The following is a 286,313-nucleotide window of genomic DNA, read 5'->3' as shown; positions in this document are numbered from 1 at the left end:
GAGAGCAAGAAGGGGGTGAAGAGCTCAGCAATCCTGGGGTACTGCAGAAAATTCTTGGCCCTGTGACTGGAGACCTGCTCCTGTAAAACCCAGAGGGGTGAAGCTGAAGGCAGCAGCAAAGTCTCCCACTTGCACTGATGACCTTCATGTTGCTGCTCTACAATACCTAATATAAAGGAGGAAACCAGCACAGATGGTCTAACACAGAGCCACATATTGTAAGGTGCTGTGAGATTTACACTAGGTGTGCTAGGAGTGATGCTGTACACGTCCAGCTGCCCGACGATAAGGATCTCTCCCACCATTTAATTTCCAGGACATTCACTCCAGACTGTAAGCACTGTAGCTGTAACAGCCCTGCATGGTAAATTTGCAAAATGAATGCAATTTCAAGAGGAGATTTAAAAATGTGTGCCGTAAAAATCTCATTGGAATGCCAGTGCTATTGTCTGGAGTGCAAGGGCTCAGACCCAGCTGATGGTGGGCAGCAGGAGCACACACTTCAGAGACAAAATAGGTGGACATGACAACAGGAATTTGTTTGACCCAAACTACGTCATGAGACCACCAGAAAAAACACCATTCTTTGTTGTGGCCTGGTGAGGGTTCACTCACTGCTGCATGTAGATTCCTGCCTGAGCAATGCTGGTGCCGATCAGGAGGGTAAGAGACAACTTCTTACCTGCAGCGGAAAAGATGCATGAGCTGAGTGTGCTGAGCTTGCGTCAACACTGGGTCTGCCAGGGCTGAATAGAAAAGAAAGGGTCCAGGACTCATATATACCGTGGCTGAGGGTATAATTCACTAAGCCCCATTATGGACCCTTAGCTCCTTCCTGGACACCAAGCAGATCTGGAACCATTGATTGCTGAAAAAATACTTCCACTCTGGCTTGTTGCAATTGCTGGAGATACCATCTTTCCTCAAGCCAGCAGCAGGCGCTTTTCTAGGATTAAGCATACCATTGTTCATCCAGAATGACCTGGGTTAGTTGGAGGACCATCTTCTGAGTGTCCTCAGGAAGCTGTCCCTAAAATCTGTTTCCCACCAGACCCTCTAACAGCATACAGCTTCCCTCCCGGTCTTGCACTGAGCAAAAGTCCCTCTGTGTCTCTTAGAGACACATTAAAGTTCATTATCTTTAGGGCATTGCAAAGAACCACTAGCGTGTTTTCTCTTCTTGGTCTGTGCCATTCTAATGAAACTATTAAAAAACAAAAGACCTAAAAAAATACCTTCAGCACATCTGAATGACTGGTAGGAATGAAGAAGCTAGAAGTGTGTTTGTTTTGTCCCCATTTGTTTAGCTGATTGCTAAACTCAGTTTAGCTGAAACTCTGGTTCAGTGTTTTCCAAACAGAATCCATTGTTAATCTCATCAATTAGCAGATAAGGTACTGCAAGAGTCACCCCAGACTTTCCATAGCTTACTCTGAGCTGTTCACACCATTAAATCTGTGCTTGAGGGGGTCTGGCTTATATTCCTTTGGACAAGCAGCATCTGGAGATAGTTAAGTAATCTGAAAATCTGCCCCCAAGTTTGGGGAAATGTACTTCTGAGAGACACATTAGCTGCTTTGTCCAGAGCTTATGCAATGAGCTGGCAGCACCCAAAATCCAGTGCTTTTTCATTGCCACTATCACGCTGTGGTTTGGGTGACTGTCAGCAAGGGAACGACCGCCGCAGCTGTCTTTCTTTTCTGCCATCCGTTGTAAATAAATAGATTTAGTTAAGTAATAAAGTAATTTAGAAGAAGTATGTTAGCAAATAAAGTAATTCAGGGGATTTAATGAGCAAAGCATGACAGCAAATTAAATGGGTCTTGCTCAAAGTCATCAGGCTTAAATTATGGGGAAGAGACAGTGCATTTTTCATGTGAAAAGGCGAGGACCAGATGTCGCTCTCTGGGATGTGCCCTTGCAGTCCTTCCGATTTGGGTAGGATTATCCAGCGCAAGCCAAGAGCAAGGGTTTTCCTCTGAAGCAGGTGCAGCCTGGGGATCTGTGATGTCTTTCTGTGTGGGTGCAGATATCGGCAAACGGACGGAGTAACTGCAGAATGAACGACCAAGCTCACAACAAGCCATCTACAAAATAAACACTCCAGGGACTAACCTGAAATCGATAACTCTTCACATAAGCAAAGAACAGATGGTGTCTAAATCAATTACAATGTACTTAGAGGTGTTTGCCCACCATTTGAAGGGCAAGGCGATAGAATTGCAGGGATCTTAATATCTCTGTTTAGACAGAGCTCTGAAATGCTGGCCATGCTAACAGCTGGGATTCCATATGTTGGCTTATGCAAGGTGAGCCGTGACCCACACGTGGCGATGAGCCCTTCCAGAAGGTCTCCCAGGTGGCTGCGTGAACCAAAGGCCCCCCTGCAGGGGCAGAGGAGTGTGGAGAGGGTATCACAAGCCTTACAGTCAGCACAGGGGCTTGGCATGCCAGGCTTTGCATTTGGCTTCTCGTGCTTTGGAAAGGCTGGGAGGGTGCATGTAGTTGGGAAGTGCTGGAGCTTTAGGGATCATATCATCAGGTTCCCATTCCAGCTTCCTCAGGGATACTTTTCTGTTGGGTTGCCTGCTAGGGTGGCTTTATACGTCAGCTGCATGTTGGGACATACACGCTTCCTTCTGCAGCATGCTGTCGTGGTGTGATTAAGGAAAAGCAGAATCTGGGAGGTGTGTGTTCATACCAAAGGCCTAAAAGTTCCAGTGTGACAGTCTGTGCGTGCAGCAGCCCCTCTTCCACAGACTGAGGCCAGCCTTGCTCTGCAAAGGAGCTTCTGGATGCTACAGCAGGACACAGCAAGCTGTGGTGAGCTCAGCTCTGCAAAGGAGCTTCTGGATGCTACAGCAGGACACAACGAGCTGGGGACAGCTCAGAGGACACAGCCAGGTCCCAGAAGAGCAGGAGGTGAAGGCACCTCCAGCTGAGTGAGTCAGGCTGTGTGGTCAGGCAAAGAGGGGCCACAGATGGACCCCCCAGGAACATGGTGCTGTGCAGGTCCCCATCTCCGTGCCCTTGTGCTGTTATTGGGGTGCTCTGCCTGGCTGGGGAGCCCCATCCAGCTGCTGCAGCCTCATTACAGCACACTGCTTTATGTACTCGGAGGAATATGGGTTGAGGGCAGATCTGCAGGCTCATCTTGGCCAAAGCAGCTTGTCTCTGAGTTGTAATGAGGCAGAGGGGGACAGTCACCTTCTAACTGCATCCAGTACTATATTAATTTAATAGAATCACTTGTTTGAACAGTAATCAAAATATTTCCATTTGAGTTTCAGGTGCCTCAATCCTTTATTTTATTCCAGATATTTTCTCATTTTCTGTCCTGTGAAATAAGGCTTCAAAGGAAGAAAGACACTGAATCCAGTTTCCCTCTTACGGGTTTAAAAAAGCCAAGGGAGCATGTTTTGCTCTTCCAGTCCTCTGAGCTCCAGCAGCTGGAGTCTGTCTTGCACGGATGGCAGCTGTACGTGTGCTTTGCTCATTAAATGCAAATAAGTTAGAAGCTCCCCCTTTTCTTGTTGGGTGAGCTGGATCCTGCCAGCCAGGAGGTCCTGGTGCTGCTGGGGCAGAGAGAACTCCTGCCCAGACACAGCAGACCCTGGCTTTGCAGGTTCATTAAAATACAGCTGGATCTCCAACCTCTCCCTTTGTGCTGACCCCCTCTGTGAAGGAGATGCCATTTCGCACTTCTCCGGTGTCATTCAGAGATGTCAGAGCTCTCCGTGCTGACATAGCAGCAGTGCCATCAGTGGTCCTCTGCCAGCCTGGCCCCAGGGACTGTCACCCCCCCTTGGCTTAGTCCTGTGCCTTTCTTCTCTCCAAGGACTCCCTTCCTCCTACCCAGGTGACTAGATGGAGAACTGGTCCTTCTTGTGAAGGAGCTATGTCTTGCTGTTCCTGGTGAAAGAAGCCCTGACTGTGAGGGACAGAGGCACCCAGCCATGAGCAGTGGTGGGTTGGCCAGACCAAGGGAACCTGGACATCTAGGTCATGTCCTGACTCAGCAGGCACCATCTGAGCTGAGAGACCCTGCTGCTTCCCCTGGGATTGTCTCACATGTCCTCTGTAACGGCCCGTCTTCGCTGCTGTACATTGCTGCTGGCCTGAGAACTGGCGTGATGGAGCTGGAGCAACTCTTGTCTACTCTCCTGAAGTGCTAAACTCCTGAATATTTCTCCCTTCCCATCAGGTCAAAGGTGGCCAAGGCTCTGGTGGTGCTGGGCAAAGTTGGGTGGTAGGCACACTGTCTCCTGGCACTTCTTAACAAGGAAGCCTTGGGTGTTGGGTTGTCGGTGGTGTACCACCAGTCTGCTGACAGCTGCCTGCATCCTTTTGAGCATGATGGAGCCAGCCCCTCACCTCCACACATCCCCTTTGCACACGGTGGGAAATGGAGAGGTCACAAGCACAGGCTGAAGCCCACATAGGTGTGCAGTCTGCAAGGTGGCTGCAGAGCAAAGGAAGTCCTGATGGTGGTGGTGTCTCTGCATCTCCGATCCCCACCTCATCTCCAGCCTTTCCTATCCCAACTTCTGCCACCTTAAAATAGACTCTGAAATGTCCCAGGAAACAGCCAGTGATGTGGGCAGGAGGCTGGCTCATGCTGTAGGGGTTCAGCTCCAGCCCATGCATGTGCATCCCATTACAGAAAGACCAGAACCAGGCACCTGGCTGGCTGGAGGAAGGTCCTTGGAGCTCTTCTGCAATGGCCTGAAAGGATAAGAAAGCCCAGAAATCGCTGGTTTATGAAAGCAGGCAGCAAGTAGGGAGCAGGACTTGGGGGATGGGTGGAAGCCACTGACCTCTTAGTAAGGCAGCTAAGCTTTCAGCAAGGAAAAATAATGATCAGAAGAAAGGAATCGTCATATCAGGGAGAAACAGAGCCTGTGCTCGGCTATGGGGGCCTGTTCTTGGAACTATCAGCTGAAGCAATCTTATTTTTCTCCTCTCTGAGCAGGCTTTCATATTAAATCTCTTATTGGTAGGTTTGTGCCAGCGCAGCACAATGCATGTCCGTGCAGCCTGGGCGGGCAGAGCTCCTCAGGAGACCGGTGTTTCCAAACACCCAAGCCGTGGGAAATGAGGTCTGCAGGCGGGTTTAATGAGAAGCCCAGAAAGTTGGTTTGCAGCCCCCCTGGACCTCGCTGATGCCCAGACTCCATCACACTCTGACTTAGAAGTGGAAGAACAACAGGTCCACCACAGCCCTACAAATCCCAGCAGCGATAAACACTTGAGCCCATGAACTCAATATTTACCTACTACTTCACACACCAGCCCAGGACCTTTTGTTTTGTCAAAACCTAAAGTTTTGACTTCAGCTATAGGAATTTGCATGTATTAGTCTACCAAAATGACCTGCCTGCCTGTTGTACGCACAAACCCCCGTTGCTTATTCAAGCAGGCACCAAACCCTCTCCCTGGAGCCAGCGCAGCCCAGCTGGGGAAGCTCAAATTTTCTCAGTTAATGCAGAAGTGTTAATAATGAAGCCATTGAGTCAACATAGTTGCCAGCTTCTTGGGAAAATGAATATGTGATCCTTTTTTCTTCTTTATTAAGGCAGCACAAGGATTTGTTATTCTATCCCTAAAGGAAGAGCAGGGCAGAGGTGATTGAAGCTGAATTTTCAGGCAGCAGCACCAGGCTCCGAGCAGCATCCCAGACGGATCAGCCGCCTCAATAAATAAACTGGCTGCAGACAGGAAAGTTGTTGTCTAAGGCTGAGCAGTGCTGTACGGTAGATGTGATACGGGAGCGTGTTTGCCATGCATATTTCACATCATCTGAACTAAACCCTGACGGCGAGTAGAAATAACACCGAAGAACCTGATCCCCATGGGCCTGGATTTCGGCAGTAAATGCAAGATCAGGCACCACGTGTGTGGCAAGAACAGCGTGTTGCGGGGGAGGTGTGCTGGTTCCTGCCACAGAGGCTTGATGTGGTGCTGGCTGCTGCTGGAAATGGTGGGTGAACTTCTGCTCCAGTGGAAGAGATTTTCGTACTTTCATGAAATTGCCTTCTTCCCAAGTGGTAGTGGAGAGCCTGGAGCCCATTAGATTTGTCACCAGTTGTACCAGTTTACAGTTGCCTGCACCAGCTCTCCTCTCCCATTTCATTGCCGGTTCACACAGTGATGTCCTCCTAAAGCTAGCCAAGTTTTGCTCTTCTCCTTACTACTTTGAGAAAATTGTTACCACCAGCAGATGTTGGCACTTTGCTGCTCAGTGCCTTCTCCAGGCCACCGATGTGTTGAACATCCCAGGTCCCAGCAGAGAGCCAGCAGGGGCTGCTGGAGACCTCCCTGCCATAAGAGCTAACCAGTCACCTCTGCCTCCTCCTCTCCACCTGCTATCAACCACCAGTCCACGCCAGGACCTTCCTTTCTCCTCTGGTCTCTCAATTGCCTTAAAACTTTTGATAAGGACTTTGTAAAAGCCTTTAGAAATCCAAATAGACTTCATCAACTGGATCACCCTCAACCCACGTGCTTGTTGGCCATTCCAAGGTCTCCAGAAGGCCGATGAAGCAGCTTTTCCACTTAGGGCAGCCACGTTAACTCTTCTTGAGCAGACCATGGTGACCACTCATTTCTATCTGAACAGGGTTAACACGGCAGTTTGACACACAACCCCACACACACACCCCGCGCTTGCCTGCCCCCCCCCCCCCCCCCCAGATTTGGGAGCTTGGAACAGCTGAAGCAATAGCAATCTCTTAACCCTGTTGGAACCCCCTCCTGAAGATGACTGTCCCTTCAAGGTCAAGGACGCCTGCACTTCATCCACCTGCAGACTGCAGGAGATGTTGGCAGTGGCAGGAGGGGGGTGCGGGGGGGGTTCCCCGTTGCCCGCATTGGATCCCCCCCTGGCGCTCTGCTGCTGCTGCAGCCTTGGGAAGAGCCTCGGTCTTTCTGCAAAGCATCAGCCCAGGTTCCGCAGGGCACGAGTGCCCTCTAGTGCAGCGCCAGGGCTGGCTCGCCTGCACCCCCGCCCTGGTGCACCTCCGAAAAAGAGACCCCAACCCTGACCCCCAGCCCTTCAGGGCAGTGCAGCCCGCCATGGGGCAGCCGCACGGTGTGAGCTGGTGACGCCTGCGCCACCCCAATGGCAAGAAGGCACAGGGAGGGGATAGGTTTAAAAGTTGTCCAATGCTTTCAAAAAACTCTGGTTCTTTTAAAACTTTTGCAATAGGTCTGAGATCTCGGCACTTTTATGGAAAACTTCCTTTTGGATTGTTTGTTTCCTATGTCACACGCTTGATGCCTGGGAAGAAAACCAGGTGAGCAATGTCTCCCACTGGGTGTCACCGGGCGGTTACACAATACCAGAGGATGTCACATCTGCAGGGTGTCGCAGCAGGAACTCGGATCATCTCCTGGGGGAGAAACCCGCACCGAGAAGAGCCCAGCTCATTTGGGAAGGCTTTCCTAAAGGGAAAGGTGGCTTGTGCGCTGATGGCAGTGGCTGCAGGGCAGCTCTGGGTGCCTTCCCTGCCAGTCCCACTGTCCGAGGCACCGCACTGCTGCGGCAGCTCCGTGCACAGGGCTGAGATCCCAGGATGTACCCTCAGAGAAAACATTTAGGCACAGGGGAGGGCATGGCTGTGAGCAGGCATCGCCCTCTGGGGTGGCAGTCGCTGAACCAGAGCGCACTGCACCAGGATCTGCTCAGAGTTTTACTGAGATCATCATCATCATCATCAAATGGTTTGGGTTGGAAGGTGGGTATATTGCCAGTCCTGAAGGCACCTGGCTCAGGGTAGAAGTCCTCAGGAGCAATGCTTTGAGTCATTCATGACCCTCTGCCGATACTGATACCCCATTTGGCAGGGCAGTGTCCTCCAGGGTGTTTGGAGGGCAAGTACCAATGGGCATCCAGAGGCTGGGGGGTGTGTGTTGGTTTTCTTTGCCATGCCAGTTCCAAGGTGTGGTGCTGCAAGTGGGCATCGCCTAGTTACTGGAAAGGGAAGACTGAAAAGCATGGGCAAGGCTGAAGGCAGGTACTTTTCTTCCAGAGGACCTGTCTGAAGCTGTTTTCCTCTGAGCCCAGGACCTCAGAGCGGTACCAGCAGATGAGTTCAGGAGGATGAGGTACAAGCAGCCTTTTCCCAGAGAATATGGAAGATTTGCTGCACTAATCTTAAATCTGCACTACACTGATTTTTGACTCTTGCTTCAGGCTGAGTCGGTTTTGAGGGCAAATGATAATTTTCTTTTCTTTTGGTTTTTTTTGTTTTTTTTATTTTCCTCTTTAATCAGAGCAAATTCTAGTCTGCTTTCCATTTAGCAAGCTGCTTCTCCATGGCTCTTTCTAATATCCCTCCTCGCCCAGCTCAGACAGGACAGAGGTGCAGTACCGCACCAGCAGAGCTTGTGCTCTCACCCTGGGAGCCGTTGGGTCCTAGACCAGAATTAGGGAGGCTACAGGATCTCTTGTGTAGTCTGGGCAAGCCCATTCCCCTCTCGCCACCTCATTTGCAAAGTGGGATAATGGCCCAGTCCCATAGCCCAAAAGTGATTCTCTGCAGCCGGGATCCAAGGGCTTTAGCTAAATTTCCTCCAAAAATCCATAAATGAAGCTGCCCTGAATGATACTATTTAGATTAATATGACAGTGTCCGTGAAAATTGCATTTTCCCAATTGTTGGCTCCTCCTGAATTTGGGAGCATGTTAATTTTCTAGACCAGCTAAATAGTTTCCTCTGATGATTAAAAAATGAATAATAATAGCAGTGCCCGCCTTCCCGAGGCTCGTGTAGGACTTACCAGCAAGAAATTAAACACAGTAGGAAATTCCTTGAAAGAGTTAGGAAACAAATGATTGATACAATCTCTCTCCCTCCCTCCTGGCTCTGTGATCTGCTTTTAGAATGATTATTAAACACAGCAAAATTCATTTGGTGCTGTAACAGGAACAAGACAAATTACAGTCTCTGGAGCTCAGTTAATTGCTAAAGAACATACTGACCCTCTGTGGGTTCATCAGTTATGGTAACTAATGAAAAGAAATGTAAGCCTTGCTACATGGGTCTGCAGCAAGACTGCCCTCCACTGCATGCAGGGACAAGACCCCCTCAGCCCTGTGTGCTCTGGGGTAAATGATGTGAAACGAAGCGTCTGTGCTCCCTTACTGGGCAAAATAAAACGATGTGGGTGCCCAGGACCCATCAAAGGGACAAGCAGTTGGGTGGTCACACTCCCACCCTCGAGTTGCTGCAGTTCCTGAAGGGTCTTCCTAAGACCTTGAGTCTTCCTAAGGTGGGGTTCATCTCACCTGTGGATCTTTGCAAATAATCCAAATTCCCTGTTGGCTTCCCCAGCGCCTCCTGCGGGTGGTTTCCATATCCCTGCCACCCAAGGGCAGGCAGCAGCTCTGGCAGCTTCACACCTTCCTGAGGGTTTACTGGTGCAATCCCAAATCCCATGGCAAGCTGACTTTGAAGGGTCACAAGATTGCCCTAAAAAATCACTGGGTAACATGTAGGGATGGAGGTGTGTGTGTGGGGGGGTGTCAGGCCAAATTTGGGTGATTGTTTCAATTTTTTTGGTGTCATTACAGGGGTGGAATTTTGAGATTTGCACGTGGACGCTCAGCACTCAGCGAAGGCACCATGCATCACAGGAGTCATGATAAATTAATGAATGTTTACTAAGCTGCATGCAGTTTCGTAAACAGACCTATTGCTGTTTTCATCAAAACACACCCAAATTTTCTTTCTTTTTTTCTTGTTCCCATTCTATTGTATTAGACCAAGATGTAAAATTATTAATAGAATAGTCCATTAATTTTATGATATTTCATTATTCAATTATTTCCTCCATTATTCTTCTACATTAAATCTGAATAATTTATTCAGTGAATTTTGCAAGCAAAATGTTCAATGCATAATTTTCTCCTTTGTTAATATTCTCCCGGTTCTAATTGTCCATGAGAATTTGATCTAATGCTCTACAGGAGAGCAACCGGAAGACAAAAGACCCAACACAGTGCTGTGCTGAGCATGATTGCTGGTGGTTGTTCCCCATTTAGGCTCTCCATGCATCAGGCGTATGCTGTGAAGCCAGCAGAAGGAGGCAACAGGCTGTTCCTTGAACGGGAGCCAGCAGTGGCTCACACCACACGTGAAGTAGTGTCATTCCATTTGGGAACGCAGTACAAAGCCTTGAGAAGAGCGGAATAGGAAAGTGGTGATGTACACAACTCCCATCTCCCACCGTTGTCCTCTCTGACCTTGGGCAAAGAGCTCACAGCTCCTGGGGGGACATCAAAGCGAGAGAGAAACAACTTCTTTCCCACCCTATGCATCAGATCTGTGCTGATCTCCACTGGAAAGCTTGGGAAGAGGCAGCAGGCTGGCTTGCCAGGCTTCCCTGGGGACTCACAGACATTGACTGCAGCCCCCAGCCCATGCAGGAGTCCAAACCCATATCACCGAGCTCTCCCATTGGCCTTTGGCCATGCTGCCGTTCCCCCCCCCGCAGTACGTGTGGGTCGGACATGCTGTGCCCAGCTCAACCACCTCCCCTGACCCTGGCATGGGTGATGCCACCCTGGGGCTGAGGAGCTGCTGCAGCCCGCAGCTGGGGTTCGCTTCTAGCACAGGCACACGCTGCCTGAGCCACGGGCATCCTGCGGAGCATCGCACAGGCATGTGGGACCAGCTCAGAGCGTGATGGGCTACCACTCACCTCCTGCACACACAGACCCGGGTCCAGTGAGCATGAGCTGTATCCACATCGTTCCTAACTCCTTTGCTGTAGCGAGCAGAAAGTATGAGCACCTGGTAGTGATGATGTTAAGTGCAGGATTAGCACCAGCTGTGTTTGGCTGCCCAGAGACCCTTTAAATCAGCCACGAGAGTAGCTCCTTCTGCTGGTCATTCAGACCCTGTGACTCTGTCAGGATGGACTAACAGCTCTGCAGGTACAGCTGTCTTTCTTATACAGATGACTAGAGATCAGACTTTGAGAAGGCGAAGGAGACTGATACCCTGTGTCATCATGAGTAACACTGATGTCTTCTTTGCAAACAAGTAAGTCAAGTTTTAGCTTTAGTTAAGGTGTGTTTCCAGTTTTCTGTTGTGCACTTTTCAAAAAGATCATCTCCCTGCTTGATACCTGCCAGCAGCTACCAGTTTGCTTGGAGGATTTCCAGCCTGGGCAGTGCCTGTGGCCAGGGACTGAGCTGGGGACGGTGGGAGACTGGCAGCTCATGGTCTGCTTCCTGACATCAGTGAATGAAATGTTTTCAAATGACTGAGTAGAAAATAGTAATTAAGGGACTTTTAAGTCAGAGTAATCTTTAGAGCCAAAATTTTGGGGAATTTTTAGAATTCATTGTCACTTCCATTAAAGCCTCAGCCATTGCTGGGATGTTTTTAGTAAATATGGTGAACTCTCACAATTGCCCAAATGAAAGCCTCAGGCAAACTGAGCCCTTTTGTTTTCTTTGAAAACCATTGACTAGCCAGTCACCTTCACTGTTTACTTAGTTCAGCTGCCTGTGCTGTTTTATAGGCAATATCCAGTCAGAATGGGGCACAGTAATTCCATGTTAAGAGACTGCTGGAGCCATGATGAACTCAGTGTTGGCATCATAACAGTTACAATTCGGGGAACAACATTTTTCCTAGCCTAGTCAATAAATTAGTGGTAGAAGTAGTGGTAATGTGAAGTGATAAAAATAGAGTCCCACAAAGGCAAGTTTTCTATGGTAAAAGCTAATAACTACCATTTTCTGAAATAACATATTAGTGCTTACCAGCTCAGCAGAAACATATGGACTGTATCAACCTATTGCAGGGTTCCCACCAGCCCACATGAGCGGAGATTTTTCCAACCCACTTGGACAATAGTTTCTAGAAATAGACCTGCCTCGAATTGCCTAGAAGTAGATGCACTTGAGACACAAAGAGTAATGGGGCTACAGTGAAAGCCATGTGTTCCAGCAGCCCAAGGAGAGTCACCAGTTGGAACTATCCATGCCAAGCCCTGCAGAGTGTGAAGACCAGAACAGCTTTAGACCTTGCTCTTCAGGGAAGAGAATGTCCTGGGAGCTGCATTGCCCCTCAGTGGTTTGCAATTTGTAATGGCCACTTGGAAGGGCCAACAAAACCGAGCGTGGAGCCTGTATTTTTCCAGGGAGCTCTGGTTTCTGCCCAGGGGTGTGTGGCTGAGCCACAGTTGGTGCCTCTGGGTCAGTCCCGATGGATGTTTCTCTCAACAGGGCTGCCCTAAGCTCTGCAGGGGTGACCTGGAGAACATAATTTGTAAAGATTTGCCTGGGAGCAGGGGTAGTCTTTACTACTGACAGCCAGTGCTACTCCATCAGTGTTCACGGAGATCCTGGGCTGGAGGGAGAAGAGGAGCAGGGAGACCAACAGGAAGTGTCACGTGCCCCAGGGCAGGACAACATTGTGGGTTTTCACTCCTGTGGTAGACTTGTTGGGTAGTGTTAAAGGTGCTGTCAGCTGGTCGGGCTTCCCCTTCCTCCTGCCTTGTCCTAAACAGATGTAAAAAATTGACCAAGGAAAGAATGCTCATTTAAAGGCTCTACATGTTGTCCCTGCCAAAAACAAAGTGTTGGGATTGCAATAAAGTACAGCCCATACACTACAGACCCCCTGAAATAATGAGCTGTTCCCTCAATCGGAAGCCTTGTATTTTTAGGAATCATTAAGAAAATGCAAAGTGTGATTAAAAATAGTATTTTCTATGCAACACAAAAACCACCTTAATTTGACCTTGCTGGAAGAACTGAGCAGAGGACCGAGTGAGTACAGCGTGATGGAGCAAGGTGTGTGCAGTGGGCTTCAGATAGGGTTGTCACCTGTGGTTGCAGTATCTCTGAAAACAGTTTTCTTACTCAAGTTTAGGCATGGAGCTTGTAATAGGGGGAAAAGAAGAAAATAAATGAAGGAGAGATTTTTGTAACTGTTTTTTCATGTGAGGAATAAGTGAAATGCTGCTGTAACAGTAGTGTCTGATGAGTGCTATGGCTGTAGACACAAGGACACTAAAAGGGAATATTAGCTTTTTTAATTGAAATTGAAAAGCAAAAAACCAGACTTGATACTTATTGTATAGTGCAGAGAAATTGGGAATCCACCTAGTACTTTGGAGCCATTAATTATTGCTTAATTAGAGCAAGGAGCATTTGCAGGATATGTGATAGCAGTTAAAGGCTGATTCTCCCAAGAGGCAGGGAGCTGGGCACAGAAATAGCAAGTTCCTTACACAAAGGGTGGCTGATCTTCTTGGGAAAGGAAGAGAAGTGGCTGATGGAGTGTCTGTTTGTGGACGTGTGTTCATGTGGCAGAGCTGCATGAACATCCCTGAGCCAACACTGATCCCAGTGAAGGTTTTGGAAGGATTAATAGGAAAAGGAGGTGACCTGTGGGAGAAGGTCTGGTGCTGCTGCCCATCAGCCCCGAGGCAAACTGCTGGGCTCCAGGCACTGGGCCCACAGGGCACCGCCTGCACGGGCCATTTTGCATCTTTTATGATATGGTAATAATGTTAATGTAACAATTGAAGCAGAAGATCAGATAAAAGCCTGCAAGAGCCAATAAAATGATCTTTGGAGTCAGCTACAGCTGTTCTCTAAGTCCCAATGTACAGAGACCATTTGGATTGTGGCCTCCTCAAGGAGGAAAAAACCCGGTATTTCTTGACATCAACAAACATCCATCTAAAATTGGTTATCTCTTGTACAAAAGTTAAACATCTGAGTTATGACAAATCTTTGATTTGGTTTTTTTTGGAATGCATGCATGTACTTTTCACAGCACTCTTTAGAAGAGGAAGGTACAGCTCACCTTGTCCCACCTGCCCTGTCTCCAGACATCACCTCTATCCCTTTAATAAATGTTTGAAAACAATACTGTGTCCTCTCACCAGGGCTCCCATTGACAGGTTTATGTGACTTGACTCCTGCTGTTCAGGACATTCTAACCCCAAGCCAAATCTGCTCACAGTTGTCTATACAGCTCTGTTCCTGGGCTATCGTTGCTCTTTAAGGAGCCCTTCATCCCCAGCATTTACTCTGCTGTTTAATTTATAAAGATTAATCACCCCCCTTCCAGCCTGGCTTCACAAACCAAGCTTTTCATCTCCTCCTCAGGAACAGACTCTTCATGCCCCTTTGTTGCACTTGCTCTAATTCCTACTCACCTTTTGGAAGTGCAGCTGTACATGGTGTTTCAGATACTTCAGATGAGGTTTATCAACAGCTTGTGCAGCAATACTAACATGCAAAACTTCTGTGGAAACACTCTATACCTCAAACCTTTCAGAGTTCTCAGTTACATCACAATAGTGGCAATACAATGACTGTATCCGAGCATTCCTCTACCTCTTTTGGTTCCAGCTGGAAGTCCTGTAAGACAGCAAAACTCTGGTACTGAGCCCACAAATGCATGATCTAAAGTCTTACTTGGGAATTTCATTATTTCTACTGCTCCAGTCCTCAATGTCTCCAAATTCTTCAGATACTCTACTGAACCACCTTCACCTTTCAGTTCTGTGTCAGCAGTAATTTCATGACCCCATTCCTGCTGCTTCTGCTGAAGTCAGAGTAGATCAGTTTGATCTGCTCCAAGGCTGAGTCCTGAAACCTCCCCAGTCCCTCCCGAATCCCAGCAGCTCCCTGTTCAGCACAATGCTCATGTGTTTTTTCTAGCTAAGTCTTTAGCTCCTTACAATTTTTGCACTAATCCTCATCTTTTCCAGCTTAAATAATAATTTCCCAGGAGGCACTGTATCAAATACTTCATTGAAGCCCATGCAGATGGGATCTGCATGTCCTTTGCCTAGGGTTTATGGTATCTAATTGAAAGAGGGAGCTGGGTCTAGTCTGTCTTGAGCTGTTTTGGATACAGAGGTGTCAATTTTCCTCCTAGTTTCTACCTTCATGTCTCTCATCTTTTGAAATTTGTTTTAAACTGCCATGTACCATGGGGGCCAAATGGCATTGTTCCTCTAGCTTCCATGATACCTTTTTCAGTTCAGCACAGAAATTCAGTGTATTAAGTGCTCTGATTCAGGCTTTTGCCTCAGGCATGGGAATGTCCAGCTCGGAACTCTCATTCATCACCCTTTCCTGAAGCTGATCTATTAGTGTGCAGCTGTTACATCTCATTATTTTAAGCTGTGATCCAACCGTACTGTCTGGTAGCCTCACATCTTTCCCCATCCTTCTGCTATTCATAAACCTAACACCACCTTTTCTGTTAGATCCCATCACACCACAGCATGCTGCAATCTGCTGTCTGCTCTCCTCAGCTCTCTTGAGAGCCACCTTTGCTGCTCAGCCCTTTGCTTCCATCCTCAGACACCACCACTCGCTGCTCCTCCTTCCTGACACTGTTATTTGTGGGGTCATCTGGGAGTCTGCCCTACCTATCACTTCCTCCCCCCGCCACTGAGTTGGTAATTCTGTGGTTTTGGACCTTTGACTTAAAGAAATCCCACATCTCCTGCACATTTAGCTCCTTGAGCCTGTGTCCAGTTGACTTCCTTAAATAATTTTCCTGTTTTCTCCTACCTTGCCCTTTTTGAAACCAAAACCCCACTTACAGGCTTAGTTGTTTGAGGTTTTTTTCCCCTGCTATTTAATTCAAACAGAATCAACCCCTGATCATGCAATTCAAGGTTATTTTCTATAACCAGCTCTTCTACAGAGTCTTCATCCCTTGCCAAAACCATGTCAAAAATAGCATCCACCTCTTATTGTTTCCATGACTAATTAATGAAGAAGGTAGCCACTGTTCCATCCAGGAATACCTGGCTTCTTCTATTAATAGAACCATTTATCCCCCGATCTATAGCTTATAAGACGATGCTTACTGCTTTGTTCTTGTTACCAGACTTTTCTGCGCTCAGATTGAGCTCCGCAATTCTCTTTACAGAGAACCTTGAAAGGATTTTATGTTGACTCTAGCTATGTGGGAAGACGGGTTTAAGGAGATCTAAAAGAACATCTACATTTGCTAGAAATCATACTAGAAAACTACTGAAAAGTATGTTTTTAATAATAATAAAATAATCTGTCTCCCTGTTGCAGCTTTGCAAGGAGATAGATGGTTACAGATGAGCTTATCTGTAAAGAAAATTGATTCATCAGTAGCCCTGAAAAATTAGAAACTCATTTTAGGCTCTGAAATGTGCAGTGATTTTCCAGTGCTGCACTTAAACTTACATATGTTATATGTTAGTTTATATGACATACCTGTGTTTAAGTCACTCGCCCATAGGGTCTTGTGCTGGACTCAGCCCCCCGGAGCACGCATGGTGTTAGTGCCGGGGTGGTGGGGCGGCTGGGTGGCAATTAGCCCCTGGAAATTAGCACCTGGCAGCATGCTGTGGTGTGACGGGATCTAACAGAAAAGGTGGTGTTAGGTTTATGAATAGCAGAAGGATGGGGAAAGATGTGAGGCTACCAGACAGTACGGTTGGATCACAGCTTAAAATAGTGAGATGTAACAGCTGCACACTAATAGATCAGCTTCAGAAAAGGGTGATGAATGAGAGTTCTGAGCTGGACGTTCAGGTACAGTGACCATGACTGTGTCATTTTAACAGACTCTTAACTTCAGTTTCCCTAGCCTAACAGTATTTTACGTCCCACTTTACATTTACAGCCAAGTGATCTCTACAACCACAGAGTGCAAAATGGAATGAGCTCGTTATTCCATCTTTACTGAGCAAGCGTTTCAGAACCACGGAACAGGGACCAAATCCAGTTTGGTCACAGGGCCTCACCTGCCTGTTTCCATATTTTCCCAGGAAAGAAACAATATTTGAGGCAGAGGGTCTGACAGTCTCCCTGCAAAGGCTCCGCAGCCGGGTGGGTTGGGGTTGCACCCAAGGGATGGAGCTGTGGGCATTTTCAGGGGGGGGTGCTGCCCACCCATCATCCGAGCACACAGGCAGCTGGACAAACCCGCAACACATGGAAAATGCTCCACTTCTGGAAAAACTCCGATTGCCTTTGGACCACTAGAGGGAGGTGCCTGTGCTGATGGAGCTCCGGAGCCCAGCAAGCGCTGCGACTTTAAAGCGTTTGTAGATAACATGAAAACATCAAAAAGGAACTTGAATCCGTGTTACTGAGCTGACAAATGGCAAATGAAATATAAAATAAAAGCTGTCAACTAACAAATGTGCTGCTGAGGGTATGGAGAGCTATTGAAGGAATCATGCTGGAGGGGAATGCTGCTGGTGATGGTGGGGAAGGGGCTGGGGGTGAGCGAGCCACAGAAGCGGACTGGAAGGGAGATGAATGTTAAGCAGAAAAGATGTCAAATCCCCAGAAACTACTCTTCAAATTCCACTCTGTCAGGTGTCTGGTTTTGAGTATTGAGAATCCTCCAAACAGCAGGTTTTTCCTCCCTGCACCCCAAAGACATAGCAGCAAAGCTGCTCCCCCACCCCCCAAGGCAGCAGGGAGGGCTCATGGGCTATGAGGTGGCTACAGGGCTGTGTCAGCTTGTGTTGCAATGTGAGCCAATGGGTTGCTGGCCCAGGTGTAGCTTATTCCCAGTTTGGGATGGAGGAGGAACCTCACCCAGCAGCATGTGCAGGAAAATTATTTGGGCAATTGCATTTCTCCCAGGCTCAAGTTGAGGAAGAACACGGGGGGCTGCAGCGAGATGGGCCAGGGAGAGCCTGTTCCTATGGAGGATGAGCCTGCTATGGGGAATGAATTTTGCCTGTTGTGGCACACCTGTCCCCCTGCCCCCAGTTTTATCAAACTACACATAGTCATGTGAATCCACCAGTTCCTGTGCATGGGACAGTGTCACTGTCACTGTGCATGCCCCACATGTGCCAGGTGCAGGAGAGGACCACGGTGCTGCTGGCAGGTACTGCCTGCCACATCCATCCAAGCAGCCCAGCCTGTCTTTGTCTGTCAGTTTGTTATGGGGAATGTACAGCAATTAGCGCCTCAGACTTCTGACTGTTTCCTGGTTTTTGCTTTTTCTTTCATATATTATTCATTTTCCCTACTTGTATTAGATGTTTGCAAGTCTTCCTGCTTTGAGCTGTGAAGAGAGCATTGGGCTTGAAATGCTTGATGGTGGTGACATCTTGGATTTTTTATGCTAGTGTTTGCTTGAGCAATTTTGTGTGTGAAATTGGAATTGATGAGCCAGGAAGAGAGGGGTGGGACCTGTGAACCAAACTGCATTGCTGCCAGGGTGTTCATCACTCCCAGCAAAAAACAGGTCCTGGAGGATGCTCCTAACCTGCTCTGTGCCTGGCTCCTTCCCACCCCAGGCCAGGTCACCCTCAGAGATGTTGAGGAAGATTGAGGCTTGAATGATTTTAGATGATGAAGATTTTTTTGCTGTACTTTCTGCAAGGTATGTGTCCTAAAAGGCCCCTTGTAATGCAAAACGCCAGAGCTTTGGACACCCAAAATACAAACGACTGAGCTCTATCTTTTGTGGCATTAAATGAATTTGTTAGTTGTTTCTAAGTAGGTGCTTCTTACTTCTGCAAAATTCTTTTACCTATTCCTGAAGGATCTATTGACAAAAATGGATAATAATAAAAAAAAAATTAAAAAAAAGTATCTTATGCTAACTCGCCCACTAGCATTTTCCAAAACCTCCATGTGAACGTGCACTTCCATGAACATCTGAAATGAGCCTCTGTGAGGTGCTGGGGAGAAATATTTCCTGGAGAAGGTCGACCGGACAGGCAGCATGTCCAGCCAGCGTGGCTGAGAAGCACCATTTCCAAACTCAACAGCCAAAGCTAGGATGATATTGGAAGGAATATTTATGGCATAGACTCCACTATAACTTTTACTTGAAAACTGTCAGGCAGTGATTTAAAAATGCAATATCTAAAAAAGTTGTCTGCCTTTCAGCATTTGAACAGTGATTTTAAATTCAGTTCACACATCAATAAAGTCATTTGAACACAGGACCTGTGATGCTAAAACAACACAGAGTAACTGCTCAGAGACGAATTTTGTCTTTAAGCAGCAAAGGTATTTATTTCGTGCAACGTTGGGGAGCTAGCTGGTTCGCACCGGACAAACTAGCTCCCAAGTTTTCAGTGAAAAGTTAGGTATTTCATACAGTTTTTGTGAGAGGCTACACAACATCTTGATATACATATTCATTTGATTTTGACACCCAATCATTCCATTCATAATAGGTAGGATCTAGGTGGAATAGACCTTTCAATGTTGTTTGTTCAACGATTTCCTGACTTGGTGATCTCCTTATCTCCTTCAGGTGCCCACCTTATCTTTTCTGATTATCCAGAGTACATCCCTTCACTTTAACATCCTTAGTGGAACCTTTCCTTATTCAGAGTACATTCCTTTAACATGGTCAGTGGAACCTTTTCTAATTATTCAGAGTACATTCCTTTCTCAACACAAATAGAGCAGCACCCAGAGCATTTTACCAAACTCATCCTGACTCTTTTTTTTTTTTTTTTAAGACCTTGTTCTGTTTCACCTGGCATTTATTTCACCTGCAGTTGCAAGTGCTGAGCTCTTGTGAGAATAGGGACTCAAGAGCTGAGCTGTCCACAATTGTATTAAAAAAATCTTGCTCTTAAATTTTTGAAACATGCTACATGAACTTTGAAGGGCTTGCCTTCAGTGCTAGACATATTCAGTATTCCTTTAAAAGCCGCTTATGGCCCAAGCATCGGTGTGCTGTTGTTTAAACGAAGATTGTCAGAGAAATGAAGAGCTGGTATAAAAACGTTGAGGAAGAAACATATGTATGGGGCAATTATTGCTTCTGTCAGAAGAATGAAATGCCAAATTTCAGCCTATTTTAGACAAGGAATGGGAAGTCAGGGTTGGATAACTTGTCTGCTTCTTCAGAAGCACCAAATTGCTGCAAATGACCCTCCTGTACAATCTGTAATTTGATCAGAACAGAACAAAAACACCCTCACTGAAGTATTTTCCTTCCATAATAATACTGGTGGTATTTTCCTCTTCCAGCCATCCTTAGGATGGGAAGCGCTGATATATTAATTAATGATTTTAGTGGTATCAGTGTTTTATCGAAGCAGAGGAGTGGGTTTGTCTATTCTCGCTAAGATTTTGGTTAATCCATTCAGGTCTGGGGGACTCGCTGTGTCCCCAAAACCTCCCCCGGGAAGAACTGACCCTTCGGTGCAGGTACGGAGAAATGCAATGAGTCAGTCCCTACAAACCGGTTCTAGAAACATCCACAGGGCTTTGCTTTGGTCTGTCCCGAAGGAATCATTATTTCAACGTGGATCAAATCATGCCGTGTGGGATGGACTGAGATGCAAGACTGAGATTTTTTTTTTTTTTTTTTTTTTTTTTGCCATTCCACAGAGATTCAGACCTGTAGGGAGCCATTTCCACAGCGGTTGGCAGACCGACCGGCTGGTGCTGCCAGGCAGGTTTGGGAGCAGCAGACCTCTGGGGTTTTTGAGGGAGATCCGTTTTGTATCTACTACTTGTCCAGATGCATTTTATTACAGTTGCTTTGCAGCTGTGTAGGAATTTTAAGTAGGATGGAGACTGGAAGGACCTGGCAATGATAATTAATGTGGGAGCTGGGACTCATCTGTGTGAGAAAACAATAACAAAGTTAAAGGATTTCAGCTCTGTCTGTAGCAGTCTGCAGGCTTGGGATAATTCTGTTAAAATGCCTGAAACATCTCTAGCAATAGATGCTCGGTGTCATTACATCCACACAAGAACCAAGGAGGAGGAAAAGCTGTCCTAAAGAAAACAAAATAAAACCCAATAAAAATCTATGTTTGCTTTTCTGATGGAAAATAGTAATAAGTCCAAGAAGAAATGTGGGGAAGTTTCAAAGGATTCTGTGGAAGAAGGCAGAGGAGGTGGGGCAACTGATGAGGAGTTCTCTGTGTATTGTACTACCTGGTGGGCACCACAGGTTTGGTTTTTGATCCGCTTGGTGGGTCCTGCACTGACCAAACTGGAAGTGCTTCCTGACCTGTTGGATTATCCCCGTGTAAAAGGATGTTGCCTGACCTTTAGTTTCCATGCAGGAGGGCTTGCACCTGCTTCCCACCACCTGCAGAGTGAAAGCCAACTTGATGAAGGTGGCCAGCAATGGTTCAGACCTTGAAAGTCCTCAAAATGCAGCAGCAGCTCAACACCGGAGGGGTTCAAAGGCCATCTTCTCATGGCTGGGAGAAGCTTGGGGGGCAAAATCTGCCTTTAACAAAATGGGTAGGCTTGACTTGAGGCATGGCACAGGTCCACAGGCTCCACTGAGCAAGGTATGATGGCAAGAACAGACTCTCCTCTACTGGGAGAACCCAAATCTTTTAATATTAATGATCCTCAGGGTTTTTTACTCGGTACAGACGTGCCTGGAAGTACAGAAACAGCTGCAGGGAGTTGCAAGGTGTAAAAAAAAAAAAAAAATTACATTAAAAATTGTCCAAATTGGAATAATTTAAAGAGAGTTAAAAAAGGGTATTCAAGAATAGACTTGTTCTAAATGTCTCCATGCTGATTTCACTGCCTCCAAATGTGAGGTACAGGTATTTGTGGAGTTATAAGTAGGTCAGTTATTTTTGTCACTCATTATTGTGAAAAATGTGTGTAGCAAACGTACTAACATACTGTAGCAGCTGAATTTGGGACGCTAGCATTTCTTTTACATGTTTTTAGGATATGTCTAAATGACACGATTTCCTGATTGCCATGTAAAAGCCAATTATTTCCATAGTCCAGCATATTGGGACATGCTGTGTGAAACCCCATTCTGCTATCACAAAAGTGCCTCTGAAAATACTGGTGTCAGTTTGCTGCAGTGGTGCTCAAAGGAGCAAGTGGTGCTCAAAGGATCTGGGTGCACCTTGCTGAAGCTTGGTGAGCTTGAGTCTCACCTGAGCTCCAGGGTTATTCCTTTCGCTGTTACTTACAGAGATGTGTTGAGCCATACAATGCACATAGTACTCCAGTCCCCTGGCAGGGCATGCGTAGTGTCATGGTAGGATGCATCTCCTCTTGCTTCAGAAGTTGGCATTGGTGGCCTCTGTGGTCAACGGGGAGACTTGGGCACCCTCAGAGGGGAACAAACCTCATCTGGAGGGGGTGGCTGAACCTTCTCCAGGAAGCTTTTCTCTCTATGTGGACTGGAGCTGGTTATGAGCATCTTGGGTGTTAACATTAAGGGAGATCAGTCTAGCATCTATCAACATCAGCAGGGCTATTTCCACCAGCTGATGGATGGCCTTGGTGTTCACTCTATACAAAAGCCCTGTTGGAGCCAGATGCTCTAGTTACAGCATGAAGAAGCTCAGGTAGCAACGTCTGGGAGTCATTCCTGAAGTTCCACCTCAGGTCCACCCACCTGAGGCTGAGGTCCCACCAGAAAACATACACATACTTTGAAAGGAGGGCTAGGCTGGGATGCAGAGGCTGGGAACAGCTCGTGGATGAGCCCTAAGCCAGCAGCACATCTGAGCATTTCGGGTAGGTGAGGTGCAGCCCAGGGCTCGTCACCCTCATGAAGGACGATGGCTGCAGGGAAACGAGTGCTTGCTTCACGAGATGATGAGGAGCAGATGGGCATGGGTCTGTTTGCAGGGCGGTGCCCAGGGTGCATGGATGGTCACAGGGGAAACATGAAATTCTGAGCCAGGTGGCATGGTGTTGAGTTGGGTGCCTGGGAATTAAAGTGGCGGGTGGACAGATTTCAGAATAAATCAACTTTTCTTGGAAAGTTGCTGAATGTGCCGGCTCATGCTCTGTGTTCCCTGCTTCTTTCCAAGTGCTAGGTCATGCTCCAGCATCCCTGCCTGGAAGGGGAATCCGCATCTGTATGTTCACAGTCAGGCAATTTTTACTCCTTTCCCCTCCCCCCGCCCCCCTTTCTTTTAAAATACAAGGGATAACAACTCTACCGGTGTCTCTCGGGTTAGGAATACCCTGGCAGAGAACTCCCTTTTGCTCTCTGACTGCATTTCCTTCCAGAACTGCCAGCTGTGGCTGATAGATGGAAATATTCCAGCAAGAACAGAGTCACTTTTGGGCATGGAATGGGAGCAGAGCTCCTGGAAACACCTATGGGGAGGTCAGGTCAACCCCACAGGCTCCCCTGGGATCTCCCTCGTGCCCTTTGGGTGCGCAGAGGGGATGGAGGGGGGTGGGTGCCTGCACCAACGTCACGGTTTGCACTTAGAAACGTCAGGAGGAATCCAGATATTCTGCCGGTGTTTCTGCTCCTGTGCTAGCAATATTCAAGACAATTCAAGAGAAAATTTTAGATATTTTTGGGGTAGAATGAAGTAAAAAGTTTCCCACTACCTTATTTCAGTTAATTTCTTGAGGCTTTTCTTCTTCCTTGGGGAAAAAGACAAAAAGAAAGAAAAAAAGTTTTTTCTACCTCATGCACAGTAGACTCTGTTAAAATTCTGGCCTCAAGGCTAAATTGACATTCAGTCTCTCAAAGTGATCATTTATTGCATTTTCTTTCAGTATTTTAAAATTTCATGTCACCAAGCTTCATAGAATATTCTTTGGTGTGCCAAATATGAAAATAACGAACAGGAAAATAGCTCCTTTCCTCTAGACCATTCGTTATTTCCCATTACCTTACCTAGTCCCCCACTTTTTTTGTCTCCTTCAAAACTTAATATTCCTCATCTTTGAAGTCTGTCTTCACCGGAGCGCCCTTCTTTGTCTGTAATACCTGTTCTGAGATGGAGTTCTGCTATTCACAGATGCCTAAGGGTGATCCTCAAAGATGTTTAAACATCTAAATTCCACAGAAATTGAAGGGAATGAGCTTTCTAAATGCTTTCGAAAGGCTGGGGCTTGTACTTCTACATTAGATGCATCTGAAAGCCCAGCTCTGAGCAGAACTGAATGCAGCCGCAGGGACAGCACTGCAGACAATCTGGGCAATGGTTTTAGGATGTCCTTTGGATTTTTTTTTCCCCCACTTGTTCCAAAATAATTAGTCAAAAAGCATTTATAGAAAATTGTTGAGTCCATTTTGACATGCCTTCAAAGTGAATCTGTAATTTCATTCTAACAACGGTGTGTGAAAAATTCTTTGAAATATTCCTTCACTTAAAAATCAGAAGTTGATCAACACCAGAGAAATTGCACTCAAAATGATAGATGATCCTCGCCAGGCAAACAAGGCATTTGCTGTCGAGCAAGTAAGCACTTGTGAGCAACCGTGAGCACTGCTGCCGGTTGCCTTGGTACGACACTGACCTATGGACCCAGTTATCCATGCTGGAATTTCTTATTCTCCTTAAATAAGTTTTCCACCTCCCAAATCTCCCCTTTCTTGTTTGGACCATTCCACTCATCTGATTTGACTTTTAATATGTCTGAGAAAGGGAAGTTGAAATTACTTTTAAAACTTGGGCTCTATTAAGGTCAGTGGCAGTACAGTACCAGCAAGAACTGGATTGGGCTGATATATATATAAATAAATAAATACATATATATATATAAAACAATATATATATCAGCCTGTTTTTATATTTTTATATATATATAAAAAACAAATGTGTTTTTTCACATACATTTCCCAGCTCAAGGAGAACCGACTTACTGTGTGTCCCAGCCAGTGGTAAGCAAACCCCCAATTAAACCAACACAGGCAGTCAAAACCACAGCAAAATAAAAGCACATTGACAGTGCTGCTGTAAGAATATGTTTAAACAAAGCCAGAGGTGCAGCGTTTGGGAGTGAACATCACCTGCATAAGGAAGGAAGCCTGGAGTTTCTTTATCTGCGCAGGAAACAGCGGGTCTTCTTAATTATGTAGGAATCCTGGTTCCCTTGTGACTTGGTCCTAGGAAACCTAGGCAAAACATACCAATTTCTGAATGCTGTGGTAAATCCCTGATTCAGAGACAGGAGCCTAAAGTTGGAAATCACATCCAAAAAAAAAAAAAAAAAAAGAGGATGGGGAGGTGCAGTCAAATAAAGGAATATTTCTTTCTTGAATCAAAACTGCCTCCTCTTCTTTTTGCATTAGTTTCTGTGGCTTTTGCTTTGCTGGCAAGTGGCAAAATCTCTCCCCAGCAAAGCCACCCTCCTGCAGGAGCTCTGTACATATGTGGTGAGTTGGGGGCTGAGGATGCCTCCAGGGGGAGGGACCAGGAGCCTGTGCTCAGGGCAGGGTGAGTGGAGAAAATAACTCATCAACCCCTCGCTGCCCAACACAGGGCTGACAAAGCGGCCCTTTCTCAGAAGGAGGGGAGGAGACGCGCTGGTGGACCTTCTGCACGTTACGCACTCCCCACCTGTGTCCCCCAGGCAAGGGGATGCGGAGGAAGGGAATCATGCAGGGAAAGATGATTTTGTGAAATGCCCACTACTGGTACCAAGAGCTATAACTAAGCAGCCGTGTTCAGAAAGGAGCGGGAAGTGTTCTGAATTTTGGACGTGTTATTACCCCGATTTAGTGTCTTCAGCCACTGAGTGGGTTGAAACATGTCATGTCCTTCTGCTGGGCTTGCAGTTTTTAATGGAAGGCAAAACCTGACTCGAATCTGTATTGTGCTATGGGTTTTAAAAATAAAAACAGCACAGGCTAATTTCAGGCATCATTCCTCGTTTTCAAACTGGGCTTTCCTTTGCTGCAGCTTTACAAACCATTTTTAATAACTGAGATGAAACATCAGACTGTGACCTATCACATCACATTGCATCAGTCAAACTGTGTTACATCCAATAATAAACCACTGCAACTGATGTTACCCAACATGACAAGCCAAATATAAACCTAGAGCTGCAGAATTCAAAGAAAAGTGCAGTTTTGATAAGCCAAGATCTTAAAAATATCTGCGCTGCTTTTGATGGTGATTCTTATATTTATTCTGAAGTCTAAAACCCTTGGAGAAATTGGGCTGGCTGTGAGCAGGCATATTTTTCTCGACAGTTTTGAGGATGTGTCCTATAATTACTTGAAAAATAAACTTCAGCTTCTGTTTCTACACAAACAGTGCTTCCTTGCATGAAGCAGGTAGTGGAGGAAGTAACAAGAAAACTAGGACCTAGAACTCCCTCTTGAAATACAGGGTGACAATTGCATCTGGGTTTTATTAGTCAAAATATCCAGGTTTAGGATGCTCCAGGCTGGTGGTGACTTCATGTCAAAAGAGGAATGAGTGAAAATGTATGGAAAACTCAGAGTGTTTCTGACTTTTCTTTGTCATGTGGTTCAGTTAGAGATTTAGTTGTACGGGAATTTTTACTAAAGGGAAGAAAATCTCATCAATCAAGCCAAAACAACCTGGTTTGGGTGAAACTTTTTGGCAATTTTGCATTTGGGGAGCTTTGTTGTTTAGGGCACAGAAAGGATGCAGGAAATATATTTTAGACAGAGTTCATTTTAGGTAGGGTGCAATAAAAATATAAAATCCTTCAACTTGGAACTGAAATAAAGACTCAGTTATTTGCAAAGTCCTAATTATTTCACAAGGAGTAACAGCATCTTATTTTCCTACACGCAGTGTATTCAAAGGGTGTATACAGGAGGGTGTACAGCAGGGTCAGAGCTGTGTGTAGTTCTGCAGAGTCATTTTCAAAAGTGAATGGCTTGGCATGGTTTAACCCAGTTTGTTCTTAGTTAGTTAAAGTTTGGTTTAGTTCCATATTTTTCCCTAGATAAAAAAATGTGTACTCCATAGCAGCAGTATGGTATGACTTTGAATAATCCCATACCTAGAAGTTATCAAGAATAACATTTCAAAAGTCCGTAAGTTTACAAACTACTTTGCATCTGCATTTGAGAGATGCTTATGCATTCAGGTGGTAGATATTTACTCATAAATATATATTAAAAGCTACTATCTAAGAGTCTATATCTCACCAGCCATACTTTCTGGTCTTTCTGACCCAAGAGGCCAGTCAGGACCACCAGCTATCACAAAATCATTGCTTTGAACCATGAAAAAGTCCTGAGAACAATCGATTATGCTTGTAAGCATTGCTTTGGGTCTAAAAGTCACAGCAGCAGCTGGTTCCAGGAAAATTCAGCCAGAGTCCAGTTTCTGTTGTTCTGGGATCTGTACTGTCCACATCAGTGTGTTAGACAGCAAACGCTTTCTCAACGTGTAGCTGACAGATAAGCAGGTGATAAGGCCATAAAGATTTTACATAGCAAGCCACGAGCCATTCAAAGGAAAAATCGCGTTAAAGCTTGAAGTATTTTAGTGCCAAAATGAAACAAAAATTGGAAACCTCCAAATTTGGAAATATCTCAGTCTGCTTACCAGGTACTTTGATGTTAAACAAAGCTCTGTCAAGTTGCATCCACTCTTAGTATTTCTGTGTTCATGGGGAAAAAATTCACACATAGTATATCCACTGTTTCTTACTCCTTTTCCTTTTTTTTTTTTTTCCATATGAAAAGCAAAAAGAGATTGATAGAGCTGAAATGTGAAGCCAATCTCAGGGGATTAGTTTCATATTCACTTAGTTTCCTGTAAAGCTTCTGCGTTTATAGTTATTTTTAAAGAAAAACTAAACTGAAGGTTGAAAGCCATTAGCAATAACTCACTTGGATTTTAACTCATTCTGATGTTTACTTATTTTGATTTTAATGTACTCTGATATTCTTCTGCCGTTTGTTGGCATACTTCCATGTATTCAAGGAGCTGAATTGTTCTTATTTGCAATACTGCAAGCAAGAAGGAATACAGAGTACCAGACCCACCGAAGAAGCGAGTTCCCTAAGATTTAATCTATCCATTTAATGCCTATTGATAAAGGTTTAGTTTAACCCTTCAGAAATTTTGCCGTCATCCCCTCTGATACAAATGCCTCCAAATTCATTGAAGAGTTTCTTGAAGGTTGTAAAACCCCAGAGCCCCGGGAGTTTTGCTGTTGAGTGTAACCGTGGAGGTGCGGAGCAGGTACCATCCTGCCAGGTTCTGATGCCCAGGCTGGCAGGGGCTGTGCATGGCTGCAGGATCTCTGGCTCTCCTGTGTCCAGGCGGCACTTTTTGGATGGTAGCACAAGTTGGAGAGCCAAGTGAGAGTCGTGAGATGCTGTCTTCCATGGGGGGTGGCAGGAATGGGTGCTCAGCCTAAAAGAAGAGCCTGTTTGCAAAATAATAGTACGGATAACTCATGCTCAGCAGCTTCAGCTGAGGTGGGTGGCTTGTGTCTTGCATGGTGACTCCAGACCACGCGCAGCCAGAGGGAAATTCCTGGCACTGCTAATGAAAACACTGAGCATTAGGAAGCCGGGTCTTGTCATGGACTGTGAGCAGTGATGGACTCTTCCCTCCCTTACACCAAGCGTACCAGAAAGCTCATCGGGGATCCTCAGCCGCAGGGCTGACAGACGATGCGAACTCGGCAATGCCCTGCTGAGATGCAGGGGAAGCTCTTTTTGGCCAGCATAAATGTTGACGGTGGTAATGTTGTGCCAAAAGGTGCCCAGACAAATCCGCACTGGTGTCCCTGTTAGATTACCTGGGTAAGGGCCGTCCCTGTCCTTCACACAGCATCACGCAAGTCGTGTGTTTCAAGGCAGCTTGAGGCTTTCCCTGCTCACTGGTGTGCCTAGGGCTGGCTTCATGGCTCCGCTCTGGAGAGCGGGCAGCAAGGGCCTTTTCTTAGTGTCAGGAGGGCTTGAGCAGGATGTTAAAAGCAATGCATCCCCTCCACCGCATCACCCTGAGTGGTTCCTCCACACAGACCCTGCTCAGCCCTCCCCCAGCTCTCCTCCAGCTCTCCTGCCCAGCATCCCCTCCACCGCATGTATGAGCTGAGGGGCAAGCGTGTGGCTCTGGTGTACGCCATGGGTGCACATACATGTCCAGCGTGCATTGTCTCAGACACCATCACTGCGTATTTCAGACACAGAATAGTGAAATATATTCCCAACACACCTATTTGCACAAGCACACACGTGTGAGTACACACTCATCCACCACATATCCACTCACTGACTCATTCCCAGCCAAAATCCCCCAGTTGTCCTGACAGGGAGTAAACTTAAACCCTACCAGGCACCCAGACTTACCTGGATGGATCCTCGTTTTCTGCTTGCAATCTCTGTTAATTAATCTTCACACCTGTGAAAGTTATTTTCTTCAACCACATGAAAAGCTATCGTCAAACACAGAGAGCACACTTCTGGCTGGGAAGACCTTATTCAAGACCACCTGCAATTGGCTTCCTCTTATATGGATGGCATTCCCAACAGGTTTCACCAGGATAAGAGCCAGGGTTGACTCTCATCCATATTTCTTTCACCATGCACACAGTGGCATTCAAAGTAAACCTGTGAAATCCACTTCTGTGCGTGAGGCTGGGAGAGGTTGTGAGCGCTGCATGAGACAGCACGAGTGATCGTGAGACGTTGGAGGAGGAGTGTCAGCATCTCGGAGAGAATTCAGAAAAGAGCAGTAAAAATGATGAGAGATTGGAAATCACCACCTCTGAAGACAGGTTAAAAAAATTGCATTTCTCTAGTCTAGAAAAGTAGAACAGTCGTTTCTCGTGGCTGCTTTGCAATAATTTGTGGGAAAAAACATTATGCTGTCTTTAAGGTAAGACATTAGGACAGTTTTGTGTTGGACTAGATTATCTAGAAGAGTTGTAGAACATCTTTTGTTGAAATATTGGGGCGCAGAGGAGCAGCCCGCAGTACCTCCCGGAGCAGCACAGAGCACGCTTGGTCAGAACGTGTCGGCTGAGGTCACATTTGCAGGCTCCTGGCTCTCAGGAGTTGAAGCAGGGTGTCCCAACTTGCACTCCGCTTCAGCAAACTGGGAACAAGTACATGTGCACCAGCCCCAGCAGCCTGTCATTGGCCAAAGGTGGTTTTCCAGGGAGGCAGCCCTGGGTTGTAGACATTAGGAGATGAGAGAAGCCCTGCACTCCCCCGTGGAGCTTCAGGAGCTTATGTGCACACAGTTAGAAACTGGAACTTTATTTCTCATTTCAGTTAAGACTGGTTTCATCTTCCAGCCACTGGCTCAAGCTGTGTCTTCCAGGTCTGCAGCCCCTTGCTCTTGTTACACAGCGCATCTCCCTGAGGACAGCACAGTTAAGCCACTTCACCATCTTTTATAAACTGAGACCACAAATCCCACTGGAAACATTTGTCTTAGATGTCATTCCTCACTAGCACCTACTGCACCTCATCTTTTATTAAAGGAACTGATAACCTTGCAAAAGAAAGCCCAAAGCTGAAACAAAAACTTGCTAGAGTCAAAGCTCTAACACTGTAAATGTTCAGAACAGGAAACTGTTGTTTGGACCTTTGGCTGTTGCCACCTTTAACCACTCACCAGGAACCTTCTGCCATTGCCAGGCTACCATGGTCGCTGTATCGCTGTTCTCTTTCATCATCGCTTGGCGTTAGTGATCCTTTTAATACATCCTGATATCCCTGAGTGCAGTGCTTTTTTCCCTCAATGCTACGCAGCACTGCAAAGAGTGAGTACGGTTTGAGTAGCTGCACCCAGAGCTGTTGTAACCTCACCTGAAGAGACAGCAGTGTAATCAAAACAGAACCTAAGCTGTGAAATCTGCTTGGGAACTTGAGGAAATCAAGACTCAAAAGTCTTCCAAGCTGAGCTTCACTACCAATTCTTCATCTGCTTAATTCAAATTAGCTTAGCTTTGACTACCCCAGCTCTGTTGCTCCCATGGGCTGTGGTGCAGACACCCTGGCACACTACACTCCATCCATTCTGTCAGCTGCAATCACATCTGCCATGTGAGAAAAGGAGGAAATCAGGTTTATTTGAAATGGTCTATTTTTACAGAAAAACCTGTTGATTGACATTTGCCATATTGCTAGCTCTGCTTTCATTAGCAGCTGGAGCTGATTATGCCTGTTCCATTATTTTGCCAGGACTGATGCTGGTTTGCAGTTTCCTCAGGTATCCTCCCTGCCCTCTTGGCATACAATTACCACTCCTGTTTTCTAGATTTTTGCCTTGAACTCCTGGAAGAGTGAAAAATTAACATCTGTAAGACAGAGACCTCAGTCAGCTCTCTTAGGGCTTTTGGTACAAGCTATCCAAGACTGCTGATCTTAAAATGTTCTTGCACAGCAGATGTACTGTTTTATCTTTGGTTATGGATGATCTTGTAAATACTTCATTGACTTTTTGTGGGAAAAATACATCAACCTCCTTCTTTCCAAGCATATAACAAATACTTATTGCACATAGTCATTCCCATTTTTAAATATCCTCTTGACAGCAAATAACTACCAAAGTACTAAGTATTTTTAAAGTACCACTGCTGAGCAATCTGCTGGAAAATAAGCATGTGTGTGGTTGTCTCCAGGCAGTGTGGATGCAATTAGCTCCTCTTCTTTTTTGAGATGTCCAGATTGCTGAGGCATCCTTTGCAGAGAATACAAAGCTGTATCCTAAGTCTATCCCACAGCCACACACAGTGGTAGAAATACTCTCCAGTGTGGTATCACCACAATACCACCCTGCCAGAGGTTATTGTCTGTAGCACTGATTGCTGGAGACAGAGGAGGACACCAAAATGCAGCATCTAACATCAATAAAGAATAAACAGCAGGGCTGCTAAAAAACACATCACGCCAGGCAAACCTGATGGCTTTTATTTTGCTGTATGGCTGAATTGTTCCAGTTCTGTGGCCTTTTTTATTTTTGAATGTATATTTTCAAGCTTTTTATCGTGAAGGTCAAATCACAAAATTTTCAGGACAAGGCTCCTCCATACTGGAATGACCTGATAAACTCAGGGAAGAGAAACAAGAAATTGTGGGAGAAAAAAACCCAACAACTTTGGACGGATTTTGTCTTGGGGGAAGAAGGAAAGCACTAACGGCAATGAAATACTTAAACAAATGTGGTAGCATCACAGTGTAGATTCTGTCCTCAATATGTGACTCCCAACACAAGTAGTGAAATAAGTTACAGAATCAGTTTTATAGATCTGCACCATCAGCCTCCCTCAGATACGAGAGAATGGGATTGAGTACCGCTCTCCTAAAATATGGTTTAAATGATCTGCTGCAAAATTCTCTGCTGACATTTTGGCAGCAGGCCAGAACTTGGATTTGACATCAATGACAGCACGATACAATGGGTTTTCCCAGCTTGAAAAGCCAGCTGGATGAGACGGTCTTTTGTCTATTTGGTGCAAGAGTGAGGATGCACAAGAGGTACCAGACAATACTGATAGGAGGTGCTCTGGATGTTGAATTTATGACTCCTTTCTTCCCATTGCACAGTCAGGATGCTGCCCTAATGCTAATGGTGGTTTTGCTGCAACACCTCTAGCAAAAGTGCATTCAAGTGCCACGTTGCACTGTGGTGACTGAAGATGTCCACTGCAGATGAATAAAGGCGCAAACTGTCACCTAACCTGCAGATCTTCCAGCCCTGGTCCTGTCTAGAAAGGGATTTAAACAGTCCTTCTTTGGGCAGCAGCCCCTCAGGACAAGCAGGCACCCTCTAGAGTTATGTGCGTATCTCCCAGTGTCTTGGCCTAAGAGCATATGGTATGTGCAGTCAGAGGCTCCAGCAGGTGAAACTGAAGAGTTTTGCACATTTGTGTGGATGTCATCACCAGTTTTAACCTCTCTCTGTCACTTTGAGAGGAGTAACAGACACCCAAATTATCTTGAGGAAGGCTGAAACCCATTCGAGAGTCTATAAAAATGGCATCAATTTAATCAAAACCATATAAAATGGTGCCTTTCATTGGAAGGGACAACTCAGAAGCAACAAAACCCACTGATAACAGAGGCTAAACCGTGCTGGGGCAAGGATATGGTGTGTTACCTCGGAGATGGCATTTGGGAGCTTCATTCTCCTTGAACAAGCAACACGTGTCCTCTGATACCGCCATCCTGGTGTGACAGAGGTGAGGACAAAACCTGTTTGGTTTTGTTTCAGAGTCAGTGTTATAAACAAAAAACCGATGTGATGTTACCAGCTCACAGAAGAAATTTGAGCATTTGGTTTCATTCCAATTCAGAACACGGACAAAATGTTGAAACATCAAATGAACTGGAGATTTTGGCCAGCTGTGAGGGGGAGCTCCTGCTGGTTCAGCCCAGCCTGCAAGCAGAGCCACAGACCTGGTGCCAAGAAAAAGACACAATTAGTGAGTGGTATTTCACCTTCTGGTGAGACTGAGGATGTCCCCCTGCTGCATGTGGGATGGTGAGGACGTCTGCCATAAAATAACACAGCTGTAATGACAATGTCTGTCTCCAAGGCTTAGCAAGTCAGAAAAGGGAAATTCCTACCTTGACCTGTGAGCAGCTCTGTACCTCACCTTTTAATTCAAACCAGTTTTGTACTTCAGTCCCTATTCTGCTGTGGGGAGAGGCTGAAAGTGCTACTCGCAACGTTACCACATCCAAAGAGCTGAATCCAGCCCAGTTTCAACCTTCCCTTCCCCAGCTGCCCTCTGATGGAGAGCGGTGGGAAAGAGCAAAAAGGAAATTACTGCTCTTGGGAGTGTATTTACCTGCTGTTCCTTTAAAATACACAGAAAATGTACAGTGATTAGTGCCAGTGATCAGCACCAAAGCCAGATTAGGAACTTGCTCAAATACAGTGTTTCTACCATGTGTTTCCACCATTGCTATGTGCCAACAGCTTATAGACGTGTACCTATGCATTGCACTTGATGAGCTGCGATCTTCCAGGCAGTTATTTCGGATGGACCTTGGCCCAATCCATTTGTGTTGTAAGTCTCCAAACCTTCGCTTTTCCTTGCTGCCATCCTGTTGGTTAAAGTGGCTTTGAAATGGAGCAGAGGCACCAGAAGGGCTTTTGGAGCATCTTCTGTCCATATGAACTCTTCCTGTGCTTTAAGCCCAGCAGATCTCAGGAATCTGCCCTAGCTGACCCTGCTTTAGGCAGGTGATTTGCCCTAGCCGACCTGCAGAGATCCTTACAACCTCAGTGGCTCTGTGGTTCTATTATCTTGTACACTCGCTCTCTCTTCTCTTCATCCCATGCCTTTCTCTTCCTACCCTAACTCCTGGCACAAACAAGACGCCATGCTGAGATCAAGCCATCAGGCTTCTGTAAGACCCATCCCTGGCTTGTAAAATGAGCATGGTAACAGTCTTCTACATGGCAGGAGAAGGTTGGTTCATTCCAACGGTATCCAAGAGATGGTAAATTGTCTGCCTTTATACCAAAATGTTTAGTAACAGTTCATGCGAAGCACTGAGTTGGCACAAAACACTTTGCTGGTTCAAATTTCTTTGAGATTGTTTACAGGGGAACTCGGTCTTTGCAACTTGCATACCAGATACAGCCTAGGAAACGTTACGCACCTCAAAATTCAGTTAAGAGTAAACCTATTGTTTTACTAAAATAGTAACATCAGGAAAACGCCCAAACATTACATTAAACCTCAGCTGCAATAACAGAGACTAAATGTCCTGCAGCCACCTCCTATTACCTTCAAACCTCCATCATCTTAGGGCCAAGGTCCTCTGCAAACGCTGTCAGCAGAAAATCTGATCACTCCATGGGGCACCTGTGTGTGGTGCCCTGGGAGTTGCAAAGAAGCGAGTCACGTGCGGGCAGATCCATCACCCTGGTCTCTGTGAACAAGATAGAAGCTCACCTTCCAAAAGTGCCCCTTTAGCACACAAGGAAATTTGCTAACATCCTGAAGAGAACTGAAGTGTGCAAAATAAAAAGCAGGTCGCAGTGCCAGCAGCAGCAGTTGTGGCTGGAAGGATGGCTGAACGCTTTGCTTCTCCTGTGAAGCGCTGTCAGCTCAAACCCAGGCTGGAATCTCAAATAAAATGAACTAGTTTTTCCTGTCTGGAAACATCCCAGGACTTCCAAGTAATCTGGTGTCATATTGCCAGCAGAAATGGGCAAATGATTTATTCCACAGTTTTGGTCTCTTCTTTTCTCTTGCAACATCTGTGAGTGGTTCAGGATGTCTTCAAGTATATTGCTTGATCAGGTTTCTTCAATGAAATGATGGCAGGGCTTTTTTCCACTCCGTGTTCATTATGCTAGGAAAATCAGACTTCTGCCTTCTTGTGAGCTGTGTTGCAGTTTCTATTCCTGTACAGTTTCCTGACACCCTCACGGGCTGAATTAAGAGCCTTTAGAAGTTTCCCCAAGTATGCCTGTGCAACGCGTGCTGGGATGGAGGCTGCCTAATGTATGTAGCTCACAGTTGCTCAAAGCAAAAGGAGTGGTTGTCCTGGATGAGCCAAATACTATCCCAGTTCCCCTTGTGGGAGCATGTGGGATGCATGGATGGTGTGACCTGCCCCAAAGAAGGCGGCTAGTAGACATGTATAATGGCTAGAGGAGAGCCGTGGCCATCTCTGGAGTGATGCCCCAGAGAAAAGAGTGCTTGCACAACTGGAGAGAGAAGGTCAGTCCCTCTCTCAGCCTGAAAGGGGGGGTGAGCTCACAGCTCTTGCAGCTCCACAGTGTGTCCCAACAGCCAGCCCAAGCGTGAGAGGCCAGGGCTGCAAAAGCACTTGGGCTCCAGACACCTGCTCAAGCTTGCAAAGTCCTACTGAAATATTTGGGGAACAGGGATAGGCTTGATGGGCTTGGCCCAACCACCCATTCCAGAGACCTGAGATGTTGAGGCACTTTCTAGTGCACAGCTCCAGGAAAACTGTCCTAGGAAACCAGAAACCACTAAGGATGTTAGTGCACACAGGCAGGTAAATATTAAATTTATGTATGCAGTGGGGGGAAACAGTGGAGGCAGCTGGAGGCTGTTATTCCTAGCTCAGAAGCATAGAGGCTTTAGAACAAACTAGAAAGAAAGAAATATTAAAGGTATGGTGGAAAATGGGATTCCATGCAACAAGGAAATAGCCTTAAAAATAATTCAATCTACTCTTTAAATGCTTGGTGTATCAGACAGCGAGTTGCAGCAGAGTGTTTTAGAAATATATTTCATTGAAAAAAAATAATATAGTACAGATAAGTGTTTCCCTCTTGGCAGACAGCTAAAGAAAAATTCAGTAAACAAAGAAAAGAGAGTGGCTTAGCAATAAATGTAATCCAGGTGAACAGGTTTGAGGTAGAAACCAACAATAACTGCAGGCTGCAGTGCCTAAATGTGCTGACACTTCCCATTATGAGACTCGGTTTTCACTTTTTTATAACTTTGCTACTTTAATTCACTTGGGCTGCAGCTCTCCCAACCACGGTCTGCTTCAGACTGGGGTTGAAAAATTGCTCCTATGGATCGGTGCTAGGGGTAAGGTCTTTATGAATTTATTAGCCCTGACTCTGACAGCAGCGCATGCAAGAATGACTCCACATTCTTTTCCTACGAAATGGTTTAAAAATCAGGAAATTCATCCAAATGTTATATTTAAAGGGAAGCACCAAAGAATTTGCAAGCGGCAGCATGGAGGTTGCCCTGGTCTGTTGGCCATATGGCCAAAGGGCCCAAGCTCGCCTGCCAGGCAGGGCGGGCGTGCAATATCACTGCGAGAAAAGAGATTATAATGCCATATAATACCAGATTTTCCATTTTAGCCTGTAGAGAAAAGAGCTGTGAAAATACGACTTTTCATCCAACTTAATTTGAAATATTTATTGCTGTTTGTGCATAGCTTCAGCAGTGGACAGAATCTCCCATTTCAGGATTGTTATAAATGTTTCATTGAGGATCATCAGTTATAGCCACAAATGGGTTTTGGTGCCTAAATATCTCTTCAGCTGTCTAAATCCAACCCACTGGCTCCCTGGACATTCCCTAACGCTCTGCTTAGCAGTCATCTTCTCTTGGAGAGACCCAGACCTTTGCTTTACCGGTAACCCCCCCGAGTCCTGGCAGTACCATCCCTGACAGGAGGCGGCTCCTGGGCAAAGTCTGGGTTAAACCCTGTGTCTGATCCAGAGCCACGTTCAGAGCTTTCCCAGCTCTGCCAAGAGATGACCAGAGGGAGACTGAACTGTATCTGGAAGGGTGCCCTAGCGGGACAGACCCATGTGAACAGGCTTTTTTGGTCTCCCACACTGGTCAAGATACTCACTGGTCTAGAAGGATAAAGCCTGAGATGCTCCTGCTGCAGCTCAAGGGCTTTGGCCAGGAATTGAGGCTAGCTGGGCTGGGACCCTCCTTTGCTGGTCCAGCACCGGAGCAGGTTGCCCAGGCAGGATGTGGAGTCTCCGTTTTTGGTGAGGTTTGAGATCCAGCGCTTGGTCCTGAGAGACCTGCTCCATCAGGACTAGGTGATGCCCAGAGCTCCTCTCAACCTCAGTGATTGTGATACTTCCCAGTTATCTCAGACTTGCCTCCTGAAGACCGACATCCTGCTGAGGAGTGAAACGATGAGAGCCTTTATTTTACATAGAGCAGATGAATTCTCAAATTTGATGTTTTTATGAAAAGCTTATGCTACCGTTAGATGATAGGATTCCGGGATAATATGAGCCAAATGTGATTTTAGGTTAGTCCCTGGAACAGAACTTTGTGTTGCTTGGAAAGCTATTAAATCATAGGCTGACCTTGCTGAGATTTTCGGCTTCTTGCTTCTCTTTGCACACAGTCCCGTAGCGCAGATGTGGGTGGAGATAACATGACAGGCTTTTATTTCCATCACTTTGTTCTGTACGTGGGCATTTTTTGGGTGAATAGTGGCAGGATGTGGCCCTTTAGAATCATGTTAAGCTGCCTGCCAGTGCTCTCATCTGCAGAAGATCTCCAGACCTGCTGCTTATGTGGATATTACCTTTATCTGGCACATGTTCTTAAATGCAGATCCCCCTTTTCCTTAGACAAACGTTCTAATCTGCTCTTTGGGAGGCTGCTGACCTCTAAATGTAGCTGAGGCACGTCCCAGGTGGTCACGTCCATTAAAGAAGCACAAGCTGGTACTTGATGATCGAGGTGTGGTCCAAAGCAGCTCGCCCGGTAACAAACAAGAGTGGTTAAATGAGTTGTTAAAGGCTGATCGATCCAAGGGATGCCTGCTGTTATCACTGTGAAGTCAGAAGAAATCTCAGCACCGCTGCTGAAAATTTCAAAGGAATCCAAGGATACACATGGGTGTAGGCACATAGATTTAGTCTGCTTGCAAAGGAAAATTCAGCAACTTAACTCTGCCAGGGTAATTATACTCCTACAAGTACAACTCCTCACATGGGCACTTTCATGCAGCACAGTTTTCTGTTTTATCTTGCATTGCATTCAAAGCAAAGCAAAGCCACAACTGTAAAAAGCATCTGTAGGAAGAGATGTGAGTGGGAGCAGTACTGGTAAAATTGTAATGGTCGTATAATTATCCTGATCAATTTTCCATATAAAACAGACTTCAGAAGAACTCATTTGTTAAACTATGTAAGCCTCAGCCTTTACTCTAGTGGCATCTCTGTTCACCGATCAACATAATGAACATAGGCAATTAAGGTGCACCAGAAACCTGGTTACATTTCCTAAAGGCATTTCCCAATGTCCAAATGCTTGATTTGCAAAATTAATGAGCTGCTAAGGTCCCTTGGTATAAATCAGCACATCTTGACCGACCTCAGCTGAGATCCTCTTATACTTACCAGCTGAAGGTTGGGTCCTTTGCAAGCCATGGACCATTCTGGGAAGCAGAATTATGGTTATTTTCAATATTTACCATTTGATCCTAGAAGTTAATTTGGGCAGTGTAACTAGTGATTGAATTAAATAGCAGCCTCGGCACAACTGCCAGCACTTCTGCTAAGAAAAAAATGGCAGTTTGCTACGGTGTGATTCTGCATAGCAAGGTGCTGTGCAGCACCCTACTGTAATGGCCAGGCTGACAGCCCCCAGTTTTCACCCCAGCAAATTTCTTCCCAGAAAACTGCAGAAAACCTGCAGGATTTAGCCCCCCAGAAATCAGGAACCAGCATTGCCTCCTCATTAGCAGTAGGATATAATAGTAGCTGTGGTACATTTGCCATTTGCTAGGTGAATACCATTTAAATGTATAAAAGATGCTGGTGCTCGATTGTGCGGCGGCAGAAAGTGAATGGATGTCAAGTCCTTCACTCACAACTGTGTTGGATAATGCTGCCCTCAGGGGGTGAGACTCTTTCTAAAACCTGAAGTGTTTATGGCTGATTTGAGTGAAAGTGATTTGCTAAAAAATCTCCCTGTATTTAGCTGTTTCAGCATTAAAGGACCGGCCCTACCCCTACAAAGGATCTGATTTCAATTCTGTTACCAGCATTTTGCTCCAGAAAAGTGTCAGAGAGGAGAAAGAGCACAAGAAACAGTGTCAGAGGGGTGGTGAGTCCTGCTTCAGCAGCAATGTCACCCCACAGCTCCATCACCCTGCCTGGAGGGATCCGTTCTTGCACCCACGCTCACACTTGGAGCAGCACTAATTTGTAGGGAAAGGTGCCACTTGAGGAAAGGGAGGAGCTTGGGATCTGAATTTGGTCCATAGCTGCTGCCTGCATCCCTCCCCAGGGCTGCTGGTGTTCCTCACGCTCATGTGCAGGAGGTACCATTAGGACGAGATGGATCATTGGGCCGCCTTCACTGCTTTTCTTGCAAGCTTAATCTTATTGACAAGGCTCCAGGCTACGCTGTACTATATCAAACATTGTGCAAAGCGGGGCTTGTGTGTCTCGAGGCAAACTCCCTAACTTTTGAGGCGAGAGTCTTGGCCAACTAAAGCAGATGTATGGAAATCTCAAAGGAGACGTGCGATTTTAAATGGATGATAAATTACGGCTTTCCCATGAACCTGTCTGTAACTGCTGGCATGTTGGTCTTGTGCCATAGCAGAAAGGTGATAGCAGCGCTGCAGCTGTGCTGCTGCCATAGAATAGAATAAATAGAACGGAACAGAACAGAACGGAACGGAACGGAACGGAACGGAACAGAACAGAACAGAACAGAATAGAATAGAATAGAATAGAATAGAGTAGAACAGAACAGAACAGAACAGAATAGAATAGAATAGAATAATTTCAGTTGGAAGGGACCTGCAATGATCATCTATTTCAACTACTTGACCAGTTCAGGGCTGACCAAAAATTAGAACATATTATTAAGGCCATTATCCAAATGCCTCTTAAACACCGACAGGCATGGGGCATCCACTACCTCTCCAGGAAGCCTATTGCAGTGTTTGTTACGTAGTACAGCAATGCAGCTGGGGGACTTGCAAAAAATGTTTAGGGATGAATATCCCAAGGAAAGCCAGAAGAGAACTTCTGTTTGCCAGCTCTCAAAATAATATGAAAATCAGGGTGTGCACAGTGACAGTGAAGGGCCAGTTCTCCTGTGCAGCCCCCTGCCCCAAAGCATCACTGAGGCCATGGGAACAGAAGGCTGAAAAAGAATTAGAAACTACCCCAAACATCATAAAGACTATCAGTGATTCTTAGGGAAGTAAATATGATTGCAATAAGCATTTATGTTTCTGGGCCCATTTAGAGGCTGGTGGAACCTCCCTAATGTCCTTATGGGTGCAAGCATCCTTTTCACCTGGCTCATCTCCTCTTACAAATATGTCTCATTTCAATTGTCATCAGATCTGGTGGACCAAAGTCTGAAATTGTGGCAAACAGAGACTTACACTGTTGATGCTGAGGTTGATTTCCTATTGGAGACCCCATTTATTAATGGCTTTGACAGAGAGTGAGGGGTTGGAATCTAAATCTTACACTAATTCAGCAATTTGTAATGTTTTCCCGAGAAACCAGCCATGCTGTAAAGAGAAGTCAGAGCATAAAAATATATATATATATATATATATAAAGAAACACTCTGTGGCAAAATTTTGGTTTGCTTTTGATAGCTGCTCTGAATGCTGTGCTATTAGGAATAACTCCACTAGAGAACATGGGTAGGCTGGTGGAGGACAGATGAGACAGTCAGTATGCAACAGAAAGACATTTTCTTTGTACATTAGTCACAAGAAAGATCAAGGAAAGGTTTGAGTAGAGTAAGAGAGAACAATAGGTGACAGGAAGGTGACCAAAACATGTAATGCCTCTTTGACATTCACTCAAAAAGTCAAATGCAGTCAGACAGAGATCACAATTAAAACTGGCGTTAAATGGGAAGTCCTTAGCCTTGAATATTTGCAAAGGCTTGCAAAAGAAGAAAATCTGTATTTGCATTCAACAAGAGCAAATCTTATGCTGTTTATTTAATTTCATTCTAAAACTAGGAAAGGAGTTGGGCGGACACAAAAGGAATTGTATACCTGTGCTTTAAGGACATGACTTTCAAGTGCTCCCATTCCAGTAAGCAAGTGGGAAAAAACAAAGTCTGAGTAAATCCACAGCAAGTGGGTGCACAGCTGAGCACCACGTAAGTTGTCATCAGCGGCTGCACTGCTCCAGGCACTGGGTGATGGGGTAAGAGAGTGCATTTTATAGCTGTGGGAGACAGCAAGTCCAAAGAGTCTGTTAACATGTCAATGAACAAGGCTAAATTTCAAAATTTCTTCGTAAACTTGAGAAATTATCTAAGGAAAAAAACCAAAACAAATCAAACTGAAAGGGTACTACTCAGTGGTGCTTTGGTACCAGCAGTGCCAAATGGAACAGCTGGCTGGAAAGCAAGGACTGGGAAGAGATGTAGGAATACATGAGCAGTGATGATATTCTGCTGCTACAAAAAGACCAAGCTACATAGAGGAGTCTATAAATGGATGTTTATATCCATTTATATATGATATATATAAATCCACAACCTGATGTTCTTAGTGCTGGGGGAGCCTCAGTCAGAGCTGGGATCCAGGCTCAGGCTCTGCACTTTAAGAAAAACATGGGACAGTTGGCATAGAGTGATGAAGGTGACTCGGAGTGTGGAAAGCTGAGGGTTGTTTAAGCTACAGTTAGGGAAGGAGGGATAGGGACAGAGCCAGTAGGGCTGAGAGCATCTTTAAAGAGGTCTTGTCCAGTCTCCAGGACAGGCAGGATGAGAAATGGGGGCTGGGGATGCTCCAGGGATGGTTTGAGTTAGCTCCCGGGAAAGCCTTCCTAACTAAGAACACCAGCTGCTTGCGTTGAAGCCTGTGAAGTGTGTGTCTTCGTTAGCCTTACAGAGAGACAAGCTTCTCCTGAGCTTCACACAGCCCAAGCTTGTCTGGCCTTAGAGCAGAGGACAGAACAGGCAAGTCCACAAGGACACAGTGACCTCCTGACAGTGACTGTGAAGCACGCGGTTGTTTGCCACAGCACTTGAATGTGGGGTCTGTGCACGGTCATAACCATAGACGGACACACTTGCTGTATGGCTTCAGTCTTTGGCTCCACACAGTCTCTGCCAGCAGACAAGCCTGGGAGATCGGCCACCAAAGATCTGTTTGGCAGCAGTGGGAAGGGTGGGCATGGATTTTTGGATTTTGGCACGGATGGGGCAGGCAGCAAGAGCAGAGCTGTTGCCCCACTATGAATATGCATCTTTGTGGGTCCAGGAGATGTTGAGCTGCAATTCAGCAGAAGCACGGAGATTTTTTTTAGGCACCCTGCACATTTCTAGGAAAAGTTGCATTTCTTGCAGTGTGCAAATAGGCCAAGTTGAATGTCCTTCACAGAACAAGGACACTGAAGTATTTCAGATGCAGAATTTGAAGAATTTTTAATGACCCATTCTTTACTCACATACATTATTTAGGACTGACTGTTTCAGAAACCTGACTATTTCTCCTTATTCTTAAAGACATGTACTGATGCTGAGCTGGAAGCTTTTCACCTTGTATTTAAGTTGAGTTGACCTCTGTTTCTCCTGCTCACACGAACACTGAAATATGGGAAGACAAATCCAGAGTTCTCATGCTGTTCTGAAGGGTACAGAGTCTACAGCCTTTCCTATCATTGATAAATTGATGTAATACAAGTTATATCTCTGCCTCACTTGGTCATGTGTATCAGGCTTATCTCTTTGTACCATCAGTGCCTTATAGCTCCTCAGAATCCACCCCTCTCTTCCCCTGTGGACCTCATCTAACACTCAGCTATTTTTGATAAAGCAAGACCAGCTCTAATTAATGGCATGTTGTTCCTGGGTGAGCAACCCAAGACTAACACACGGCCCCACCTCCCGGAGAAGGTCAGGCCAGACCATGCGAAGAGCCAGCCTAGCTCTGGAGGAGCTAAACCGGGAATGGGCAGAGGAGCACAGTGGAAGCATAAGATGCTGCACTTCAAATTAACCAGCTCGGTTCCTCAGTCCAGCACACAGGCTAACTTGTTTTTCCTACCTCCGTTTGCTCTTGCCAGGCTGGGTATGCTTGCACAGCGTGGTGTCATCAGACAGAGGGTCTGACGCTGCCGGCCACTTGGAGATGGTACCTACCGCAGTGACAACACATCGCCCAGTGCCTGCTCAGGAGGGACCGAGCTCAGCTGGAGACGTTATTGTGCCATGGTTACCGTAATCATCGCACATGCTGAAAGCAAATATTCACCCGTCAGCCTCCAAATTTTCTGCAGCAAAAGCTCAACAGGCAGGGATGAATCCTGCCGCTGGCTGCACCTCAGGGTTTCAGGGGGTTATAATGGTTTAAATGGGGCAGAAATTGGTCTCTCATGTGTCTGGAAAGCAGATAGAGGGGGACACTGAGGTTTCCATGTAGAGCTAGTTGTTTTAGCCCATGTTTCTTATTTTACAGGTTTTTAATGTGATCATTCTAATTTCTTGCCCTGATAAAGCCTCTAAAGGTTGCACGTCAGAAAAGCATGTAGGAGAATGTCAATCTTGCACAGATTCTGTAGATGGAGATAGTGTTTTCTGACCTGAGTCTGGGAGGGAAAGACAGGGACAAGTCCCATCCTGCATCTGCAGGTACGTAAGAAAAACCCTTTTACCTTTACAACAAGTCTGAGCTGCAGCGTGAATTCTGGCAAAAAATGACTGATGGGGACCTAGCAACCTTTGGTATTTTAGTTCTCATTTTACAGTATCCATAGGCAATTAACATTCTGCAACCTCCTTTAGAAGCTCTTGTGCTCCTTTAGAAATACTCATGTTCTTTTGGGGAAGCTGACAGGCTCTGCCAAGTCACTGCGTCACTTCAATTCAAAACGTTCAGAATTGCTCTTATCCAGTCAGGAGAGAAGAAAAAAAAATAATTTTCCTGTTTCTGAGGCACAGTCTGGCTCTGGGGGTATTTTCATGGTCATACTCCTAAAAGCCACAGTGGAAACTGGGGATATCTACTGCAGGGTAGCGTACACACAACAGCTCCTTGGCTGTTCAAAGCAGACCTGTAAAGGGAAATAAATCTGTTTGGGGGGCGGGGGGGGGGGGGGGGGGGTTGGTACTGCTTTGGTTTTGCTCCTTCTGATGCCTCTGTTGCAATTTTCTATTGAAAGGTCAAGTCCTGTTTAGTCCACAAAAACCTCTGGGGCGCTCGGAAATAGCTTAATAGGTGTAACAGCCTAGAGCACGGAGGTTGAGTGGTCACAAAGAGAAAACGATGCTGAAAATGTTTTTCTATGGGTAAAAATAAACTGAACTGTGCACTAAATCTGGAGATCAAACAAGAGGAAACATTACATTTTGGTAAAAGTATTAATTAAAAAAAAATAAATTAAAAAAATGGCATTTCCCCCTTTCCCCCTCCCCATAATTTGTTTCTCTGTGACTAAATATTGCTTCTTCGTGTGGGTCAAAAGTGGCCAATACAATTCTTGGCTTTGCAAATGACTGTGATTTCATGGCTCTGTGAATATCAGATTGGACAATATTCTGCAAAGCCATTGTGAAGAGGGTGCAGGAAACACACTTATGAATTCCAGAGTCAGTAAGTGGAGGACAAAAGCCTTCCCGAAAATAAAAACTGGAAGTGAACTTTTAGAATTTAATGGTTTTGTTTGGCTGCAAATGAAAATCATGTGGAGGCACTGCAGAAATTATTCTGTGGCTATTTTATTTTCTTTTTTTCTCAGGCTAAGTGGTCCTTCCAGATTAAAAGGCAGAGACAACCCCTTTCACAGTCCGGGCTGGAGAGGACCTTGTGATGGTCTGGGAGGAGGGAGAATCAGCCTGCAAGCAGTGCAGAACAGGTTGCTCCCTCATGTGCTCCCCAAATTACACTATGAAGGACTGCAATCCTTCCCTGGTAACAGATTTTCTGCAAAACCACTGTCTTTAAAAAAGACTGCGGAATTCAAAACCATAGTTCAGAATCAGACATAGCCTGCCGCTGTCACTTCTTTGTTTTGCTTAATTTTCCCAACAAACCTATAGACCTGAGCACCTGCGACTGCACACTGGGGGTGAAGGACCTGAAGGCTGTGCTTCTAATCTGAGTCAAACGTGGCTGGAGCTATTTCAGTCAGATCCATTTCAGGACCTCCAGCCTGAAATGCTAGGAGAAAAAAAAAAAGAAAAAAGAAAAAAATCTATAATGATTTCTCCTGAAGAAATATACCAAAAATAAAATGAAAAATAAGAAGACAGGTTTCACATCTGGTGCGAGGAGCTGAATGTTAAAATGCTGTCAAACAACAAGCAGAATGTTGCACTCGGCTCTTTCTCGGTTCTAGATGCTGGGGCTGCCTGGTTGTGCACCTTGGTGTGCTGTGATGGGGCACCACCATCCCGCAGGTGTAGGTGGTGTGGTGAGTCCCACGAGTCTGTAGGGTGCTGTCCGTGTGTAGATGCTCTGGCACGTCACCTTGTCCCCTTGGATCATTTGCTTTGTGCCGTGAGACCTGAGGGTGCCCAGAGCCCTTCCACCCCACAAGCACCAGCCCGTTGCTTCCGCAATGGCCATGACTGGTCCCTGGGCAGCTTTTGAAAATGAAAGGTGAGGAGATGGGTTGGATAATGGCCCTAAGCTGTGCATGAGCTCCAGTGGAGGTGTCCTCACATATGGATCAGTGCCACAGAAACCTGGGCTGCACCAGACAGATCTCCTCCGGTACTGAAGCCCGCGACCCCACCTTGTTAGGCTGATCTCCAAGGATCAGGGAGGGTAATATCCCCCAGGGAAGGAACAGATGTGGAGTGCAAGCACATAGTGTCAAGCAAAGAAACACCAAAGTCTGGGAAAAGCTGTCCAAGCCAGGGCCAGTTTTGGTGTGGGCTGTATGGCTTCAGATTTAGGACTTCTGGGCTGTAGCAAGGTGTTTGCCTCATGTCAGGAGAAGGGTCCTCTCCATCGTCCCTCTGCTCTGCAGGTTTCTCAGAATTTCTGCTTATGGGTGATCACAACTTTGGGTGTTTCTGGAGTGCCACCTTTCCCTTGAGCTCTGCCCGTCTGCCCTGTTCACTCAGAGAGATGCTGGAGTTTGACGATGGGCAGATGATTCCTGTCTACCCTGATTTGCTTTGGCAGCTTTCACTTAATTAGGTCCTCATTACAGTGTCTTTGTCCAGACAGCACCTTAGCACCATGCACTTCAGAATCCTCTCCTGACTCACAGGTAATGGGTTTTTTAACCTTTAAGTAAACATTTTTCTATATATGAAGAAAAAAGGTAGGGAGGGAAATGACTTTTGAAGCAGAATCGAGGGCGCAGAGTGGGAAGAGGAGCGTGCTAAGCAGATTTTGCCACCAGGCTTTCCAGAAAGTGAAACTTTCCTCTGAGACCATCACTTGGCAGCCAGACTAAACGTGCCGGGAAGCCCAGGAAGGAAGAAATCAAGAGGGAGAAGCATTAACATGGCAAATAAAAAGGTCTCAAAGCAAATTCAGATCCTGCTGATCCTGACTTTTGCCTTGAAGTTTCTACCCTGCTCCCCTCTTCATTGGCATGGGTGCTTCTGATCAAACCTAAGGGTTATGTCTTTGGTGGCTGCTCTGCTCCTCTGGGTTTTTTTTGGCTTGCTAGAAGTAGCAGGGAAGTGACCCCAGCAGCTCCAAACCCCAATGCCCCTCTGCAGCTCTGGCAGCATCTTCTCCCTTCTGCTTCTGGGCTACAGAAGGACATTTTGGCAGCCCAGGGCAAACAGCATAAGTAGGATTCAGGGATGCAGATGGGTTGGATGGGTTGGAAGTATTAAGAGTGAATTAGAAACACAGTCAATTCTAGTTAAAGTGTGTGTCTGTTTTAGATGGGTACCAAAGCTTTTTGAGACCTCAGATACAAAGGGAAATTCAAGAAATTAGAAGCCAGGAATGTGAAGTATGTGCAGTGTCAGGCAGAATGGTATTCCATACCCTGGACACTTGATGATGCAGTTTGAGATGAGGGTGCAATGCGGTGTTTACTCTGGCAAGAGAGAGGAGGGTGGGAGGCAGAATGAAGGATCTCTCGGAGGTGCCAGGGGGGTGGCAGCGTCACTGTTTCCAGACTGCGCTGTAGAAGATGTGCAAACACAGACTACTAGCTGGAAACCCCCATGATGGGAGCTGACCTGCTCCTTGCAGCACAGGGTGTCAGTTCTGTTCATCAGGTGATCCGATGCCTGAGAAGTTGAGCAATTCCCAAAGTTTCCCGTTTCACTGGCTGTGCTAGCCCAGACCTGGCTGTTCGCTGCACCGCACCAGCGATAGCTTTCCCTTCCGCAACCAGCAGCGAGTTTTGATGCTGCTGTCGTGTCAGCATCAGGCTGACAGCAACGTGATAGCTGCCTTCAGAGAAAACTGGCTGCATCAAGTCATTAAAGACTAACCCAGCTGGAATTTGGCTGTTTGTTATTCCTGTATCTTTGCAAGCGTGTGCCCCACTCTGGCAAAGGTCTGTGTGTCCCCCTGTCCCCTCTGCAGGCAGAGCCAGCCGGCACAGCTGAGCACCAGCGCGATTTCTCCTTAACCAGAGCAAAACCGGGCAGCTCTTGGAAAATGACTTATTTCGGAGGGAGAGCGCAGAAGCCCAGTGACTCACCCTGCGATGTTGTGCATGTGAATTGGAACACAAAAGAGCAGATGCTGAGGCACAGCGAGGCCTGGGCATCTGGGAGGGAAGCACGGAATGAGCAGGGTGCCATCCCCCCATGAGCATCCCATCACCCTGACTGTGAATGGGGGGCACCACATCCCTGTGGGTCAGGGGCAAAATCTGGTTACTGCCAGTCCTTCCCATGGGAGCACAAGGAGCAGATCACCCCGGCTGATCTTCCTTTGGGTGCTGCTTGTCCCCAGATCAGGCAAAAAAAAAGCAAGCTAGATCTATTTTGATAAAGTGCAGTTTTGGCACTGTGAAGGACCGGCAGTGCCTTCCACGCCACGTGCTGTCTGTGGTCATCTTCACCTTCACTCTGCTGTGGGCACAACTGAATTGTCCAAACTAACACAGACTTCATGATCACTAATTGCATTGTGGTAATCAGACGTGTTTTGCCTTTCCTACAAACCTGCTATCTCTATTTGCCTGCCTGTTTGCCTTTTTCATATTAAAGTGTTTAGCGTTGTGCTTTCTAATTCTTGCCACTTTCAGAAAATAGATTAATATACAAAACAACATCATAAGCAGCAGGGATCTGATAAACTCAATTGGCTAAATGACTGATGGCAGCATTTGTTCCTAAATCGGAAATCATTATGTATGGTACAGGATTAAATGAGTACTGGCATTCAATGGTATGTTGGCTATGCGTGAGTGCAAACGTACATACGTGTGTGCGTCTGTGTATATAAGCACTTGCGGGTGTTTTTTTAAATCAGCTTGGCATGCAAATATATATTTCTGCTGAAATTATGTTCTGTCAAAGTAGAAACAGATGTATTGAAAATATAAATACAGGGCTCAATAAATATTTTATGATCGAGTATTTCAAAAATGCCATCTTTAAAAACATGAAAATTCAGCCTCAGGAAGACCAAAATATTTAATAACACTCCAGAAATTCTTAAAAGGGAATCTCTTTCTATCAGATTTCTTCTAAATAGAAGAATGAATTTCCAGGTGCTGTGAGCTATATTTATTTTAATCAAAATCAGTCACTCACTTAAAGGAGAGAATAATCAGTGAGGTCATTATTAAGTGAGATAACAACTTCTGAATGAATGCTCTCATTAATCTAATTATAAAATGGAATAGTATCTTACTAATCAGGCTGTTAACTGAATCACTGGAAATGTAAGGCTGTAATCACAGTTATTTGAACCACGCCAGGCTCCCGACACCCATGCTGTGGGAAAAGAGCAGGCAGCGCGCTCGCCACAGCGTGCCGGGACAGCCACCCCCCTTGCACAGGTGCGCACTGGTGATGCACATACCTGCTGGTGGGATATTACCGTTTTCACAGAGCTGAAGGCCATTTACAAATTGCCCCCAAACCCTGTTATTATGAAATCTGCATGCGGCAGCGCTCAGCATGGGGGGCAAGGGCTGTATCTGGGGGACGCACAGCGGATCAGGCTCACGATCCCTTCTGAACCCCTGCCTCCTGCTTTACCTCCACTGCTACCCCATCGCACATGGAGCAAGACCCCGCAATCATTCCCAAGCACCGGGGATCACCGAGACCTCCAGCAAGACCCATGTCTGCTCTGCAGAGGAGGGTTTCTGGCTGGGAGGTTGTTGGAAAAGGCAACATTTTGGGGAAGAAGCATGCTGAGCTGGGCACAGGCGGGTGAGGAGGGCTCCTCTCTGCAAAACCCAGTGCGGGATTTACAGCCAGGGCTCCTGCCACCCGTGCATCTGCTTAACCAGGATGCACCTTTTTAGACGGAAACACCTGGTTTTGATATTAGGACTTCAAAGACCTTGGTGATCTTCATAGCACACACTAGGCACGTTCAGATCCTGCAGCACTCAGCTCCACCTACCCCAGTACCCTTTGCTTTTCTTTTATGTCATCTTCCCATTTTCTGTGTATGTTATGCATTTAGTTAATTTGGGAGGAGTTTGCCATGATGCAGGTGAGCTGTCCCCATGGCCTGCCCTCCCCAGGGACACCCAAACCCACCCTCCTGCACCTTAGCCAGATTCCCCCTGTCCATCATTGTCAGAAACTGGAGAGTCCTGGAGGTGGGGTGGGCTGGGCAGGCAGGCAGCGGGTTCTCAGGGGCTTGGACCCCGTGTCTCCTGCAGGTCACAGGCAGTTTCCTTCACCACCTTTTCTCTGTAAGTTGGTCATTGCTGGTCATTTACCAGTGTCAGCGCTCCTGGTCCACTTCACGAGAGGCTGAGGATGTATCGGTAAGAGCAAGCATGCACAGGTCAGGTGTTGACCTACCCTTGAGGCACGCTGGTGGGGCACGTTGAGCCTTTCTCAGCCCGAACCGCCAAAAGAACTTGTGTGTCCCACTGTTGAAAGCAGCCTGGTCAATCCTGACCTGGCTGGTGAGTCTTCTTGCAAATTGCTGGCACCTCTGGCTTTTGAGGGTGCAAACAAGTTTCTGTGAAAGTCTTCGTGTTTCAGCTCCAAGCCCTTCATCCAGCAGGCATTGCTCCTCTCCTCAGCTCCTCCCTTTGCTGCTTGCAAGGTAGGAGAGTCTGGAGCAGAAAATGCTGCCAGTGCATCTCACCCTGATCCCAGTCATCCAGTAACTCCAAGGTGGTGGCTCTCCGCGACTGCTCTGCTCACAAGGGAGAGCTAAAAATTCTGCATCTCTAACTGATGCCAGGCGAATGAGGAATGCTTGCTTGTTTTAAAACACAGCCTAACAAATATATACGGTAGAGCCTGATGAAAAGCTAAAATGACATACCCCTGAGTGAGCTTTCCAAACAGCATAACAGGTTTTTAAATAGTTGAGAAGAAAGATAACATTGTACAGATTGTGTAAAATGTATGCGGCTGTACCACTGCACCAGCAAGGAATGCATTTCAAGGGGAAAAAAGGTTTATTTCTTGCCTAGGTGTTTTCATAAATGCCACCTAATATCTTTTTGCATTTTTAGTTCCTAAATTCCTTTAAATTCTGACATAATCACTTATTTCCTTGGAGAAAAAAAAAAAAAAAAAAAGAGAAAATATTTTCCTGCTACTTATTAACGCCTGCTAAGAATTTTCACAGTTATTAGTAAAAACACTGTACTTTATTTCACTTCAGCAGATACAAGAGCCAAGTGATGTCCTACCAGACATGTTTTGAAATTCCCAGTAAAAATGCTTTGCCACAAACGATATGGAAAGTGCAGTTCATTACAACACTCACTCTGTCTTCTCTTTTCCTTATAAATGTTCTACAGTCAGGTGCATTCAGATTTTGAAAAATGAAATAAATTTAAGTTTAAATTAAGTAAGAAAGGTTACTTGGAACCTGTTTCAGGAAAAGTCTTCCTAAAAAAGGCAGGTCAGGTTCCCTGGGTTATGGGAAGAAGGTCCTTGGAGAAGTGGAGAATGTGAGGAAGGAAGTGCAGGGTTAGGCTGAGGGACCGGGAAGTTGCACTGAGGTACGGCTTGTTTTCTGCTGCAACAATAGATATCATTATTCTATATTTTCTTAGATGAATAGTAAAAATCACTCGAGTGGTTCAAAATAAGTTCTTGGTTTTGAGACCAACCAGGACCAGACACACCAGAGGAAAGTAAAAGATGCCTTTGCTGGAGGATACACGTTAGCAGATGGAAGATGCATGATGGAGCAGCAGACCTGGTCCTGTCCTTAGAGCCCATCCTGTCTCAGGTCCCTGTACCACTCCCAAGCTCTTGTCCGAACTTTCCATTAAGGGGAAATTTTCAACTCTTCATGGTAGCTCCGCGTTCCAAATTTCATGCATCACACCATACTTGAACAACATCTTGATTATGACTTCAATGGAGGATGAATTTGCTGAGTGACTTAGGGAATTTTCATGAGCACTTGGAAAGTCGTATGCCTGAGTTGAGAAAGTGAGCATCTAGTGTCATGCTCCTGTGGTACTGCATCAATGTACATCACTCTCTAATGTTGAAGTCACTGTCCTCCAGGCATTTCTACAGGAGATCAAAACTACAGCTCAGGAACACTGGGTGAAGTTTGGGAACACTGAAATTCAAGATATGAAACTATGACAGGGGAGCATTAGCCAAGATGTAAGCCTGATTGCCCAAATCAGTGCTAATACATATCTAGAGATTTCTAAGTGCAGGTTTCTCTTGCCAAACTATGCCCCAGAGCCGGCTGCAAACTCGAATGTTTCCATGGAAAATATCCAGAGGCAATGGTCCAAAACCCAGACTGATTTCATTTGGCTTGTTGAGGGAATGGACTTCCAGGCTGCGGTGGTTTCCTACTTGCAATAGCTGGAGATGGTTTTAGTCTTATTACAGTCATTTGCCACAATCGCCTCTGCTCTTTGGGAATCAGTTCCATTTGTGGATTAATGCATAACACAGTATCTGAGGGTAGAAATGTCATCACCTGTAATGAGTTGGAAGGTTTCACTCGAAGCAACCTGACATGAATCGTCATCAAGGTGCCTTACGAATATTCCCCTCCATATGATGGTGAGGCTGAACAGATCATACAAAAGTTGAAGATGCCTCAGAAGGGATTGCTGAGGCTTGGTGGGCTCTCTGTCGCTCATCAGGCCAGTCTTTTTCTGGCTATTGGAGTGAATCGAGTTCATCTGCTCATAGGTTGATAGCTGCAGTGTCACAACTCTCGTCTATCTCAGTCCTGACACAAATAGGATGCTTTTTAGTGTATTTGTCACTGTGTCCTTTGTGTTCCCCGGCACTGGAGCACTCATGTTTGAAGGAAACTATGGATTTAGGATCAAGTAGATTCCTTCACCAGCTAGCATTGCCTCCACGGCTGTTTTGTTAAGGTCTAAACTGAGGAAGGCAAACCCCAAAGCTGTTACACTGGTCAGGGGAGAGCATCCTCGGTCAGCACTGCTCTGGAGGAGCATCCAGCTGTGCTCTTTGAGGACATACTCTGAGGACACCACACAAAACAGCCCTTCCTACAATATTTTAGTGAGTGCTTTGTAAGCAGAGGGACGGCATATGATACTAACTCCCTTGGTACCACTGAAGAAGCTTAGCTCCCGCGTGACACCACACAGAACTACCATTCCCCTTGGACATGGAGGCACCGTCCATGTCCCAGTCCCTGAAGCGGATTGCTCCAGTGCCAAGGAGTGTCCCCCAGTAACATCAGCACCCGGCCACCCAGCCCTCTGTACCCTCAGCCCTGTGACCAATGGCTCTGGCCCCACTGAAGAGCCCCATCCTGCACCTTAGCTTATGCCCCTTCACTACACCTCTCCCCTGCCCCAAACCACCTCCACCTATGGACACCACCCCCCACCCCCCCGATCAGTGCTCCTGGCCTTCCTCTCTCCCCTCATCTCTAGTGCATGCCTCGTGCCCCAGACCCCCACAGAGATGCCCCCTGCCTGTCCTGCCCACCCTGCCAGCCTTGCAGCAGCACCTGCATATGCATCACCCTTCTCCCACCCCACGTCCCCCTGCCGCAGCCCTCCCCACTGCAGCAATGCCCTGGCTCCTGCTCTGCGGGGTGTGTGGGTGTGTGTCTGTGGGTGTGTGTGCACCCAGCAGTGGGCTGCACCACAGGGACTGAGGGAAACCATGATGGGGCTGGGAGCCTGCATCCCCAGGCAGGGATGCTCCATCTGCAATGGGCAGGCATTGCAGCACTGCTACCATAGAAAAAGTTCTGCAGAAGGCACCAAAAAGGCACTCAGGGCCAAATCCTGCCGTGTTTGCTGCCACCGGCTCAGCTGCCTGACTGGGGTGGGTGCATGTCTGCCAGATGAAAGGTGAAGCACTTAAGATAAAGAAGAAAATCCACCATTATTAAACATTCCCTTCCACCATTTACCAAATCACATAATACTGATACTCTCACTATTTCGCCTCAGGAAAGGTACGGTGGGTTAAAATTAACAGTGATTCTATATTCGTCGCAAGCTCCTAATTAACCAGGCTGGGCCGTACTGCTCCAGTCAGATAATTCCCCAATATTTAGCCATTAGTTCTTTCCAATTTGGCCTGCTGCTGCTTCTGGCAAGTTTTGTCTCATAAACAATTACACTGAATGCCAGATGTCCCAGTAGACTGCTCGACTTTCACTGGCGGCTGTCTCATCAGGCCAGTTCTGTTGGAGCTGGGGAGACAGTTTGACATTTGACATCCGTGTGTGTATAAAGCTAAGGGTCAGCCAGAATCCCAGCAAGGACTTTTAATTACAGCAGCCTCACGGGCTGAACACACACATTGTATCACAGCGATTTTCTGACAAGCTAGTGCCCACGTTTCGTGCTCTGAGGAGACCCACTGCTCATCCAAGCTCCCCCCATCCTTTCTTCAGCTTGAGTTTGATGGGCACAGGAGAAGGATGTGGAGGCCGTGACCTGGATAGGGGGGCACAGGGCAGAGCATGTATCAGTATAAAGCTGATATTTTACTCTGCAGAGAAAAATGAAATAAAAATGCAGAAAACAGAGGCTCAGGCAGACTTTTCAGCTATCCTATGTGCAAGAGCCCTTGAGGAGCTGCAGGTCTTTTCCCTGCAGACCCCCAGCAGAACCATGCAGAGGGTCATCTTGTGGGCAAGATTTCCACCTTTAGCACAGGATGTCCCCGGTCCAGCTCCATGTGCAGTGGGGCTGAAACCAGAGCTCTGGAGACTCCCGTGTGGGGTCACCTGAGTGGGGGACAATAGTGGTGGATGACACCTTCCAAATTTCATGACACTGCCCCAGACAGGTGGATTTTGCTAAGAGTCTGGGACTTGTCCCATGGCCAGCTCACCCCACAGTGGGGATGCAAAGAGGCACTGGGGTTGGTGGGATCCTCCTCTTTGCCCTCCCCCAGGAATGCCCACCCTCCTTTGGGCTCTGTCTGGGTTCAGGGATCTCCATCAGCGCAGGGCTGGGATGCTGTGCTTGGCCACATTTCTCCAGACCTGCCTTGGTGGACCAGGGTATGCAGCTGAAGGTTTTACCACAGCAACACAGGAGATGGTGGGCCAAATAACTGCTGGATTGTTTATTTTAAGGCAAACTTCACTAAAGCGTTGTGTATTACATGAAGAAACTTTTATAGCTGAAAAGGCTTGATTCACATTAATGCAGAGGAGAACAGTTGCCAGCTGAAATTCCCTGGAAGAGTGTCTCTTGAGATTCAGAAGAGAAGCAAAGAAATGTGCATTTTAATATAATATTCTTTCAGATTCCCACATAAAATGCTGCATGTTTTTACGCTCAATGTGGCAGCTTACTTTTATTTTAAAATAAACAAGTGCAGGTTTAATGGAAGGGCACTTGTTGACAGACACATTAATTTCTCACCGGAGAAACAGAGAAGAAGCACGGGTAAATTCCTGAGACGAGTGTATTTTGAGATAAAAGGCTAATGATGTTCTGTATTCCTGAATTGCTGAGATGAATTGATTAAGGTGGAATAGTTCAAGCTGGCTCTAGGCAAGTAGTGTGGTGGCACCGATAGGTATCAGCTGTGGAGATGCAGGGGTGGCACACAGAAGAATCAAATTCTTATGAGACAGGGTTTGACTGTGATACTTTGCTGCGATTTTTAAGCAAGTTGAGAAACAGAGGAGCTTTTCTGCTCTGTTGTCATTGCTAAAATACTCCACCGGTGTCCAACCCTGTCCTGGATCATTCTCCCAGCAAACAGAAGTAACTAACACTGGGTCCTAATCACGAGCATCTCATAATTTAGGTCTTATTCTCACTCTTTGTTATTTGCAGAAAAACAGCGAGCCCCTTGAAATGGCGTCAAATGCACTTCTGAGAAAAGTTAGGTACACCTCTGTGGTCCTTCCGAGTGACTGTCCTTTTTCTGCTTCTTAAATCAGGTTCTTCTTGGAAAGCACCGAAGGGAAATGATGTTTCTTGCTCCTGGTGCTGGAGCTGTTCCAGTACAAGCAGAGAGGTTGGGCACCCTCCATCAGAGCCCGCGTCGCTCTCTGGCAGGTGAGGTGCAGCTTACAACACACTGCTTCAGGCTGGAGCACCCCAGGGGTTCCTGCCCATGACAGGCAACACAACTTCTCCACAACTCTTTTATCAACAGGGACTGATACAGCCTTGCATTTCGATTTTACTAGCAGTGACAGTCACTAATAAATCACTTTATTTTGAATTATTTTAGTTCAAACAAATGGGGAGCTCACTTTATTATCTGCAAATAAAGCTTTTGATTTCACAGGACAGAGGATAATAAGCCAAATGAACTAAGATGACTGTCCTGAGCAGCTCAGGGACACAAATGAGGAAGCAGTGGGAATGTGTTGAAATCAAATATGCAAAAGTGTCTGGCATGAGCTTCCAAAGCAATTGGAAAAACCCTGGAGGACTGGGCTTCAGGTTTAACACAATTAATAACTTCATCCAAAAGTCTGTTAGGACCAAACAGAGAGGCCACAAGGGCAGGAAGAAAGAACTGAGCAGCAAATAAACCCACGTCTTGCATCTCAGAAAGTGTAGAAAAGAAGTGAGAATTGGTAAAAGTCAAGCTGAGTTAAAACTGAATTGAAGCACATTGTAAAGGACCCATTCGTGTTATGAATGAAAAGAGAAAAAAGATGGGGGGTTGCTGATCAGTAACAGTGAAGATTAAAGACCTTCTGGATATAGCCCCAAAGCTACATCTACATTTTGTGTCAGTCCTCACTAATGAAGAAGGCGCTGAATGCAGCCGCAGCAGCGGGATGCTGCAGAGAACCCGGGTTTGGAGACGGAGCCCAGCGCATCCGCGGAGGAGCGACTCAATGCATCAGGGACAGGGGGCCTGATAACCTCAGCCTCAGACATCTAAAAATAACCAGAACGTCAAATTGCAGGTCCAGTAATGATTATTTCAAATAAATCTACTAAGTTGAGAGTGGCACTGGAGGAACAAAGAGGAGGCAGGGGAGTTCCCAGGGCAAAGGGAAAGAGAGACCTGGCACCTACCAGCCGGCTCGTTTGATCCCTGCGGTATCTCAGCTGTTAGAGCCAATTTGGACAGAGAAGAATTAAAGATGTGGGATAAATGAAAAGAGGTTAGAGCTCAACATGGTTTTATTAAGCTAGATGGTGCAAGACTAACCTGATAACTTTGAATAAAAAAGTGGGTTTCTCAGTAAAGAGATGTGGTACCTCTGACCACTCACACCAGAGGAAAGCTTTTGATCCTACACCGTATCGGAAAAGATAATCTAAACTGCAGTAAGGGACAACCAGGACCAGTCTGAAGAGGTACTTGGGAGACACGTTAGGGCAAAGCTGCAAGGGCTGGCTGGAAGGAAGCCACTAGGGAAATTATTTCCAATTAAAATGTATTTATTATCTTTGTTAACAAATAGCACAAGAACCGGCATTGATGTGACTGTGCTAAAGGCAAATGTGAGGGTGGGATGGTTCCAAGAGAAGCCAGCTGGTTTATCTAATTTTTTCACTGGAGGATAATGTTTTTGCTTGCACTAACTCTGTTTTTCTGTTCTTTCTCATAAAAAATGCTTTGTACATCCTTACTAGACTATTCAGCACGTTCCTAGGCCAGATCCTGCTCTTTCTGTGTTGTCTTCAGCTCTTCCCTGAAGAGTCATGGTAGGACCTCTTCAAAAAGATCCAAAGCCTTTACATACGTATCCCGCCTGGGCAGTCTTCCATACACTCGTTTTGAGACCACCTTGACACAGTCATCACAGCAGCTGCGTTTTGTGAATCTCCTTACGTGAGGCTGATGCATTTGTTTAGCAAACCAAATGCAGTATTTATTAATAGTACCATGAGAAAAAGTTGAGCACACCTTTTAGTGCTTGTCTCCGTGTGAAAAATCACATTGCTGCAGAAGTTGCCTTCTCACTGAAAATTCACCTGGATGGAAAAATAAAGTTGGCCAGTTCTATTTCCGAGTCTGTCATGTTCAGCCTCTGGATATCAGTTGCAAATATTTTGACTTCTAAATATCTCCCTTGATAGCTCAGCCAGCTGCAGTGCAGTTAAACAACCGCCTCCCTTGATATATCAAGGGTGCTGGGTTTTTTCAAGCTGGGCAGAATCCATCCCACATTCATTGCTCATTGCTTGGTTTCATGGCCCTGATGTTATGGCAGAGTCCTGGTGGTGGAATTTCTTATGAACACCTCTCTAGCTCACCCGCTCTGGCTGCTGGAGCATTAATTTCTGCAAAGGGGTGAGTTAATCAAATCCCTGGACATCCTTGTGCCCAGTACAGGGGCCAAATTCAGCACTGCCCTTGGTAGCTGTTGCTGCATCCCTTGGAGGGGGGGGTCACCCAGGGCACTTACTGCCTACCAGGGGTAGATCTCTCCCTGGGCATCACTGGTTTCTTTACTTCAACATTTTCACCAGGAATCCTGGCTGCTTGCAGGTTTTTGAGAAAAAAAAAATAATAAAAATGTCATTCTGTTTTACCCTAGGATCGTTATATCCCAAACTTTCTGTTAGTGCTGGCCCTCTGAAAACCTTTGCCCAATCCAGGAGCAGCTCCCATTGCTCAGGTACCAGCTCCTTCATGCAGTGGCAGGATTAAGGAGAGGGCACCTGGAAAAAAGCCTCTGATGTCAAGGGCACAGACGGCAGGGCAGCCACCAGCAATGAGGACTGGCACCGCAGCGGTGAACTGGCCGCAGTACCTATCTTTGCCCCTGTTTTGTCTCTGTGAATATTCTCTTCTTATTAAAAGAGGGAGAAATAATTAATTAACCAATTAATTAAACTTTCTTTGCTTTTATTCCAGTTCAACTTGCAATTCAAAACTGGCATAGTAGCTAAGATAACAGTAATTAGGAAGGCAGTCAGGTATATACTGGGATTTCCAGATGAACTTTGTGACTTAGGGAAAAAAATGAAAACTTTATCTGAGCCGTTTCATTCTTCTTATGGCTTAAGCAGCACGGAAGTACCTGGCTCGCTGGAGGAGGCAGAACAGAGCGGGGACCGTAGCTACCCCTCTGCAGAGAGGCTCGGCAGAGCATGGATGGTCAGGAAAACATCTGATACAGCTGATAGACACGTCTGTATTCCTGCCTGGTTTAACCCAGTGGGCAGCTAAAGACCCCCCAGCCGCTTGTCCCCCCCGCAGCGGGTACCCAGAGCATCCCAGCAGCAGACCCGTGCATCACCCGCACCCTCTCAGTGTCCTGTCAGTCTCAGCTGGGCTACGTGAGGCTGAATTTTACCCTCAACATTTTTCTTTGACACTTAATGGGTTCCATAAACAAATTTCAATGACTGTTGCTGCCATGTGCATTTTAAACATTGTTGATGTCTCTATAGCTGGAGCAATGAAGGATTCTTCCCTGCCCCCCCCAACAGTTCCATGGTAGGTGAAAGTTCCTGCCATGTCTGGTGATAATGATCTTACGTCTGTCACAACTCTGATATGCTCAGAGCCTACTCGCTGACTAATGTCAAAATATCCATTTCTGTGCTTTTCGCATGCTTGAAAACTTTCCAGAATGCTATCATCAGTAATTATTTTTTTTACCTTTATATTTATGCAACATGTTATAGTGACTTTAAAATTGAAATGAAGATGGAGTTAAGCACATCGGACACTGTATAATGTATTCACTCATCTGCATTTTAGAATTCAGAAAGCAACAAATGAGCATTTATTTTTACTACAAGAGGAGCTGGCAGAGCTGCTTTACCCTTTGGGTTGCCTGACAGCTCAGTTTTAAAACAACGTTTTGAATTGCTTCAAACCTTGCCAGATCTTGAGCTTTTTGTCTGAAAAGTTCCAAGTTGAGTTCCTGTCTCAGACTGATGCTTTTATATATACTTTTCTGGAAACTGGATCTCAAACAGGTCAATTATTTCTTTGGATGCAATTAAGGGAAATATATTGCTAGGCTAATGTTTAAAAGCTCTTAAAGTTGTTTTGTTGAATAGCTCTAATACCTTCCTGGTCTGGAGCAATGTTTGGAGGTTGGGAGGGATGGCAGTCTGGCTAGGTATGTGTTTCATTGTTCCTGTGGACAAGAGCCAGATTTATATGTATTATGGACCACCGGAAAGAAAAAAAATCTTATTTTTAATAAGCTGATGAAGGTGCTGCTAAACTGCAAGTCCACCTGCACCGTACGTGCTGTCTGCAGAGCTGCGGTGGAGGTCTGTGGCTGCAAATCTTGTCTCCAGGTGCAGTGGTGAGCACAGACATCCCCCCCCTGCATCCCTGTGGTCCCCATCAGAGGGTGGGACCACAGGGATGCAGAGGCTTGAGGCAGCGGGGACACAGCCGGGATGTGAACCCGCAGGGAGGACAAACGCATGTGGCTCCTCCATGAGGCTCACTGTGTTCCCAGGGTACACAGGACAGGAGTGCCCTGAAAAATAAAAGTGAATGATCACATAATAGGGGTCTCCTGCAAATGGATGGGGAAGACCAGCAGGTTTTCACTCCTGTTGCCCCAAAATACTCTTTGCTAGGGATTTTTGAATGGGAGCACTATTCACCAATCCCCAGTACCTCCAGGGCTCTGGTCCAGGAATAAAGGAGAGGATTTTTTGCTGGAAGCTGCTGGTTTTGCTGCTAAAGCTCCATCCTATTCTTTTCTTGTTGTCATGCAGTGATGGCTTGGCCTTCCCTGGTTGAGGCCAGTTGGGCTGGGCAATCACAGGTGCCCCCCCAGCTCCTCGAGCCAGGAGGCAGGAGCAGACACAAGCTGGAGGGTGCAGCCGGTGGCTCGGGTGCTTGCTGCCACCGTGCTGCCACCTTGCAGGGTAGGCACAGAGACCCTCAGAGACCACCTGCTGGGTCCTCACTGACCTCCCTGCGAAGGGGGAAACCTTCCTTAGCAAGGCAAAGCTGATTGAAACAGTGAAGGGCTTCCTTAGGGTGAGGAGAGGGGGTACAGGGGGGGGATGGCTGGGCTGGAGAGTGTTGTGCTGTGGAAGTTGTGGGAATTGCTGGGGTCACTGCCAAAAAGTGTGGATTCCTCTTCCCAGGATCCTGCAGGCGAGCAGGGAGCTGCTGGCAGGGCAGGGAGCGGGGACAGTGCCGGGGCTGTGGCAGGGCATGAAGGCTGCCCTTGATGGCTTTGCTTGGGGGTGAAATGCAACTCCCACGTGTTTCCTGCAACGGCGTTCATTTTTATTTAAAACCGACAAAACCACTAATTAGAATTTTCTTTCTGCATTTGGCTTTGGAAAAAAAAATTAAAAATGTATAAGCCCCTCTGTACTGCGTATGTATATTTTATTGCTATATAATTGGGATCTTCATTAGTTCCCTGGGTGGTGAAGTGACAGGCTTTTCATGTGATACAGACACTAATGCATTGCGATACAGTTCTTTTTTGGGTTTTTTTTTCCAAGATGCTTCTTCCTAAACACATGCAACACTCCCTAATAAGGACTTATGTACCTTTTGGGGGAGTGCTATCCACTGTAGCATCACTGAAAGACAAGACTCTGATTGCAGCAGAAGTGAGGGCGGGGAGGGGGGGGCGACATTTGGAGATGGAGAAAGTATTAATTATGTTAATCCCAAACCCCAGGGTATAATTGCTGCTGCTCTCAAACAAAATGTTACTTTTATCTAAATTACTAAAGTGGGAAAAGTGCAATCCGGTTTAATTTAGCACTGCTGCTCCCGAGCAGGCGTGCAGAGCCGGGCTGCAGCGGGGAGGGCGCAGCGGGGGCTCTCAGCATGATGCTCCCCTTGCTCCAGGAACGGAGATTTTCCCCAGCCCGGAGATGCTGAGCCAGCTCTACCAGAGACAGGAGTAAACTCTTAGGAGGAATGGCACTGACCCTCTGGGGGAGAGTCCCAGCCCTCTTCTTTTCCCCTTTTTTGCCAGAATTCAAGACCCTTGTTCCCTGAGGAAGGTTTTCCCCTGCAAGGTGCTGAGACCAGCTTTCAACCAGGCAGGTTCCATGTTTCTCCCGGTGGCTCATGTCTTTTAGAGGCTGGACACTGACTGATGATTTCCCTGTTCTGAGGCAAAGAAAAAGTATATATATGCGGCCCAGAAGCGCATATTTTTAGGCAGAGGGCAGCCAAAATTTCACATCACCCCCACAGGGACCTTGACAGGCTGTCCAGCCCAGACTCGGGGCGTCAAGTCCCTGGATGCCGCAGCACCTCCCTGCTTGGGGTGTGCTGGTCATCCCACTTCATCTCCCCTCTCCACTTCTTCCTTCAGCCCAGCTCACCAGGCTGTTGCCTCTCCACCCTCCTGGCCCAGGTCTGGTCCTAATGGAGCTGAGATCCAGTTCTAACAGACTGCTGGGAATGTCAGAGACTGTTCACTGGGTGCCATTTAGATGCTGCCAAGAGCCACAGATGACTAATTCACCATGCAAGAATCTGACCATTTATTTATTATTTCAAGTGGGTTTCAGTTTGGCAGGTTTCTGGTGTCCTAACACATCACATTTTTTCCAATTCGTTGTGACAAGCTCTTATAAGACACAATATACTTGTGCAAGACACACCGCTTTCCTGAGCGGACCTGACTTTGTGCTCACCAGGGTGAAACAGCCCAGTAGAAGGAGTTTCCAATGCAACAAACAGCGTGAGGGATGGAGAAGAAAGCCAAGTGACTGTGCAGGCACTGCCAAGGGCTGGTCCTATCCTCAAAGCACGTGTCAGTGACGCTTGTTTAGCGATTCATGATAAGCTCATTAGAACGTGGAGTTACTGGAAAAAAAAAAAACTCCACACCAAGAAGTACGCTCATGTCACCGTTGAATTTGATGTGACACCACATATACATTTTAAAAAGTGCATTTTTTAATTTTAAAAAATTGTTGACAAATACGTGTCCCAGTTTTTCAAAAGACTGATCGTCTCTTTAGTTCTCTAAACAGAATAAATATCAGCTTTTTCCTTTGTTGTCAGAAATTCTAGTTCACCGCTGTCCACTACTGTAATTAGTGCTTCTGTTAAAATACCTGGTTGAGAACCCCCACGCTGTGGAAGTCACCAAACTCCCATCAGGATGTAACAAGGATGGAAGAAGGGACATCCTGGGACAGATCCATCCCCCTCATTACCCATCCCTGCCAATGGCCACCACAGGATGCTCAGAAAAAACAGGACAAACACGGAGCTGCGCTTCCCTGGTGAGCATCCCAGCTTCCAGCCAAGCGTAGCTCAGGGATTTTTTGCTGAACCTTGTTCTGCATCACTGTTTCAGCCAACATCCTTCTCGTCCATAAATCGGGTTCCCTGTTTCCTGAACCTATTTGTACATAAGCCATCGTGTTATGAAGTGTTATGCATTGTCAGGGGATCTTGCCTTTGCTGGTTTTAAACTTCTTTCCTGATAACTTGAGATGCTGATTGCAGTGCTTTGTGTTTGGGAAAATAGGCAATAACTGTTCTTTACTCACTGTTGCTATGTCCTTCATGATTTTGTAGGGCTTTGTCCCCCACAGTCTCTCTCTTCCCTATGCTACCATCCAAGCTGAGGTGCACCAGTCTTCTAAAATCTTCTGCTACGAGAGTTATTCTAAATCTCTAGTTATCCTTCTTGCCCATCTCTAAAGCTCTTCTAGTTTGCCAAAAAAATTTCGGGGCAGTTGCAATAGGAATATACATCACATTAAAAACATGATCATTCCATGGATTTATATATGCAGTAAGTCGTTTTCTGCTTATTCCCAATGTTTTCTTTGTTTCCTAACATTTCCTTTATGAGCACTACCAGGGATTGTGCTGACGTTCTCAAGAACTCTCTATAAAGATTAAATCTTTATACATCTTTGTACTGCATTTTTATGCATCTTTCTTGGCATGACACGTGCACATACCTTGTATTACTATTTCCCTACCCTCCCGAAAAGGCTGGTCATACCCACACTGACCATTGCAAATTATCCTGGGCTGCCCCAAACGCCCTGTAGTGCCTCTGCAAATTGCTCCGTACGGCGTGAGTTGGCTGGGAAAAACCAAGCCAGAGGCCAGGCTAAAAGCTTAGCTGTATAATGCTGTTAATTAGTGACTACCACAACCCAGGAAGGTTCCCTGGCGCTGTTTCATCTACTGTTGTAGGCAGATTCCCCCAGCTCCAGCGTTACTCTCTTGAGACATAAAAGTTTTATTCCTGCATTTTTTCCATGTCATTGAAGTGGCCATTATACACATAAGGACCTTTCCTTTTATCTCATGACTGGGGAAACTTTATTGAAAAGCTTTTTGGAAATCCAAGGCTACATCTGTTCTCGCCTCCAGGATCTAGAAGCGCTCTGTTGGTCAGTTTTGGAATACGTTTTGTTCTGCATCATATGCCTGCTTATTTTGCTCTTTATTCAGTGTCTTCCAGCTTTCCTTGTGAAAAATCAGGCTTCCCATTTCACAGCTTTCCATATTTCTCCTTCAACTCTTTTGAATAAATTGGCAAGAAATTATCCACCTTCTAATTTCTGGTGCCTAGGTAGACAGAAGTGACAGATTTCCCAGCACAGATATTAGACCAGAATTTCATTTTTTTCATTCCTTCACAGCTCTTTGGAAAACAGCATCTGGTCTTAATGAATTTTTATTATTCAATTCTAAATTTCAAGCCTCAAATATAAACTAGTTCTTTATACTCATCCCTTGTAATGAAAATTTCCCATGTATGAACATTACTAAATTCCTCTGTTTATTTAACTTTCCTGCTGTGCCCTTTCTTCCACGGTTTTCCCACTGATTTCTGACCTTCCATGAGCTGTACTAGCTCTGTAGTATATACTTACCTTCTAATGCTTGGAAAAAAATAATTATCATTAATTTCTTTGTCTTTAGCAAGTTCTTTCCTAAACACATTTTTGGCCCATGTTAATATGGTTTTACTTTAAGTAGCCAGAGTTTATTTTCCTCATTTGAAAGATATCCTTTTAGTTCTAGTTGCTTCTTTTATGCTGCTGGATAACCACGGCCAGAATTATTTCTGGCCATTTAAAGATTTCTAATAATGTTCCAGAGCTTCTAATACAATGCCCTTTGAAAGTATCCCCACAACTTTCAATCATTTTCCCCTTGTAGCCATTCCCTTTAAATTCCCTTTTAACTAGTCTCCTCATTTTTTTTGTAGTTTCCCTTTAAACGTTATCAGAGTGATTTCTGGTCGTGTCCCCCCCGCCTCCTGTAGAGCATTGAGCTTCAGTCTATTATGGCCCGTCGCACGGAGCCACCGTTTGATGGTGAGACCTTGAACCAGGTCTCCTGGACTGCTCCACACTAAATCAAATGTTGCTTCTCCTCTTTCCTATTCTCCAAAGAAACAGTCCCTTACGCTGCCTGAAAATGTAGTCTCAGCACCACACCTCTTTGTAGCAGTCACTGATCACCATGGGGGTGATGGAACTCTACTCTCATTTTTGTGTTTTCAGCCCTCAGAGACCAACACTACTCAGTGCCTGATGACCCCAGGCACCATGGTGGAGTTGTTGCCTACCCTTAGAGTAAAGCGTACGGCACCGTGCCGTTCCTTCCCATGTACGCTTGAAGTTTCAGACCATGGGAATTGCGTGCTACTTATTGATACAGTGAACTTCTTTACCTTATCAACCTTTAAGATCTCCCTAGTGTCTCTTCTCCACCGATGCCAGTTACTCTGTTGTTACTACATAAATTACACCCTAGTATGAACATCCCACCGATTACTATCACTCTGCCAGGTAGCTAGAAGGCCTGTTAAGTCAATACCTTCCTTTAGAATTGACTCCTCAGTTCACCTATCTTAATTTTTAAAATTCTAGTATTCAAATAGATACATGTAATTATTTGGTATTGGTTCAGATGATGTTTTTTTTTAACCATAGTCTTAAACACCATCTCCAACCAAGGTCTGTTTTGGCTGTGTGGGAACATGCTTCTCCTGGGCATGTTCCATTAATATAAAACATATATAAAAAAAAAAATACCAAAAATGTATCCACTTTCTAGCAGGTCCAGGTCCTGATCCCATACACATTTTTTTCATATATGCCTTGAGACTTCTACTCCATCTGCTGCATACTTGGTTCTGAGAGCATCTCGGAAATTATACTGTTGAGATCTTGGTACATAATATACTCATTAGCAAATTAAGGTTTGTGTCTAAAACTTATCTCCCGTTCCCCCTTGGGATGATGGTGCTCACACAGACCAGACTTCAGTCAGCACCTGGAGCCGAACTAGACACTTTATGAGGTCCACACCTTCGTGGCTCGCCCTGTGGTTCTCCCAGAGCAGCCATCCAAACATCCAACACTGGTATCTTCCCCACTGCATCCTCCTTCTGGGACATGACATCCTACAGCCAACGTTTTGTGGCATCCATTGGGCAGATGTCCCTCATCTTTTGGATGTGCATGTCTCTCAGATAGTACAGAACAGCCTCTCACAGGCAGAACACAATACGGTCTCCCAGACAGGACAGAAATCCAAATCTAACTGGAAAAGGGAAAATGTGTGGTCTGCTTGGGCTGGATTTGTTAAAAGTTATCCGGAAGGAATGTGACAAACCAAAGCTAACCCCCCTGAACCACTAGCTGCAGCTTTCTCCAAAGCACTGGGTGAGATTGCTTGACAATTTGGGTGTCCTGCCAATGTTTTCTTCCAGCAAAAGATCATTTAGAAACTGAGCCTAACCACTACAGAAAACTGCTATTTCTAACAGTTTTGTGAAGATCAGAACCCTAGCCAGTCTCACTAGGGAAAATATCCTTTTCTTGTATCTCCATTTTCAATATTAGGAAGTGAACTATTGGGTTACCTGTACCAAACCACCAAGGAGTGGAAGAAATCAAGTCTGGAGACCAAGTACCAGAAACTGGTCTGTATACAACAGCTGACTGACTCCTGATACTGGGACCACAGGAGAATTGGATGCAATGGTGATGGTGGAGGAATTAGATTCCCAGGGAGGTGGAAAAGTAGGAAATTATGCCCTCATGTGATAAAACACTAAGATTTAAAGAGAAAATTTTCATGAGTGAGGATATATACATACAAAATGCTTGCTCGAGCATGCCGTCAGGAATGTAAATGGTCAAAAACCTGAGCAGGTGGGAGGTTGCCTCTGAAAATGTCTGGCTTGGTTAAAGCAATCTAATACACGTGCTGCCCTGACCTTCCTGCTGCCACCCGCGGTCCATCGCAATAGCTGGGTCTGGTGGTTAAACACCACGATGCATTACAGGCTTGCCACAGAAATGGGCAAAGCTTGTGGTAGCTCCCTAAAGCAGCTGGAGCGACACACGATTAGCCACTTATTCCATTACTGCTGGGTTTCTTTTTCTCTCAGAAATTAACTCTGAACAGTTTGTTTTGTATAATGTGCTCTGTTGTTACAAACGTACCAATCACAGGAATGCATCTCTACCCATTGATGGCTTTTGAACTATCCACAGTGGTATTTTTCTTCTGCTCATTATTTATGGTGAATAAGCCATCACGTTAAGTCACCTGGTATTTTTTTGGCTCTGTGAGAGGGCAACTGAGATGTTTATAGGTACGTTGAGGGATAGCAGAGTATTTTCAAGCTGGCCAAGCCACCACGTGCAGAATAAATACCAGCACATGTGTACTGCAAAGGGAGTCACAACAGCATTGCTGCTTGTTGCTAAAGAAATTGGAAATACACTGAATATCTCGCAGCACAACAACAAAGAGAGCATCCTGCATACAGCTTCAGCAATAAAAGCCTTTTTTTTTTTTTTTTAATAGCAGACAATTTTAACATTAACTAGTGTGGAATTCAAAGGGGTCACCAAAGGGAAATATGAATGGGATTGAGGCTGGATCTCCAGTTTGTGTGAATAAGCATGGTTCAGTCCGTGGCTGCACCACTGGATGGAGGATGGTTTATGTACCTGGGACTTGGCCTTGGGAGGGGACATTTCATCTTCCTGCAGAGTTCAGGGAGACATTCAACATCAGAGGACCACCAAATGCTTCTGGGTGGAAGAGGATGAGCCCCTGCAGGCCTGACAGCAACATCTGTCAGTGCAGAGGGAAGGTCTGATCCAGAGAAAGAACGAAAAATGAGGTACCAGCGGCAGGGAGAGCATCCGTGCTACACAATTTGTCTCAGATGCTGAACTGCATTACTCCAAGTGAGACCCTGGGCTGGCAGCTCTTCAGCCACCCCCATAAGCCCTGTGGACTCAAATGTGATATTAAGACATCCTTCATTAGAAGCAGTCCCTTTACCCTTGGCACATCCAGGTGGCAAAGCAATTTTCCACAGCAGTTTTTGGCCAGGAGGTCCCATGGCCTTGTGGAGACCCATCCTCCACTATGGGAAAGGGCTTCACCCCTGCAAAAAGGCAAATCCTTGATGCTTGGGTAGAGCACACCTTCCAAAAAAAAGAAGCCCGAGCCTGAACAGAAGCTCTCAGGAGACACAGAACACTCACCCCTCTCAGGACTTTGTGCCAGTGTTTAATCACCTCCATTGTTAAAACCTGGTGGCTTATTTAGTCTGAATTTCTCCAGCTTCAGCTCTCAGCCATTAGCTCTTATTATCCCTTTCTCCATTAAATTAAAGAGCCCTTTAGTACCTGGTATTTTCTCCCCATGAAGGTACTTACACGCTAATCAAGTCACCTCTCGCTCTTCCTTTCTACAATCTAAACAGAATGTGCTTTTTAAAAATCATTCACTGTAGGGCACATTCTCCCATCCTCAAATTATTTTTATGGCTCTTTTCTGAACCTTCTCCAGTTCCTGTATCCTTTTACAAGCACGCACATCAGATCGGTGCCTCATAATCCAGGTTTGATGCAAGCACTTGCACGTGGGGGGGGGGGGGGGGGGGGGAGGGAGGAATCTCTCCCTGCTCTTACTCACCCCTGTGTTAACACACACCAGGCTACATTAAATCTTCAAGCACTAGCAACTTACCTTTGCTGACTTGCCCAAGGAGCCTTCAATCCGTTTCTAGAGCCACTCTTTTCCAGAAGGACCTATTTTACCTTTAGATAGATCACCCTGCACTTGGCTTCACATTAATACCTGTGAATGGGCCCAGGGGATCCCAATCACTCAATTAGCAGCCTTGTCAGGAGCATTGCAAACATCTGCTGCATCCAGGCAAAGTGCCTCTCAAACCAGCTTCCAGTTCCAGCAAAAGAGGAAATCGGGCTTGTTTGATGGGATCTAATTGCTATAAACCCATGTGGACCAACATTTGTCGATTTTCTAGGTGTTCAGTCTGTAGTGGAAACAATATTTTGCCCAGGACCCCTGCCAGGCTCACTTGCTTTGAAATAACTCGTTAGCCTGCTGCCCCAGCTTGAATATCAGCACATCACTACTGCAACAGCGATTAAAAATCAGCATCAGAGCAAAAGAAATCTCATTCAAGCTGCTATTTTAGGATGCTGAAGTATAAAGTGAGAGATACACCAATGTTAAAATGTTCAGATCTAAGAGGTTGCTTATATTAATTAATTATTAATTAATAGTATTAATGCTGCTTAATACTACCCTGACACACTAAGGGACAGAAAAACCCAACTGTGTGCCTTAACGTGCACTTGTGCAGGGGGATTCCGTGCCCACTCATGCCATCTAAGTGCCATTTCGCCATTCAAATGCAGATTCAGTTTGGGTGTCTGGGAAGGAAAACTGCCAACTGGAATCTTTCTGTATTTCATTTAGTAATTCTTAATTATAAAACAAGGCTGACGTGACCAAGTGCATGATAGAGTGTGTCAGAGGCTCACATGAAGGTGATGATGGTGGGGCTGAGACTATGAAATGAGTTGCTGGTTCTCAGCTGAGCAGCTCCAGGAGAACAGGGTTTTCATGCAGCGCTACCTGCTCGGAGTCTCTTCAGGCTTCTCTCTCTCTTCAAAAGAAAAAAAAAAAAAAGGTGTATGTATGAAAAGCATTTGTAATTATCATACAGTGCAGCACATTAGCACAGATATAGCTACAGTCCTGTCACTTTGTAGTGATAATAGTATATTGTTGGTATTGTGTTTCTCCTACAGTGACAGCACTGAAGGAACACTAACGCTTGGCAGCCCAGATGCAAAGACACAGCATTATTTTACTACAAGTATGGGGGTAAATACAACAGATTTATGGCATGTACAATGTACACTGTTGGATTAGAGCACAACATAGCCCTTCCTCATGCCACAAGTAAGGCTGGGGGAAGTAAAGTGAATATTTCATGTATTACAGATCCCAGTTACTGCAGAATTACACAGCAGGGTGAGGTCTGTATTGACTGTGCACTCAAATCACAAAATAAATGTGTGTCGTGCGGCAGTGCTGACATGAAAGACCCATGGAGGTGGCTGGACAGGAGAAAGGACTGTCACTGTGGGGAAGGAGAATAAACCCAGACTGACAAAATCTCAGCCCCAGGTGCCAAGCAGACCCCACCGGCTCTGAGCTCCTCTTGGGTTGGGAGGGTGTGAAGACACCCCAGGTTCCCTTTTCCCTCTGCTCTGCCCTTCACTGGACCCTCTCCGTGCTTCTCTGCCTCTGCCTGTCCTTCTGCAGTTGCTGTTGCTGGGTCATCCATCAGAAAGTGGAGAGGACCCCGCTGCCAGCCTGGGAGCTTCCCAGGCTCAGAAAGGAGCCTTCAGGGATCTTCCAGGGCAGCCAGTTTGGGATGCTGAGTTCCCATCCCAGTGCTTACCTTTAAACAGGCTCTGAGGTCTTTACAGGCTGGTGACAGCACCATCTGTGCAAAGCGTCTGCCTTAACTCCTGCTTTTACTGAAATGGCCTATACTGAAGGCAAAGCAGCTCCACACGAATGTGTGTAAGGCTGCAATAATACAACTCTAATGAGTTACCTGCTGTGCCCACCAGACAACAGGAGAGCCCACGGGCAGCGCCTTATCTTGCAGCAGTGCTGGATATACCATGCTGTCTTACCACCTGCATCCTCAGGACTGACAGCAATCACGGGCTGAAGGAGAGAATCAAAAGACTGACCCCTTGCAAAGTGGGAACATGGCTGCTGGAAAGAGCAAGCCCCAGCATGGCTCAGCATCGCTCACTGGTCCCCAGCCCCAGGCTGGGCAAGCACCTGCAAGAGCATTGCTAACGAGTTACCCCCTGGAGCAGCTCAGGAGGCAGAACCCTGACATGAACAGCCGGCAAAGGAACCTCAGTTTGCATTTTCCCAGGCTTTCCTTGCTTCTGTTAGCAACCAGGTAAAATCCCAACAGTCCTGAGGAAACTCCTCATGCCTACCTGGATCCATCCAGACATTTGCAAGGCTGTGGCTGCCATGCCCCATCCGCCCGTTCTGCCAAGTAACTGAGAAACACCAACCACATGTTTTTACAACAGTTTCTAGAGACTTACAGGGAGGTTCAGCTGTATCTGACACAAATTTTCTGTAGCACACAGACCTGGATCTTCAGCCTAGCGTTCAACTTTCCACCTCCTTCAGCCTATTTCTACACTTTCAGCTGCAGGCAAGGTCACCAGGACTTGTTTCATGGGCAGGGAATCACTATTTTCTCCTGACACTTGATGCCATTGGCACTATTTTTGTAACACTCCCAGAGGAAACCCACCTGGGAGCAGAGACAGAGCCCAGAAAATATCAGTCCAAGAGGTTTTCGGCTGTGTCCAGCTACAAGGCTTGGTAATAGGAGGTTGGAAATGCAAGGTGTCGGTGGCCTGGTTGCACTCAGCGATGGTCTTGCTTTCTCTGTACTCCATGGACTCTAATACCTATGTTTTGCTGATGTAGGGTGACACAAAAGCTACAGCATGTCTAAGAAGAGCAGAAAGAGTTGAAGAAATGTCAGACAGCTGCTCTGGCCAGCTTTTACTCAGTCTCTGATGCCTCTAAGAAAAACCTCACATAAGCATCACTGATGACACTTGGGTCTTCACTCTGCTGACTGTGCATTTCCCTTCAGCCTTGCCTGGTACCTCCAGCTGCCTGACAGCTCCATGGGCCATTGGCTACAGCAAAGGAAGGGAGCACAAGACATTTGTAAATTATATGGCTCTTTGAGATTAGGTGAACTCTGTCCTCCTGTTCCCTCCGAGCCAGGATCATCTCTCTGCACCTCACCTGCAAGGTGCACCATAAGCTCCTCTGAATTGCTTTTTCACACGAGTTTTCCTTCCCCGAGGAGCACGTGAGGATGCCTTTTTAAGATCTAGGTAAAATAAGGTGGCTTGGCATCCTCACCATCCCATTGTAAGCACTGCATTTTTCAGCGGCAAATTAAGAAGATTGATTGATCAAGTTCTGGCATTTTCCAGCTGCTTTGTCACACAGGGTCACTTCTTTGGCACCCTCGTGCTAAGCCTTCCTGAGACACAGCTGCCAGGAAATTCATTATTTAACAAGGGAGTTTCAAAGCAAGGTCCGGGGTTCCCTGCACCATGGCCTCCGACAGATTTTCCAGCCAGCTGGTGACATTTTCCTCCTGCAGCTCCTGCAGCTCGGCTCAGGAGAGCTGCAAAGGGAAAAATACCAGGCAGCTTTCCTGGCGTGGGCTGCCTGAACCACCACAACCTGCTCCAGGTTTAAAGATTTGGGGAGGACTGAAGAAATGGAGAAATGGAGGTGCTCCACGCTGGCCTTGCAGGTGTCCATCCTTCACAGTGACACAGAAGAGCACCGCAGTTCCTTCACTACTTCTTTCAGCCGGAGCCTGGTGACCTCTGCATATGTTAAGGGTAAACATTAAGCAAAGAAGGCTCAGATGTACCTACTCAGTGGTCTAGAGCTGCTTGACACTGTTCTAGGTACCAGGGCAGGAGGGGGGGACATGACACAACAAACAGATTTTCTATTGCTATCGCCATCAGACGATGGACTCGCACATTTGGGGGATGTCCCACAGACCTTGCCCACCAGTGTCACCCCTTGCTGTTGGAAACTCTGGTGTCTTTTGAAGGATGCACCCACTGACTCACTTTGCCAGGCTGAGGGAGATCAGGTCTGCACGTGTGCCACATCAGCGTGCAGTGCAGGTGAAACCAGCACGTTCCCAGCACATGTGGGTGTACGAGTTATGAAGGTGGCCAAGCACCCCTGGGCCATCCTGACCCATTCCAGATGTGTCCTAGCAGCTCTTGCAAGCTTGATGTCCCCCAGCTGTTTCATGGCTCCCCCTAATCATCGTCAACGCAGCATCTCATTTCTCCCTGCCAAGCCGTGGCACCATAGTTCTGCGTGGCCAAGGAGACCCCAACTCAAATTAACATCTGGTTCAGAATGACAGCTCTTTGATGCTTCCCTCCATGTTTCCTTGCAACTTTTCCCTCCAGAAAGCTGAGGCAATTGCAGCTGAGCTGTTCCAGGCTACGTTTTCCCTAGCCCTAGACTGCTGCCATGGGTGTTAATTGGCCCATATTCGGTCTAACTGCTTGGTGCCTTTGTGGAGGGGGAAGTCAATGGAGGTGCACAGCCTTCTGAGGTCAGCCCCTCACCCCCAAGTCTCCCTGTGGAATTTGGGGATCCTGAACACACAAATCTGAGGAGCACATTTCCTCCCACCCAGGCTTCAGCGCCGGCGATGCTCTTGGCTGCTCCATCCTCCTCTCCACGGGTCGTCGGGTGAATGTCCCCTTTGGGGCTTGTCTGTGCTTGGACTTGTGCCCATCTAGCATGAGGTGTCATGTCAAAGTGACTCAGTCAACCCAAGGAAGGGTGCAGCATGCACTCTCTTTTCTGGATCAGCCAGGTCTCTTTCAGCTTGCCTAAGATAATGAGGAAGGAGCTTAAGCTCATTTGAAACAGATCACTGCAATCACACTAACCATGCCTTCGCATTGCTTGAATACGTGTAACTGGACTGGTTTAACTGTACATGGTGGCAGCCACCTAAAACCTCCTAAGTGAGAATTTTTTTCTCCAAATGTTCCAAAGCAGAGAAAAATGAGGAAAGCAACACATCTCGGTGACCTTCAGGCAGATGTATACCCTGTAAGTAGTCTGTAGTCCAGAAGAGACTGTATACTGAGCCATAGAATTATGGTGTCACATGTTGTGCCCCTATAATTAAAGTGTTTCCATTGTAAACTCAATTTTTAGGGGTTTATAACTTTTCTTAAGAGAGTGAACAGCAATGACCTGTTTCTGCATTCTAAGCAGGTTTTAAGGTCATTATGTGAGTGTTAACGTTCCATTACAGTATATTGTAATGAAATGAGTCTTTCAGAGTAAAAGCATTTCACAGTATTGGCAAAAATGAGCATATTCATCTTAATTTTCGCATCTACTTAATTTCAGGAGCTTTTATAATTAAATGTTTGGTTGCATTGGCAAATAGAGGAAGCAAATCCTTGTCATCATGAAAACAATCCTATTCCATCTGCATGCTCTGCTGGGGAGGAATGAAAATGGCTTTACATGGAACTTCTCCTTAAAAAGCCAAATGATGATTTTTCCATACCAGAGGGCGTTATTTTCTCAGTGTAGTCAAAGGCACTGGATCCTGTTCCCCACCTGGTCTCCAGAGATCACCTGCTTGAGAACGAGCACTTTCCAAGGTAATCGCACATTTCCCTGCACTGCTGGATAGAGTTCTACTCCAGCACCGAGAGTGGCCAAACACTGCCAGGACACTGCAGTTTTAAGAAGTTAAAACAGCTGTAAGGAGGTGGTGGGTGAGCAACAGAGTGGTGGTCATGGGGGTCAAGCAGTGTCCTGCTCTTTACAGCCACACAGGGGAACCAGGGCACACAAAATCTTCTGCTTCACATGGGAAGTGTGTATGAGCCACCACACACACACCACCCTTCCCACAGGCAGGTGACCACCTTCTCTAGGCAAGAAAGCTGCCCAAGTGACCACAAAATACATTGAGAAGGGTTTGGTTCACAGTCATTACTCGTTACCTTTTGGAGGATTCCCACTGGGATCATGGCTCAGGTGCATGGCTGCAGGCCAATTCGGAACAGTGCTCAAGAAGTTTAGCTTCTCTTAGATGTATGATCCTACCTGCACTCATAGTCACAACTTTCCTTTAGGAAACCACCACTCCAGAGTGAGAAAAGTGGACTGTTCCCAGAGATACAGGTCCTGCAACATGGTCACCCACCTGCGACTGGTGAGCCCACAAGTGGAAATGATATCCCACTGAGGTGCTCCTCTGTCCAAAAGTTGCTCTCATGTTGGACAGGTGAGAGACAATGAGAATGATTCAAAGGCTGGAAAATAGTGTTACAATTAGAGATAACCACTCAACCTTTTTTATCAGTCCGAAAGATGCAACTCAGATTTCAAGTTCTTCCACAAGGAGAGGAGCTCAAATGGTGGGTGATTCTTGGGCAGAGTAGGAAAGGCAGACTGACAGTAGAAACTGAAGGTAAGACGTGTTCAGGCCAGAAATAAAGTGCGATTTTTAATAATGAGGTAACTGATCATGGAAACAGCATTCCTGGGGACACTGGATTTTTCATCACTTGGAGCCCTTAAATCAAGTCTTGCCGTCTTTTCAGAGGCATTAAATAGAAGTTATGGGTTTGAAGTACAAATCTTTGGCCTCTGCTAAGCAAAAGGTCCAACCAGCAGTTGCAATGAGCCTTTATGGCCTGAAGTTCATGAATCCCTGCCTTTCAGCAGCTTTTTCAGTCCCATGATGAGAATAGTCACATCTTTCAAATCAGACATCTGAGAGAAGCTAAACTTCTTAGGCACTGTCCTGCATGGCTCTGCTAATAATTAGGGATGGAAGTAGCTGAACTGAAGGATTTGTAGGCACAGATCCAGTTCACGAGAGCACTGCAGCATGGGTTTCTTCAGAAAAATGTCCCTGAATGTGCTACAGCAAGCTCCAGTCCCCACCTACAACAGAGAATACACGCTCCCGGGTGCTCCCTGGGGAAGGGATGGAATGTGAGCTGCCCTCATCCTCCTGCTGCAGTGGGGCCAACACTCAGGGTAGTGGAGATGGCTTAAAAATCATGGATAGGGAATGAGGAACACGAGAGAAAGTGACAGAAAAAAAGGTTTGAGTGGTGTCGGATCTGGGCTGTAGTTTGTTGAACTGGATGATGAGTTCTCCTTGCCCATGTTCAAGAACCTGCACCCACAGCCTCCAAGGAACGGGGAGCCTTTCATACAGGAATGAGCTGAAAACCTGGGTCCAAGGAGGCTTTTAGTGTTGGTAAATCTGCCTGGGAAACATCAGGGAGGGAGAGGAGTCTTTTGAACTGTGAGTCCACGGTGGCACAAGAACAGATGCATTGGCCACAGGTTAGTGGAGGCTGTAACCCAGAAGGGTTCAAGTCCCCAGAGAACTGGGGTTTGGGTGGGACAGGCAAGAAGCAAAACCCAACTGATTTCCAGATGGGAAGGAAAACATTTATGAGCAGGACTGTCATGAACATGATACAGCACTCACGCTGAGGGACACATGCTTAAGATCATTCTATTTTGTATTCTTCATTCCTAAATTTCCCAGTCCCCATCCACAGAGAGAAATACCCCACAAAGCAAAGGATTTCCAACTTCAATACAGCACAACAGCAGAACAGGTCTACCAGCAAGGGAGAATCAAGAGACACAGCTCTTCAAAACCTAATGGTGTTAAGAGTTGGGTGGGGGGTGGGAAGAAAAAAGAGGAAACTGTACCTGAAGCCAGCTATTTTCACACTTCTGCCAAAAAAACAACTGGTACGCACCGTCAGAGCCAGGTCCAGGAGGTACCTGCTCCTGACAGAGCTGCCACCAACCTGCCCTTCCAGGGTGGTCACCCTGCAGCAATGCTCCCCTTGCAACCTGAACCTAGGGACCTGCTGTCAATGCTACTCATTTGTTTGATGCCACCATCCCAGCTCTGTCTCTGTTTCTCATACACACCTATACGGGCACATGGGAAATGTAAGGGAGATGATGACAGGACATGCATTCCGACATCTTTAGAATAGCCAGTTTTACTTGTTTCACCAAGAAAAGCTTAGAATATTTTGACATGTCTTCAAGATAGAGCACTTCCTGAAAAATGAAGCAGTTTATTGACAGAGATCAGCTGGAAGCAGGGAGAGAAATGCTGTTTTGCCAGTGAGTAAGAAAAAAATGCGTTAGGCTGGGATGAAATCACTGAACAAATCTTCTTTTCACCTCCCATTCTACAGCCCCCGTGTTTGTGCCACTGAGGTCACAGCAAGGATTTGCAGGACAAGGGTTAGCAAGTAGCTTGAGGGAATTAGGATTTTTTCCGAAGAAAGTGAAGGGAAAGCTATTCCTGAGCCCCCTGCCCCACTGCCTGCCATGGCCCCACACTCCCCCCTTGGGCACCTTTGCTCTCAGCTGGGGGCCAGCTGGGTGCTATTGCAACCAGGTGGGAACACATCTCCCCCCTTGGGAAGGGACCCCCTTGTTCCCTGGGCAAAGAGCAGAGAAAGAAGGGTTTGTAGTGGAACGCAGGGGACTCGTGGGTGCCGGGGGGCTGTCTCAGGGTACAGTCCCGCCTGGTTCTGTAACAGCTCCCACCAGTGCCCTGGGTTCGGATGGGGAGCGGTGAGGACCACAGTCTCCTTTCAGGCCCTTATCAGAGTTCACATGGTTAACTGAAATATTTCTGCTCCTACCGCTTTAATTCATTCAGTGTAGTTCAGAAGCGTCTGATAATAAGACCTAATTTATAATTAGGCTTTATCAGTAATCAGTTAATTTATAGAACCCTAATTCTCACGAAGGTATTTCAGAAGCTTTGCTTATTACATTGTGGAGCTAATGCCCATAGACAACCAAATCACAACGATAGGATGGAAACAAATTTCAGGGTAATCCTGCTCCATAACTGCTTTAGTTATTTACTTCAAATTTCATGCAGTGGGTGTAATACTGTGTATCATTTATGCAAGCAGCCAGGGACAAGGCTACTTCATTCAAACATGCCGGGAATAACGTATCCATAACAGGTAACCTTCCCGGTGCGTTTAGCCAGCTGCTATCTCCTGGGGATTTCCAGAGGCCTGATACGTTCTGAGAAGCAAGTCCCACACAAGGGAAGGGAAGATGCTTGTGGGGAGGGATGCAGCCAGGGCTGGATAGTGAAAGACATCACCTCCAAGTCTGAATAGACAGCCCATGAAGACCACAAAAAGCTTCTCGTAGGCTTGAGGTCTGATGGCTCCAGTGCTGCCAGTCAGGATCAGAGTCAGTTCCCAAGAATTCCCAACTGCTGGGATATTTCTAGTGGAGCTGATTCCCTAGATGGTTATTTCTCCATTCTGGCTCTTTAGGATGCATCCCCAAATTGTTCCAGCCTTTCCTGCAAACCCATCTTCACCCATCAGGTCTCTCCATGCTTTCGGACCTTTCCACAACTCTGACTCCTGGTTTCTCACCCGGGCACCACGTTGCTCTCACATTGTTCCCACCAAAGCACTGAGAAAAAAGCAAGATGAACCCCTCTCTCTCTCCCTCTCTAGGCCCTTTCCGATCATGTTGCTTGTTTCTCTTGCAAATGAAGCGCAATCCACTAACATTCTTGCCATGCTTGCTTTCAGAGAATTGATAACTATTTTAAGACCAAGGCCAGACCATAATAAGCCCAGGTTGTTGCCTTGCAGTGCAACGCTCTCCTCAGCTGACTGTCATTTCTCCAGCACTTAAGCCTTCTGAGAGCTCCCAGCCAACCAGTTTCAATTAAATTTCAATTAACATATCTGAGCAAAACGTTATACGCTATGAAGTTGCCAGGAGGTCTGGATTAAAGTACAAACACGAGCATCTCACCCCTGAGGCATCCGCTCCTGGGACTGTGTGGCCATACGACAGTCTCACTTTACTCTAAAAGACGTGGCTGTTCCCCAGGGCGGCCAGTGCCATGGCTGGGAGGGCAGAGCTGGTGGGATCCAAAAGGAGCCACCATCCCACCAGGGACCTCCTGGCCTGCAGAAGTCCTGGGCCACTGTGTTGGGTGATGCTGCCCATGATGCACAGCACGGCTGTTGCAGAGCCCTGTGTGGACGGCGAGCCGTGGTCCGCATTTTCCAATACATCCGTTTAGCTCCTGACTTCCCTTTGGTTTCGCCTTGTGAGTGCCTCACTCATCATTTGTCTTTGTTTTACTGAAACTCCCTATGGGAAGAGAGATTTTATGAAGTCGTTCAGGGTCTCAGCTCCAGCAGCTGTGAGTCACCATCCCTTTCACCTTTGTTCCGTGGGGGCTGCTTTCCCTGGTGCCCTTCTCCTGCCCCATCGGCTCATGGGACATTGCTATTCCCCATACATGTGATGGCAGCGCAGTTGGCTGGGTTTTTCCTCCCAGTCCCTACCTTCTCCCTCAGAACTCCACCATCCCTTGCTCAGATCCCTCCCCAGTCCCCTTCTAGGACATGTTTTCTTTTACCCTCAAACCTCTGAGCCACCTTTCCTGATGCCACATCAGCCAATCCTCCTTCCTTGTAATTGCAGAGGAGCTGCAGTCTGTTGTGCTTTAATTAAAGTGTATTAGTAGTGGCATGTTATTGATTTACTATACATTTGCATTAGCTGAGTACTTTACACTCTTATCTGATGGGCAGAGGATTGATACGGTGCACTGAGCCTCCCTCGGTGAATTACAAACGGAGATGCATAAAGCCCACCTGGGTAGATCTGCAGAGTGCCGACTGTTTGGCAGTAGCTCCTGTTATTGCCAGCCACAAACCCAGACGTAAAGGCATGAAGCTTGAAAAACAGTTTTATTTAGACTGGCAGCACTTTGCAATCAAAATCTTTCACATTTCACGCTTCTGTCTTTATTTCCCTGCTTGCAGCAAAGAAAAATGCTTTGGCTCGTGCCCCTTCACACTGGGTGGGAGCTGCCCGGCACAGTAAAACACACAGAAAATCTCAGCAAGTTCATCCCTTCAGAGCAGGCTCACGGTGTAGAAGCTGCGCTATCAAGGTTCATGCCTTGTGGTTTTGTGACTAAGGATACTCTCCAGGTCTGCAGGGAGACCTGGTTTTGTCCCCACCAGGATGAAAAGGCATCTCCTGTGGTCCGGTGTGTCGCTCCACCAGCAGCACAGCTGAGCCGCAGCTGTCCTGGTGCCATGAGAACCTTTGCCGAGCTGGGGGTGTTTCAGGTAATATCTCTTCTTGCCTGGTGGATGTCTCCTCTCTTCTCCATCACATGCCACACTCGGCAGCCAATTTATGTTGCAAAGACAGGAAGGGGCCGTGGCACATCGCAGTGAGCCCAGTGCACCGCACCCCACACAGATGAGACAAATTTGGCAAGAGAAAGTGTAGAAGCTGGTCATTCTGCTGGGATTTCAGCTCACAGATGGGCGAGGGCATGCCACTGTGGGTGGGGGTCAGGGTACCAGAAGGGCTCTGTAAAGCTGCACTTCACAACTTCTCCTTGGTGTCATGGTCACCTGCAGTACTGAGCCACGTAGAATATCCTGGCCACCAAGGGATGCGTCTGTTGTGCTGGTATGCACAGCCTCAGGGGAAGGCATGGTGGGGAGGCAGTTGGCCGCCTGGCTGGGGGGGCTGGCTGCTCCAGAGGGGCAGGAGATGCCCTGGATGCCACAGGTTCCACCAGCACCTCAGTGGCTCTGGTTTCCAGAGCTGGCCAAGCTGGACTTTACTCCCAAAGGGTCTGCACCAGGTTTCCAGTCCCACATGCCCTGAGCATGCGGCAGCAGAGGGGAATCATGCTGACACCCACCCCAGAAAGGCCCTTCTGCCCCATAGCAGGGTCTTCTTGACATCTGTAACATCCTGACCTCTGCACAGGCACTACCAGCTCCTGTGTGCCAGGTTCTGCCCGGCACTTACACATCACCTGCTCCAGGTTGAGTCTTTCCCCTCAGTCTCTGCCCATGGCATCTTGGTGACAGCTTTCAGGAGAATTGAGCAGGGATCTGAGCCAAGCAGCATCACACGGTCATGGTCACACACAGGTCTTGCAGCCCAGCAGAGCCGTTTCTCGGGTCTCTGACTGCTTTGCTGCAGAGGTTGCGTATTTTGCAGGAGCTGCAGCTACAAGAGGTGCGCTGGCTCCTCTGCCACGTCTAACACACCGGCTCAGCCGAGCTGTTGCTCAGACCCAGCAACACTATGAGGATGTCTGCAAGCACCAACGGTGAAACCACATCTTGCATGTGCAGAGCCTGGAATTCCCCGTACTCAGGCTAGCAAAGGTGCTTCCCCGAAAAGTACCCTTACCCAGAGTGATGACCTCTCTTGTTAATGTTAGAACTGGTTTAAATTTGTGTCCTTAAAAGCACATTTACCAAGATCCAAAAGTGTCATAGAGATGTATAATTTCAATAGATATTTGAGGTTTAATTTGCTGAAATACTTGAAGAAAGGCATAACTTATTTTTCTGTACAAATTTACTACTAAGAATCCCTGCACAAGATTTTTTCATCCATTGGAAAGTTCTTTCTTCATTTTCTTTTTAGAAGGACTACTCGTTTACGGGTTTATTTTATACAAGATGCAATGCAGCATTCATTCATAAAATACACCTTATGAAACAGAGCATTGACTAAATAAAAAGCTAAAGTAACAATACTCAAGAAATGTGCTAAATTTCTTTTTGCCAGACATTTTTGTACTTTTAAAATATTGAAAGGCACACTGCAGGGGAGATTTATTTTTCTGTCCTGTTCTAGTTACCATGCTTCCCCATACACTGAAGCACTCACATTTCATCTTAGATGGTATGCTTCAATTTTAAGAAATAAAATTTCTTAAATTTTATTTAAGAGAGGAAATGCAATGATTTGCTCTGCACCTGAGCACTGCTAGGAGCTCTCACCTGATGCTTGTGAACCAGTGTAGCCACGTCCCTCCCGGGGCCACCTGAGAGCTGTTGGGGTTTCTGCATGGAGCAGCCTTCCATCAGGTCTGTACGTCCTGCCCCCAGCTGGTCTGGGACCACTTTTCCGCTCTGAGGGTCAAAATCTTGGCATCAATTCTTCCAGTGACAGCAACCAATTCTTGCTGCTCCGGCATGACTGGCATTGGTAGGAATTGCAAAGCCTCTGAGCTCCCCATCAGACCCGGCTCACCCCCCGGTGTATCTTTTTTGCAGTGTGACACACACACACACACACCCCGAGGTGGTCCAGGGGGGCTGGGGCAGGCACAGGGGATGTGTGCCACATCATCCCAGCCCTGTGCCAACATACCACCCCAGATTTCAATGCCATTTCACTATGCCAGAGCTGAACAGAAGAGGAGCTGGTGATGCTCATTGTACCATTCATTACCAAGGATTTTTTTATTCCTCGTTAGATGGTCAGGGAGAGCATTAGGACAAAATACAAAACAGCAACAGCGAAGCCAGCCGCAGGACACATCCCCGCATCAGTGTCTCCAGCAAGTCCCAATAAGAATTTTGTCTCACAGGAAGGTCTGCACCTCCCAGCCCAGTGCAAAGGACAAACTCCTGGGGAAGGACCGTGCCAGTGGGCTGCAGCTGTGTACGTTGCCTGAGAGTAGCCTGGAAAAGGAGCCAAACACTCAGCCCGTGTCTACACGAGCTCACAGCCCAGTACAGGGCTGGACCCTACACTGGCTGAATGATGTCTGATGCCCTGGTCCCAGCTGACCTTGCAAGCGTGGAGAACGACCGTCTATTAAGCTCCTTACCCATGGATGGCACGGCCATGATTGACATGCCTCACAGCACAGGACACTTGACCTCAGACCCAAGGAGGGCTCCCAAAACCAGTGTGGGAACAACCTCAGCTTGTCTAGATTCAAGGCACAGAGGGTTTGTGGCTGGTCTGGAGGCAAACACCAGCTCTCCAGCTAGCACTCTGTGCACCGGCACAGCGCTCCTGCTTCTGGCCAGGTTGCTCTGAGCGTGCTGTTCCCTTCGAGGGAGAAGCTGAACATTCGACAGCTTTAAAACACCAGGGTTTCAGAGGCACCTTCTGCCTTGGGGGAACAATTTAGCAGCAGAAGCGAACCCCACCCCACTGGAAAATCCCAACACACATTGGGAAGTCCCATATAACAGGTTATCTGCAAAAAAAGCTTGTGGATCTGCCCGTGCAATGGCACGGTGGAGAGTCCGCTCTGCTCCCTGGCCCAGCGGGCACCCTGCCCACCGCAGGGCAGCCTCCTGCCCGCACACAGCCACGGCATTTCCACGCTCACCCTCTGCCAGTGCAGCCTCCTGAGCTGCTGCCTGCTCCCTGTGACATGGCTGAAGTCCTGGCTAGCTCCGTTTTCCCAGTAGGAAGGAGACAAGAGATGGTGCCCAGCCAATACCACTCCATGATCGGTCCCACAGCCTCTCCTGCCACATGAGCTTCAGGACTAAATACTTTCTGCCACCCACAAACATGTCCTGCTGCACTCAGGTAGACCTTTGAGATCTGTAATATCTCCTGCTTGCCCAGCTAGGGCTTGCTCGCATCCCTTGGGCATCTCATCTCCATCCAGCTTGGGCATCTCATCCTTGCAGTCCCCTCTTGCTGCCCCAGCCAACTGCACTCCTCACTCTTACTCCAAGGTTTGTCAGTGCAGGGTCTGACTCCACCTAGTTTGCAGCGGTATCAATTGAGTGACAATCTTCAAATGCTCAGACAGTTGTAAATAAACAAATCTTCAGGGTAATTCAAAAGAAAACTGAAATGAGAGAGAGTTGGCCTATATTAATCTCAACTAGTTCTCAGCAAAAATGTATGCAAAAAGCACATTTCCATACGGAGGCTGTTTCATTAGTTGACAAAGATGAGCTGAATAACTCTGTCACTGTTCTTCACTATGGATGTGGCAGCTATTTTAAGTGCCTGGGAGTTCAGAGTTGCCTGCTCCTGCACCTTTGTTTAAATTGATTTGCAATGGTGCTTTGTTGACTTCACTGCATAAAGAAGCTCAAAGAAAATAAACATGTTAGACTCTCTTTAGAAGATCCAAAACAAGCATCAGCCAAACTGTGAGCATTATCCGTCCTACCACCTGGAGAAAACTTCAGCCTGGGTTTGCATCTAACTCATATTCTCATTTCACTCATGTTCATTGTCGCAGAAGCCCCGTCAGCTCTGTGGGTGCAGACACCACACACCACTGCCCCCAGTGAAGCCCAGTCTGCGGAGCGTCATGCCCAGAAAATACATCACTTGGGCTTTCAAGGGACACAAAAACAGGCTTGGAAAAGCACCCAGGTGGAAACTCTGCTGGAATACCGGCTTGCTCTGACATGTCAGCCCACACTTACCTTTCTGGTTGTCATTGCACTGCTGAGATTTCTGCCTCGCGCTGCTTTATAAGGTGCTGATCTGCCCAGTAAACCCTCTGATCTGATCACTGCCCTCTACTCTGTGATCCCATTCAGAGCTACTCCCTGCCTTAGTTTTAATCCCTGCCTTTCACAGGCCATGTGCCACAAATGTTCTAGCTAAAGCAACTATTTCAGCCTCCATGAGAACATTCCGTCTTCACAAACTTCTCCTCTTGGAATGAATCTGTTTTATGGAAAGTTGGAGGGAAATCAATCTGGCCACATTTGCATCAGGAGAGAAGGGGAAAAGCATACTGTTTTCCTACCTTGGGGAAAAAAAAAAACCAACCCAACCAAAAAACCCCCCAAACTAAATTTTTCGCACGACGCAAACAGCTCTAAAATCCTGAAAGTCTGCATTCTGCCTAACTCACCGCAGCAGGGGGTGCCAGCCAGCGCAGGACAGCAAAGGAGCAGAGATCTACAGGAGGAAGAAGAAACATGAGGCTGAGTTGTTTTGACATCATTTGTTGGCCGTTGATGTGATAAATCACAAAAAGAAAAGAAGACACTGTTGAACAGACAAAGAAACCTTTACAGGTTCCACTTTCCTTCCAGTTCCATAGTTTCTACAGTTAATTCATCCATGTACATCCCTATCTACCTTTATTCCAAATGGTTTAACGGATTGGTTGTTCTACCTGGATGCAAGTAAGCCTTCTCCCAGCAAACCAAATAAAAATACGATACTCCCAGTCCCTTCTCCAGTGTCAGAGGGAAGAAAGCAGGGAGGGATTCGGAGAAGGCTCCCCTGGGGTACGACCATTCGGAGGCATGCCAGGGAAGCTCTTGTTGTACAACATCTGGCTGGACCAGCAGACCAGGACTGGGAGGAGATGGAAGATCTGCGCAAGGGTCTTTCTCACTTCCTTGCTCTTTGTGTGCTTTTCCCACGTGTTTTCACTGCAACCAGCAGTCTCGTATTCCAGGCGTCCCACAAAACCCATGTATCCTCGTGACTTATTGCAGCAGAGACAAGCTTGTGACAAGCCAACATCAAGCTTTCTTCAAGAAGGTGCTTCTCTGAAGAGATGTTTTATTCCAACTTAATAATATCCACTGAAGTCACGGGGAACAACATTTTTCTTGATGGTTTAAGATGAAGACTCACTCCCTCCATATTTTCTGTTCTGTTTTCCCGTGGTTATTAAATACAGCTATTCTCCTCTCACTGCCTCCAGGATGCTGGTGGTGTTTTGCCAACACAATTAGATCTGAGTAGGAAATGAAGGAAGACTTCAAGACTTCACAAATTTTCCCACCCTAATCAGGCCAACCCAACACTTTATAGTGTGTTGTGTGAAGTCCTGCAAAAATCCCTCACCTCTCCCGTGTCTGCTAAACGCTCCATTTCAACCAGGCGGAACAAGGGCAACCTGTCAAGGGATGCAAAGGGGCACAATTATGTCTCTGGCCACGAGGTTTGTCCAAACTACGAGCTGATTCTTGGTGTGACTCAGGGCTTGGAGAGCTGAGTGGAGGCCTCCCCTGCAGCACAGATTGTGCAAACCAAAGGCAAGGTGGATGTGGTCACGGCGAGCTGCCCCGCCACACCATCGTACCCTGGGAGCCATGGGATCATCCCCTCTCAGATGGGATCAATCTGGTTGACAATCCCTTGCATGAGATCTTCCGCTGGGAAAGGAGGCTGTGATCTACACCAGAATCAAAACCAGAAAAGAGTTTCTGCCTTAGATCCTACACATCCTAGTTTCTCCCTGTTTCCATTGGGCTGGTACCAGTGAGCTGTTGGACTAACATTTCCAGAAATGAGCCCGTCTTGAGCAAAAAGGACCAAGAAAGAGAGAGCTCAACCCCTTTCTTAAACAGTTTGTTCCAGTGATTCATTGCCCTCATTGCTAAAATTTGTGCCCAGTTTCTAATGCAAATTTAACTGACTTCAGCTGTTGGTGATGGTTCTTTTCATGCACATCTCTATTAAACTGAACATCTCTTTAACACCTGATATTACCCACATGCACACACCGATACAGAAGGTCTGGACACACTATAAATGACGCAGCTCAATTTTCCTTTTGATAAATCCCAAATGGCTACAACCAAGGTCAAATACTTGACTTACCTCACAGAACAGACTTAGAGCACACCAAATGGTGCCCTGTTAAATGAAATTAAACCAGAAGACGTGCCCCAGAAACACTTGGTGCTCTCCAGCCACTGACGTGCACAGGACCATGCTAGAGACAGTCTGAACCACCCCCACCGAACACACCCAGCATAGATGCTGGCTGCTCCGTGCCACCATTTCACTCTACACACCTGCTCACACTGAGCTGCACAAGTTGTTGGTGTCACAGTGCACCACTCTCCAGACAGAGAGAAAATAGCTCCAGTTTGTTCGGGCAGAGTCTCTTACAGAATGGTTTAAAAGGTTGGCAAACATGGAGTGTGCCACAGGGAGAGAGGAGATGGAAAACCTCTAGGTAGGACTTTCTGGCTGGTGGATAGATGGCTGAAAATGGCAGTGTCTTCAAGTGGCTTTTTCAAGTTTTACCTTCTGGAGAGGGTGAAGGTCCTGTCTATGTGGCCATGACAAGATTGTAAGACTTCTGGAAAAACAGTCTTCCTCTGGTCTTTTCCCTTTTCAAATGGTGTGTTCCTATAGGCATCATCTTCTTCATCAGGTGTTTCCTGGCCACCCCATCAGCAGCCATGGGAGAGGTTGCTACAGAAGGGACTGAGGGACTGTCCCTGTCTGTGGGTAAGCACTGATGTGGTTTCCTGCAAGCAAGCGCAGATGATGATGGAAAGGGTGCTGTGGTGTGTGGAGGTGGAGAGGGATTCAGGGGAACCACCAAGGGGACAAAGCTTCAGCTGTCCCAAATCACGAGACCGGTGACTTGGGATACAAGCTAACATCGGTGTGCCCACACGGCAGTGTCTGTCTAGCTCATCTTTGTCACAAAAAGGTACGATTTTGATTTTGCTTGGACCAGTTTCTAATTGGCTAAAAATAAACAGAGGAAACTTGGTCCGTATTTAAAGAAAGTATCTGCAGGCAGACTTTTACCATTTAAAGATGTCGTCTCTAAACCACGCAACGGTCTATGTGACTGGGTTTCATCAGCCTGGCACAGTTCAAAACCTTTTGGTATGTGCTCTGTTTGGAAAAAAATAAATGGTTCATGAAATGTGGTGCTCCAGCTGAGATATAAGTAAACACAGACCTGCCAAATTACTGCAGCTTAATGTGTTACTGCTCATCAGCCGAGCTACGGGAGCTGGCCTCGTGTGTACCTGCTTTGAAGTGTAATGTACTCACGTAAGCCACCCTCAGAGGCTTTAGGTGGGGATTCTTGTTTGGGCAAAGCTTCACAATGGCTGGTGCCGGAATTGTCAAGAATTAGGTGGTTGCTTTGCTAATATTTTCCTCCTGTCCTTGCCTCCAGTTGAGCCTCTACTTCATAGACTAGCTCTAAACAACATCCCTGAGCTTTTATCTGCAGGTGACAAACAGAGGCATACAAACTGGATTGGCAGGAACACAAAGAAGGCTTTCATCTCATCATTGCACGAGGCACTTACAGTAACTTCTCAAGGAAAAAAGAGATTATGCATCAACATTGTGAGCATAAAGACAATTTAAAAGGGATGTTAAGAAACTTCATGTCAGGAAAATATAGAACATCTGCAAACAGACGAGCATTCAGTAATAAGCTACGTCAACAATCTTGGAGGAAAGAGACCGTTTTCGTGCAGTGACAAGCCCATAGAATATCCCGAAGGGGATTTTAACAGGCTAAAGTGCTCCTTGTGGTCAGAAAAATCAGTTGGCTGCATGCCACGGTTAGGGTTGTTTGGCAGGGTTTGTTTCACCTGCTCCAAGCTCTTTGCTGCCTGTCTCTGCCACGTCTCGCAGCTAGATTCGCTCCGGCTGCAAGGTGGGGTGAAGGTCTGGCCCGAGACTGGGAGAGACAACTGTCCCAGAAGATTTTGGGACTTGACATCTGCACTATCAGTTGGTTCCGTTTCTGGTATTTTGCCACCATGCTTGGCAGGTCCGGGGTGTCAGCGAGGGGTGAAAGAAGCGGCAGGATGGCTGCAGGCTGTACGATGCTCTCTTCTGGGTGATGCTGTGACCAGTGGTGCTGTGCAGGAACACACAGAGTAAGTGTTATTATTGCAACAATCCAGGATGACAGGTAAGACTCAACCACTAAATAACAAGCTGGCTTAACTTGTTATTAGTCTATGAATTAATGGATAACTCATGGTAATACATGTTTATTCCCAGTCGTCAGTAAACACTACTTACACTTCTGCAGCTGATGCTTTGGAGGTGCTTCCATCCACCAGGAAAGCATTGAGCTGAATTCATGTGCCAGCACAAACACTGCCAGACCTGCCAGGGGACATGGTGCCTGGCTTTCCCCGCCTGTCTTTACCTCTTCAGGGCTCTGTGCTCTTGCCTCTGCCAGCTGGATACAGCACGTGTACCAGCTGGTGGGATTTCTAACTTCTCTGAGATGTGCCTCCACCTAAACTTGTCTTCTGCTGCGTTAACAGTCAACAGAGAGCTGGCTCGGAGGTTCACTGTGGTCCAGGCTGTCATCACTCGGCCTCCTGAGACATCCCGAGGTGAGCCATGCCCCATGACAACCATGTGCAAGTTGAAAGTGGTCCCTTGGGTGGAGTCAGCCAAAGAGCTGTTGCTTTTGCAATGTCACCTGTTCGTGATGCACTTTTTCAAACACCTCCCTACTACTGTGCTGTGCCGGGATGCCAGCCAGGGCAGGCTGCCCTGCGCTTTCTCCAGCTGCGCTTTTAATACAGGGCAGAAAAATGTCCTGACAAATGAGAACCTGGGGAATCTGGTGGATTTTCACCTGTGCTATGTACAGTGTTTTACCTCTAAAGCTTGAAGCCAGCACGTGGGCACTGTCACTGCTCCTTTGGTTTTAAGATGAAACAATGTGATATTTGGGTCTCAGCACCATCTGGAGCCTGTCCCACCCAAGTGCCTGCCTGCAGCCCTGAGGAAGGTAGTTAATTCCAAGGTATATCCTGCTCTTTGACATTCCCGTTGAATGAGGCAGTCAGGGTGCTCCTGCCACTCACAGCCCCGGCGTTCTGTGGAGTGGGCACCTACCACAGCATCGCGAAATCCGCTCTGAAGCCCAGGTGATAAATTTCAAGCGCTGGTTGTTGTGAGAGCTTTTGAGTAGTACGTGCCTTTATTTCTGCAGAAGAAACTGAGCTACTCCAAGTGCAGACCCTGCCACCTCCAGCCACTTGTTGTTCCCTGTTTGTTCCTCCCAGTGGATTTGGGAGTGCTCCCACTGCCCCTGCATCCGCTCCATGGGCAGGAGAAGTAGCTGGGGAAGTGGCCACATCTTTCACCACTTCAGCCGTTTGGAAGTGAGCTCGTACCTTGCAAGGAGGACAGGGAGAGCTGGAGGAGCAGGGGGGGAGTACGACTACACAAGCCATCTGAGCACAAGCTGCTTCCCGCGTGAGTTGGCTCAGCAGAAAGCAATATTTCGACTGCAATGTTTTAAACTGCAGTGGGCATGAAGGGTGTGAATTATCTGACTCGCAGCAGATGCCTGGTGCTGTTTTAAGCACCTAGATGTTTGGCAGTGATTCCTCTCGGCTACCCCAAACACCAGCAAGATGTTGCTTCTGTGAGTGACTGCGTTTAGCACACTCTGCGCAGAAAGATGTCTACGCCGTCTGCCACGGGCTGGCTCACCGCATACAGCCCAGGGTGAGACTGGCTGAGATTCACCTCCTCAAGATGTTTTCCAGTCCCTGCTGACTTTCCAGCCACCTACAGCTATTTGTCAAAATACCTGTTTCTCCCCGGATCTGTTTTTCAACTTAAGGGGTGCCTTTCTATGAGCTCAGGCTGCCAAAAAGCGATCTGCTCCCTGGACCAGGCAGGCTTGTGTCTTCCCAAGGATGCCCAGCTCACCAAGAAGGCAGGAGCCATGCTTGTGCCCTCTGCGGTGTGAGACACCAGCCGATCACCCCCATCCAGCCCCAGCTGTGGCACGGAGCTGGGCTGTGGCAAGGAGGTATGCTCGGCTCACAGTGACAGCAAAGCTGGACGTTTGATTTTGGCACGCTCTGATGATGAGGCCACCTTCCTGCCATGGTACCTGCTGCTGCTGGCCTGGGGCTTGTCTTGTGCGGGAGCCCTGGAAGATGCATCAAAGGTCTTCTGGCAGGAATGGCTTATGGCAGGCACAAGGGAGGAGGAGGAGTGCATACACAACAGGAGACTGCATTTTCTTGTGTCTGTGAAGAGATTTACTGACTTTTGACCACCCTGTGGGCATCTTTTACATGTAAATGGCTGCTGGTGCCCCCATGAAGCCCTGTTTGGTCTACATGGGAACCTAGGCATCTGAAAGCCTTTTGTGGAGCAGCTGGTCGATACATCTGGACCACAAACAGGCATCTAGTTTGGAAAAGTCACCTCTATCTACTTGGAGAAATTCCACCCAATGTAGTTACATACATGGGCACTGAAACATGGATGTTTAAACTTCTTCCCCTATCTCAATTGTCTGGGGTTCTTCCTTTCTAGGCTGAAATGAAACAGATGAATCACAGAGTCATAGAGTCATAGAAATATTTAGGTTGGAAAAGACCTTTAAGATCACCACGCCCAACTGTTAACCCAGCACTGCTCAGCCCACCACTAAAGCACCGCATCTATGTATCTTTTAAACACCTCCAGGGATGGTGACTCCATCACCTCCCTGGACAGCCTATTGCAATGCTTGGCAACCCTTTCAGTGAAGAATTTTTTCCTAATACCCGATCTAAACCTCCCCTGGTACAACTTGAGGCTGTTCCCTCTTGTCCTGTCGCTTGTTACCTGGGGGAAGAGACCGACCCCCCCTGCCTACAGCCCCTGTCAGGGAGCTGCAGAGAGCCAGAAGGTCTCCCTTGAGCATCCTTTATTCCAGACTAAACAACACCAGTTCCCTCAGCTGCTCCTCATAAGACTTAAGTACATGGTCCTTCCTCCCATCAATTGCCTTTTCCAAGTTTTGACTGAATTTCTACTTAATGAATCCAGCTTTGTCATTTAGGGGATGTTCCGGCAATAAGATATGACAAGGTGTGAATTATAGTACAATAATTCATGCCTGGAGCATTGTCAGGCACAAGGCTGAAAGCTGAGTGCCATCCATGCAACTCAGCGTGAATTATTGCACCATAATTCAAGCCCTGAGGAAACAATAAGGGACTAGCCAGAGACTATCAATATGAAGAAGAAAAAAAAAGGTTTAAATCTAATAATTTTATTTGGGTTGCTGGATTAAAAGGAAAAATTATGCTCTTTGCAACGTTCCTTTCTGTCCATCCCCATGTCTTCTTTGCAGAGAAGTCAAACTCAAAAAAAAAAAAAAAAAAAGCCCAGCTTAATGTGCAATGGGAGGGAGGACCGTCAGGGCTCCTCGAGGGGAGAGCAGCTGGCAGCTGGCAGCTACCTGCTCATTTTTCCCCCTTCCCTGCTTTAAATATTCAACACCTGTCAGTGGATCCTAAAGCACTTTACAAACTTAGCACCAAGTATGAACACGGATGGCTTCGCCTGCCAGGGCAACCAGGCAGAGCTCAAAGGAGGCTTCGGCGGGCACCAGGGGCAGCGTGTTATACCGGGTGGGACCTGAAGCAGAGGGGTGGTCACACATGACAGCATGTCCACTGCTGAACCTGCAGATGAGCTTCCCCTTCACCCAGGCAGAAAAACCCACAGCAGAAAGTGGGCTAACAATTTGCAGCAGCAAAAGGGATGCCACAACACAGCCTCTACCTTACATCAACCGTTGGGCCTTTTCCATATTTTTACTGCTTTTGATGCCCAGTATGCTATGCAGCAGGGACTAGAAAAGGTTAGCTGAGCATTTTAAAGGCTGGTTTTGCAGTTTTCATGTAGTCAGTCCTACAGAAGGTCACATTTGTGAAATATATATCTATTTTTTTTTTAATCAGAGAGCAGCCCTCAGCTTTATTCAGCCCTTCCTAGAAACATGCTGCAGTTCAAAAATAAACTAGCTGATCTTCCAGGGCTCTGTGAGAAGTGGTATGCCTCCAGGAGTCCCAAAAACCAACTCTGTTTTGCAGTAGACATGATCCAGCTTGCCCCTGTTTTGGGGCTACAAATCCAAATGCCCTAAGATTTCCTCCAAGGGTTTCTTCTGTTGAACAAAGAGTCAAGTCCTCACCCTGCACGATGTGCTTCTCTCCATATATCTCTTGATTTCTTTGCAGGGGTGCCTTCAATCCATCCTCTGCAACGACAGCCCTGGGGCAGCCCCCTACAAGAGGAACCCCCTTCTTCCCAGAGCTGGCCACCTCTGAAACCAGGGCACCTGGGGATTCAGGGTTGGCTGCTGGTGGAGGTGGACCTAAGGTGAAAGACAAGTTAAGGTTATCCAGGGCAAATTTTAGGACATTATTTGTACCTCAGTTGCCCACTCAGTATAGATCTCATTTTGAACTGTCTCCAGGTTAATTGATTGCTGTTTCAGACAGTTATTGATTTTCATATAATTATTCTAATTCTTTTTTCATCTAGCTATCTTTCTGTCCCTCTGCTCAGGCAGTTTGACACCGTCTTGAAAATATTTCCTTGCAGACTCCCACACAAGAGGCTGATCTTTAGTGTTTCCATTCGACAGCGAGACACCGAGAGCAAGGCTGGAGGAGACACTCGCTGCTTACTGTGCCCCGGGAAGGGACATGGGACACACCGTGATGTCTACCAGCAACGGAGCGGGGGATGACCCCACACCCCCTGCCACAGGGCTGCTGAGGCAAAACACGGCGTTTGCCATGAGTGGAAGTGGGTGACATGCTCACACCAGCTCTTTGGGTGCCCAGGACTGATACTCTGTGTGTTGGTTTCCACTGGCCTGGGGAGGAGGCACCTTCTGGGAGCTGGAGAGCCTGGATGAGCTCGGCTGCTCCTCACCAATTTTCCTGCGTGTGTCCCTGTCCACAGCAGCATGGAAAACTTCAACAGATTCACCCCAGCCTTCCAGACTGCAGGAGATGCCAGCTCTGCTCCAGCCCTGGTTCTGCTGGTAACAAAGGACTCCCTGTGAAACTGAGTATTACTCTTACAGATTTATTTACCATTTCACTTACAACACCATTAAATACACCAAATGGGAACAGGGCTTCTTTCCCAAGATGTACACAGATATAAGATGCAAGTCTATATCTGTATCTATATCTATATCTGTATCTATATCTATATCAGATATAAGATGCAAGACTAAAGACAGCCAGTCTTTTTTCCATCTAAAACTAACCAAGAGGAAATAATAATGGATGGGAATACAATGACAATGTTGATTTAAAAGTCAGTTGTATTCAATAAGCTTAATTTTTTAAATCGCCAGTTTTCACTACACTTCTCAAAATTTTGAATTACCTTAATTGATCAAAATTGTTTCAAGACATTTTTATGACTTAATACATTATGGGTGGGCTGGATGGGATTATTCAGGTGGGAACACAGTTTTGAAGCTCTTCCATTCATGCCCACATATCTGTGCTTGCCCGGCATTGCATGACGAGGCGGATGGATGTGTTGGAGGTTTTTGTGAAGGGATGGAGGATCTTCTCCATAAGAAGAAATTCCAGGGGTCATGAGTGTATTGAAGCAAGATAGGAAAAAATATAAACAGAAGAATTAGTTATGGTATCTTCACTGGCCATAAATTGGAGAAAATGGCAATTCTGACCCTTTTGATAAGCAGTACCATGTGCGCGGTGCGATGTCTTAGCTAACATCCCGGGAAAAGGCTGGTTGTGGGCTGGTACGTGCCATCCTACCCCATCCCAGGTGCACCTATCTGGAGGGTATCAAAAGAAAACTTGCCCTTTCCTGCAGGATGTTACTGTGGGAGGTGAATGCTGGAGACCTCCTGCAGGCAGTAATAAAACAACAGTGGCATCTCTAAAAATTATATATGATAATTTTCTAACACAAAAGGGATGGCACCTAACATGAGGTAATTCTATTTTAGATCTTATTATGATGGATAAAGATGAATTGATCACTGAACTAGAAATCGGTGGTTGCCTAGAGACCGGTGATCATGACCTGATTACATTAATTATGGGATAATAAAAGACAGTCCCAACCAGTAATATATACCTGGTGCTTCTCCCTGGATCTGTGAAGCTGAATAAAGAGACGAGTGAAACTCGCTGGGAAGAAAAATACAAGTGTAAGTAAATGAGTGAAAAATTAAAAGTTCCCACTAAGAGTTCACAACCTGGCTAAAAAGTTATATTTCCACTATAATTTTAAAAGAACGGTGTTTGAATTTTAGGTTTTTCTATGTGAAAATGAAAGCAGCAATTAGAAAAAGAAACAGAATATGAAGAATGGGGAAAAAGGAAAAACTAGTAATCAAGATAATTCAACATTTCTGAGTGGTAGAAAATTGGCAAGGGAAGCCAAATGCATTAAAGAAAAATCTAGCTGATGAGTTATAGATAATAGGAACTGTTATTATCAACAAGAAAAAGACCCTTAATTGTAAAAAAGATGATAAAATGATAAAATTAGATGATAAAATTAATAACAGTGACACTGAGAAGATCCAAAAAATGTCAGAGTGTCATTATCTTGGTCAAGCAGCTCATAAGCTCCTCCGGGCATTGGAAGAGGCTTAAATTTAGAGAGTCTGTAAAAGACCTTTTCCTCGGAGGGCTTTAGGGCAGCGTTGTAAATGGTACATAGCATCCTGCACGGACCGTCTGAAATGTGGTATTTCCCACCCTTTGGTCATGGTTGTGAACCATGCCACAGATTCCCGTTTTTCCTGAGCTTGTCCTCTGCCATTGTACTTCCAGTATTTAAAAACCGCGTCTTTAAAAAATCATGGCAAATTGCCCCCTCTTACTTTGTATAAATTTTATCTGGGGACAGCTGCTGGCTTGTGGCCTGCTGTTGCAGAACGTTTTCTAAAAAGCAGACAAAATCGTGATTATTTTTAATCTAAACCCGAGGTTATTTGTATAACCACCACTATCAGACTAGCTGAACCCCTGGCAGTCTCTGATATATTTATCCTTGCAAGGAGCAATGAAGTAGATAACACGATTAGTGTAGGGGTCTGCTACAGTTACACGCACAAACCGCGGGTTTCCCCACGAGCAGGGTGGGTCCCACTCCCAGGGAAGCCACCACCGTGTCACCACCAGCACTTTGCCCGTGCTGAAGCATCAACCTGAGCGTGTAAGCAGGTTTTCCACCCTGTACTCACCCCCCTGTGCTACTACAGCCATGGACAGCTGCGTCCCTGAGCTACACCAGCTCCCACGCCCCAGTACTACAGGTAGGGATGGAGGGAGGTGGGGTACAGGGCCTTTACAGGTGCTTGTAATGGTGTTCCTACACAGACCCAGCATGAGACAGCAGCCCCATGGCACACAGGGAGCTTGCAAACTGGTTGGAACTGGATCCAATCCATTAGCAAACATGTTGCTGTTCCCTGATGTTGATGGTACCCTTGTCCTGCTGCAAAATGAGTGCAGAGAAGGTGGATCCTGCATCAACAGAGAGCCGCAAAACTCCTTTGGATTTAAAATTTTACTACTGTCTTATTTATTATTTGCATTTCTGCAGGATCAGGAGGTCCCCCTTGGGAGCAAGGCTTCCTTGCCAGCCTTTTGCAAATGTCAGATAAGATGCTCCCTGTCTCTAAGACCCCCAGTCTCTCCAGCAAGTGGCAAAGGAGAAAAGAAAACTGCTTCAGAAAGCAGTTGCATTTAGTAAAATCTAAAGTTGCTCATTTTTGCCGAGCTGTTCAGCGCTCTGGATAATCCAAATTAATCCAAAGCATTTCAGAGCACGTTCCAATTCCACTTGCTGCAGGTGGAGCTGGTAGCAATGCTGCAGATGGGGCTCCTGCTCCTGCTTGGAAGGAGGTTTTTCAAACCAGCACCTTTGGGACCTTCATGCTCTTGGTGCTTCCCCAAAGACATCAGATATGGCCCTGGCTTTTCAGCAAGCACCGAGACATGCTGGTTCCCACTTGAGCACACGGATCTGATGCTCGCCATGTGGAGTCGGACCTTTCACAGAATCATGGAATCATTTAAGTTGGAAAAAAATGTTAAGACCTTCAAGTCCAACTGTAGCACCCTCCACTGCCGAGCCCACCACTAATACATGTCCCTAAAAGCCTTAGTCAGTCTTTTACAGACCCCTGGCAGGGGACCCAGTACAGGTGGGGGGGCAGAGATGCTGAGACCGAAGCTTCCTGGCCACGAGCCAGCATGCTCCCTGCAAACACGCTATGCTGGCATGTCATCCTCGGCGGGCTAAGCCAGGCATGGAGGCTTGTAAATATATATAGATATATTTTAAAAATATAAATATATGTATATATAAGTAGAAAAAAAAAATATATATGAAAATATATAAATATTTAAACATAGAGTTTCGGAACTAGGGTTCATAGGAGAGCCCACACCCCTTGGGTACCGCAGACCCGCAGACCCTTAAGGGATGCAAACTCAGCATCCCAAGGCCAAGGTCCCGCTTCGGCTGGGAGGCTGCAGCTGGGTGCCAGCCCTCGATTCGTACCGCAGCCCCTACGGAGGGCCCAGAGCCACTGCCCACCACCCCACCTGCGGCTGCCAACCCCCAGCACCCTCCCCTGGGCAGTGCCTGCCTGGCTCTGCGATGGAAAGTACAGGTTTCCAGAATGCCAGAAAGGTAATTTAAATGTTAAAACATTTGTGATTGCATAAATTGCATGTATTATTCCATTTGAATTGTAGTGGGATTAATCTGACCTTAATAGAATACTGCTAATAATTTATATTATTATCTTTAATAATATTAATTCTACTTAATTTTTTTTCCATTTACTTTGTTCATTTAAGGGCAGCTCCATTGAGCTCTGGAGCATTTAGCTCTTGGTGTGCGGCAGTCACTTATCATTTGCACAAGTGGGGATTCCACTAGGCAATTTTCAGAGAAATAAAGATCATCTTTCAGTGAAAGGAACTTAAAAAAAATTATAGTATTAAATGAGTAGGTATTAATGTGTCATATTTAGAATATAAAACAACCCATAATCTGTTCTGAGGCCTCTTCCACCTAAACATATACTTTTTCCCTTCTGGAGGGATCTTTTATTCGGCTGTTTAACTTATTAGGCACCACCATTCTAACTGTTAAAATAAAATTGTTAAGATCATAATGTCAGGGAAATAAAAACCTTGGCAGTGTGATAGTGCCTTCTGAGCAGAGCATCACAGTTTGTTGGTGATGAATCGGAATTGCGCATTTCATTAGAATTTATATCACAAGCCAAGGGATGAAGCATTATTTCATTAAGTATCTTGAAATTTCACCAACCTAATGAAGCTGTCAAAATTCTATTAATAAAGCACTGGAAATATTTATTTGTTTGTTTGTTAGTATGCATTTGCCATTATTTAATGGCGTATTTGCAATTTGTTAATTTACGAGCAGAGGCTCAGCGGTGCAGCAGGAGGGCGAGTGCCGAGGGCTGGGAGAGGGGCTGGCGGAGAGGGGCTCCTGGCTCGGCGGGGGGACTGGGGGGTCCCTTATGGCCGAGGACATCCCGAGGATGGGGCTGCCAGCCCTGCTGCATGGGGAGGGACGACAATCCCTAACTGCGACAGAGTGCCAGAGCGCAGGCGCTCAGGGAAGGGATGGGACTTGCTTTATTGACACCGATGCTGCTGGGGCACCCAGCGCGGTGTGGTGAAACACACGGCACGGCACTGCTGTGTTTCTAAAAAGCATTTTTAAATGTGTCCTTTTCTGACTCAGTCGATTTTACCATTTTTTGTTCCTCATTCACCTCTGAGGGGTAGAAAACTTCAGCGAGAACTGAGCGACATTAGTGATAATTACCATTAAAGAAATCTCAAGTTTTACTGAGTGCCACCCGGCGAGGATCTGCAATTTTCTGCCAGTTGCACAACAGGACTGGGCACAGCCCTGACTTAGCCCAGGTGGGTCAGCAGCTGTGGCAGGATTATGAATGACAGTGTGTTACATTTGGGTCAGGCTTTTTGTCTTAACTAAGCCCATGGAAGTTTACGGGCGGTTTTTGGAAGTGATGCTGTCTGCAGCGGTGCAGCACAAAGGGTTTTACTGGCGTGCGTCTGGGATGGACACATTACTCACACGTGGTGAAGCTGTGAGTGGATGGTTTGAAGCACCCCCAGTGAGTGCTAATAAAACTAATTATACCAGTTCAGTCATGTATTTAGCATAGTCTATTTATGAGGGTAAAAAATAAGTCAGAAAATCTTCCACTTCTTCGGCCTCTCATCCCATGGACCATGTGCAATGTACTGAAGGTGTTGTGATGACTTTAAAGGACAGCTTATGTTTGTTATTCAAATGAACACTTATGGCCTGACTCTCCCATGTGTCTGGCTGCTTCATGTTGCTCCAGAGCAGCTGCAAAGCTCCAGAGCTCACTGCTCCACGGAGCTTCACGCTGGTGGAGCAGCACAAGCACCCCAGCAAACACCCCAGGGTTGGGCTGGCACTTGTGACCCTGCTATCGGGGACCACGGGAGCTGGAAGGGAGGTGAATCCTTATGGGAAATGGAAGGAAAACCTTGCAAACCAACCTCGCTTAATAAACTTTCAGTTAAGAAGCACAATCTCGTAAGAGACCATTCATTGTAAAATAGATTGTCCAAGTGAAATTTATATATAAGATTTCAGTGAGTATTAATTATGCAGGAAGGTTGCAGGGTTTGCATTATTCTGTTAATAGGATCTTCAGAAAAAAAAAAAAAAAGACAGGTCTGACACAATGCATTAGATTTGTTAGAGGACCGATTTTTAATTAGTTTTAACTGATAAGTTAATTAATGTATTTGCAAATACATACCCAGGACATATATTCCATACTCAAAAAGTAGACGCTGGGATTTTGCAGGGCATACTCTCTAACAAGGAGATTGTGCGCCTGCCTGAAGTGCAAAATTCAACATAGCCATAACCATGGATCCCTAAATAGTGATTTCCATAATTACACAATTAAAGCAGAAAGGCTCAGTTTAAGGCATGCAAATATTCTTAATTCCGCTCTGCCGTGGCACTGTAAGGAAGAGACAGACGAATCTGATTATGGGCCCAGCAAGCTACAATTCCTCTCTAATACGCAGACGAGTGTTGCGTGCTATGGCAGCGCAGAGTTAGGATTTCCTCCGTGAACCGCCTGCGCTCCTCTTAAGTGCAACTTTAACTTTCTATTTCTTCCATTTATACTACTTAGCATGGGGATAACTACAAATCACTTTAATCTAATTTACCCCAAAATAGTGATGATACATCTCTCAGTATAAACTCCTTCTTAACATAACATCTCTCTAGGAATATCAATACCACATACGATTTTTCAATTAAAGCAGAAACTCAACCTTTTCTGTCTGAGGAACGTTTTGTTATCTTTTTCTAAGCTTACAGCACCTGATGTGTGGATAAAAAATCCGTCTTCTGGGGATTTTCAGCTAAATCTATTATTTAAATCCCATTTATTAAGGGTCTTTGCCTCAGTGTCTGAATTTTCTTGGACACCTTTTTCCTGCCAAATGCAATCCTTGGCATAACGCACACCCTGAGCCAATATCCCCCCCATCCCAAGCCCTGCTGGGCGTGTGGTCGGCATGCACGTGCCAACCCCGAGCATCTCCTGGGGTTATCAGCCAGGCTGACAGCATCTAGGGGCTGCATCCATGCAACGCTCTCCTCCAGCCCAGCATCTACTTCCCGGACCAGGCAGAGTTGCCCAAGCTGTGCTCGCAGCCTGAGCACCCAGATGTTGCCTCCGGTGCAGCCACCGGGGGGGCAGGGGGGGCTTCAAGCATCCTCCTCTTCCTCCCACGAAGGCAGGTGGCCAAGCGCATTCAGCTGCCACCTCATCTGATGGACCCACAAGTGGCACCTCTGCTCTAGCGACCAAGGCAGGGCAGATTCCCACACTGGGAGGAGACTGTTGTGTTATTTGTTGGAGGCAGAAGAAAGCTCTTCGTTGTAGCAATAAACCTCTCACCGTCAGCAGAAACATGTTGGATGGTCATTAAAGAGTGGGTAAGAGGTGTTCCATGGCTTGGGATTTTACTGCTTTGCATTTTGCTCTGGAGAGTGTCGTGCTTATACAATCTTAATGCTATTCAATCCAAAGGTTTGTCTTTATATAGGTAAAATACGCGCTCATATGCTTATAAATGCTCCCACACCCTTGCATTTGCTCCTGAAATTCTGCCGCATCCTGAGACGCGCACGGCTCTGACCTCTTCACAAAACCAGCCAGAACAGGGGCAGCAAAGCACCGCACGCAGCCAAAATCACGCTGGCGGCTCTGCACTCACAGGCTGTGGCTTTCAGCAGCGTTTCCCCAGAAGAAGGGTTTATCATCATCCCCCAGCAGAGCTCACCCTAACGACCCATCCGCTACAGATTCTGAAGAAGCTTAGATGCAAAGGAAGAACTTGTTAAACATCCTGCAGGGAAAAGTATTGTACCTAAACCCGTACGGTTTGGGCGCTCCTGTTCCACACAGGTGGTTATTCCTTGCATTGTCGGTATCAATGTCAGCAGCACCAGCGTGCGTCAGACACAAAATCACTGTAGATCCTTTGGTGGGACCTGTAGGCACTGCCAGCGAGCGCTCAGAGCGCAGGGACAAAATGGGATCGCAGCTAGGAAAGGAAGGAGCAGTTCAGTGGTGACAAGGACAAACACAGCCCAATGCTTCCTTTGATGTAACTGTGGGCAAACATTTCTGATGAGCTTTAATGCCTCAGAGAGAAGCAAATAGACAGTGCCAGGGTCAGGAAAAGTGAAGTGGGGATATTTTTTTCCCCGCCATGGTTTCACAAATATCTCTATCTTTGCAGATCGTGGTGATTACAAATAGTCCTTTTGCCATTTCCTGACTGTGGTTTGCTGCCTGCCTTATTTATGGCAGTGCATGAGAAGCGTGCAGCACTTCACCCCGGCACGGGGCTCAGCTTCCGCGGCTCGGACCCAGAGTCCAAACTGCAGAGCAGGCACTGAAACAGGGGGATCCCCCACACCCCATCAGGATAACCTTTGGCGCAGATGAGCGAGCACTGTGATGGGATTAAGGGGGTCGTGAGCTCTAGATTGACTTGAGCAGACCACTATCAATAATTTCCTCCAGCAGACTATCGAGCACGTACCCCGCAAAGAGGCTCCTCGCTGGAAACAGCGCAAGTGCCTTACACACAGCCCTCATCACCCCGCCGGACTTCGTCTCCAGCAATTCTGCTGCACTTTTGTGAAATGGAGTTGCAGTTATGGGCTGTAACACCTCTTCCAGGGGCTAAGTGGCATCTCCTCCAGCATGTTCACCCCACAGCCTGCTCCTGTTACCGATACCCTTAACGCAATAGCTCACACCCAAGTCCACGCCGCAGCATGCGAGCTCCCAGGGTGGGTGCTCCATTGCTTCACGAGAGATGCTGTGCGGGCTGTGACACTTGTACAGAATAGAAACTGTGCCGCCTGCCTGAAAAACACACTAACTCCTGCAAACACACCAGAAGATCAAGCTGGCAGAACCAGCCCTTGTGTCTATGTGCGTTATGACAACCTTTCATCATATTATCACATCGTTCTGTTGCAGCTGGGACCCTACCTCCTGCAGCCCACGGGAGGTGGGTTCCTACCAGGAAACTACTCCTGGTTCCTACTGGGATAGCGTTCCCGGTCTGCAATGATTGCAGCGCTTCTTCCCTGGGAACGGGGAGGCATCGCTGCTGCCCCTTTATACACGTAGGGAAAAAGAGAGAAGTCACGGCGTCACCTGCGGCAAGGCCAGTGCCACGCAGACGTCAAGGTCCCGGGAAGAATTCACAGCACCACCGTGCCCTCTGCCCGCAGGCACTGGGAACCAGGCTAAGAAAAGAGATCGATCTTTTTCTGGGAAGTCAGTTTTGAAATGCAGCGGGGAGAGCTCCTGGCTCGAACGGGCCCGTCAGTAGTTGTCACTCAATGCAGGTCTGAGGGCACTAAGAAGGTAAGGGTGTGGGTTTTCAGGCTCTGGTCACCGATTGTGGGGAAGTCTTAGTGAAACAAAGCTAAAACTGGGTGCTGGTCAGGACAGGAGAGCCCATGGAATGCTACCGGAGTGGTGGGCTGGCACGGCCGAAACTGTGCCTAACGCACTCAAGAAAAGGCCACCTCATCAGGAGGGGCTTCACCCAAGTGATGCGACAGAGACCTCATCCTGCCAGGATTAAAACATCCTTGGAATTCCTTAGACCTAATCAACAGAGATGTCCTAACCCCAAATGACTTGTAGAAATGTGGCATTACACCTTGCCCTGACGAGGAGAGCTGGCTGTCCTTCAGGCAGAAGGGACCACCACACGATGGAATTTGTTCTGCATCAACGGCATGAAGCCCGTTCAGCAGAAACACACGCTGGTTTTGGAGGGCTGGTTTCCCAAAGCCGAGACTCACCAGCAGCCAAATCCCCCAGGAGGTGGGTCTGACTGCAAACTGGCGAGTTTCTCCCCAGGGCGCCCAGCCCACCACCCAGCACAACGGCTCTGGCAGCCGCACAGCTGGAGTAGATGGCAGGGCTGGTTTCAAAATACATGTGGAAAAGAAGCCCCAAGTTGGGGTTCCTTGGCAGTTTCTCGGCGGCTGCTTGATTCTTGCATCCATTCTGGGCCCATGGTCAGGAGAAATGGGAGGTTTGGGCTGAGGAAGCTTGGAGAGCTCAAATCTGAAGACCCCAGAGGAGGGCAGAGGGATGTTTGCCCACGCGAATGTGGATGTGGGATGGCAGGAGGCTCTCCCACAGTACGGGCATTCCAACCGGGACCAAAGTCGGGTTAGGCTGGAAGCCAGTCCCGGTTTCACTTCCCAGCAGTGGAGGTGACGAAGGGTTGGCCAAGCCACCATGAGCTGCGATGGATGAAGACGCTTAGAAGTACGCCATGATGCTCGAGACGGGCCCCAAGACAGCGCGGCACACGGCATGGTGAGCTCTTCCCTGAGGACGGAGGGCAGGCAGCAGGCTTCCCGAGGGCTGCTGAGGAGATCTCCACACACCTCCTCAACCTGCAAACTCCATGTCAAAATAATGGGGTTTTTTTTCCCCAAAACCCTTCCTCAACCTGTACGGTTTGTTAACCACGCTGCTTTGCTTTAGGCTGCTCCACAGGGATTCCTCCTTGACGCCGACACTGGGTGGGAGAAAAGCCTCCGGGGTGGTTTTTGCCTCCTGACATCCCATGTCCCTCCCAAGCCCATTGGGAAAATGTCTTCCCTTGCCCAACATCTCCAGCGATTCCCCTGCCCCTTTGTTTTTATTTAGCTCCGTAATTACGTTATCTGGCTGTACAGCATTTTGCAATGAAATCTGCACGAAAGATATAGAGAAAAATAAATTTGTGCTATCTTTGAAGCTATCTTTCGTCTGGGCAAGGAGAACAAAATCAGCACTTGACTGACTCTGGGCGAATTTCTACCTTCGTGGAGCTCTTGGGAAAGAGGATTTTCATGGGCCGGGGCAGGGAAATCCACGAGTTCAGATGATTTTATTAATACTATTAATAACTACTTTTGGCAGCGCTTCACAAGGGAGAGGAGCACCAGGTACGCACGAGATGTAATTATGTTTATAGTTAACGCCGTGTGTTTTCCAGGGGAAGAAAAGTGCTGCTTTTTGACGGTTGTTTTTTTTTTTAATTCTTTTTGGAAGGAAAAAGTTTGCCGGGTGGCAGCGAGCAGGGCGGCCGAGGTGCAGCCCTTTGCGGAGGGGGTCGGTGTAGGGGTCCCCCGCGTTTTGCACGGTGCTGAAACGGCCCCAGACACGGGGGGGGGGGGGGGGGGGGGGGGGGGGCGCACTCGGGACCCCAACACCGGCAGCTGCGGGGCGACGGGCAGCGGCGACACGGCCAGGCCCTTCTACCGGTGCCCGGTGCCGGCCGCCCCCCAGCGCGGGGCTGGGGGCACTCGGGGGGACGCACCCCCCACACACACCGCGGGGGGCAGGCGGGGGGCGCGCCCCCCCCCCCCCTCAGCTCCGCGCCGCCCGCGCAGGGCCACCCCACGGGGGGCGCGGCGGCCCCACGGCGCGGAGCAGCGGCCCCGCGGCCGGCGGGCGGCGGTGGCCGGCGCGGGGCCGGGCCGGGCCGGGCCGGGCGGGGGCGGAGGGCAGCGGGGCCGGCGCGGCTCCCGCGCTGGGCCAGACTCAGCCCCTTTCTCCCGCCGCCGCTGGCTGCGAGCGCGCTGCGGCTGGAGCTGCCCCCAGAGCGGCTCGTGATGGCGGCGGCGGCGGCGCGGGCTCGGCAGCGGGAGGCGCCCGCCCAGCCCTGCGCGCCGCGCCGCTAGCGGCAGCGCCCGTGCCCGCGGCGGCCGCCCCGGCCCATGCCCCCGGGGGGAAGGGGGGGCTGCAGCAGCCCGGCGAGCCGCCCACCCGCGCAGCGGGGGCATCGCCCCCACTCGCCGCTCCTGGGAGGGCGGAAAGGAGGCAGCGGCGGCGGCGGCGGCGCCGGCATTGTGCGCGGCGGATCGCAGGCCCCGGCGGCGCGGGGCTCGCCTGCCTCCTGCCCCAGCCTCATGAACCAGCCGGACGGCTCCGCTCCGGCGGCGGCGGCGGCGGCGGCGACGGGAGCGCAGGTACGCGGCGGCCGGGCGGCGTGTCCCCCGGGGGGAGGCGGAGGGGAGCGGGGAGGCAGGAGGGAGGGCGGCAGCCGCAGCCGCCCCGTCGCGGAGCCCCGCCGGCGGCGCTTTGGCGCAGTGCGCGGGGGGCGCCGCCGGGACGCGGCTCTTCCCCCCCCCACCCCCCCCGGCCCGGCCCGCCGCGGCCCGCTCCGGCCCCGCCGCCCGCCGCGCACCGGGGCGGAAAACAAAGCGGCGCCCAGCAGCCATGTCGGCGGGGACGAGCTGCCGCCCGCGGCCCGGCCCGGCCCGGCGCCCGCACCCCGGCCCGCCCGCTGCCCCCCGGCCCGGCCGCGCGGGCCCGCCGCGCTGCCTCCCGCCCGCGCCCCTCCTCGGGGCTTTTCCCTTTTTTTTTTTTTCCCCTTAATTTTTTTTCCTCTTCCCTTCTCTTAATTTTCCTCCCGAACGGTAGGGTGGTTTTTTTTTTTTTTTTTTTCCATTAAAACGACGCCACCTAGAGGAGACTATTTCGTAAATAAAAAAAAAAAATTAAAATTGAGGGGAAAAAAAAAAAAAGAGGAAATATTCTGCTATTTCTTATTTTTCCACAAAGTTGGGGCGGGCCGGGCCGGGTCCGTCCCCCCCCCCCCGTCCCCCCCCCCCCTCGGGCGCGCCCGGCTCGCCCCTTAAATCTCATTTTTATCCCTGTGGAGGCAAATCCTGGCTGATATGTAAATGAAAATTAAGCTGGAATTTGAATGAATTCAGGTTCCCCCCCCCCCGCCCCCCTTTTTCTGGAGGAGCAGGAGCCTGGGAGCCGCCGAGTGCTGGGGGATGAAAGTAACGCAAGTTTGAGGTGGGCACCGCGGGATGAGCCGCAATAAGTGATTAGTTGGGGAAAGTGGGAGAATTGCTGTTCCGGAGCAATTAGGAATTGTACTTCATTGTAATTTTGAACTTGTGCAGCACGCCGTGCCAAAACTGATTTTTTTTTTTTTTTATTAATGCTGCAGTGCTTAAAGTTATTTGTTTCCAATGAGGAGTTTTGCAGGAAAAATTAGAGCGCAAGAAAATTTGCTGTGGACACACCCAAATTTTTTTTTTTTTTGGTGATTTTTGGATTTCATGCAAAACTGCTCTTAAACAATGAGGTTCTAAACACGGTCCAGGAAAACACGAGGACAAGCAAAATTCAGTCGAATGTCAGTTTTATTTTTGAATTTCTTGGCTTTTCTGATGGTTTCTCCTGGCATAGTTAAAACATAGTTTCCAGCATTTAATTTCCTACTTCTTTTGTAAAGAGAAAAATTTCCATAGTAGGGCTGTTAGTTTTTTTTTTTTTTCCTCTCCTTCTTTTTTTAAACACACACAGGCTGTAGCAACTCCAGCTACTGTGGATCATGTAAATCTAGTATTTACACAGGTTTATTATAAGGTCCGCCATGATATTATGAATATGCATAATTAACAATATTGGGAAAAATAATTGCAAATTTAGTGATTTTGATTTTTATTTTTTTGGTAACCAGTAAACCTAAAGTGCCTTTAAAGGGCTCAGCCATGATCTTTTTCACAATTTCAAAATCCTTTTTCTCCTTGACTCTTGCTCGAAAGCCTTCCTGGAGTTGGAATTGAAAATCTTATTTTTCCTAATTTTTTAAATTTTTATTTTTAACTATGCTGTGACATGCCTATTATTTTGCTGTTACGGGGTGCCTGGGAGTTCTGGACTGTGCACACACTGGTTTATTATTGTAGGGTTGCCCTTGAATACTGGGGGCTTGGTATTGATCTTTTAAAAAAATAAATAACAAAAGAGCACTGAAACATGCATTGTTTCAAGAAAAAAGCAATATAGGAGGGATGCGTGGCCTTTCCACCCAAAATGGGGGAGGGAGAGGAAGGGAAAGATTAGGTCAACATTGAGTTTTACCAACCTTGACACAGTCTCTCTAAAATGGGGACAAAATAGCAAGATGGCTGGCTCCACAGCTGCAGCAGGTTTTTTTTTTTTTTTTTTTTTTAAAAAAAAAAAAGGCATTTTTAAATTTTGAACTCAGAAGTGACTTTTCTGGTGCTGCTGGGCACCCAGCCGCAAATGGTGAAATCCAAGCGCTTTAAAAAAAAATAATAAAAAAATTTCAATCCAGAATGAATTTTTAAATCTGAATCTCAAACCCCCTGAAAAGTTTTTTTTCTTTCTTTTTTTTTTTTTTTTCCTTTCCCTATTTTAATTTTTATTTCACTGTAACTTGATGTTTGCTGGCAATTAGGCAGGAGGGGCTGGTGAATTTGGGCTATTTTTTGCTGTCTTCCCCTTTATTTGTTTCACATTTCGGGTTGTTCGGGGGGGGGGGGGGGGGGGGGGGGCGATGGAAAAAATTTGCAAAGCAGGACAACTCTTGGTGGAGGAAAAAATCTTCCGAAATGTCAACTTCGTATATTTTATTTTTGCATTTATTCCCCCCCCCTCCCCAAAAAGGACCCACCCTCTTCCTGAATCTCTTTTTTAGCAAATAATGAAGCAAGTACCCGGGGGACAGAGCAGCAGTGGTGCAGCTAGAGCGGGGTGGCACATATGGGTAAAAATTATGCACAATGCTCTAAATTGGATTAAACAATCCCGGAGAATATTTTATTCATGGTTTCATCCAGGAAGCTTTAACGTGGTGGCTTTTCCATATTCTTAGACTCCAAGAATTCCCTTCCTTGAGCTGCACCCCATAACTTTCACTTACTCTGTGATTATACCCAAAGAAACTGTTTAGCTGCAATTTTTTTTTTTTTTAAGGTTCCATTCATTTTTTTCCAAAAGGAGATCTTTTGATGCTGTTTTTTCTCTGCCCAGCCCCACACCCTCACCTCGGGATCTGGGGACCAGCGCTGAGTCTGTGCTTTGGGATTTGGGGTGGGGGTTTAACATTGGTGGGTGCTGCATTTTAATTACGAATAATGGCATATATTCCATTTTGGGTCACGATGACAACATTTTTACAGTTATATCTTTAAAGTTTATCACGCTATCCTGAAACAGAGGAATTGTAACTTGAAAGGCACCTAGTTATATATCTTTTTTTAACCTCTTTTCAGCTGTTGTGGGAATAAGTGGATTTTCTGTCGGCATTTGAAACGGGTTTGTGTGTTGCACATCTCCTCTGCAGAGAGGAAAATGCAATGCCATAGTACTGGGCTGCAACTTGTGGGGATGCTGTCATACCGTAGGTGTGCGCGTACCGCAACCTTTACAATCTTTTAACTCTGTGTATATCAGTTTCTTTTAAACAACGGCTTCCATTATACGTTCCGCCGGTGATGAAAAGCTACGCTTGAGGTTATAATGGATTTCTGAATCTAACCTTTCTGTGTGCTGGTGTCCTTCCAGCAGAAACCTCCTCCTGCTTGAAAAATTTTTTGTAATTTTTCATTGCGGTCTGCTTTCAGGGAGGATTTTTTATTTTTTATTTTTTTTTCCTTCCTCTGGAAAGTTGATCAATATTTATCATTTTTAAAATTGCTGTTTGGCAGCCTGGAAGGGGGAGGGGGAGGAAGGGAGCCCAGCAGAGCAATACCAACAGATTTCTTGTGACATAACTGAAATGTATTTTTAAAAAAAGAAAAATTTTGAGTACCTCATTCTCAGTGAGGATGAAAATATGTCTGTTTTCATCCCTGGATGAAAATAGACATAATATTATTAAAGTAGTAGATAATATTTACACAAGCGCCATATAAAACCGTACGATGCTATTCGCATAACTCTGGAATAATTTAAATATATATCACTGCCATAATGCAATGCCGTGAATAGTTCAGTTCACGGGTGCGGTCACGTGGCCCTGGTGATGCACAGTCAAGTTTGCAATTATGCAAGTGCGGTAGTGAAATTGGTGTTCTAAACATTAGATTATTTTTTTTTATTTTATTTTATGGGGGTGGGGTTTGAAACCTGCTGTAAGGCTCATGGTGATACGGATTTGTGCCCACTTTGGATGCTGAGCTTGTTGAAGGATTCAGACCTTCCCCACCGTGATGTGGTGGGGCTCAGTGCCTGGTGCTGGTCCTGGTGGCTCCCCACGGCACAGCTCCCCACAGCACAGCCCCCCGGGGGCCAAGCTGGCTCCGGGTGGGTGAGCGGTGTGGGCAGTCACACCTTCCGTGGTGCCCGGCGTTGCAAGTCAAGCCACCAGTGGTCTCATCTTGAGCGTCATGGGCATCAGTGGGATTTTGGGACCGGTGTGGAGCAGGTGTTACCCCGTTACCCACATAGGGCAGCGCGTGGTCGCCCTGCCCGGCAGTGTCGGTGGGATCACACATGTGCACAAAGCGCGTTGCACGTGCAGAAGGGCGTGCGGAGCTGCTGGTGCTGCGCAGGGCGCTGTGGGTTGCTCCCGTTTGCGCTCAGAGCCACCTGGGCGATTAGTCACGAGCTGATCACGCTGCAGGCTGGAAAACGGACAGGGTTAGTCCCACAGCCGTGGGGAGCAGCCCACGGATGTAAATTTTGTCTGAGGTGCTGTTTGGCAGGATTAGGCCCTATTTGTGCATAATGTGCCAAGTGGAGGCTGGAAGGGGAGGGCAGGGGGAAGAGGTGCCTGGGCAGGGGTTGCGAGCGTGGCCGGAGGTTGCGGTTGCTGTTTGGGAAGGGACAGGAGTCCATGGCACCAGGAGGTAATTATTTCTTGTCATTTTTAAGTTTATGAGCATCTAGCGTTATGTATATTTAGAATTTTGCATTTGTGGCTTCAATTTGGCTATACCGTGTTTTCTGGGGAAGAAGTTTCTAATTTTTAAAGGTTTCTTTATGGATTAATTGCTAGTCATCTGCCTCCTTTCTGCTTTTGTTTGGTTCCTTGAATGTCTCTTGATTATTTTGTACTGTGTGATGCCAATTTAGTGGTTAACTAGTATGCAAACTACATCTGGACGTGTTGACTTTGCATTAACAATCATTGATTTGTCTGGAGCAAGGGAATAGAAATGAATGATGCTGTTTACCATGGATAGTATATGAAAAATAACCATTTGCGATGAGTCTTTCATCAGTGGCACATGGCTCTGGTGCGACTTGTCACAGCAGCTCTGCCTTGTTGGTGGTTGTGTGAGAGCTGAAATTTTGAGCTGCGGCAGCGGGAAGAGGGACCCGGGAAGGCAGCGGCATGTGGTGTACGTTGAAGGGGTTGACTGCGTGCCTGGCGTGGGAGAGGCATGGCACGCGGCTCCCAGTTATCTTGGTTAGCTCTGGTGGCACTGGGAGCGGAGTAAAGCTTGTGGCTGAGAAAGAGAGTGGAAAGAAATTAATATCTGTAATATATATAACAAATATGTAATACACAACACATGTAATATATATGGAGAGAGAGCTTTTCACTTGGGAACCTAAGAGGATGCAAAATCTGATACTTGTAAATAGTAAGTAGCAGGATGAGTTGCTGGGTGGCCTCGGCAACGTGCAGTGGCACGGTCGGCTCTGGATGGAGCAGGGTCTGGTGCCTCCTGTCCCTGCCTGGTCTTAGGGGGCTGCACAAGCAGATGCTGCATATTCAGGTGGGTCATGGGATGCAGAAATTGCCACGTGCTTACGTCTTTGGAGGAAGGGAGAGGCTGGCGGAGATGCTCTTTCAGTGGAGCAGGTCCCTTCCCAAGCCATGTGCCTGCTGGAGACATCAAAGCTGCCATGCTTCAACCCTTGGACACAGTGCTTGCAAAGACAGGGTTGATTTCCTTTGGTTGACATTGGGTATTTTAGACCTTGAATCTATGTCCCCATCGGCCAGGGCCTTATTTGCTGTCCTCTGCTGAGTGCTCTCATTGCTGTTGGCAGGACTTTGGTGGCAGGTGAAGTTGAGCGTGACTGTTGGTCTTCCTTTGGGGCTGGGGTCAGCAGTCGGGGCTCTTCCCACACAGAAAGGGCTTTGCTGGCTAAAGCGATGGACACGGGTGGTCTCCTGTAAGGTGGGTTTTGTACACCAAAGCTACTGAGTGTGTAAATTGCACATGGAGGTGCTGGGCAAGCTGCATGATGGCTTTTCGGAGTTGCTTGGTTTTTATTTATTTGAGTGTTTGTTGCTCCCAAAGTGAGCAATGCAAGATATAGCAGAAAAGAGAGGTTAAGTAGAAAAAATCCTCCTCTTTCAAAGTGCAACTGTGAAGAGGTTTCTTGTCCAGGGAGGTGAATTTGGGGAAGGACACAGCACAGAGGGTGCACGTTGTGTAGAAGAGATGTTAGCAGATGAGACTGTGTACCTTTCCTCAAGCTACCTCAGTACTCCTGTAGAAGAGTTTTTGTGCCCTACTTTTTTTTTTTTTTTTTTCTTTTTTTTTTTTGACAGTTGGATGGCAGTTAGCTCAGGGTCATTGCCTGGTCTGTGGGTGCCTGTGCCAGCACGCTGGCAGCCTTTGCTCAGGCTGGGATGCTGCTGCGTGAGGCAGCTTGGGGAGCGGAGGCGGTGTAGGGGGGGCACAGGGCGCGTTGTGCCTCCTCTGGGGAGCTGGAACCAGTGTAGCCCCCCGTGTTTGTGCCGCGGTGGGTGTGGATGGGCCCAGGTGACTCTTGGACGAGCTCAGGGCAGAGCTGCAGGCTCGTGCCAGGTGGTGAGGCTTGGGGCTGATGGAGTGGTGCTGCCTCCGGGGGGGCTGGAGACCCTGCAGCTGGTTTGGGGTGAAATTACAGAGCTCTGGGTCAGCCTGGCAGGGCTGTCCCCATGCCAAGGGCCAGTGACATGGCTGTGCGTGATGCTTTTTGGTGGTGGGACCGGCATCACCATACCAATTCCTCTGCTGGGATGGCTTTTCTTGGGAGTCCTTCTCCTCTGCCTTTGTTTCTCTCACCTGTATTGCCAAGGCACTCTCCAGCGTGCACTTGGAAAGGTGTAGCTGGCGTACTCTGTACCTGCAAAGATCTAATTATATAGGCAAGGCCTTCCTTGCTTGTAATTTGCAGCACTGCTGTCCGTTTCGCCTCTATATTTGGCTGGCATAATGTGGAGAACAAGGCTGGAAGTGGAAAAGTGGCGACTGGAGATGCTGCCTGCGCTGGTAATGGGCTGATGTGGGGAGGCTGGGGGCTGCTGTTATATGTGAGGGATCAACATATGTGTATGTATTTATGCATATGGATGTGCCTGAGAGACTCATCGATGGAGAGCGTGGATCTCTGGCGAGTCTGGGATGCTGCCTGGGCTGTTGGGGCCACGCCGGCAAGGCGCTTGGCAGCACTTAGGTCAGGGAACATGGGGCTCACTGAGCCACCAGTATCCTTGGTACTGGTTTAGAAATCAGGGATGTTATCATGCATGGTTCAACATCTCCGCAGCTGATAGAAATGGAAAGCGCCGTGTTTGTCAGAGCGGTCCATCAGCGGCCACGTGTGGTCACGCCCCGGCACCACCGTGTCTCCAGGGTCTTCAGGTTTTAATACTCGTTATCATTTCATTTTACTAGATACACTTAGGCAACAATTTTGAAAGTTAATTTTTTACTTTGAGTGGGTGTAGGTATCCTTCCCTGCCTGGAAATAGCAGCAGGAGTGAGTTTTCAGAAGTTGGGTGTGCTTGTGTTGAAGGCCCGTCATTTAGGTTCTGCTTCCAGTATGCCGAGAACAATTTTAGTACAAGTATTTAATTGCTTTAGACCTATTTTTAGAAGTATTTAGAAGTATTAAACCTCAGTTTTCAAAATTGTGACCAAAGCTGACAGCTCTGCCAGTGCGGGAGAGCCGGGAGGGGAACCTGGAGGAAAACCCAATGTGACGTGGGTTGACCCCAGTGGGAGCAGAGCGTGGTCGTGGTCCCTGGTCAGGGCTCGGGGGGCTGCGTACCCCTTGGGGTCCACGCTTGGAGGTGAGCTGTCTGCACGGTGGTGAGTTTTTATTGCTGTTCTAATGACGTGGCTACATGGGGGGAGAATGAATGAAACCCTCTTTCAGCAGATCTGTACAGGTCCATGTATTAAGCCTGCAGAGTGTTGGATCTAGTTTGGAAACAGCTGAGAGCATCCTGGTGGACAGCGTGCAGGTGGCAGTAGGTCCCTAGCTTGAAACTCAAGAACAGCTACTGCTTTCTGGGTGTAAATTTGTCACTTGAGGTCTGATGTGCTTTAGTCCATGGGCTGCAGATCCTGAGCCTTTACCTGCATTTGTCATATTGGTAATTTTTAAGGTGGGAAGGGAAGGCTGTAAGGGCACAAGGTAATTATTTGCTGGAAACAAAATACATTTTTGGATTTCTCTATGCATTTTTGAAACCTGTGCAGGGAGACACAGCTAGATTTGGATCGGTCTGGTAGCAGATGGCATCTGAAAATCCCCCTGGGAATCAGCAGGATTTCTCTTTGCAGTCAGGTGATGCTGTCGACAGGGATCTCGAGATGCTCAGGTGCATCCTTGGGACGACAGCGGTGGCAGCAACACGGGGGGACGGGGTGGGACCCCCAGTCAGTGGCCCTGGGGTTGCCAGGTTGGTGGTGGGCTGGAGCTGGTGGGACTGGTGTGGGCTGGCAGGGCTGGAGATGAACTTTGCCAGCGAAGGAATTAATAACTGAACACCAGGATGGACTGTTCCTGGGTGTGTTTTGGCTCTGTCATGCTTCGGCTGCTTCGGGGCATGTGGCTTCGGCTATCTGGTTATGGGTAATACCGCTGAGGCATACTACATACTAACTCCGAGGGAGGGATATTTTTACCTTCTTATCTGTCTTGTTTTAGAGGCCTATAAATTTGGCTGGTTGGTGATAACAGCAGTTCGAATTAGCGTTTGTCCTTAATCAGGTTTGTTAGGATGCTGCCAGCGAGACAGCCTTGGAGGGGGACCCGCTCTGCCACGAGCTGGGGAGGACACTGCGCAAGAAATAAAAAATGTAAATGTATCCAAATAAATTGCAGTAGGTGGAGAGAGAATGAATATATCCGGAAGCAAGTTTGCAAGGTCCAGGTTGCCTCGCATGTGGTCTGACAGCAGTGATGCAGTTCTGGCTTGTGGAAGCAGCTCACAGGCGTCAGAGGGACGTAGGCGTGAGCCCACTGGAGCATCCTCCGTGGAAACAGGGATGCCATTCATAAATGAGAGCAAACACCCCAAACCCGAGAAAAATAAGAGGCCCTTTTCTGGAACCTTGCATGTCTTTAATTTTTTATTTTTTTATTTTTTTTTTACACCTGTACTCTTTAATTGGTTTAGTTGCTAAAAAGTAGATTGGCTGAATACTCCATTTGCTTTTGGTTTCTGATAACGTGGAGGAGATGGCAGTCACGTTGTGAGTGTTTGCCTGATGCGTACATGTTTGTGCTTCCCTCATTTCTTGGAGAGTTCTTTGGCCTTCCTACTCCAGTATAAACAGCGTTTGTGATTGTAGTTCATTATGTGATATTTTAAATGTATAAAATGAAATGTTCCTGTCTACTCCAAGCAGACATATGTCTACATTTTACAAATTAACCTAATTAAATATATATGTAGAAATTCATGATACTCAGCTCCTAGCATAAGGTATGCAATTAGCATCCATGAAACCAGGAAGGAATTTTCCATTTGTATCTTGACTTTTCCTCATAGGATGTGTGGTTTGGTTTATTTTATTTTTTTTTTCTATCTTCAGTGCTTTAATTTTTGTTCTGCTTAGGAATTCACTTAGGGACCAGTCCTGCAGGGATTTAGGCTTGTGGTTGAATTTCCCCACGAGTAGCTTTGACTGAAGTCAGTAAATTGGTACCTAATTCCTGTGCTTCAGCCTATCCCTCCGACTCTGCAGGACAGGAGGATTTAATTTTGTTAAGAGAATATCATCATGAGCAAAATATCATTCTGGAGCAAAAATGGCATTAGAATATTTACATTTTTCAAGCCTCTTCCTTCCTCTCACCCAAAAATAGCAAAAAAAAATTATCTGTCTGTCCTCTGGATTTATGTATTTTCAAGTGTTTGGCCAATGTTGTTTCCAAAACACACCTTCCTCTACCTTTAACTCTCTCTATGGCAAGAGAGCCCTTGCGCAACAAATAAAGGAATATATTCCTTGTAGTACTTGCTTTCATTTAGAAATATTCTGGCACCAGGAATAACACGTTTTAGTTTCATTTCTGCCAAAGTGTTGGGTTTTTTTTCCCCCTAATATTTAAAGTTTGATCACGTTGTCATAGTTTGTTACATAAATAATTATTTGGCCTGTTTTGCATATCAATAGTTGAACCCATTTTATTCACAAAAAGCCTTTTTTCCCCCCATAAACATCCCCACTGTTCCATCCCAGAAGGTACTTTCTTAGCAAAACCAATGAAATAAATGACGTTCCCAGCTCAGCTATTTTAATGATCCCACAAACCCAAAAAAGCAGTAGGAAATTTTTCAAAAGCAAACTGCAGAAACATTTTTTTTTGGGATGTCATAACTTTTAAACTTTTGATCTAATTATTTTTGTTAGATTTTTTCCGAGTAGATGCCACGGCGAGCTGTAAATTTGAAGAATTTGGGGCTGCTTTTTCTTTCTGGAGATAGTTCAGGGCTTTCAGAGGTGGCCCAAGGCTGACTCAAAGAGCATCCCCCAGCGAAGCTGAGGACCCAGCAAACACGCTGGCTCCGTTACTAATTTCTGCATAAGAACTATTAATAATTCTGTGTGGGGAAGGCGAGATGTTGGATGGTAACCATTTTTCCCCTCTTGGACACCTCTGCAAATCCATCTTCCAGTATTTTCCTTTGACTTTCTGCATTGCTGTGTTTCCCCATCTCTGTATTCCAGGGCAGAGGAAATTTTGCTCTAAGCCACTTCTCCCAGCCTGTCCCTTTGCACGAGCTCTGTGCTGTCTCGGGGTGAGTCCTTGGCTTCTCCTACCCTCCCTGGATGCCTCTGTGCCCTCTTCCTTATGGGAAACACCTTTTTACATGAGGTGCTCAAGCCGTCAGCAGCTTGGATTCCCAGTTCTCCGTCACCACGTGTTGAGTGGTGACCAGCTACATAAATGAAAAGAAAACGGTGTTGCAGATGCTTTTTCTGGGTTTCCTTGCGAGCCTGCAGCCTTTACGGCAAGCTCTGCAGGGCAAGAACTGCCTTATCCCCCCTGTCCTCTATAATTCCAGGTATGGGACAGACAATTTACTAATAATAGCTTTATTTGCCACTCTGGCAGGTATAGCATCCAGCTGTTTATTTCTCACCTCTGCTTCACAGTGCTGTGCCCACCCTTTGGAGGCTCCTCGTATCTTGTCCCCAGGACGTGCTGCAGCGCCTCGTGGTGTGGGTTTTCAGTAGCCTGGCGTTGCGGACCGTCGAGGCAATGATTCGGATAATTGCAGCGTCTGCAATTTATTTAGGCAAATAGTGTGAAAAAATATTTGCTTTGCCTTGCTTGTTGGGTTTATATTTGGGGTTTAGCTTTGTGCTTTGGGAGGCAGCGACCCGCCGTCCTGCGTGCCCCTTCTCCCTGCCCATCCTTGGGGTGCTGCTCCTTGGGGCTGTTTGTGGACAACCCTGTACACGCCACAGGAATGTCTCTCGCTGGATTGCCCTGGCTGCCCTCCCTTGCTGCCTTTCTTCCCATTTTATTTCTGCAGTCGCTTTCAAGGTGGGATCACCAGAACAATGCATGGAGCTATGGATGCAGCTTTATGCACTGGCATATTTTCTGTTTCTTTACTGATAATTAGTTGTTGCCTTGCTGGCTACCATCGAACACGCGCTTGTGCTGCTGGAGAAGTGCCCTCAGTGTCTCCTCGATTGCTTTTGTGAATGCTAATGTCTAATTTAGATACCTTGATTTTGTGTTATGCCGTCATTTTTCCTCCGGTGTATTACTTTCTCCAAATCTTAACTTGGTGCACAGAGCAGATGTCTGCGGGACCCCACTGTGATAACGAACTATTTCTGCCCTTTATTTTCCATCTTTTAATCAGTTGTTAATCAATGAGATGACTTCTTGGTTCATCCTGTGCATATGAAAGTATTGTGAGTGTACTTGCTGTAAGAGCCTTCGCAGAGGAAACTTGGCTATGGGATTTTGGGAGTGTGGGTGTGTGACACCCTCTTCTGCTTGCACCTTGGCTCTGGCCGATGGTCCTCGGGGCTTGGTGAGTTGGGACCGTCTACAGAAGCTGTATTGATTCCTTTTGTGGTTCTTTTATCTGTGTGAACCCTGATTTTATTTTTGTGGCTTTAATTACTGTTTATACTATTTTTTTTTCTGCTAGGAAAATGAAGTTCTGCAGTTCGTAGTTCTTTGGGTCTTTTCTGTAGCTCTTCTGAAACAGTAGGATCCCATGTGTTACTTTCTGGTTCTCAGGTACAGAGGTGGATCCTGGTGTTTTTGTGGCAGCTAGGTAATTCTAATAGCTTAATGCCTTTCAGTTTTGGATGGATACTGTCTGGCCCTGTAGTTGGTTGGGTTGTTGGTTTTTTTTTTCCTGTTAATTTTGCTAGGCTGATACACATCTTTTTCTGGTGACCCTGCAGTTTGAGGCAGATGCTCAGCTCATTCCTGATGAAGGAAGACTCCAGGAGGGGAATTGCTGAGCCCTGTCACAAGTGAACGCTGGTGCAAAGAAGTTGGATTTTTATCCTGTGGTTTTATTTTTCTTCAGTGCTTGATTTATACTACAGTCTGGCAGACTTGTGTCTCAAAATCCTTTTCTGGATTGGCTTTTTACGGCTTAAGCCTAGCTTCCTTGGGTTTACATTCTTGTAATTTTGATTTCTTTCTGAGGATGTCTTTTTCTTTCTAATGGCCTTTTTCACTCTGCTGTTAAACTGTGCTTATTTGTTTAACAAGTCCCCTTTGGTAGGTGATAACCATCTTCTCCAAGTTCTGCTCCTCACCTGCAAGCCCTTTTAGCTGCTCCATTAACACTCTCTTTCAGCACATTTTCCCATTTAAGTGCCCTGTTCTTCAGTTAAGTATTATTGTAATGAGTCTTTCCTGTGTGGCTTTTTGTGTTCTGGAGACTTTTGGGTTTAGCTGCGTGGTGAGGGGCCTCAGATGGGTCCAGCCCCAGAAGCTGGAGGAGCAGCAGGGCTGAGGTGGGTTGAGGGGCTCCATCGCTGGCAGCGCTGGGTTTGCTCCTGCTTGTGCCAAGGCTGGGTGTCCACGGGGAGCGGAGCAGGACACTGGGACAGCTGCACAACCCGATGTGCCTTGGCTGGGGACAGGGTGCAGGGAGGGCTCCTGGGGGGACCTAGAGCATCATGTCTGCACTGAACTTTCTCATTTGCCAGTCTGTCTGGGATTAATTGAATTCTCCTGTCACTGGAGTTGTGTTTTCAGCCTTGGCAGAGATATGCAGCCTCTCTGGTATTCCTTGACGTTTCAAGCATCCTTCTGTGCTCACCGATGCTGTAGCTCTTACTCTGCCTTTCTCAGATGGGCTTCCAGTCCATGAAGGTTCTCTGCTACCTACTGACCTAAAATCACCTCCAATTTGTTGGGCTGCACTTTGGTTCTCTGTCAACACAGCTCCATCAGTCCTGTGTAATTTGGAGTGGACTGTAATGCCTTGAGTCTTTTGTTTCCTACCTGTATTTTTACAGAGTTTTTCAGGGATACAGTACATTTGTGACCGCGGCAATAAAAAATGCTTCACTTAAACTGAATGTTCTCCTACCCTTGTTTTATTTTTCTTGGGCTTTAGTTTCAACTGGCCTGTATACACTGACATCTGTTTTCATTTTGGTTTTGGCGGCGTCTGGCTTTCTTCTAGGGGCTCTGCCTGCTTTGGTGGAAGCCCCCCTCAGCTTACACCTTGCAGCCCCTCTGAACCTGCCCGGTCCTCGTGGGATTTCACAGAAGGGCGTCATCTGGCCTTTGAGTTTTACTTTTTCATCATCCGCTGTTCTCTATGTCATTCACAGGTGCTTTTTAGGAAAGGATGGTCTCTGCCATGAAATGAGAACCATTGTCTGGGTTTAAAATCACCTTGTGCTAGGACCCTGAGCTGCCCTCTCCTGCCTCCTCTTCTGCTGGTATCCTCCTGCGCGGGCAGCGCTGTGCTGGGGAGAATTAAAAAAGAAGAAAAGGAGAAAAAAAAAGAAAAAGGGAGGGGAATAATAGAAGGAAGAGATGACAGTTATCCTTGAGTTAAAGTTATCAAGTGCAGAAAATTGATAAAGGAAGTTAAAAACACAAGGGAAAAAATCTCTGGCTGTCAGTGCAAGGAACAGTAAGAAAGTATTTGTATTAGGAACAAAAGAAATTCTAATAATGGTTTGTGTAGACTTATCACGACTGAGGAGAGGTAAAATGCATAATAAAGCAGAAAAACTAGACATGTTTAATAAATATTGCTGTTCCCTGTTTGAAAGGAAGAGGTGCGATACACTTACAGCCCATGTGCCGACAGGCTTCCCGGTCCAGCAGTTGCTGGGGTGGGTGTTGAGCAGAGGCTGAGCTGGTTTTCCAGCCAGCACGTGCGGATGATGTTCACTGGGGACACCCACAAGGTCTCCCTATTGGGTTTCCATCTTTTTTTTTTTTTTTTCTCTCCTGGAAGACTTGGATATAGTGAGAATATTCCAGAAAAATTGGCGAGTGCTGCTGTTGTACTGTTGGAGCCTGACATCAGTCTGGCTGCAAACCGGTGCACAAAACCTAGGGGAGGAGGTGATGGGAATATCAAACAGAATTTGGTCTTTAGCAGGAGTGCTAGAGGATGTGCTGTTTGCTGAGCTGGCAAAATGGCTCTTTTGGTGTCGTGCGCCTTCTGGTAGCATCAAGCTGGTGTGAAACAGGTTGTGAATGGGGTCTTGGGTGGCCACCTGCATTGGCAGTGGTACCTGGGGTCTAGCTTCGCAGTGCTGGGGGCTCATGGTTGTGCTTGCAGGTGGCCAAAAGGTTGGTGGGAATGGGGAAATGGGGGAGTGTAGCTGTTCGAAGGGGTTTATATTATTGGTTAATCTCCATCGGATGAACTTTATTTGATATGGTGAATCATAGGATTCATGCATCCGGAGGTGGGAGTGCTTTTGGGATGGGGAGACCAGAGGAGGAGCAGAGGTACCAGGCCAGGCTTTGGGGTGAGAAAGGGATGGCTGCTGCAGCATCAGCGGTGGTGCTGGGCCTGTGGGAATGGGGCAGTGCAAACTGTTGGTGTGCAGAGCGAGAGGGCTGTGTGAGAACAGCTATTCTGTCTTCTCCTGTTGCTTATGCTTTACTGCAATATCCCCATTTTCAGTTCTCTCATTTTTTTAAGAGATTTTGAAAAGTTGGAGAAGACACAGGCCATGTGAGCGGAATGAAGCGGTTTGAGGAGTCAAAGGAAATACTCATTGCTGTTTGTTCCTGAGCATCTGGGGACGTGCACCGTATTTTGGGAAGCTCTCCCTGACAATAAGTCTGGGGGAGGAAAAAAAACCCCACTAACTTGTTGGTTTTTATCTTCATGGAGCCAATTCTCCATGGGTTTAAAAGAAAGAAGTTTAAAAAAAAAAGAGCAGGTACCAGAGCCCTTCATTTTAGCAAACTGCATAGCAAGAAACAATACCTGGAAGCTGGATCCAAACATTCAGATGACAAAATGAAGACACAAAAATATTTTTAAGAGTAGGAGGTGGAAATTTTGAACAGCAGGGGAGATTAGCTATTAGAACAAGCTACCAAGGGAAACTGTGGACGCTGCATATCTTGATGCTGTTTCTTATTCTCTGCATCTATGGAATATGTGTTTCAGAGTTTTCTGGCACAGCTTAGCCATTAGATGGGAGAATTGCTGTTATGTTATAAAGAATGGCTATTCTGTGGTCTAAACAAAAGATCTCACTTTCTGTCTGTCTCTTCTGGTATCCTGTTTCCCAGTGTCCAGTAGCAGATGGTTGGGGAAGGATTATAAGGAACAGAGGAAATATTGAGTGAGCCTCCCTTTAATATACTCTCCCCCTCCTGCCGAATGGACCCTAAATTACTCTCACTTCCAAACCCTAAGGGATGCTCCAAAACGTCCTCCGCCAACATCGGACCATTGCACATGTGCACACACCCCGGCATAAGCCCTTCTATGAAGCCAAAGTACTTGCAACTGGTTTTTTTCTCCCCCTAGTAGAGATATAACTAATGAAATTCATAGGTAATCTCCTGTAACATTGAGCACAAAAGGCTATTTGTTTACTTTTTCAGGCAGGAAATGATAACGAATAAGGTAGTTAGGGAACACATGGGACGCAGTCATTAATAATCTGCTTAATATTCCTAATGCAAAAGCGACAGGCAAAGCAGTGGAGAGGAGTGTCCTTAAAGCAATATATAGGAATATGGAGTTTTCTCGGGGTGCTTCGTGGTCTAGAGGAGACTTTGTTCCCTCTCACAGATGCAAGGGAAACATATTGTAGAAAAAATGGGAGGTATTTACAGGCTGCTGTAGAGATCAGAGAGGAAATTTCCCCTGGTTAACTCTGAAATCAGGCAAAAAGCAGCAACTGAGCTGAGGTGGCTAAGTGAAGATGTAAACAGTATTAGAAGCAGTAAGCAGCAGGCTTTTAAAAAGTATAAACAGTCTGGTAAGGAGGAGGATAGGAAGATCTATTAAAATAAGCAGAAGGCAGTTAAAAGGATAATTAGGAAGGCAAAAAGAAATAGAGAAGATCTAATTGCTAAGAATATTTTGACTTCAAAGGGTTCTTTAGATATATTCTGAGCAGACAGAAGCTAGCAGGGGAAGCTTGTCCACTGAAGATGATGATAGCAATTGGAGGCAGGAGATACGGGAATAGCAGATTTGGAAATGAGTTATTTAATGCCTCTTGTAGGTGTTTTATGCCTCTGGTAGGTGCTAGGCATACCTGCGTCCAGGACCCAGTTTGCGTCATGTGCTGGGGAGCTCCATGATCAGCAGAGGGAGTTGCAAAACACTTGGGCACGTTCATTTTGTGCGGCTATTGTTTTTAAAGTAAGAGGTATGTGCAGCTTGCCAAGAAGCTTGAAGTCTTCTCGTCACACAGTGAAAATGCCTTCTTGCTGCACTCACCTGCTAAGTGCAGAGGTGACCTCATGCTGCAGACAGTCGTGAAGGATTAGCTTCTTCTTACAGCCTTCAAGACTGTCAGGTACATACATATACACATATGTGTGTGTGTATGCATATATTTGTATAATGTTGTGTGAGTGTGTACGTAGAAGTATTTTGCACGGAAACACAAAGCTTGTCATCTGGAAGCGGATTTTACTGGTAAAAATGAGTATTTTGGTGTATGGGTGTTTGCTGTGTGCTTCTCCTCAAAAATCCCCCTCCCCGTAAGTTCAACAGGCACGTAAATCGGAAAAGAAGGCAATGCTACAAATTCTGGCTAGAAATTCATGGGTCTTGTGCATAAAAACCTGGGGACAATTTATGCACTTACTCGGTTAGCTCACTAGACTTAGATTTTCTAGCTTTGATCAGAGTTGCTTTTCTCAGCACGCTGCCCTTGCAGTGGAGCTGGAGTGTTACGAACTCCTTTGTATATGTAATTAAAAGCCATCTTCTATCTTGGTATCACACTGGTTAATGTTTCATTTAGGAAAATGCGTAGAGTTTAACAGGCTGGGAAAGTCAATGATTCTTCTGGTGGCTGATGCAGGGGCAGATGGGTCTGTGGGCTCCTCATCGCCTGCGTACCCTGAGTAGGATTAGCAATGCCAGAAGATCCTGTGTTGTTCTGGGTTGTGTGTTTATGAAGGTGGATTCCATGTGTTATAATGCTAGATAAGTTGTCACAGCCTGTGGTAGGGAGGCTGTCCCAGCGGTGGACACCTCCTGTTCGGTCCACCAACATGTCCCATCACTAGCTGGTCAAAGACATTTATGGTGTCCAGGGTTGGAATTCCTGCTTTTCACCCAGCTGCCACCATAATCTGAATTTCAACAAATTTGGGAGGAAATTAGTGATGTTTCAAGCAGCTGCAGCGTGTGGCTCTTCGGTTATATTCCTGGGGTGCTGTGGTTGCACGGGCAGTGCCTCGCCAATAGACTTGAGTTTCCATGTCAGCGAGTGCCGGATGCCTGGTGTCACATCTTGACTGGAGGGTGGAATTCGCCTTGTCGGGAATGTGACCAGATCTATTGTTTGTAGATTATGGCTTGTCCCTTAAAACATTACAACATTTACGCAGAGCATTGCAGACTCGCAGCCTTGCCTATGTCTGTTTAGCTTGGGGTTGCCAACTCCATCTGCTTCAATGAGGTGTCCAGCTGTGCACGGCGTTGATGCTGCTCTCTGCACAGCTCATGCTCCGTGTCCTTGTCCCAGAGAGGCCCTCGGGCCTCCTGGTTGCTGTTCCCTTGCACAACCCTTCCTTTTGTTGCAGGCATGGAGTAGCAAGACCCTTCCTCGGCATAAATGAGCTGGTGGGGTGGGAGAGCGGCAGCAGCACCCTGGATTCGCTCGGGTGTAACCAGCAGATAAATAGTTAGTGCGTTTTGTGACAGCAGCAGGACGGTATCCTTTACACTGTTAAGTTTCTAATGGAGTGGAGAAATGTCCTAAATTTTGAATATTTAAGTTTTCAAATAGGATTTGAGAGGTTTCATATTGAACGTTATTAGCCCAGATAAGGAATTATAGTCTTCTGAGTGAAAGAATTCCTCGTATAGGGCAGGAGCTTGGCATTCATATTGGGCAAGTTCCAACAGGTCCCGGAGTGGATGTTTTCCATGTGCCCACACGGATTTAATATTAAACCCCTTTATTTTCACCTGCATTAAGTGCTAATGAGAGCAGGGTGTCTTCTGGGCTGAATGGGAAATAAAGCAAGGCAGGAGCGCGCCACATCTGTGGTTCTGCTCTGCTTTCCTCTTTTCCTTAAATCTGATATCCTTCAAATTTATATTTCATTCGACCAAATTATGATCAGAGGAAAATGGTAATTTGATTCAAGGGGAGAAAAGTTAAATTAAAGTCAAAAACCAATATGTGGGAGATATTTGTGCAAAAGTAATGTAGATCTTGAGGAAAAGCTTTTGTAAATCAGCAGATGTAATCAGTGGTGAAGGAAGTTGTGTGTTGTACTGGAAAAGAAAAGGAATGCTACAGAATCCTGGAGCCACCAGCCCAGACAAAGAGATGAAAGCAAGAGATCCTGGTGGAGGGAATGGTTTGATAATGAGACGTGATTTCGGCACCAAGCTTTTCTTGTGCTGGAGCTGGTGCTGGCACCGCTGCTGTTTTCAAATCCCAGCCCACTTTGGAGAGTAAAGTGAATATATTGCTTGTGAGCGTGCCTGCAGCGGAGGACCTGCTCTGGTTCCAGCTTCTTTGAGTGTGTTCACGTGGTGCAAACTCAGTATCGGTAACTTGTGTGGATGGAGGAAGAGAAGACCTTGCGGTTAGGGTTCAGATGTGAGAGGACATGCAAGTACCCAACCTCAAGTTCCAGTGTCTCATGTAGGTTGTTAGACCTAGGTTGCGCTGCAGGAAAATCGGAAATACATCCTGTGAGTACTGAAAACTTGCAATTTTGGCAGACCTGGTCTTGAATTCCTTGTTGGCCCTGCAGTGATCCTGGGGATAGCTTGCTGTCTCCACCCAGGGCTGACTCCTGCAGCTATCAAACTGATGGTGCCCAGTCATCACATTATTTTCTGAGAACAGAAAGAGTGGCCAGGAGGTGATGGTTATAATTTACGCACTGGCTTAGGCTGGTACAAGAGCAAACCAGAAGATGCATCCCTGGAGCTCAGGTCCTGGCTGAGCAGAGGTAGTTGCGTAGACCTTCTGCCTGTAGGAGTAGTCACGGTGGCTGAGTCCAAGATGTTGCCTAAGGTGCCCTCCATGAATTGTTCCGTCTCTTTTGTTGGTGAGAGATTTTCCAACAGTCCTGTCCTTCAGAGACATTTGCATTTTGAGGTCTTGCTGGTTTTGATCCACCTCAGTTACTGGATTTGTAGTGATATCTTAGTCATAAAAATAAGAAATTCTGTTCTTTCCATTTCTAGAGAGTAATCCTTTTTTTTTTTTTTTCTTTCACCAGTTCTTCCATGAAAGGATTGTTGGGAGCCTTTAAAGGCTGGATAATGTAATTTTCAGTAAAATTTTTACTCCAGTGAGCTTTCACTAATTGACCTGTTCACATCAACTCCGACAAACCCAAGTGCCAGACTAACTGCCCACAGTCTCATGCATTGCTCGGTGCGGCAAGCACTGCGTGGTAGCAGCCATCAGCACCGCGCTGTGCTGCGTTCGCGATTTCTGACCTCCAGCGAACAGCTGATGCGTCCTCTGGAGATCCTCCTGCCATGCCTCTGGCTACGCTCTTGTGTCTTTTGGCATCCATCGGCAGGACCGTGGCTTTGGCCGGTGCTTCAGCCTCGTTCCCTGCTTGGCCGCTGCTGCCGGAGCAGTGCGATGACATGGTGTCGGACTCCCAGCTCCAACCCCTTGACTCGTTGGCTTGACGTACCTTTGTGGCTGCCTGCTGCATGCATGTTCAGAAGCAGCCAGGATTTCCTTTAAAAATAGCTATGCACTTTTTATGAGGAGTGTTTTCCAAGTGCAGTCTGAAGGCAGAGCAGCACGTTGTAGTCTCCTGAAGTTTGCCGGCAGCGTTGCTGAACAACTCGAAGTGTGAGCTCCCTTAGCCCTCGTTTGTCGGATGTTAATGACACCGCTAGTCATCCTGTGGAGGGGAGGAGTGGGTAGCAAGCGGAGCCTGCAGGATGGGGAAGGGAGCCTGGCCAAGAGCATGCTGTTGCCAAAAGACGGAGGTGCTGGTCCGCTGCCTTCTGTCCACGCTCTTCTGCTGCCTGTCTCGTGGGCTAGTGTTTGCTGGAGCCTTCTGTGAGTTGATTTATCTCCCTAATGCAGGAAAAGCACATTAAAAAAAAAAAAAAAAAAGCTATGGAGGGGGGAGAAAGGCAAGGCTTTCTGCCAGGTTGGTGAGTAAACTGGCTTATGGAGTGGATCAGGGAATGGGGAGCATGCACAGGGAGAGGAGGAGGATGGGTGGGAGGAGGAAGGCACCACACTGTACCATTAGACCAGCTACAGAAGGTCTCGCCTCTGGTGTGGTGTTAAGGGGCTGAGGACTGTGACATTAAAAATAAGGAGAGGACTGAAGTTCAGCAGTGGTGTGGATGTGAAGGGAGAAGTCCCCTTCAGCAGCTCCCTTTCAGCAGCTCACGTGGACGTGGGTGAACCTGCTGTAACGCAGCTGGCGGGCTTGCAGTGACCTGGGTGGAGATGTCACCGCAGCGTTGTTCAGCCAAAAGCCAATGGTTTGTGTCTTAATTACCTACTTTTTTGGCTGCTTCTGCTGTCCTTGGACTCGCTGTCTCTCTAGGTGTGGAGCTGCTGGTGCCTGCTGCCATTAGGGGATGGCTGCCCTGCCTGCAGCCTGTCCCAGCCACCACGGCCATGGTGCAGAGCAGAGGGCTCAGCTCCATCCCTGCCACGTGCTTTAAGGCATGGCATGGTTCAGGCTTGGCACTGGCTCTGGAGTTGTCATCCCTCCATGGTCACAACATCAGTGTCTGACACTGTTTTCTGGCACAACTCGATAGCCGTGGGTCTTTGGCTTGTGTGGCATCAGCTCCTCAGCATCGCTGGCTTAGGTTAGGTCTCCTGGAGCCGAGCGCTGTAGAGTCACACAGTGTCTAGTCTGGTTACAAATGGTTGAAGAATAAGCCGTTCCCAAGGTTGCCAGAGCGACGGGCAGGAGCAGGACCTGGTTTATGAGCCCTGGAGCAGTGCCACATCCCTGGGTCGCGGTGCCACCCTGCTGGACCCCGCCTCCACGGGGCTTGGACCAGGCTCCGTGCAAGTTCCCGTCACGCCACAGGGTCCAGGGGCAAAAACACCTCCAAGCAACACAGTCACCCTTCCAGCTGCTGCTAGGCTTCCACTGGAATTTTACTGCATTCACTGTATTTTATGCCTGCAGGCTTCACTGCAGAGTCTGGTAAGCTGCTGTGTTGCAGTCAGCCAGCTGTAACCATGCCGTGGTGGTTGGAGTCCTTGTTTTCCAAGAAGATGGTGGAAGTCGAATGAAGAATTTTGTTTTAGCTTGTGCTATATAAAAATATACGTGTCTCAGTATCTTCCTTCTCCCTGCTGTCATTGATGTGCCAGGTCTTGCCCTGAGCTCCTTTGAAGCCCCAGGGCAGTACTAGAAGACTCTGAGAAGGCACATGGAAACCCTTGGGCTCGCTTCCCATCGCCCTTCCCAGCCCTCTGCCCTCTCCAGGAATTTTGCAGCCCTACTGCACCCTTCAGACCTCGGCTTTGAGCAATGGCACTCGCTCACAGAAGCGGTTCTTGAGCAGGTTCCTTCAGATGCACCAGCCAGTTGGGCTCACAGAGCAGAGCTGTTGGGTTCGGGGATAAGGGTGGTGACTCCGGCCAGGCAGCTCGCCCCTGTGAGCAGGAACCCAGCACCCTTGTCCTCTGGCAGTGGGTGCTTCTTCTGCAGGGCTGCCACCCACTAATTCGGAGCCTGTGGGATGAGGGGGACCTTCATGTCCTGTGGTCTGATGTGCCCCCCCCCAAGGGGCTGGGAAACAAGGTGTGCTCTGGACAGCTCTTTCTTCCAAAATTTGCAGTGACTTCCCAAACTGTAGCTCGCCAGGGTGTATAAAACATTGATGGCAAGAAATGAGATTAAAAGCACCTTCTGTTCCCGACTTCGGAGGCAGTTGGTGTGCTGGAGCCTGCTTTTGGTCAGCACCATATCTCAGGAAAATGTGATAAAATCCTAGAATCAGGGAAATCTGGCAGTTTTCCTGAGAAGCTGTTTCTCTTTATGCAAAACCTCTTTATCAGGAGAGTGTCAACGGAGGGCAGCACCTAATTTCATCAGGGACCAAACTCATTTCTGAACAAACTCTGCTCTGTTTGCTAGTGATACCGCAGGGATGGACGTGAATAAACCAGCTGGGTTTTTCTGTTACGGTGAGAATATATTATGGTGTTGTACTTGGCCTCGCTTGCAGCATCAGTATCTGCCTTCCCTTTCCCTGTAATTCTGGCTGGGCTGTGAGGTTGGGGAGTGCTGGTCCCCAAGTGCTAGAGATGATGGAGGTAAAGGGCCTTCTGAATTTTAAAATAACACTCTACTTTTATATTTCATGGGTTTTTTTCCCCATAAAATGCGGGTGGCCGGAGCTGCATGTCACTACCCTAAGCATATGGTTCCTTAAGTATTGTGTCTGATGGTTTATCTAGGCATATGCTGCTTAAATTTACATTAAGATTCCACCCTGTTATTGGGATTCTTCTGAGCTAAGCTGAAGAATGTGAGAATAGGTATTACAGGTTTAAAGTGCTAGTATGTAAAGAATTGTCTTTTTTAGAAGTTCATTGAATATTTAGGAATATTCAAGAAAATGTATTTTGAATATTTATGAGAATGTGTTTTGTACTTCTTTATTCCATTTCCCAAGTAACAAATACTTAAAGCTTCTGCCTGAAATGCATTGCTGTGTCCTCCCCTGCCTCTGCACCAGTCCCGGCAGAAATCTTGGCACCGCGGCCAGCAGCACCGGAGTGATGAAGTAGTGAAACTCGATGGATTTCCGTTCCTGAGGTCAAACAACGCATAATTCATTCCCCGCTTCCTTTCCCTCTAATGCAAAAGACGTTCCCCAGTGAGCCGTAATGGGACCGAGTGGTACAAAATACTGCACCTCTCTCCAAGTGAAACGGCTGCGTGCTGCACGGGGAGGGGACGGCTGTGTGGTGCGGTCTGCACCAGCGCCGCGGTGCCGGTGCTGCCATGGGCTCTGCTCTTCCCCGCCTTGGCAGGAGGCTGCTGTGGGCATCGTCGTGCACACCAGTTCAGATTTTGCTATCTTGGTGTCCAGGCTGGAGCACGAGAGCAGTGCAAACCCTGACCCTCCCGTGCTCACACCTGCAGTGCTGGAGGATGCATTCAAGCATCTTTCCCCCATTTGAGGGGTCCCTTATCCTTTCCCCCATTGCCGCCTCTCAGCTGAAAGATTTTTGTTCATTTTGGTTCTGCTGCTGATTGTCTTGTTCTCTGCCTTCCCCAGAGGTAGTTTCTTTTGGGACAGGATGGCCAAACCTGTAGGCTGTGTTCAAAATGCAGGTGTGGTAGGGACATGTCCGCACAAGTGCCTTTTCTGTTTATTTTACCTTATTTAACAATTCCTTACCTTCTCTTCTTCTCTTTGACTGCTAACGAGCACTGAGCTGATGTTTTCCCTGCGCATCTAAGACATAAAGGCCAACTGAGATCAGGTTCGACACTTCCCTGACATAAAGCACAGATCTATTGGTTTTTTTGTAATTCTACTCTGATTGGAGCAGTTTGCTTGATTTTAGTGCTTTCTGCATGTTCTTCCACTGGCAGTCTTCATTCCCCTGCATCTCCACGTGCAGAGTGGTGAGGAGGTCCTTGCGTGGGGTTTGCACCTCCCACCCCCCCGTCAGAGCATGGTTAGTGCAGGGGCTGCTTCAGCTAGTTCATCTTCGCTTTTCCCAAGAGCTTTTGTTCAGTCCATCTGGATTTGGCAATTTCTTACCGCTTGTTTTTTCCAGTTTATGCTTGAAACCTTCTTGGCCATGTCGTGAAGATCTTTGCTGGTATTTTCATGGGCAAATGTGGTTAATTGTATGTGGGGTTGAGGGGGTGGATGAGGAGTGAGCCAGGGGAGCATAAGCCCCAAAGAGGCACAGACCATCACTTCATGGGGTGGTTGGGAGGCTGGTTTGGTTATGCCAAGGAGAGGTTTGGTGTTCAGACTGTGAAGATGGCCATGCCGGTGTGGGGAGGAAGCATTTCACACCTTTTAATGCAGTAATTAGAAATGCCTTTCAGGGGTTGAAGTCTGCGTCATGAACCTGGTCTCCATCCACAGTGGCAGTGGCGTGGGAGATGCTCGGTACCCACTGGGTGCCCCTTGTCACTGCCAGCCAGGAGAGGAGCAGCTGGGTGCGTGTCCTGGGTGCTGCTGGAGGTCCTGCTGCTCGCTGCGGCTGTGTGGGGGCTGCAGGGGACCTGTGTGGTGTGTTGGAGCCTGTCCCATCGCTGGCTTCTGGGCTGGTTGTGACAAGATCTTGTTGATCAGGCAGCACACATGGCTGCACATGGTGACAGCTACTTCATCAGCTGAAAAACTTTTTTGGGGGGGACAAGATGGGCCTTTTCTGCAGTACTGGGAGACTAGAGAAAACCCTCTGTTGCTGTTTGTGCTCATCCCAGCATGGGTCAACAAGCTCTAGCTGCAGCCTTCAAAGCTGGTTGCTCTCCAGTAACGTGCTGGCCTTGCTCCGGTTGCAGACAAGGTCACGGGTAAGGACATGGACATGGTGGTTTCCATGCCTGTTGGGGGATTGGTGTAGATCATCAGCTTATTGAAAACGGTGTGAGTCCTGGAGTTCTTACTTGGGTTTTTTAATTGTTTCTCTTTGAGCAAGCCAGAGGTGATGTCGGTGTCCTGCTGCTTGGGGGTGCTCGGTGGGGTGTCCTGCAGGTGTTGCCTGTTGGACTTTTCCCACCTTCAGCACCTTTGGAGTGGGTTTTGAAGCAGCATCTCACGTAAGGCAGGGGCTGAAAGCTGGCTTTGTCTGCTGCCTTCATGGCTAGCTGAAGCCACTGAAGCTGTGGATGGAGAGCTTTCTGGAAGCAGCAGTGCTGGTGGAAGAGCTTCCTTCACTTGATTTGAGCAAAGTCACCTGGGTTCACATTTATGTTTGCTTTCTGGTCTGAGCAGTTGTGTGTGCTGCTGTGGCCATGCTTGGGGTTCGGTGTGACAGTCACCCCCTGCCTGTGCGTGCCTTGAGGACCTTGGGAAGGCACTGCTGGAGGGGGATATGTTGCTTGTGTCATGTTGCAGCCTTGTGGGGCTGAGCTGGCAGGATCGGTGTTGGCAGAGCACAGCGGAGCAGGAGCTGACAGCTTCTCCTGTGTGAAATGGGGTGAGCATCCAAAGGAGAGAGACCTCACACCAGGTCATCAAACTGCTTCCCCCAGAAGCCCCCCTGTCCTCTTCCCCGGGCGCTTCTGCTGGGTGCTGAGCTCCGGGAGGAGGCAGCGAGTGAGCCCGGCTGCATCCCCGACCCAGAAGGGGCTTGTTTGCACCGTGATGGTCCCACTGCATCCAGAGCTGCCGGCAGCTGTCCAGGCGTGCTCGGCGGACATGGTGGTATGCAAAACTGCCTTCACATTAAGCATTCATTAACAGAAAGGCAGCCTTGCTCCCAACTACAGGGGTGAGGCAGCGTGAGGTTATTTCTCTTTTCTTGGAAGAGCGGATGCCTGTGCCCGCTCCCCTGTGCTGCCCGTGGTCGTGTTGCTGCTTGTGGTCTCATGTTTGCCAAGGCTAGGATGCAGCTTGTGCTGTTTGTAGCTGAATCCACCTCTGGTTGCACTCTCCTGTAATGGAGAAGGAGGCTCCTTTGGTCATAGACATCCCCCAGCTAAAGGGAGTGATGCTCTGTCCCATTCGCCAGGGCTGGACACCTGGCTGCAGCCGTCTCCGTGTGGGACCACACACAACCCTCACCTGAGACTTCGGAGTCTCAGCCCTGGTGCCGGTGCAGGCAAGGGGATGCTGGCATCTTTCCTGGTAGGAACCAGGCACCCATCTTCAGTTGTGCATGGACTTTGCAACACACCCTTCAGCCGTGAGCTCACGGAGGGCTTTTTCCTATCTCCTCCTTGCATGGAGGGGTGATTAATCAGAATTGTGTGGTGGCTGCCCATAGGAACCGGCTTGGATAGCGTCTGAACAGCAACGAATGTGCAGGGGATGCAGGCAGGGAGAGGAGGCATCTGGCTTCGAGTGGCTGCTGCTTATCTAGGAAGGGAAATGCTCCAAATCTGGTTAGACCTTTTCAGAGTGCATCCCTGTACGGGTGAAGGAAACTGGTTGAAAGGTTGGATTTTTCTGGATTGCGCTGCAAGTGGTTTGAAACTGTTGGAAGTTTTATATGACTGGAAAGCATTTAGGAAGTGATTTTGAATCCATTTGGTTGATACACTGCTATTCCTGCAGTAGGATGCAGAGCAGTGATTCTGTAATTAATTTAATTACATGCTTATTCAATCTTTCCTAAACTAGTACAATTTTCAGAATGCCTTTGAATTCAATGAAATGTGATTTTTCGGGGATGGGAGCAAGGGAAGGCAGGGAAATTTCAAGTTATATTTTTTTTTCCCTTTGGTTGGTGTGCCAGCGCTCCCTCCCTGGCATCGCTGCAGCCCACGGACCCACAGTGCCCGCTGTGGTCATCTCCGTCTCCCGCGGTGATGGGCACCCGTAGCCCAATTTTGGTCCTTTGCCGAATTCCTGCCTCTGCTCGGTGCTTCCCTGCTGAAGGGAAACCTTTGGAAGAAGCTTTAAAATCATGAAAAACCTTTCCTTTTTCTCCTGCCCCCCACTTCTTCCATCTCTGCTGTTAACTAATGTTCGCTTCTCTCGCTGCTTGTATTGCCTTCAAATTTGGCCAAAACAATTTATTATGTAATTGGGCTAATGAGTTCCAACCCACTCTCCATCTTCCCATCGTGGCACAGCAAGCAGCTAATCTCTTCCTCATTTACCTTTTCCCCCTTTTTGGTTGTTAATTTAAAAGTATAGTTTCCAAATCTGCTGCTCTTCCTCACTAAGGCTCATTTTTATTATTTATTTATTTTTATACTCTGCAGAAGGCCTTGAATGAGTAACTGAGTATCTCCTGGGCTCTGGAATTTAACAGTCTTTGCCCTTTGTTCAGCTGGGTCAATGCATGAATTCACAAGTTACTAAATTAAAAAGTAGAAAAAAAGGCAAATGTCTGATTGTGGATTGGGTTTGTATTTTTTTTCCCCCGGAAGAAATGAAATACAAAGAGGGACTAGTATTTTCAAATCGTTTAAAAAATAGCAATTTATTTTAAAACTTAGTTGTACTAAGGCCAATTTTTAATACAGAACTAAGCATTGAACTGTTTTCTAGAGGGAAAGTAGTAAAATCCATCTTTCTAAATTTAAGAAGTTAGAAAATGTAAATCTGCTTACAGCATAAACACGGGTAGACTGGGTGAAGGTTTGATGGGCAGAGGTTATAGGTGGTGCGTAAAATTACCATGATGTCAAGATGGTTTCCTTAATTTTTCCTGTTTGAAGAAGAAAATCATGTCAGGCATGCTGCATAAAAAGTCAGTGTAAAGCATCAGAGCACGGAGTGCGCACGGGTCCTGTTTGCAAGGATGGGCTGCGACAGCCGGAGCAGCCTTCTGCCTTGTAAGCCTGAACAGACCTCCATTCAATCTCTTTATGAGTGTGTCTTTATTAAAAAAAAAAAAATAAAAATAGTGATGCTTCCATTAAAAAAAGAATCGAGGGCAGCAGCTCTGGCTGGCGTGAATGGGTCTGGTTTAGACCAGCTGAGGGTTTGGCCTTGGCTGTAGCTTTATTCCCGAATTGGGAGCCATCCCCATGTGGGAAGTGGCCTGGGCTGGTGACGACGGCAGGAAAGTGGGTGTTGGGATTGCTCCTCTTGCTTGCTGCTCTTTATAAACGTGAAGATGCTTTTCTATACGTTTTGATGAAGAGCTGCTGAGCAGAGCTTCCTTGGGAGGGACAGGAGGAGCTTCAAGCTTTACGTAGGGATCCTGCAGTTGCACGAGGTGGGCTTTACAGTGCTGTAAATCTCTGCAGGTGACTAACTTGCAAATAACAGGACTTGTAAATCAAGTTGGTCACTGGGTTTTGTGTTTTTTCGGGAGGGATGGCTTGAACTTTGCTCATGTTCCCTCTGCTGTGTGGCAAGGTGAGGCGGCTGAGCTTGGTGGCTGGGCCATCGCGCTGGCCATTGGGGCTCCAGCCGTGCCTTTGAGGGCTGGTTCGTGCTTTGCGGCTTTGCAATATTTTCCATGTTTGTGGGAGATGCATCCCACCCTCCTGCTGGTGGCCTTTGAGTCAATTCCAAAACATGCCTTCCTCTGCTCCAGCTGCTCAAGAGGATGACTTCCATGCTGCTGCCGCCTCCTCTTCCTCCTCCTCATCTCTCGGTGTTTTTAAGCTCCGAGTGGAGGATTTCCAGGCGTTGAGCCGGCTGGTGGAGGTAGGCGGAGCTGGCGGTGTTAGTGCCCGGTGTCAGCATGAGTCTATATGAGTAGCAGCATGACTTGAGGACTCTTGGTTGGGTCTGCCATGGGAGATGGTTCAGCCCCAAATTTTAGTTTGTCTCTGTATCGTGAAACAACAGCAGTTGATGTCTGGCAACATGCAACAAGAAGATACTTGAAGCCTGAGTTCTTTTAAACAGAAATGCATTTAGTGTGTTAGAATTGGCAGCCGTCCCCAATTTCGGTGACTTTGGCTGTTGGCTCCCTCAGCTTTGCCATTACCTTTGAGAAGTTTTTGCATTCAAAATGATAAATGCAACTAGAGACCTTAAGTGACCTTAATTTCTCCAAATTGGATGCCTCATGCCCAATGTGACAGCCTCAGAGTTAAAATTAATATAAATTTTGTAAATCAGTAGACTGACCTTTTGGTGAACTGGAAAGAAATGTCAGATTTCTGTTCCCCGCCCCCCCCCCCCCGTAATCAGCAGTCTGTAATGAATGAATTATTCCTAATTTCAAGATTGTAGCTCAAAAGGGCACTCAAATGGCTGAAATCCCATAAGAAAGGCTGACCTTTTCGTTGTGTCTGATGAAAATTCAAGATTTTCCCCAAACTTAGCAGTATGTAATGGACTGCACAAGATGCTACTGTAGCTCAGGCAGGAGCAGCTCCCCATTTCTTTTCTTAATATATTTATAGTTGCACTGGTCCCCCAAAGTGCCTTCAGAGCCTCGTAGGAGCATTCAAGGCGTAGGTAAGACTTGGTGCCAAGATTTCTCTCTAGGTACAAAGCAACTGTGAAATAAATGATTCCCCTCCTACCTCATGAAGAATTGATTATTTGTCAACCCCTGCGCTGGACACAATGATTGCGTTTTCCCTGTCTGCTCCCACTCCTTACTGCAGGTTTTAGTGATGCTGGGTCCATGCCGGAGGGTCTTTCAGTTTTCTCTTGCTTCATGTAACAAGACTTTGAGGTCTACAAGGAGTGATAAATCTGCGTTCCCCACAAGATACTGCCAGTGGCCGTAGATCTGCTTTTGCTCAGAAACTGCTGGAGAGAGTTGTGTGTTGGGAAAACGCATTTATCTGCTGGTAACATCATGTACTAGCAGGACCGTGTGCTGGAGAGCGTGCATTTGGATGCTTCTTGCCAGAGGGATTTTTCCTTTTGGGCATTAGGTAGGAAACATCCCTGGAGCTGGGTGATAAATTGTGTCCATCTGTAGTATGTCCTGTGTGTGGTACCTGCATGCGCTCCTGGTTGAGGTTAGTTACTGGACTTTCTGGCTTCTGGGTGCCCGTCAGGTTTATGGATGATGGGTAGAAGAGGAATCACATGTGCTTTGCCTTCGTAGTTGTTCCCACTGCTTCCCTTTAGCTACAGAAATGTGTTTTGCAATAGAAAACAACTGAGTTTAATCTACGGAGAGCAGAAGTTTCATAAAACTCAGCCGTGTTGTGAAACGCTGAGCCATGCGGGGCTGGAGGAGCTGGCTGGCTTCGCTGGCATTGTCCCTGTGGCGGCAGCCCTGCCGCAGCGTTTCATCACCCCCCGGCACCGCGTTGGCGTGGCCGTGCTGCCTGGTCCTGGTCCCTTCCCGGGGGCTCGGAGCCCTTCCCGCGGGATGCGGGGGGCAGCAGGCAGTGGGGAGCTGGGGCTGTTGCAGTGGGGCATCACTCAGCACTGAAAACACAGGGATCCAATGTTGTCTGGGAGAAAGTCAGTGCTAAAGTGCTCTGGATAACTCCTTCCTTACGTTGCTGGGAGAGGCAAAAGTTCCTAGAACCAAATGAATCAACACATCCATCCTAGAAAACTCTGGTATCGCTTTCAGAGACGAAAGCAGGCTGAAATCACTTTTGCTTTTCATTTTCTGGTTCTCCTCCACAACTACAGCCCAGTAAAATTTTGGAGGCAGTGATGTGAAAGCAATATTTAAACTTAATGCCCGGTTTTCATTTTAATTTTATTAAATCATGAAAATATTTCTAGTAGAAATAGATTTTGAAATAGATTTTGTAAATTGTACTGCCAGCAGCTTTAAAAGAATAAATGTCAAGTGCTAAATTATTTGGCACTGTTTCTGAAGTGTCCAAATGCTGGATGACAGTTTAAAACCTGGGCTTCTGTTGGCATTTGCAGCCCTTCTCTCAGATAATCAAGGCCATGAGCTGTTCAGCAAAATCTTTTGCTCAGTGAAATGCTGTCACAATGGGCCTTCAAAAATAATCGTAAAAAAAAAGATCAGAAGGTTTGATGTCCTTAAGTTGGTATAGTTCATTTTAAAATTAAAAATAACAAAAGTAAGTCCTGATTTTTAATTTTTTTAAATTTTTTTGAGCCTCTTGGAAATTGCAGGTACTAATAGCATGCGGATGGGACTGGGACTGCTCAGCGCCTTCGCTTGCACTAAGGGCTGCCAGCCAGTTTGTAATAGTCTCTCGGATCTGAACATTTGGTTCAGAAATGTTGCTTAGCCCACCTTCTCACACATCGGAAGCGGCTGGTAAGAATCAAGCGTGCCACAAAGTTTTCCTTTTTGTTTTTCAAAATATGTGCCCCTCTTACGCAGCCACAAAACCCAGCCCCCAGACTCAAACATGTCCCCCCCCCATGCAGCGATCTGGCAGTGCAGTCTGCGGCTTGGGAGGAGAATAAATAAGCACACAAGGATGTGGCTGGAGCCTGGTTCTGGTGCTGAGTGTGAATGTAACTGGCGCAGGTCGAGCATCCACCCCACAGCATCACTGCCAGGTGGTTCTGTGTGCCCGCAGAGCAGCACCACTGGTACCCGGCTGGACTCGCTGCTGTGGCTGCTCACCCTGCACCCACTGTGCTACTGCTTAAAAATTAGTTATTGTGTCTAATTATTCTCCCAACCAGGGGTGAAGGGTTCATGTGTTGGAGTGGGATTTGTTGAGTCAAGAAGTGGATCTTGATGGTTCTGCTCTCTCCAAGTCACCTTTCAGTAGCTCCTTCTCTGTTTCTTTTATGCATGTGATATGTTGACGCTTCAACAAGCAAGGAGTTTTAAATGGTTTTTATGGGAATGCTTCAAGCTTCTTCCATCCTGTTTCTGAGAGCCTGGTGTTAATGTTTTATATTTATAAAATAGTAAAAAGCAGCAACTGGATAAATTAATGAAAGAAATTACTGCCAACAGCGGCCAAACACAAAAGTAATACCTCTTGCCTATGAAGCCCTGAGCTGCAGCTCACTGGAGGATGGCAGGTTATTCTGGAGATGTCCCGTTTAGACTTCTCCTGATTTTATATGCTTTCCTAACCCAGCCACTGCTGGGGACAGAAATAGTGTCTTGTGTGCACCCATGGTCTGAGGCTGCTTAGTCTTCCTCACATAGGGACTCTGACACAAGAGTGGTTCAGCTGCTTTTCAGACATTTTTCCAAGAGCTTGATCCTGCGCAAAGCCAAGTGAGAAACAGAGGATACAGGAGCCAGAGCAGGTTTCACACTTGGCACGTGAAGACTGGCAGGTCTGGAGCAAGGCCAGGACTGCAGGCATCTTGCACAGTCACCCCCTGAACCAGGGTGTCTACCTGCACGGTGTAAGCACCGTAATGATGCTTTCCTTTCTGAGAAGGGCTCTTTTCTTCGAAGAAAGGCGAGAACAGCCTGAGAGTGTTTTCCATTCAGGTGTGCTGGGATGTGCAGCTCCGGTTGCTTTCACTTGCTCTGTTCACAGCACTTGGAGAGCATTGGTGGAACAAGGTGAAGAGCCTGAGCCTTCATCTGTATCCAGGAGAGTGTAATGGTGGGACTGATGTTGTGTCCACAGCCTCAGCGGTGCCCAGCAGCTTTCATTTTGGTGGTGCAGGATGTCCCTGTTCATTGCAGTCATGAGATGAAGGTTGGTTATGGCTTCAATCCATATGCAAAACACTTTGGTGTTGGCTGGCTGGAAGGTTGTATCTTCCTGGAAGTGTAGGTGTGGTATAGGGGGTGAGATGTGCTCAGAGCTGAGGAGGTGGGTGCTGTGCAGGTGGATGGAGCTCTGAGCAGAGGCGGTGGCCTCCGTGCACGTTTGGGATGCAGTGTGGCATTCCCCTTCCCCGAGATCCTGCCTGCTACACAAGTAGGAGTTTTGAAAATGGTTTGAAGTTGCCTTTATTTTTTCGTTCAGTATTGGATGTCACGTTTATTCATAGATTCAGAATTTGTGTTTCCTTTTTCCTGCGCCTTGTCGGGCACTGGGAAGCACATGTCAGGAAGCTGCTGTTGCTGGCAGCTTTCAGACCGATAGCGTAACTTTGCAAAGGGAAAATATTCTGTTACCACCCCTACTTCTGCAGGCTCGGCATGGGTTTGCACGGAAACGTTATTCCGAGCCATGACCCTCTCTGGGATGTCGCTCTCAGGTTTCACCAGGCGCTGAAAGCATCTGAGCCCATGGCAATGAGCATGAAAATGCAGGATGAGCTCTGGGCTCTGGTTCCCAGCTTCCAGGGCTGAGTTAAGGGCAAAAAGTCCTAAGAGTCTTACTGGTCTTAATGGGTAACTGGTCCGTCTGAGCCAGCAGTGGTATGGATGGACCTTTGGCTGTTTCTCAGTTTGTAGCCCAGCAGCCTGGATCATCCTGCTTTAAACAATGATACTTGTGCTCTGAGTCCACCTGCATCCGATGGGGAGGAGGTGTAGTGGCAGCACTGGTTGTCACTGGGATGGGTGTAAGCACCCCTGTGGGCTGTACATGGCTGGAAGAACGCTGCTGGAAAAGCAAGCTTGTAGGAGGGCACACACTTCCAAAATGTTTGAGAAGACTGAAAAAACCCAAAGGTTAAAACTTGGTCAGTTGGAGCAAAGCGTTGAGGTTGAGCAGAGCAGCCCGTGGTGGTTCTGGGAGATGCTCTGTGGGAAGAAGCAGTCTTGATTCAGCACCTCCTCCCCTGCCACCCAGCAGCTTTCTGCACCTGCCTCTTTCGGCACTTCTGTTGGTGTAGGTCTCTCCCGTGCATCAGGAGCTCTCTGTTGGTTTCAGTGGGGACGGTCCAGACGGACCCCCTTGCTATATTACAGTCTGTTTCTGCAGAATTGGAGTTGCTAAAAGCTCTGTTCCCTCCCCTCTGCCTCACCTCTAGTGTAAGATGCAACCTGTGTGTCTTGAACTTCTCAGCTGTGCCCGAGAGTGATGAGGAGCACCTTCCAGGGGTACCTGGAGACCTGGCACTGAAGCTCTTCCCATGGGATTACTTGGTGCAATCAGACAGTGCTGCGCTTTGCTTGGAGGCTTTCCTTTTCTGCAAAGGAGGGACCGTGTCTGGGAAAGCATGGGTCCATGTGAGAGTAGGACTTTCCTCTAAGCACTGTGTAAGGTGAAGGTGCTCCCACATCACACTTGTATTGTCTGTTCCATAAATGAAAGAAAAGTAAAATGCCATTATTTGGTGCTTCCAAATGTATCTCCTCATATGATTAAAAGCTTTTGCTCTCCAGCACTTGTGCATAACTGCTCTGACATAGGCAGCATCCAGTTTTCAAGAAGGCAAAGAACTTTGGCTGGATGAGGGCTCTTTCTGTTAGCTGTGCAGCTCACCTGCGTGCCCGTGCAAGGGATGTCTGAGCAGCGGCAGGGTTCCTGGCAGGAGAGCAAGGACCACCATTGCCCAGCAGTCCGGGTTCCTGATGGTGGCTGCAGGGTCATAGTCATTTGAATGTCAGAGCCAATAAAGGCAAAAGACCTTTGAACCGAAGTGTGTAATTCTGAAAACACCTTCTGGCTACAGAGGCTAGGTTGGTGTTTGTAGGGAACCTCCTCGTAGAGTTCCTGGCAGTCTTCATCTGTCTGCTGGGACGGATCGTTTCTCAGCTACACGGCTAACGTGCCATCAGAAGAAGGATTTTCTCATCTGGTATTCGGAAGCTTTAAAGATAGCAGCTGTGTAGTGCTTCAAGTTAAATACAGAGAAATAAAACATAGAATAAGTATTTGGCTCTGAAAATAAGTAAGATGTTGAAGAGTGCAGGTCTGTGTGGCATGTGTAATTGCCCTTTCCATCAGCTTACTTTGGTTGATAAGTTCCACAGGTCATTAAAAAATGAGTTAGTGCTTGTTCAGCCTGACATGAAGAAGCGACACCGAGAGCTGTAGGCCCTCAAAGCGGGAACTGTTTATGGTCTTCAGCAGTGTTTGCCGGTTACCTCAAAGCTATGGAAGGTGGTCAGAGAAAAATAAATCTTGTATCCACCAAACACAAGTGGGTTGGGATTTCACAGAATCACCCAGCGGTGGGGGGTTGGAAGGGACCTCTGGAGGTCCCCCAGTCCAGCCCCCTGCTGAAGCAGGTTCTCCTAGAGTGGGTCACACAGGGTCGCATCCAGGCAGGTGAATCCATGATGACTATTCCCGATAATCCACTTTTCCTCCACATTTATGCTCTGTGCTCAGATTTTATGTTTTCATACACGTCGCTGGAGGAAGGCAGTAGTTGCATTGGCTTTGCAAGGGCGTGGATTAGAGCCTTAAGAGCAGGAGTAGTTGAGCTGGCAGTTGCGTGCCAAGCCACATGTGTTGGCCAACACTGTTTGATGCCTGGCCAACACGTTTGGAAGCCCAACCACCTCTGCAGGTGTCACTGCCTGCTGCTCTTGTAGGAGGACCATCACTGCTGGGCATCAAAGCTCTGCAGCTGCATCGTGTGGCTCAGCAGGAATTGAGGATACCTCCAGCTGCCTGAAGAGCAAATCCACTTGATTGACTTCAGAATGGGATGGGAGGTGTCATTCTGTCCCAAGAAAGTGCCAGGGGTTGACTTGGAGCCCGGGCTCTGGCTGTTTGAAGAGTGGAGCTCAGTGGAGAGCCAGAGACTGCTCGGTGGGTGGCTTGGGGGGGCAGCCTGAGGTCTGGGCTCTTGTGTGATGGTTAACAAGGGGAGGCCGAGACAGGCTTTTGGGTCTCAGGCAGTCACGTATTTTTGCCCCATCCAAATGTCATGTTTGGTAGAAGCAAGAAGCTGTGGCAACTCTGATACCAGTTTCTGTTTGCTGAGTTTGTGTTTCTGCTCAGCAGCTGAACACAGTCTCTGACTGTGTTACTGCCACAGGGGAACACTTCAGGAACCCCCCCCCCTTTTTTTTTTTCTTTTTTTTTTTGTTTCTGAGAGAAAGCAATGAACACCCTGAAGAGCAGTACCCAGCTAGGTATCACAGTTGCTTGTGTGTCAGTCTGCATAAACGCTCTTTGGAGAGTGTTTCCCCGTCATGGAGTTCACCACCTGGATCCCTCCATCCTGGAACACACTTCTTAGCTTTGGAAAGCAGTCAGATGACCTTGTTTTCGTTTAATAATAATTGCAGTAGCCACAAGCTGTTTGGAGTGCTCTTAATATTTTTCCTTTTTACTGGCCAGGTTGTGTCTGTTGGCTTTTTGATGTTTTAACTACCCAAAAAGTCTGAGGATGACCCTGGGTGCTTAGATAACCTCTCCAAAACGAAGGAATGATTTTGTGAATAAAATGCAGCACTGAAATTCAAGAGATAAGTGTCTGGTTCTCACAAGTTCTTTTTCTGTGGCTCTGAGCAAGCTGTATAATCTTAGGTTTCGGAGCACAACAACTGAAGAGCAATTACTTCATCAGCCCACATCGAAATTGTCGATATTACCTTGTGTTGGGAGACATCAGGCTGTTAAAGATATTTTAGTTGGTGTTTCTCATAGCTTTGAATGGTTAGAGGGATTGAGTGAGGTTTACTGGAGCCCTCTTTCCATAGAAGCTATCTTCATTTGCTTTCTCCCTGTCTTCTTTAGAGGTAGAAAAAAAATACCATCTCCTAGCTTCAAGGTGGCTTTTTCCTGGTAGACTTGGCCAAATTTTTTGTGGGCTGTAGCTAAACAACCAGTTGAGCATCAGTCAGACTGAGCAGATGTGCTGGAGATTTTGGTATACAAGGAGATCAGTTTCTGTGTTCTAATAAACGTGGTTATTTCTAGGTCACAGGTGAGGTACCCCAACAATAAACTCTCAGCACCTTGAGTATATTATGCTGAGTCTGTGGATAAACTACTTCTTTATTGCTGCCAGTGTGCCGTCTTTCAGTGGCGTTGAATTTTCTTCTAAAGTAGCAATCAATAATAATAATAATAATAAAGTTGCTTTTTTTGGCCTTTTTTTTTTTTTTTTTTTTTTTCAGTGCTGACAATAGCCTTTGGAAAAGTCCGGTTTTCCTTTCTGAGAAGGTCGCCATGGCTACTCTCCGTGCTGCGTTTAACAGCCGTGCTGGCTAATGCAGCAGAAACAGATTTGGCTTTTCCTTTTGGACGTAATGAATAGCAAACTGCTGCGTATTCATTAAGAGAAGCAACTTGCAGAGGTTAAGTGTTTCATTTCTGGAGCTGCCGTCTAGGGCAGTAATAAAAAATAAATTGGACAGCCAAGGAGGGAAAGGGGTTTATAAAACATAAAGTGGGGAGAAAATAATTGCTACCTCATTCCTTGTTTCTTTCCTTGGATTCTGCAAGTGCAAGTCAGGATCTCTGAGTCCAGGCTATGCAGATTTTTGTTAGACGCGATCAAATTTGCTGGAGAATTAGCTTTGTTTTTGACAGGAACCCATCTGACTAATTCAGCAAAAATAAACAGGCTCTTGGACTGCAGTCACCCAGTCCAGGAAAGATTGAGGGAAACGGGGCTGGCTTTAACGTCTGAACAGCACTAGCATGAGGCCAGACGATGCTCTGTCCTCTCTCCACCTTCTGTGGACTTGTGGCTTTCGGGGCTGGAAAGGCTCATGGTCATCCAGCCGCAAGCTCCTGCACTGCCCAGGGCAGCAACTCCAGGGTCAAACCCAGGGGTTTTGTTTGGCGTGAGGCTTTATCTTTAGAAAAGGGTCTGTAACGTGCATTTCAAGGCTCTGGAAATGGTATTGATCTCTCCTAGATGTCCGTGTCCTTAGTCAAGAAGGAGGGATGGGCCCGTTTCAGATACCTGCTGTAGGATAGGAGGAGCTGGGTGGTGGATGTACCTCCTTCTCTCCCATTTCGTTTGTGATCATTGCACGGGAATTGGGAGCAGCACAAAATAACGGTGTCGCTGGTGGTGTCTGTACATCACCCTCTCTGAACACCCCTGACCTCCTTCTCCACGGCCTGACGTGGGCAGCAGGGCTCCCTCTGGTCTCTGCCACGACAACTAAGTGGTTTCCAGCCGTTCCTCCAGGACACCGTCCATCTGCTGCATGTTGGTCTGTTGGTTGCTGGGGTTTTTTTCCTACTTGTACAATCTTGTGTTTGGCAGCTTAAAAATGCGTCTTGTTTAAATGAGTCCAGCACACCCATCGATCCAGATGGCATTGTATTAGTGACCTGTCCTCTTTAATTACGTGCAACTAATTTTTAATTTTATGTTCTCTGCAAACATGACTGGGAGTGATTTTCTGGCTGATTGTAAATCACCGATAGATATTGAATCCTTTCAGGGATTGCTTTCTCTTGGAAGAAATGAGGATTCCCTCATTACAGTTAGTTTTCAGAATTTATCAAATAGCTATTTTTTTAATCCACTTAGTATGTGTTTACATTGATTTCTATTCTAGGGCTGATTTTTTTTTCACTTTAATCAACATCTTGTGCAGTAGTAAGCTCTGCAAAAATCTTAAGTCTCTTATGCTAAAATAGTTGTCTTTTTCAACCAGATCTTATTGGGAAGTAATGCCAAGTCTGTTTGGCAAGGCTGGTTTTCTTTCCCCTTTCCCATATGAAGACATACAGGCTGAGTGTCTTGCTAAGACGTTTTTAGCTAGGTTGGCACAGGGTGTTCACACCTGCAGAAAAATTATTTCAAATCATTTCTCTATGTTTTTCTGTCTGAGGTGGTTCGTTGTATCTGCTGTGGGTATGGGACTCTCTTTGGCCTGCCAACATCACACAGTAACTACCATTCATTCACAATTATATTTTTTCCACCTTTATTTTTAGGGAGGATGGTGTTGTGTGATACTTATAGAAACAGACGGAACTGTGAGGTGTGGGAAGCTCCATCTGTGTTAAAAGTCCATGTTGCTGTGCCTTTGTGACCTGCCCTGGTGACATTTAGTGTGGTAGGACGTGGTAGGGGTGTCCATCAAAAACCCACTCCTTGCTTGGGGGTCTCAGAGGAGTCTGAGGAGGAGGACCTGAACCTAGGAATAGTCCAAGAGGAATGAAGGGATGGATGTCCCTCCATCTGCTCATGGTCTTGGCTGTGCTTTCACAGGTGGATCAGCCCCAGCTGTTTCATGCCCATGAAATGCCTGGGCATGGGGGTGGCATGGCTGTCCCCAGGGCTCATGGCAGCAGGGACAACCAGGGCAGTCATCTACAGCTCCTGATTTGGGTTGGGTTGAAAGTGGTGTGGCAAGTTTTAGGTGTCTTTATAGCTCCTGCCTAGATCCGTGGTTTAAAGACCTCTGTTTATAACTCATCCAAAACACTGCTGCCAGCATCGCGTAGGGGTCAGCTCTGTGCATCCCCCAGCTGCGACCGGGGTGGTCGCTGGCCGGGAATGAGCTACCTCCCTCCAGCCGTGCTGGCAGCACCCTTTGGTTAGATGACTGTGAAAGTCATTAAATCTCCCTCTCTAATGAACTTTCCCCTGTTGGTGCAGGTGTTTAGGATTCAGTTGCATCTCTAGATGGACTTTGTGGTGTCTTCCTGGGGAAGGACGTGGTGGGTGTTGTTGGGTGACACCTGACCTGTGCAGGCAGGGTGTTGGGTCCCCTGTGCGAGCCTGCAGCGGAGCAGGCTTTGGGCAGAGCTGCCCTGCTGTCACACCAGCGTGCTGCCCACAGAACTGGTGTTAGGTGGGAGCTACGTGTGCTGTGGAGCATCATTCCAAGGCTCTGCACACCCTTCCAAAGGCCGTTGAAGTCAAATGAAAGACTTGATAAGCTGAAGAGCCTTGAGATGAGACTTTTTTGGGGGAGTCAGCGTTTTTGAGCATGTCCCTGTGGGTTTGTGGGTTGGGGAGTGCAGGAGTTAGAGACTTCCCCGAGCTCTGGGGCAGGGGGCTGTGAACACAGAGGGGGAAAGGGCGGGCAGTGAGGATCCCACAGATGTGCTTGAGAGGAAGATGGGAAGCTGGAGAGTGGAAGGACCATATCTACACTGCCTCTTCTGCATCAGGATCCTTATTGAACCTGTTTCAAGTGTTTCTCCAGTGGTGTTACGAGCAGGTGCTGTCTTGTTCCTGCCCTTGGCAAGTACGCAACTGTAGAAGGGATGGAGCACTTGGGTCTGCTCGGTGTTTGCAAAGTGAGATGTGAGTTTCATGTGCTGAACCAGGGGTCCGGGTCCTGCCACATGTCTGTGTCCTTGTAGGTCCCACAGTGAGCAGCTGATCCTGACTGCACCGCAAACACACCATACAGTGCCAAGAATCAGCCTTAGGACCTGATTTCTAGATTTAAGTAGGACCCTAAGGCAAGAAGGAGCTTGGCAGCAGGGTGCCAAGCCCAAGCGCAAGCCAGTTTGTGTGAAGGCCTTTGAATAAGCATTTGTTTTTCATGCACTGGGCTGAAATGTTTTGTTGCCTTTATGGGTAAAGTGAAGCCTGGTGGTGAATCGGTTCCTTTAAAATGACAGATAGTGCCGTAGATACGGAGCCAACTGCTAGAAATCAGTGATGGTGAGAGCTTCAGAATTTTGAAACATCTTTATTTGGATGCTGAAAGCCTCTGGTTAATACAGCTTGGGTTATAAAAGGTTTTATTGGAGAGAGAAACCCCTGTAGTTTAGGGTAAAAGCCAGCCACCGGCTGATCAAATTAAGCAGAAGCATAGCATCCTCATGCACGGGATGGTCTATAATTGCTCACTTTTCTTCGCCTCATTCTGCCTTTCAGCTGATGATGGCACTGCCACAGTCAGGGCATTGCTTCCGCTGCTGCGATTCATCCCAACGGTCGGTTTGTGCTAAGGGGACAAAGCCTTGGGAGGTGAATTCTGGTGATGCTTTAAAGGAGAAGGTAATTGCCTCGTGGGCTGGAGAGACATGACAAAAGAGGGAAGTTTGGGTCTGCGAAGACAAAAGCGATGCTTGGTTTATGAAGAGGTGCTCTAGGCACCCTGAACGAGCTAATACAAAACCCTAATTAGACAAAACTTTTGTGTGATTCTCAAGAAGGACCAACAGATCAGAGAGCAGATCCACGCAGAGCAGCGCACTGTCAGCGTAGGAGTTATTGTGGTACTCCTTGGGGCATTGCCAGAGAGACGATGACGACATCGTCTCTAGACGATGAGAAGCTGGGAGAAAGGCTGGAGAAGGCTTTAAAACCAGTCTTTGAGCATTTTTTCGATGAATCAGAGGGAGAAATGCAAAATAATTTAGGAAAGGGGGAGTTGCAAAATCAGCATGGCGTGGTGTGACACAGGCGAGGGACAGTGGCCTCTTGTGGGAGGTGCTTGGGAAGGTGCCGATGCTCAGTGGTTTCCAAACTTACAGTTGACATCAGCGATGACAGAGCCCGGGAGTCATCTGAACTGTCCCAACTCCTACCCAGGCGCGATGGAGATCTGTGCGGATGCCAGCAGTGGTACTCTTATCTGAGTCACGAACAACACTTTGCCCTATTCAATTTTTACTTTACTAAAATGAATATCATGGGCTTCTTAATAGTCATAGGAGCATAAAAATCTCAGTGTATCACAATTCATCATCCTTTAAAAATTGAATTTCTGTTGAATTATGCCTTGCCGCTGTAGTGCTGTGGAAAAGCTCTTATTATTCATAACTATAAATACAATGATGTCAAGATTTAACTGGTGCCTTGAAGGCTTTATGCTGTACTTTCGTATTGACAAAGCAAACAGTCTTATGGATCGGTTTAAGTTTATGGGACTGGAGGCGGCTGAGCTCTTCCCCACCATTGGAAGCAGCAGTCCTTATCTCCGGTCCTGAGCTGTCTCTGAGTAGGCAGGAGGGTTGGGGATCATTTTGGCTCTTCAAAACGGAGATGAATGGCCACCAAAAAAAAAAAAAAAAAAGGATGAAAAAAGTAATAAAATTCCTGTTGGGTGGGTGCTTTTCTTCCTGGGTACCAACTCGGTCAGGCTGCTGGAGGACATGTTTCAGGAGCAGCAGCAGCGTGGAGGGAGTGCTTGGATTTGTGAGAGCAGAGAGCAGGTTGCAAGGGCTGAAGGACAAGGAGGAGCTGGAGAATGAGATGAGATGGATCCCCAGACGCTGTCTGGATTGCCCGGGTCTTCATCTTCATCAGCGCAGAGGAGCCATTGGACTTGAATTAAAGAGATCTTTCCATAGGAAGGTTCTCACATGCTCTCCTTGGTGGGCATCAGTAAGTACTTTCATGTTCCTCCTTGTCCCAGTTGAACATTTAAGCAGACATTGGCCCAGTCGTGTAATTGCTGTTCAGAACAGACCTGGCTGGATAGAAGTTTGCTTGGGTTCACGTTTTGCTTTGCAAGCATCTATTTTGGGTCTGAAATGTGGAAAAGTCCCGTAATTTGGTGCTTAGCTGAGAATTCGAGGCCTTTGCATGGATTTTACTGTAACACAAAAGAGAAGTGAGCTAATCTTTTACAGGAAATAATTAACATATGGAAATAATTTTTAAAACTCTGATTGGGTAAATTTGGTCCCTGGGGACAAGGTGGGAAAGATTCTGATTGGATTTGGAGAGAGGTTTTTTTTTTGGTGTGGTTATAATTAGAAATTTACACATAGCAAAAGAAGTATTGCTGTTGGATGTTGGTTATCGTGGCCCGTAGGTTGTTTGGAGTTTTGTTTGTTTTATGATCTCTTTTCTTAATATAGCAATTGGGCCTTGCAGAAGTTTGGCAGTGGCATGTTTTAACTTTTGACTTAGTTTGGACATTCAATATTTTCATTACAAAATAACTCTTCTGCGTTGCTTTTTTTAAAAAACAAAACAAAAATTAATAATCCCTTGGGAACTGAAATTCTGTATTTGAGAAATCACAAAGCCTCCATTTTGGGCTTTCTTCCACTGAAAGCACGGCAACAAAATCGGTGATTTCATGGTAGTTGTGTTCTCTAATGCATTTCAAAACTAGTTTTCATGTAGGCATACGGGGACAGAAGGGTGTTAAAAATCCGATGCCTTTGTGTTTTGACCTGTGACAGGTTGAAGCAGTGGGCTGGTTATTAGGTAGCCGTTGACATGCTGAGCCCCTAGAACTGAAGGTGCTCAGCACCATTTGTTTGCCTTGGAATTATTTAAAAATCTTGCTGAGCGTGCTTGGAGGATTGCTGCTGTCGCAGGACCCATGAGGTAGGGCATAGGGCTCGTCTCTCCACGCAGCTGTGATGTCCCGGGCTCGCTCCCTGCATGGATCAGGGCTGTTGGGATGTGTTTGGAGGAGGATGAGGATGGTGCCATTGGCTGGGCAGGAATTCCTCCCTTCGTTTTGGCAGGAACATTGGATTTTTGCATAGAAATGACTGGTACCTGAACAGGAATAATGACCATGGAAGAGTTTCTTTCCTAGCGGAGACCTTGAACCTGCTGGGTGGTGACTCCTGAAGCAGGAGCAAGGGGGGGGTCTGTGCTGCTGTAATTGTGTTTAATGTGATGCTGCTTGAACAGGAGCAGACTTGTGCACATGGAAACCTGGCATAACAGCTCACTGGGCTGGACCAGACCACCCCCACCCCCCACCCCCCTCCTCCTCCTCCTCCTCCTCCTCGTCCTCGTCCTCGTCCTCCTCCTCCTCGTCCTCTTCCTCCTCCTCCTTGCAGCTACTTGCAGCACTGCCAGGGAACAGCACCGACCTCCTGTCCAGGGGAACCCTGGGGGGGCTGCAGACCCCGGTGTGTGGGGACCACAAGCACTTCCTCAGGGAGGTGGGACACTGGGGCTCCTGGAAGCCACCCACGTTGGCGCAGGGACTTGAGGGGTGGCGGTGGCTGGTGCCGGTGGCCGGTGCCAGTGGCCGGTTCAGTGTGCCCGCTGCGTGGAGAGGGGTGGAGGTGCTGGTGCAGGTGTTGCCATTTGGCATCCAGTGCTCCCAAAGGGCTATTCCGGCAGCAATTCCTGGCGCCAGCACCCAGGAGATGCTACACCATGTGGCTGGCATGCTGCTTTCCCTTCTGTGGTGACCATTAATTTGAAAGAAAACAGGAAAAACTGGTTCAAGGCATTTGGGAAACTTGAAAACGAGAGGATGAATGTACCTGTGCCACTAGCAGTGGATGAGGCAGGGGGTCCCCACGCCAGGTGGGGGGCCTGGACCTTCCCCATTACCCCTGCATTTGCACCCAGCATAATTCAGGCAGTATTTGCACAGGCTGTGTGCTTCACCCCGGGCTTGCCTGCTGCTGTGCAGACGCTGCTGAAAGTGGGGCTCCACCTGCTCCCGAAACCTCATTCAGACTTTTTAAGATTTTTTTTTTTTTCCCCAGTAAAAGACTTGGGGTTTCCGACTTGCCAGCCTTGGAGCACCCCGGAGCTGCAGGGTGCAAGTACCAGCGTGGGGGAGCAGCGAGCTGATGAATTGAACCCCTAATGGAAGGGGAGATGCAGCTGGTGCGGTGAGCCCGGCTGGGGAGCGGGGGAAACTCTAGTACCCACAGGCAGGACATGACACAGGGGATGTGGCTGCTGAGGCAGGGACGTCTTGGTCACGGCACTTCTCGCTTCTTGCTTCCAGTGTCTTTCAAGTTCAGGAAAAGGCAATGGATTTGTGTTTTGCATGTGCCAATTGGTGTTTTTCCATGGGAACGGGCACTTTATCACTAAACCAGAGCCTCCCTGGGATGGCGAGCGGTGCTGGCCCTTAAGGGTGTTATTTCACCTGATTTTCCACTGCAAGGCAGGTGTGTGGACTTGGCGCTGCTGGTCTCCCTGGTTAATGATTGCCCTGTGACTGCTCAGACCGTGACTTGGTAACTGCCTGGAGCGAGCACAGAGCTGAACCTGGAGTGAGCACAGAGCTGAACCTGGGCAAGGGGACCACGTCCTGGTGCTCATCCTGCATCCTGGCACTGAGCCCGCTCGGGCAGGACTGGCACGTTTGGGTTGTAGCCGGCTTCCTTCCCAAATTGGTGTCGCAGGCTCCAGTGCTCTGCTCACATTCAGAGAGTCTGAACGTGAAAGGAATTAGGGAAACGTTACCCACTTCGCAGAGCTGAGTCTCGGGTGGTGGCACCCGTGATGCCATCCTGGCCCCTGGTGCATCGGCAGACGGATGGAGGAAGGTGCATGTATGTTTTACCTTGCAATATTTAATTTAAAGACAGATTTTACTTGTTGCAGGCCTTGTTTCTTGCAAGAGGGAGGAACTCCAGCTTGGAGGGCCAGGCCTCCAAATTGGTTAAATAAATAAATTTTATTTTCTAAATAGAATGGTTATCGCTAAAGATGTGCTTGTAATTGCATTTGATGTATCTGCATCTGTCTTGAAGGCTCTCGGAGGGTGCAAAGGCGTGCGGTGGGGACCGGGTGCAGCTCAGCCCCCCTCCCGTGCTGGGACCCGGCGCATGGCAGGGCTGAACCCAAACCCGAGAGCACCCAGCACTGCCTTCCAATTACAGTCACCAAAGGCCGTTTTATTTTTATCGATTTACCAACAAACCGGTTATTTCAGAAATGACTGGCTGCTGCCGTTGGTCATTTTGGGATGACCAGTTGGCTCTGTGTCGCATGGTTTAATGATTGCATACTTTGTGCTGGTTAAATAGTGCTCAACAAGGAAACAGGAGAAAAACCACACTGGGATAATCTAAGAAAAACAAGGATTATAAAAATGGCTCTGAGGCGCTGACTGCTGGAAGCGAAACCTATTTTGTGGGTTTGTTGCTGCACCTTTGCTTGAAAAAAAAAAATAAATTGGAGCAGTTGTTCCACTTGTTTTCTCAGCAGATGGGCTACTCCATTGCCGGCACGTTCACCCGTCTGGAAAGTAATTATGTCGCTTGGCCTGGTCTTGATTTGCACTTCTATTAATGTGTGCTTAACTATTACTGCCTTCAGAAGAAGACTTGATAGATTAGTTCCCCCTTAAAACCAAAAAAAACCCCAAAACCAAAAGCAAGCCCATGATGCTACTACAGAAACATTTCTTACAAAAAAAAAAAAAAGAAAAAGAAAAAAAAGCCATTTTGAATCAAGATGTTTCAAATGCTGTTTGTAAGGTGACCTTAAAATTCAGGTTATTGGTGCCACTGCAAGAGGAAATTTAAAATAATATCACTGATTGCTGGGTGCTATCTTCAGTGCCTTTTTTACAGCATCGTTGGCCACGGGAAATTCTCCTTGTGTAGGTCAAGAAATTCACTGTTAATGTTTTATGTTCAATTCTTCTCTCATTACAAGGAAGGGCACGATTCATGATATTGGCATTCCCATGCTGCCAGCAAGAGCTGTTTTAAAAAGCTTCACTCTTGGCACATTTGGGGGTCTCCAAAACTGACCGGGACCGGGACTGGGACCTCTCCTCTCCCCATCGGGCAGAGCATGCTTTTCTCCCCCAAAGAGCCCAGCACTTTCACCTCTGGTGTCAGCCAGTACACCAAAATCTGGGTTGGCTCCACAGATGGGTGTACCGTGGGGGTGAAGCTCCCGGTCACTTCTTTTAATAAATTTGCTACAAATTTCATAGGAACTACAAAAAAAACTCCCCTATAAAACCCTCAGTGTTTTTTTAAATTTTTTTTTTTTTTTTTGAGTGCAAGACTTTATGAGCTTGAGGTATTAAAGGCTTTCACAAAATTCAAATGTGCTGGCATGTGGGATGGGATTTGCAAAGCACCTGTGTGGCGGCTGCCTGCAAGCAGAGCCAGTGCCTCTGGGCACGGCACGGTGGGGCGGGCGCCTACGAGGGCGTGGGTTTGCACTGGGGCTGTTGGTTTAAATTCTTCCCAACTTCCTTATCGCCCAAATGTCTTTTTTTTTTTTTTTTTTTTATTTACTTTTTTTCCTTTCTTTTTTTTCTTCCTTCTTTTTCTTTTTTTTCTTTTTTTTTTTTTTCTTTCTTGTTCTCACAGCAGCATATAGAAGGACATGGGTTGGTGATGCTTTTATATTTATTTCTTAGTTCTGTTTGAAAAATAAATGAGCGGGAGTTACTGGTGACTCCGCAAGGTCACCGAGCACGTGATGTGTTCATGATTCATTAGTGTTATTTCTTCTTGACTTCATCAAAAAAGGAAAAAAAAAACCCCAAAACCCAAAACCAAAACAGCCCTGAAATGTCCCGTTTGGACTTGGTTTGCAGGATCCGTGCCACCAGCAGTTTCATCCTCTCACCCTGGTGTTGCCCATGCTGCTGCAGATAGTTAAAGCGATTTGAAGGAACCGTCGACGTGCGCAGCCCCATTTTGGCTTTAGCTTTATGTCCCCGGCTGAAGTCAAGGCCAGGGGGTGGCGTGTGCTGGGTGTGCTGGAGGGTCTGTCCCAGCGCGGGGTGCTGCCACCGTGGGCTGCCCGGAGCCCTGGGCTGCTGCTGGGAAGGCCCCTCTATTTTTGTGTATAATAAAAATACTACTTTGTTCGTTACCCGGGGAATATAGGTCGTGACTGACAGCCATTTTGCTCGTCATTAATAGCTCTACTTAATCTCGAAACAAGACTTTTCCTGTGATATATCTGTAAAACAAAGCAAAACAAAACAACCTTTCTTCCCGCAGTATCTCTAACACACACCCCCCTCCCATACAAACAAAAAAACCCCCCCAATTCCTCCTCTTCTTTAACGAACAATGACTCATTCAGCTTTGCTTTTTTTTTTTTTTTTTTTTTTTTTTAATTTTTCATTTTGGCCTTTGCTTCTCTTGGGTGGCTGCGTTACAGGCAGGGCTGGCAGCGGTGCCGCCGGTGAAGATTGCCCAACTCCGACGAGCCCCTGCCTTGGACTCTTTATAACTCTGCCAAAACTTTTTAAGTGTTTGAGCTGAAATTTTCCAAGCCAGGTGTCTGCCTAAGGGGGAATTTGCTTGGAGAAGTTGCAGCAAATCTGCCCTGGCTGATGAATGGGGTTCAGAGGGAGACAGGTTTGCCCACGGTGAGCCCAAAAAATTGCTGTTGGTGTGGGGCAGAGCGTGTCGCGGTGGCCGGGTCCTTGCCCCTCGCGGGGTCTTCTGTTTTTTGCCGATCTTGAGGAATTTTGGGGTTTTTTGAGACCTTCTCTCCTAAATGTGGTTAAGTGACCTGCTGGGCTGGGGCTGGCGCAGTCACCGAGCTCTTTGCTCTGGGGAAGGAGGCAGAAACCGCCATTGAGCATTGAGTGGAAAGGGGAGAGAACTTTTGGTATTTCAGGGATGTGGCACGGTGGAAAATGCCCTGATCCAGCTGGATTATTAACCTTGGAAAGGACTCGGGGTGCAAATGCTCAGCCAAGCCTTGAGAGGAAGGGGCAGTGGGGGTGGCACGCAGCGGGGCTGAGCAGAGCATCCCTGCTGCATCCTTGGTGTCCCTGTGTTGCCCAAACCCGAGCATGGAGGAAAGCACAAACACAGGAGGGAAAAGCAACAACAACAAAATTCTAATTATTTTTAGGAAAAAAAAAATTAAATAAAAAATATTTTGCACAAACGCTGTAGAATCAATGACCTGATCATCCAGTAGCAGCCCTGGTCAGGTCAGTCTGGCTGCTAGAAATTTTATTTTTCTCCCTTTATTTTTATTTTTTTCTAAATCAGACTGAGCGCTGGAGGAGTTGCGGGTTCTGTGGAAGAAGCAGCATGTGTTCACGCAGCTCAGGGCTGTGTCAGTGCAGGGTGGGCTGGCGGCACATCGCACAGCGGGGATTCCACCAAAATTTTGGCATTTTCTGACTTGCGATTTTGCAACGGTGTTGTTTTTCAATGTGGTTTCAATAGAATCCCTGCATGGGGTTAAGTTTTCAGTATGGGCTTTTAAACCTGGATTTTTTTTGATGGTACCGTTGTTTGCTGCTTGGTGACTGTGGTGGGTCAGATTTGTCGTTGGACCCCCCTGGATTTACAAGCCTGTTGGTTGATGCGTCCTCTTATTTACTTTTGTTCACTTGATCTGCTATTTCCAAATTCTTTCACATTTTTCCTTTCAACCTAATGTCTTAATTCTGGTGCTTTATTAATCTATCTAATTACGTTGAGTTCAAGTTGTTTGAAATCCACTTGTGTTGGTATAGGAAGTACTTACCACATTAATCAAACGATCCAAGGTGGCTTCTTCTCTGAAGTCCTTAATTTGTGCTATACATATTCCTGCTAATGATATCAAACTTTATAACAATGCAGGTTTCCTCTGTGTTCCCAAGGAGACACTGAAATACATTAATTCTGTGAATTTTTTGGAGTACATCGATAATTCATCCAGGAGTGTGATGTTCCCTGGCACGGAACACATCTAACGCCATCAGCCTCGGTGCCTTTGCGGGACCTGCAAAAGGCTGTAGGGAAACAGCTGCTTATAACATAAAATTGTTTTCTTAAAGGTTTCAAATATAATAATATTTGAAATAACATATTAAGTATTTAATATTTGAATAACATAATAAATAAGATGTTTCCTGAAAGTTTTCAAAATTGTATTTAAATAAGCTTTTAGGAAGGACAGCCTAGGCGAGGGAGTGGACCCTGGGATTTTGGATCTCTTTTTGGGTAGAAAGCATCTCTTTTGCAATCACCATTTTGTTTCTGTTTTGGGGAAAACAAGAAGATGGTGGCGCTGGGTTTTGCTCAGCGTGTGTTTCTGAGCAAACGCTGTGGATGAGCATTTGCTCTGTCTCTGCAAGAGTAGAATGGTGTTTCCCATGTGTATTACTGCATTTTCATGAACGTTTTCCCTTGCTGGGTCGTACGGGCAGTGAAACCTCGTAAAGGTGGCGGAGGGGTTTTCCCCCAAATTTTGTGTCCCATGCGTGCCCCAGCTCCGTGGTGAATGCTGGACAGGGGGAAGGTCATCAAAACCTGCAGAAACCGAGTTTCTGAGTCAAAACTGGAAGTGCAGAGCGGGGGATTTAGCCGTATTTTAAATAAAGTAGTCCAGCCGAGGCAGGGGAGGCGGCACGGAGGAGTGCTGAGCTTAATTCTAGGTCTGACTCTTCTCCGGTGGCAGAGGAGCTAAATCTGTAGGGTTGAGTTAGAGGAGCCCAGAAGTGCTCAAGAAGCAGCTTCTCAGTTGCCGAGACGGTGGAGACACCACCAGCCGTGGTGACTCTCCATGGGAAGAGAGGAGAAATGTAGATATTGGAGGCACTTAGGACCATGAATGAAAAGAGAAAACCCAACTGTTCTTGCTGCTGCTTTCGAAGTCTCTCCCATCCGGAGCCGCACGGTGCCGTTGGGGACGCTGGGGAGAGTGGGACCCTCGGTGGGCGCAGCTTCCCGAGGGGTGAGCTGCTCCCGCTTCCCAAAGCACCACGCTCTGCTCTGCTCCTCAGCAGGCTTTGCCCTGTACTTATTTTGGGGTCTGGCATAAAATTAGTTGAAGGAGGCAGTGTAAACATGGAAAGCTTTGACGATTTAGTTTGGCGTTTCTAAATAAATACAAAAGCCGGCCGATGTGTGCGCGTGTGTGGGAGAGGGTGGGTTGGCTCATAGGGATGATGAACATCCTTCTCCCTTTGCATATTGTCGCAGGTGACTTTTGTATTTTGGACTGCAGCTATGAGAATAAGGGCTGGGTGCCAGTTTTTTCTCCCCTTGTCCTGTTTGTGCTCCTCTGTCTGCGATTGTTTGTCCACTGGGTGATTTGGGAGCAAGAGTTTTCCCAGCCGGACTGGTCCTTGCAGCATCAGGCGCGTACCAGATACCAGCCCCTATCCTGAGCTTAAGTGTGTCACGCCAATAATAGCATTAAGGTTTCAAACTGTGGGAGGGATACATTTTTTTTGTGTGTGTATGTGTGGTGGTTAACGATTAATTAGGTCAAATTCTCCAAAATTAGACTGCTGGAGAAGGAATGGGCCAACAATTTGCGTTTTGACAAAAACCTTGCGACAGAAACGGATGGGGGCTGATTCTACCTCCTCCCCTGGCCCGCTCTGTCCCATGCCCTAAACTCTCTTTTCCCCAGAAGAGGTTCATTTTTAAAATTGTATCCATTAATATCCCAATTTCCTTCCCCCCCTCCCTTTCAAATCTTGCATTAAACCCCTGTAGATTCTGCTTTAAGTAGGCAATTAAGCTAACAACATAATTATATCCCTTAATGCTCATTTTAACCGGTTTAGAGAAGAAACAAAAGGGGAAAGCAGCTTCAAATATATGGAAATAAAAGCTCAGTTGTAAAGATATTTTTGATACTCGCGATAATTTGTGCGAAGTGCAGAGTTTGCCCGTTAGTGGCTGCAGGGAAGCCTGGAAGTCACATTTAAGAGCCTTAGAGCACTGTGGGGTTTTACCTTCTGAATGTCCTTTTTCTGAACCCTCTCCCGGCTGCAAATTTCAGGGAATCCCAGGAGACTTGAGAGTATGTCCACTTCATATTGCAATATAGTGGCTGCATAGCTGTGGCGTGATAGGTTTTTCTTTTTTTTTTTTATTATTTTTTTTTTATTACCTAGGCAATTAGTCACCAGAGACCAATACACTGTGTGTGCAAGCTGCCGTCTTACCATATGTATGAGCGGAAAATGGAGTGCTGCAAAGGAACACTGATGGAGAATTATTGTAGGGGACCTGTGCCGACGTCGTGAAGCTCCTTTGCCTGTGCAGAGGCAGACCTGAAGGGTAGCCGTGCCCTCGGGGTAGCAAGCAGAATAACTTCTGTGGTTTTCTGCAGAGCACACAATGTCCGCAAAACCCTGTTGGTGAGGCACAGAGTTTTGTGAAGGCTGTCGGAGCTCAGAGCCAGAGGCTGCTTTGGTGTCTCAGATCTTGCTGGGGAACCCAAGTGCTTGGCTGGAGCCTGACTTTCGGAGGTAGCTGGTGACTCTGGAAGACAACGTTGCAGTCCAGGCATGGTTAACTGTAGGTACTGCTGTCCTTTGCAGAAGTGTGTGTTCCTCTTCACTCTCCTTTGCCCACTCCCGGTGGAGGTGCCAACGTTCGAGCACTTTGGCCTGTGTTTGTGCATCCTGGGCCGAGCATCTCAGAGCTGCTGTTCCTGTCTCAGTGTGCGAGTGGCAGTGATCATCTAGATCTGGTGAGAGGCACCAGCTTGATCATCTTTTCTGGATCATTCAGGTGGACATAAGCCAATTAATACTCATCTTTCTTAAGAAAAAAGAGCTAGGGATAACCTGAGCTAAAGCAGGTGGGATCCTTGAGCAGAGCTGTGTGCATGGTTGTGTTGCATGTCTGCTCATGTTGGCCCTGATGTGTAGGCACCTGGGTTTCTGGGGGCAGGGAGCTCAGACAATCACTTATTTGGGAGCTTTGATTAGACTTACAATATGCTGGCTCACATGTTCACTGGTCACTGGGGAACGTTGAGGGGTTTTTCAGCAGATATTCCCCTGGACAGCCCACTCTCTGGCTTCTCTGCAACCATTGCCGACCAGGAATGCAAGTGAGCATCTCTTGGAGCTGTGGCTTCACAGACTGGAGCTTCTGTTAGCTTAGAGGGGAAGGCGGCTTATAGTTAATTTTTCTTTACAACAACAAACAACCATTAGTTAACAAGAATTCTCCATTTTTGCTAAGGTGGTCTGGTTTGAAACCACCAACGCTGGAATTAGAAGCTGTCTGTATCATCCGCAGGGTGGAGGGAGATGGTCTCCCTTGGGCAGAGGGTTCTTTTGGGGTTGTGGCTGGCAAAGGAGTACAGTTAATTAACTGGATATTGGCCCTTTGTCTTTAAAATAAATGCTGGATAAAGACTTGGAGGAATTGGATGGAAGGATGGGTGTTCCTCTGGTTTGATAACAACTACCTCATGACTTGCTGATGTGAGAGGAGGGAGTGTTTTCAGTGTCACCTCCTAGGTCATCTCCAGTCCCAGTTCAGCCACCATCCTGGCAGGTGTTCAGCTTCCCTGGGCAGGACGGAGCTTGGCTGTGGGATGCTGGGCTCTTGAGCTTGTGCCCTAACAGGCTGGAGCGATCTGACCTTGGTTTTTCTCTGAGCCTGGGCATGGGTTATCTGTCTCTTTCCTCTTCACGGAGAACACGCTATCACGGCTGGTTGCCAGGTGGCTGCCAGCCCAGAACAGATCTGTGACCTGCTGTAGCTTTAGCAAACATTGTCTGTAGCTCCGGCCTGGGGGGTCTGCTCAGCCCTTCGGGGTGCCTTGCAGTGGGTGAGGAGATGTATGGTATTTTTGAAGAATTGGAGACCCCCCCAATGAAGTTGCCAACTTCACAAAGCAGGAAAAGGCTGGAATGAATATTTGTCATGGTGAAGCTCTCTGCAAGGCGCTCTGCACCCTGTCCTGCCTGTGCCCAGCGGCATGCATCTCCTGTGTGCGATTCTCCCCAGCCAACCTTCTCCTGGACTCAAGAATTGCCTGTGTCCTCCTTTGTATTTAGGACAGCGTGGAGGCAAAGTGCCTCAAGGCAGAGGTCCCTCACCTAGGGTGGAGTTTGGGGATTCCAGGACAGTCCCCAGTATTCACTGGGCTTTTGTACAGCTGCCCTGAATTCTCACAGCTGCCCATACTTTTAATCCCACACTTGGAGTGTTATGTGCAGTAAACAATTCTCGGGCTGAAGAAATTTTCCAGATGTTGAGTAGAATAACTTATTAGTGATGACATGCTTTAAGACAATCCCACAATTCATGGTATACCATGTTCCTTGGGTACAGAACAGTTCATATAGAAAATATCCATGGCTGCTGCTGAGATTATATATGAGCTGAGTGGAAGACAAGGCGCCCAAGGTGAATAATTGTCTCTGGGGCTGCCTTAGCGTGAAGTGTAGGTGAGCATAATCTTTTCTATTTTGAAGGAAGAGCTTGGGGAAGCTGGTGCACGTGAGCCCAGCATCTTCTGCAGTGGTTACTCACGGGGGACTGGAGCAGGCTGGTGGCCGGAGGATCTCTGGTGACACATCTGGAGGAGCAGACAGCCCTTGGCCTAATGTTTTTCTTGTGCAGAGGAGCACAGACTCATTTCAGTGGGTTCATTGCTCCTTTCTGCACGTGGAGGCAGAACCAGCCCTCTCTGGCTCTGGCAGCAGCAGCCCGTGTGGCAGGGAAGCCCAGGCTGCCTTTGGAAATTCGGTTTTGATGCTTGGGCTCGGGGATTGCTCTCCAGCTCTTCCACACGACCCGGGGCTGTGTCTGAATTTGGGGCAGGCTATCACACCTGCTGGCTTGCCTTTCACAAGGCTTTGCAGCAGCTGCTGGCCTGCAGACAGGCAGAGCACTAATGATGCTGCCTGCAAAATTCACCCCAAAATGGATCCTGTAAGAACATTTGTACCTTTTTCACATGACGGTGGCAGTTCTCCCACTGTCCCCTGACAAATCTGTCTGGTGGCAGGGCTATGCAAAAAAATTTTGTTGTTGTTTTCTTGAAGCTCTGACAGATTGAGAAATTCCTTTTCAGGTTGAGCCAGAATAAAAATATATTGATTTTAATTTTTGTTGTTGACCAGAAAATAAAGACTATCTTTTAAGGTTGCATGGTTTCGAGCTGAGCAGAATCTGGGGCTTCCATGTGCTTCGTTTAGATTTTGAGCGTATCTTCCAGTTCTTGCTTTAAAAAATATTTTGCCTGTACTAATCATAAAATTTTAAATGTCAGGCTGTGTCACTTCCACTTTTTGAAAATGAGTGTTATACTGTACTGTATGAATGGTTCAGCAAAAATGACACTAATCCATGCAGTGGCCGGTCTTGCTATAGCTACGCTTTTGGCTGAAAATAATTTCCCTGCAGCTCTATGGCCTCATTTTTTCAGCTGCGTGAACTATAGAGAATTGAAGGTCACACGGGTCAGGTCCCGGTGATGTTTGTCCCATGTAAACCACTTGAAAAACAGTTTCTTTAGCCCAACCGACGGCTTGGAGATGTCGATGTGGGAGTGATGGAAGTGAAGGTCAGTGGTACGGGGTGACAGTCCTGCTCTTCCCAACGCTGTGCCGGGTTTGAGGACTTCTGGGTGAGGGTTGTGGGGTCACCATTCCCTCTGCCCTTGGGCAATGTTTGGGTTATCTCGAGGAGAGAAGCAGTGTCTCAGCAGGATCGCTGCTGCAGCCTTAACAGGCTTAAATGTACCCAGGAAAAGTTGTTTTTCCTCTTCCCTTATTTTCCAAATTGCCATCGTTCTCGGGAAGCTGGCAAACCCTCCCACCCTTGCTGAGAGCAGCTAGGCTGTTTTGCTTTTTGGTCCTTTTTTATTTTGGTTTCTTTTCTTTTTCTCCATTTTTTTTTTTTTTTAATCTTGGAGGTTTGTTTGTTTGTTTATTGATTTATATCTGCTCGGGGAGTCGATCTGATGATATTTATAGGATTTGTGGTTGGCTAATGGGAGTTATTTTGCAAGCAGAATTTCTAAGATTTCTACTTTAAGCCTGCTTCTTCTCCAGCTTCCTTCATTTCCACCCCTTCCTCCTCTTTTCACTTTTTTCTCTTTTCACTATTTTTTCTTTCTTTTTTTTTTTATTTTTGAGGGAGCCAGGCAGACTAAATCCTTTCTGAATTCCCCCCTGTAATTACTGCTCTTTTTTAAGTTTGAAAAAATTACTCAGCTTTGTGTGCCTTCCCCCCTTCTTACTTTTAGATGGATGTGGTTTGACTTTTTTTCCTCCCTTTCCAAAGTAAAATTACCACCATTTCATGCTATTAAAAAAAGCCAATCATGCAAAACTGAGAGAGAAGGTGATGTCCCGTAGTTAACCTTCCAATGGTAAATGTTTTAGTTTCAACCTCACAGCCTCTGAATGCTACAAAGGATTTTGTTTATAAGGATAAAATATGTATTTTGTAAATGGGACAGCCTTCCCCACTAGCACTGGGAAGGGGTCTCGGGTGCCAGCCTTGCAGGGGACCCTTGGCCAACACTGGACTGCCCTATGGTTGTGTTCCTAACACCATCTCACTGTGATATCTATCCAATTATGCATTTTTTTAATTCTAGATAGTAATTTTCTGCGTTGTTGTGTATTTGACAAACGTTTCATTTTTCATTACATCTCTCAGATTGAAGCTGAACATTATCAGTACCTTGCATCTGGGCAGTGCTGTTAATGATGGAGGGACCCAAAGCATTCTCCAGGATTTACAAAAAAAAAAAAAAAAAAAAAAAGAAAAAAGAAGTAAAACCAACTCCAAAACGTACAGTTCTGCCCAGGGATATTGCATTACTCCCACTGAAACACAGCTGACTTAACCATGAGCTGGAGCAGCTCCTCTGGGACATGCTTCACAGCCTCGGCAGGTTTGAAGGGCAGAGTTTCAGTCTTAGGAAAAGCTGCTTCCAAGAAGTGCTTCATCGCAGGGCTCCTGCTCAGCGCCGCGACCCGTGGTGCTGTGGCCGGTGGGTGCCCCAGCAGAGCGAGCGGTCCTCTGAGAATTTTCTTGACCTGAGTCAGTTTTGGTTTTCTCTTTCATTTTTCTTCATGTGTTGGGTCAGGGCTTCTGGAAGGTCACAGACTCTTGTAAGAGACCAGCAGGGTGATCCATGGGAGCCTCCGTCCTTTGTGTGCTGGGAAGCAGCAACGGGACTTTGTGGTTTCATGGGCAGATGGGAAGTACCTGGTTTGTCCTCTGGATACAGGCTTGGTATCTCTTTCCCAACATCCTTTTTAATGCTCAGAGAGCAGGATTTGAGCATCTCCAACAGCTTGTGATGGAGGTGAGCCCATGGCTGATGGGCCATCCTGCTATCCAACACCTTGGAGTGTCTCCTGGCTGGTCTTTGTGTTGGCCAAACCGTGCCGAGCTCCATGACCGGGACCACCTGGGAGGCTGTGCTCCCCGCCGCGGCTCCAGGCACTGCGACCCCCCCTCTCACTGTCATCGCACAGGCTTATTTTGGGGTAGACGAAACTCTGTTCCCCTTCAGCTGCTGCTGAGCTCCTCCACGTGTGGTGGAGATGGAACGGTTCCTCCGGCTGCCTCCCATCAGTGGAGTGGCGGTGAGAGCCCCAGGCGCTCCCATCCTGCTCCGCTTGGGACCTGCTTCAGCTTCAACTCAACTTTCAGGTCTTTCCCACCACATTGCAGCAGCCGGGCAGGGCTGGACCTCTGCAGGTGGATGGTTCCTGGCTGTTCCTGCTGGGGGGGACCCGTGTGGTGGGATGCCGTCCCAGCATCCGACGCAGCCATCAAAGCCAAGCCTGCCTACGCCAGCCAGGAGATGTGCCGGCTCACAAACACCCAAACAAAACGTGTCTGACGGCACTTCTGTAGTAAAACGGGTGGGATTCCATGTATAAATCAGTCCTATTGTAAATTCTTTTTCCCTGCGTGCACTCATAGCTTGTTAGATATGTTTGTTTTATCAACTTGGAAAAATGCCTGTAATAGGATTTTTTTAAAAATCGATTTCCTGAGAGTTTCCTGTGAAACTGGAAACCTGGAAAGATGGGTGGATTTCTGAAATGCTATCGCATGGCTGCTTCTCCCTGCTTTCACCCCCCACCCCCACCCCCCCCCCCAAGTAAAAAATAATAATCCCTTCTCTCCCCCAAGGTTTCATTCCATATACATTTATTCTTTAAAAATATTTCCAGCTGTTTCTTTTGCTGGGAAACTCATACCATCTGTAAACAACTGCTTGATGCAGATAATTCTGTTGTTTTGCCCGGTCACTCTTTTTTTCCAGGTTTTATAATATGAGAGTTCAGAAGTAATCAGTAATGCCTTTTCTTCTCTTCACCCTCAATTTGGTTATTTTTCTCCTAAAGAGGGGAGTAAGGAGAGCACTGAGCAACAGGAGATGGAAAAAATATTTTGATTACTTTTCAGTTGCTTATAATCAACCAGTAACTCTTTAAATCCAGACCAATTTGCTGCACTGATTTAATTCATAATTTTAATTTCATGATGCTTTGAGGAAAAAAAAAAAAAAAAGGTATGTCAGGTTGAAGCTTTTTAATACTTGTTTGAACATTTGCAGTTTTAGGTTAAAATTTATCTAATGTTCCCTTTCTTCGGTCTGCTTCTGCTAGCATGTGCTTCTTGAATTTCCCTGGACTGTCACGGGAGAAAAATTTGAAATTCAAAGCACAGATTCTGCCAGTACTTTCAGCAAGTTAATAAAATTACTCATATGAATATTCCCTTGACTCAGGCAACTGCTTACAGCCCTTAAACATGTCTGCGGCCGTCTGAAGTATTGGGAGCCGGAGCGTGTGGTCGGTGGGTCGCAGACCCGGGGTCCCTCAGAGGCAATTTTTTTTTCCATTTCAAGACATGGTTCAGCCCCTGGCCAGGCTGGTGGTGAGGTTGTGATGGGGTTTTTCATTGTCTTGCTGGTTTTGGTGTTTGCACAGCTCTCCTGGTTAGCAAAACTGCATGTGCACCTTTTCCAGCAGGAATTTGACCTTTTCGGTTTGCAACTTTTGTAGAACTTAGGAGTTACTGAGGCAACTCAGAAATTGGGTGGATGCAGGCAACGCACCCAAGTTACTACATTAGGATCACAACATGGGAAGATAATAAATGGTAGGCAAGAGGTAAATAAAATGAAACTGTGAGAATAATTTCTAGGCTTCAATCATGATTTTTTATTATTATTTTTTGCCTACTGACAGTTTTTACCTCCCTGCTGCAACTTTTTCTGCCCAGGTAAGAGTTTGGGCAGAATTTCGAGCAAACCCAGTCCCACTGTTTGCAAGACTAAGCAAAAAAACCCCAACAAACCCAAGGAAAAAAAAAAAAAAGAAGTTACAAGAAAAATAATTCTCCTGCCAATACAAAGAGAATTGAAATCAGCGTAGAGAGGGCCCCCGGGTAAGTCAGAAGTGAAACTTGTGAGCAGAGGGGATCATTCCCGACTGGGCTTTTCCAGTGAAAACCTGTGCTCACACCAGGTCTTTGTGTTGTGCTGATCAACCTCCTAGCTGGTTTTGTCATTAGTGTTTGTTACTAATTAGTATTTGGGAAGCACCTAGTGAATTCCCGGCGACTGGGAACCTGTGGGAAGGTGAGTGGTGAGAAATACCGTCAGCTGTTAATTGTCCCTGGTACTGCGGGGATGGGCACCAGCAAAGGGGGGGGTCACTGCACCCCTCCGTGGGGACTGGGGGAGCCCCCTGGTTTCACCTGAGATGGGGGGAGAGCATCCTCTCTGCAACTGCAATGCTCTCGGGGGGGCGGTCCTGGGGGTTTTTGACTGAGCACTCTGATCCTGTGGTACCATTGCCCCCAGTGATGGTGTTTGCTGGCTTAAGGTCTTCTTGACGTGTCTTCTGGGATGTTGGCCACGACCAAGAAGGGGATGTAGCCAGGGGCCCAGCCAAGCTTGGGTGATTCTGTATTCCCATATGGCATCCCTTCCGATTTCTTCTTAGGCTAAGCAACCATCTCCAGCAGATGTGCTCATGTGGGTGAGGTGGTTGCTCAATAAATCTCATCAATTTGGGTACGCTAAAACACGCTCCAGACATGGGGCAGCTGCGTGGGGAGTGATGTCCCCCAGCCTCGAGCATCGGGATGCTCCATCTGCCCAACATGGGAGCACTGGGGACACGTTGTGTCCCTGCAGGTCACAGTCACCTTGGCACCTTCCCATGAGCCAGCCTGGGAAATCATGGTGTTAAAATACATCTTTCTAAAGCTTGGTTTGCCTAACGCATATGGCCGGGAGTGAGGAGTACCCTGCTGGCGCACGCTGGAGGCGTTTCTGCGTGCTGCCTTTGAGCCCAAATGAGCTCATCGGTCTTCACACCCCTGGGTGGTCCATGGGTGTTTGGTACTACTGCATCTCGGATGTCCTGCTCCAGCAGCAGCAGTGTGGAGCATCACCAGCGGTGTGGAGCATCACCAGTGCATGTCCCCACCAGGTTTGGGTTCCACCCATTGTCAGCATCTGTCATCCCCCTCGCCTGCTGGAAAGCTCATCCCTGCCTTGGCAGGAGCTGCACATGCTTCTGCGGCCAGCATGGGAGTCGCTGCCTTTTTCTTCTGATGACCTCAAGTCAAAAACACTCCCGCTGTTCTCCGAGGGTTCAAAAATCTCAGATATTATTTTTTTCTGCTGTCGGGTTTTCCCCCTTACCGCAGGAAGAAGCACTGACCTCAGCCCATCCGCGCGCTGTTTTTTCCCCGCGGCCAGGCTACAGCTGAGTAAAAGGGCAAAATTCCCCCGGATGCTCATGAATAATTTTGACACTACTATTTTTTAAAGCTGCTGCTGGCATCTGTGACTCATGTCTTGGCAGTGTTGCCTCACGGTCAGGACGAGGGATGTTTGCAGACCCTGTGATGGGCATGGGAGGACGGGGGACCCTCGCTCCAGGGACTCTGGACTTCTCAGAGAAGATGCCTTGGGTAGAGCTCAGATTTCCTCCTTGCAGATATTTTTTATTATCATTATTATTATTATTATTTTGGTTGTTTCTTGAGGGGAACCTGCAGCTGAGGAAATAGGCAGCGCATTCCTCTGGCCCAAGGAACTTAGTCGTTCCCTGGTGGAAAATCCATCCCTTTTGGAGGCTGCTCTTGCGGATCTGCAAAAGGTGCAGACAGGATGGGGCAGAGCAGCCTGGAGCAGCCCAGATCGTTTTCCTTTGTGCAGAGGATGCTCAGGCTCTGGGAAGCACCTGGGCACGGGACCTGCTCAGCTCCTGCATCAGCTGAGCGTTGCTCCCTGTTCTTAATAAACTTTGGGGGACGTGGCTGAGCTGGGGGTGGCGGGGTGAGAAGGACAACATAGGGGTTTACGTAGGAGGTGCAGTGCCATGCAAAACCAGGGGGTTCCCTTAGCATCCGCTGCTTTGGCAGGAGGAAGCAAAGATCAAAAAAAAAAAGGGGGGGGGGGACGACGACATGGGTGTGTTTATGGGTCCTTGTGCTCTGCAGATGTTTCAGTGTGATGCAGGGTTTTTTTGTTGCCTTTGCTATTTAATGAAAATTAAATAGGAAACTGCCAATGTCTTGCCCTTTGTGGGGAAAAAAAAAGGGGGAAAAAAAAAAGGCACTTCCTGCATTTTCTGTTGCTCTGAAGTTAATAATAACAGACAGTGCAGGTAGGCAGGCCTGCAGTTATTTTTATGGCGCATTCCTTTGTGAGACCTGTTTTCAGTTGCTTCTCCCATTGCCAAATTTTAATTGTTTGGGGTGAAATTCTCTGCGCTGGGTGCTGCTGCCTTGTTTCTGAACTGTACGTGTGTTTTGTGTTTAACCGAAAATTGTTCAGCTGTCTTTGGGAAGGCGTTGGGGAAAGGAGGTGGTGGGTTTGGGTTGTGGGTTGCTTTTTTTTTCTTAAGTAAAACTAAAAACTGCCCTTTTATAAGGGATCTGGAGAGGAAAGCTGGCTTGTCCTGCCCTGGGAGAGGAGCTGGGGTGAGCAGCTTCTGCTCCTCCTGGGCAAAATTAGGGGCATCTCACCTCGGGAGAGCCAGGGTGAAGTTCAGCAGTAAATCATGGAGAGTGGCTGTGTACAAGTAAATAAATGGATTTAAAACCTTTTAGCCCCTGGGGAAGGCTCTGGCAGTGGCGGATGGGGGGGGGTCTTGGCACCCCTGTCCCACAGTGGGCGTCACTCACGCTCATGGGAACAGATCTGAGCGTGGTGTATGTGGATGCAAATCGAAGTGATTTGAATAATTGTTTTTAATCATAATTTAAGTGATCAGGCAGAAAGCCCGTGCTTAATTCTTCTGAAAATCTCATTTAACATTTTTAGGGTTTTTAGGGTTTTTTGTGTGTGTTTTGCAGTAATTGTTAAAACGTTGGGTTTTTTTCTCAATATAGTGTAGCCCTTTCTATAAACTTGGATTTCTCAGGTCAGTTATACATCTGCTTGGACTTCTAATTTTTGACACTTTATCCTGTTAGGAGATGTTTACTGATACATTTCTTATTTATCACATGATTTACTTTTCACTTACAACTTGAGTTGAGGAACATATGGCCAGAAACCACATTCTGCTTTCATGCATTTTAATTTAAAAGATATTTATTAGCATTAGTTAAACAAAACTACCTTAAACGTACCCGATACGTAGAAAAGCAGCTTTAGGGAATCATATTTTGCATTGTAAATTATTTTATGTGAGAGATTGTATGACTAATTATCCAACCTGTGTTTCAGAGCTCTGTGTCCGTCCTCCCCTGCTCGCCGACCGACAGGCAGATGCAAACTCTGCTCCTCTGCTTTTTCAATCATAAATGAAGAAGTCACCAAATTAAATTACCTGGGTAAACTGGTGTGCAGGAGATTTCGCTTTGCCCTTCCCAAAGACGCTCCTTTGTTGAAAGCTGCTCTGACCCATTTCGGCACGTTCTGGTTGCTGGCAGTTAAATGGTGATTTCCAGCAGTTCACCGCTTTGATTTCCTTACAATATTTGTACTTTTTAAATACCGTTTTTTAGAATTCAAATGTTATATTTTAAATGGATTAATAGCGTGGCCTGCAAAAGGCAGCATCCCTTCACATTTGATTCCAAATGGGCTTACTGCAAAATAAAAGGAAAAAAAGCTTATTTCAGCCCAATTTTTAAAAATAGGTCTTCCCAAATTTTCAAAATAGGTAGGTAAAAATCTGCCGGTTTTTTCCCTGTGCCAAAGGTGAGCCCCAAGCAAGGCAGAGAGGAGGGTGTCACCATTCAGGTGGGTGGTGGGCTGGAGCCCCCCCAAGGGGTGATGTGCCTGTGGACCTGCGGGTGTTCTTTGGGCAGCACAGTGGGTGCTGCCACCCAGCCCCGCGCTGGGGGCGCCTCCACGGATGGGAGCCCGTAGGTCTGTGGCGTGGAGGTTATTTTTGAGATTTGTGCTGTGCTTGCTGAGGGTTGGAGCTGCCGACCAGGGTTCAGAGCACTGTGCCGCGTCGCCCTGCCTATCGCCCTGCTGAGGGGCATCCATGCTGCACCTAGGCCAACTTCCATAAACTTTGCTGGTGTATCTCCTTTTTTTATTAAGCTTGTAATCATGTTTATTTGGCCAAGTTTGAGGAGAAAACGGTGGTACTGCTTTATTATGCTTTTTCACCTTCGCATGCTGTGTGTGATTAGAGGAAATTACTTTCCTGCGCCTTGGCTGGCCACGCTGCAGCGCAGGTGCCGGTGACTGACGACTGAATCATCCTGCAGCCCCAGGATGGCCTGGGGGTCAGCATGCTTGGTGCTGCACAAGGGCTGGAAAGAGTTTGTAAGCAGGGCAAATTACTGGCACAGAAAAATTTCCAGTTAATTGCATGTTTGGAAGCTGGAGCAGTGTGTGAAGGTGTCTCCCGGTGGCACCTTTGGCGAGAGTGGGCTTATTTAAGCATCCAGAAATCAGCTAGATCTGATTTTTTTCAGACTTGACTTGCTGTTTAAGTCTAGTGGATCCAAGCTAACAGTCAGCTGTGGACTTGTGGCAGCCCAGAAATACCCGTGCCAGTTCTGCCCGTGTCCATACGTGGGTTTTGGTTCCCCCACGGGAGGTGCCAAGGAGATGCCTCCTCTCCAAGAGCATCTTGGCTGCGTGAAACCATCTAGATTGAGAGCTCTCACCTCTGGTGGTTCCTTTTTTTTTGGTCTTTTTTTCTTTTAAAATAAACAAACTCCCTAGCACTGGTGGGGTCACACCATTACACCGCCCTGTCTGTGCTCTTTGTGCATGTCTTGCCATCTGTACTGGTATGTGCTGTGTCCGGAGAGAGGAGAGTCCGTGAATTGCTCGTGGAAAGAGGTCAAAAAGCAAAAGAAGACATTTTTAAGAAAAAAAAAAAAGAGAGAGAGAAAAGGGAAATCAGGCAGGGCAGACACACAGAGAATGAGGAAGGTAAGAAAACCCAGAATTAAATAATAAAATTGCGTATTGGCCCCAGAAGGTGCCGTGCAGTTGGTCAGTGATGGTTGGGAATCGCAGCGGCTGCAGTCACCGCGTCAGTTATTTCCAGGAATTCATTCGCTCAACTCCAAATACAGATACGAAAAGGAACGTAAAATGAATTACATGCATGATCCTTCACAGAGTAATACTTGCATTAGGTTGGGCGGTAAATCACACCGGAGGCACCAGCTAACACTTGTGTATAACCAGGAATAAAATACGGCGTCGGGACATTGATACGCTTTGTGTTGGGAGCACGATCCCTGCACAACGTGTTCTCAAAATGAATTTTACGTAAAGAAATTCTTGATTACATGGAGGATGAATAACTTTGCAATCTGAGAGAGTTTTCCAGTTGGCTACGTGCTTCCCAAACCGAAGTATTTTCAATTTTGGTAACATTTCGGTAACACTTGGTGTTACGGCTGGACGCAGGTGATGTGACGGTGGAGCCGAGGTTGTGCCTTTAGCTTTGGTGTCTGTATTTTGTGGCTTTCAGGAGCACTTGTCCAGGCGACCTTTATGCTCAGCGGGTGTTTTTCATGTGGAATTATATTGCAGGAGCCTGGGCAATTTCTGGGGAGCATGGCTTGCAGGGCGGCTGGCGAGGTTGGGATGTGCAGAAAGCCCTGTCAATGGATGGGAATTGTAGCGTGCTCCATCTCTAGGGGATTTTGGATTGCGCCGATGCCCCAGCACCCCACAGGGTTTGTGCCCTGGCTGTATGTTAAGCCTCCCTTTTCCCTATTTTTTTTAATTTTTTTTTTTTTTTTGGTTGCGCATACAGATCTAATCTTCTAGAAAATGCCCCGAAGGCTTGAGCAATCTACCAGTTGCAGGAACCCATAAAGCCTTTTTTTTTTTTTTCCCCCATTGTGTAAGCATGACAAATCATTAATTTTTGATTGATTGCTTTGAATTATGGGTGCTCTGACATCCTTTCTGTAGCTGAACAGCTGTATAACAAATGAACATATCAGTGCTCACAAAAGATTGGAGATCTAACAGAAGCAATTACATTGTCAGCTCCTCCCTTCTGGCTTTTCCCAGGCAATGGAGGGAGGAAATTTTTTAACAGAAATTCCTCAAGTGGCTAACAATAATAATAATAATAATTTAAAAAATACCTTTTTGTAATTGAGTTAGATTTTTATCTCTTCATTTCCAGTGGATTTCTTAAACCTTCAGAAGCCAGGATGTGTTTCTGCTTTGTGTAACTTGGAGAATCCCTTTGAAGAAAATTTCACATGAAGAATTAAAAAAATAAAATCAAATTGCAATTTTTGGTTGCTATTCCTTTAAGATTTCAGAATTGCACCAGTGCACTAAATGTGACCTCCATAACTTTTAAATTAAGAATTTATGCTGGCTTGAAATTTATGAAATATTTCAGCATGAAAGAAAGCCTTTTTCCCTCAGGAAAATTGAGCAATAAATCACAGCACTCTCGATTTACTGCCCTACAGCCAGCCAAAGATAGGATTTTTTTCCTTCCCCCCTTCATTCTGAAAAAAAAAAAAAAAAAAAAAAAAAAGTAATCATATAAGACAGCTTAGCTGCTATCCTCCCACTCTCTAGAATTTTTAATTTCAGCTGTTTCTGCTTGGATTTATTTCCAATATTCCTGCTCAGCTTTTCAATTTCCTCAGTTATTAAATTTTAATTCAGTGCATTAGCATTTAAATTAAAAAAGGGTTTATTTTATCGAAATCGTTGGCTAGCCCCCATCCTGCTGCACATGAATTGCCTGTTTCTGCCATTTGCACAAAATGTGAAATGCAGCTAATATCTTTTAACTTGTATTTGCACAAATTCAGAAATAAAATTTCTGGGTTTGGAATAATATTGTCTTTCCAAAGAAGCCCCTCATCAGCGAGCCGGGGGAAGGAGGCGAAAAGGAGGAGACACTGGTTACTCCTTGCTCAGCCCTTTCTAGGGGCCCAGAGGGTCTCAATTAGGAAATTCATCATTAATGAAGGGAGGTGCGCCGGACCTGCCCCTCTAATTCAGGAGTGGGGCCATCTCCGCTCGGACAGAGCATTGGATTTGGCGATACCTGCCTTATTTCCCTCCTGCAGATTGCTTATTTTTGCATAGGAGGGATAGTTCCTTGAAACTTGGGTAAAGCGCAATAAGTAACTGCATGGGAGCAGCCGGGAGGACCGACTGGGGACCTTGCCTCCGTGGTGGGACCGTGTCCGAAACCCGTCCTGGGCTTCTGCAGAGCTGGGTTTGGTGCACGCCGTGTCCTGCCGGTGCTGGGCGCGGGGCGGGTGCGTAGCTCGGAATGGAAAAACCCCAGGTATTTTGGGTGCAGTGTGCTAGCAGGAAGAGTTTGGCGGGCAGTCTTGCCTTTCTTAACCTAAACAGCCTTTTATTTTTTTGATGTCTTTTGTCCCCTTAGGCCAACGAGAGCAACAGCAGTGGGCGGAGGAGCTCTTCCAGCAGGTAGGTAGATGGTTTCTGTGCTGGGTGGGATGTGGTGGGCAGATGGGGCTCTGCTGGGATGTGGCACTCCATCTCGGGGATGGGTGACAAAGCGTGACCGCATGAGAGGGGTGAGCTGGGAGATCTTACAGCACAGCATCCATACGCCCACTTTTGGATTTTGCTAAAAGGAGGGATGCGGGAAGGATCGTTACAGGCTTGGGGGCTGCAGGAAGGCACGGTTTGCATGTGGTAAGGGGTGGTACAGCTGAGCCCCCCCAGCCCCCTGCTCATGCTGGGGTGCAGACACCAGGGTGAGGCTCTTGGATGGAGACCTTGGGCCATGCTGTGGTGGTTGGGTGCTGCTCTCACGCAGGAGGAGAGGAGGGGTGTCCACCACCCAAGCCCCCTCTGATCCTGCTGAGGAATGTCTTCGCCGCTCCCACCCAGGTGGGTGCAGGACCTGTCAGGTCCCACCTCGGGGACTCTGGTTTGCTGCCACCCCGGTGTGTGTGATGGCGAGCAGGGCGCCCGGGCGTGTGGCATGTCCCCAGCCGGCATGTTGCAGCAGCCTTGCGCGGTGTGGGACGGAGGCGTGCAAGCCCAGCCCAAAGGAGAGGGATGTGCTGAGGTTGGGGCTGCCCTGTACTTTAGCCTTTCTACCTCCTGCTGATGCTGTAGGCTGGCTGGGCTTGCTGGGATGCACTCAAGGATGTGCTTCTTGGTCCCTCTCCATCTCTTGTCCAGTGGAGTCAGTCTGGAGCTGTGAAAGCATGGGGGAAGGGGCAGCTTTCCTTCCTTGGCCAGACACACGTTCTCTCCAGCTGGGTGTCCTCTGATGTGCCAGGCAGCGCTGGGGAGGTGGTGGGAGCCGAGAGCAACACGTGGCTTTGGTGACAGTAGGGTTTACCTGGTCCTGTGCACACTGGAAGCTGATTCCTGGATGTCTGCCATCCACAAGCAAAGTGGCAAACTCACCTCCCAGGTTTAAAAGGTTTTGTGGAAAAAATAGGTGGAGGTGTAGGAGATTAGAAATGCCAGAGTGGAAACGGGAGCGATGCTGAAGGTGCACCGGGGAGGGGAGTATGTGGCCTGGGAAGGGGAACAGGCTGCAGCAGAGCATGGAGACATCCATGACAGCTGGAGAAGATGATGGGAAAGTGAGGAAGGTGCCATCACATGGTGGGACAATGCACAGCTTGTTGGGGGAACTGCCGAGCACCTGAGGTGTGTTTGTGGGTTCCGTCAGCGCGAATGGGTGGTGGCGGACAGCAGAAAACCAGAGCCAGTTTGGCTGCTGTGGGAAAAAGCCAACAGGTATGGAGGGCTGCAGCCCGTCCTGGCATCATCTCCGTCAGCATCACCTGCCCCTTCCTCAGCAAGGGGCGCAGCAACGAGGGCAGCCCCCAAATGCCAGTGTGACCCAGACAGTGGAGCTGTGATGGTGTGGCAGTAGCATCACGCATCGGCGTGACCGGTGCGGAACAAGGCCACCGTCGGTGTGCCCAGCCAAGGTTTGCTGGTCACTCTGCAGGGCTCAGCACTGTTCCCCTGCCTGGGGCAGGTCACCGGTGCTGCGTGGAGCCAACCCCGGTGGGACACGAGGCTCTTCTGCAGGCACCCACAGCCCTTGGCAGCGAAGCAGGGAGCACCAGCGCTCCCCTCAGCACTGCCCTCCTGCTCCGCAGCGGGAGCTGCCCTCCACGGCCTCCCCTCTGCACTGCCAGTGATACCGTCTCTCCACTAGCTGTGTGCCAGAGCATCCTCCTGTTCCCTCTGGAGACTTGAAGGCACTGCTGAAGTTTTATCCCTCAGCTGAAATCATCCTTCCATGTTAAAATGTCTGTTCTTCTGATCTCCAAAACACTGAGATGTGGGTCCCCCCCACACCTCCCGCTGCTGGACACGCACCGAGTGCTCCCTGCCACGACAGCCCTGGTCCCTGCCTGGTGCCCCGGCTGCTCCGCTGCTCGGCATTTCAGGATGAAACACCCTCGTTACCAGCAGCTTTTTGGTGCGGTGACGCTGCCCGGCACAGAACGCCTTGGGTGCCTGCTGGATTGGGCTCGGCAGCGGGGAGCAGCACCAGCATCGGGTGTCGTATGTGGAGGAGGGCTGCTCTGCTCCCAGCATTGGGGTGGCTCATCAGTGTGGTCCAGCGGTGCTCGCTCCTGGGATGCTGGGCATTAGCGTGGATGAAGCACTGGAAGGAAAACTGGGTGTAGGCTGAAGAGCGAGGGAAAAGAGCCAGGCATCGCTTCCTTCCCCTAAATTCTTTGTGTTGACTTTCCACTCAGTTCTGTAGCTCTCGCCCGAGGGTTTTGCAGAGCAGGTGGGTGGGTGCATTTGCCATGTGGGAAGTGACCCTTCAGGGTGTCCCCTATGGGCATCCTCCCTTCCCGGCTGTGCGGGAGGTGCCCTCGGGGCCCAGCACCTGAGCATCCTCCTGTGGGGGACCGATGGCCTTCCCAAAGGTGGGTCCCTGAGCTCCCACCGGCCCCGCAGAACTTCCTCCTGTTACCACCGTTACTTTCTACATGCACAGAGAAGGAGTGCAAGGCTGGCCGTCACTTTTTTCTTTTAGAGAAGTAGAAACAAAATCCCCTTCAGCATCTACCTGACTGAACAAAAGATGGTCAAAAAAAGGAAAATTGCCAAGTCTGGTTTAAAATAAAATAAAAGAAAAAATGAATATGTCAAGAAAGCTCTTTATTAGCGACGAAGGTTGAAATGGGGCTTTGATGAAATCCGTCGGGTCTTTAGCAGCTGGAGGTACAAGGCAGATGTTTTTTAAAGTTGTTGCTGCTTGAAACTCTTAACTACTTGCAAACTATTGAGGACAGTTTTAACGATTAATTTATATGAGAAAAAATATAAGCAAAATAAGGTTGCCAGGACAACTTTCTCTTTCTGCAACTTTTTTTTTTCCTTTTTTTTTTTTTTTTTGACTATAGCACGCTTGATCTTAACATGGTGACTGTAGACTTGGGTTGATCCTATTTTTATTTATTTATTGTATTGAATTGACTTTATTCTGTTTCAAGTAAACATTTAAAGCTCTGAAGGCGCAGGATTTTTATGATCTTCTCACCCCCACAGCTCTGACTGGGCCTGTCTGCTGCTTTTGAAATAACACGGTTCAGCGTGTGCAGCTGTTTGCAGCTAAGAATTGGTGGTAGCAGAAAGCGCTTACTACTCGCCTCCCTTATTAACTTGTGTGTGGTTCCCCTACCTCACTGAATGCTTATTAATGGGGGGGGGTAAAGTGAAGAGAATTATTAGGAGCATAGAAAAAACCCTTCCTTTAAGGGAGCTAGAAGAGAGATGGCTGTTTGCCTTGGAGAAGATGACAACTAAGAGACAACGTGACAAAGCTGTGCATGTTTCTGAACGCTCCGGAGAAGGTAGATCAGAGGCTTCTTTCTTCCTTTTGCAAGGAAAAAAGAGCAGTTGACAAAATTAAAAGGCAGCAAATTAAAAGCCAATAAAAGCCAGGATTTTTTTCTTGCAGTGATGGGCAGTTAGCTGGTGGAGCGTGTTGCCAAGAGCTGGGGCTCGAGCGGGGCTCGGAGGGGGCTCAGGTGAAAGATGGCATCCGTAGGTGCCGTGGGCTCTGGGGGACGAGGCATGTTGCCTGGGGATCAGTTATCTTGCTGGTGCCTACTGGAAAGTTTGTTGAAGCTTCTTCTAGAGCCACTTCTGCACGTGGTGGACCAGGTTCGGTGTGAGTCTGGGTGAGAGTTCTGGGGGGCTTGGAGGGACCAGAGGGCGGTGCGGGAACAGCGCTGGGAGCTGCGGACCTCCGGGGAATCATTGGGAGTCTCCATAACGCTATTGTAAAACTAACTGCTTACCAATAATTAATGTCAGCATTCAGATGGTGGGCTCTGGATCTTGACAAGGAATAATTGAAAAACCAAATGTGCAATTATGTCTGACAAGCAGCGTGTGCTTTTCTTGGTCACCAGAGCCTTGTGTAGTCATGTGTTAGACACGGTTTTATATAATTATTATTGTTTATATGGTGGGTGTCAGAGGAAGGAAGAATTTTAGTTTCAAGTCCTCTGTTGGCTATTTATTTTAAAATCATTAGATTTGTTTTCAGACTTAACTACACTTAATGTGCGAGACTCCTGCTGAATAAATCAGACCCTGATATAGGAGCTGCATCTGTTTGCGGAGGGAACGGAGCCAGCTGGAAGCTCAGCCCCCGTCTGCACCAGGGCTGTCACCAGCCAGGGAACCCGCTCACAGCACAGATGTAGCTGTGCAGAAAAGCATGCTGTGCTCCGAACGGAGCGAAAATCCCAGACCTTCTGGGGTTAGGAGCTCACTGTGAGGGCACGGGTGGCTCCCGGCATTATTGCAGCGTTAACAGCACCGTGGTAGAGGTCCTGAAAGGGGTGGGAAGGTCTCTTGGGGCTGGAGGTGCAGCAGAAGGGCTCCGTGGTGCTGGCCTGGAGGGAGGTCAAGTGCTATGCAGGCAGGAGGGTTTCCAGCGGGTGCTCTAGGCTGGCGCGTGGAGCTCTGCCAGCTCTGGCACGGTGCAGTTTCCCCCCGGTACGCCAGACCGAGCTGTGCTGCTCAGGTAGTCTGGTCCTTTCGGTCTCTTGTCTTAGGAGATGTGACTTTCCAGCTGGAGCAGAAGGTAATGAGAAGTGGTTGCACTACTCTGCTTCTTCTCAGTTCGCCCTTCAGCCTCGCTGGTGGCATCTTTCCCTCTCCTCGCCACGTTGCTTGCTCTGTCCCTGCAGACACGTTGTCCCTAGCACTCCTGTCACCCAGGGGAGGGTCTGCCCTGGGATGGCACTAGCTCTGCGGGCTCCTTTTCCAGCCGTCCATCCTCACCAGGTCCCCCGCGTTTGGGGAAGACAACCTCTGTGTGTGCCCCAGCTGAAAGCTGTGGTCCTCCCAACTTCAGGAGAGGGCTCCATGGGCTGAGCGTTTCCAAGAAGCAAAATTATTTCAATTGTTTCCTCTTTCTTTAAAAGGCCACCTGTGGGATTTTCAGTCCCAGAGCGTGAAGAGCTTCAGACTCATCCTGCATCAGAGAGACAGAGAAAACTATTAATCATTAGGCAAGGTATTTAATAAGCCCTGGTGCTCTCTGAAGGGTTCTCACCAGCCATCTTCAAAAAGAACCAAACAAACCAGCCAGCTGAAGCCCCCCCCAAGCCCCCTCTGGCCAATTTAAAGAAGCAGGTAGTTCAGTTCTGTACTGCGACCAGCGCAGCAGCTGTGGGAAACCAGGCAGGTTTCCTTGAAAGACGAAAGTCAGACGGGTGTACCCATACGGAGAGGCAGTGGCACTCGGACACATCCCATGGACAGGTACATTTTCTATGTAACCCGCACCAGTTTGCCAAACGCCAGAGCTTCGGAGGGCTTCGGTTGGTGTGAGGTGGGTAAACGTTCCTTTGTGGAGCTCTAAGTACCAAGATGCCGTAGCTATCGGGTCTTCAGCAAAGCAGAGTTACCAGGAAATTGTTTTCCTTGGGTCACCCCCTCTCCTGGGCAGCTTGGGGTTGTTCTGATAATGGCGTAGAGCCTCACAGCTTGTTTACGTTAAATGCATGTCTATCTCCAGCAGCAGGACATCTGCCACCTCATTTGTATCGCTCTCCAGCTGGGGAGTTTTCCCAGTCCCAAGGTCCTGGCTCCTTTTCTGTCTCTCTTTTTCCCCTTGCTCATTTGATCCCATTCATCTTGTGGTGGTGCCGTGCCACGCTGCCGCCGGCGCGTCGGTGGCATGGGCCGGCACAGGCTGCCTGTGGCCGTGCTGGGGGACCTGTGGACATTTGCAGGCAGTTGTCACCCCCTCAGTCAATTTTCAGTCAAGCAACATAGAGCTTTCACTGATATAAATAAACCCTTAATCTATTCTCTTTGTTTTTCCCTGAATTTCTTTGTCTCTGTTGACATTTCCACGCTTGAAATTTTAAAGATGCTGGCAGCTATTCTATTATCAGCTTTAAATTTAGTTTTTAACCTGCATCAGTTGTATGTTGCGTTTTTTATCTGACTGAATTCTTTTGCTTTTGGCAAACAGTGCGCGTTTGTTTTTTGTTGGATAAGCCAAATTTTTTTTATATTTGGTTAGACTTTCCTCTTCAAACCATCCTCAAGATATTCCTAATAAGGACTGGAGGGAATTTGTTTTGCTAATATCTTAGGAATTCTTCATGGCTCTTGACTATTGTTCTGGTTTGTATTTTAATGTTTAATTTTTAGAGGAGAGGCAGCCTGATTTGGTCCTGTAATTTACCTTTTCTGAAGGATTTGGAGCTGCCGAGCATCCCTTGAGGAACAAACACACAATTAAATTCTTCTTATGCTTACTGAAGCAGTGTTTGTTGTCGGGAAGGGTTGTGTGTTTTAGCAGACCAAGATAGTTGGAAAAATTAAGTATGCTACGTTGTTTGTTTTCCCTGGATTTTAGCACTGACACCACCCCGCACTATACCACCAACTATTGCATTAGTTATTTTGGGGTTTTTGAAAGCTGTGGCTTCTGGTTTTAGGAGGTGGCTGCCCTTAGAGGCAGGTAGTGATCCTACTTGAGGCATCTCTCTTCTAAAAAGCATTTAGGCCCTTCTAAATTTATGAACTCCATAATAATACTGGTATTTATTGAGCACATTTTTTCCAGGAAAACCTAAATGGCAGTTACTGTTACACTTCTGCCTGCAGAAGGATGTGGTCTCATACTCTGATTTCAGTTTATTTTGGGGGCAGAAAGCAGAAAACCTAAGTGTCCCAGATAAGGACAGGGTGTTGGGCTGCTTCCCTTGCCTCAGGTTGGTTTTTTTTTGCATGCCCAATTAGTGTGATGTCCTCAAGTCTTGATAGCTTAATTTATAGCATGAGCCTCATGGCCTTTGAGAGTTGCACGTTCATCCTGGTTAGCTTCAGTTTATTCTGGTCAGTTGGTAAGTGATCAGTGTGTTCAAGAAAGTCATGTATGGCAAAGAGTGGATGCACCAGCCTTGTGAAGAAACCCAGCCAACCACCCAAGGGTCCAGCCTGTAGGACCACAGACAAAAGCAGTATAGAAGTTTGAAGCAACACTTGCAATGTAGCAGTAGCCTTGAAGTCCTTAAGTCATGAGGTTCACAAGAGCATGTTGCACATGGAAGATGCCCTGAAGCTCCGACCAGCATTTTCTTTTTTCCTGTTCTTTAGCAAGTTTTCACTTCTCTACCACTGATGGAGGAAGACATTCCCATTCCCTAAAACAACTTCAGAAGATGAGTGAACAGGTTTTTCTTACAACACTTGTCCGCAGAGGTTAAACCCACACTTTGAGAATACGCAATGGCATCTTAGAAGGTGGTGATTGTGAAGAGAACTGAAATCTCCTGGTGGAACATGAGTGACTGTGAACTCCTTGTACAGCTCTGTGACCAAGATTGGGGCTTCAGACACGTGCTGCCACCACGTGTGTTATTACGAGTGCTGGTGGCACACTTTGTCCTGCTCCGGTATCCGCGCTTTGAAATGCAGACAGGTTCCCAAATGTTCATGGAATGAGTAAGGAATTAGAAGGCATATTTTAGTGTGTGTACAGTATACATTGAAAAAGTGTGTTTGCTTTGCTTCGTTCAAGAGGCAGCACAAGAGGTTGTTCTCTCCTGTGGAAGGGGCATTCCCAGTAGCAGGATCTCTTTTCCAGCAAAGAATGGCCAGAGGCAGCAATCCACACTGGAAGTAGAGTGCCTGTTTTTGAAAAGGATTACTCCGAGGAGGGATACAGAAATGTGATGGTTACTCCAGCACTTTACACATCAAAATCAAGACATTCTCTGTAGAAGAGGTGCTGGCTGGAGCTGCAGATGCAGCTCTGACGGAGGAGCAGCTCCACGAGCTGTGGCACGGGGTGGGGGTTGGATCTGGAGGTTGGTCTCTTTGGCTTTCAGGTCTGCGAGGGAATATCTGAAAGCCGAAGCAGGAGGCATGAAGTCTTCATGAGTAAAGTGCTCAGCTGTAACATGGGAAAAATAGCTCCAGATTTTTCTCTTTTAACCCTGAATTTGAAAGTGGGGTTTTTTTTTTTTTTTTGCCTAGTAATGTCTGCAAAAGAGATGTCCCTGATTAAGACACCAGGCTGTTCCTCTGCTTCTTGACCCGCTTTCCCTCCCTCCTCCTGGTGTAAGGCAGGGCTGGGCTGCCCCAGGGAGCAAGTAAGAGCTGTGGGGAGGGGAGGGGATGGGAAGGCCACCACAACTAAGTTACCAGACAAGCAGATTTTCAATTTACAGCTTTCTTTTTCTGTCTCGGCTTCCATCATCTCCATGTAAAACAGGAGCCCATTCATATCTGGTCTGTCCCTTCTTTCCCATAGCTCCAGTCGTGGCAGGAACTTCCTGGTTCTTTTAAAACCGTAGCAGACATCTGTAAATTGAGCCCAGTTTCAGCTTTGCCCATTTTTTGCTTCCTTTCCTTTCTGACAGCTGAGGCCTTTTGATTTGGCGTGGGATGAGCCAACTGCACATGGGTTTCAAGAAGATGAGTTGTAACGTTGTACTGATGATATTGTCCTGGTGGGCTCTGCAAAGTATGTTCCTTCAGGTGCCCACTACACAGTCCTCGGTACTGTGCTCTTCTGAACCTCTTTGGTCCTGCAGACCAGAGGAGCGTACCAGGGATGGTACAAGAGTGCTTCAGCAGCATAAATGGGCACGCAGCATGCTGTGCCAGGGGGGAGTTGGGTATCACCATCATTAGTATCATCGAGGCATCAGTGATGTGTCTTTGGTTCTTCCAGATTGAGTGGTGTCCAGCAAAAAACTGAAGATGCTCCACGTTTGCTGCCGGGGCAGAAGAGTTTTGTTTGTAGGTGTTGATTCAGAGCGGTATGTCCTCCTCCACGTTTGCTTCCTTTTCCTCTCCTTTTGAGGAGAAAATACACAGGAGCTGACGTTGAAGACTCGTTCTCCACTGATCTCACTTTGCTCCTCCCCAAAAGCTCAGCAGGATGTGTGCTATAAAAATAGCCTCATTAGAAGCCATCTGAGTACATATGCAATCACAGATCACTCAAAAGGGAGCACAGAGCATGCATGTTTCTGTTGCTGTCTTCAGAGAATTACATGACAAATTATTCCTAGCTGGAAGAAATGTCCCTTTATAATTGGTTTTTTTTCTCATTCTTTCATAAGGGAGGAGTGTGTGTTTTTTAAGTAGCTTTTAGTCACTTTCATTATTTATGAGAATGCTACTCCAGATCAGAAAAAGCAAACTACAAATGCGAGTTTCTTCTGGCTGCAGCAACTGACGGGCCCCATTTGCTTTCAGTCATTGCCGGTTCCGCTTACCACAGCCAGAAAGAAATGTTCTCCAAAGACGAAAATGGCACCCTACTGCAGCTCTCCAGTTTGCACCCCCTTCTCCTCCTCTCCTTGCACAGGAGACCAGCTGGAAGGGGGCCACTGCCTTCATGGGTGGCGTGTTCCTCTGCAGAGGAGCCCGGTGTGGGCGCTCGGCCGTTCCCTTCCTGTCTTCCATCTGGAAGAGCTCCTTGCATTGCCCTTGCATTGATGCTGGTGAGGCATCGTCAGGGCTACTCCGCTTTATAATCGAAATTGTGCTTCTGGCAGGGTCATTTGTCCATATTATCTTGCTGCATCATCTGTCTGTGCTCAAGCCTTGGGCAATTGATGAACTATCGTGGGTGCAGGACCAAGGGAGAGTTGTACCTAAATGGGCCCAGGAACCCATTTTTCCCCCTTACCTTTCCAGTTCCCCATGATGAGTCTTCATCAAGGCCTCCTTAAATCTCTTCTGCCTTCACATGCTTGTGTTTGACATGAAAGTGGCTGTAACGTCATCGGAAGATGAAAGTCTGATGATCAAAGCGGGCAGCGATGTTGAAATGAGCATTGTGAGATGGCAGAGCTGGTAATACAGTAATTGGCTATGTGGCCTACTTAGTCGGAGGAGTGATACATGCAAGTGCAATGTTTGTTTGCCTCTTTAATGTTTAAAATCCATAGAGCCTTATTCTGGAAAGTGAAACAGTACCACACCTGCAGGAGCATCCAGGCACACCATGGAGTGGCGGTGTGAGCGGTGTGTGTGATCCCAAGGGTTCTGCCTCATCTCCTGGGCAAGGAAGAGCTTCTTGGGTTGTGAAGCCCCACAATTTAGTAAAGGCAAGACACAAAACAGTAAAGAAGGGTGGTATTCCCCAGGAAAGCTCAAAGGCATGGAGAAGTTAGATGCACTCTGTGGAAGGAGGGAGGGTTGAAGCCAGATGTGCCTGGGCACTCTGCTAATCTCTGGTCTGATTTCTCTTGAGTTGTTTTTGTCCTGTATTGGAGAATGTCCTCTTCCCATGGAACATCACGCATTGGATGTTAAACACAGGTTGGACCTGCAGAGGGGACTGCAGCTGATCCCTGGAAGGGCACTTGAAAACTGTAAAATTGCATTGTTTCATGCAGAAAAGCGGTGGCATGGGCCGGGGACCATGTTCAGAGCCACCATGAGAGGGATGGCTGCAGGTACCCGGGACTGGGAGCTGACTCGTGGTAGGTTCTCCCTTAGTTCATGTGCGCTGCTGTCTCCACCAAGTGGAGGCTGTGACCACATCTCCGGTACCAGTGTGTGACCCAGCAGTGCCCCGCAGGAATTCAGGAGTTGGCTGATCCCTGTGTTAGCACAATGTGAGCTCTGTGCCTCGAGTGCTCGGAGACGTGGTCACCTCCTGGTTTGTGTTGGGGAGTGCTTTTCCAGGTCCGAGTACTGATATTTGACTTAGCTGATGTCCCAGAAGCTGCGTAGTCCCCTTCCCTCTGTGTGTCCCTGCCCCAAACCAGTAAGACTTGCTTCCAGCCTTGGGATCTGCAGAACTGAAAATTCATTCCTGTTCTTACTCGTCTTTTGGACGCCTTTCTGGCAGTTGTGTATCAGCTCCGGCGGTGCTGCAAGAGGAATGGCAGAACCAGGTCTGGATACGATGGCACTGGGGCCTGATTTCTTCTCTCCACCAGGCAGCATGTTCTCTGTAACTGGGCCTCTCAGGGAATTTCTGGAGAAGAAATACATTCTGGATTTGCTGCTGTTTTATCCTCATCTTTAATTGGAGGCTCTCTGTGCTGCTAGGAAACAGGGGAGGCAAAATTTGGTACAACACCAAACAACTGCAGCCTCATGGGCTTGCAAAGGATGCAACATCCAAGGACCAAAGAGCTGGTAAAGAAATTACGCTTTTTACTGGGTCATCTCTCTTGGGTCAGCAGGTGTTCCCTCCTGGTTTGATGCCATCCTTGATGGAGACTGGTCAGTGCTGTCTTCAAGTGCAACCTGGTTCTGCTGTGGCTGTGCATGTACCCCTCTCCACCCTGTCTGAAGTTCTCTGGTGTCAGGAATTTCTTTCCCGTTCTGCTTCATGATGCTCATAGTGTTTCCCAGCCAAACGAGGATGCTTCAAACCCTCCTGTCCCATGAGGATTGTTCCTTCAGCCTGCCTTCCCCTGGCACCCTGGGGAGAGTTATACCTAGGTCAGCACAGCCTCATCTCAGCAAATTGTGTAACTGAGCTTCAGACACAAGAAGCCTGGATGGATCCTAGTTTTGTGCTAGCCACAGGAGCACTCAGTGGGTTTCACGTGGGACCAGAAGAAACTGATGCTAGTTCTTGCTGGGAGAGCTGTCTTCCATCATTGCCACCGCCTTCTTCGCTCCAAAGCTCTGCAGCCCCCAGCAGAGGCACCGAGTGAGCGTTTTGAAGGCTCAGACATGCTCCAAGGGGTTTCAGTGCTGTTCCGTTGGGGCCATCTGCAGCAGCAGCTCTTCGTCAGCCTTGCACCTCCTGGCCTGGAAGGGGACCCATCTTCACACTTGGGGAGCTTGATTGCAGTCCAAGCAGAACGAGCTGGACAGCGGACAGCTGCCATGTGAGTGATGATCCCCGTGATGTTGTGCTGTTGGGGACTGCTCGGTCACTGCTAGCAAGAGGCCAATAAGAGTCGATCCCATGGCCTGTCAGGATCTGGTTTTGTGGTCTTCAGACAAGTTCTTCTGTGTAGTCTGTCCACCAGACCATTGGAGGCTGTAAGGGTGGAGGGTGAAGAAGATGTTCTCCATGTGCAGGGAGGGTGGAAGGGGTCCGTTGCCTTCACCTGCTGTTATCAGCAGCTGGTGATGCTCCTCGTGCATCATGTGAAGCAGTCAGAGAGTTATGGTCCCCTGTGTAGCACATCCAGAGGAGACGGAGGGCTGGGACTGTGTTGCTCTGATTATGTTTATTTTAAGGTATTCTGCAAAGCCATAGTGTTCCTCTGGACATTGAGCTGGAGGGAGTTTCCCGCTGAAGTTCGGCGGCTGAAGCTTAACATCAGCCAGTGGCTAGAAAATCTCTGTGAGATACTAAATAATAAGAGCAATGTGAGAACACAGCTCTTTCTTAGGTGAAACAGCAGCAGCCATGAAGAAGGTAGCTAAAACTGCTCTCAGGTGGCATGGGACTGATTCCAGCCTGGTGCAGGTCAACAGCAAAGCTTGCATTCCAGGATGGTGATTCTTGCATTTCGGCTTGCACAGCCCAGACGCTGGGGCCCTCGGTGCTGTGAAACAAGATCTAGCTCATGCAATAAAATGCCGGCACCTCAGGGTGTCAGCAGAGAATGTGTCCTGGGGCTGCCGTGGCAGGAGGGCATGAGCTGGTGCGACAAGGGGATGCCGCCTCAGACGCAAGTATCAGCCCTTCTCATATGTATACATGTGTATATACCTGTGTGTCAGTATACAAACACACGGGTTTACATAGATGTATTTTTATAGGTACGTATCATCTGAAAAAATAAGCTGGATGCTGGTAATTTTTTCCTTTTTCCCCACCTTGGAGCTCTTTCCCTGGGATGTGAGTGGGACGTGGGTCTGTGCAGATCTCCCTGCTGGGTTGCCGCGGTGGCTGACCTTGCGTGCGATGCCGGGGGGCTCGATGGGGAGTGTTGTGGGTTCCCCTCCCTGACACACGTGGTGGGTAGTCTGTACCCGTTCTGTGACCTGGGTATACCTGCTGGCTGCTGCCTTCCTCTCTCCTAGAAAGCGTCCAAAGACAGAGAAGTCTCTGTCATAAAATTGTTCTAAGGTTGTTGTAATAATCCAGGTGTGCTGTGTTTTTTTATAGTTTTGCTGTTTGGTTTTTTTTTCCTGAGAGGCTTCTTTCAGGGCTTCTGTACTATGAAGTCATGCAGAAGACAGTTGCTAAAATACGTGGGGCTGGTGTCCTTCTGTACAGCAAGTACCTGCTCAGGCTTGTAACATATGGGGCAATATCAGAGGAATAGTATTGCTGTCAATTAATATTTGCAGGTTTAGGTGCCACCCAGGAGCAGACGGCCCAGCTGGTAAGTTACTTTCTTGGCAGAGGTGGATCCAGAAAGCCATTGTGTGTGAAGAGCAAAGTTTTTGAGGGTCCATTGCTCTGATCTAATAATTTATATATTCCTGCAGCTTCAGGCCACCAGTCAGGCCAGTGCCCATCTGTACTGAGCTCTGTAACCCAGGGCCAGCCAGATATGGATACTCTGGGTTTGAAGACTTGGAGGGATTTGTTCTCCCTGAGCACATCCTTTGGAACATGGATGTTCCAGTGGACCACCATCCGTGCTAGTATTTTATGCCTCATTTCAACTGGTTCCAGCTTCCAGCGATAAGCTCGTACTCTGCTCTTCCCTGCCAAATTAAGGAAAGACAGTATTTTCTCCCCATGAAGACGATAATAGGCTGCAATCAAATCATCTCTGTCTTCCTTTTGGCATGAGAAACGGATTGAGGTTGTTCAGTCTTGCAAAGTCATAAAGCATGTTTTTCCCAGTCCTGAACCATTTTGTTGCCTCTTTTTCGAGCCTTTTTTTTTTTTTTGAGTCTCCAGCTTTTCTAATCACCTTTTAAAAATGAAGGTGCTCAATCTGTCTTCAGCATGCTGGGAATGGCTTCACCACAGCTTCATACAGGGAAAAAATTACCTCCTTGTTTGATCTCAGGCACGTGTATCCCAAAATTGCATTGGTCCTTTGGGTCAGAGTGTGGCTCTGTGTGGCTGCAGCGTCCTGCCTGCTGGCATCATGGCTGAGCGCCGTGGGTGCATCCACGTTCCTGGATGTGTCTGACTATATGCAACTGCTCCTCTTGGGCAGAGCCAGCGTATGAAGTGATGGATCCACTGGTGCTGGTGTCCCTTTCATAGTCGTTGCTCTCCACCCCTTCATGGGTCACCCATACTTTTTGTCAACTGTGATGTTAAAGTTTAATTCCGGAGCATTAATAAACCTATTCCACATCAACCACTTCAGGAGCCCTGTGGAAATAAGTCCACCCAGGAGCAGTACACAGCAAGGACAGCGTTTTGCCTTGTAGCACGTGGCCCTTTGCATCGTGTACTGCAGATTTGTTTCATGTCTGAAGGTGACGTGATGCAAAGCTGAGTGCCATCAGAAGGTCTCTTGTATTCTTAGTCTTATAATCTCCTCGGAAAGCCATATCCTTAGCCTCACTGATAGTTATATTAGCTTTTAATTCCACATCACTTGGCTCCTGCATTGATTTTTCTGTTTTGTCCAGGCAAGTACAGGTTGCTGTACTGTCTATAACGGGCATTTTGCCTTCACTTCAGGTTCAAAGCTGGCTTTTGCTAGCTGCTTTCACCTTTCTGCCTACCGGTGGGAATTGTACTGCTTTGATTTTGATCCTGCTCCACAGTCCCCACCAAGGGAGAGATGTTCCCCCCACCTCCATACTCCCATTGCTTTTGCTGCCTTTATCAGTGTTTTGCATTCCACACCACCTTGGTTTGATTGATTTGCTATTAATCCCACCTTTTCCTGATTGCTGACGTTCTGTACTTGCACTCCTGGCTACTGCCTTTCCCTTGGCTTTAGAATGGGTGCTGAGCCACAGCACTATTGGGTGAGATTGATGGATCTTTTGGACATCCAATAATATTACCATTAAGATTGTTCACTTTTCAACCACATTTTCTCTGTCTTAATTCATCTTTCCTACTTGTAAAAGCCTTGTACAGTTTTGGGAGCATGGCAGGGGGGAGTATGTGTGAGGAGGATGGGAATGAGTAGGGAGGCAGGTCAAGGCTAATTTTCTCTGTTTAGAGACTATTAATTGTACATTTCATTCCATAATGAGAATGAAGGGATGAATAATAAAATATCTGGTGATACGATGTGACTGACCCATTTTGAAACAGCAACTATGTGTCCATGTAGGAGGCTGTGCAGTAATTACTGCAGAAGATTGTTCTCTTCGTTTGTCTGCTCCTCTCATCTCCATCCTCCCAGGATTACCCACTGGGCACTTTTGCCTGCAGTTGCATTTTGATTTCTTTACCAGCTCCATAACCAGTATCAGAAACCATTGCATGTGTTAGTTTTCTAACATTTTAAGTCATGCTTTGTTCTGACTTTGTGTGATGTTCCAAGCAATGGGATTTTCTTCACTTTAGCTATTGCATGGTCTAATGATGCTTATCCGTAAGTTCAGCCTGGTTTTCACTTTATTTTGCCTATTACTTCTGCTTAAAATGTTTTCAAACACTTTAGCTGTTCCCGGTATTTACATGAGTCTAAATATGTCATAATCTCTAAAATGTCTGTTTCTGGGTCATCTTAAGCTATTATGTATTTAGTTCTTCTGATTCCTGCACAGACTGAACCAGCAATTATTTTATCTTTGCATTGCATGTTGGAATTTCTTAATAACCAGTATTAAAAACAGGGAGCCCCTAAGGAGTGGTGGGATGATGTGTTTGGAAAAGGAGCTACAGTGGCTTATTACCTGGTCCTCATCTGTTGTGCTCAAACTCTGCCTTTTGCCACCATAGCACGTGTTGATGTTGGTTTACAGCTTTGAGGTGTCTAGTTCCCTTCCTTTTCTTAAGAGGTTTTGAATAATTATTAATTTAGATTGATTTCTCCCATGAATTTCCAGCTTTCTCTTTACAAGATGGAAATACCTACTGTTTCCTTGATCAGTTTCTAAATAACACTGGAGCTTTCCTTTCTTCCCTCTGCCTTTCCCCATCCATCGTGCTTTCTTTGTCATCTTTGATACTTGTATCTGTCCATAATGTATTAGTCTCCCTAAATACCATTATGCTACAGATGGTCCCTTTCCATCATCACCATATATGTCGAATAAGGCCATACTAGTACCATGGGATGTTAGATTGCCTTGGAGGGTTATAGTAGAGGATGTGATGGTAGATTAACACGTGGAGGAGTACGGAAGGGTGGAGATAGCTCCAAATTAAAAATGCCAGGAGTGTATGGCTTTTCCTTTGAATGTATGGACTAGTCTTGGCATAATACTTGTTGTCAGGACGGCTGGAGTTACGCTCCTGGCCTGCTAGGAACCAGGGGAAATTTTGTGCTCATGTTGAGTGATCCAGTCTGTTTATTTGTGATGATGAAGGTTATTTTCAGTACTAGCAAATGGCTTTATTACTTTTGTCTGGTTAAATTTTAATTACTTGTCATATATGACAGACACGTGCCTACCCATACTTATTTTAAATAAACTGCATTAAGCAAAAGTACCTTTAATTAGGTCCTAGTGATGAGAAAGCGAGCGCTTGACAATGAAGATTCATGTTTTCTCCTCTTCTCCCCCCATTCAGGGAGTGTGTGAAGAGGAGCCCGCGCAGCCCAAAGGCGGAGGGCTCCGACTCGGTGACATCTCAGTCCTCACCCAGTGAAGAGGCTGGAATGATGACTGAGGTGAAAGTGAAAACAGAAGTACCAGATGACTATATCGAAGAGGTGATCTGGCAGGATGACACCAAAGATTCCAAGAAGAACATAAAAGATGGGCCGGGAGATGTGCCGGCGGAGATCTGCGTGGTCATAGGTGGGGTCCGCAACCAGCAGACACTCGGTAAGCTGTGGGATAACACCCCACATCAGTCGGTTCCCTGAGTCTGTGGTGTGGGGAGAGGAAGGAGGCTCTGGAGAGCTGTTCCTGGAAGCTCAGCTCTGCTGGAGGGACCAGAGCCAAGGTGCACAGCAGTCTTAGGGATTATTGACTTTCTTTGACTTTTGCTATCCGTTTGCATCTGGTTACCCCTAAAGACTCAACCAAGATGAGGGTAACTGTCAGAAAAAGCTCGTTATCTTCGTTTGATGTGTTGAATGAGTTGCCCATCAGTCAGGTGCACAATTCATGGTGACCCCAGAGCTGGTGGTAGGTACGTTGGGTGTAGATGAGGCAATCAGGAGGAAAGCCTGAGAAACGGTGGAGATGTTTTGAGGTAAGTTGCTTTGAGGAAAGTGGATGCTTTCTGTAAATAATTAGATTTAGCTCAAAAACAGGTTTTACAGGTTGCTGTTTGTTTGTTTTTCTGATCGCTGGTAACATTGTGGGCATAATTTTGACTTTTGGCTGGCTGTGGTGTGCCACTTCCAAAACAGTACTTCCTATCCCCACCCCAACTCACGTGGTGACGAGATGAAGCTTGCTTTTTTTTTTTTCTGTGAGCATCAGACTGCCTTCTCCTGCTCCGGGGGCTAAAGGGACTCTTCTGTTGGCTCCGACATGGAGCAGGTCCCCGCCAGTGACTCTGAGAGCCAAAGGCAGATGCTGATAAAAAGAAGAAAGAAGAGCTGGACCGTGTTTCCTTCAAGGAACCCAGGAGAAAGCTAATTTGAGCTGCCCAGTGTTGCTGTTGGGGTTGGTTTGTCTTGCAGGGAGAGAGATAAGAGGTATTGGTGTTAGATTTTCTCCTGGTTTTTGCTTGATCATTGTCCGTGCTGTTGGAAGGCAACCCTGGAGGTGTCATGAGCTGGTGAGAGCATCATTGTCCTTCCTGTTCTTTCCCCAGTAGGACAGTCACTAAGAACAGCAGGGTGGGAGGTCACTGCTGTTTCTGCAGGCTCAGAACATCTAGGGAAAGCCGAAGAAGTCTGTAACTGTTTCTGACTTTAAAGATCTTAGAATTTAGAGGAAATACTCTGTGTATATTCAGAGTTTTTGTGCCACTACGCTTCTTGAGAGGTCGATCGTGGGCAACCCTGATATGCAGAGATGTACCTGATGCCCTGGGAGGGAAAGGTGGAGATTTGACCACTGATGGGAAGCAGTAGGAGCTTCTTCAGCCAATGGTCACCAGCCCTTGATGTAAGCATCTGCAGATTGGGTGTCTGCCATGTAAGGCCCCCTTCTCCCCAGGGCTTCTGGCTGGGAGCAGCAGCTGCTGTGTGCGTGAGCTCCCTTGAAAACAGTGGTTTCTAGCTAAAGCTGACCGTGTTGTTGTGCAAAGTGGGGAGTGGGCTTTTGCTGGCGGCTGACCTGGATTGTTAGCAGGTACCAACAGGTTGTACCTATGGAGAGCACTGGGGACAGGCAGGGGTGAGGGAGGACATGGTTCAACATATAGGTGCTGTGGGGAGAGGGGCAGAGTTATTTACTAGGTAGCAAGCGGTGGGTGAAAGCCGTCAAAAGTAAACTGGAGAGCTTCTATCTGGAAGGGCCTTTTCCAATGAAATGTGCATCGTATTTGTTATTTTATAGATGTGCGCTGGGTTTCTTTAAAGGCAACTTGGTCCTGAGGTGATTGGCAGTTGGTGGCCGATTCTTTTGTGAAAAGAGCCCTCTAAGCGCCCCCTTTTATCCCCCATTCACATAACTCGCGTTTGTTGGGGAGATGCCTCTGAATAACTGTTCTGTTTGTCAACCGAATACTGTACTCCGTGTGGACCAACCGTGGTGCCCAGATATCAGTTCCTTGTGGTTTCTTGAACTGGCTGCCAGTCAATTCTTCTGGTCCCCTCCGTCCCCCCTGCAGAAACCACGGACAGGCACTGTTTCCATCACTGCAGACATCTGTGTAACTTACACAAGAACCATCCCGTGCCTGCTGCTTCGCTGGCGATTTCGGCTGCTGCTCTGGAACAGCCAAAGATTGCGAACAGCTGAGGATGCTGATGCCTCCTCCCTCTGGAGCAAAGGTGTTGTGCTCTCTGCTGCTGCTCACCGGTACCTCCTGGAGTTTTTCCTTCCTGAAAGCTTTCTCGTGATGTGATCTGGTAGCCCTGTCTCTTAATCACCTTGGCCGTGCAGAAAGGCGAGGCTTTGGTAGGATTTTATTTGCCTTCATCAAGGAAGCTGAGATCAGAGGTGTTGAAAAAGGTTATAATAATTCATGATGCAGGTTGAAATGGTGAATCCGGAGTAGAATTCTTCTCCTTCGTGTGGAAATGCAGACTGTGAGATTGTCTCGTTTCATAGGGCGCAGGTGCTGGTCAGTTAAATGGGGGATGTGTTGCCTTGAGCCAGGGCCACAGTGCTTGCTGAAGGCTTCAGGGCATACATGGCTCCAAGTGACAGACAGCTTTCCAGGGGGCTCAGCTTCGGGACTTGGCTGAAATACGCGTTAGAAGATTTATGTTTCTTTTCTGAGTCACACATCTCCTGCAGGAGTGTGCTATATTTATATTTTTAGTTGTTACTTGCAGCAATTTATAACAGGGTTTCCCAGCTGAGTTGCTGCTATTCACTTGTAGTGTTTTCATCAAATTAGGCCTCCTGTTTGGTTGCATGTTCATGTTTCTCTCCTTGCACTTTGGACTACTCCACGCTCTGTTTCCATCTGTTTGGAGCAGCCCAAACGCTGCGGTAGCTGGAAGAGGATGCAGTGAGGCGGGATGGGTGGTGACAGTGGCTGCAGTCCCCCAGCTGAAGAGCGGGTGCTGGTGTTTGTGGGTTTGGACCATTTCCCTTTCATCTGCTTTTCCACAGAAGTCTTGCAAGCCCCGTGGGGTACCCCCTCGAGCATCCCAGGCAAAGAAAGCCAACGGAGAGGTTGGCTCTAAGGCTGGGTCCAGTCAGCAACAGACCGGTACTGCCGCTGCGGATCCGGCTCTCCCCCCCATCCACCAACCTGTACTCCCCGCGGTACCGCTGGGTCTCCCTGCCTCACAGGTGGTGCATTTCTTGCCCTGCACAGCTTAGAGATGCAATATTTCCTCTTTGTTTCTTCTTTTTTTTCTTACTAGTTTCATGTGCTGGCCTTGGGCCAGGGGCATTTGAAGAGCTCCACCACATCAGCGTTTCGCAGGGCAGGGGTGTGGGGGCAGGAAGGCAGAGAAGTTCTAGGAAAGAGAGGAAGAGAGAATGGCACTTGTGTTGTAAATCAAGAGAAAAGAGGAGAGACTGTTTGGCTGATGTGAATCATTTTCTAATGTTTGGAATTCTGTCAGGTCAGTATATGTGTTTTGAAGGACTGAGTTATCTGTGAGTCGATCAGGAGGAGTTTTATACAAGACTATTTAAGCTCTCAGTCTGGCCCGTGCTTTACAGGAAACATTTTGCAGAGGATTTTTCAAGTAATGCATTAAATCAGAAATGTTTCTGAGACAAAGTGAAGAGTGAATCCTTCTGCTTTGAGACTGTCAGTCTTACATGCACATGCTTGATTCTTGCCGTGATGCTGCTGTTGCAACGTTGCTGAGCAGCACATGTAATTCAAGATCACTTTGGATTCTCCCTAGTTACACCAAGTAAAATAGTGCTGCAGAAGCCTTAAGAAACTGTGTGACCTCTGACATCTTGTTAGCAAGCCACAGGGACAGATGGGTCTTAGAAATTTTTAATAGGCTTCAGCCATCATTATTCTTTGGAAATGCATCCACTTTAAGGGCTTTTCTCTGATTTCTTTTTGCACAATTTAGATGGAAAAGCAGTGGAACGTGGCTCTCCCGTTGGATATACACGAAATCGATATTCAGGGACCTGGATTTTTGACCATGCATTGAGATACACGTCCGGTATGTGATGGAAGGGTGTGGAAGTCTAACCAGGGATCAGGGAGCAAGGGAAAGCTCTGGATGCAATGGGTGTCTTGCCCAAATTCCAGCTATGAGGCTCAGGAAAAGCCTGGCAAAACTGAATGCACCAACTAACCAAAAACCTTCCCCATCTCCCCTCCTGCTACAAACAGCTTTAACCTGCATGACACATCCAGATGTGGACAAAGTCCCAAGATAAACCATGACCACAGTGGCAGTGTTCGAGGCAACACAGGCATGTTCTTTGTAAGGTCTTAACACATAGCGATGTCTTTTTTATTTTCCACTTCATCTTTCTTCCACTCTAGTAACACATTTATTGTGGCAAGTCATCCCTCCTTTCTCTAATATGAGGATCTGTGCCATTGCCCCCCCAAACTGTGGTGTACTGAGTACACAGTTGTGGCTGTTGAGTTGTCCCTCAGTGCGTGCAGGACTTCAGATCTATAATGCACCCCCCTCACACCCTCCACAAACTCACGGTCCTCCTGGGGCAGTGCTCTACTGTCTGTGTGTAGGAGGTGGGTAGAGGTACCATCATCGAAGAAGATGACTCCAGGCTTTCCCAGGTTGCACTTGAGACTTGGGGGCTTCAGGACATCAGTTTCTCCTGGCAGATATCCCGTGCTTCAGGACATCCACACGAAAGCACTGGCCATGGGATGTGACAATCGTTCTCCTGCCTTCAGCTCCTGCCCTTGCTTTCCAGGCACAGCCCCTTGCCTGAGGGCTGCAGCACCAGTTCCGTTTTGTATTGGAAGAGGGAAGGCGTTACACTGTTAATTGTACAGGTTATACTCTTCTTGAAGAATTTCTGCACAACCAAATGCATTTATGTGCCGCTTGTGCCATAGACTGTCTCCAGAGGAAGGGGGAACTGTAAGAAAAATGGGGAAGAAAATTCAACCTAGATCTGCTCACGTTTTTTATGTTTTTCCCTGTGCTCCATGTGTGCACAGCACTGTTTCGGGGGATGAATGGGCATCAGTCACGTTTTGCTGTTGGTACGGCTGAACTGCAGCTGTTGCACAGGGTTACTGGTTGGTAGGGTGCTCACTGGTGGGATGGTGAGTGCGCTCATCTTCTGGTGGTGCTGCTTTTGGTGCTCCAGCTGGAATAGTTTTCAGGAAAGAATTTTGGCAGTTGGTGATGAATATAATTAGTCCTTGAGCATGGAAAATGAGGGCTGGCAGATGATGCCGACTTGCTGATATCCAGGATTTTACTTAGCAAAGCCTGTGTGGAGTGACCACGGCTGATGACTGTCCCATGTATGTGTATATATATATATAAAATACAACTAGCTATGATAATTAAAAGTCTGTGGAGCAGATCAGACATAGTCAACTGACTACAATATCAGTATTTTCGAGTATTTTTTCAGATGTGTACTCCTGTGTTTTGGACTGTAGCGAATTGCCTCTTTCAGCATCAATGACAAAGTAGCATCCCAAGCTCAAAAGGCAGTCCCAAGTGATGCTAACAGTGACAGATAGGGAATTCAGCACTGTTATGCACTGGAAGGAGAGCTGTTTTCTTCCCAAGCTGTAAGCAATAGGGCATGGGAAAGGGAAAAAAATAACCTGGGTATATTGTGTTCAAAAAATTGGTTGGTTTTGTTCCCGGAAAGAGCACACTTGGAGTAGCGCTGGGTGAGTATCACTGTAAAATGATGTTTTGGAATATGTATTTGGATGTGCATATGAATGTTGTGTTCTTGTTTGTGGCTTATCCCTGAGTTCTGCTGCTTTGCATGGTCAGGAAGAGATTGTTTCACGGTTGCGTGAGGAAGCGTTAATAGAAGTGAAATGCTGTGTTCACACAGAATAATATCCAGCCCTTCTTTCTCCCACTTCCCCTTCCAGTAAGTGCTGCTCTCACCCTACCGAAGAGCACAGATAGGACTGCAGTTATTTAGCTGCTGGTGAACAGCTAAGAACTGCAATGCATTTTACAAGTGAGAGCTTGAAAGGTGAGTTCATAGCCTGTTCACCAAGTTGGAGTGGGGGAAAAAAGGTTGAATCAACTTAAGTAACAAATCTAAGGAAATTTCTGTCTGCTTCTCCAATAAACATAAGAGGCTAAATTCATTGCATAATTTCATCATTACAAATGATTCTCCCAGCTCTTGTTTCTCTGGTTTCATTTCAAATGACTGTTTGCAGATGTGTGTTTTCTGGAATTAGAGACGCAAATTGAGAAGAGAGACTACTGTGGTCATGTGCTTTTCCTTAAAAAGGTCAAAAGTTCTATTTGTATCTATTTGGTTTCCTCTGGGTGAATATTTACCAAATCTCTGTGGGTTTCTTGAGAAATTTGTACATTGTGCATTTCTTGAGAAATTTTGAAAACTCCTTGCCTCAAGATAACAGATTGCCTTCTTTTTTCAGTTGAAAAAGCTTTTTTTCCCATATACTAAGAACTTACTGAAAAGTAATTCAAGGTTATTTCTGTCCATAGGAAATATTAGTTGTTATTATACAGTTATAAGTCAGGCTATTTTGAGAGTGGCCCTTTCATGTTAGCAAAGTTAAAAAGATATACTGAAAACGTAAGTTCAGGGTAATATGCCAAGGAATCTTAAATAAGGCTGAAAAAAGAATTGAGTCTGGGATAGTGATTTCCTGCATTTATCTCCATGAACCTTCCAAAAATTACTTTGCTGCAAACTGCATTCTTTTGTCCCCAGTTTATGGATAAGTATGTGGCAAGGCTGTTTTTCCTGATCTAAGATGGTGACGTATACTTTTCTGTCTTGTTTTTCAGGGTCTTACGAATGTGGAATATGTGGGAAGAAATACAAGTATTACAACTGTTTCCAGACCCATGTGCGAGCACACAGAGGTATCTCACTCCTGCTCAAATCTTGGGGAATCCTGGGGTAACATTCAGGTTCAGGGACTGTTTTCAGGAAGGTCTTCAAGAGTCTCTGCTGCTTTTCTCTTCATCGGTAATGCTTCTTTCGATCGGCCCATTCGTGGGGTAAACTTTGGGGCTGCCTGAGCTTTGTGGCTCTGCTCCAGCAATATTTCTTCTGAGGTCAGGAGCAGCTCTTGCGTTCAGTGCAGTATTTACTGCACAGGGCTGTCTGGGGGCATCACTGTGTCTTGGGAGAGCTGCAAATCAAACCATTTCTCCCGGCAGATACCCCATGCCAGCACCACAGGGGTAGGCATCTCCCTGAGGTGCTCTACCTCCTGCCCAGCTGGGTGTTTTAGTCCATCCCCATTAAGTCAGGATGGGAGCATATAAAGTCAGACACTGGCATTGCTAGACTGATGTATTTTTATGTTAAAATCAAAATGATGCTTGAACTCACCCCTCTACCCTTGCTGTCAACTGAGGTCACTTCCTAAATGTATAGTTTGTGTGACATATCTTGTGCTGAGGGGTGACTTCATTTGAATTTTCTGTAAGAGTGGCTGGTGTGATGTTGCTTAATTGGAGAAATGTGGAAGTTTTGCTCCGTGTTCTGTACTTAGCATAGCTTGTATTATTTGGAGAAATACATATCTGAAATAACAGAACAACAGGGACTTGAAACTAGCTGATGAGCCTTTGAGTGGTTTTATTTTCTTTCGCCTGAGCTGAGCGCTGAAGTCTGTGCGTTGGGCTTGTCGGAGCCTCAGCTTTAGCTCGTCAGTTGCAACCAGCAGTATCTGCATGCATGGTCGTCAATGGAACGATTGGCTGGAATGTCTAAAGGAACGTAAAGGAAGCTCCCAGGGAAAAGTTTGAAAATCCGGGAATAATGAAGGCTAATACAATATTAAATTTCAAATGTGTCAACTCTCAGAATTCAGCAAATGCAGAGCTAAAAAGTGAACAAGTGCGTCCTTAACTCGTCAGAGTTTTTCACAGTCTCATAATACATTGTTTAATTGCAAAGTTGCATATTTCCCGTGTGCTGTTGAACATCACAGAGCTTCTTCTGTATCCTTAGATACATGCAGAATTGTTTTTCAATGCTGGTGTTCCTTTCTAAATGCCAACAAAGTTCCTAAAAGTTCTTTAAATATAATTACAAAGTAGTTTCACCCTCCAGTTTAAGAAAAAAAAAAATCCCTAAAATAATAGTCAGCAGCAGTTATTTGCTGACATGCAGAATGCTTTACTGTTGCATCACAGCGTTGCAATAATTTTGCAATAATAATTGCAGTATTTAGGTTTGGGACAAAGATTGCTTTTATTTTACTTTTCATCCCCAAGCACTATGGGATCCTTAATTCAGCTGGAATTTTAAGAGCTATATTAGTATGAGGACACGTCCTTGTGTGTGATCCAGTTGATTTGTATTTATACATTTATACATTTACTTACATTTTGATCATGGAATGAAGCTATATATTAAATGGTCTGGATGCATCAACTTACTCCTGCACAGTTGATATCCGTAGTTTTGTCATGAACTCATGACTTTTGCTTCCAAAGCCTTTTTAGTGTAGCTGTAGAAGATGGAAATTTCAAAATTTTGAATGTGGAAATTTTTAAGTAATTTTCACATCAGTGGTGGAGAAGAACAGTTTGTCTACATGAAACAGAGAATGTTTTATGTTGCTGTAAATAGGTGCATGTAGTAGTAATATTTAAAGTGCATTTGAATTACCTTAAGACAGTAAAAATCAAAGTGACATATTTATTCATGTACACTCTTCAGCAAGAAATCAAACTGAAAACTTGATGCAGCTCTAAATGCGATTCCCTCAGAAACAGAACCTGAGCTGGGGGTTAAAGCAGTCAGGAGGTGTACCTCTCTGCAGAGAAATAACGTGCCATTGAATGTGCATGTCATGTACAGTCAGGAAAAAAGAAGAAAGGATTATATGGAGGGAAAGCCCTGTGTGCTGTTATCCAGTGAGAGCTGTACGTGGAACCGTACCAGTAACAACGCTGGAAATAGCACTTAGGACTGAAAGACATTTTTGTGAAAGATGCTTTTATTGCCACGTGTATCTGAGGTTTCATAGAGGAGTGGCTGGTACTGCACTGTCATAAGAAATGTGAGATAACTTGGTGGTTACACGTACACCGAGGATGTGATCCTGGACTTGTGTGTTCTCCCTGTGTATCTTCAGTCCGTGTATCAGATAAAACCCCAAGGCACTGGCAGGCCAGCTCTCCTAGGTCTGCTTGTTCTCAAAGTACTGAAAATTGAGCTCCCTTGGCGTATCACGCACAATTATCAGCTGCCAGAAACTCGGATCCTGAATCTTTTAAGCCATTCCTTTTTGGCTGGGTGAGGAAGGAGCCATATGTCAGTGGCAGGACCTGGCATTCCCTCTTTGCCTGAGCATCAGCCGTGGTGTCACCAAGCTCTGGGCCACCCATCAGTCACATTGCATCTGCCTTTCTCTGAAGGTCTGGCTGATCCTGGGTAAACTCAACAGCTCAGTGTCAGAGTAGAGCTAGAGCAAACTCAGGCCCCTTTTTGTTCTCTTCAGGTGTTTCTTCCAGGGCTTTTGGGGCATTCGAGCAGAAACACCTGCTATTTGTGATCTGCTGGAGGATGTGCTCCTTCCCTTTGAACAGCCCCGTTTTTTGCATTCCTGTGCAGTTCCTGTGTCACTCATGGTCCTTGGCTAGCTGATGGGTTGGTCCTGTGGATCGACAGAGCTGGTGATGCAGCAGGTTCTGCCCACGGCAGGGCAGGTAGTAATTGTGTTGATCTGGTCTGGACCTTTGGGGCAGAACAACTGAACAAACCCATGTGTCCAGCCAGCCCCACTGTTACATTCAGTGACGCTGTCTCAGTCCCCAGGGTGGGAGGTTTGGAGGACTCGAGCTGTCCTTGCTTTGAACTGGGTTATTTCTAAGCTGGTTTTTGTACGTCTTGGTGGCCAGTTTAGAGCTGGGGAGCCTGGGGCTTGTGGCTTGAGGCCAGCGGGGGTAGGAGGTCAGTCACCCTCTCCACTCTTGCAGCCGGTCCTTACTTGTCAGCGGCTTGGTTTGCCCTGTGCAAAACTTAAATTTTTCTTCTTACCCTTTGAGGTGTTCAGTTCCGTATTGACGACATCATGTTTTTCTTTATAATGATCATTTCTGGGAGAAATTTCCTAGATGGTTCTTTTTATAACTGCACCTGCCTCCTCTCTAGATCTCCATGGTAGAGAAGCTGTGTTGGAAGTGACCTGTGTTCTTTCTTTGTGTGCCTTCAGGAATGGGTGGTTTTTTATTGGAAAACAGGGCATTTTCTTAGTTTCTTGAGCTTTCCCTGTGGTGCTCAGCATTGGCTGGAGAATTTCAAGGAGCGGTTGATCTGGAAAGATCTGTAAGAGCGAAGGGTTGAGGCAGGTCTTGTTCAAGACGTGCTGGCTCACAGGGGCAAGCTCCCTCTCTGTTTTGCTCTGAAAGCCAAGAGGCAGGCATGGAAAACCCCACATAAAGGGTTCTGCAAAGAGTCAGCAACGTAGGTAAGAAATTTACTCACTACGTTTTATCAAGGAAGAAATGAAAAGGTTGCGTTCCTTCCCCTTCGCCTCCCTGAAAAGCACAAATAAAATAAAAAAGAAACCCAACAAAAAACGTTATGTTGCTGAGCTGAAAGGCTCTTTTGTGAGCTGTTGTGCAGCCCTGCAGGATCGTGGCTCCTTCCTCCTGCAGAGCTGCTGGAGTTCAGCTGGAGCAGAAAGGCTGCACATTCCTGGTGGCGATGGAAGGCTCTGTCCCAGTGATCGGCGCTGACAAACGTTACCGCTTCGCCTACATGCAACCCAGGCCTTAAAAATGTTTTGCTTACAGTGCTTTTTGTTTAGCTGTGTGGGGTTTTTCAAGTCATTAAAAGGTTTGGATTGCCTTCAGGAGTTAGTCAGCTAGAAAGTTTTGTTTTGTACGATGGGTCGTATTTGAGCAACATGAGCAGCAAAACATCTGCATGCTGATGCATCAGGAAAATTATTTCACTTTTAGATAACTCAAAAAAAATGGCTGAAATTGCTGTATTAGACTTTCAAACAGTAAATTTAAAAACCTCTGGGCTGAGGCCAAGCAAGGGAGAATTTTACCCAAAGGAGAATTCTTCAGAAAGCAAATGAAAGAAAATAGCAAGGTTCAAGTTTAACCCTCACAGGATATATCACCTCTGTCCTAATAATTGGTGGAAGTTCTCTGTTTCCAGATAAGCTTTTCTGGGCTGAATGATGATTTTGCTCAAGTTGTTTTTTTCTTTATTATTTATTTACATTATTTGGTTGCTGCATCGCCTCCCTCTGAACTGATCAGCTCTCTGTTACCTTCCCGCAGGGGTGTGCCAGCCAAGGGGCTGAGCTGCCATCATCGGAATAGATGCTGGAGGCACTAGAGCAGAGGGGTTTTCTTCAGGCGAAGTTTCTAGTTTAACCAATTGTTAAAAAACATTTCAAAGCTTTTGAAGTTTCTGATCAATACTTTCCAAGAATGGGTTCTGCTCGATTCCAAAAATACGAAAAGGAAGATGACTTGTTCAAATTGTGAATATGGAAAAATGCATTTTTCCAAAGTGCACATTTTTGGAGTCTGAGTCAGAGCAGTGCTGTGAGTGAAACGATTTTGAGGTGAGAACTTGAAAATTAATCACAAAATAACCATTCCTGAGGAGAGATGGTGTTTCTGAGCTGAAAAAAGTTGGGTTTCATTTGTATGATTATCTGCTACCGAAAAATCATAAGATTTGGGGGGGGTCCTTTGCCCTCTGTGCTCCATCCCAAGCACCCATTTTTTTTACTGTGTACATTTCCCAGTCTGCAGCAGATTTTTATAGGAGATGCAGAAAGTTACTTGAGAAAGGCAAGGAGTTAACTTGCCTATTTCCCAGCCTTCCTGCCGACCTCCCTACTCTGACTTACTTTTGCAACTTTCTCAGAAATTGGTCTTTTGTTTTAAAGCTGTAATTACTTGGTCTCAGCCCAAAGGTGATTTCAAGTGGGCTGTTAGGGGATTTTTAGGTGGCTTTTTTTAAATTATTTTAAATTCCTAAAGACTTTAGTCTGTCTTACGACTAAGAGTAACAACATTTCTTAACACAATTTGGAAAAATGGCTGCTCCTTAAACACTTGTGTGTTGCTTGATTCTTGTTAAGTTTGTCTAAAGTACTTTTTAAAGCTGTTTAAATGACAGAAAGGACCTGGTGCATGCATAGTACGTATCTTTTATGGTTTATTTATGCCGTTGTCTGTGAACACCAGGACAGCATTCTGCAGAACTCCATTGTGCCATAGCTAGCTTTTTCGTTGAGTGATAGGTGGTAATTCAAACAAGTAGCAGCTGTGGAAAAATACAGGGCTTTGACTGTCAAGCTTTTGCATATGATACTGAGGGTTTCTGATCTGGCCCCTCAGTTTATGAAGTTGTGCCAAATTAATATTGTTGCCTAGAAAAGTGATCTAATCAGGCAGGTTAATCAAGTAGAAATATACAAATTCACAAACCCACAATCATTTGTTTTTATTATTTTTAAGAAATAAGGAAATTAAATGCAAACAGTGTTCATTACTTAAGGTTGCAAATTTTAAATTCAGAAACGCTGTGACATTCTGCAGCTGTGGTTTTCAGAGCAATGCAAGCATGATTCCAAGAGACATACGGAATATTTTGAAACGTAGTTATGTTATTAGATAATGTGACATACAGTGTATGCAATTTAGGATGAATATGAAACACTTCAAAACGGCTTGGAAATCCTAATCATTTATGATCCTTGACTTGTAACACTGGGTTTTATTTTCCAGCTTGCAGCTTTGCCCATTGCAGTCATTTAGGGCTTGAACATGATCTTTGCCGTGTGCTTCTTGTGGTCCCACGTGTCACAGCGGAGGGAGCTTTTTCTCCCATCTTTTCATGTGTGCCTTCAGGAAGACCAGGATAGAACAGCCCCCTGGGGAGGGGGGATTCTCATGACCCATCTCTTGGAGAGGCTTTGCTCACCCTGCGGAGGGGAGGCACGGCAGCGGGGCAGGCTGTGCCCTCTCCCATGGGAGGCAGAGCCGGGCATGCTGTTCGCTGCATGCATTCCTGGCTTGGCGGCACTTGCCCAAGGAATGAAGCACATGAGGGATTTCAACCAGCCTTCCGTAGAAATCATGGAACTCCTTGGCGTGGCAGCTGCTGGGACGTGTCGGCCCAGCCCGTGCCCCTGCAGCTGGGGGGACACGGGGCAGCTGGAGGCCAGAGGGCTGGAGGCCGGGGCTTGGCCCGGGCAGAGCTGCAGGGGGACAGCGGGGAGGCGGCTGCTCCCAGCCCCGCTGGTGGGCCAACCCATGCCCCCCGTGCCTCTCCGAAGCCCTCGGGGGTCCCTGCAGCTCCTCAGCTTGGGCTCCCGGTGTGCAGGGGCAGGGCCGGCCCTTCCAGCCGGCCTGTTTGGGAGCCAGGCCCCTGTGACAGCTTGGGGAACCAGCCCCGCTTGTGGAGGCTCTTCAAGCCTCGGAGGTGCCGTGTTGGGCCCCACCGCCATCAAGGGCCTCAGGCCTTTCGCAGCCCGCTCCGGGCAGCTGCCGTCCAGCCGAGGTGCTGCGGGGAGGCGATGGTGGGGTGCCATGGTGGAGAAGAGCTGCGGATGGAGGAGAGCGAGGGAGCGAGGCGCCGGGGACAGCCAAGCGCAGCGGACACGGGGCAGAGTCGGCCGTCAGATCTAAGTGCAGCTCTTTCTCTTTGCAGACACTGAAGCTGCCTCAGGTGAAGGAGCCTCACAAGGCAGTAAGTACTCATGGCGCTGGGGGGGCGTAAGGGGGGCCTGGGGCCTGTGGCGTGTGCGAGCAGCGGGGCGCAGGGTGCTCCCCTCGGGGGCACGGCCAGCTTGCCCACCGCAGCCCCCCGGCATCCCTCGCCCCCCGGCGGGGGCTGGGTGGCCGAAGCGCCGGGGAGGCGGCGGGTGGCGGGCGGCTGCCGAGCCGGGCAGGAGGCCGAGGAGCCGCCGGGGCCTTTCCCCGCGGGCCGGGCGGCGGCGCGGCCGGCAGAGGGCGGCCCGAGCCGCGGAGATGGCGGCGGTGGCGGGCGGGAGCCGCCGCACAGCGCGGCCTCGGCGGGGAGAGGCGCCCGTCGGCCCCCGGGAGGGGAGCGCGGTGCCCGGGCTGGGCGGGCGCGGGGGCCTGAGGAGACGGAGGGCGGCCATGAGCAGGGCTCGTCCGCCCTGCTGCCTCAGCCCCGCAGGGAAGGCGCTGGCTGCTGGCGGCTTCTCTAGCATGATAAGTCTCAGGAAAATTTTTAAACCTTAAACATACAATCGGCGGGGGGGGAGCTCTGCCCTGATCAGGGACACTGAGTAACCTGCTGGTTCAGCACAGGCCCCTGGGCTGCCAGGGCAAGGAGGCCAAGGCGCGGGGCCTGTGCAACAGGGGGTGAGGTGGCCACAGGGGGACTTGGTGGCACCAACGGCCCCTGTGAGGGGGTGGTTGGGAGGACAGAGCTGGACAGTTGGCAGTGGCGTGAGAATGAGAGATATAGGGCACAAAGTGCAAGAGAGGTTGAGGCTGTGTTGGAGGAAAAGCCTTTCCCTGTGCTGTAGAGCAGGTTGTCCAGAGAGGTGGGCTTTGCATCCTTGGAGGTTTGCAACGCCGGCCTGGATAAAGTCCTGAGGAACCAGATCTGAGCTCAGAGCAGACCCTGCTTTGAGAAGGAGGTCAGACCAGAGACCTCCTCAGGTCTCTGCCAACCTGGTTTTTGCTGTGATCATTTTAGGTGAGAGCCACGGTTTCTGTTGGAAAGGTAAGTTACATACCATGGTGGTTTACAGAGGGCAGCTTGGAAGCACCAAACTTAGCCTGGATGGGTATAAAAATGTTAGATAAATAGAAAAGAAAAGTAATAATGAAGTACAATCATGCCACCTTTTGAAACTGCTGTTTCTTCAGTGCCATTCTGTGATAGGTAAAAAGTTGTGGTTAGCCTGGGGGAGCCTTGGCTTTCTGTCTGTAGAAGGAAGCAGGACTGACTTCACTGCAGGTGGGGGATGAAGATCCTCAGCCCTGAGCCAAAACATCTCAGTAGCAACCAGCCATCACACGGTGTATACCCACTCCTGGTGCTCACTAGAGGGGAGACAGGCTCTGCAGCTGGGCACTTTCGCATTCCGTTGACCCAGTGACATGTGGTAACCACCTCCATGCAGCGGATGCAGACTGCTTCCCAGGCTCTGCTGCCCGTCGGTGTTTCACTTATCCTGAGTCTTCCCAGGCTCATCTCGCCCTCTTGCTCTGAATTTTGACACTGGACCCTGCTGGGTTCTGGGCTGGGCGGCGAGCATCCTGGGCTTGTTATTCGGGTATTGGGGCTTGTTATTGGGGTATTGGACATAGTATCCTCTTTGCCAGAGCTTGGGAACCACCTTGTGCAAAAAAAATACTTTTTTCTGTAAGTCAGCTTCTCCTTCTTACCTGTCATGGGAGGTTTTTTGGCTGAGAAGGACAGGGCAGAGTGAGGTATGAAGAGTAAGAGGGGATGAGGGTTCATGCCTCTTGAGCCACAGGATTTCTGTGGATGTAACTGCCTCTTCTCTGGTGGCTGGATCTTGGGGAGTGGGGGAGAATGGAAAGTCACAGGCAGAAGAAGTCTGGGAGAGAACAGCAACAAGCAGCTGCTCTCTGCACCAGGCTTCAGAGGAGCTGTGGTGGCGACAATGGAGATGGAGCAGGGAGCAGCAGGAGAGGCACGGACTCCTTCCATCTTCATGCAGGGCTGTACAAATCTGGCCCCCTCCCTAGCGCAGGAACCCCTTTTTTACCTGCTACACTCATTGCTATACCGAAATAGTCTCATTTAGCTGAAAGAGCTGGAGGCAAGACCAAATCACCAAAGCAATGGAGCAGTGAAGCAGTGAGTGGTGAGCTAGGGGATGGGTAAGAAGGACCCACGGCAGCCATCCACCCCGGTGGAAGAACAAGCCAGGCATGTCACCTGTCTTACAGAGTGAATGTGAAACTGCTGGGCTGGTGCTGCTGTTTCTAATTGCAGATGGTTGTAATTTCCTCACAAAGTCATCGTCCCCTTCTCCTCCTTGCTGCTGCAATGAAATAGTTCAGCTGTCTTCTTTCCTCCCTATGCCGTCCCCTCTGGGGCTGGATTACATCCCCAGCCTACCCTGCTTGCCTCTGCGTGGCTCTTGTCCTTTTTCCACTCAATGGCTCTCTTGTTTCCCTGTCAGTCTGTTTGCTCCTCATATATTTTAGGAATTTTTTATTTATCTTTCCTTTCCTGCTATTTTTGTTTTGCTTGCTGCTCCACTGCTATTCCTCTGTGACCCGATTTGGCTGTTTACACCCTTTCTATTACAGACATCTGTATTGTTCAGATCTTCCTCTGCTATTTCTATCTCATTGGGAACCTCTAGATTCGCGGTCTCTGCAGGCATGGTTTGCTGCCTTCTTCCAAAATTTCTCAGTGTTTGAGGGATACAGCAAGATCTTTTTTCTCTCATGTGTTCCCTCTGGGGCATAGGTTGCATCCATGCTAAACTGACGTGGATGAGGAGCTCCCTTGACCAGCAGTGAGTCCTTGGCATTATTTCAAATAACTAGAACTGCAGGTTTACAAAACCTGTTCAAGTTTTCTCCATGGTGACTTTTTGGAGACGGCTGTTACTCATGGCCCCAGCGGTCACCTAAGAAGTTCTGGTGAAAGCAACCGTGTATGTCAAGTGAGGAGACATCTCAGGTGCTGCCTCTGCAGAGCACAGTGAGGGCGCCTTGGCTCGGTCCCAGGAGTAATCGAGCTTTGGTGGCAGTTCGCTGGGTTGTGCTCCCAAGGCTTGCCCTGAGAGCAGTGAGTCGTGTTTATTCTTGGGAGGCAAAGCCTGCATCTTGCCGTACTGGGTCTGAGAGCAAGTCATGCTTGGCCTGTTGGGAGGATGGGTTACTGACATGGCGCGTAAAGCTGTGTCATAACGTGTCCTTGCCTTCGGGGCTGAAGGGCTGTGGCAAGAAGAGGCTGCTGCGGGAAGAGCTGGCCTGGCGTTTTTTTTCCTGGGAAGAAGGGAGCCATGGGGCAAGCTGGGATGCAGCTGAGGCCAGTTTGCTGCCCGCTTAAAGAGGAGACAGTGGTGTTTAGACTTTCCAGCTGGGAAGACACTTTGAAGACTCCCTTGAGGAAAAACTGTTGTACTTAGTTATTTTCAGCATTTGGGGTTTTTAGTCTATAGATTGTATCCCTGGGACTCCCCCCCCCCCCCCCGCCTTTTTTTTTTTTTACCCATCCTTGAAGGGACACATCTGTGGTATTGAGAAGAGGATGTACTCATGGGGACATAGTTGCATGGCTTTGGGAGCTACTTTCGTAGCCTTGGCTCAGGGTCCAAGACCAGAATTCCCACATGTAGAGAGAAGAAAACAATGCAACCCACAGTGCTAATGTGTTAATAAAAAGGCTTGTCTAACTGCTACCAACTTTGACTGGCAGGGAGGAGGAAGGGGGAGAGAGAGGTTCTGAAAAAAACTTTCTGTTAGATATTTTTTCCTAGGCAGGGGTGGCCAGTTTGACATCTAGGTCACTGACTGTTCCTATAGAAGAGTCTGGCAGTCTTTTCTGAGGTGCTTGTATGCCTCTGTGGTTTGCTCCAGACTTTTGGAAGTCCTCGGGAAGAAGGTGTTTGGGCTAGATCTGCACCATCATTCTCCATGGAAATTCCAGTCATGTTTAGGGGAGTTAAATACTTTGCAAAACAGTCTCCCTCCTGCTGCTCACATACCACAGGAAATTCTTGGCAGCCTGACAGATAGCTAAATAAAATCACTGGCAAGCAGGGGCCCACAAGCCCTGCACCAGCAGGGACAGCATGCCAGAGACCCGGCTGTGGGAAGCATCACCTCTGATGTGAACAGGTATTGTGCTGGGTCACGAAGCAGGTTGCATTCAGTGGGTTACATTCAGTGCACATGTCACAGTTTGTGGACAGTAGTTGTAAGAGCTAGGCTGGCACCAGTGTCGGATCAGCACTACACATGGAAGTGCCTATACTTCGGAGGTATGGTTGCGTTAGGACGAAAACCCAGGATGGTCTCGGTGCTGACAGCTTGTTGCTGGGCTCAGCCCCGGGAGGTAGGGTATGAGGCTCCAGCAGCATAGCCCTGGTCTCCAGAGCGTGGTAGCCTTTGTGGTTTCCAGGTCTGTAATTCTGCTACAGATCAGGGCTTGTAATATTCAGGCTGTTGGATTTTAGTATTATTCTTTTCTGTGGGAAAGGGAATCTTCTGTACAAGAACATCTCCAAAATAACCGTAACTGACTTGAAGAGCTCGAAGTCAGACTGTGAGTTTTATGGTTGCCCATGAAATCTTAATTGATCTGGGAGTGCATAAGCACCTAAGCTTTTGTCTACATGCTCACTACTGCTTTTTCTAACAGTGTCTCTCTACCTCTTTGGACCAACCTAGGACAAAATTAAGGTTGCTCTGGCAACTGTTAATATGGCACTTGCCTAATTTCAGCATACCAGTGGCCTTCTAATACCTGTTTTCAAAATACCAAATGTTAACTAATACAGTCAATAGTGCTACGAGTCTAGAGCACTTGTAAGCCTTTTGCCTGGATGAGCCTCGGATCATTTTACAGGGGAGTTTGGTATTCTGCAGGCAGGCAGGGAAGCAGCAGGACAGAAAGAAAGTGACTTGCCAGAGGCAACCGGCGGGCGAGTGGCAAAGGAAGAAAGCGCAAGTCTCTGGGCTTGCAGCCCAGTCGCTGTCTGCAGGGCACAGCCGTAATGCTGTTGGATTGCATTTCTGTGCCCTGTGAAAGACAGCAGAAAACAAATGCACAGAGAAATGGGAAGGGAAGAACTGCTAAAAGCTGAGGGTTTCTTAAAAGTATATCTGGTGTTAATGTCACATATGTCTGGTTAGCTATTTGAGACTTAATAGGTGTTCCTCTTCTCAGGGGGCAAGTCGTGAGCCTGATGGAGCCGTGCTAATAAATATTGTGGGGAAGAGTCTTACCATTTCTAGAATCTTTAAATAAAATTCTGTTAAAAGTGGGAGGAATTAGGAAGAAGATGTTTTGGGAGCCTTGAATTCTACTCCAGTGTGTCAGTGAGGTTGGCTGAGTTCAGAGGAGCTTGCTGATAGTGTGGTTTGCTCTGTTCTTTTGCCCTGGTAGCAGGTTTTTTGAGGACCACGGCAAACAAGTTGTAGTTTAAAGGCAGGTAGTGCTCACAGGTAGTACTAGCCATGAATGAATGAAGTTTACTCTGTTAGACTGTTAGCCTGCCACCAGCCAGTTATTCTGCGATGTGCAGGAAGACAACATGGAAAAACAGTTCCATAAAACAAGCCAGTTCAAATGCTCCGCTTGCTTTCATTCCTAGCGGTGTTGCAGTTTGTTACTATGGCAATTCAGTGACATTCGCTGGAGGTTGGAAGATTACTAGTGGCTGTTTTCTGGTAGATCCCATTCTTTCTGTCTCCATCTCATGCTTTTGGGTATACGTAATTCTGTTCAAGAGGCAAAGCTGGATTTTGTGCTGTTTCTCAAAAGCAGATCCCTGTGCTCCTGCTACCAGCAGGTTACTCCTACACAACTCTTCAGCGGACTCCACTATTTGGGAGCCCAGCACACAAATCCAGTTTGTAAGCCCAGTCCATCCTTTGCCCAGCAGCACCTGACAGCGTCCTTCACTCATGCCTTAAATTCTATCATAAATGGGAGCAGCTTTCATAATACATTCACGCTTGCTGTGGCCAGCCCCAAAGATTGAGAGCTCCTAGGCCAGATCCTAAAAAATCCCAAGACTGATCCCAATTAATTGCAACCTGGTTTTATTTTGTGTCTGTTGGCCTTTCTGTTGTGTCGCAACCCGTTTTTCCTGTTTGCAAATAATTTTTGAAATTTAGTATTACCATCTCATGGGTGATGATATTTACCAGGTATTTCAGACCACCCTGTTGTGTATCAGGTTGCAGGAGGGGCAAAAAGCGGTCGTTGGATATTGTGCGATTAATGCTATGTCACCCACACACACTCCAATGAGCAGCTCTTCACAGATTGTCATAGTGTGAAGTTTTTCCAGAGTGGGTGGGAAGTTCTGGTACTAAAGAGAGTGTGTCCTACCTGAATCTCTTCTGGAAGGAGGCAGAAGTCTCTCCATGTTGTCCTTTGAAGGGGACAGACTAGTGACAGTATTTACTGGGAAAAAATGGATTTCCAGAGACCTTAATGGTTTTGTGACAGGACATTGGGGAGTAAGGTACATGGGAACTGGCAGAACCAAGGACAAGCAGCAGCCCCGCTGTGCCTGAGGCCAGCAGCAGTACAGGTGGGAGTGAGGCTACATCCAAGCTGTGGTCATCAGCATCATAGCCCTACCCAGGCTGGAGCCCCCTGCCTCCCCCCAGTCAGGAGCACCCCATGGAGCAGGAGTCAGCGGCTGCTGGCAGAGCACAGCTGTGGCAGGAGCAGCCGTGGAATTGAGCCAAGGGACAGTGACTCTCCTGCCCTGCGCGGTGGCAGCAGAAGGCAAGCCTGTAGCCTCCTTCTTGTCTCCCACAGAGGAGGTGGTTTTCAGCTGTGCTTTAGTGAGGGAAGAAAAACTGCTTCCCTGTGGTCAGGTAAATGTGGTGTGTGCTGGGGTCAGGAGTGGGTCTTCCTGGAGGAGCTGCCTGAGTTAGGGGCCCTGCTGTGAGAAGTGTTGGAAGGACTGTGCAAGAGAGTGGCTCACAGCCTGCTGCGGGGTGCTGCCCTGAGTTAACTGGAATTCATCAGACTGTATGTGAGGGTAGCAAGTGTCTGTTCATAAGGAGTAGCTGCAGATTGCCCCTGAAACTAGAGTTCATGACTTCGAACTGAGGTTTGAATGCACTTCCCCTTCTAGTCATCTCAAGAGAACTCCTTCCCCTTGCACAAGGGCAAGGTAAAAATTACTGGATTAAATTGGTGATTATCCCTGACAAAAATTTGGGCTGGCATTGATAGCTGTGAGCTTGCAAGAATTTTAAGAGTACATGTGGGCTCCAAAAAGTTAAATTGCTTCATAGATAGAACATCCTCAACGTTGTTTTTCTAATGCGTCCTTCAGGAATTTACTGTGCAGACTGTTCCTCAGCCTCTCAGACGTGAGGTCTTTCCTAGTGCTTTCCCTGCTAGCCCCAGGTGGGACGTTCTGCCTGTAGCCAATCTTAATTCCTCTTTGCTGCAATTAAACTGAAGTCCTTTCTTTCCCTCTATGCCCAGGCTTGATCACCCTTCCCAGTTTATATCAACTTTTTAATGTATTATATGTTGCTTCCCCTTGTTGAAGTGAGTTGTGTTACTGCATTGGGTGTACAAAGTTTGTGTCATTGAAGGTTTACATAGCTACTTCTTACAAGGGCCTGTAGTGATAGGACAAGGGGGAATGGCTTTAAACTGAAAGAGGTCGGATTTAGGTTAGATACAAGGAAGAAAATCTTTACTATGAAGGTGGTGAGACACTGGCACAGGGGGATGCCCCATCCCTGGAAGTGTTCAGGGCCAGGTTGGATGGAGCTTGGATTAACCTGGTGTAGTGGAAGGTGTCCCTGCCCATGGAAGGGGAGGTGGAACTAGATGATCTTTAAGGCCCCTTCCAACCCAAACCATTCTGTGGTTCTATGATACTGGTATCCTACACAGATATGTCTTCCAGGAAAGATGGGGCGCAGCTGGTGATACAAAGAGTTCTTGAGCTCTTTTAATACAGTCCAGGCTTTAGCATCCTCTCTGGCTCAAAACTGGCCTTCAGGAAGAGACTGAGAAATGGATGGACTGTGCTGTCCTCTTGAGTGACAGATTGCTGTAGTACAGACAAAAATCATACTGCAAATTACAGTTATAAAATGCTGACAAGCGTTTCAACTCTGAGGCTACCAGTTCTACCATTGCAGTGTAGGGAAGGAAAAACCAGCTGGCATGTTTTCCTTGTGCTTTGTCACACAGGAGCAAATACCAAGGAAGGCAGTGTCACAGAGTTAAAAATATCTGCTTTTAAGGATAGATATTCTTCTAATACAAGGGTTACCATAATGATCTTCAGAAGAGGTGCTGCAGTCCCAACTTCTGTGTTACTAGCTGAGTGTCATCACCATCCCTGGTTCAGAGCTTGACTCCAGGCTTGGGCTTTGCCATAGCCTAGGGGGGAAGCACATGTCTCTGGTACAGCAGAGCTGGCTGCCAGTGGATGTTGTCTACCTTGACCTTGGGAGGCTTTTGGTGCTCTGTCCCATAACGCCCTCACAGGTAAGCTCGGGCAGTGGGTTAGGTGAGCGGCAGCGAGGCGGGCTGAGAGCTGGCTGAAGGGCAGAGCTCGGAGGGCTGTGAGCGGCGGCGCAGAGCCTGGCTGGAGGCCTGCAGCTCGCGGGGTTCCCAGCGGTCAGTGCTGGGTCCTGTCCTGTTCGGCTCATTCATCAGTGACCTGGGTGAAGGGACAGCGCGCGGCCTCGGCAAGTTCGCTGATGAAACAGAACTGGGAGGAGCGGCTGGTCCCCCCGAGGCTGCGCTGCCGTTCAGCCAGACCCGGACAGGCTGGAGGGTCGGCGCAGGGAACCTAATGCGGTTCAGCGAAGGCAAGTGCAGGGTCCTGCCCCTGGGGAGGGGCAGCCCCACACCCCAGCACAGCCTGGGGCTGGTCTGCTGGGGGGCAGCTCTGCGGGGAAGGACCCGGGAGCGCCGGTGCAGCATGTTGCCCGTGGGCCAGCAGTGTGCCCTCGTGGCCGAGAAGGCCAGTGGGATCCTGGTGCATGAGGAGGAGCGCGGCCAGCAGGTGGAGGGAGGTGATCTCTCCCTCTGCTCAGCCCTGGTGGGGCTGCATCTGGAGTGCTGGGTCCGGTTCTGGGCTCCCCAGGTCAAGAGAGACAGGGAGCTACTGGGGGGGTCCAGCGGAGGCTACGAGGATGATGAGGGGACTGGAGCATCTCCCTGACGAGGAAGGGCTGAGAGCGCTGGCCTGTTTAGCCTGGAGGAGGGAAGGCTGAGAGGGATCTTATCCATGTCTACAAGCATCTTAAGGGCAAGTGTCCAGAGGACGGGACCAGGCTCTTTTCAGCGGTGCCCAGCGACAGGACAGGGGGCAACAGGCACAAACTGCAACACAGGGATTTCCATCTGAGGAAAAAATTCTTTATATTGAGGGTGACCGAGCACTGGCACAGGCTGCCCAGAGGCTGTGGGGTCTCCTTCTCTGGGGACATTCAGACCCCACCTGGATGTGACTCTGTGCAGCCTGCTCGAGGAGAACCTGCTTCAGCGGGGGGTTGGACTAGGTGGCCTCCAGAGGTCCCTTCCAGCCCTGACATTTCTGTGATTCTGTGACATTGCCAACCTGTTCAGCTCTCTCATGATGAAGCTTTCACATTGGGGCATAGTTTTTTAGTGGGGACCTTACGATGTCTGAGACATTTCTCTTTGCCAGATCTTCAGTCTGTCTTACTAAGTACCTAAATGTAGCAAAGCATTTATGTGTCAATGCAAGATATGTTTTAGTTTGTGATTACACCCTGACTTCTGGTAGCTGTTTGAAATTCTCATCAGAGGCACATCTTTTAAAAATTAAATGTAACTGTGCTGTCATCTGTGAGCCTTTATTTTCTCCTTCCTCATCCATAGTAGTATCATACTTGCTTATTGTTTGCTAGATTACGTGTGCATGCTGGCCTAAGACAGGACAGTTGGTGGTAGGGGGGGCACTAACTTTCATCTGGGTCTGAGGATGTTACAGGCTGCAAACAGAATTACTTTTTTTCCAGTTTCTTAGCCACGTGCATTCAAGCCCATCACCTGTGTACAGGACAGCATCCATGAGGCGTGTGTGTCCACTGTGTGACATTATTTAGTTCCAAGGAGAAAAAAATAAAATTGCAGTATTTTTTTTCCAAAATGGAATACATAGTAAATATTTCACAACCCCATAAATAAAAAATGATTGGCCTGATCTTTTAAAAACATATTTCCCTTTGGGCTCTGACTAAGCATGAGAAAGTTCAGCCTAAGAGGGAATTTATTTGAAAAAGCAGTGAAAGGTTAGAAGCAAGGATGTGGGCTGGAATATGCCTTGCAAACGTTGACTGTGGAGGCATAGTGCTAATGTCTTGCATGTGCAAAAACATTTTGAGGGTTGTGAATTTAAACCATGAAATTAATATGTTCAAAATTAAGGTTTTCTTGCCCAGACCTTACGCATACAGGATATGGTGATTTTAATGTTCTGACTAGTGATGGGAAGATACGTAAGTGGTTTGCTGGTGTTAATTTAAGGTTAAGGAAGAACCGTTAGCATCTCCATTTCTTGATTAACTTTAAATATTCAAATTTGCAACCTTAATGTTTCCTTAAAGTAAATTTTAGCTTTTGATTTCCTTTTACTTCTTGGGGGGTACCAGAGCAAAAAATGGAAAGTTCCACTGTTGTGCTTGGTAAAACTTATTAATGCCTTGCACAATTAAAAGCCTCATGTAAATGATGCATGTATGCGTGCACACCCACGTACACATGCCAAAGTGAACAGTTAGTCATTTACAACTTTGTGATTAATTTTTCCAATGTTCTTATTTAATAATTCTCCTGCTCCTTGGGGAGAGCTATAAAAATGGATTTTATTTTTCTAATGTGCTTGCATTTTAAGTAGGTAAAGTCTCTTTAGATTCCCATTTGCCTAACAAGGAGATGAATATGTTCATCTTCAAATTTAAATGACCAGTGGGCTGAGACCAAGAATGATAAATTTCAGTGCAGGAAGAAGACATTAAGAAAATAATAAGGAATTTAGTTCTGGGATCTACAGTGTGAAGAAATTTTGACCTTAAAGCCTGAGACGTGTTCGTTCAGTCCTGTAGTTGTTGCCTTTCACAAAAGCGTATTTCTTCGCAGCTCTGGGGCTGGGATCATTCATTCCTCCCTGGAACGAGAGTTTTTCAGCAAGGTGCAGTACTGTCCATTGCACCTTAGCACAGGTTACTCCTGTCTTGCTCCTACGTCCTCCTTTTCTGAGTACATTGCAGGACTGAAATGGGAGAGAGTTTATCACTGCAGTTTCTCAGGTTTTCTGTAACATGGGAGGCTCACTTCCCTTTGCCTTTCTCTGCTGCTGTCTGCTAGTTCTGAACCAGTGCCTTCACATTACAGTACCCAGCATCTTTTTTGAGGATGGATGAAACAAGTAGCAATTGGATCTGTTTCTTAACAGGGTAAATTTGAAGTTGCTCTTCTGGCATAACTGTCATACTAAGGATTCTTTTTGGATGTTCTCACTTTGGGTATCCTATTGGGTATCTTGCCTTATAACCACATAAGATGAACTCAGGAGCATGACACACATGCAGTCATGCTGGAGTTTTTGATGTTTGTGCAAGTCCTGCAGTTTGTAGCTCTGAAGAGAACCAATTTCTCTGTATGTAGTTTTAATCTAAGGTTTTAGAAAAGTAGGCTTTCAGGTTGTCTAGAAATCTATGATCTTCACATGACCTTGTACAGAAAATGGCTGATACACTCATAAAAATTAAATTTCTGCCCCTTTACCAGATACTGACCAAATAGACCCTATTTACAGAAATCTGGATGTTAATACTTCACAACAAATCTCTTACAGAGTTCCTAGGCAGCAAAATTGATGGAGAAATACATTTATTCTAATAAAAAAAGAATAAGAATGTTAGTAACCCCAGACTATTCTGATCATCTGTCAGTATGTTGTGAAAATGCCAGGAGAGCTTTACTGAAGATAGAAATACATCCCTCCAACATTCATTAAGAAGGGGTACACTTTCCATCTTGCAACACGGTTTGAAATTCATCAACAGAAAAGGTGTACAAACAGCAATGCCATTAACTATTCCAAATTCTTCTTTCAGCCCAAACTGTTGTCTGTTGAGCTGCTTGTTGGCATTTCAACAATGTTGAACCTCAACAGCACGCAAAAACCCAAAACATTTTAAGTATTTAAGTTCTCAGTATTTTCACGTCTAAGGATATTCATAACCGGGAAAGGCAGAGCAATGCAAGGATTACCTTCTTAAGACCTCTTCCTTTCAACCTAAGCGAAAAGGTTGGAGTTCTTGATTATCTTGGGTGACTGTAGAGAGGAGGGTTCTGCATTCTTCCTAGCTTATTTTAATTTGATTTATTCTTTACAACGTTTTATGGAGCTAGGATCTCTTCTTCAGTGCTGCTCAGCCATTTAACTATCACTTTTCCTTTCAACTTTGGAAATGAGGCAGTGATACTCCATGTGAATTCCCATCTGGAAATCACAGTAAGAACAAAATTTCTAGTCATGGACAAATGAGTAGGAAAAAGTCAAGATGAGGTTTGCTTTTCCTTTATGAACCTCTTAGTGCTACATCATTTAATCTAAACAGTTGTAAAGTAGATAAGTAGTCTGTTCCCAGCCAAACCGTTTTGATTCCAAAAGGAGGTTAAAATAAAATGGCCTTTATTGTGTGTTGTGCATAACTCCACAGTGTAGGCTGAATTGAATTTTTTACTTAAGGTGGAGATTCAGCATTCTTATTGATTCTATAGATAAATCTTCCTGCATCAGCAAGTTAGGTATGTACAAGTACACCTGGGCTTTTTTCATTATGCAGTGTTAAGACTGTTCATTGGCAAATTGCTGGTAGTAGCACCCTAACACACTCTTCTCAACATTCTCTATCTTACACTTAGTTACAATTTGAATAAAAAAAAATCCAACACTGCCCTGTAGTGACACCAGAATGAAGAAGTATGAAACTAGATCTGCTGTTGTTAATTGTATTGTCTGGTGCGTCTGAATTCTCTCATGGAGTCTGAATAGACTGGTTCATAATACTGATTTTGGGGGTAATTGTAAAACGCTATAATATTTTTGCTTTGAATTGCTGATACTTGCTGTCTGTTTGGATTCAACTTTGACATACTTTTAACTGTGGGAGAAGGAAATCCATTCATGTGTAACATCCTGAGAACGCCTGGGAAGTCTTTTCTCTCTCAATATCCAGTGAGTAGTACCCAAAACACCTTTTCGTGAAAATGTTTTTAAAAAACCTTACAGTATGAGACCATCGGTCTATTACGAACAAGGGGGCTGTCTTTCAGAAATTAGTTCAGGATATTCCCCTCTGTATGGAAGTTCCTGCTAGTCTGGCATCAGGTTTCTGAACCTGGAGGGATTACATACAGCCCTGGATGGTCTGCATTTCTATCTCCATTGTGCTGATGCATTCAGCTGACACATGGTTTGGATGAAGTATCACAGAATTCATAGAATTCACTGGCTGCCTACTTTGAAAGCAGCTTAAAAAAATGCAGTAAGGTGAAATCAGTCCTGTAGCTACTGAATGCATCTGTAACAGCTCTTCTCAGGAGCTGGAACTAAGCTTTGAAATGCTTCAGCAAGAAACCAGACACAAGCCTGTGGCTCCATGCCCTCTCACCTGTCGTTTAGCCCCTTGGCAGCTTGAAGGTGAGCTAACATCTTGCACCATTTTGGGGGAATTTCAAGGGATTTGGCCCTTCTGCGTGAGGGTTTTGGATTACCTTTTTCTTGGCTTGGTAGTTTGCAGCCTGAGGGACCCCCCTTTGCGGAGCATGGGAAGCACCGTGCTAGGTTAAGCCAGCGTGTTCCTAGATGTCTCCTGTGTTCCTGACAAAGGCCAAATGTTTGTGGGAAGGAAGTAAATGATCATGAAATGAGTGATCTTGGAATAGTTTGCCCACAGGGAAAGTTTTTTCCTTAGGAGCTGGCTTGTGCCTTTGTGTGTGAGGGTTTCTGTCCTTTCCAAATTTCTGGATTTTATTATTATTTAATCCTTGCTAATGTAACTCTGGATACTTTAATCCTCTTAAGGGGTTGCTGCTGACTTTGGGCTCAGTCCTGCTCCCTTTTCAAGGAATTTTGCTATTAGGCACCTTGAAGTTGAGCTCTGAAGTAGATTGCAACTGATTTTACTGGCAACTTTATACTTGGCTGTAAAATGCAGTTGTAAAGCTCCTAACTTCTGTGCAAGAACACAGTTTGAGTGAGGAGTAGATGAAGGTCTACAGGCACTGAGCTCTGTGTCTGCAAACTTGCATTCTGCCTCTCCCCACTGTCAGTCCAGAATCTAGAAGGAAGCGCTGAAAGATGCCAAAGGGTTAGGTCAAAGGAATTGTCCGTGAACCTGCGCGGGGAATATCCTGCTAGCTTAGGAAGCCATAAATATGTTCCTTTCCATCTAGGTGCCCCTCTGTCTGCGGAAAGGGAGAAGAAGCCTCTCTCCAGAGCTGTCTTTGTGCTGCCCTGGGTGGAATCCACAGAAACAAGTGAGGGTTCCAGATGTTTTTTCTCCCTGCTGTGTTGTAAAAAGCAGTAGCTGCACTTTGGGTCTTCTTCTGGGGAGGCTGCTCAGGTAGTCTGCGCTCAGGGCACAAACTGGGAAGGTTTTTCCCAGTGGCAAGCATGCAGCACAGATATCAGAAAATGCCAGCCTTTCCTGTTTCTTTGCATCAGGTGGTTTAGTCGTGGTGGCTTTGGCTCTTACTGAAGAATATTTGAGTTGCTCATGGTTCCTTTCAGTGAGGCAGACATCCCAGGAAAGCCGATGCTTTTTCCAACCATTCACCAGCTCCGGCCCTCTGTGTTTATCACCAGCAGGACTTGTAATGAACGAATCCAGCATCTGCCAGCAGATTCTCAGGAAACAGTTAAGGAATGTGAAACTGAGCATCAGAGCATCTCGTGGACTCTCCTGTGATCCACTGGCTGTGACTGCAAGGACAATGCTGATACGTTGTCACATAAGCCTCACCCAGAAAGCCTGTTTAGGGGGAGAAACATCACAACCTCAAATAGTGCAATGACAGATAAATGTATTGCAGAGGGCTTAACTGTAAGAAATCCAGCCCCCCTCCCCTTTCAGAGATGCTGCTGGACTTTATGAACTGTTTGAGAAACCTTGTTTCCCAAGGTAAGCCAGGAATGTGGGATTCCTGGAGTTTGGTGCTTCCTTTGCCATTTTCAAACCTTCTGGTGTAAAGGTGCCACCCTTGCCATGGAGCAGGACAAGTAGCGCTGTCCAGACTGCCTTCTCTTCTTTTTTAATTTTGCTGCTTTTTTTCTTGACTGGGACCTGGAACATTGCTTTATTTTAGAATAATTCAGGCTGTTGCAATCTATTTACATTCAGCAGTTTTGCCCTTCCAGGTATGGAAGCTGTCCCTACTAGACAGCTGTTTCTGCAGTACTCTGTAAGAGTAGGATCACTTAGGATTCAAGAGTATCTGCAAAGTGCCTTGTTGCCGTGAGAGCTCCTCTTCTATCAAGTAGCTTTTGTAGCTTCTTCCATTTGAAAGGTCAGTATGAATTCTGGGTCAGGTGAAAATCAGTCTTCGCCTTGGAGACGTCCTTAAGGAGCTCCTGCAGCCTGCTATGTGGAGACCTCATCATTCTGGACCCTTAACAGGATGTGCTGTCGTCATTGCAGGGGTGTCATCTGGATGTTGTATGTAACTGTTTCCAGTTTGGGTTTCTGTGATGCTGTGCAGAGCTCTTAGAGCCCAGTGGAAACGAGTTTGCACACAGTTTTTGTGGTCTTGGATTCCTGCACTGAGGAGGGTGGGTTAAGTGATCTGTATTTTTAGCTTGTGATACAGAAGTTCTGACCTTTCAACAAATTTCTGATTGCTGTCATTCCCTTCCTGTGTTCCTAGAGCAAAATCCACCGAGGCCCTGGGCCAAGTGCCCTAAGGAGAGAAGCCTCTTCTTCTGCCTGCCACTGTTGGGCATGTGCTCTCTGCCCTCCCTCTTTCCTGCCAAAATGAAATACCTAATTTATTCTCTGCTGAATATTTGAAACGAAGCAACAAAAAAAAAAATTCTCAACATATTTAATACAACATCTGGGAAGAAAGATGACCTGGCTGATCATCCCTAGGGCAGGGTATTTAAGCAGCCACGAGTCATTGCTGAACACAGGCCGCACGACAGGAGCCAGCTGGCAGCAGCCCCTGGAGACAGGCAGAAAAGAGCAGCACGTTCCCTGTCTTTTACTAGAGGTGCACTTGCGAGAAGAGTGGTCAAAAATGCTTTCATGTCCCATGGAGTTATTGCTTGGGGTACTTGAAAAACCTGCCTGTTTGACATATCTCAGTATATCCGTCCTTTATACCTGAGGAACTGCCTTGTAACAAGGCTGTTGCTTGCCTGTTTTTCTAGTAAGATGTGATGCTGTATTGTGGTACATGTATTTCACAAGGTTAAATGTGGGCTGACAAAGTATATAAAGCCATTACTCCTTAGACCCCTTTCTGGAATCACTACTTGCCTTGGAAAGACTCAAGAGCATGAAGGAGGCATGATAGTTGCTGGAGTTCAGTTGTTAACTATGAAACTCTAGGTTTGCAGCAGTGTAATATGGTGATTGCTCAGCTTGCAGCAAGGATGCCTTCTGCAGGACTGTTGCCTGAACACCAGAAAGGGTCAGCACTGTACCTCTGTGCTGGCGGGCTAATTAGTATCTTTCCCTGTATTTTTCCTAAAGTCCTGATAGTGCCTGTTGGTATGATTTTGCTTTTGGTGGAGCTGCACTGCATCGATGTCTACCTGGTGACAGGAGAGAGCTTGAATCTGAGCAAACTTGCTTAAGTAGCGTTTCTTTGGCTATGTCTGGTACCATCTCTTCAGAGGTTTAGGTGTGGGGGTTTCAGTATGGGCTTGCAGGCACACCTGAGCACTTGGAGTCTTTTTGTAGCTCTTCCCATTGAAAGCTCTGTTACGCATATTGGGTGCAGTGCCCCAGCTGGAGTCTACGTTGGTATAGTAGTTACAACCCCAAACAGGAAAAGTAGTAGTCTACAGGCTAATTTTGCTCAGTGAACTTCTTGCTAAGAAAGCTTTCACTGCTGGGAACAGCACTGCAAGTATTTGGTGGCTGTCAGCAAAGACAGCTTTATTGGGTAAGAAGGAAGAAGTCTGGCACTCGGGTGCAGCCGTGGAAGAGTGACCGCTGTTCACAGAGGGTGAAGCTTAGCTGCACATGGGCGGTCTTCTGAATTCTCTCTAAACCTCCTTGTCTCTGAGACCTAGTACCATTTGCTGGGTGTTATTTAAAGAGTTGAGGAAGAGATTGGTACCAATACTAGCTGGAACAAATTCTTACTTCTCATAATGGCTTGTTTTGCTATAATCTCTGGAGGTCATTCTTCCTTAGGGAAAGCAGTCCCCTAACAAAACAAGCAAACCCCTATTCTCTTGGGGTGTGCTGTTGTACTTCTTAGCGTGTTTTTATTTTCCCACCACCACCTAGGGAAGGAAGCGGTTATACCCAGCGTGTGCTACTCAGGTCTCCTGTTGACAGTGAGATCCCCACAATCTTTCCTAAGTTACAGTGACTACAACTAGCTGTGGCTGATTGAGTCTGTGAAATGGTGTGCCTCTAGCATCTAGTTTTATTCTGTTCTAACAAGTCTTACTTATTTTGCACTTTTCTTCCCAACTAAGGCCATAATAGTTTTCTTCCTCCAAATGGAGGTATTGGAAGTGCTTGGCATTTGGTACTCCTTTGAAGAATTAGTCTTCAGTTCATCTACTGCATGGCTCATTACACTTCAAAAAGGAGGTTGATTTCTTGTCTTGGGGACTCCAGCAATGTGGGACTGATTACTGATGACATGTTATGATTTTTTTCTGCCAATAATTGACTTATTTTTTTTGCAACAGATACAGAGATATTTCATAGCAATCATTAGATTCTCTTTGTTGTTGGAAAGAGTCTAGGGTAGGTTGAGATCCTCAGCGCTGTTGTCTGACCACAGGAGACTGCATAAGATTATATAATGGGACATAGCTAAATGTGACCTACCAGTACTTTTATCACTTGAATGTTCTTGCAGTCCTGTTTTGCTTCTCCTCCTCCTCTTCCTTAAGCAGTGCACTGTTTGAAGCAGTGAATCCTTTTCATCTCTGTATATATACCTGAGCTCTGTCTCACTTTTTCAGCCTAGACTTTTAAAAATCCTTTAGGTCTAGCTTAGCATTACTGTGCTCTGATTAAGATACAAATATTTTTTGGTAGCAGGGATAAATTTCCAGTGCCCAGCTGTTTAACATCTTTTATATTTGGCATTTTTCTCTTATAGATCACCATAGCTTCTACTTTCATTCTGCCAAACAGAATAAAAGGCGGAAAGTGATTCTTCATTTAGTGTTGAAACCCCATGTGCTGATGGACTGCAGTAGTGAACCCAAGTGAGCGATTAGACTGTACCAATGCATACTAGCTTAAAATATTTATTTAAAAAATAAAATTATTAAGAAGTAAAAGAACAGCTTACTTAATATGCATACTCTGGTGTGTTTGAACACTGTATGGAAGAGGTAAAAACAAGGCTTTACCTTTGCTAATTGTATGGATTCATGAAAACAAACAACTGAGCTACCGCAGGGGAGCTTACTGAGTGGCAGCTCATCTGTGGAGCCACAGTAGCTGGTGTGTACACTCCTAGCTTGGTTCTGTTGTGAAGTAAAACACATCAGTTTCAAGACCCTTTGTGGCTACACAAGCTGGTGTGTTCTACTTCATTTGCAGTGGGCTAGTAGCATGCAACCCATCAGCTACTGTGGTCGGCTGACAAGTACAGCAGCGCTGCAAGTTGCAGTGGGTTGACTAAGGATGTCAGTCTGTACCCCAAGGGGTATGTCAGACATCAGAAGATGGAAAAACCTCACCAAGGTGACGAGTGAAGTTTTCCTCTTACACTGATGTGATAGCTGAGCCAAACACATTCATTGTCACCAGTCAGACCAAAATTAATTTATACGCATCTTGAGCTTTTTTGCATGTCTGTCTTCCCCACACGGCTGTGGTGAAGGGGGTCTGTTGTTGCTGGGATGATGGGAGGGGGTCTAGGGTACAAATGTATATGAAACAGTCCTCCTGTTCATTGAGCACCTTCCTGTCCTGTGTGTTTTGGATTGTTGGTTCTCTTTGGTTTTGTTTGTTGTAATGTGCCCATACAGGATCTTGAATGCAGTTAGTAATCAGTTAGCAGCCGCAGTGAGAACCATGAGCTTGTAGGCACGTCCAGTCCATGTTGTGGTTGGCATATTAAGACTTTGACTTCTGACAGCTCGTATGTTGACTCTGCATTTAGCTCTGCCAGTTTGTCCCCATTCTGACCAGTACTTACCTACCGTAGCCCTGAACTTCCAAAGGAGATTTCAGCAGGGCTGAAGCTGCTCTGCATCTTCATTGCTGTGAGATCTTCCGGAGAGCAGAGCTGCCTGAATAGGAAATAACAGATCAGAGTGCGCCCCAAGCCATATAGCACGGGGCACGGGGGGGACATTATGAAGCAGTGGCTGTCTGTGTGCCTTAGAGATTTGACAGAGCATGTGGGATGAGTGTCTCTGCATGGGGGAGTCTGATTGAGCAGCGTTGTCTGGAGTGTTTGCCTTTTACCTCAAAGTTTCTAAAGTGGCCTGTTTTCTTCTTCCTACAGACAATTTTAGGTACACGTGTGACATTTGTGGGAAAAAATATAAATATTATAGCTGCTTCCAAGAGCACAGAGATCTACATGCCGTGGATGGTGAGTACTGTTTTGGCACTCAGACACCCAAACTAGCAGGAGAAGTTGTTGGGGAAGGCAAAACGTGGTTCTGCAGGACCGTGTGGCCCGTGACGTACAGGGCATTGTACAGCATGGCTTGCTTGCCTTTGTCAGTGGAGGCAGAGTCCACAGGCACTGCAGGAAGAACTTTGCTTGATTCTTTTTGCATGCATCAGAGTAACACCCTCTGGTGGGACCTCTGGTCCTTGCAGTCCTGTCTGTCTGCAGGTTTATGGTTAGGATGGATATGCTAGAACTGAGTGCCTCAAGGTAAATTTTCAGCCTGGCTACTTGCTGGGCAAGAGTGAGTTGCCTTTTGGTTTCTGACTGCCCAGGTTTGTTCCCAACATGCTCTGCTGTGAGAAACCACATTTCAGAGTTGAGAAATGTTTTGTCCTTGGTAATCACTGTGGTAGTGAATTGATGCAGTTGTCAGTGAACCTCACAGGCCAATTTCTCCTCTGTGAGTGTAGATGCGGCCTAGGCTGGTGACACTCAGGCAGAAGCAGACATCCTTCTCCAGAAGCAGTGTTTCTTTTTTCTCTATTGGGGGAAACAGAAGCAACAATATAATGTCTTTGGCTTACCCCTGCTTATTGAGCATCTAAAGCCCCTTGACTCGGAGCCCACAGATACTCCAGGTCCTCGCTGTGTATGCTAAAACCTGTCGGTACTGCTCCTCACTTGTCCAAGGAGGGAGCCCTGAGAGTTTTTGAAAGAGGCTGCTTGGAAAGAAGAAGTGGCTGAACCGTCTCTAGAGAAGCAAGTGGTTTTCCACAATATGTGCTGTCCATAAAAATTTCTGGTTTTAACTGAAACGTGTGACCATCTGAATATGCTCTACAAACAGCCAGTGTTCTCTTTCAGTGCACCACTGCAAACTCCCTCCCATGGGGAGCCAAAATTAAATTACTGGGACCAAAGTCACTGTGAGACGGATGTGTCTGCTTCTGTCAGAAATGTATCTTCTTAGCTATGGACCAGGGAGCTCTGCCTAGGGTTACAAGAGGGCTGTGGTAACCGCTTCCACTTGTGTTTTGCAAGGACACTTTGTCTCAGTTCCACCAAAGGGCTGGTTGTGTTGTAGCAAACACAAGGGTGAGGCAGCTGTGCATCTGAACTTCAGGTGGGGCTGTGTCAGTGTCAGAACAAAGGCCTTGAGAATCATATTAGGGCTGGGCATGCTCAAATAGTTCCTGTGTGGATGCTACTGGGAAGAGGAGGGACTGGGGCACAAAGCCTGGTTTATTCTGTGGGGCTGAAATATGCTGAAGTGGTGCGTGAAATACAGGAGGAATATAAGGCCATTTAAGAGGATTTAATTTCTGTTTTGTTTCTTCCCCTCCTTCTTCTATTCTGTGTTAGTTTTTAGTGTGGAAGGGGCCCCAGAAAACCGGGCAGGTAAGCTGAGATCCTTCGTGTGCTTTATTTCACAAACCTTTTCAAGCATTCAGTAGTTCAGGCACAGCAGGTCTGATTCTACACTTGTGAGAGTCAAGGGAATTTTGTCACTGATTGCAGCGGGAGAGGGAGCATCCTCTCTCCCTCCCCCAGTGTCTACAGCCTTTAGGTTGATGCCCAGCCCTAGTAGCTACCAGGCTTTTGTTGTAATTGATCAGGCTTCTGGAAATCAAAGAAGCAGGTGTTTCATGTCTTTGGTGATTTAGTGAATTGTTCAAGGCATAAATTAAATTATTTTATAAAATGGGTTGGGTTCTGATTTGTTTCTAGCTGTGCTCTTAGATGGTAGAAAGTCACTGGTCAATATTCGTTAGCTGACTTGCTTGCAGACTGCATTATCATGCCCACTTTCAGACAGTATAACATCATTAGATAGGAGATGCACTGGAAGAAAATCAGAAAATATGGATCAGGCTTTGCAGTGTGTTTGTTCAGTCTTTCTCTGTATTTTTTAAACATTACGTACCTACAAGGCATGTGACTGGGCTGGAAGTGAGGGTGATCCTGGGGTACCTGAGGAGGGGGAGGAGGAGGGACAAATCAGACAGAGAGGTCATTGGGTTTATAATTCCTGTCTTGAAATCTTGTTACAGATCAAAATGTCATTACAGATGCAGGAGCATTCGGTGCCCATGCAGCTGTAGAAGGAAAACCTGAGGGTGTTGTCAGCTCTCTTGCTGGTTCTGTTCTCTTGCAGACCCCTATGACCAGGCTGTCATAGCAGCAGATGAAGTGAAGGAGGAGGAGCCGGAACCGTTCCAGAAGATTGGTCCAAGTATGAGTTATTATACAGCTTCACATGTGAAAGAGAAAGCGCAAGGGCTTCAATCTGGCATTAGCTGGAGTACCTCTAGGAAAACCAGAAAGCACTACATTACACAGAGGTGTTGGGACCTTAGGGGTGCTGAAAGATGTATTTAGGTTCAAACAAACATTGAACACCAACAGCCCTGGCCCTATGAAATGCAGCTTTGTGGTGTTTTCTGCTCAAGAGTTCTGCAAAGAAAAGAGGAAAAAGGTTGAGGAGAAAAGCAAGCTGGTAGTGATTAGAGAAGATCTTAAGGTGTATTGACAGAGTTGGCAGGTGATCACATTCCTACTGCCTTTGTGATGGGTTCATCAAACAAATGAGAGTTAAACAAGCAGAGGACCAGACTTTGCTGAAGCATTTCTCTGAATTCTCCATTTTGGAAAAAGTTGATTAACCCTGGATTTTCCTTTGGCTTGCAGCTTGCTGTCAGTTCTGTACTTCCTGGCACTGACAAGAGCGGGAGGTGTCAGTGTGTGGTTACACTTCCTCATTATTTCAAGTACCTCCAAAGCAGGAATTAGCAGTTATCACAGAAAAAACCCTCCTCCTGCAAGAGAAATCTACAATCCCAATATGAAAGTTCTTTCTTAAACTTGACAGTTTGTTTCTTAGTTTGACCGTTCCTGTTGTCCACACATCACAGTCTGTAAACAGAAGACAAAACTGTGTCAACTGTAATACAGACTTTAGAAATGGATTCTCTCCTTTGTTTTGCAAGCTTACTTGCTGTAATTTTGGGATAGTCTTCTGCAGCTTTTTCAGTTCTACTGGACTTTTTATGCACGGTCCATCACTGGACACTGGCTTTAAATGTTTCCTTTGTTGGGGAAAAGGATGTGTGAATTACAGGGCAGATAAGTTCCACGTGCATGAGGGTTATGCTCTAGTTTTTGTCTCCTGGCTAGTTTCTATGTAAAAAAGTCAGGAGCTTGGTGATTGTGTGAGAGGGTTCTGCACTCCTTTCTGATCTTTGTGTTTGTTTCATCTTCACAGAAACTGGCAATTACACCTGTGAATTCTGCGGCAAGCAGTACAAATACTACACTCCCTACCAAGAACATGTGGCGCTGCATGCACCTATTAGTGAGTATCCTGGAGATCTGTTTCATTACAGACTGTGACTTACAGTGGTTGGTGGTAAACACGAGGGTTGCAGGAGAGAGTATAATTCTTGTGGATCCTTCCACTGAGCCTGTGGGATTGCAGCTGGCAGGACATAGATCATGTGCTGACCAGGGCACTGTAAAGCTGAGCTGGAATCTCCTCTCAGAGGGACACTGTTGCTGTTAGGTCTGTAATGTCACTGAACTTTTACTAAAGTCATGCAAATCTATGTATGTTCCTTGGGGGGTTGATATTTTATTTTGTTGTTTAACTGAAGTGATGCACAAAATTTCTAGACTCCCCTAAATAATAACTGGACATACATGCTAGGGAAGAAGCATCTTTTTTACGAGCTTTTGAGAAATTATTTCAGACAGTGAGTTAAAGCTGGTTTTCAAAATCATGTAAATTACCTTGGCAGCTTGCTACTAAATCACAGGCAATAAAATATTTATTTCAGGGAGCTCGGGAAAAGGCAGTTCTCAGCATACTACACGACACTACGATCTGCACTCTGGAGGGACACTACGGTCTGCACTCCCCAGACAAAGGGGAGGTTTTAATGAGCAATTAAGTGTAATTCAGTGCAAAATTTTAGTCTAACAGTTGAAAGAAATTCCTGATACATGCTGGTTTTGGATGCTTTAAAAGTATGCAGAGAAGTTCTTTACACCTGAACTTCATGCTTCTTTCATAGCATTGCCCTGGGCTTTATTGCGATTTTAATGCTGTGAGCCAGCACGGTTGCCCTTCGCCCATGTCTCTGCACTGCCAGTGTTTTGGCTGATGATGAGGATGGGTGTAGTGGATTTCTTCAGCTGTGATGTGCAGCCAGCAGAGGGAGTGCACATGCCTTCCTCACCAAGTTCAGCTTCAGCTTAGGGTTTAAAGTTATTATAATGAGGCAGCTTTGGTTTTAGACATACAGAAAATAAATGTGGAACATAGTCCACCAGACCAGGACTTCTAAAGTGGATCAAGGCTTGGTGGCTCTTGACAGCTCTCGTGCAGGTTCTCTGAGGCACGGAGATGGACCAAGATTGTGGTAGAAGGTGTAGGGCATAAAATACCTCTGCTGCCATCATCACAAAGTTAGTCTTTTTATCTCCCATCTGCCTGAAGAAACTAACGCGGTGCTTATGATTGCACATGTAGCAGTTATTCCTAAACATCCCTGCATCCCCAAACTCCACCTCTTAATTGAGGTAGTTTTAGGTCCTCAGAAAAGCCATTGGTGGTGATCAGCAGTAGGTCAATCTCCTAGTATAAATGGGCCCTCAGACACCAAGGGTTTGGTGTCTCTAGTCCACCCCTGTACAGATAGCTCAGGAGCAGTGTGCTGTAAGGACTGTGCACTGAGTCTCTGCTCAACAGTAGCAGATTCTTATTTTCCCAGTACTTCCCATGTCAAGGGGCTTTATCACTATGGATATCTCTCCGTCCTCCCAACTATCTGTAGTAATAGGATGCAGCTGCTGGTTCCAGTCCAGGCTCTCCAGCATAAAAGAAAAACACAGCTGGTTTTCTGAGAGGTATTTGCTTGAAGTGGGCCCTGCAGGTCTGACTGCAGATAGGAATGGTCCACACAGATGGTCCCCACGGCCCTTTTCCCTGTGCAGAGTGCAGCTGCAGGGTCCTGATGCTCGCGTTTTGACTCCTGGAAGCCAGTTTCAGAGGAGGAGGCACATTCATTTGAATGCTGGGGTTGAAGCCATCCTTGCACCATGGTTTCTGCAGTAACCTTTGTGAAAGCCAAAGAAGCTGCCCTTGCTGCAGACTAGGCCAGCAGTCACAGAGGTGTGCAGATGGGTTTCCAGTCTTTTCAGCAAATATCTTTTAACTGTGAGGACACTTAAGATCAGATCAGGATGGTGTTTTCACAAGGTTTAACACCCTCCCCATAAACTTTTCTTTTTCCTTTTTTTTTTTTAACCTTTTTTTTTTTTTCCTTTCCTAGTTCCCATGACCAGCAAGGTTTATAATTTTCAGTGACAAAATATTAACCCTGATGAGCTTTACTGGAGAGGGCATGATTAGCTCCCAAAGCGGGCTGGCCAGTACATCCTTCCACCTTTCTACTGCTCAGACTCTGCTTTTTCTATAAACCAAGGTCCTGTGAGGCAGCTGTAAACCCATGACTTTTGAAAAGCACAGCTAGCTTTTCTTGGGCCCTAGCAATCAGAAGAAGTAAAGCTGAGACTGTGTCTTTACCCTGGTCTTTTTATATAAGGCAAATGCTGAGAAACTAGCCTTAGTGGGACCGGGTAAGGAAAACACTTCAGCATTACCAGTTCAAACTTTCTGGGTCTCTCTGCTTGAGTGCAAGCTTCCCTTCCGGAGCCTGTCTTTCTGGTTTTCTTTGATAATGGATAAAAATCATCGAAAATGGGCTAAAACAAGGACTCATACCCTGCAGGGTCAATAGGACCTTGCAGGATAATTTTTGGTCAGCGCTGCTGGATACCTGCTGTCTGGAAAAGAGCTCTGCTGTGGGGTTCCCTGGAATTGTTAATGCCAAATGTCTCCTTTTAATTTTCCCTTTTGTTGGTGAGGAGTAGGGGCTTTTTCATGTGCTTAGAACTGGGCTATTACTCTTTTTAAATACATATTTTTATACTGTTTCTGTCAGCCTGTTCGCTCTTTCAGAAGGGTGTCAGAGGCTCTTCCCAAAAAAAGTGGATTGTAGGCACATTCGTTGTCCCCATTTTAGAATTGTTTCTGAATGGAGGTGCACAGAGGGAGGGTTCAGAGATTTTTCTCTGTCCTCCTCCAGGCTCTGTCTGCTCTGTAAGATGGAACTGATGTAACTGTATTTGCAGGTGGCTGGCATATTGTGATTGCTTATAGATCATGTATTTACAGCACAGAGAAAACCTAGTCTGATTGGGATGTGGACTGGCTAGAAAAGTCATCAGGAGTGGGTTTTAGCTTGGTAAATACAGGTTCAGGACTGTGCCCTCACCACATCCTTTTCTGGTAACTGCAGATAAAGCAACAGATTTGCTGGTCATGGAGGTGTGTGGTGAGAGCACTCAAATCGGCACAGCTAACCATGTTTGTTCCTTCCAGGATGAAAATCTAAAGTGATGGCAGGGCCCTGAGTGCACTAGTAGTTCTTACTCAGCCTGTCCAGCCTCACACAGGGCCTCTGCCCACATTCAGATCCCTATTTCAGCCCAGCTTTGGGCCACCAGTCCCTGCCTGAGCCACACTGTTGGCTGTTGGTCTCCAGCTCAGTTGTAGACATGCCCATGCCATGGATCCCATTGCTCAGTACCCCAACCTGTAGACTGACTTCCCAACTTGATGTCAACCATGTCTCATCACTCTGGATCTCCGTGATAACTGGTATGTGTCTGGCCCTGGTTGTTTTCATCAGGGCTGATCCTGCTGCTGACCTGTGGATTAACTTCTCAGCTTGAATCGTGATGATCTGGACTCTTGGTTGAACCTGGCTGTCATCTCTGGTCCTGCCTTGCTCACTTCTCTCACCTCTCTCAGGGGCTGTAGGATGGGTCCCAGCTGCTGAAGACCCTGCCCTGCCAGCCCCATGGTCATACTTGGCTCCGTAGGGGACAGACAGACCTACATCCACCCTGTCACCTGAGATGCTCAAGGAAGTTCATCAAGCCTCTCTGCTCAATTACTCTTCTTACTGTGAAGGGCACTGGATACAATTTGTTCATCAAAAATGCTTAAATGCAGTGTTTCTTAAAGGCAGCTGCCACTGTGGCTTTTTCTTTTAGGGAGAGGGATCCTTTTTGATAGCCCATCTAGTTTCCACACAGGTCCAGCCTAACCAAGAAAAAAACAGATCCAGATTTCAGTTGGATGGTGTGTCTTTGCTTTCTCCATCTCAGTGAGTGAAATCTGTGAGTTCAGATGTTTTTCCTACTCTCTGATCCCACAGTGCCTTAGCAACAGGTTCCCCTGGCAGTATTTCTTTGTATGTATAAAGAAGCACATTAAGAATTTGATATGTTTGAGCACAGGGTTTTTCCTGTTCCCAATAGCAGAGGTTTCTGCTGAGCTTATTGAATTTCAGGCCATTGTTAAGGAATCTGTTCCCATCATACTCACTAAACATAGGTTTTTCTCCAGAGGTGATGGCATAATTCCATCTGAACCATCCAAATGGTTCCTTACCCATCCTGACAAAAATTTCTGAAAAAAATTATCTTTCTGACAAAATGTGGTACACAAATCAATAGCCAGAATTTTTAGCTGGAAAAAGCGAAGTTACTGGGATAATCTGATCTCTGTTCTGTTGTGGTGGTGCATTGTGGTAGTGTGTGGATTTATGTTTTTTTCAAGGAGACCTGTTGAAATACCTGCCACATTTTCTACTTAGTGCTACAGCTTTCTAGGGCTTGAAGGTCTTACCAAAGACAGGCAAGCCAGGAAGCACCACTGTGATCTCTGGACTGACCGGAATGACACATGCTACAGGATTGCCTTGATTTAATTGGTCATGTAAATGTTTTAGAGAGACATCTAATCTTGCTGTTAAGAGCGACAGAAAATACAGCAACCTCTTAAGGTAATTATTTTGATGAATTATTACCCTCACCAAATTAAGACTAAAAATATCCAGCTTTAGCTTTCAGACACTGGATCCTATTTATAATTTTGTCTGCTAGATGAAGGAGGACTGAGTTACGAAGTTTCTGTCCTTTCTAGACCTTTGTATAGCCTGCTGTCAGGTCACTTTGTAGTAACTAACCTCCCGGTTAAGCTAAAGGAGTGACTTTGTGTTTCCATTGTAAGGTGTGCTGTTCTTGTCCTTCGTTTATTCTCTTGCCTTCTCATCTGAATATTCTCAAGTCTGTTAACCACCTTCATGAAGGGCAGGCACCAGCACTGGGTCTAGTGAGGGAACTGAGAGCTAACAAGTCTACCTGATCCCCTTTAAAAGTGCCCTGATTGCATACCCAAAGAGTACCTCAGACTTTTTAGCTACATCATTGCCCTGGGAGCAACTCTGCAGCCATCATGACTGAGAATGGCGATGAGCAAGTTCTTTTTCCTGCTGCCCAGGCAGAGTCCCCCATCTTTCACATATCACCTGTATTGTCTGTGTTCTTTAGCACACTGTGTGCCAGTCTGTGCAGCTGTAGCACAGGGCACACAGTTTACCGAGTGACTAGGGGGCATTCAGTGAGAGTTACTCTCCACACTACTCCTCTCCTGCCCTCCCTTCCTCACTATGTCAGCTTCAGCTGGGACATCTCTCAGATGCTTTCGGAGAAAGTTTAAAAAACTTCATAGCAGCAATTATGGGATCATCTGTTCACAGTGCTGTCTTCAGTCTTGCTGTCTAGCTGCAGATTTTGAGGCAGGAGGTTTTTGTAAGCATTCAGCAACTCAGTATTTTCACTTTTGGAAATACCTTGAACTTTGGAAATACCTTGCCTTTTCATCAGCCTGAGGCAGTGAGTTGCACAGTGAAGGTGACTTTTTAAGAGCAGAACAGAGGAGCTACATTAATGTCTCTACCTGTGTTGCTTAGTCTTCAGAGGGAATTTGTCATCTGATGAACTAAAGACTAAAACTTTTTTTTCCAATGAATTATTAGCATCCTTCATACTGTTAGAATACTCTTTTGTCTGTCTTGCATTGCTGGCCCAAACTCTGTCTCTGCCTAGTGTCAGATGGAGCAGCCTTCGCTCTGCGGTCTGAATGTGAAGACATACTTGTTTAAGTTGGAAGAGAAAAGAAATAATTTTGGAGGCCTTCATAGCACTGGGGCTTTTTTATTTGGCTCTCAAGAGAGCAGTGCCTGGACTGCAGAGAATTTGCAATGATGCTCTTTGTTTCTGACACCAAGTTGGCTGGTTGCAACTTCTCTTGGTATGGAGGGGGAATAAAGCAGCAGTTGGTGGGAATATGCCTGGTGGGAAACTAGATGACACATAAGCAGGAAACTGTCGTATCTGACTACGTTTTTGCTGGCGGTTTGGCAGCAACTGGAGGAGGATTGTCCATGGAGATTGAAAGGAAGTATAGGAAGCGAAAGCAAGCCTCCTGCCTATTCAGCTGGCCAGAGACCAAGCAGAGAAGTATCTAGACCTAAACTATGAGGAAACCTAGTACATAATCTCCTGCAGAAGTTCACTAACGTTAACAATAAGTGTCATTTTGGATCTGTGTATCAGATCAGTTGAAACAAAAACCTGTTTACTTTGAGTATCTTTTTGCAAGCCGCTTTGAATGTACACATCCTCCCTCTCCAGTGCTGCTGACTGCTGACAGGGAAGATAAGAACAGTTCGCATTTGAGGTCTGCATCTCATGGGATTTGGGAAATAAGGATCTAGTCCCAGTCTAAGTGACTTTTCTCCTCACCTGTTTCAGAGTCAGGCTGTTGAGCTGCCATGGCAGTCCATGAGAGAACTGCTCAATATGGATAACTATTTCCATATAAGATGAACAAGTCCTAGTGTTGCCCACCCAGCTTTAGGCATCCTGAAATATCACTCTATAAAAATTACTGGCAGTGAGCTTGGGATGTGGGTTATGTGAACCTTGTTTCTTAGTGATTCTTCAGGGCAGATGGTTGTAGTGAGACTTGGGCTTCAGGAACTGTACCAAATTTCCATGGAAGAAGCCACTGAGGAATGAAAGAAGGTTAGGTTTCTTCTCTATTTTTGTAATTATTTTTTTTTAGTCCATATGGCCTAGACAAAGGGCTGTCCTCCTGAAGATTTTTCGTATGACTTTTGGCATTGAAAATTCCTGGTGATCCTCACTGTGCATTGCAGAGACCAAACTATAGATACATACAAAGAGCATATCCCAGTAACACTGAGAATTTCTCCACATGTCACCAGTACTCTTCTGAAGATAAGGGCCAGAAGGCCTTTCCTGACTTGCAGGATGAGAACTCTGCCTCCTAATTGCATTCCATTACCAGCAGCCCCCTTTCCTTTGTTTTTGGTTAATGAGACAAGGAATAGCTGGAGATCTCTAGGATTTATGCAAAGCTCAGCTAACAAAGTTGTAAACTTCTCCCTATTCAGAGCTCTGGGTATTAGATTAGAAACCTGCTCTCAAAAATCAAACTCTTACTTACATAGAGATGAAGGACAATGATGCAGGTACACCCAGCCAGGCCATGGCAATCAAATAGTGCTCCTGGATGGATGGGGTGATTCCTGCTGGAGGAGGAATGGGTTGGTCACGTGGCAGTTAAAGGTGTGGAAGGGAACTAACAAGCTTCAATAATCTGTCCCCTCGGGTGAGCGGGGAAAAGTTTTGTTACATGGGATCGGTGGATCCACAGTTGCTGCAGGTCCCCACGCAAGGGTTTTGTGAGCATTGCTGTTAGAAAGCAACCCTCCCAGAAGGCACACGGTCTGGGAGCTGACTGACTGTCCAGGCACTAGTTCTGAGTGTTCATATCCAGAGTTCTCTCGATCTCCACTCTTCGTGGCAGTGAAGACACAGGCGAGCCAATCCAGCAAAAAAACACCGGCTTCAATAAACCGATGTTCTACCCTCCTGCACCGCACCCCCTCCGGTGTCCCACCGGCATCCCAATCCCAGATGTTCCGCGCTCCAAATTCTGGATCCCCAGGAAGCAAGGCCATCACAGGTACCAATTGCCTTTCTACCATCAACTTTCTTAACTGCTTAGTGTCCAGTCCAGCCCTGGGTTGACTTTTGACCCTTCCTGGACTCAGTCTGATCCATCCATGACTGTCCCAGATAAGCTACTCCCAGAAGCAGTTGAGGGGATCAGATCCTTTGGCACATTATATATAAAAATTTACATGAGCCATAGGTCTTTATAACTTCTTCCCAGAGACAAGGTGGGGTTTTTGAAGCATCATGCTAACCACAAGGTACAAAAGACCCTGTTTCAAATCCTGGTGTCACAAACTGAGGAGAGCTTCCTGACAAGGGACTGGCATAATGCCTTGTCAGGTGTGGGGATTTTTGTTTGGTTTTCAGCTTTGTTTGGCATTTAGTGTTTGTTTCCCTCAAGGCGATATTTTCAGGGATAGGCCTGTGCCTGAGGAAATGAAATGGAGTACAGGTGTTTTCACAGTGCTTCACTCCCCACAGGAACCACCAAGAAATAAGGTGGGCTCTGGCAATAAAATTAATGGTACAGAACCATTACAGAGATGTTAGGACACTCAAGTTAAGATTGGTCCTTCCATAGTCCCTGTTTCCTCCTTCCAAGCAATATCAAAACTTAAAAAAAAAAAAGGGATAAAAAAAATAGAAAGCAAAGAGCACAGAAAGATAACTATTAATAAATAGGATGTGAGACACAGCATTCACATGTCCAGGCAGCAGGGAAACACTCTCTTAAATCTGTCAGGTTGGTAGATACATATTCCATCTTGGTACAAAAGAAGGGCTGGTTAATCAGCTGGTGTTTAAATGCCCCTGAAATGTCTGGCATGGACAGATGCTGAGTAGCAGAGGTGGCTGTGGTGGGAGAGACCACAGGATGTTCAACACGGGTGCTTGTTAGATAGCACACACTCCCACAGGTACCAGATGTTGCAGTGAGTGACCTGTCTTCTTACAGCTTGTGGGTCCTGAGATTTCATATTGTTACTGCACCTCTTAAACATTTGTATGATTTTATTACTAATTTGATGTCCATCCAATCCAACCCATGTCAGAGTTAAAGCTGAGAAACCTTTTTCATTATTTATTTAAACCTGCAACAACGTCTTCCAGTTTCATGTCTCTCACAAAAATGGAAAAACTGGGAGCCTTCCTGGGGCAGAGGCCAGATTCATCTGAGCAGTAGCTGGGAGGTGTTTTTTGTAAAGGCACTTTTTCCCCCCCACTTCTCTAACCTAAAAGTGTATCAGTACACTGGGTAAAAACTTTTGAGCTGTTCTCTTCCTGTATGGAGGAAGGAATCGCATGATGCTTGGGCCTAGTAGATCAATCTTCAAGAAACTAATACTAGTCTGGGGGTCCTACCCTATCTTATCTGGTGGCGTCATTTCTGTGGTGTCTTTCAAGGCAGTGTCTTGTACAAAGGCAGTCTGAGCAGTTTCTTGAATTTCTGGTACGAATGCATTGACCATAACACCTATAGGAAAACAGTCTCCAGAAGGGATACCTTCCCAGCACTGCGGTTAGAGACATTACACTGGGCCTGGATAATACCAGAGATGATAGAGTACCACTCCACTGACAGCATCTCCACAGGCGCTTAGTAGAGTGGCACTTAATTTGTCTGTACAGATAATTTTGCTTTGCATGCCAAAGGTTCAGTTTGAGGAGAGAGAGAGAACTTGTGTCAGCTGCCCTTTGCTGTGTGGGAGGGATACAGTAAGATCAAGGAGGTGCACTAAACCAGCTTTTTCTTAATGCCAGATTTGGAGAAAAAAAAAGGAGAGGAGGACAAAACTACCATGCAATTTTTTTCTGAACAATTTTGGAGACCTGCAACTCACTTCCACTTGTGACATAAGCCGGGATTTGAACCTGGGTCTCTTGGGGGGTGGGTTGGCCTCATCCATTTTGTCGTGGTCTCTTTTTCCCACTGTGCCATCTGATTTTCTAGTTATTTCAGGCCTCTCATTCCTGTTATTTATCTGTCGGGGGGGTGGACTAGATAATCTCTCCAGTTCGTTTTCAGCCCTGTTTTGTGTGATTCTGTTTTAACTGATTTGATTACCCAGTTTTCTTGTTCTACATTTTAGAAAGAGTCAGGATTGTAGTAGATTGAGAATTTAAGAAGCCTGCTTAGGACTCAAAGGGTCCACTAAGGACTGGCTGGACCAAAATTCATGAGCTGGGAGCTTGATGCAGTTCAGGTCTTTTCTAGCCGCATCAGACATAAAGCCCATGTGTCTGAGCCACACTTCAGCTTCAGCACAGGGAGGCTGTGAGGCTGCGGGGAGCTGGGGCCTCTTTACGGAAGTAATAACAGCAGTTCTGACCACTCCAGCGATCTACAGAAATACGTAGCGAAATGATGATCTGATATCAATTGTCAACAGTCCCTGTCATTCCTGAATGAGACTTCTGTCCCTCAGCTCCCTCCCTATACAATTTGTGTGCTGCTGATCCCAGCAGAGCCTTGCAGAGCCATGTTCAGATGAACCCATTGGGTGACAGTGAGCTCCATGGGTGAGTCCACATACAGAAGAGTCTATACAGCATAGACCATACACATTAGTTTGGCCAGTTCACCTTTTATTGTATTTATTTGTAGTTTATCCTTTGAGTCAGTACAGTAAAGACATTTTCCCAGACATTGCGATCCTAGTTGAAGTGAGATGAGACCTCACAGTATTTGTACTGTTGAACTTGTGCTAAGGAACATCAGCGTGAGAAGGATGGGATGCACCTCAGCTGTGCTGTACGGTGATGTTTCAGGACACGGCAGCCAGGGTCAGGAACCACCTCTGCACACTGGAGGAGTCCTCCCATTACAGTTCCTGGAAAACAGCCCTGCACTGCTGCTGAAGCGTGCGAAGCGAGTGAACTGCTAAGAGCACTGGCTGGCAGCATGCAGCAGAGGAGCAGGGCCTGCTTGCTTGGTCTTGGGGAGGGGTGAAGCACCAAGTTCAGTGTGGGAAAGTAGAGGGCCAGGGGATCTGCCGTAGCTTTTCCAGACATTGTGGGCAGGCTGTCAGACAGCCTGTCAGTCCTCCATTCGAATGTTTCTGAGGGAGTGCTTAGGAAGCAAATGCAGATTGCTGGGAAGCATGGGGAGAGCTGGCGTAGTGCTTTGGTAGGTGACTCTCTTGCATGTTGTGGTGAAGACATGGAGTTCAGTCTGCAGACCTGGTGGTCACCTGTGCCCGAGACTTTAAGGGCTGCTTATTGCCTTAAGGAGGAGTAAGATAAGAGTTGGGTTTTTTTGCAGGGGAGGAAGCCATGACCCTTCTGGTTCAGTCAGGACTGGTGTTCATGGGCTCCCTAAGAGCCAATCCAGGCCACCTCAGCCAGAAGGCATTCAAGAAAAATACCTACCTGTTACCCCTTCAATGAATCTGGCCCATTTGCCTCCAAAACGAGGTATTTGACCTTTCTGATGTATTCAGGGTATGCGATTATGTGGCACAGGAGCATGTTGTCTTGCCTCCTGTCGGTGTGGTTCTGCAACCAGTATTGACCAGTCACCATCCCTGCTTTGTTCTCCACCCAGCAGAAAGTGCTTTCAGCAGGAGAGTGGAAGGCAAAGCGCAAAACAACTTTGAAGAAACAAACAGCAATTCTCAGAACTCCAGCGGTAAGTGTGTTCACTCCCTCCTGCTGTTGCTTACCACGTCCCTCTCGAGAGCAGGATTCAGCTGTGATCGGTGATTGTTTATATATTTGGGGTATATATTTAAGCTTGCAGGCAGCTAGCATTCCGGGGGTAGTGCCCTCTTCTCACTCCTCCCAGGTTCCTGGCACTCCAAGCCTGTAAAAAAGGTGATGCGGAGATCCTGCTCCCAAGGTCCAGATATTTTAGCATAGATTTTTCAGTGGGGAGCAAAGATCTAGAGAAAGGGGAATATGGATGGACATAAAGTGTACTTGTTCTTTGTCTGTGTATCAGTGAAGTCCTTGTGAAGCAAAGCCATTTGCAGCAAGCAAGAGAAATTTGAAGACTAAATAGAACAGCAGTTTGCATATTGCAGTGATGCCTAATGTGTCAGTTTATTTGCACATCACTGTAACCAGAGTCCAGGTGTTTGTGAGTTCGCTACCTGAAGGTTACAGCATACCAGATGTGTAGATGTGGGACCAAAATACATGTGCTAGAAGGAATTAAAATTTACTCCACTTCTGGAGTTTTCTTTTGAGTTTTAAGTCCAAGTGGTAGTAACTAAACATAACCACGGGCCTAGACAATTTTGTTTAGGTACACTGTTTATGGAGTTTTCTTTACAAGTAGAGTTTTATCCTGCCAATGTACCTCCCTCCGTTCAAGTGGGACACTGCCATTCTTTTATGCTCCTTAATTGGAGCATAACAGACAGACCAGATGAAATGTTAATTTTGGCATCTTGGTGCAGAGATAAATAACAATCCAGCAGAAAAGGCTGGCCTCCCTCCTCTCCCCATTCAATAATACCAAAACATGTGGTGTTCGCAACGCTGCTAGCTGGAATGGACAGGTAAGGGGAGGGATTTGTCTCTGGAGCAGGTTACACAGGATCTGTTGTAGGGCTTTATGTCTGCCTCTGAAGCAAATAAGGGGCTTTTTGGAACCACGTTGGAAAAAAAGGAATGAAGTGGTGCTGCAAACCCGCATGTGATAGCAGAGTGGATATTAGTGAATGGGGGAAAAGTTGTGTGTTACTAAAATACTGCATGTTATGTGTTGGGGAACAATCCTGTACTAATCCAAGCATTCACCACAATTACAGCTGTTCATTCGGGGACAGAAAAACCTAAAGAAAAGAGGTGTAAGCAGAACCCATCAGGTGAGCTTGTCTCTGTGTTTCAGGCCCTTGTACTCTGTAGTCCCGTTCCGCATGAGCAGCAGCAGTCAGGAGTCCTTAGAGGCTGGCCAAGTCTGTCTTCAGTCAGCCCCACCAGGCTGGTAGACATGACACGCGACAGCGTAGTTCACCGACGGCCAAGAGTTACTAGCCTGACTTGCTGCTCTGAAAGTGGCCACTTGCCTCTCAGCAGGTCTGCTCCTCATATCTTGTCTTCTGTGGGTAGTACGAGTGGTTTATCTGAAGGGTTTCAAAGCCTTTAAGTGCTTGGCTTTACATGCCAATGTATCGTTGGGTTCCTGACTCCTCTGGGGCCCTTTGAAAGCAGCAGCCTTAGATTGTTCCTTTTTTATTCCTGTCAAACCCTGTATAGCCTACAGAGGAAGGATAGAATTATCTTCCTTCATATCAAACAGCTTGTCCCTAAAGTGAAGAAAGCTGCTTTGTAAAACCTTCTGGCTGCAAACCTCCTTTTGTTAAGTTATGCAGGAGGAGAAATGAAACTGTAGCGTGGGAGGGGGGTCCAGGAACCACTGACAAAAAGCAGACACAGAGAAAGAGTGGCTGTATTGAATAGTCCAAGACTTCAGTTCTGTCTGAACTATTAAATACTGACCTGTTGTTGCTGTGACACATCTCACAGATTCTCCCTGCCATCTTCTTGTACCAGCTCACATCACACCCATCCTTCCGAATCTGTTTCTGTCTGAACTGCAACATTTAAATCACATGAATAAAAATCTCACAGTAAAACTCAAAGTCAGAAATTTTTACAAACTGAGTAGTGAGTTTCATACGATTTGCCTCGTCTTACTTCATTGTAAGAAGTGTTTCTGTCTGCACCACATGTATTGGCAGTTTATTTTATGGCTTAGTCTAGGGCCTGGCAGGCTGCAGGGGAGTTGCAAGGTGCTCATCTGAAATTTTATTTGAGCTGGGAAACCTGAGGTACTTGAGCGAGTTGCTCAGGACTGGTTTGAGAGGAGTTTGGCTCTGGTTGGAAGTACTTTTCTGCATTAAGCAGCTGACACACTCCTCAAAGCCAGAGTGGTGCATGGAGATGTATAAACTTCTTCCCTTTTCCCCCTTTCTTTGTCTATCCTGCATCCTCTTTTCTTCCCCAGCCCTGTGTTCCCCCCTTGACCCCATCTTTGTGCTGCTTCCTGTGTGTCCCATTCAGTGCTCTCTTCCAGCCTCTGCACCAAGCCATTTCTTCTCTTTTATTTCATGTTCTCAGGAGTCGGTCTAAATGTTCTCATTGATAGCAGCCTGATGAACATCACCATGTCACACTGTGAATGGCACTGGTGATTAGAGAAGGCTATGGAGAGCCCTGCAGGTATCTGCGTGCTTGGGTGACCAAGCAGAGCTCTCAGTAACTTCCTTTTCAAAGAGCTGGCATGTCCTTACCTCCCCGTTTTCCTTATTTCCATAGCTGTGTTTCAGTAGGTGGGACAAACTCTCTGTGGCTTAGTGTTCACATGTGTCATGTGAACTCTTGGGAGTAATTCTGGCATTGTTGGCTTGCCCTCTCTTGAGCTCCAGCCAGCGGATTTTGCACAGGCAGGAAGGCAGCTGATGATAATGTGGTTGTCTGGTTGTCTGGAGTGAGGGGGAGGACAAGCAGAGAGGGAAGATCAGCAACAAAAGCCACCTGAAATGGATTTGGATGCATTGCCGTAAGGAGTCCTGTAAGTGGGAGTAAGACAACTAGCATGGAAAATGTTGAATTTCAGATGTCTCTTCCCTAGGCATAGCCCCAGTCATTGCCATAGTGAATGCAGGTACCTGGTATCCTTATCTGAGTAAGCTGGCATCTTCTTGCCTATAAAACAGCTCCTGTTCTGCATCACAAACTGCTTTGTGGGTGTGTTTGAGTCTCACTGACTAGCAGAAGGTCTGTCTCCCACTCTGTGGCTCCATCATGTCCTGCTGGATGGAGGATTGTTTAGCTGCCCATCCACCTCGTGAGTGGGAGAGTGTCCTTTGTATTAATGGGATAGTCTCCACAGTCCCTTAAACTTGCTTTTTGATGAAACCTGGAAGTTTCACAGTGCTTTAAAAATATTATCTGCTAAAATGCGCAGATTGCTTCCTTGTTCTTCCTCTGGAGCAACAGGCAGCCAATGCAGTGGTCCCAAGTCGCGTGAAACTTGTGATGATTCACTGCTGAACTAAGCAGAGTCCAGAAAACAATGACATAACCTGATCCTGAAAGATAGAGTTGCTCATTGCAGTGCGTGAGATGTTACTCATCTAAGGTGCTGTAAAGCTGCTTTCAAGAAAGCACTCCTTGGTGGTGGTTATCCTGCTGAGTCTTGACACGTGCAGGGATTTTCTGTACTAAATTCGCAGGAGGCCAAACAATATTTGAAGGCCAGCTTGTGAAATACTCTTCTTGCAAAAGTTAGTGATTGTCAGCCTGAGCATGGGAAGGAAAAAGGCCCAGAAAGGGGCAAATACATGTATTGTGTTCAGTAGTAAAGGCTTGCTGCCTTCCTCTTCCACCATGTGCAGGTGGAGTGGGTAGAGCAGCATTTGAGTGGAAGTCTGCGGGCTTGGCCCTGGCGTGATGTAGTTGTGGTAACCACAACTACACTTGATACTCCCCAAGCTTTTGGATCTCTTTGTTGTTGCACTTTTCATCAGACATCAGAAAGCCTTAGGGGCAACAACCGTCTCTGACTTGGTGTTTACAGCGTAATCCAGCTGTGATCTATTGTTGTCACGCTATGGGTGACTCTTTAGTAAAATGAAGAATTTGTGGTTACACCACCTGTAGGCCAAGAGGAATGAAAGAAATTGTGAGGCTTCAAGAAGAAAAAAACCCCAAAACATAAAGGAAAAAAAAAGCTCTTTAGATACCTTAAAATACAGCCGTCAAAAGGAGAAAACTAATTGAAATTGACAATATTTGTTGATGTCTAAACTTGCTAGACATTACCAATGCGAAAGAGAGAACATTTAAAATTATGTAGGGAATTGGGAAATACTTTTAACTTTCAAAGTTGATTTAAGCTGTGTAAGTATGTCTCAATTTCATCTGCTGCATTAGGTAACTATTACTGTTGTAAGTTCCAGTGGAACAAATTTTAGCATTTACAGTTTTTAAAATGTCAGTGCTTTTCATTCATGTTTACCTAAGGAAGCTTTTCTTTCCAGCAGTGTTTATTTCAGACTGCGTAGAGGGGCAAGGGAAATATCTTCTTTTCTGAATCAGTTCATGCCAAGCTGAGGTGAGACTGAGACCAAAAAACAGTTAACTTCCTCCTTTCGATTTAGAAGTAAAAATGTTTGGAAAAGGCTGAGAAGTGCCAGTTCTCAAAATCGGTAGGGCATAGGACCAAACTTTAAACATGAGTTCAGTGGGATTTTCAGAAATGACAAATCTGTTAGTCTGTCATTTCCTGATCTTATATGCTATATTCTTTTTAGTGAATCAGTTCTAAGTGCAAAATATTTTTAAGTAATGCACTTTATTTTCCTATGTATGCAGCACGCTTGAGATAGTTCCATGCTACAACTGGATGGGAATTAAGAACCATAGTATATTGTAGGATGCGGCTTATGTACATTTTCACTAGCTAAATATAACTATCTCAAGCAGAAGGATAATTAGAAATGTCTCGTTCACCACTTGCCACATAAACCCAGTATTTTTAGCTTATGTTAAACAGGGTAGTCTCTTAAACAGAAATAGATTGTATGTCTTTCTTGCTTAGCAACTAGCCAGAACTAACCTTTAGTTTTATGGAAAGCAGCAAAAAGGCAGAGTGCAAATCAGTGTTAAACTCATGATTTAAATCTCTTCTGAAGCTTTGGTGGTGCTGGGAGCAGACATGATGTCTGCTTGAGTGTCCCGTGCAACTTCTGTTGCAGTAACAGGAGTTACTCTTGCCCTGACAATGCCAGGTCCCCATGTGCACCCAAATGGAAGGCCAGACTTAAGAGCAGTGGCTACTGCCATACTTTTTGTTTTGCCAAGCTGTTTTGCACTGAAAGTGCAGGTGGTCATGGTGCACATATGGGGGGAGTCAGCTAGGTGTGTTACAAACACTGGGATCTTCCTCCTTCTCTGTTGTTGGCCATGCATCCTCCTCTGCTCTTTCTATGCAGTCCAGTGATCATACAGCCCACCTGGTTGGATTTCTTCTGGGAAGAAATGACTAGGATTTTTGGTGGGTGAGTGCAGCTTTAATACTTGGGGCATAATAATTCTTGATTATTGATTACAATCTGATGTGTAGCACAGCCCAGCCAGCCTCCTGCGCCTCTGCTTCCTGAGATGCACCCAACTGTCTTACAGGTTGTGTCAGCTGGACCGAAGCACAAAGTACAAATCCCATTCAAGTGGTTCATCTGTTGGTAAATCTTTCTCATCTGTTGCTTGGTTTGCGAATGGTACAAGCCTTCTACTGCTGTCTTTCCATTGAGATGGGAAGTCCAAGCCTGCTAATGATCCAGTTTGAGGAGTGAGGAAAAGTGGGGGGAGTTATGTGAGTACCCACATTTTTGTAACTAAGCTGTGCAGAGCACAGGTGATGCTGATCATGGGGCAGCACAATTGCACATGCGTAGAGCTGCATTTTTCAAAGCAGCATAAAAATGATGTGCCCAGAAGAGGGATTACTATCTGAGTGCAGTTCTCACCATTAGAATAAAGAGTAATATAGGGAGAGACTTCAGTTAAGCAAGTGTCGCTTGCTCAGTCACATAAATGAGAGTCTCTGTGTCCACTGGGCTTTTGCATGGAATTGAGGTTTCTGGGAACGAACTGTTAATTTCTGGTGCCACGTTCATTTAAGTTATTCCAGACTTGTTACGTTGAACAGGCAACATGCAGACAGGCAGAAGGATGCTTGGGTTGAAATAACCACTCAGCAGCAAGTCTCTGTGGGTGATACCCTGCCAATTGCTCAAGAGCCCTGGGACACCAGGAGGGACGTTGAGACAATATGTATGAAAGACATTGAGGCAAGAGGTGAGCAGTCAGCAAAATTGGAACAAACAGCCAGTGGTACAAGCTGTGGATTGCAGTCTTCAAGCACAGATATGCTGGGCTGGGGCTGGACAGAACATGGCAAAAAGAGTCACTGATAGACCAATGTATGGGCAGAAAAACATGAGCTCCTGTTTCAGTTTTGCCTGGAGAATCTAATATTAGCATATCCCCAGACCAAGCCACATTATCATTAGTCATTTAAACTGATACTTCTGCGACTGTTCTTTGAGCAGGTGGCTTTAGTTGAACTGACTGTGCTGAGGCAGGGACATTGCAGTGCATGGGTAACGAAGTGGCCCATAACACAAAGACAAGAAAAATCCCAACAGTCTTTCTTCGCTTAAAATACGTAGTAGCAATGCTTGGCAATGGCCGGAACTCCTGCTGCAGACTGACAGCGAGTTTCCTGTGCGTACGAAGTCAAGCATAACGAGGAGCCTCTGTTGGCACTTCTGGCTGGAAAGTGGCTAAAGAGTATGTTGAGAACTCATTGCAGTGTATTACGTGGTGTAGCCACTGCTGTGTGCTGGGTGCCTCTTCCAGATGAGGTTCACTTCTGGGGGAATGGTAAAATGTTGGGGTTTGGCCCTCAAAAACTTCACTTGCCTCTGGGGTGCTGAAAGAGCCCTTTAAAGCCTGAAGCCATGGGACGGTCAGTGAGCATCCGTGTGTTCACTGAATACAACACGTCCCAAAGCAGAGGCAGAGAGCACAAGTAGTGAAAGAACGGTACCTAGAGGAGCCTGCCCTGTTCAGCTGCTGTGTTGAACCGGATTGGAACCTGTTCCGTTGAAGATCTTCCTCCAGATACAGACCTCATCAGCTGCAAATAGCACTGTTAGTGCAACATGGAGTAACAGAAATGTGTTGAGTGATCAGCAGTGTTCTGTATCTAGCTGGTGCCTTCCATACATACCCTTCCCATAGCACTGTCTATTCACGTCTTTGCCAAGCATCATCCATGCCTTCATCTTCATTCGTTACTGGCTGGCCCTGCCAGCTGAAGCCCTCTTCAACAGCCCAGGTCCTCACCATGTTGAAATATTTAGCATGAAGGCTCACTGTTGACCTGTGCAGTTAATGAGTTAAGTTTTCCTTCCAAGCAAACCAGTCCAAGTCTGTCAGTCCTGAGAGCCTCCTTCATCAATGCAATTCGTAACTTTGGACCTGGGACCATTCTGTAAATGCATTGAATGGATGATTGAATATTTAACACTAATGGTTTCTTCCCCTCTGCAGGGGTTTGACACTAAAGGACCTCACCTGCAAACTGTAGGAAACTGCACAGAGTCTGAGGTGCTGAGAATCACTGCTTCTGCTCCAGCACACCATGGAGTGGATGCAGACAGCCCCTGGTTGACCAAGGGCTCGTTGAGCAGCCAGGGTTTCCATTTCTTTCAGTCACACCTTAAAGAGAGGCAATCTGCAAGATGTGCTGGGCAGAAAATGGGTATTCTCAGCCTGAAGTAGTGTGCACTGCTTAGAACTCTTTCCTTTAGCATACCATCCAGTGAGGCCAAAACGCCTTTTTTTCCTCCCAGCTTCAGTCTGAGGAAGCTGCATGGTGAATCTGGGAATTTGCATCTGGGGCCCCCAAAAAAGCATTTGTAAATGATTTCTTGCTCCCTTAGCTGTTCTGCTGCTGCCCCTCCTCACTTGTCTGTTTCCATTACTGTAGCATAGGGTGTATGTTAAAATCTCTGGAGATTTCAAAATGGGAAGGAAAGGCACAGATTCTTAACCATGAGAAACTTAGCAAGACACCAAGAGAGAAAATTCACAGCTGGACATGTCGTAATTTGCGGTAAATTAAGACCCCCCATCCTGCCACATTTAAATCTGAAGTGCGGAGTGAGGATAAGGATCGGTGAGCAGATAGGCAGAGCCTGTGTGGCATGCAGCAAGGTCTCTGCCAGTCTCAATATTTAAATCTCTTTCTTTTTTGCAGAAACCGCAAGTCCCCTGATTTCAAATCCTTTCCCGCTTTTACAAAGTAAGTGTAATGGATGTCTGTGGTGCTCAAAGGCGGGGACTTCCACCCTGCAGCCATGCTGGCCTGCCCTCTTAGCATTTTTTATGAATAAATGGGGTTTTTTTATTGTGAGTCTAGGTGTCAAAGAACAAAATGCCTCACTTCTGTAGCTCTGGTTTCAGATTTAAATGCAACAGAAATCCTTCAAGGTGTTTCTGTGCAGTATGTGGCTGCTAGACCATTTAGACTCATTTACAGCCTTTGGGAGTTAAGTTTTGTGAAATACATCAATAATACGTATTCTGAGAGACCAAGGGTTGAAGACTGAAAATGAACCCATGTTTAAGTTACATTTACTCACAGGAAAACTTCTTTTTGTGGCTCTGCTCAGTAAACACCTTTGCAGAGACAGTTCCCTTTGGCCTGAGAGCACAGGTGAGAAATGGGAGCCCAGGGCGCAGCGGTGAGCATGCAGGAGTGGAAGGAGAGCAGGTTTGGGGTGGGTGGATGCAGGTGGTCTCTGCTTGAGGTTCTGCCCTGTGTGCTTGATGCTTTCAACAGGCGGAGCTTCGTCCTTTGCCTTACAGTGTGTTTGGTTACTGCTTGGCTTGCATCTGGATATTAGGGGTGATACTGTGCCAGCCTGGTATCCAGGACTGCTGTCTCTTAGTGCAGGAGAGCCCTGTGTGCTGCACCCTGACCGTGGCCACAGTGGTGGTGGACACTTAAAGAAGTGAGAGTTTTATTTAGAACATGAGAGTTCACATTGGAAGAGAAATCGAATCAGTGCAAACAAATTTAACAACCATGATGCATTCGGGACTTCAGTTTTTAAAGCACACGTCATTGCACCTTTTTATGTAGCCCCTGGTTTGTTGTCTGAGATGGGTGGAAGCGATAGAAGTTCTGTTTTCAAGAAACTTCTGCTTATTTTGGTGTGTGATGGCGTTTTTCTAGGAGACTGCTGCTGATTCACATGTGGCGTTTAATCAGTTTGTATCAAAGGTACGGGAAGATGCAGTTACACTGTTGTGAAGGTTAAAACCAATGGAAACATTGGGTGAAAACACTGCGAAGTTTCCCTTACAGTTCTTCTGCATTTGTTTTTCGTCAAAATGTGGACAGAAGTGTTGAAATGTGGGTCCTTTCTGTTGAGAGAGCTGCCTGGGGGTCTGCTCCCTGTGCTGCCATCAGTCATTGAGCTGGCTGCTGGGTTTCACTTGTGCACAAGCAGCTCAGGGTGGTTTGTGTTGAAATTTTCTGTTAAAAGCTCTCGACTCATGTTCAGTCCTGGCCTCAAACCAGGCTCTGCTATTTTCTCTGGCTTAGATGTGGCAATGAGAGTTAACATGGGAATTAGAGTGATTTATTTAACCTAAGCACAAATGATGTTTTTTCTCTGTCTTGGCTTATATAGCTTGCTGCCTTACTCTAGAGCCTTGTTCACTGGGTATATATAAAAAGCACTAATAAAAGTGTCTAATAATAGCCTTGGGGAAAGATGTTTTAACTTGTGCAACCAACTGTGAGTGTTAGTTCTGTGTGGCTCAAGGGACTGAAGAGGCTTCAGCAGCTGATGGTGCTTCAGGTTTCTGTAAAGGTGTTTTCAGAGAGTACCTGGGCAACCAGTAAGGGTGATGTGACAGCATGTCTTGTTCAGAGTGGAGAGGGACCTGGCTCACAACAGAGGTCAGTTTTTCTGGGGAAGGACGCTTTTGGGGGAGAAGGAGTACTTTTTGTGCTCAGCAGCCCACATCCCAGTACAACACAGACAAATGTCTCTTCTTTTTGGGGAGGAAAGCTCTTTGGTGCTTGATAGGAGAATGAAATGCCATTGCTTGGGGATGCCAAATGCTTGAGTTTCAGACAGCTTGCAAGACACTGTTAGAAGCGCCCTGGGATGGGTGTTTGCAGTTCTAACAGCACAGCACTGCTTGCTTGTAGCAGATTTTCTTGTGCTTTCCACTGTGCAGCCCTTGCTACGTTGTGGGAAAACTTGGGAATGAAAGTCAGACTCTACTGAGATCAGTTGGCTGTAGAGCAGCCCTTTTCTGCTGGCAGACAGGACATGTTCAGAGAGCGATTTCCTCCTCCTCCCAAATTTTCAAATATTTTGCCTCAGAAGAGCTGTTCAGAGTCAGGATCCTGGCTCAGCCCAGTGCGATCCTCAAGTTGCTGGGGAGAGGATAGCACTGCTGCTTCAGAGGCAGCCATCTCCAGGCACCGGGGACTGCTGCTTTGCATGGCAGGCGGTGGAAGGAGCCGGGGGGCACAGCGACAGCTAGCATGGCTTGAGGAAAACCTGCTGGCTCTGTGCCACGGGCGCCGAGTGGAAGGGGACAGGCAGCAACGAAGGAGGGATCAGAGGAGGGAGGAGATGGGAGAAGATGGTGAGTGGCAGATAGCAGGGGAGCAGTGTAGGTGCTGTGCAGCCAGTCGCTTGTCACATACTCAACGTTGTACCCTCTCCTGTTCTTCTCTGATGCTGTGCGGACAGGTCTGGCCCACACAACATGCCATTTCATGCACGGACTTTCTGCTGCCAAATTAAGTCTACAGGATTGCAGAAGGCTTCTGGACATGCAGCAACAACACAGAGCCAGAAAGATAGAGGGGTTAATGTGGTAGCGTAAACTCTCTGGGCATCCAGTTCATGATTTCTTACCCTTCTGTGAAGACTTGGAGCCTGTTTCCACCCTTTTTGCAACAAAGCCTCTTATGTGCAGCTCAGCCATGGTGGCAGAACCTGGAGAATAGGCGATGCTCAGAGATGCTCATGCTCCTTGCGCAGCCACATGTGTCAGGCGTCAGGCAGAGCCATTTCCATGTTGCTGCACAGGCTCTGCAGCTTTTCGTACTACCGCAGGAAAGTGCATCCTAGCTGTGGCTGAATATGAAGCCATGGGAGAGCTCGAGAAGTATCCCAGGGCTTGCAGAAAATGCAGCATCCCTGACTGGTTCCCCAACTTCGTGGCTCTGGTCTTGGCTGTGTGAAGAGCTTGCTTTGTGAAGAGCTTGCTTTCTGGAGGTGTGTAGAGGAGCGATAGCAGCCTGGCATTCCATCTTCTGAGGCGTTTAGTGAAGTGTGAGAGTGCTGGGCTACAGGTTTAGAGTTGAATGTTGCAGGTTTTTAATGGCTCATTTGTTACTCTGCAGTTTTTGTAGGATGCACTAGTGGCAGTCAGTAGTAGAGAGGATACATGCAAACTGCAGGACCTTGTGCCCAGGTCACAGCCTGGCTGACAAAGCAAGAGCAACCAAAGCTCGGGATTTCAGACTGTAAAGGAGGAGTACTCTGAAGGCAGCCTCAGTGAGCTCTCTGCCTGTCTCCTTCCACCTTTCAAAGCTGTTTGGGCTGTTTTCACCCTCCCCTCTCATCACCCAGGTGCTTTAGGTGGAGCAGTGGTTACTAGGAGTGAGTAGTGGAAACAAGGAGAGGAAGGGAGAGCTTCTCATGCAGCCTGGTGAATTTATGCTCCAGTCCCTTGTGTGAAGGAAGGTTATGTGAATGCGGCAACCCTGCATGCACACTGGCAATTGGTGGGGTTTCGGGATGATGTAGCCCACATCCTGGACCAGCCTGCGGGTGCTCAGGCCTCCAGGAGCTGTGGTTAATAGGTGTGGAGTCCCAACTCACAACCTGAGCAAGCCAAGTACGCAGCAAGAGACCAGCTGGCACCAGCGTGAGTTTAGCATCTGCCCAGGGGAATGCAAATAGAGGGAGCTTGGAGAAAGCGGAGCACCATTCTCCCCAACCCATGCCAAGGGATCAGAGCTAAGCAGGTCCTGCAGTGGTGCGAAGGGGGCTGTGCTCCCAGGAAGGAGAATGGGGCACAAGTGTGGCTCACAGGGATGTTCAGAGCAGTTCTGACGGCTGTTCCAGTTAACTCTACCTTTAGGTTGCAAGCAGAAATCAAAGGGAGGGGGAATTTATTGGCTGTGTGTACCAGCCCAGGTGGGCAGTTCTTTTCCAGCAGTGGCTTTTGCCTGGTTTCAGAGACAGATTGCCTATTTCTTCTCTCCCCCTTCCAGATCCCTCTCCCTCTTCTAGCACTGACACATCCCACCCTCCTTTCAGCCAGCCTGACTATTGCCAGCTCTTTGCATTGTGGAGCGTAAGGGGCTTAGAAGCTGTTATCTCAGAAGTGTGAGTGTTGAGAAAGCCCTGGGAAGTAAAACGAGTCCATACACTTCCACAGGGATTCTGCACATCCTCCCAAGTATCCCTTCCCTCCTCCCTGGGAAAGACTTTTGAATTGTTGGATGAATTTAAAATTTATCCCTAGTTTTAACTTCCATCATTTTCATTTGTGGCAAACTGTAGACTCTTTGTCTCAAAAGTATTTAGAAAATGTTCTGGCATTTTCAGAATTAAGAAATGATTTTTTGAAACCAGACAGGGGTTTTGTTTACAGAGGTGGACACATCTGTAGTAGAATAGAAGGGGAGGCTTTGGAAATGGGCTGAAAATCAACAGGATTTTTCTGTGAAGATTTACAAATGAGAGACCTTTCAGAGGCGCTGAGTGCACCAAATATACTGAGTACACAGTATGTTGTAGTGACAGAGGGAGGAGCTTGAGGTAAAGAACTGAGGAGACCTCGATGGTCACTGCATGATAGATGGGGATGGGGAGAACCCAGAAAAGACTGGTCAGGAGTCAGGCAAAGGGAGGGCTAGAAGAAAGCACAGACTTATGGTGATAAAACAGCTGAGACTGTAACCAGGAGGAAGGTAAAGCAGCTCAGGCAAAATAAGATGAGAGGGAAATGTGAGGATGTAGAGAAACAGGAGAGAAAAATGAATGTGAGAAACGTGCTGCTTGGAGAGTGCTGGCTGTGATTTGCTTCCCAGTGAGGTGCCCTGTAACTGAGCTTAGAGGAAGAGTTGTTCTGGTGGCTACTTGGAAACCTGCTTCTAGGGGAATTGTGGCGTTTGTGTACTTGTCTGGGAGCAGAGAAGGGTCCTTGGACTGCAGCAGTGAAGGATGGATTGCTCCGCCACCAATTCCTCTGGCCAAGGTTACTACAGGCAGAGATGACAGAAGGAAATGCATGTGCCTGCTGATGTTTATAAATGGCACATGGAGACCTGAAAGTGTCCCAGGGAACCATGGTGTGACACCTCTAAATTTCAGAGTTTCTGAAGCACCTGAGATGTACAGCATGTTCTGTTCTCCCAGTTCTTGTAGCGGAAGGGTCTCCAGCACAGCACTGGGGCAAAGAACAGGGGTGGTGGCCTTGTAAGCTGCCGTGGTGTCAGCACTGCAGCTCTTCTGATCCTGTCGGGAACCTGCCAGCAACATTCAGCAGGCTTTTTGAAATGTGACTTCTTTCATTAGATTAATCAAATGTTAATTTTGACACTTGAAGGCGGAATCAACCCACTTACTTTGAGACACTTCCATCTGAGCAGTATAAGCTTCATAAGCAACAGGGTCAGATAGGTGCATCTATCAAACAGGCCATTCGACATCGAAATGTATATCTGAGAGGGATGGTTTGCACCCATGTGGGGTCTTCTCCTCTCCTATAATTACAGAAAAGGTCTGAACACTTAGATTACATTGCACCTCTTGTGGCATTTCACCACAACTGGCTATTTCACTACTGATGATTCCAGCAGAAACAGCCAGTCCGTGTTAATTGCCCAGTCCTGAAATTCCAAAGTGTGCCACCCAGGGGCCAAAGTCTTCCCTTTTTTTCACAAGCACGTTTAAGTACAGTATTAATGAACTTCCTCACTACAGCAAAACACAGGAGTAGCATCACAAGAAAATACAGTAAGTTAAATAAAGCACTGAGCACAGCTTCTCCAGGTGGAGCTGGCTCCATTGTTTCAGAGGGCTGTAGGTTCTGTGGGAAAGTCACAGCAGGGTGTTTAACCTAACAGCATTTAAGTATAGCTTATACGAACTGCTCATGGTCTCTTCTATGTTTTCCCTCGCAGCTTCCTGTAGCCATCTGATGAATTCTGGGTTTTGCTACCTGAGATAGACTTCTTACAGATTGTAGCCAAGTCAGGCTTGTGCTTTCCTGTATTTTGGTTCTTCCGTCCCAGATGCCGGTGCTTTTGCTTATTCATTGATACAGAATGTGTTTTTCCCTTTGAACATAGGTACAGATTTCTGGTATATTGTAGCAATAGGCATTGCTCTGTGCGTGTGCCAGGCGTTTATATGCTGAGTTGTTTATATATCAAATGCTTGCATTTGTCCATTCTTCTGTTACGAAACAAAATGCCACAGCCTAAGTGGTGGCAGTGTGCTGGTGTATTTGGAGGTATAGAAGCAAACTGCAATGTTAATGTATTTCAGCCACTGTAGTTTGATATTACGTCTGTCAACTAATGCACTCAACTAACACTGTTTAAACGAGCAACTGCAAACATTTGCTGTTAGGTTAATTCAGTGGAAAAACTGCACTTTCAACATACTTGTTAGAACAGAACTAAACGTATCTTTCAGCTCATGAGGGAGCTCTGCGCTCAGCTCTTACCTGACTCCAGCTCATCCGTATTACTCTGGCAACATGGCTCTCCTGCTCTGCTCTCAGCCTTCTGGCACAGCTCTGATTTCTGTGCTTCTTCCCCTCCGCCTCTGCTTACCCCAGCGACTTGCTGCCACCGAGCCCAGTGGCACTCACCATTCCCCAGTCTCGCTGCACTTGTTGACAGCCACAAAAAAACCTAAGCTGAGTCCCCCTGTGGCACTTCTCCATGCCCCAACTTCTGAGCAACAGGATTTTTCACAACCCAGTGCTCCTTGTCTTACTCAGGAAAGGCAGCAGAGGCTGGAATTTGACAGATTGGATGTAAAATGAATTCACCATGCTTTGCTTTCAGGCTTAAAAAGAACAAGGATATGCTTAAAACAGCCTGCAGCAGGCATGAGCTAGTAAACCCCGGTCAGTGTGTAGCCTCTCAAATCTTTGTGCAGATTCACGGAGATCCCACACACACACACTGGCAGGTGCATCACTTTAGTGCACGAGCAGTCCCTCTGCCATCCTGGGCCTTCTCGTGGCAGTAAAGTGAAGTACATTGAAAAACGCCTGACCCCAGCCCAGGAAGCAGTGACGTGCCCATGTGCTTTCCCAAATCACAGCCCGAGCCCTGTGGGTTCGGTTCTAAGGAGCTGCTGTGACATGCTCACGTGGGCTGAGGTGACAAGGACCGGGCCTTAAGGCACTGCCCTGCTACTGTACAAACTGAAGTATGCACGTGTGCTGCTTCCCTGCATACTCTGTATAATTCTTCTGAACTGATTTCTCCCAAACAGAGCCTTACACCTGTGGAGCTTGTGGAATCCAGTTCCAGTTTTATAACAATCTCCTGGAGCACATGCAGTCCCATGCAGGTAAGCTGGGCACTTCGACTCGCTTAAAGCGGAGAATTAAATTCTGCGCTGATGCCTGATGTTGACCCCGTTGTGTGTCAATAGAGCTTTCTGTGCTCACGGTTTCCAAAGCCCCAGTAATTTCACCTGCAGCAAAAAAGATACTCAAAGACTGGAGCACGTAGCAGTGGCTGCAACAGTGCAAGGCTCAGGGTATATCATAAATATTACTCCTTTCCATAGGAAGAGAGGAACTGTGCCGTGCTGCCATGCTCGCACAGAGCACATCCAACTACTCATCCCCTTTATCCAAAGGTATCTAGGGAATACTCATTGCATAAGCGTTAATGGGTCACTCCTACAGCAGGTTAAATCCCTCCTCCTGCAAAAAGGGTAGTTCTCATGGAAGCAGATAAAGCAAAAACACTTGCAGGGCAGCAGAGCCTTTGCCCACACAAGTCCTTTTCTGTACTTGTGTCTCCTGGAGTTCTGCAAAGGACTGAAATGTGTTCTCAGAAGAATTTGCCATTTCAGCAGTTGTGTTCATTTCCTTTTCAGCTATCTATAAAAGAAAATTCTAAGGAGTGGTTCCACTACTTTGTTTCTAAGCCACCTTTTTTGTTTTGTGTCTCAATAGAGGCGATTGTAAAATTTCAGAGCCAAAGCACTTTCAAAGACAGCGTTCAGAATATTCTAAAATGTAGCAAAGGATTTTTTTAACATATTGGCATAATTTTTTCTTTTTTTCCCCCTCTTGAATGAAAATTCAAGTGAATTAACACAGGTTTAGAAATTAATTCACCTTTGACAGACTGGTGTTTTCCAACAGACAGCTGCTCTGTTGAGATACACATTCAGTGCTTGCATTTGCCCTCACTTTACAGGTAAGACCTGAGTAGAATGGCACAGAAGGACAAGTGCCTTGAGGAAAAGATATTTTCCATTCTGTAACAATGATTCTAATCAAAGTTCTTATCTTGTTCTATATTTTAGTTTTAGTCCTAATTTTAATAGTGCCCCTTGGGTTCTTCATCCAAGCAGTTCGTTGGTGCCAGTTCAGTTCTCATTGGCAAATCTCAGTGCAGGCTTTGTGTGTTGTTCAGTGTCTGCTTTATTTATCATCTTTTCAAGGTTATGAAGAGACATTTAGATTTGTTACAAGATGGTGTGAGTTCTTTGGACATTACTTTCTGTTTAGAACATAAGCTGGTTAATGTGGAGTGATTGGATTTCCTGTTACACCGAGGAGCAGCGAAGCTCCGCACAGGGTAGTGGCTGCCACCTCCACGGTGCTGGGGACTGTTCTTGCTGTTTGTCAAGAGCACTTTCTGCTTACCTCCAAGCCGCATCCTGAGCATCCTTTTCCTTGTTCTGGTCTCTGGTACTGAAATGCAGCATTTTAAGTTAAAGCTCTTGGTGACACTGAGTAAAGGAGCTGCAAAGGAGGGCCCAAGCTAAGGTGTCAAAAGGGAGAATGGCAGTTCGTGGCAAGGCGTGAGCTGTTGAAAATTTTAAGCTAATACTGTCTGCAGCTTCTTCCTCCTCTCTTCCTTGCAAATGAGTCATGGATGCTGGGCTTTTTCAACCTGGGTTACTTCGGACACAGAACAGGGCTAGAGGGAGCAGGTACCTGTGATCTGACTCATGTAATGTCAGCAGAGATACATTAATGGGTAAATCCCTCTCCCCAACTCAGGATTACTCCTGTGAAACTGTATTTTCTCATCTCTCCCTGCTCTTTTTGTAAGTCACTGTCTTCTGCTTGGCTGCTTCCTCCCAAATGTCTCAGTGGCACAGTGACAGCAAGCTTGTCTGTGTCTTCTTTAAGTGCTTTCTCCAGCATCACGGAGGCTGCCCCCTGTGAAAGCAGCCATCCCTTGCTGTGGCATCTCTGTGCATGGTGCTTGCCAGTCCTGTGCTCATGCCTCTTCCTCTGGAGGGAGCGCCAGCCTTTCCTCCAGACCTGTGCAGCTGGGGGCGATTAGCGCGGGGTTTTCTCCTGCGGGACCAGGGCAAAACAAAATGAAGAGGTGTGAAAGCTACAGACAGCTTTGGTGGAAGTCCGGTTTGGGGTATTGTACTTAAGCAGAGCAACGGTAGCGATTACACAGGGCTTGCAGTTACTCTGGTCGCAGTTTGTTGCCTTTCAGCCTGTCAGAGCTCAGGGTTTTCTATATCCAAGAAACACCATTGGCACAACATCTCTGAAGTCTGGGAGTGCAGAGACCTTGCGGTAGTCAGCACTGGTGGCATGGGATCCACACACTGGGGACACTGGCATAGTAGCGGTTTGTACCACTCGCTGTGCCTGGCTCAAGGAATGTTTCATTATGGGGATGCAGAGATACAAGAAGCTTACATGGGTCAAATACTCCCTCAGTTAATGTGTTCAGGAGTCCAGTTTGGCTTGTTGTGTCTGATGCAAAGGGCTAATCTCTTCCAACTAAATGTGATGCATCCACTGAGCCCCCCTCGCAAGTGACTGAAGACAGGGAACAACATGCTGCTGGCCTCAAAGAGCAAAAGCAGGGACATACTGGCTCTTGAGTCATTCAGAGGGCTGAGCCTGGAGGCTAGAAGGTAATAAGGAGAGATTATAGCTCCGTAAAGCAGCTACACAGTGAGAAGAAGCAATTAGAATGTAAATTGGATGCTGAAAGGCAGAAATAGAACAGCAGAACACCAGGCAAAGGAATTTGTTCTGTAATTACACTGTACAATATACAGCTTTTACTCCCTTTAGAGTACTTTGTTCAGGTCGAGTGCTACCATATAATGCCTTTCCTGCAATCTAGAGCTAAAAAAATAAAAGGACGACTAGGCTGAACCTGGATTAAAGGATTGGAGGCATGAAGAGAAATTAAAGAACCATGATCTGTGTAGTTCACAGACTGCCTGATAAGGAAGATGAGGCTGAAATGCACAAATCTCATTAATACCATATTGAATGCCAGCAGATATTTGTACATAATAAATCCTCTATTATTATGAAATAGATAAAGAGTTGGGGGGAGGAAATACAGAGGTTTTCTCTCCCCATCCACCCCTCACCAAGACAAGGAAGGTCTGAAACATGAACAAAGTTAGTAGGCAACATCGAGCATTTTCCTTTGCCTACCCACAGATGTTTGCAGTTGAGGACACTGGTGGCATTAGCTCAAGAGCAGTTAGTCTAGGCAAATGCTGGGGGAAAATTGATATGTCATATGGATCACTGGCATTCACTGGAGCACCTCCTGCTCTTCACGTCTCTTCCACTCCTGCAAAGACTGGCCGCTGGCTGCAGTTCTGAGCATGGCAGCCCTCCCCAGGTGCCAGCCATGACCAGTGAATTCCCTGGGAATGGTCCTCAAGGCAGTCCCAGAGTCTACCCTGGTTCTGTCATACCCTGGATTGCTCTTAGGTATACTTAGGTGCAGTGCCCAGGCCTAAGAATACCTGTGCAGTCTGTGGCTGTTCATCAGCGAGGTTTGTGAGTGCCCCAGCAGTTAACATGCAGAGCTGCTCAGATTTGAGAGGACTTGCTTGTAATTAAGAGGGCACTGGAGTTTCATTGCTTGTCTCTAGATCCGTGGTGGTCTCCCTTCTCTCCCAGGTCATTGCCACTCATGAAGGAGAGCACCTTTGCCCTCTCCTGTTTGTTCTGATGGGCAGCCCCCTGCTCTGCACAGCACCAGATCAGCCTGGGCTGCAGAGCAGCATGCCTGTGTGTGCCTTAATAAGGTGTTCATCTAATTCATGCTCTGCTGTCTGGAGCGCTGGGGGAGGATTCATGTCACTGCATGCCGGTGTGCCTAGGCTGTAGATACTGCCACCTGAACTGGTCAACTTGGACTCCCTTTATAATCAGTGGAGAAGAAGTCATGACTCCAGGTGAGTTCAGAGCATCATGGATCTTATACTACAAGAGGCATCTAGTTCTGCCTGGGTGAACGAATTGCAGTCTTAAGCCTGTTCTGTGCCACTGAGTGTAAAAGGAGCCCTAAGGGGCCAATTTGAAGAGAGGTGTGTCTAACAGGGGTGTCCAAAATTGGGTGAGATGAGTCCAGCTGTGATGCATAAAGGACCTGTTTTGTCTTCTTTGTTTTTAATTCCATCCTTCTGTTCAGTGTGATCATCAGTCTCTCCATCTTTCTCCTTCCTTTTCCACCTCTCTTCATTTTGTGCTTTAATGATGCTTCACAGCCTATTTCAAAGCACAGTTTCACAGTGAAGCGTATTAGGAACTAGAAAATTCCCTGTAGAGGGTGGGGAGAATTTATTGGGGCACAGGAGAGGAAAGAACATGGAAACAATACAGAATTTACAGACCTTGACTGCATTTCCTTGAAAGATCTCATTAGATTGGCAGCCAAAGTGTTTAGCCCACTTATATACACAGAAACAGGAGCATGAACACGAAGACCCCTAGGGCAGTTGGTGTCTTTGCAGCCAGAGTGAGGAACAATTTTTGGTCACACTCCAGAAACTTGGGGTTTTTCTCTTTTCATTTCCAGTCTGAGGCAGCGGTGAGCAGCCCGAGAGGAGGTTGGCCCTCTCTCTACGGTGGGAGGAAACCATATGTGAAGATTATAATAAGAGCCCTGGATACAGAGGACTTGGGCGTAGCTTGAAAGACAAAGTGCTTAACAGTGAAGAACAGGGAAGAAGGATGCAGTAAGGCAAAAGAACGATAAATATTGCACCTCCTGTCATTTAGAAAGCAAGTAGATTGCACAAGTCAGATTGCACAAGGAACATCTATTCTTCCTGGTGTGTGGTTTCAGTTGATTGGGAAACATTTCTCAAGGTGTGCTGATGGCATCAGTGTCGCTGGTGCACAGAAAAGCTATTGTCATTTCAGCCACATTTTGGGAGGTGATAGGTTGCAAGTCCAAAGACAGTTCCAAGGTTTCTGACAGTACTGTGCCATCTCACTGAAAATGCTTAAAAGCTACAGAGAATGGTAGATTGTTGTCGCTTTGGTTAAGGGAACCATAAGTAAGTGCTAAGCAGATGGGTGCTGTTTCCCCTTCTTTGTGCTTTAAGCATTATTATCTTGTGCTTCTAACACCTCCCTGTCTCTTGTCCCACAGCTGACAACGAGAACAATATTGCCTCTAGCCAGCCCAGATCACCTCTAGCTGTTGTTGAAGAAAAGTGGAAACCACAGCTCCAAAGAAATAACGCCAACAATAGTACGTAGCAGTGTTTGCTCTTCTGTCCTGGGCTTACCTGTCCACTTTGAACAAGTGACTGTCAGAGAGGGTGCAGCAGCGATGGGCATTGCACAAGGCCCGTGTCCTTGCCCGACTGCATTTCATTTCATCCCTACCATTACGGGAGTGCTTATATGCAGAAAGTGCTGGGAATCCTGGGGAGACGGTTGGAAAGGTTTGTGAGGAGGATGCATTTGGGAAGTCCTGGAAATAAATAACTTTTAATCAAAGGTCAGAGTTCCCAGCCTGGAGTTAAAAAACTAATCCAGTCGTCACAGTGTGACACATAGGCATAACCTGTCACTCCCTGTGCTGGCAGGCAGCCGCTGTCAGGCTTTATCCCCAGCTCGTCCTGTGAGCTTTTGCTTCACCACGGGAAAAGGTAAAATTCAGCCCTGTAGAAAATCAGTTCCAAAGCACTTGAGCTGAGCAGCCTGGGGGAAGGATGATACGAAATCGTGGTGCTTTTGTGTTCTGGTGTAGCCAAAACTGACACTTTTTGCCCAAAATCTGCCACAGAAAGTGGGGTTGGTGGAGTTCAGAGGAAGAAATGGAAATTGGGGCTTCGGCACTGTTTGAGATGGTGGAGGAAGCTGTGTGCTTCACTGGAGCAACTCCTCTTAAAATAACTGTCTTAAAAAAAAAAAGGTCAAATCACAAAAACGAAAAGGCTAAGCTATGACCACCAGCCCATAGACATGGATAGTAAACAACACACGTGATTATTATAACTTAACTAGGTATTACTGAACACCACAGATAGGCCATTGGTTTAAGGCACCGGACTGTGAGTAGATAGTGTGTGCTCTGTCTCAGCCCCCACCCGAGGGAAAGCATGCAGATAAGCTCCCTGCTGCTCTAAGCAAAAGAAGGCCTGTCCCTGGAGGTTCCTCTGTCCAGAAGGGGGAAGGAATCCAGGGTTGGAGACGTTTCTTCCATCATCTGGGCATGTTCCACCTCTTCGGGTCTCTCTGAGAACTGTTTTGCGACTTCCTCCTCTCTCCTGTTGCAGAGGGCCAATGCTCATACGGTGCTTTCTCTCCCTCCTTGTATTTCACTGCAGCATCTGCAAGCGGTTCAGTAGGGAACAGCGCGATCCCAGAGAAGGAGCGGCAGAACATTGCTGAGAGGCTCCTGAGGGTGATGTGCACTGACCTTGGGGCTCTGAGTGTGGTGAGCGGGAAGGAATTCATCAAGCTAGCACAGACCCTGGTGGATAGCGGAGCTCGCTATGGTGCCTTCTCTGTCACCGAAATCCTTGGCAATTTCAACACACTGGCTTTGAAGCATTTGCCTCGGATGTACAACCAAGTGAAGGTGAAAGTCACCTGTGCCCTGGGCAGCAACGCGTGCCTTGGCATCGGTGTCACTTGCCACTCACAGAGTATTGGTCCCGATTCTTGCTACATCCTGACAGCTTATCAGGTGGAAGGCAACCACATCAAGAGTTACGTCCTGGGAATTAAGGGCGTAGACATTCGAGATAATGGTGATTTTATCCACCACTGGGTACAGAACGTGCTCTCGGAGTTTGTGATGTCAGAGATCAGGACGGTGTACGTCACAGACTGCAAAGTCAATTCCTCTGCGTTCTCCAAGGCAGGCATGTGCTTGCGTTGTTCAGCCTGTGCCTTGAACTCGGTAGTGCAGAGTGTGCTGAACAAGCGAACACTACAGGCTCGCAATATGCACGAAGTGATCGAGCTCCTGAATGTCTGTGAAGATCTGGCAGGATCCACGGGCCTCTCGAAGGAGACCTTTGGCTCCCTGGAAGAGACCTCTCCCCCACCCTGCTGGAACTCGGTCACCGACTCCCTCCTGCTCGTCCACGAGCGCTACGAGCAGATCTGCGAGTTCTACAGCAGGGCTAAGAAGATGAACCTCATCCAAAACCTGAACAAACACCTGCTCAGCAACCTGGCAGCCATTCTGGCTCCGGTGAAACAGGCAGTGATTGAGCTGAGCAATGAGAGCCGGCCCACCTTGCAGCTGGTACTGCCCACCTACGTCAAACTGGAGAAACTGTTCACTTCCAAAGCTAACGATGCTGGCGTGGTCAGCAAACTCTGCCACCTCTTCTTGGAGGCACTGAAGGAGAACTTCAAAGTTCATTCGGCACACAAGGTAGCCATGATCTTAGACCCTCAGCAGAAGCTGCGGCCCGTCCCACCATACCAGCACGAAGAGATCATTGGCAAGGTCTGTGAGTTGATCAATGAGGTGAAAGAGTCCTGGGCAGAAGAAACAGAATTTGAACCTTCAACCAAGAAGCCTCGGGCAGCAGGGGAAGCCACAGCAGCTCAGGAAGAAGATTGGTTCGGGAAAAATGAAGTCTATGATTATTTGCAAGAACCTCTCTTCCAGGCCACCCCTGACCTCTTTCAGTACTGGTCGTGTGTTACCCAAAAGCATACAAAACTAGCCAAGCTAGCCTTTTGGCTCTTAGCAGTGCCTGCTGTTGGTGCCAGAAGTGAATGTGTAAATATGTGTGAGCAGGCTCTCTTAATCAAAAGGAGACGGCTACTCAGTCCAGAAGACATGAACAAACTCATGTTTTTGAAGTCCAACATGCTTTAAGACTGTCTTTTAATTAAAACAAAACTTTAAAACACTGTTCCAAACAAAGAAAAAGAATTTTAAGTTCTAAACACTGTGGACCTCATTATGAATGCCCCTGGAAACCAAGTGCTTTTTTATATATATATAAAAATATAAATATATATAAAATTAAGTTTGAAAGGAAAGCTGAGCACGTGAGAGAGACAGCCCTCTGCCAGGAACGTGCTCCTTTCCATAGATAGTGTGTGGACTTGACAGACTTTCTAATGTTTTCAAGTGGGCAGACGAATGGGAGGCTGATGTTCTAAAGTCTTCAGGCAGCTGAGATCTAAAGTGACTTGAAGTTTCTTTTGTTTCTCCTCCACCCCACCTTTCCTCTTGTCCCCTGGGCCATCTTGCCATGGATAATCAGACCACATTGAACAGACCAGTTCTGCACTGGACTTTGCTCCTTTGAATAACTGTACACCTTGAGGGCATTTGTCTGCAGCCTTCTTGACATACGGTGCATGTTATCAGGGCAGCTGTGTTTTTCGAACACCAGTATCTTTAGAAATCAGGAAGGGATACTTTAAGGCGTCTTTTTATTTTATTTTTAACTTTTTCATACACGTTTTTTTCCAAAACACAAAAGTTACTCTTCTTCTCTCTCCCAGTTTTGAGTTTAACACGTTAGCTAGTGATTATAAGTTTGATTTAAAACTAAGAGAAATGGTTCACAGCAGAAAATGTAATTGTTACGCTTCTTGAATTTATTTTTTACAGCATAACTTCTTTTCTGAATTCCCGGTGTTAATTAGCTTCTCTGTGAATTTTGTACATCAGGCGTTCTCAAACTTGTTCTAGCGCAGCCCGTTTGCGATTAAATATCCTTATGGGAACAACAGCAGTTGCTTCTATGGAAAAACTAGAAACCAGGAAAAGCAAGCAAGTGGCGACAGCACAGATGCCTGTGGGCCATCGGCAAGCTTGCTGGGGTCTGCCAGCTGCCATTGAGAACCCTTGTACCTAAACTTTTTGTAAAAGTGTTTCTCGGCACACACACCCAAAATAACCTTTGCAAGGCCAAGGACAAACCAAGGTGTATGATTTTTCAGGGGAACAAAGATCATCAGTTTTGTCAGACTGGGGTTTGAAGGAAGCTTAGAGAAGTGCATGGGCTCAAAGATCCTTCTGAATGTAAGTGCTCCCAATTGAGTGCAAAGAATATCTTCCCATTTTATTTGGAATGGTTTCCTCTAGTAGCACGAATGTCTTTTTAATACCTACAGTGCATTACACTACTTGTTATGTTGCTGAATTGTTCTGGCTAGGAAGGCCACAGGCCCTGAAACATTCACACTTACTGGCTCACCCCAAATGCAATTAGAGATCAGCGTAAGACAAAAACATCTCAGTCACTCTGCTGTCCACCAAGGCCGGTGCTCTGCTGCGGCCAGTGCCTGTAGGCACACAGTTCATGGGCTGCTGGATGGGATCTCTGCAGGCTTTCAGAAAGGTTTGCTGCCTCTTGGACAATTCCCAACTTCTGGTGCCAGACGGTTAATTTTTCATCACTGGGACTCGTATCCCAGAGGCAAATTGAAGCAAATTCTTATTTTTGAAGTAGTCTATCCTGCTTCCAGTAACGTGCTCTGGAGCTGCAGCCACAGTGGCAGCAGGGCAGCATCAGAGGTTCGGGAGGATGGACTCGCTCAGCTCTGAGCCGGCAGGCTGGAGGCTGAAACCCTTTATCAGCACCCTGGTATTTTCTGGTTGCTGACAATGCGGTGGTGAGACTGGGGTCTCTCGTTGAAGTGCTGCTGTTGAACAGATGTTAAGCCAAAATCGCACCTGCCCGTCTCTGGTTGCAATAGGAGTTGCAAGTCCCAAGATGTGAGAAACGGCAAACCCAGTCTCTCAGGCTTTGTGTGCAGATGCCTTGAACCTGACAGGCACTACCTGACAGCTTCACTGCCGTGGGGCTCGGACAGGGGAACAGCTGGCGTGCTAGAGACCTCCCCTAGGTCAAGGTCACTGAGGATAGTTCTTTGCACCCAGCTGTCTTGCCCTTTTTCAGCCTAGAAACAGGCCGTGCTATTAGCTTGAGTCTAGCGTTTGGGTTGACTGCTTGGCACTGTTTGGCATCAGGGCGAACTAGTTGTCTCCTAAATGTAAGTTTTGCATATGGCTATCTTAAACGATACAGTGTGCGACCCCGCTGACAACTGCAAGGGTGGCAGCACTTGAAAATGAGCTGCCAAGGCAGAGGCACTTGGACATCTTATTTTTCTGGCAGTGGCTTTTGCAAATGGAGGTGTTGGTTGTAGGGCCAACTTGCTTCTTGCTGGTTTTACTTGCTCCCAGTCGAATGCTGTCTGCCCAGCCATCAGCTGGGCCCGTGGTAACGCACTGCAATGCAGGAGAAACCTGTAACAAACAGGAACTAAGTCTCAAACAAAAAACCGAAGTGAGATGTGTGCCAGTTTCAAAGTGGTTGTGCTGTGCTCTGTTCCCACTGAAAAGCACAAGGTATCCTGCAGCAAGAAGACTTGGCTGGAGGATGGATCCAAAGCAAGATTAGCTTTTGAGGCTACAGTGTGTACCAGCAGCTCAGCTGGTGGGCAGAACTGGGGACAGGATTTGTAGTTGTTTTTACTAATGGCACTTAGACCTTCGTGCTTGCTTCACCTGAGACCCTGAGAGCCACTCACAGGCTCTTCAGTGCTCAGGCGAATGTGCAAAACCCTTGCGTTCCTTTGAAAAGAAAGCTCCAAGCCCCAGCACTCCTTTGCTAAGGGACAGGCTGATAACTTCTGTGGAATCTGCCAGCTCAGGCTCATTGTGTTGTCTGTCTGCAAGGCATTCAGGGTGGGGAAGTGGACAAAGCAGAGCGAGCACAGGTTTAAATCCCTGGAATTGAGAATGAGGTAAAATTGCAGTAGATTGCACAACCATTTGCTGCCAGGTTGTGCTCAGCAGTGAGCTGGACCATGTTTGCATGGCCAGGGCATGCAAACAGAAAAGCCGCAGCCACCCTTAACTCCCAGCCCGTCTCCCCCTCCCCTTTGTACAGTGTGATTTTGGCATTCAGATCTGGAGCTTTCTTGCTGTGACGACCAAAGAGAGGGGCTGACTGGCCCTCTCCCCCATTCAAGCAAGTGTCCCCTCCAAGGCAACTTTGGTTGTAGTTGCTCCAACGATGGATGTTAAGCAGCCATGCAGTGATGTCTGGTAGATGAGATTCTCCCAAAGACTTAAAAACTCAACTCGGCAGCTGAAAAAACAAGATGAAACCTAAAGCGCTAAAATGGAGCAGCTTGGAAGGTTGGTGAGAAGAGGAGCTGGTTAGCCAGCCCCCTTCTCCAGTGACTCGGTGAAAGAAGCCACAGCTTTTCATGAGTCTTAAGCGTGGTTACAGGTGTTCAGCTCAGAGGAGCTATTTATTCATGCTGTGTCTGCTCACAGGCTGATTTTTGTCTGGTATGCTTCATTAAAGAGAAGCACATCTGGAGTGCACAGATGTGCTCTAAATGCCAAGCTCTTGCTCCTATTTCTCCTTCCATGTTCAAGACTGGGATTTGCATTCGAGGGAGCATAGTTACCTTACCAAGGTCTGAATTTTGGAAGCTCTTAGTTTAACAGGTTATCGCAACGCTAACTATTCTGTGCTTGGCTCAGTGGTGTGGAGCAGCACTTGGGCTGTAAGCACTGTCCGTCCTGTGGGGGGAGACCGGAGAGGAGAGGGCCTCTTAGTTTGGCCAGAGCAGTCATGAGGTTCTGCTCCTTTGAGCTGGGAGGAGAAGTCCTCAGAATTGGGATCATCCTCTGGTAGGTCACGCTGGGAATTTGCCTTCTGCTTGTTTGTTTCCTTTACTCACACTTGAGAAATGTGTTGGGACACCAAAATGGGGTGTGTGCTGTCCAGGCATTCATTTGTTTCTGCTGCTTACTGTGTGCCTGACCTTGCAGACTTTGTTTTCTGACTACACATTTGCTTTGGGAAGGATTATGGTCTTCAGGTGGGGAGCAAGCACCAACAGAAGATGAACTTTAAAGAAAAAAGGGCCTTCCAATGCTGTCTGAAGATCCTTGTTACTAGAAAACCGAGCAAGTGGGATACAAAGGCAGAGCTCTTCAAAACAGAAGGTTGTTCCTGTGTGAGTATGGCAGCCAGAGAGCCCGAGCAGGACACGGAGCCCAGATTTGTCTCCTGTGTCTGTCTCTTCCTCCCATGCCTCTGGCAGCAGACGGCAGTTGTGTCCTGGCTCGCAAGATGGGCTTGGTGTCTTGCACCGGGGTCGGTTTCAGACAGAAGTAAACTTTCCTTTTTGTCAAAGCTATGTCTGTTCTAAGAAAACTGGTTTGCTTGTATTTGAACTAGTGCAATCTGGAAAACTTTCTGTGAAAACTGACTGTGGGCTCAGGTTTTATCAGATTCAGTTGTTTGTTAGTTGCTGGTTAAACCGGTTTAACTTTGAGTTAAGTTGGTTAAAGCACCCATATAAACCCCCTGCACTGGTTTAACTGCATTTGCTGGGTGTTCTCCCCTGCTGATCAGAGAATATGTCCAGAAGCAGCTCAGGGAGTCATGACCCTTATGTGCATTTTGCAAATGAAGTTGTGGCAGATACTCTCAAAGCTCGGGAATGACTGAAAATAGAGACTGCAAATTGCTTGAGCTCTAAATTGTGGTTTTTGATTTAATACAGTATTCAGTGAGATGTCTCAGGTTGGTTGCTTTGTTTTTTTCCAGCTGCTTGCAATAACATGGAAGGTTTAGCATGAGAAGAAATTACCACGTATGTTTATCCTGGTGGATGCGTCTGCTCAGCCTTACCCGGTCTGAGGGACCATTTCCACTTTCTGGATCCCGCAGTAGGCAAGCCAGGATGTAGTCTTGCACAGGAGCAGGGTGACTGAGACCTTGTGCTACTCGGGAGAATGCTGCGTGCATTTCCAGACAGCACCAAGTTACTGATAAATAAAAAAGACAGTAAAAGAGCAGCCAAAAGGTTATTCAAAGGCTGGGGGTGCTGCTTTGGTACTGAGGAAAGACTCGGATCTCTAATTGCATCTCTCTGGCTAAAGGAGGTGGAGAGGAATTCCCGTGAGCATTCAGAGGGAGCACAGGCAGCAAGGAACAAGTTGTTCCCTATGGAACAGTTAGGAGTGACGGGATGAAAATTAGCAAAAAGACACTAAAGGCAGGTTCTGGGAAACTTTTTCAGGGGGAGAAGTCTGGGAGGAGCCTGTTAAGGGAATGTTTTCTGAGCCCTGTCGTTTAAAACAAGGCTGTACAGCTACATGGAGCACACTCCGTAAGGCACAGGGCTGCTTTGGACCTCGCCGAGAAAAAGAGACTGGATGTAGGGGTGGGAAATGCCAGTCCTGTAACTGATGGGTCCAGGAGGGTTCACAGGGCATCTTCCTCCGCATCCTCCCACCCACCACTGGCACCAAACCCTTCCCAGCACCCCAGTACGTACATTAACCAGGTTTCATAAAGGAGGGAGGTAGCTGACTTGCGGGAGGGACAGAGGAGAAAACACCGGTTGAGGAGCAAATGTCTTGTCAACCCTTATACTGCCGAGGTGCAAGAATCAGGGTGGGGAGAGCGTTAAACGTTTTGCTGCTTCTGCTGTGCATCTTCTGTGCTACACCTCGATCTTGAATCTGTGGCGCCCACTGGGAATGCCCAGAAATGCTGGCTGAGATGCAGTGTTCCCGTGTCAGGTATTTCTGAAGATGTCGCTCCGTAGCAATAAGAATTGTCACAGTGCATGGGACCTGTCCCTGTGCCGCGGGTTGTCATCTTCCTGGGGCTGCGGGAAATGGCGCTGAACGACAGGAGGAAATGCAGAGAGGGGGGACCCAAGCACAGCTCCAAGTTGAATGCCTCGTTAGTGCTGTGGGATCGTTCGTTTATGCTAGGCCAGAAATGGTAAACCAATGAGAGTGTATTGCCCTGAAATTTAATTTGATATATTGAATGTTTGCGGGATTTCTGTTGAATTTTGGGTTTTGTTTGGCTGGTTAGTTGAGTTTTTTACTACTCCTGTTAGAGTCCTTTGTTTTATAACTTGACAGAAGAGTTTTGCTCACGTTAGACAACGGTGTATCCAGTCGACCCTTTAGGGTTTAATGATCTGTAGGCAGCTGAGTTTGAATTTTTTTAGAATAGCTTCTGAAATGAGTCCTGTAAGTGGCTCATTGTTGCACAACATCAACCACTGACTGAAAGGATTTTCTTCCTTCCCATCGTTCCAGCGTCGGTGACAGTGGTCAGCCTGTCCTGGTACCCGGGTGAGCAGCGCAGCCTTAACAATAGGAATATTTTCCAGTGGAGTTGATGAGTACAGGCATGTCAAACCCTTGCTTTTTACAACCAAAGTTCCTTAAAAAGACACTTCCAGCCTCATCAGCCTTGAATGCTTGTTTTCAGTCTTCTGGGGGTTCTTGTGGCGGTCTCTGCAATGTGTGTGGATAGGATGTTTGGGGTTTTTTTGGGTGGGCTGAGGGGTGGGAGGAGGGATTTTTTTTTTATTTTTTTTTCTTGCTATCTATGGAGAAGGACCTTTCCACTCAAGGAAGGAGGCATGTATTCTGGAAGGAGTAACAGTCTTAGGAGCTGTTTTCCATGGTCCCTTTAAACTTAGTGGGACTTTAATATTTTTTTTTTCTAAATTATTTAAAAGGAAAACTGATAATGGATGAACTGAAACATAGGTGACTAGCCAAGGCTGTAAGTCCAGGAGGAACGCACATCATCCAGACCATGAGGATTCTGGTCCACGCCGTAGCTAGAAAGTGTCCTGCCGACAAACCAAACCGTCAGGAAATCCTTGTTTGCAGCCAGTCTGAAAAGAGAAGCTGTTCCTCATTCGTATGTTCATTTTTCAAAACCTTCTGCTGGGAGCGGAATTCTTGTTGTTTCATCAAGCAAATGATTAATGTTCTCCTTTCCCTCCTCACCCTCCCTCCCCTCAGTAACTTGTGTGCATTTCCTTCCTTTCTGTAGATGCAGATGTTCTAGGCAATACCACAGATGCACCTGCGTGTGTCTCTACGTGCGAGTGCAAGAATCTCATGTCATCTTAAAAAATACAAAAAAAAATATACAAAAAATATACAAAAAATATCTTTTTTAGGCCAGAGTTTTCTACAGGTATTAATGAATATTTTTCTTAATCCTTATAAGTTTTATGTGTTTAATATTTCTTAATACCGGTAGCATTAATTTATACTTTTGTAGCAACACAATATTTTTATAAACCGCCACCGCTGGCTTTGTCTTCATAATGGGGAAAAGTGCGGGCAGCTGGCCCTGCACTGTACCATGTACTGTATTTAAAAGGTTATCTAATGTCACACTTGCTGTGTTAATAAACAAAACAAAACCTGTTTGAAGTCTCATGTATTGTTGGTGTGGATCGAATGACTCAATAGAGAGCAATATTGCACGGGGTTGAGTTGCTGATTTTCATTGTGATATATGAACGCTTGAGGCCAACTCAAGTTCTGATTTTTTTTTCTTTTTAGGATTTTGGTTTGGTTTGGTTTGGTTTGGTTTTTACAGCTAAATAAATTCAGTGCTGTTTGAAACTTAGACTGACGTCAAATGAAAAGGATTATTAAAGAAAAAAAAAATCAAGGTGTTTAAATGTTGCTGTTTTTACAAGTCTGTTGCTGTCTGAATGGAAATATTCCACAAGAGAGGAGGAATAGTTCCACTTAGCTTCCAAACCAGCTGAGCGCTCCAGGCCAGAGCTCGGTTATTTGGAGATATCTTAGAGACATGTTTCTGCAACATTCTTTTCAGAGTTGATGCCAAGGCAGAAGACAAACTGTAACTGTAAGAAAGCATCCGTTGCTTGAGGATTTTCATGTCAGTGTTGTATTTATGGTTTTACAATAAAACAACCTTTAGGAAAAAAACAAAAATAGTGTCTGGGGTTTTCTATTTTTCAAGCACATGAATGGGATATCAGCCAGTGCCGAGTGTCTCGTGAAGAAGGAAAGCATCCGCTAAAGTGACCTAAAGCTCAGCAGCGGTCTCCCTGATGGACCTCATCAGCCGTGAAACTCTACAGTGGGCTTCTCCCTGCATCCCTTGTGCACCCAGAGCTCCCTAAAGCATTTTCCAGAGCATTTTCTGTCTCACACTTGGTTGGCAGTGCAGTGAACCTGCTCCTCTCTCGCCAGGGAGATTTTTGTACGTATCAGAGAGTGAACCGAGACTGCCGGGCCAGCTGGAGGGGTTTGCTGTGGTGTGACGCGGTCCATGTATTCACACCACCGGGACAGGTTCAGCTCGGCTGGCTTTTGTGCTGCTAGAGCAGTGCGAGCTGGTGCTGGGCAAGATAGTCTTAACTCACAGGTGCCGTGTTTCTGCCCGGTGTGGCCAGAGATTCTCACTTGTACCAGCAGATCCATCTGTCAACTTGCTTTCACCACAGGAGAAAGGCGTTTGGGCATTGAGCGGGCTTGGTCCTTTCCACCAGACCAGGTCCTGTATTTATGTTGATAGCCAGGATATGAAAGGGCACGGAAATCTTTGCTTGGAGGCTTTGCCAGTCTTGACTTACATCCAAAGTGTCTCCCAGGGTCGCAAGGATGCGATGGGGAGTGAGGACCACCGGCGGGTTTGCATGCAGGACTGCAGACTGGCTGATGCTGTCCGGAGCTCCGGGACCCACCTCCAGCTGAACCAGAGCAACCGGGGAGTTGTCCCGAGCGGAACAAATACATGGACCAGGGTTCAAAGGAGAAGACCAGACCTACCACCGGAAAATCCAAGGTACATTGTCCATCACCCTTCATGTATCCTTTTCTTTGACCTGTCTTGATACCCTCTGGGGTTTTCTAACCCTGCACCCACCCCCACAAAAAAATCCCAAACAAAATTGTTTGGGAATTGGAGTGTTTGTAGTGAATTTGTTAGCTGGGAAAAAACAACGCCCAAAGACACGGGATGATGATAGGTCTGGCAGTCGAATAAATTCCTGTCTAGTGGTCAAGTGTAAAGATAAACCACGGTAATAAACTACCAGAATATAATCGAATGGCTGTAGCTCTGCAGTAGATCTGATGTGAAAGTGGTTTCAGTAAATGGTCAGATAGATGCCCTCACATCCTATCCAGATGGGAGTTATGATTTATTTGAAAATCTATATATTTAAAGTGGATAATGTATCATCAAAAAGGCATAGAAGACTGGAGGACAATGCACCTTGGCATGCTGGCAAGTCTCCTGGCACTAAATTGTCCTTTTTTTGCTAGACCCATTTAAAAGGGTGAATAAGATTGCAAATGGAAACTTAAGCAGCTTAAGCTAATCCTGGTTTATTTCTCGATTCTCTAATTTCTGCCTTAACAGGACACAACTACTTTAGCCTTAGTAGTAAAGGAAATGGTAGCTCAGAATTCAGGCTATGCTGGAGGTGTCCCATAGTTTCCTCTAATTTCAGGAGGACTGGTGAATCTAGCAAAGCTAATTTTAAGTCACCATCTCTAATCTGGTCTTCAACAACTTGCGTGCCTTGGAGTTTTGTTCATCCTGAGATCCTGTATGTGGGATCACAGTGAGGGGTGGGGAGCAGCAGCCCCAGGAGTGTGGCAAGACCTCTGGGGGGGGAGGTGTGTGGCCACATGCCCCCTTGAATGTGTGGGAGAACGCTACACCTTGACCCATGCCATGTAACGTAACGTCTCTGTCCTGCCAGTTGCAGTTTCTGCCTCTTGCTGCTGCTCCATCACGCATCACCATGAGGGCAGCTGCTCCCTAGGGAACGGGGTGCTGGGAGCAGGGGGGGTCCCACCACCTCCAAGTGGGGTGGGCAGGGTTGGCCCAGAGGTCATGGCCAGGCTCAGCTGAGAGTCCAGATCATCAGGTAAGCTCACGGTGGTGAGGCAGGTCAGGGGTCAAGCTGGGAAGTCAGTCTGCAGCTTGGGATTGGGACCTGCTGAGGGTGGCCAGGGTCAGGCACAGCCAGCAGTCACTGGGCTGGCCCATGGTGATGGGACAGGGTGGAGGCCAAGGTGGGAATTGGTCTGTGGTCAGTGTAGATCAGCCAGGCATGGCACGTCTGCAGCTGAGTTGGAGACTTGCTACAGCGTAGCTCAGGACCAGGAGGGAAGGTCCAGAGCTGAGCTGAAATGGGGCTCCTGGGCTATGGGCAGGGAGTGGATGTACACCACAGGTGAGGTGGGTCAGGGCCACTAGAACAGTGTTCTCAGGTCCTTGAGAAGCTCAGCCTGTTGAGTTGGGCAATGCTCCTTGTCCAGGCTCCTGCTATCTCCACAAGTTCCTTGCTGGAGAGTCCCTGTGGCTCCTGAAGCAAGACGGCATGGGCCAGCTACAGAATCCCTTCTCCCGTGCAAAAACACCCCACAAAACAATGAAAACCAAACATGAGATCAGTTTGTAAAAAAATTTAATGGTGAAATATTGACAATGCAATAGCCAGGTGTGAATGGCAGAGGCGGTTTGCACAGTTATGTGGAATGCTGACAGGGTGGGTGATGGACTCAACAATGGCACGTTCCTGGTCCGAGTCCTGCTCTGGGTTAATGGTGAAGGAGGGACCAGAAGCCTCAGCAAAGTGCAGAATTCAAAAGACTGAGGCAAGTGTGCAGTGCAGGAGAACAGGAGCTGCCAGACTCCCAGGAGAGCCCCTGAGCTGAGCCTTCGCTCCTGCTGGCGCTTGGCACAGATAAACTGCCAGAGTCCTGCTAACCACGAGGCAGCTCTGCCTGTGGGGATTCAGGCTTCCCTAGGATGTGCAGCAAGGCAGAATTTAGCCCCTTGTAGCATAGAGCACGTAGGCACAAAGCACAGGAGGATCTAGACTAGTTTTTGTCTGATTTTCTGCCTGGTCTCCATGTGTTAGCTTCATTGCTGATCACCGTGACAGCGATACCTATGGTCTTGCCATGAGGCAAGCTTTTACAGCCAGCCACATACCCAAGGTACCGCTGGAATCCAGGGGCTACCAAGGCAGGATCTTATCCACATCTTTGACCTATAGAGTTGTCGGTCTACGTGATTTGGTCACCAGAATAGTCCCTCTTCTTCCCAACTAGGTGCGATAGCTCCATAAGGAATTGACTCATGCAAGAAAGAGCTCAGTAGGCTTGAGGAAGCCCACAGATATGGTAAGGGCATGGTGGGCACCTAAAACCCACACTGCCCTGCCTGCTGCCAGAGAGAAAGAAGACAGCGTATGTCTGTGGGCTTTGCAATCACACCTCTGATGGCACGTGGACATTGGCCAAGGCTCCCCTGAGAGCTGAAGCCTGCCCCAGCCGAGGTGATGGTGCAGAAGCAACAGCAGGCCTGGCTGGGGAAGGACGCATCAGGCGATAAAAGACCACACGGCAAGCTTTTCATATAACTACCCAAAACAACATCCACAGCAAGGGACAAGGGCACTTGAAGGGCCCTTCTGGCAATCGGAAGTTCATGCTCAGCTCAGGTGTTGCAGCACGGGTACAAGAGCAAGCACGTTACACCCTTTGAGCTTTGATGCCCTGACTGAGCACAGAAGGTAGAAGAGCATCACCAGGGCTCAGGCTCTCCTCCCCCCACCAAGTGCCAATGGTTGTTACATTGATCACGCCTGCCCAGCACCGCTGCCCACCAGCCAGCGTAGGCAGGAGCCCCTGGAGACCCCGTGACCACCTTCTGCAGTGGGTGGCAAGGTCCTCACCAGTCCAGGCCCTCCTTCTGCACCGGGAGCCTCGTGCTCTTCTGGCTGTAGAACTGGGCGTACCAGCGCCGGTGCTTCTGGATGCTGGAGTCCTCTCTGACCAGCAGTGGCTTGGGGAGGTACTGTTTGTTATTCCAGATGGTTATATCCCGCTCAAACTAGGGGGAAGAGGACGGTCTCATTCAGGTGAGGAAGCCGAGGCAGCAGTTTTGTGCCAGCTACCCGCACACTAGCTGTTTTTCAGCATTTCTCCCAAATGACCACTGTGGGACTGCTTGTGCTATTCGTAATCTGTAGTGCTACAGCTGGCAGATGTTTAGCCCATCGTAGCTCCCAAACAAGAAGCCACTTTCAGCTTAGTCTGCCCCTGTCACGGGAGATGCTGGAAAAGAAATGCATGTTGTGGAGGTAGGAGCTGCTCCACCTGAGATTTTTGATCTGTTGGGTAGCTCCAGCCAGCCAGGGCTTTATAAATTTAGCATCCACATCTTAAACTCCGCTCCGACACACATGCAGTAAGATGACGGAGTTTCCCTTTGTGAAGAAGTCTCTGCAGAAATAAGTGCTGCTCGTTCACATCAGTAAGAAGCAAAACACTAAGCCAGCATTTATGGAGTGTGAGCTAGCACAGCTTGGGCTGGTTTGGGGTAGGTTTCTGGCATCTGAAAACCACCTTTTGGCAATTTCTGCTTTGGTACCAGTGAAATTCTCCCTGGCGAGACCAGTTTCCAAGCTTTGACCCATGACAGAAGGGAATGGCATGAACCCTTCTGACTGCTTGAAAGGGAGTTAGAGGGATGACAATCAGACTGACTGTGCCAGCTGATGTAACAAGGAGCAACAGCTACAGAGGGCAGGTTGAGACGTTTAAAATGGACATTGCAAATAAAACCTGATATGGGCAGAGCAATAGTGGGATCGGTCTCCAAAGGAGCTGGAGGGATGGGAGTGTTCTCCAGGGGAGGCCTTCAAGGCTGTGCTTGACCCAAGTTTGGCAATAGGCTTGCCCCAGCTGGGTTGCTGGAGACCTCCAGAGGGACCTGTCACCACTTCCATGAATCCCTGTGGTAAGGGCCTGGACACCCTCTGTCAGGAGGGGTAAGAATTGCCAAACGTCATGATCATTTAACAACAGAAGCATTTCTTGGGCACAGTTGTCACCCAAGGAGATACGATGATCTTAAAGCACCAGCCTGGGATGCAGGAGATCTGGATGCAGCTATTAGTTCCCTCGAAGACTTCCTGCAGCTTGGGAGAGGCTGCCTAATCCTTCTGCCTTAGTGCCCTATCCACAGGAGAGGGGTAGCACCTCCCTGCTACCCTCGACAGATGACCCACTGAAGGGACCCTCTTTACTAAAACTCCAGTTTAGTTCTCTGGGCTACTGAAAACGCAAGATCATAGCAAGCACTGAAAGGCTCTCACCCACGAGTGCTTTGCTCCCCCATATATCTGAGCCCACGTGGGCAACTGCCTTTCCTGCTCACATCTCCGAGCCACCAGGCTCCAGGGAATGACCTGGGGCTGCTCCTCACCAGTACGCACTCCTTACCTGTATGCACTCTGCTCTCAGGATGAACTTGGGGATTATGGCTGGTATGTTCTTCTGGTAGTAGATTTTGTGAACAACATTCTGCAGGAGAGGCTCCAGGGGAGTCACCGTCTGCAGGATGACCCCACGGCCCAGGAAAGCGTGTTCAAAGATCAGGAAAACCAGCCCTGGCCCCACCTGCAGAGCAACAGAGCAGCCTCAGGGAAAAGCCCCGGATGGTTCAGCAACTCCCACAGCTTGAGATGTCACCTAGACCATGCTTAAGCGCCCCTTTGCTCTGTCTTTTCACCAGATCATAGGCACAAAGTCAAGCTGCACCTGGGGGCCATGAGTCACAGGCTCTTTGCTGTGGCCCCATGGGAATTCATGAGGGTTTACAGTGCTTTTCTGCTCCCCAAAAGTTTAAAAGCTAATCTTGTAGGAAACGCTGCAAATTTGCACTTGGTCTTGTTCATCACTGAATTACCTTCAGGTCATGAACAGTCTTATCGGATTGTTGATGCCAGTCCAGGGCTCTGACCTCAGCAGCAGCAATTGCAATACAATACGGAGGTACTACAGCATCCCCACTCCTGCTCTGTCTTTCTCCTTTGCAGCTACCACAGTCACATCAGGTTTTAGCTGAAATCAGGTTCAGCTTTTTATCTTGCATGACATAAAGTACTTGCTCTGTGCCCTTTAACCTGCATCCAGTCAAGCAGATGCATGGTCATACACTTGGTTGTTTGAAGCAGTGCAGGTACTGCTGGATTGTTCAGCTGCTTTATTTACTACTCCTCTAACATTTGGTTGGGTACAAACTCTTTGTAAGGTTATTTTAATGTCTTTTTTCTCCTGTTCATTGATAACTGTGCTAAGTAGCACAGATCTAAAAACTGAACAGAGATACAATCAACAAGCACTTTGTGATAATTCCCTAATTACACTGAGATCTATCCCTTAATGAAAGTTTTGTATCAGGACTTGTTTTGTTTGTTTTTGTCAAAAGAAAAGAACAACTTTTGCTGTTGTTCTGGGTTTGTAATACGGGAGTAGGTCAAATGCCTTCAAAACTCTACTAGAACGAGGTTACTAGTTTTATCAGGCAAACTTAGCATTTCATCAAAAAAAAACCCACAACCAAAAATAAAAGTGAGACGATCTAGTCCCCACTGATGCGTGGCGTTATTTCTGTTTTCCTACAGTTCTTTATGAGTCTGTGTCAGCTATTTTATTATCTCATTCAGGACCAATCTTGGGCTACTAAACACTCTGTTTCCAATTGCCTTTCCCAGGCATTTTCACTGTGGACCGAAAAGGTCCACACTTTATTGCAAAGAGCTGTGACCATGTGGTGGGAAGGTCCCTCAGGATTGTCACCAGTGTCTTCTGAGGTACCAGCTTGTTTTTTTCTAGTTATTCCATGGGCACAGCAGCCCTTACGAACCCCCAGTTTCCCCTGTGCTGCCCGGCTGTGGAGCAGCCCCAGTGCCACTGTGTGGTTTTTGGCCCGTGTGTCTGACGCCCTTGGTAGGAAAGGCAAGGACTCAGCCTTCTGGCTGGCAAAGCCCTTCAGCTCAGGGTGCTGGTCACCAGCATGGGACATACCTGCCGGACTGAAACCGTCAAATCCAGCAAGGAGATGTGCTTCCCGAAGATGGTTGCCTTGTGCTGGAGCAGCAGCCGGGAGCAATGCTCGCTGGGCTCTGGCTCTGCCTGCCACTCCGCCTGCAGGGGTGGAGAAGGATCAGTGGCACTGGGGTGGTGACAAGAGCTGGCTGTGACAACCATCTATAGGTGAGCACAGATGAGGGAACGCAGCTAAAACCCTCACAGATACAGAAGAGACCGGACCTGAGGATGGGGGGATGCAGCAGAGGGGGTGAGGTGGGACTGGTGCTTTGGGGCAGAAAGGGGGCCTGGGTTGAAAGGCTTCGACCCCTGCCTGGTGGCTGAGGGGAGTCAGGCTCTTACCTTCCAGATGTGCTTCATAAAAGCCCACACCTTGGCCCGTATGTATCTCAGATCAGATCCACCCAGAACAGCTGGTCCATGGAGAAAAAACAGGTGAGCCACATCAGCCGCATTCTCGGGGATCTCCTGCCATGGGGGAACAATTTGCCGTCGGCGGGAGCTAATGGGGGTGTGAGCTGCCTGTACATAACAGCAGCATCGCAACGGCACCGGTGTGACTGCAGCAGTGACGGCAGCACAGCCAGGGCACAGCCGTGATGCTCGCAGGGGCCTGACACAGCAAGAGGCAACCAAGTGCATGGGAGAAGAGGCCTCGGCACAGACCGACCCGGGACCAGCTCTTAACTCATGCACAGGAATAATTTAAACATGGCGCTCAGAAAATTCAGAGTTCATTTTAAGCTCGCAGAAGGCCATGCGTGTTAACTCCTGCAGCTGCACAAGCTGCGACACCACATAATTCCCCTCGACCCCGTAATAATTGCAAGGAATAAAGCCTGTTTGTGCTCCTAGACTAGTTTTCACATACTTTAAACCTGTAAACACCACCAGCTTGCCCACAATATGTCACTTTTCGAGAAGTTTTAACTGTGTTCTTACTCAAATACACCAGCTTTCCACCAGCTCAGCAAGCAGCACAGGCTGACCCCAGTATAAACCTATGTACTGTGGCTTGCACTAAAAAGCAGACATGAAATATTACCGTCAGGTCATCAATCTCCCACATTCTCCCCGCTGCTCACAACTCCTCTGCGCACTCCCTGAGCTGTATCTCCCATGTCTCATGCACCTTCTTCATTTCTTCTCCCAATTCTCCAACCCTTTCTAGCCCCATCCATCGCGGTTTTGTCAGTAGGCGGGTGCTGCCTTCTGAGAGAGGTGCACTCTAGATTAAGGGTCATTTTTGTTCGCTGATTTTTATGAACAGAAATGTTCTGCTCAATGGCAAGCCTAGAAAATATCTCCCAAGGACCTCCAGGGACTGCCCAGTCTCCAAACTGCTGCTGTCTCCCATCACTCTCCTGGAGGACCCTCCACCGGCGGCCGCCCCACACCCCTCAAGGTCCACGGCTGTGGCCCCTTCTGTACAGCGCCACAAACTGTTCCCCTTTTCTGGGCTCATTTCTACTGGGAAGCGATGGAGGCAACAGCCGTTTTGTTCTCTGTGGCAAGTCTGTCACCATATGATGGTGATTGTGAAGATGAACAGCAAAATAACTGTGTGTTTCCCTTCCAGTGATTGATGAAAAGCCTCCTGACACTAAGTGCTGCAATTCTTAAAGAATCCTTTTTTTTTAAATTACACCAGTTATGAGTCAAAGCAAATTAACAGGTCCCTTTTAAGTACCCAGAACATCTGTTCTCTACTGGAGAAGCTCATGATCAGTGTTTGGGGAACATATGCCACATTCTGGATACATGGTGCAGGGGGGTATTTCTAGGTCTGGGATCTGCCAGCAGCAGCGATGACACTGAGCACAGGCAGGGCCTGGTCCATTGGGAGGGGATGTCCCTGGGTGGGTTAACTGGGAGGGGATGTCCCTGAACTAGACTACAGGAGAGGACCCAGGCGTGGCTGTGGAGGGACTGGGCTCCCTACCTGGATGTGCGCATCAACAAAGTGCTCCGTCTGCCCACGGAACACCCACTCTCTGGTGGTGATCTCCTGCTGCTCGGGCACTGCCCACGTTGGACCAACTCCTTCACAGTGGTACCAGACCATCAGCATCCCATTCACCTCGCAGGACGGCCAGGTCCGGACCCTCGCAAAATCTGGCACTGCGGAGGGCAGAAAGGAATCTGTTAAAAGTGGCACCTCCAAGGATGACGCTGGCACCAGGGGTTACCTCCTCCTGAACCATGGCTCAGAGATGCCTTCATGGGATAGAGATTCTGGTAGCACAGACTCTCCGGTGACACTTTTCCAGCTTTCAGGCTGCTGAAGGAGGACAACAGCTTCTGAAGATCACAGAAGAGAGTTTTCTTAAATCAGTTGTATTTCACTTGAGTGTTTTGCATGAGGTTTTTAGGGAAAAAACATGGCTGGATGCTTTACAGACTCATTCACTAGGCTTAAAGCTGCTCAAATAAGTGAACGTGTGCTGTATCCATGGACCCTCCTCAAGTTTCAATGAGCTAAAAGGAGATGCTTTTAGTTACAGATGTGCAGAGAGTAGAAGCCATCTCTACATCTCAAGTTCAAATCATTGTCTGTTACAATACTGCACTATCTATCGTGTGTTGCTTTAAGAATAGATCTGTACTCTTTCCAGTGAAACTAATTTTGGCATTTATATTTACCCAATTGTCAGAAAACATAGCTTCTACTGGCCTGGAAGGCTTTTCTCTTCATTACTTTTTTTCTAATTTGCAAACAAGTACAGAGGATAGCACTGCCTTATTATTCAGCCTTGCACAGTCACATGGGAGGTGCAATAACAGGAGGAATTATGTTCCCTTTCAGTCAACGAATATCAGAGGGGGCAGGAGGAAACCATCACTGCAATTCCCAATTGAAAAAATCTGGTGCTTTGGGTGGAATGCATCTCATCAAATTCTAAAGAGGGTTTCACCTACCCCCCACAGAGAATCACAGAATCTTTTAGGCTGAAAAAGACCTTTAAGATCATAGAGTCCAACTGTTAACCCAGGACGGCCGAGCCCACCACTCAACCATGCCCCTAAGCACCACATCTACACATCTTTTAAACACCTCCAGGGATGGTGATTCCACCACCTCCCTAGACAGCCTGTTCCAATGCTCGACAACCCTTTCAGTGCAGAATTTTTTCCTAATATCTGATCTAAACCTCCCCTGGTGCAACTTGAGGCTGTTTCCTCTTGTCCTGTCGCTTGTTACCTGGGGGAAGAGACCGACCCCCCCTGCCTACAGCCCCTGTCAGGGAGCTGCAGAGAGCCAGAAGGTCCCCCCTGAGCCCCCTCCCCTCCAGGCTGAACACACCCAGTTCCCCCAGCCACCCCCCATCAGCCTGGTGCTCCAGCCCCCTCCCCAGCTGCATCAAGCACCACACCGTGTTGGTCCCCTGCAAGCCCAGTGCTGGAGGAGCTGCTCATCCCAGCTCTCCAAAATCCCCCTCTGTCAAAGTGACCTGCACGAGCACAGATGGCTTTTAAATCTGTTTAAATCAACCTGACCCATTTGGGCTGTATGGGAGCAGGGCAGCTGCCTGCAGTTTCGGGTTTTTTAGTAACTACAGATAACAATGCCTCTGAATACAGCCATTTCAGATGAAACAATGCATCTTGGCAAGCATTTGCCTATGTCCAGAATATTCGTTCTGATTTTGTGATGAAACGCATCATCGCTCATTACTTGGAACCAAATTTTCATCTGAATGCAGTTCCTGACTGGGTATGCATGGGGGAAAAAAAAAACAAACCAGTATTAATCTTTTTTTCTGAAAATTGCACACACACAGAAAAGGCATTGTTCTTTGGTGAGATCTATAAGTTGTTTACCTTACCTGTATAGATTGAATGTTTCTGTCACTTTGGGAAGAATAGTCTGTTCAGTAGACTGACTTTTGCTGCTAATCAAAAGCTGTTTCATTGCTATCCCAATCAATCCCAATCAAAGAAAGCTGAACTTCTCAGGAAAATAACTAAGAAGCACAAGCCAAAGCAAAACTTGAGGTAAGTCTGTTTGCTGGTTTCAGCCACATCTAGAATTGGTGATTTAAACTAATCAGTGCAGCCAGATCAAGTAATTGTTACATGTGAACTGTAAGTAGGATATTCTTCCTACACAGTCAACGCAAACCATATCTAAAAGGTAGGTTATGTGAAGAGCTTTCCTGGATTCCAACCAAAAGTTCCCTTCAAGCCTTAGAAGGAGAAAAAATTGCCATTGAGAGACTATTTCATCCTGCTAATGTGACAGATTTAAGCACTGATGTGGTATAAACTGTCACTATGGAGTACAGGATCATTTCTGAAACCCAAGAGCTTCTGAGGATCCACCCCTGCTGGTGCAACACACGACTCAGACTTAAAAAAAAAAAAAAAAAGTATCTTCTTTTACACCCTGCTTGCTGAATGCAGGAGCTGTAGGACTGACAGAACCAAACAGGGTGGTTCTTTAATTAGGCTGAAATCCCAGTTATCATCTCACATAGGAAAGGGCACTGCAGCGTTACGCCCCAACACTGACAACCCAGGAGGAAAATAAGGGTGCTGCATGAAATAGGGGAGCAGAATGGAGGGTGAGTTATTGTAAAGACAACTTTTCCTTAACGAAGTAGCTTTTAACAAGGACACATGGGGCACAACCATTTTGGCAGCTGCTTTCTGCGGGTGTGGGGGATGTTCACCTTTTCCAGCATATGGGATGCTGATGCATTTTCCATCTTCTCCTTGAAACCGCCAGCCGTGGAACGGGCATTCGATGCAATTGCCCACGACGCGCCCGCCGGCAGCGAGGCTGGCCCCGAGGTGAGGGCAGTAAGTGTCGACCACGTAGGCTTGGCCATCCTGGGTGCGAAACACAGCGAGATGTTCTCCTGCAGAAATAGGAGTTCATGGAGCTGTAAAAACAACATCCCCAGGTGATGGGGGTCAGGCGAGACACACAGTGCTCGGCCCCTTCTAAACAGGCGACACTGACTGGTGCTTTTACCCACCGTGGCAGGCATCTGCCTGTGTCAAGACATGCAAAAAGATCTTGCTAAAAATTAATACTGGAGGGTTTCTTCCCTTTCGAGCAGAGTATCAGTGGCAGGACAGGAATAGGGTTGCTCTGGAGAGGTTGTTTAACCACGAGATGGCACCAGGCAGCTGCCAGAGCTGGTGCTGCTGCCCAGGCTGCGGGCAGGGGGGCAAGGCAGGCTGCAGGCAGGAGGCATCTGCTGGCTGCCAAAAGGGCCATGCAAAATCGGCCTGGCAGCTGCTGGAGCAAGAGTCCAGGGTGTGCTGGCTGCCCGGGTTTAAAAGACACCCCAGAGCAGCAAGCCAGTCCATCACACCCTGCGTTTCGTGTTTTTCAGGCAGCACGTTGGCACCCTGCAGAGCCGGGCAGCTGCCCAGTGTCCCAAGGGATCTGCTGTAGCACAGAAAGGTCCATGCTGAAGGACATTGCCTTGCTCCAGGCAGGAGGAGCATAGTTTCTCCTGGCCACCTCTAAACCCTCATGGCTTTGACCCTCAGCCCTGGTTTTTAAGCTCTCAGAGGCCGTTTCAGCCGCAGGATAAAAGGTGCCTTCACAAAAATGTTTAAAGATTTAGGATGCTTCCCCTGCTTAGGGAGAGGTACACAGAGAGCAGCAACCGCTGCATTTAAGGGGAGCTCCATTTCCATCCCTTTGCCCAAGAGGTGTAGAGGAGAGCGCACAGGCTCAAACATTTCAGGAATCTCTGGTAATGATAGCTGGAAGGAGAAGCCCTTTGTCTGTTTGCTCTTGAACTCTGAGCACCCTCCACGCAGCAGCTCAGCAGCAAATCCCTTCCTCAGGCAGCATGGCCTGGTACCAGGACACCTCCTTGGGAAAAGGGAGTTTTCTGGAGAAGCGAGGGGAAGCCCCTGACTCTGCCCTGCTCCATGCAGGGAGCCGAGGCGCTGCTGGGGTGGCTGGGGCTGCATTGCCCTGGCACTCAGGCTTGCTTTCCCCCACTCCTGGGCCTGATTCCTTGTGCTCCCTGAAGCAATGTGAGGTTTTTCCTGCTGGGATCTGTCCCTGCCCAGCTCTAGGATCGCCCTCTCCCTCTCCACCCCCAGGGTGACACCAGGTTAGGTGAGCAAAGACTTATGAAGATGGAGAGAGGCACAATATCTGGGCTATAGCCACATGGCACTGCTCCACCCAGCTGTGCAAGGCAACCACAGCTGGATGGCATGCCACAGCTCTTTTAACTAAATGCTCATCCTGGAGGGATTGAATAGGTTCCAGGTGCTTTCCTGGCCTGGCATAGACTGCTCCAAGGGTGCTGTGGCACTGCAGACCTGCCAGCACCTGCATCCCTGCCAGCACCTCAGAGGAGAGGGGCTGCTCACGGCTGGCCTGAGCTGGAAGTGAAGCCAGACCTGCTCCAGTGTCCCCTCGTCCTGGTTGGAAGGGGCCACAGCTGGTCAGGGAGTGCAGAAGCACTTGAGTGCTGTTAGCACCAATGTGGCCACTGAGTTACAGGCCAGGTCCTCTCTACTATACTGTGCTTCCAGCTATGCGTATCTCTATTCATATTTCATCAGCCTGTGAAATCTGATCATTAATGCAGTTGCTGTAACTTAAAGCTCACCTAGTGAGAAAGAAGACCAAACTAAACTCTGAGAGCCAAGTTCTGTCTGTATTTTCCCAGACAGCCATGCTGATGACAAGTGACACAGCGTGAGTTATCCCACCCAAACCCACTTTCCTTGATCAAAGTCTTGCAGTCTGAGCAAAGAAAAGAAAATCCTACAAACCTGCCCAGCCTTCGAGCCTAGGAAGGATTATTTCTGGTGTCTGGCAGAGATGAGTTGTACTCCAGCACCTGGAGATCCCTCCTCACCCAGGACACCTGGCTGTGTTGTCCCTGCAGTCTTTCTGGAAGGCTCCCACACAGCTGCTGGCAGCAGGTACAGGGGAGTAGAGGCACCAGAGTTGCAGGTCCTTCCCCCTGCCCCAGGTAACAGGGATCCATTCTGAAACATCAGCATTTTCTTCTGCCTCTAACCTGCCTCTCTACCCAACCCGAGGCTCAGGGCAAAAGGGGGAAGGCAGGGAAAGTGTTTCTGCCTGTTGCTGGAGGTGTTGCAAGCTCACCAGGAGCAGCTTCAGTGTAGCAACACAGAGGAGCAACCTCGGATGGGTCACACCAGAGTCTGGAGCCTAGGAGGTCCCAGCCACATGCCCCCGGGAGCAGCCCTGCAGCCTGGTGCTTTGCCCACCAAAGTTTTAAGAGAGTTTTACTCCAAGAAGATCTCACCACTAGGGTTTTCCTTCACACAGGCAGCCTGGAGCAATCCTGCCTTGATGATCTGAAGCAGTGCCCATGGCCAGACCCTTGCTGGACTGTCCAAAAACCTCACTGAGGACTCTTGAGTGAGTTCTGCTTTTGCTTCCAGACTTCGCACTCTGGAGCCTGCAGAACCAGAGGAAAAGCTGATCTTTGCTCTGGCTTGCACATCAAATCTGATGTCTCTCCACCTGGGAGGACAGTACCCTGCCCTAAGACATGCTGAAAAACTGTTGCAGGTGAATACTGGAGCATTAACAGCCACACACTGATGTTTTCCTATTAAATTACCCTATTTCTTTTGTGGAAAACAAGCAGCAGTTGTAGCAAGAATAGCACATGGGACATGAGACCCAAGGCCCCTGTGCAATTCTGGGCACTTGTCTGGGAACACAGAGTCTGGGAGAGAGCAGCTCACAGGACCTGCTCTGGGGCTTCCCTGCAGCAAGCACCCAAACAGCAGTGCCGCCTGGTGCCCCACAGACCACAGCAGCCTCACACCACTTCCGCAATGCGGGACAGAACGTGGCGCTCCTGCGTGCTCAGTGCCGTGTTTTGGAAGGTGTCTTACCCCAAAGGATGAGTCTTGCAGGGACTGAGCCAAGCAATTTTCATCCTTTCGTCTCCTCTGGCTTGCTGCCTCTGGAATAGGGCTGTATTTCCAGGCTATGCTCAGACTCCAAAATAAACTAGACACCCACAAACCTGGAGGCTGCAGGTTGTTTAACTGTCTTCTTCCCTGGTAATCTTCTTGGCACCTATGCACTACTGTTAGTCTGCCACTAGAAGTGATTTTACCTGCTCATTTCAGCCAGACCTAGAGGACTGGGTGCCAGGAACCAGGCTTCAGGCAGGCAACCAAGGGACCTGTAACAGACGGGGGGGGGGACGACACACACGGACTCTCCAGGACAGCTATATTGGATTACATAGGTCCCGTTAACCAAAAAACCCCAACAAACCCAAACAACTCAACAGAAGAGGGTGGCTCTGGAAAACAGAAACCCTCACACACCTTCACCACTAAATCGGAGGGTTTTCCATGCAGAAACATCACTTCTGATGAGAAAGGCACCAGCACAAGTCCAAAGCCATCTTCAAGGCAAAAGGACCCTGGGTAAGCACAGCACCCCTCTGGATGTGGTGGTGAGGCCCCATCCCGATCTCCCCAGGGCATGGGGAGCTGCAGGCAGCAATGCCTGGGAGGAGAGCACAGGCAGGGAGATGCTGCGGTGCCGGAGCAAGAAGCCCAGAGAGGGGTGCCCTGCCCACTCCCGGAGAGCCTGTGCCGTGATGTCCCCAGTGCCCCAGAAATGCCTGTGCAAAAGCCCAGCCTGTGACACCCTTGGTGCCCCTATGTGGGTGCTGGCTCAGCTGCCCTGAAAGGGATGCCCAGGCAGAGTTTTCCCGGTGCTGGAGCAGAGCCCCCAGGCAGGGGTGCCATGCGCACTGGCAGGGAGCCCAGACAGGAATACTGCTGGGCCCCCCCATGGGCACCAGCCGGGATGCCCCAGTGCCTCAGCAGGGTACCCAGGCTGAGGTGCTTCAGCGCCCTGGCAAGGATATCCATGTGAATGTCCCAGTGCCTCAATGGGGATGTCTGGGCGGGGATGTGCCTGTGCCCCAGCAAGGATGCCCGGGCAGCGATGTGCCGGTGCACACCTTGATGCCTCAGCAGGGGTGACCGGGCAGGGATGGCCGTGGGGAGGCAGGGATGCCCGGCGGGGGTCGGGGTGCGGCGGCTGGCACTCACCGAGCAGTGCGAGGCTGCGGACGGCGCCGCGGGGCAGCTGCGCGGAGTCGAGCAGGCGGTACCAGCCGTTGGGGTACGGCGGCGGCAGCGCCCCGGGCCGGCGGGGGGGGCGAGCAGCCCGGCCGCGGCTCAGCCGGGGGGCCGGCAGGTAGCCCACCTGCCCGGGGCCGCGCCGCAGCGCCAGCGGCCGGGAGCAGCCCAGCAGCAGCAGCAGGACGAGGAGGAAGAAGATGAAGAGCGGCGCCCCACACCCCAGCGCCCCATGCCCCGGCACCCCCAGCAGCAGTGCCCCGCCGCACCAGCCGCCCTCCATAGCGCGCCCGGCCCCGGCCCCGCCGCTGCCCCTTATAGCGCGGCGGCCCCGCCCGGGGAGGTGCCGGCGGGAGGGATGCAGCAATTAAAACAGGAAAGAACTTGAAAACCAGAGGGTGTTAATCAACACTTGCAAACAGTAAGCGAGACATGGCCTTGGGAGAAGGAATAAACACATTAAATACAGCAAGCTAAGAAATGACAGGCTCAAGGAGAACCAAATGCTTAATAAGACCAAACAAAATTACTTGACCTGTGTGTGAACAGTCCTAATTAGCGCACTAAAAGATCCACCCTCGAGTAAAGTAAAGCCCCTGCTACCAAAGCCCATCCCCACAGAATATGCTGTGATAGATACAGAAGGAAGAAATTATAAGATAGGATGATTTTACCATAAGATAAGGTGATAAGAAGGCGTGCTGTGCCTTTAAATGGAGACGAAGCTTGTAAGAACCAGTGAAAATTAAGTGCGGCTAATGCTAATTGCAAACAAATGTTCAAGGTGTATCAAGTGTTTTGCCATGTGTTGAAAGCTGTGCTGGCTCTGTGGATTTACCACCTCGCACCCACCTCTGTGCAGGACCCAGTAAATAAATATCTGGGCTCTGTGTGTGGCTTGGCTCTCGGGCACTGTCTGGCGAACCCAGAGCTGGGATAACAGGCTGGGGAGGGTGGGACCCCTACCCCGGGGACCCCCTGGGCATCCCTGGCTGCTCCCCAGAGCACAGCGGGTCCCCTCTGCTTGGCCCTGGAGCTGCAACCCAGCACAGCCCCACGCTCAGCAGAGGGGGTCAGGGGGTGAGGGGGGGTTGCTTTGTCTGGGGAGAGGGAGGCAAACTGGGGAGAGGTGGACTGCAGCCTGCTTGGGGTTATGGAGCAGAGGGAGCCAGGGGCTTCTCCAAGATGCACAGCAAAAAGGCACCGAGCCCAAGCTGCAGCAAAGGGAACTCCACTTGCACCTAGACAGAAATAATGATTCCGTGAAAGAGCAGTCTTAAATCCAGTAGGGACATTACTTAGATCCATAAATACCCCAGCACCCTCCTGAGCTGCTATCCTGGGCTTTGGAAAGGGGAGCCTTGTGCTGGGGCTGGCTTTGACATTGGGACCCTGACAGGTCTCTCAAAGTTCAAGAGCAGCTCAGAGAGACGCCAGCACAGAAAACAGGCGTAATGAGGGACTTGGATCCCCTCCACACAGAGAGGATAAATCAGGACAAATCCAGCGCTGGGCTATTTGAACATGAGGCAGAAAGGGAACACTTGATTTAGTCAGAAGAATTGCCCAGGTTGAGGAGGTAACAGTAGTGAAGCCGCCTGTCAGGTAGATACAGTCAGGGGTTTCTAGGAGAAGCAGCAACCCCAAATACCCACCACAGTACTGAAGAACTGGAAAGGGAAAAGTACACAGAAATGGAGCATCTGGCTGTAGCAAATGGAGCAGCTAAAAGGGTGAACTCAGGGGGAATTGCTTGAAGACCTCATGTGAAAGGTTCAGGTAAATATATCTATGACCTATTGGAAACCTGTTCTAGGAGAAGAATGCCAGCATAGTTACACTGAACACCAGAGTTGGAGACAAACAGATATCCCTCAGAGAGGGACAGGCTGCGAGTCCTGTCTGAGCGGGGGAAAGGGAGAAAGCAGCAACTCTGGCAAGTGAAGTATCAAGTCAAAATAAGGCAGGACAAAGGGATTTTCAAAAGCGACTTACTAAGGGCATAAAAGCACATAACAAATACATCCGTCACACAAAACCACAGACTTGACGGGTGGTTCGGGGACGGGCAGACCAATAAGTCTCAGTACTGCACACAGCAAATCCATTAGACACTGCAGTGAAGGGGTTGAGAGGCACAGGAATGAAAGTGCTCTGTTGAGGAAAAGTCAGCACCCCGTTTGCACAGAGAAGTCACATCTCGCAAACAGATCTGAGGAGTCAGCAAACAGGTGAACAAGTTCATGCTTTGTTCACTTGGCTTTTCAAGACACTTCCTCTAAGGTAAGTTGCAAAAGGTCCTTAAATCATCCTGAAGTAACAGGGGGGACCTCACTCCTTTGAGGAGAAAACTGAGCCAAGGAAAAGCAATAGATGCTCAGCTGTTACAACAGAGAGTAGTATGCATTTATTTCTGCAGAACCTGGGAAATGGAATAAACAGGTGTCCAAATCATCTGATTAACGTGATTCTAAATTATTCACTATGGTGAAATGTAAAGTTGACTGTGAACTACTGCAAAAGAATCCTTACAAATCTCTCAGTGACTGGCAGGCAAACAGCAGTGTCTGCCACTGAAATGTAACGCATGTGGCGAAGACCCGCAGGAGACTGTTAGCTGTTAATTGGCACTCAGAAAGACATCTGAGCGTTCCTCGACTTGGTCCATGAATACATCTGCTTACTGGTCCACGCTGCTCAAAAAGACAATTGTAATGTTAGTAATAATTAGTATTAATGCTGTTGTAGGCATGATGATCTAAGCGTATAAAAGAAGCAAGGTCCATAGAGGACAATGATATTTTCTATTAGATGAGCTGATACAGCTGGAAAAAAAGCTGACAAGCTTTCAGGCGTAATAGCTCTCCTTTGAAAATAATTAGGAATGTAACTGGGACCAGAGCAAAAAATGATCTGCACAAGTTTGGTCTACTGCAAGGTGCATGTAATGGTGGCCACCTCACCTTGCATGGAGTAAACCTGGAGAAGAAACAGGGAAAGGAGGATAGTGATCAGACGCGGGGAGTAGCGTGAACAGAATAGACTTGAAGTCTTAAAAATCAGAAGGTGAATTTCCCCCTCTGTTACTAGTCACTGAACTAGGTGGGGCTTTGTTCTAGCACTTTCCTTTTAAGCTCATATTTGACCCCCTTTCCAAGTTTGAAGGAATTTATGGGTGGGCAGAGCTCGGTCAAGCAGGAGGGAAAATGAAAGGACAAATGGGGACAACGGGAGCTTGTATGTAGCTTTGTTACATAAACCCAGCAGCAATAACTACCTCAACGGCGAGGAAGGGCTCAGTCCAAGAACTGGTTGGCCAGAGCTTTTATGAATGCTCACTCCATTGCTCTGCACTTTTTCTGCTGCTACCTTAAACATCTTTCTTCCAAGACATCTTACAGGTGCAAACTACAGGGTGAGGACACCCCCAGCATCAGGGGTGCATCCCCTGATGGAGCGTTCACCACCACTGATGAAGCATCAAGGGTTACTCAGGGCACATCTGGCATGGCACTGCGGGGACCTCTGCTTCTCTGGGCATGGGCTGGGGCAGGGAACAGAAGAGAAACAGCCCTTGATGTACGACGGCTGCCCAGAAGCCCTGGGTGTTAGAGACTGGGTGCAAGAGGCATTTACA

General features: G+C 47.2%; 2 protein-coding genes across 23 annotated transcripts; one reads left to right on the top strand and one right to left on the bottom strand.

Moving 5' to 3' along the window:
- Positions 1-103,959: 103,959 nt before the first annotated feature.
- ZNF618 (zinc finger protein 618) lies at positions 103,960-266,134 on the top strand. Of its 22 annotated transcripts, none has more exons than XM_055719756.1 (18): positions 103,960-104,485; positions 170,603-170,646; positions 187,262-187,518; positions 191,310-191,405; positions 194,193-194,270; positions 201,055-201,093; positions 215,524-215,607; positions 220,783-220,872; positions 222,259-222,294; positions 223,052-223,129; positions 224,159-224,248; positions 231,704-231,862; positions 235,400-235,483; positions 236,610-236,666; positions 243,635-243,679; positions 250,938-251,015; positions 256,070-256,171; positions 257,256-266,134. In XM_055719756.1, the coding sequence occupies exons 1-18, from the start codon at positions 104,234-104,236 to the stop codon at positions 258,767-258,769; spliced, it is 3,183 nt and encodes a 1,060-aa protein (XP_055575731.1). In that variant the 5' UTR covers positions 103,960-104,233; the 3' UTR covers positions 258,770-266,134. The 22 variants fall into 22 exon arrangements, with proteins under 22 accessions (XP_055575731.1, XP_055575748.1, XP_055575729.1 ...); XM_055719754.1 differs by having other exon boundaries at positions 103,963-104,485; positions 231,674-231,862; XM_055719755.1 differs by having other exon boundaries at positions 103,964-104,485; positions 231,674-231,862; positions 235,403-235,483.
- An 816-nt stretch (positions 266,135-266,950) lies between these two features.
- Positions 266,951-282,959, bottom strand: LOC102047190 (cholesterol 7-desaturase nvd-like). Its single transcript, XM_055720605.1, has 7 exons — positions 282,647-282,959; positions 278,278-278,466; positions 275,547-275,725; positions 273,947-274,072; positions 273,581-273,700; positions 271,994-272,170; positions 266,951-270,599 (listed from the first exon to the last, which is right to left on the bottom strand). The coding sequence occupies exons 1-7, from the start codon at positions 282,957-282,959 to the stop codon at positions 270,438-270,440; spliced, it is 1,266 nt and encodes a 421-aa protein (XP_055576580.1). The 3' UTR covers positions 266,951-270,437.
- Between the last annotated feature and the right edge of the window lie 3,354 nt (positions 282,960-286,313).

Source organism: Falco cherrug, chromosome 9, assembly GCF_023634085.1.
Source record: "Falco cherrug isolate bFalChe1 chromosome 9, bFalChe1.pri, whole genome shotgun sequence".
NCBI lineage: Eukaryota > Metazoa > Chordata > Aves > Falconiformes > Falconidae > Falco > Falco cherrug.
This window is presented reverse-complemented; position numbering and strand designations above follow the sequence as displayed.

Excerpts from the sequence above, each read along its gene's own strand:
- ZNF618 (XM_055719754.1), top strand. The coding sequence starts at position 104,234 with ATGCCCCCGGGGGGAAGGGGGGGCTGCAGCAGCCCGGCGAGCCGCCCA. Across the intron at positions 251,016-256,069 it reads GCACATGCAGTCCCATGCAG|CTGACAACGAGAACAATATT; the intron begins GTAAGCTGGGCA and ends CTTGTCCCACAG. Across the intron at positions 256,172-257,255 it reads AAGAAATAACGCCAACAATA|CATCTGCAAGCGGTTCAGTA; the intron begins GTACGTAGCAGT and ends ATTTCACTGCAG.
- LOC102047190 (XM_055720605.1), bottom strand. The coding sequence starts at position 282,959 with ATGGAGGGCGGCTGGTGCGGCGGGGCACTGCTGCTGGGGGTGCCGGGG. Across the intron at positions 273,701-273,946 it reads TTATGAAGCACATCTGGAAG|GCGGAGTGGCAGGCAGAGCC; the intron begins GTAAGAGCCTGA and ends CCACCCCTGCAG. Across the intron at positions 270,600-271,993 it reads TGAGAGCAGAGTGCATACAG|TTTGAGCGGGATATAACCAT; the intron begins GTAAGGAGTGCG and ends TCTTCCCCCTAG.